This window comes from Erythrolamprus reginae, chromosome 6 (genome assembly GCF_031021105.1).
Source record: "Erythrolamprus reginae isolate rEryReg1 chromosome 6, rEryReg1.hap1, whole genome shotgun sequence".
NCBI lineage: Eukaryota > Metazoa > Chordata > Lepidosauria > Squamata > Dipsadidae > Erythrolamprus > Erythrolamprus reginae.
In genome coordinates, this window is record NC_091955.1 from 84,673,389 (window position 1) to 84,885,641 (window position 212,253).

Below are 212,253 nucleotides of genomic sequence, written 5' to 3' on the forward strand. Positions count from 1 at the left end.
AATAGCTGCAAATAAATAAAATTGTTTATCCCCATCACCAGACCAGCACAAATATATCTTATCATAATAGGAACATCGTATGGTAATGCAATGGTCCAGCTAATTTAGCATCCCTTTGCGGCCAGCTGCCAGGATCACACGCATTATTTTTAAAAAGTGCTTGACATACCCGGATGGACAATTACTGAATAATCTGCATGAAAATGGTAGTTGCTTTCTAATCCTTACCATCGGTAAATTGTTATTCTGTGCTTTAAAAGAGGGGGAATTTTATTTCCCTTTTATTTCTCTTGAACAAAAAGGATTCACATCTCATCTAATGTAGCCACAGATGGTCTCAATAGCCATAAAAATGTCTGCTTTTTATCCCCAAACCTACTAAACTCTTGGCCTTGGCAATATCTTAGGATAATGAATTCCACATGGTAATTATATATTGTGTGATTTTCTTTTTTAAAAATTTGCTGCCTTTCAATACAATTGGACTACCCTTTCATCTTACATTTTGAGAAGGGCCAGTAGTAGCTTCTTTCCTACTAGAGCATGTCATCGTTTATTTTAAATATTATGACCACGTTCATATTCACCATTTTGTTCCATCCCTCAGAAGGATCTACCCTATTATTATTCTGACATTTGCAAGGCTGAATAGATAATATAACATGCATTCTTCTGACAAGCTAAATCTCTATTAGGAATAGTCTGACCTGTTATATATGCTGACATTTGCTAGATTCAAAAGCAGAGAAAGTAAATTTGGAAGGAGAGAAAAACCACCATTGATACGAGTCGAGCAAATTTGAGCATTTATTTTGTTTCGGATTATGCATATATTATATGAAACCGATTGTATCTGCATCTTACCTTATTGTTTGCTAACACCAGAGTAAACACCTGTTTACATTTTTAAGTTATCACTGATGCTATAAGGCAATAATTGGAAGAAAGAAATGTATGAAACAAGTTGCAGAGCTACATTATTCTGAAATATAAGAAAAGGCTTATTTAATTAAAAAGAACTTTGCAGATGAAATACACATTGAAAACTTTTTCATGGAGCTTAGTCAAACCAGCTTCATTTTTGCCAGGATATAAATTATAAAGCCCTACATGGCATTGGACCTTTAAAGCCCTACATGGCATTGGACCAGTTTATCTCCGGAACCGCCTGCTACAGCACGAATCCCAGCGACCGATAAGGTCCCACAGAGTTGGCCTTCTCCAGATCCCGTCAACTAAACCAGTGATTTTCAACCTTCTTTGAGCCGTGGCACATTTTTCACATTTACAAAACCATGGGGCACATCTCTCCCTCTTTCTCTCCCTTCCTCTTTTTCTCTCTCTCCATCCCTCTTTCTCTCTTCCTTCTTTCCTCTTTTTTGCTCTCTTTCTCTCTCCCTCCCTACCTCCCTCTATGTCTTTCTCTCTCCCACCTTCCCTCCCTCTCTTTCTCTCTCTCTTGCTTTCTTTCTTTCTCTTGCCCTCTCTCTTGCTTTCTTTCTCATTCTCTTTCTCTCTTGCTTTCTTTCTTTCTTTCTCTCTCTTGCTTGCTTTCTTGTTTTCTTTCTCTCTTGCTTGCTTTCTCTTTCTCTCTCTTTCTCTCTCTCTTGTTTTCTTTCTCTGAGCTTCGCGGCACACCTGGCCATGTCTCACGGCACACTAGTGTGCCGCGGCACACTGGTTGAAAAACACTGAACTAAACAATGTCGTTTGGCAGGCCCCAGGGGAAGAGCCTTCTCTGTGGCGGCCCCGGCCCTCTGGAACCAAGTCCCCCCGGAGATTAGAACTGCCCCCACCCTCCCTGTCTTTCGTAAACTACTCAAGACTCACTTATGCCGCCAGGCATGGGGGAGTTAAGATATTCCTTCCCCCTAGGCCATTACAAGTTATGTATGGTATGTTTGTGTGTATGTTTGGTTTTATAATAAGGGTTTCTAGTTGTTTTATTATTGGATTGTTACATGTTGTTTTTTATCATTGTTATTAGCCGCCCCGAGTCTACAGAGAGGGGCGGCATACAAATCCAATAAACAAACAAACAAACAAACAAACAAAACAAACAAAAAAGTTTTCAAATGCCTTATTAGAAAAATATTTCAGTGTAAAGCAGGATTACAATCGTGCCAATGGAGGAAGAGAATTAAAGCCACAGACTTACATTTAAGTGGACAATGGGTAATTGGCCATTCTGCATATTGGTTGGGGAATTCTGGGAGTTGAAGTCCACACCTCTTAAAAGTTTATGAGAAACACTGCTCTGGAATGTGAGAACAGATCTTAGAAAGTGACATCCTTTCAAGTACAGTACTAGAAAATGCAACGATATTTCACTCCTCCCTCTTCTCAATATGCCCAATTCCTTCCATCTCCCTTTGTGAAATTAATTTCTAATACTCTGATTTTTATATCCTTTTTATAGCTCTCCTTTAAAATGGTTGTGTCATGTTTCAATCTTACTCAGAGTCTGGACTCAATACTGGAGTTGGGAGATAAGCACTTGGAAAGAGCTTGAGACAAAAATATGATGATGAAATTTTAAAATCAATATTCAGATGAAATCATATTATTTTTTTACTAGTACTTGTTCTGCCGGCTCCCGGCACGAGCCCCCAATTAATTGCAATGGTAGACAAAGCAGACACACACAGGTGAAAAGGCAAGAACCCTGTCTTTATCCAAAGCAAAGGAGAAGCAAAACGCCCTTTTGGTAGTCAAAGGGCTCACCTTCAAAGTAAGATTTGAATGCGGTGAAAAACAATAAACAAACACAAAGCAATTAACAAGTAGCTGTGAAGACGTCACAGCCACTCTCCTTCAAACGTTTTCAAACTCACACATTTGACTATGGTTTAAGGTCAGAGTCCTGGTATCAAAGCAAAGAGAGTCCGTGGAGAATCCTGAGACGAAAGCCACTTCCACTGTCACCGAACGGATAAACTTCCACACTCTGAAGCCAAAACGCTGCCAATTTAACGGCAGCCTAACCACACCCAACCACAGGTGAAACTCCCTTATCTCCTGAAGTATTTCCGCAGCTGCTCTTTCCTAGTAATTGCTCTGCGGCTGCGTACGTCAATGAATGCTGCTTCATCTGAATCCAGCGAAGGAGGAGGATGAACTGCTCCCTAATTGGCTGTCTGCCATGACCCCCTCTGAGGGTCCCATTTCACAGTCACTCCCTGCTTCTGAAGCTTTGCTATCCGAAGTAGTCGGCAGTAAAACAGGCCTCTGACACTGGGAGGATTCACCCACATCCACCCCGACAGTCCTTGGGGCAGGAGCTGGCCCAGAGCCAAGCACAACAGTACTTATGGAAAGTCAATTAGAAAAACACTCATGGACAATTGGTTTTATATATGGTAACTACAGCACAGCTATGGTATTACAGGTAGTTCTTGACTTCTTGAAGTTACAACAGCACTGAAAGTCTTAGATCATTTTTTACAATTGCGACTGGCATCTCTGTGATCACATGATCAAAATCCAGCCATTTGGCAACTGGTATTTATGATGGTTGCTGTGTCCCATGGTCATGTGATCACCTTTTGCAATCTTCTGGAGAGCAAAGTCAATAGGGAAGGTAGTTTCACTGAACCACTATGTTACTAACTCAGCTGCAGTGATTCACTTACTAACAGTGGCAATAAAGGTTGCAAAATGGGGAAAATGCACTTCATTTTTGTTTAGCAAATGAAATTTTAGGCTCAACTGTGGTTGTAAGTCAAGGACCACCTGCACCCAGTAGTACCCCTAATGGAGGAATTGGTTGTAAAAATAGTAGCACTTGCAGAAATGGCTAAAATGACTTTTTCATTTCATTTTTATTTTATTCATATTTGTATAAAACTGGGACTTCTTTATGAAATTTTTCTGAAATGTAATAAAATGAATTGGGGATTTCTTCATCAAAAGGGAGGGGGGTTAGGAACCCTGATATTGGGAATGTAGAAAATTACCATAATTGTAACTGCTACAAAAAAGATCAGAAGTTGCTTTAGATTTTTTTTTACTTTCCTTGTCTCTGATTTTTCTTTTTAATGTCCCCTTTTTTCCTTTATTTTTCATTTTTTAAAAATCTTTTAATAGAATAATTTAATTATATAAATTAATATATAATTTTTATGTAAAAATACAAATATACAAATAAAAAGAGATGCGAGATGATTAGGGTAGAATGTAGTGAATTATATTTTTATTTTGGAACGTAGATTTTTAACGATAAAATATTTGGCCACAGAGGAGGGGGTGGCTGCAATTCCACTGTTCATTTTTTGCACAATGTGCATTTGATTCTATTGAACTTCATTGTATTACTTCCAGCCCATTTCTCAAACCTGTAGTATCATTTGAAGGCAGCTGAAAAATGACCTTTGCCCCCCCCCCCTTTTGCAGCCAAACCATACTACAAAGAGAATACAGTAGTCCTTGACTTACAACAGTTTCTTTAGCGACCAGGACCGACACAGACTTCAGAGGAGAATCAGAATTGCAGAAAAAACAATTGCTGCCAATCTGCCTTCCATTGAGGACCTGTATACTGAGTCAAAAAGAGGGCGGTAAAATATTTACTGACCCCTCACATCCTGGACACAAATTGTTTCAACTCCTACCCTCAAAACATCGCTACAGAGCACTGCACACCAAGACAACTAGACACAAGAACAGTTTTTCCCCGAACGCCATCACTCTACTAAACAAATAATTCCCTCAACACTGTCAGACTTTCTACTAAATCTGCACTTCTATTCTACTAGTTTTTCTCATCATTCCTATCACCCATTTCCTCCCATGTTGACTGTATGACTGTAACTTGTTGCGTATATCCTAAGATTTTTAGTAATATTGCTTCTTCATTGCTTATTTGACCCCTATGACAATCATTAAGTGTTGTACCACATGATTCTTGACAAATGTATATTTTATTTTATGTACGTTGAGAGCATATGCACCAAGACAAATTCCTTGTGTGTCCAATGACACTTGGCCAATAAAAATTCTATTCTATTCAGTTACAATGGCAGTGAAAAAAAGGATTTTTCACTATTTTTTATACACTTAAGAACTTTCCAGCATCATCATGATCATGTGATCAAAATTCAGATGCTTGGCAACTGGTTCATATCTATATTTCAATTTGATGAAGCATTCTTGAGGAACATCCTTCACCTATCACTTGTATGCCCGTCAAGAAGTTATTTAATAATCGTATCATAATAGACAGGCTTGCTAAGCAGAATGTGGTGGGGCATTCCATCAGATGCTTTGCTGAAGTACAAATACATTTTGTCTACAACTTGCCAGTAGGAAAGGAAAGGAGAAAAGGTTAAGTCTGGCAAAATTTGGATGTCGGGTAATCAGTGTTTTCCAAATGCATATTGATTAATTACTTTTCTGCTCTGGAATCTTCTAGGAATCAATATTGGATTGATTGGTCTATAGTCCCAGGGTCACTGTTTCCCCTGGGTAGGATGTCTGTTGTCCTCTAGTTGTGTTGTACTTTGCCCATTTCCCGAAATTTGTCAAAGATAATGGAAATTACTATCAACATTGCAAAGTTGAGGGGTTTTTTTTGAAAAAAGGGTATAATTTGTCAAGCAATCCCAAAGGAAGACTCTGCTTTCATCAAATTATTATTATTATTTATTGGATTTGCATGCCGCCCCTCTCCGGAGACTCGGAGCGGCTAACAGCAATAAGACAGTGTACAGTAATAATCCAATACTAAAAATGATTAAAAACCCATTAATATAAAAAACCAAACATACATGCAGACATACCATGCATAAAATTGTAAAGGCCTAGGGAGAAAGAGCATCTCAATTCCCCCATGCCTGGCGGCAGAGGTGGGTTTTAAGTAGCTTACGGAAGGCAAGGAGGGTGGGGGCAATTCTAATCTCTGGGGGGAGTTGGTTCCAGAGGGCCGGGGCCGCCACAGAGAAGGCTCTTCCCCTGGGTCCCGCCAAGCGGCATTGTTTAGTTGACGGGACCCGGAGAAGACCCACTCTGTGGGACCTAACTGGTCGCTGGGATTCGTGCAGCAGAAGGCGGTCCCTGAGATAATCTGGTCCGGTGCCATGAAGGGCTTTATAGGTCATAACCAACACTTTGAATTGTGACCGGAAACTGATCGGCAACCAATGCAGGCTGCGGAGTGTTGGTGTAACATGGGCATATTTGGGAAGTTGAGCTTGGCTCCTGGTAACTTACAGAGACAATATCTATTTAGGGCCCCGTCCCTCCCCTCACATAAAGACAAGTACTTACTACTTTCTTCTGGATTGTGTGTGTGTTTAATTTTTAGTCTGAATTAACCTGATAGATTTACTTCAGAAAACATGGATTCATTTTTTTTTCCTAGTTCAAAGTCTTACCAGTGTCAAATATTGACCTTGCTAGATAGAGAGGGATGTTGATTTTTCAAAAGACTAACAGAATTTTACAACAGTTATCTGTAGGAGAACTAAGGTGCAAATTGAAGTATTATTTTCAACCAATAAAACCCCTTAAACATGTTTAAAATTCAGGTGTACACTACATTAAAAGGGGGGAAATGCAAACATTTATTTTTTAAAGAACCAAGCTTTGGAGCATTGAAGCTACTACCAATATAAACCGTGGCTAAAATTATTTTTTCATTTTATTTTATTCATTTTTGTATAAAAATGTCTAATCTAAATAATAAATAAAACTGGAACCCTTCTATGAACTTTTTGCTGAAATTGAATAAACTGAATTGTGGATTTATTCATCAAAATGAAGGAGCCTTTTTAGGAACCATGATATTGGGAACGTTGAAATGAAAATTATCATAATTGTATCTATAAAAAAAACCCTTAAACATATTTATTTAAAAATTCAGGTGTATGCTACATTAAAAGGGAAAAAAATGCAAACATTTATTTTTTTATATTATTTAATATAAACCAGTAAATTGCTTTAGAGCAAATAGTTTCTGGAGTAAAGTACTAGCAAACAGGCTTTATAAGTAATTCAGATTTCTGAATATGGTAAAAGTGTATGTTTCACATAAGTGATGGAACTTAATACTATTTGCAGAGTTGATCACCAGATCACAACAAAGCAATTAAAAAGCGCTGAAATCCACTTCAATCCAGAAATGGATTTCGGCTCTCGCTACCTGACAGTTTAATTAATACTTTTATTTTCTATTTAGACTTCTTCCGCCCCCAGAGTTCACTTCAATCGGTTACAAAAGGAAACAATATCCAAGCGTGGCGTTGGGCGATCCCAGCTTGGATTAAAATCCGCAAAGGGGGAGGGGGGGATATTCCTAAAGCGGAAAAAGAAAAGGATCAGAATTTTTTCTTTTTTTAAAAAAAAATCTACCTTTTATCCACTTTATCCCGATCGTAGTTGCATAAAACAGTTGGCTAAGCAGCGCCCACGATTGCAAACGGAGCGAGAGGAGATAGGTTCAAGCAAGGTAAAATACGAAGGACAAAAATAAAGACTTGCAAATTTTCAGGTTAAAAAAAAGTTTTAAAAATTTATTTTAAAAAAGCCCGGCGGAAGCCGCGAGGACTTCAGACTTCGTGCAACCGCCGATCTCATTTCTAAGCAGTCAGGAATCCTACAACCGAGTTGATTTTTTTCCATCCAGGCAGGACCCAGCGGGCTTTAGCAACGCCGTCCATCCGTTGCTCCGTATTTAAACAAGGCGCGTTTATTTGCAACCGAATCCCAATGAGTTTCCGCGTAAGCCAGGATCCAGAGTCCCTTTCATCCGCCGCCGTCCGCAAAGACCGAGCCGCCACGTGCTTGTCCCGGGGAGCAGAAGTCAGGCAGTGCCTTCGTTCCCTTTCGCCGACAAGGAGCTCCGCCCTTCTCGCTTCGCAGCCATAGAAATCCCGCGTCGCGGAGGCCCCGCCTACTGCGAGCTCCGCCATTGGCCGGCCCGGAAAAAAAAGGCGGAGCCAGCCTGTTGTTATGATAAAGAGCGGCTCCGCCTCCGCCTCGTGGGCGAAAGGGGAGCTTCGCCGAGCGGCCGGCTCCTTGTTTCCTCTCGCGCCTCAGGCACGCTCTTTAAACGGCTCGGGCGGAAAAAAAGCCTCATTTACATCCCAGGTCCCGCCCCCCTTTTCCTCCAAGGGCTCGTGCGGTCGCTTAAAAAAAGTTAGCTCCCAGGCTCCGCCCCTCTCCCGCTCTCCTCGAAGACGTCCGGTCCCCCGCTCGCTCTCGTCGTGCCCCCCTCCCCAAAGGATTAAGAGCTCCATCGAAAGTGAGAAGTGGTCCTCCTCAGAGAGACGTCTTCCTCGCGACGTCCCGCCCGTCGGATCCGAAACTCCGCCCCTTTCCTCCTCGGCTCGCGCCCTTCCTCCTCCTCCCCCCCCCGCCCTCCGGAGTCCCATCTGTTTCTCGGGCGTCGAATGCTGAGCGGAGCGCGCGCCTGTTTTTTAAACCGTCGCCTGGACCAACAGTTGAGGCGGCGGCGGCGGCTGCTGCGAGCTGAGGCGAAAAGGGGTGTTTGTGAGGGGGGGGCGGGAAGAAATGGGTTTTTGTGGCGGCGGCCGCCCCCGCCGACAACAGCGCCGCCTTCGCCTGCCCTAGAGACCCCCCAAGCGAGCGAGGAGGAGCGGAGGGTGAGGAGGCGCCAACCCGGAGGAACCCCATGCCGAGAAGCGGGCGCGGAGCGGGCAGCCGTGGCTGCTGAGGGGGGAACAGAAGGCAGTTCAGTCGCAGGAAAGGAGGAGGAGAACATCTCGCGCCGCGGGCCCGGAGCGAGATGTGTCCGGAGGAGGACGGAGGCTGCGGCGACGGAGCGGGAGGGGTCGCAACGACGGCGGCGGCAGCGACTGTTACTTCAGCCGCGAACGGGGCAGCGGAGGGCTCGACCAGCGCCGCCGGGTCGGCCGCGGAGACGAGCGCCCTGAGCGAGCTCCGCTCCTGGTGGGAAGTGCCGGCCATCGCTCACTTCTGCTCGCTCTTCAGGACCGCTTTCCGCCTGCCGGACTTCGAGATTGAGGTGAGTCCGGCTCCTGAGGGGCGGTGTGGGAGAGGAAAGAAGCGAAGCGAGCGCGACCGGCCCTCAGAGAGGAACCCGAAGGAGAAGCGGCGGAGGTGAAGGAGGGGGGGGGGTAGGACAATACTTTCGGCCCTTCTCGCCGCGAGGGATGGAGGGGGTTGGGCGGGGGGGGGGCTCTTGAGGCGCCTGCCCGGCTGCCCTCACGCCGCCCGGTGGGGGGAGGGGAGGGTCAGGATCGCGGACATTTCCATCCAACCCCCCCCCCCATGCGGCGCAGGGTACAGACGGGGTAGGTAAGGGCTGCTGCTACGAAAGTTGGTCTTCCTTTTCTTTTCCCCTCTCCCCCTTTGCGACGTCTCGTTAATAAAAGTGGTGCCGCCGAGGCGGTCGGGGGAATTGTGTAGCGGTGGCGGCGGTGCTACGAACAATGACAAGGGTGAAGCCGAAAAGCCCCACCGAGGGAGGGGAAGGGTGCCTTTGCTCCCCGGTTAAAAACGTGTCCAAAAACGCTGATCTGCGAAACGCTTCTAAAGCGGGTAAAAGTCCTCTTTTAGGGATCGGATGGAGAAGGGGGCTCAATTTTATGTTGAATAGTGCCTAACAATAGTTTTCCTTCTGTTTGGTATGACTCTTGTCGCTCGATCCCCCCTCCCTTTAAAGCTTATTTCTTGGTGGGGAGAGGTTTGAGCCCACCGGTTCTCTCTCCCTTCCCCCTAACCACCCCCCCTCGCCAATGAAGTGTCACAGTTGGCGAGGAGGATCTTTTCTTTTATATCCCCAAGGGAGCATTATTTGTTCCCCAGCCAGGATGTGTGGGAGCGATGTGGAGACTTCGGCCGCCTTTTGAAAAGCAAAGTAATGCATGCCTCTCTCTGTGTGTATCTTGATTATCTCTTCTTTATCACTCCACTGAGCAAGCTGTGGAGAGGAGCAGAGTGGCTCTGATTCTAAAGTCTTCCATTTTGCTGTTCTTGCTTTAAAAAAAAAAGTTTTGCTACCAGGTATTTAAAAGGAGGTTTCCATTTCAAAGGTAGAAGTTTCCATCTTATCTCTCTGGTGGCCTGAGATCAGTCCAAGGGTTTGAAAAGAGTTTGCTTTGCTTGCATTATTCCTGCAGGGAATCGATGGGTAAGAGGGAGGGGAGTTTTGTTTCTCCATGAGAGCTAGCTATAAGCTCCCTCCAGGTTTTGTGACAATCAAGCTGTTGGCTTTGTGGCAATTGAGCAGGCAGTGTGTTTCTCCTCTTTTTCTCCCTTTTAAGGTTCTCTGGAATTTAGACTTCCATTTTCATAAGAAATCAGCACATCGAAATTCATTCAGCTGAAGTTTATTTATTTATTTATTTGATTTCTATGCCACCCAACTCCTTAGGGACTCTAGGCAGCTAAGTTGGGAAATCTGCTTAGCAGTTAGTAAGATGGATAAACACATTTATTGTAATAGTGAATTAGTGCAAGTTTTATATTGAATAAGTTGCTCTTACCTCTTACTTTTTTTCTAAAAAAAACATCTGAAATTTTGGCTGTTTATCCAACATTGCTATTCCAGGATTCTGAAAGGATGTTTTTCCAGCATTGCTCAATTGTTTATCCAGTATACAGTCTTAACAATATAATACTGTGCACTTAATTTGATCTTAAGGCAGCAGTTTTATTTGATTTGTTGCACAATTTTACCAATACGAAAAGTAATTAGGTCAAATGGAAGAATATGAGCAGGCTATGTGTATGCAGACCTCCCAGAGGTCTTGTGTCATTTTCCAAGATCTTAAGTAGCTTAGCCCAATGTGATTAAACCTGAGTTTACCATCTGTTTATAACAGATGCAATAACTTTAGTGTCTCATTTTCTTTTCAGCTTTCAAAATGTGTATAATAAGATCCTGTTAGGCTATGAAGAGAAACACAGTGAAATGTAAACATGCTATTTTAACATAATTATTCATTAGATTTAGCATTATAATATATGTACTGTATATGTATGTGGATAACATTTGGAATAAAGATAAGAATTACTTCTCTAAAGGTTGTTTAAAATGGTAACTTTACTGGAGACTCAGATCTGTGATCTATAGACAAATGATTCTAAGCTGAATGATAAGAAAAGCAACATAGAAAGTTGAGGCTGGGTTACCTTGTTTCTGCACATAAAGAATATATTCAAGGATTAGTTTTTTTGTAACTTGCCCTTGTGTTTTATTAGATATAGGCTATTTATAAAAACTACAATATATTATGAAATTTAGTTATAGGGTCAAAATGTTTATTATATGTTACTGCCGAAATGTGTTTGAGTAGCAAATGAAACCTATGTAAGTGCAATTGACATAGTCAGACCCAGCACTAAGATATAGTTAATGATTGCGAATATAAGGTCTTGCTGTGTATTTTAAATGTAGATACAAAGATGTATGTTCAGGCTTAATTTTATAGTGGCCTTAAATATTAGTTTTGGCTTGAGTTCATCTTTGGTGAGTTAAATATTGCTATGACATATTTGTGATTTTCAAAGGTAGTCTGAATCTTTCCCCCCAAGATAACTGAGTACAGCAGGATGTGAGAATTCCTACAACCCCTTTAACAGGATGTGAATGTAGAGGGAGGAGAAAATCCCTTATGCAGTGCTAAATTTCTGAAAGAGTAAATTATCTTCCAGTGATACTACTCCTTAGCAAAAAGAGCTCCTCCTTCACCTATTGATGTGGACTCTTAAAATAAATTCCCCTGCCCAAGCATACAAGCAGGGGGAAAGATCTTAAATTTACAATGAGAAAAGGTAATTGTACTAGCCTTTCACCTTTGGAGGCTGAAGTGGCATCTGGTTTGTTTCACAAATAAGTCAGTTTGGACTCTAGTTCCCCAACTTCCACACCAAGTGGGAACATTTAAAGTGGTCTGGATGGATTATGTGTTTCAGAGGGAGATGAGGAAGAAAAATTTGTGATGCAACTCTTCCTTCTTGGTTGATTCCCTTTTAATAAAAAACATACCTACAGATTTGTATTTGCTTATATTGAATATAATATTTGTTTTAAATAAGTGCTCTGAAATAGCTGTTATTAATGAAACTAAGTTGAGACAAAGTAATGAATAGAAGTTTTATGCTGGTTTTCTATATTGAAATATATTTGGGTGGTGGTGGTAAATATTAGAATGATGATTTGAAGAGAATAATAGGAGAAATCAGCTGTGAATTCTTCCTGGAAAATATATAGATGGGAGAAGCATACAAATAATTGGAAAATAGTAGGATGAAGGACTGAATTAGTGTTGGAAGATTGTTAGACTAAAGCTTCACATCACCACTTGATCAATTAATATCTATGTGATCATGATTTATATGTTGAAGATGTAAAGACTTGTACTTTTTTTGGTTAAGAATCAGTATTGTGAAAAACTTACATTTGTTTTTACAATATTGTTATTTGCTTCAAGAACTTCAGATGCGGATAATGTTATTTAATTATACTGTACAACTTTCTTATTTCATGGACTGTTACAAGTTCTAGAAAATAATCATTTTTTTATTGAACAATTTGAATATTATACCTTATCAGAGAAATAAATATAATACAGCTAATCCTCAATTTATAACCAACCAGTCTACGGAGAGGGATGACATTAAAAAATGTGATATATTTATTATTATTATTATTATTATTATTATTATTATTATTATTATTTATTCATTTAGTAACATTCAAATTACAAGAGTACTGAAAAAAATGACTTATGACTAGTTTTCACACTTACAATCTTGTAGCACTCCCCACAGTTACATTATCAAAATTCAAATGCTTGGGAACTGGTTCATATTTATTATTTGTTGCAATGTTCTCGGATTAGGGGATCATTTTTTGTGATCTTCTGACAAGCAAAGTCAGTGGGAAAGCCAGATTCACTTAACAACTGCAATGCTTTGCTTAACAATTGTGACAAGAACAGTAGTAAAATGGGACAAAAATCACTTAACAGAAATCAGTTGTATAAGCTTTGTTTTTTATTGTGACATGTTTTAAAGAGTTTTAAGCAACTTTGGTGGCTTTTTTACCTTCTGTAAATTTGCGTTCAGTATTATCAGAAGAAACATGGAACGATTTAATTATATATTAAGATATGTTATTTTCATATACATTTGTATTAATCAGATGCCCCCCTATATTCTTGAGATGGCAGATCCATCATTTATATGCACATTTTTTTCTCAACAAATATCTATGATTCATGTGATATGTACAGTGGAACCTCTAACTAAGAACATCTCTACTTAAGAACTTTTCTAGATAAGAACCGGATGTTCAAGATTTTTTTGCTTCTTCTTAAGAACCATTTTCTACTTAAGAACCCGAGCCTGGAAAAATTTCCCAGGAAATTTGAGAGCGGTATGAAGGCCCGGCCAGTTTCCTGCCATTCCCCCTTTAATCCCAGCCATCTCGGGCTTTTCTAGGCTGCCAGAGGAGCCTTTCGGTGGCGCTTAAGGAGCCTTTGGCAGCCCAGAGCAAATGGAGCGTTTTCCTTTCTCTGGGCGCTTGGAAAAGGAATAAACCACTTCGCTGTGGTGACTCCCTTGCGCTGCCTCCCATACACCTAGCGCGAGGTTGCCTTCCGGAGCATCCGGGCGCAGAAAGGCAAAAGGGGGCGCTTCGCTCCAGCCAGATCAACTCGGCTTCAGCCAAACCAAGGAGTCACCACAGTGAAGGAAAGGCGCTGGCTACAAAGCGAGTGAGTGAGAGGAGAGGGGATCCCTTCAGCATGGGAAGGAAGAGGACGCAGGTAGCAGCAGCAGCCACCTTTCAGTCAAAGGAGCAGGAGGTTCCCCCCTCTAGCCCACCTGGGTTTCTCTCTGGCACAGTGTATGGGAGGCAGGCTCGCGCCAGGTGTATGGGAGGTGCGTGCTCCTCCTCACCGCCTCAGAGTCCCTCTTTTTTAAAAAAGCCTTAAAGCCTTAAAGTTTTGGATTTTTTTGATTCCTCTCACCTCACCGTCTCCCTTCGGCAGCAACTGTCCTCCTCCTCCCACCCAAATTCTGAGCTTTTATTTCTTTCCTAATGGGTTTGCACGCATTATTTGCTTTTACATTGATTCCTATGGGGAAAAATGCTTCTACTTACAAACTTTTCTACTTAAGAACCTGGCCATGGTATGAATTAAGTTATTAAGTAGAGGTACCACTGCTTATTGATTTATAAAAGATTTCACTGTTTAAGAATGTTAGGAAGATGCATTATAGTAAAAGCAAACAATGTGGACAGCTTAAACCCAGCCATGCACATTCTTAGTCGTTGATAATTTAGGGACGCTTTAGATTATGGGTATTGCTAAATACGGTTTGTAGTATTTGTATAAGCTTAAAGTGTTTCCTGATTTGTTTGTGTAGTCTAGGAGGGTTATCTTTGGTACCTGTTGAACTCAGGGCCCAGAAATTCAGTACCTGGATATTTCCAGAGTGTTTTGCCCATGTATGCATGCTGTTTTTCTGAATTCCTCATTTGTATTCTGTGGGATCTATCCCCAGATAACCAGCATGAATTTTATACTAGTTTTATTATATTTATTTATTAGATTTGTATGCTGCCCCTCTCCGTAGACTCGGGGCGGCTAACAACAATAATAAAACAGCATATGACAAATCTAATATTTATCAGCAAAAGGTTTTCCACAGAATATGGTAAAATTGTGATAGTATTCTCACAATTTTATTTTGCTATTACCGGTATTTTCATTAGGGTTTTTTAGTATTTTGAAACAAAAACATCATGATCTGTATTCTGATCCCATGCATCTTTCTCAGAAAAGTGCCTTATTTCTGATTCTTAAACCTCTTACTGCTATCTTGGACTAAATAACAAATTTAAATTACGCAAACAAAGGGGAACTATAGGAATCTCCCTACCCCCCAAATTCACATTCATATATCCACAATTATTGTGAAAAGTAGCATTTTAAAGATGGACAATTTTTAATTCTTAAATTTTAAAGATTGGCAATTGCATTGTCAAACAGTGATCAATTGCACCATTAATTTTTTAGATTTATGACGTGAGAGTTAATCAACTATACTTTTATGTCTTGTTTCCATATGTCAGAGTGGAACTATTCTGCAGGGGCAGCAATATTTGATTTGTTTATACACATTGTTTTATACTATGTCTTTTGTGAGCTGCCCCGAGTCTTCAGAGAAGGGCGGCATACAAATCTAATAAATAAATAAATATGGAGCCATTTCTGGCTTTGCCAGTCGAGTATACAGTCCTAAGATTCCCTGTTTGTCTTCTTTCCAATCACCAACCATTCTTGACCTTGCCTATCTTTCAAGCCCAGACAAGGTTAGCCAGCTGTTACTGTTTGCTGAATGAACCAGCCCATCTTTTGATGTTCCACTTTTAAACATCTGACTTGTCCTGCCAAGTATAATACAATGAGCTTGACTCTTCCAGAATTAACCTGAATCTCCACAATCATTGCTTGCTAGGGATGCTGGAAGTTACAGCATGAGCATAGCTGCAGTGTTCCAATTTAGGAAAAATAGATACTATAAAGAAAAAAGGATAAACAAAAAGCAACCTAGGTTGTGTATATAGCAATAGAAATGCGAAACAGTTAGAAGGTACAGCGAAAATATTGCAAGTATCACTTGCCATTGTATACTTAAGTGTTGTACTATTCCCTCCCCCCAAAATATGAGCTTGAAAAGAATAATGCACAGATAATGTATTTCACGTCAGCTATTGGAAGGACATGCATATGAGAATTTTGATGTCTTTGAACTCTTGCCAATTTTTAAAAACGCCGTAATTTATTTCTAATTCTAAATGTCGCTATGAAATGAAAGTATATCTGTCACATTTATTTGCAGTGGGCACAAAGGACTTTTTTTTTAACCTGGTTCTGAATTTATAAGATTTACCCCAGTTGGGATGACTACTAGTAGCCTCTATACTGAAACGGTTTGTTGTTCTTTTTAAGAGAAGAAACTTGACATCCATTTTCATCTGTGTTGTCTAGGTTTTTTTCTTTTTCATTCTCAGTCCACAACATTATGCTTACTAGACTAGTAGATGGTGATCTTTCCAGATGTGTACTTCATCCACCAGCTGCATATCTTGGAATGTGTGAAGCAGATGTCCTTTTTTCTTTTCCAAGACTACTCTTTAAAGATAGGCTGAAGAAGGGGAATGGATTTACGAAGCTGGTTGGCTTAAAAGCAGTGCATCCATCAGAGAAGGCTCTGGGTATTGTTATGGGAAGAAAATGTTGAACAGCCAAGCCCCCATGCTGGCTTTAGCAGAGGCAGCTGCCTCACGCGACTCAGGACCCCTTTTTTCAAGACGTCGCAGCTGTGAGTTTGGAGGGGAGGAGGTGGTTCAGCTCTGACCAGGTCAAAAGTTCAGTGGGACATGAGAGAGATGCATGTGCAAAGAGAATATTGCACATTTAAAAAAATATTAGATGTTTCAGAGCATTCCCAGAAGAAACCCAGCGATTGAATATAGAATTTCAAGGATATTTAAGATATAGTAACATCCTAATGAAGATGAGAAAATAGGAATGATGTATGGGATTGTCAAAAACAGGGTGGGTTGGTTTTTTTTGAAAACCAGTAAATATGTCTTTTTAAATAAAATGGCCATTAGTGATATCAATTCAGTGATTGATTCTCTATTACTTGTACCTAATTTTAAAGGCTAGGCCTTCCTAGTTTGCAAAACATTTTATACGCACCTGAGTTTTCATTGCCTGCTGCCATCTTTTTACTTTAGTTTTTATTGCTCTACTGGCCTATCTAGATTTTCTTGTACAGTATTAGAATCACAATAGGGCAGTATCAACAGGAATTGTATGTTCAATATTAACAAATTTATAGAAGTATTAGTGTTTTGAAATAGACTGTAAAAGCATGAAGCGTTATCTGATTTCTTCTGTATTGTAAGGCACATTTGTGTGTGTTTACCTTCTTTTCTTCCTATGATAATTGAATTTCACATAGAGATTGCTAGCCTATATTATATGACAAAATATGGTAAGCAAGTGTATTAACTTTGGGCATGGGTTCACTTGCGTTTGTTGTTAATCTACCTGCCTCCCAGCTGCATTACAGCAGCCCTGCCTGCGCTGCTAAAGGTGGTGGCCGGGTTGGTGGAGTTCCCGAGGCTTATCGTTCTGGGGCACTTCAATTTACCGTCGCTTGGCGAATCCTTGAATGCGGCAGAGGAGTTTATGGCTTCCATGGCAACCATGGACCTGTCCGAAGTAGTTCAGGATCCAACTCAGAGTGGGGGAAGGACACATGCTTGACCTACTGTTCCTCTTGGGGCAGTGGAAACATGACCTGGTATTAAGGGCCATAGATATTTTACATGTGTCATAGTCAGATCATTTCCTGCTGAGGCTGGACTTTAAGACACCAATCCTCCATCGCAAGAAGGCGGAGCCGATTAAGTGATTCCGTCCCAAACGCCTAATGGACCCTGAAGGGTTCCAGAGGGAGCTTGGGGAAATACCTGATTCTCTTGCCCACAATCCGGCTGAGTCCCTGGTGGTTGCCTGGAACAGGGCTTCATCAGGGGCACTGGACCGGATTGCGCCTTTGCAACCTCTCCGTGGCTGCGGATCCAGGAGAGCTCCTTGGTTCACCGAGGAGCTCCAGGAGATGAAGCGCCAGAAGAGATGTCTAGAGTGACACTGGAGAATCAGTAACTCTGAATCTGACTGAACACTGTTAAGAGCCTTTATTAATAATAATAATTAATAATAATAATAATAATAATTTATTAGACTTGTATGCTGCCCCTCTCTAAGAACTCGGGGCGGCCTTTATTAGGACTTACCTCGTGGTGATACAGGTGGCAAAATGTTCACATTTTCCCTCACATTGCATCCACGGATTCACATCCAGCCACCCTTTTTAGGATGACCCGTTCCCTTCTCAAGGTGGAGGGAACAGAGGAGCCCTTGCAGGGTAGAGCTGAAGAATTTGTTCAGTTTCTGGAGGACAAAGCCGCCCAAATTCGGATGGACTGGACTCTGATTGGGCAATTCTGACTGAGATTACAGGGGAAGGTCTTAGTCCTATTGTGTGGGACAAGTTTGATCCTGTGACTCCTGAGTAAGTGGACAAGGCTATGGGAGTGATGGGTTCCTCCACTTGTTTATTGTACCCATGCCCCTCCTGGCTGGTTTTGGCCAGCAGGGAGGTAGCATGAGGCTGGTTCCAGGTTCTGGTCAACACCTCCTTGAGTGAAAGGTCTTTCTCTCAATCATTAAAGGAAACAGTTATGAAGCCCCTCCTCAAGAAGCTTTCCCTGGATCCAGCTGAGTTAAAGAACTTTCATCCAGTCTCCCACCTACCCTTTGTGGGAAATGTTGTGGAGAAAGTGGTGGCACTCCAGCTCCTACAATCATTGGATGAAACAGATTATCTAGACCCATTTTAATCAGGCTTCAGGCCCAGCTATAGCACAGAAACTGCTTTGGTCACACTGGTGGAGGACCTCTGGTGAGCCTGGGATAAAGGTTATTCCTCTCTCTTGGTGCTTCTTCGCCTCTCAGTGGCTTTCGATACTTTTGATCATGGTATCCTTCTGTGATGACTAGGGGAGTTGGGAGTGGGAGGCAACATTGCGGTAGTTCTCCTATCTCTCTGGTCGGTCGCAGTCAGTGTTGGTAGGAGGACAGAGGTCAACCCCTAGGCCCCTCCTTTGTGGGGTGCCAAAGGGTTTGGTTCTCTCTCCTATGCTATTTAAAATCTGCATGAAACCACTAAGTGAGACCATCTGTCCTCATGGGGTGAGGCACCAGCAATATGCTGATGATACCCAGCTGTACATCTCCACCCGTGGCAGTTCAGCGAAGAGGTAGATGTGATGCGCTGGTGCCTGGAGACTGTGAGGGTCTGGATGGGAGTTAACAAACTTAACCCCAAGAAGATTGAGTGGCTGAGTGTACTATCCCCGAAGGACTATACCGACTGTCCGTCCTTAGTTCTGGGAGGGGAAAAATTACGCTCCTCAGAACGGGCTCACAATTTAGGTGTCTTCCTAGATTCTCAGCTGAGATTAGATCAACATCTCTCAGCTGTAGCTATGGGGACCTTTGCACAGGTCTGCCTAGTGCACCAATTGCAACCCTACCTGGATCAGGAGGCTCTTTTCACGGTCATGCATGCCCTTATCACCTCACGGTTAGATTATTGCAACATGCTCTACATGGGGCTACCCCTGAAAAGCATTCAGGGATTACAACTGGTCCAGAATGCAGCTGCACGAACTGTTGTGGGTGCATCTAGGTACACCCACATCACACCAAATCTCCATGAGCTGCACTGACTACCAGCCAGTCTCTGGACACAATTCAAATCACTATAAAGCCCTACATGGCTTAGGGCCAGACTATCTTCTGGACTGCCTTCTACCACACAGCTCCCAGCAACCAATAAGGGCCCACAGAGTGGGCCTTTTCCAACTCCTGTCAGCTAAACTGTGTCGGTTGGTGAGGCCATGGGGGAGGGCCTTCTCTGTGGAGGCTCCGGCTTTCTGGAACCATCTATCTCCTGAGATCCATACTGCCTTCTGGAAAGCTATAAAGACCTGGCTTTGCTGGCAGGACTGGGGTTGTTGATCAAATAATGCATCATCTAGATCCAGCCACAAAAGATACACATGGTTTTATTATGGCTTTTTAAATTGTTCTTTTTTAGACATCCTCTTTGTTGTGAGCTGCCCAGAGTCCTTAGGTAGTTGGCCAGCATATAAATTAAACAAATGAATGAATGCCCAGAAGATCTTGCAAATCTTCAAAGCAACCAGCCCAAGTCTCTGTTGGCTGTGACTACTTCACTGCTTTTTGAAGCTGAACCAGGGAAGTTTTTCATTTGTGAATGGATCATCTTGTATGGTTTGCATGGGTATATTGCCTATTGCAGCCTTTCCCAAGCTGTATACTGTACCTCCCTTGGGTTGGTGCAGGCAGAGTCCAGGGACATGCGAAGAAACCTTTAGTTATATTATTACAATAAAACCATTTTTCACAGTGTCATTGGATGATTACAGGTAATCCTCAACTTTCAACCACAATTGAGCCCAAAATTTGGGTAGCTAAGTGAGAATTTTTAAGTGAATTTTGCCCATTTATGACCCTTCTTGCCACAGTTGTTAAGTGAATTCATCATGTTAAGTGAATCGTTTCAGTTGTTAAGTTAGTAACACAGTTGTTAAATAAATCTGGCTTCCCCATTGGCTTTGGTTTCAGAAGGTTGCAAAAGGTGATCAACTAGCCAAAGCCTGCAACTGTCATAAATCTAAACCAATTGCTAAGCATCTGAATTTTGATCATGTGACCATGGGGATGCTGCCGCGATTGTAAATGTGAAAAATGGTCACGTTTTTCAGTGTTTTTGTAACTTTGGACAATCACTAAATGAATAGCTTTCAGTTGAGGATTACCTATATTCCATTCATTTCCACAATAAGATACAAAGGACCCCCAGAACAGATACTGTACTTTTATTTACCATTTCATAACAGGAACCCATTGAATTAAAACCCTTTCCACATGAGAAAATGTGGAAGAAGAAGTGATTGTCCCCTATATTTTTGGTATATGGAACAAGCAGGGAAAGGGAATTGGTGTTTTTACATTCCCACTCTTAATTTCAGTTATTGTTTCATGTTGTTGTGAGGCATTAGGGGCCCTGTACCCTTGATAGTTTACAACACTTAGAAAGAATGTTTGATGAAGAGTGGAGGGTTTTCATGGGGAAATAATAGCTGTTATCTACTACTGCAAAGAACACTGGTTGATAATAGTATATTTATTTATTTGTTTGTTTGTTTAATTGGATTTGTATGCTGACCGATTAGGTCCCACAGAGTTGGCCTTCTCTGGGTCCCGTCGACTAAACAATGTCGTTTGGCGGGTCCCAGGGGAAGAGCCGACTCTCTGGAACCCCCCCCCCCCGGAGATTAGAACTGCCCCCACCCTCCTTGCCTTTCGTAAACTCCTTAAAACCCACCTCTGCCGTCAGGCATGGGGGAATTGAGACATCTCCCCTGGGCCTATACAATTTATGTATGGTATGTTTGTGTGTATGTCTGCTTTAATAACGGTTTTTAAAAATGTTTTTAAATTATTAGATTTGTCATGAATTGTTTTATTGTTGTTGTGAGCCTCCCCGAGTCTATGGAGAGGGGCGGCATACAAATCAAATAAATAAATAAATAAATACAGTATGTTTATAATTGCAATGTAGATTGCAATTATAACTAGGTCACAGATAGAATACTGAATTTATGGATTATTGCATTGAGAATTGTATGATACAAGAATGAGGCCAGAATTATAGTCATATGTCATGCTGGCCATTAAGCAGATCACCACATCACATTTTATGACCTTTGTACAGGACTTTTTAATTATCACTTGCTATCATTTTCATTAACAAATATCTATTAACAGCCACAATATTGTTTTAAAATAATATAACAGCCACAAAGTTGCTTTAAAAAGCTTCCAGAAAGCTTTTAATTACAGAGGTAGTTCTTCAAGCATACTCTGATAGCATTGCTTTTCAATAAACCAAAAGAAATTGACATTAGAAAAACTTGCTACAGTGAATGCATCTGTTAAATTAACACATTTTCTGTCAACCAAATCAGCTGCCTCTAGTACCATTGTTGTCAAGACAATAGAGACCCCGGGAATGGGCACCCATTTTAAAAGGAACATGTCTATTGAAAAAGATACACTCTGGAGGAATGAGCTTGTGTGTTTAGCTGGATTCATTACTGTAAGGAAGGAAGCTAGTTGCATTGTTCTCAAAGGGAACATAGAGGCAATCATACTATGCAGCTGGGGAAAAACAATATAAAAATAATGTATTATAGTGTTTTTAACCTATATCTTTATAACCTACATTTAAATGTATTTCTTATCATAGTAACTTGTAATAATTTCCTTTTGAAAGATTAATGAACACATTTTTAGACATCATAAAAATAGTCTTCCCCCATATCCTACCAAACAGGCACTGAACAGATGCCAAGCATGCAGTCCCATCAATATACAATTGCCATGTTAGGGAGAACAGAACCCTTAAGAATTAGCCTTGCTCAGCAAACAAAGCTTGACTGCCTTAACCAATATATTATTTTCTATTGAATTAGACGTTCTCTTAGCTCTTTTGTTTGAGGCAGTTGTTTGGTGTACATACAACTTCGCTAAAAATTGTATATTTCCAAAATTAATGCAAATTCATAATTTTTAATGTGGGTTTTAATTGTCAAAAAACTGGAGATTCTGAGTTGCTTTCATTAACTCAATGTATTTCAGCACTGAAGTTCAACTTTTATTATCCAAAGGTCAATGAAAATCTACCACAATCTTTTCATTCTTATTATATCTAATGGGATATCATTTATCGATTGAGTTAATAAAATTAAAAGTGGAGCTAATACTGCCTCCGCAACTGGTGCACCAGCCGAACCTGGGCAAACGCCCCCCTCGCCACAGCTGAAAGATGGTTCTCTAAAGTTAAGCTGTGGATCAAGCCCAAGTTGCGGACCCTCTCTGAGGGGGCCAGTAATCCCCCCCCCCAGGGTAATGGACGGATAGATGGAATTATCCTTGGGAGGCAAAACCCACAGCCACTCCGTCTTATCAGGGTTGAGTTTGAGTCTGTTGACACCCATCCAGACCCTAACAGCCTCCAGGCACCGGCACATCACTTCCACTGCTTAGTTGACTGGACATGGGATGGAGATGTACAACTGGGTATCATCAGCGTACTGATGATACCTCACCCCATGCCCCTGGATGATCTCACCCAGCGGTTTCATGTAGATATTGAATAGCAGAGGAGAGAGGGCCAACCCCTGAGGCACCCCGCAAGGGAGAAGCCTAGAGGTCGATCTCTGACCCCCCACTAACACCAACTGCGACCGACCGGAGATGTAGGAGGAGAACCACTGAAGAACAGTGCCTCCCACTCCCAAGCCCTCCAGCCGGCGCAGAAGGATACCATGGTCGATGGTATCGATTTAATTTTAGGACCATTGTTTTTTCAATGTGTTCCTTGATTTTCATTACTAGAGCTATGTAATCAGTACTAGAGCTTCCAGATGCATTTTCTTTCTTTTTTTATAATTATTTTTATTGATTTTTTACAATACTTTTTTTTACCCGACAAACATTCATACCCCACCACCAAATCAGGGGTGTTTCTTGTATAAACCATTTTAACCCAAGAGCAAAGTATCTATTTACATATTATAAAGTGATTCCAATTTATTTCTTGCAGCTTGGTCTCGGATTCTACTTGCCATATGTCGTCTTACCTTGTCCCATCGTCCCATCAGTTGTCTCAAGTCAGTTTCATTAACCAAATTCATCCTTTTATCCATAATCTCAAATTGAATGTGGTCCACCATGTACCTATACCAATTTTGCATTATCCATTTTGTCGCATCCTTCCAACCCAAGACTATTATCGCCTGAGCGTTCTATCGCTGCTTGTTTTATTTCTCTAAATTCTCCCATCATATTACTTTTGACTGCCATTTCCTTAGTAATTATTGATCGTATATTTAACATCCTATTAATATCCTCTTCCACTTTTTGCCAAAATGTCTGCACTATCGGGCATTACCAAAACATATGCATAAACACTCCTTTATCTTGACACCCATGCCAACAAATACCCCTAACATTCTGCTGAAAGTATGCGAGTTGAACGGGAGTATAATACCACTTATGTAATATTTTCCTTCTCATTTCCCAAATTCTTGTATTCTTAGTTTTCCTTATATTCTCTACTATATTTTCCATCCCTTGTACCTCTACTTGTATCTCATTTTGCAGAAGCCGGTCCTTCTTGGCGCTGTGTTGTTGTAGCCTCTGCGACCACCCACCATGGAGATCCCCTCGCCCGAACGGAGGCAGCAGTGGCAGCCTCGGAGGCTGCAGCAATGCAGCGCTGAGAAGGACCGGCTGTTGGTCCCTTGAAGCCTCCACCGCCTCCATTCGGGCGAGGGAATCTCCACGGGGTCTCCAAAGCTGCCATCCACTGTGGAGATCCCTTCGCCCAAATGGAGGAGGCAGCGGCAGCGGTGGCTTTGAAGCTGTCCCGGGTCATCGTAATGATGAAACGTCGTACATCGGGGACGATGTAACCTGGGGACTACCTGTATCTGCTTCCATACATATAAATTGTCCCCTCATATAGGTCTTATATGCATCCCACACAATTGTTTAATATCACCCACATCATTAATTCTAAAATATTCACATAGCTCTGTCTGCAATTTATCTTTATCTTGTTCACTAGCAGTTACAACTGCATTATATCTCCAAATTCTTTGATTGCATTCTTGACCTATTTCCAATTTTGCCAATAGTGGGGCATGATCTGACAACCAAATACTTTTAATTCTAGGTGCATTTTCAGCTATCAGAATAGTATCGAACATCATAGATTCCTACTTCTTCCATTTTTAAAATTAAACTCAGTCCATCTAATTTCAATTTTTACTTTAACATAATAGTATAAACTACCCATTTCTATAACACCAAATCTGTCTAATCAGTAAACATAAAAACAAAAGTTTTCCTCCCCTTCACACAAAGTCCAGAATCAGTTTCCAAGTAGATCTTTGATCAAAGCAATCAGTTTAACCATCTCTGCTAACTCCATCAACTTTACCATCCATTCGTCCATTGTGGAGATCGAAATGTCCTTCCATTTTTGTGCATAATGTAGTCTTGCTGCCGGCAACGTAAATAACATCAACGTTCCAAATTTTATTCCAGGCCTTTTTTCATTAAACCCCAAAGAAAAGTTTCTGGTTTTATTTTTATATTCACTTTGAGAATCTCCTGCATTAGGATATGAATCCTACTCCAATATTCCATGTCCACCATAAATGATAAAAAGTCCCTTCTTTACATTTGCATTTCTAGCTTTCATTTGAAGTACCTTTATACATTTTTGACCCCCTACCTGGTGTTAACATACCAACAATATTTGTAGATGTAAATTATACAAATTTCTTAATTAATTCTAATTCAAGAGAGTTCTCATGGAAATAAAAAAGTTTGGCAAATAATTGAAAGAACTTGAGGATGAAATGTTTATACACTTGCTTGTTTATATTTCGCTTTCCAGTTAAGAATGTTCTATCATCATTAATGATGGACTCTGATATCTTTCAAAAGACAATTCATTGTGAAAAGCTGGAGGGGTAGTATAAAGAATGCACTTTTGTTTTCCCGAGTTTATCAAAATAATTGCCTAGCAGATCTTATTCCGCTTTATTGAGAATAACTTTAGCCAGATGTAACTGTTTAAAAACTTTACATTCTAATGGATTTAACTCCAAGATTTATCACATAATTGTAACTTCTGAATATGCAGTTAAACTTACATGTAAGTTAAACTTAATGTAAGTTAAACTTACATTATTGCATGGTATAGCTTACATTAGGGATCCCCAACTCCCAGGTCACGGACCAACCCCAACTGTAGTGTGCCAGAAACTACTCCATGCAAATGAGCAAAGCCTGATTTGCACATGGACAGGATAAAGGCAGTGTTTGAAGCTCCACCCGCCCCGCCCCCCAACCATAGAAAAACCTCTCTCCACAAAACCAGTCCCTGATGCCCAAAAGGTTGAGGGCGACTGGACTACGTTTCTGAATACAAGTTGTTTTGGAAGAGAAGATAATTTTGTTTGTCTGTAAAATAATAGTTTGGTTTGATATTCTAGTAAATTTATTACCAATTGCCTTCTCTGTTCCTTAACCTCCAGAGTTTCCCCTGGTTCCAAAAGATACAAGCCTAGCTATTGAAAGTAATGCTAAAGATGGAAAAACATGTGTAGTCTCCCCTCCCACCCCCACAGTATTATCTATTTTTATATTCTAGATTTATTTATTTATTTATTAGATTTGTATGTATGTAGATAGTCTATAGTTTATAAAATCTCAACTATTATATTTGAAACATGCTTGCCTGTTATATTTTTGGCACTGAGGCCATAGTTTTTGGAATGAGATTGACAAATTATTTAAAAATATTGTGCATTGTGGCTTGAAAATGGATTGTTATGGTATGATGACTTAAGCTGTTTATTTATATGGCTGGACTGACAACTATATAGAAGGACTAAAAAGTAGTTAAGCAGCAAAAAAGATATATGGAGCTAGTGCTTGGGCAGAATGCTTAAGAGACTCTAATGCCAAATTTTAGAGCTTTGAGCTTTCAGATAGCTTTCTTTTCCTCCCTGCCCCCAACTTCTCTGTCATGCTGTGTAGAAGTGTCCCATTTCTTGCAGCTGTGTCAAATTGTAATGGGTCATTTGGATCCAAAATCTCTGGTAATAGAGGAGGGGGAGGAGGGGATGCTGAAACCTTGCTTCGGTGTGACAGCTGCCAGTTGGGTACTGTCCCTCTGTTTGGAAGTAAGCCAAGGAAAATAATGATGTGCAAGGTGGTGGGGGTGAGAAGTTAGAAGGCTTTCTGGCTTAATTCTGAGAGTTTTAATGGCTTTATGTAACTCATTCCCTACATGGGTGGCAGTCATGCCCCATATATTTTAATAAGTCTCGTTGCCTGCCCCAGACTCAAGAATTAAGTTGCAGAGAGAAAATATGAGGCAACAACTTAAACAGCAAACTTTGATTTTAAAAATAGGCAGAATGCGTATTTTATATATATCTATATAGCAAAGATTGTCAATAGTTCATTGTTCACCATGAAACTGAGATGTGTTAACTTGCTCAACTTTTTACATTTTTTAAAGAATTGTCAACATTAGATACATAAATACACAGGAAACTTGTGTGAAAATACTGTAGTTGTGAGGGATGTGATTTCAATGCCCACAGCAAAGGCAATGCCTACCCACCATGATTGATTTTAAAAAGCTGAGCAAGATCGGAAGTGTTTAGTACATACCATATTTTTTGCACTATAAGATGCACTGATGTATAAGATGCAGCAAGATTTTAAAGAGGGTAAGTAAGAAAAGTTTTTGTCCTCCCTGGCACTCTACAAGCCTCCCAAACCCTCTGTGCGCCCTGTTCTTTGCAAAAACGGATCCATTTTTCATATATTTTTATGGGGCGTGCAAAGGGTTTGGGAAGCCTACAGAGTGCTCCTGGGGGCGGGGAGAGGCAAAAACTCACCAGTTTTTGTGAAAAGTGGCCTGTTTCTTACCCATTTTTTTTTTTTTTACAAAAAATGCGCAAAGAGTTTGGGAGGCCTGCAGTGTATTCCTAGGGACTGGGGGAAGACAAAATCACCCCCATTTTTACAAAAAATGGGCCTGTTTTTCTGCAAAAGTGGGACATGGGGGCAGGGCTTTGGGAGGTCAAAAATGGCTGTATTCTATGTATTAATACAAGGATCGACAAACCCAGGCGCCTGGTCGCCAGTGGCGCCTAGAAAATGTTGTCTGGCGCCTAGAAAATGTTGCCTGCTGTACTGTATGTATACAGCAGTGTTTTTCAACCGGTGTGCCGCGAGACATGGCCAGGTGTGCCGCGAGGTGGCTCCTGCAAGTGGGAGCTCCAGGGCTGAGGCTTCAGCCCTGGAGCTCCCACTTGCAGAAGCCGCCCCCCCGGCTATTGCCCGCCGCCGCCGCTACCCGCGCACCCCAAAATACCCCCCCTGCGTGCCCTTTTCCATGGGCGCGCAGTCCCCATTCCCCTGCCTGCCTGGGGGGGGGGCGGGGGCGGGGAGGCGCCGGCAGTAGAAGGCGCAGCCCCCCCCCGCCCGATCCGCTCCCTCTCCTCCTCTTCCGCTGAAAGAAACGCGCGGAAGCTGCCTGCTTGAGCCTCGCGTTGCTCCACCCCGCTTCATCCTGCTTGTCATCCTCCGTTGCCAGGAAAGCCGGGTTTGTTTTCCGTGAAAGCAGCGCGCCTTTTAACACGCTGCTTTCCTGCACCAGCGACGTTTGGCTGCCGGGGGGGCGGGGAGGAGAAAATCCTCCCCCCCCCAGGAGCAGCAAAAGCCTAAGCGGTGGGGTGCGCCGTTTGCCTTCTGGCTCAGTCGCAGAGGCTTTTGCTGCTTGTGGAGGGGGGGGGGTTGGCGGTGCCGATGCCAAATGCTTTCCCTCCGCGGTGGGGGGTGCAGGGCAGGCGCAGTCAGCCCCAGGAGACAAAGATGGAATGAGAGAAAGGAAAGAGAGAGAAAGGGAGGGAGAGAAAGAAAAAGTGAGAGATAGAAAGGATAGAGAGAAAGGGAATGAGAGAAAGGAAAGAGAGAGAAAGAGAGGGGGAGAAGGAAAGAGTGAGAGATAGAAAGGATAGAGAGAAAGAGGGAATGGAAAGAGAGAGAAAGGGAGGGAGAGAAGGAAAGAGTGAGAGATAGAAAGGATAGAGAGAAAGAGGGAATGAGAGAAAGGAAAGAGAGAGAGAGAGAGAAAATAAGAGAGAGAGAGCAACAGAGAGAGAAAGAACAAGAGAGAGAAAGCATGAGAGAGAGAAAGAACAAGAGAGAGAGAGAAAATAAGAGAACAAGAGAGAGAAAAAGATAGCAAGAGAGAGAGAAAGCAAGACAGATAGGGAGAGGAAAGGAGAGTGAGAGAAATGAGAACAAAAAGGGGAGAAAAAAGGAGAAATGAGAAAATGATTGAGGCAGAGAATGAGAGGAGAGTGAAACAAAAGAGAGAGAGAGGTGATTCTTGAAGCATATGGTAAAAAGCACCCAAATAATAAGAAAACCCCCCCAGCCCACACCTGTTTTTGAAAAGGATAAAAGAGAAAAAAAACCCAGCCCTCAACTGGTTTTGGAAATGGTTGGAGTGTGTATACATACACACACATAAGGGGGGGAGAGAGACAGGGATGGAAAAAGAGGAGAAGTGAGAGGGAGAAGGAATGAGGGAAAAAGGGAGGAAGAGAGAGAAATGAGAAACACGAGAGAGAAAAGGGGGAAAGACATGAGAAGTACCCAGAAATGAGACAGTGGTATAAATTTCAGGAGGGATGATTGATGATTGACTGTATTTATAAGGGGATGTTACATGGGATTGTATATATGAGGGGGTTATTTATGTATGTATGTATGTATGTATGTATGTATGTATGTATGTATGTATGTATTTATTTATTTATTATTTATTTATTTATTAGATTTGTGTCATTTTGGTTGGTGGTGTGCCCCAGGATTTTGTAAATGTAAAAAATGTGCCGCGGCTCAAAAAAGGTTGAAAATCACTGGTATACAGTATATTTTTCCCGCCTTGTGTTTACGCCCAGAAATGGTACATCTTGGCTTCCGTAGCTCCGCCCATCAACCTCGGAGCGAGCTGCTTTCCCAGCGTCCCCTGCGCTTGCGTGCGTCTCTCCCTCCCCCCCTTGCCTCCATTCCGCCTCCTACTCGAACCCCTTCACTCCCCCCCACCGCACACAGATGCTCCGATCTTGGCCGCTCACCCGCCTTCGGAGAGAAGCGGAAGCCCCTCCCCTCCCGGCGTGAGGTTTTGTTCATTCCTCCTCCGGCCGCGTGCGCGGTGACTTCCGACCAGTAACCCCTCCTCCCCCCTCCCCCCCTCACCCGCGTCCCCGGCCCGGTCTCCCTTTCCTTCTTCTCTGTTTCGGTTTCTGACTAACGGTCTCCCCTCGGATCCCGACGGGAGTACAGCAGAGCCGGCTCGGCGGAGCCAGGCCTGCGCCGGGGGGGAGGGGGTGAAAGCGATGTCAGGTGGAGACTCGGCAAAAAACCAAGTTTGCTTAAAAAAAATTCTGGCTCCTAAATTTTTTGGCTGGCTCCTAGATTCTGAACAACTTTGTCGACCCCTGTATTAATAGGTCTTCTCTTACAGAAAGGGCTGCCAATTTGGAAATCCTGCCAGCCAACCTAATGGCCAGGAGGAATGCCACTTTGTGAAGAAAGGCAGGCTAGCCATTCATAACAGATTTTACTGCACTAATTTATTTTATTTATTTTTTATTTTATTTATTGGCTTTCTAGTCCACCCTTCTCCAGCAGACTCAGGGCGGCTTACACAGGGAGACAATGGAGACAAGTGCAGGCAAACAGTGCAATTAAGTACTCAGGCTCTGTTATGGGTGATTGCCAACACATTAAATTGCATTCAGGAGCCCAGTATCAGTGTTCTATAGATATAATGAGATGTGCCCATAGCTACTTACATTGCTTTATACTTTTGAGTGGTATTGCAGGGCAGCCTCATATAGAGTATGATTAGATATTTCAGGTAAAAGGTAACAAGGACACAAGTGGCCATGAATAAGGCCTTATAGAAAAAAACTACAGAAAAAACCATTGCTGGCAACCTGCCTTCCATTGAGGGCCTGTATACTGTACAAGTCAAAAAGAGGACATAAACAGTTTCAACTCCTACCCTCAAAACGTCGCTATATGTTGTGGTTCCGTCTGAGGCCCCTCCGGGAACGGCTGACCTTCTGTCGGTTTCCAGCTCAGAGGGAGAGGCTGAGGAACAGGAGGTGCAGACAGACGAGGAGGAGGAATCCCAGGCTGAAAAAGAGGGAGGACAGCCAGAGTCCCACCAGGGGGAGCTCTCCCCAGCAAGCAGCCTGGATTCCTTAGAGGAAAGTGCACAAGCCATAATTGATCTGCGACAACGAAGAGCTACTCAGAGACGGAATCAATTGGCTAAATACTTTCAGCATTAAAGTGGCAACAGCTGGGTTTGGGTGTGGTGCTCTTGGGAAAGGCTAAAAGGCAGACCCACCCTTCCTGGCTTGTGGAGTTTTATCTTTGAGAGTCGTGGGACCTGACTGTGAACTTTGGCGTCTTGGAATCCTGGTTTGTGCCTTTGACTATTGAAACCTTGGGGGGGGGGGGGGTGCCAGCAAGAAGCTTGCTGTATTGTCTGGACATCAGGACCCTGCTGTACCGTATTATAGCCTGTCTGTTGGGAAGAACAGGTTTTCCTCTGTGCTTATTTTTTCCAGTTATAAAATACTTTTGGCTTTTACCAGAGTGTCTGGCTGTTTTTTCCAGTTGGTGTTGAGGTCTGGGGGAACCCAGACAGAACACTATAGAGCACTGCACACCAAAACAACTAGACACAAGAACAGTTTTTTCCCAAACACCATCACTCTGCTATACAAATAATTCCCTCAACACTGTCAAAACGATTTACTAAGTCTGCACTACTATTACTACTAGTTTTTTCTCATCATTCCTATCATTCATTTCCTCCCACTTATGACTGTAACTTGTTGCTTGCATCCTTAAGATTTTTATTAATATTGTTTCTTCATTGCTTATTTGACCCCTCTGAAATCATTAAGTGTTGTAACTCATGGTTCTTGACACTGAGAGCATATGCACCAAAGACACATTCCTTGTGTGTCCAATCACACAGCCAATAAATAATTCTATTCTATTCTATTCATAGTGCAGAAATGGACCCAAGATGGATTTGTGCAGTTTATCTTTCTGGCCTCCTATCTGGTTGGTGAGGCAGTATACCGGTAATCTCATCTAGAATCAGTGATGAAAACTATCCAGATGCAGGGTTCCAAACAGTCACAGATACTTCTTACTAGGGTAAAATCTAAGTTTTGGAGTTTTTGTTGCTCTTTGAACTTTGGTTGTTTGCTTTCAGTTGTTTTATTAGCCAATGAGGTAACATCATCCATATGAGTGACCTTGGGACTTTTTAACCTGTTTATAGTAGCTTTGGTTCGGTTGTTTTTCTTCTTGGTGGTTTTTTTTATTAGTGTACAAGTAGTTCTTGACTTAGAACCACAGTTGGGACCCAAATTTATTGTAATCATAAATCATAAGTCAGGTTGCACCCAAATTTACAATAATTTTTATGGTGATCATTAATCGAATCATCACAGTGTTAAGCAAGCCACATGATTAAGTGATTCTAGCATACCCAATAACCATTTTTTGCTGGAAATTGGTATCAAGGTTGCAAAGCGTGATCGTGACTCCAGAACACTCCAACCAGTCATAACTCTGAGCTAGTTGCAACGTGCACAAATTGTGATCATGTGACCATGGGAGTGGCATGATAGTCATGAGGCAAGTAAGTACAGGTCATAAATCCAAGGCTGTGTAATTTTGACCTATCATTAAATGAATGGTCATAAGCCAAGGATTACATGCATTGTTTTCTCCCTGGTTTGTTAATGTTATCTGAATGCTGGCTGCTAGAGGGGATGTATTCTAGTCTTTTTGTTTCCTCCCAAGGACTTTTATTGTCTCTTTTGAATGGTGCGTAAATGTGATTTATCTCTATAGAGACACTCTTTCTTTATGATCAGTTTCTTAACAACCATTTGAGGATATGACAGACTTCTGATCTGGTTTCGAAGTTCCCATGGCCATTTGCAATATTCTATGGCCGCATGACTGTGATTTACGCCATTTTTTGCAAGAAATTGCAGTTCGCTACTGGTTTTCAGTAGAAAATGCCGATTATGGATTCCTTTAAAGACCATATGCTTGCTTAACAATCACAGCCTTTTCTTAAGACTATTGCATTTACTTAATAATCACATGAAAAAAATATTGAACATGCTTAACAATTGTCATGAGCTACAATTCAAAGTTTGGGTTTAATTATGGTTATAATTCAAGGACTACCTATAAGTAACTTTTGATGGCTAAAAACCAAACTTCCAGGAATTCTGTAGCATTTTGGAGTTTCGCTTAGTCAGTTGGTTGTACTAATTGTAGTTATTGTTTATATGTTGTCAGATTAAGGAGCTTTTGCCAGGTCTTCTGACTGCTAAGGTTATTTTTCTACAGACTACAAGTATCAGAAGCTTAATTGCATTACTTGGCTAGTTGAGAGTTGAGATATATAAATGGGTATCATTAGCATACCAATGATACTTTATCTCATGCCAAGGGATAATCTTACCCAGTGGCTTTATGTAGATGTCAAATAGCAGGAAAAAGAATTAGCCCTGAGGCACTTTCATGAAGCAAGAGCCTCAGGCCTAAATGCCCCACCAACACAGGAACTGGTTCTGGAAAAAGGAAGTAAATCACTCCCCAGCTCCCAGATATTCCACATCCAATGCCTAGCTGGCTAATTTGCCAGAGTCCTTTGAGCCACTTCTTCCTCAGGATTTAGCAGCATCTACAAAAAAGTTAGGTTCTCCTCTGTAGATATCACAGCATCCACCCACCCCAGTTTCATACCCATCTCAATCCCAGGCTCCAGATTGGGTCTAGGAAGGTTTGCCCACCCCCTCTACCTGTCACTCAGAGGGAAATCAAATGTTCTCTACCTCAGTTGCCTCCAGTTGCATTGGTTTGTGGGGAAAATATTTGCAGTCCTGCCAATGCACATTACTCATCCTCCCAGTTCTAACAGTTTTCTCTCGTTGAAGGTATAAACAGTATACAATATATTGTTAATAGATATTTCAGGGAGCTGATAATCCTCTTTAAATCAGCTATGCACTCAACAGTTCCTCTAACAGTGTGCTTCCATATTATTTAAACTAGTGCTTCTATTTCATTTTCTAGCAGCAACTTTAAATAGAATAGAATAGAATTCTTTATTGGCCAAGTGTGATTGGACACACAAGGAATTTGTCTTGGTGCACATGCATTCAGTGTATATAAAAGCAAATATAGATTTGTCAAGAATCATGCGGTACAACACTTAATGATTGTCATAGGGGTCAAATAAGCAATTAAGAAACAATCAATATTTTTATTATTTGACAAAACCCTTTCCCCATATTCAAACTATTGCATAATTGGAACAAATACTCATGATTTATTTTATCAAAAGCTTTGTAAACATCTAACTTTAGTAATCCCATTTTCCTTTTAATTTTGGTGACATGGTGCAGCACATTCACTATATTTCTAATTGGCTCATATATTCTTCTCCCTTTTATAAAACCATACTGGTCTTTCCCAATTATCCTTGGCAATATATTTTCCAACCTATTTGCTAAAATTTTCATAAAAATTTTATAATCTTGATTTAGCAGACTAATTGGGCGGTAGGAACCTGGTTCTTTTAAGTCTCGACCTGGTTTAGGAATTGTTACAATTTCAGACACCTTCCATGTTTGTGGAACATCTAATGTTATGAGGATATTGTTATACAGTTTCTCCAAATGCGGTAATAGAATTTCTATATACGTTTTATAATATTCACCTGTAAATCCATCGGGGCCTGGTGCTTTACCGGGTTTTAGCCCTTTTACCACTTTAATTATTTCATCCCTTGTTATATTTGCATTTAACATTTGTCTTTCTTCCTCATTCAGCCTTTCTTTAACCTCTATTTCTTGTAACATAACATGTTCTTTTTTATATAATTTTGCATAAAATTCTCTTATTACATTTTCTACTTCTCTGTTACCATATTTCATTACCCCATCCTTATCCTTCAAACCATTTACAGTGGTACCTCGAGATACGAGTTTAATTCGTTCCGGACCTGGGCTCTTAAGTCGAGCAGCTCTTATCTCGAACGACTTTTCCCCATAGGAATTAATGTAAATAATTTTAATTGGTTCCAGCCTTCAAAAAACTCACAAAGTTAGTCTAAATTATGCAGAAAGACATGTTTTTAATGAAGAAATGTACATGTACATATAAATGAATAATGAAGTTTCTTTCACTTAACTTGTAAACTTTCTTAAACTTTTAAATTTACATATGTTCAACTTCTCTGCCACCCAATCCTGTAGGACAGAGGTCCCCAACCCTTTTTGCACCAGGGACCGGCTTTAAGCGATCAAGAGAGGAATGGGTGAATGAATGGACGGAAGGTGGGAAGGAAGGAAGGAAAGAGGGAAGGGACAGGAACAGAGGAAGGAAGCAAGGAAACTTATGAAAGGGGAGAGTAAGAGAGGAATGAGTGAAGGGAGGGAGGGAGGGAAGAAGGTGGGAAGGAGAAAGAAAAGAAGAAATAGAGGAAGGGAAGGTAAAAGAGAGAAAGAAAAAGAGCAAGAAAGAAAGCTGCAAGCCCCCCCCCCCGAGCCCCCCAGGCCGGCTGCAACCTTTTAAAACACGCGCGCCGCTTCGCAGCTGTCTCCTGAAGCCGAACGCGGAAGTTAGCGTTTGGCTTCAGGAGACAGCTCCTTGGCGCTTGTATCTCGAATTTGGGCTTGTAAGTAGAACAAAAATATCTCTCCCCTCCCAGCTCTTATCTCGAGTTGCTCTTAAGTAGAGCAGCTCTTATGTCGGGGTTCCACTGTATTATTAATTTTTCTTTTCTTTTTTTAAGGTATTTCGCCATTTGTAATGCTGATTTCTTCCCCCATATTTCAATTCTCTGTTTCACTGCTATTCTCATATTATTCCAATTTTCTTCCTCTATGTCCTTTAATTTAAATCTTAGGATACAAGCAACAAGTTACAATCATACAGTCCTAAGTGGGAGGAAAAGGGTGATAGGAATGATGAGAAAAAACTAGTAGAAATAGAAGTGCAGACTTAGTAAAAGGTTTGACAGTGTTGAGGGAATTATTATGGCACTTTGATTGCTTTTAGTAATATGTTTAATCTAGCTGGGGTTTTCCCCCCTATACTTTTCCTTGTGAGCTGCCATAATCAGTTTAAAAATAAAGTATTTGAAAAGACATAATTTATCCTTAGTAAATTGGCCAAATTAATATAGGTAATAAAGGGTGAGATGTTAGGCAAGTATTACTGATCAGATGGATTTTTAAACCATGTTGTTGTTGTTGTTGTTGTTGTTGTTGTTGTTGTTGTTATTTAGATTTGTATGCCACCCCTCTCTGTAGACTCATTAAATCTTCCACAGATATAAATGTTGGAGATTTGTCTCTATCTAATATGTTTGGACAAACACTCAACAACCAATAAAGAAGGCAGTATTGTTGGTGTCTGAATTGTACAAGCATCTTATATTAAGGCTCAGCCTTTCTTGCTGACAGGTTGCCCAACCTTGTTATCATACATGATGCAATATAGCTTAGAAGCTGTAATTCTACCAACACACGTAAATCTACACCCGGGGAACACTTACACAACACAATATAACTCCAAATAAATAAATTGAGGCTGTATTTGCCACAAAAGGTGGACCAACACCATATTAAAAGATATTTTGATGATTTTTCAAGGTGTTTCCATTTCTTTGTCCACCCCCTCTATCTTGTATTGTAAACTGACATATTTGTTTTTATTTTAGTGCTTGTAAATTAATAACGTGGATAATTTGTTCAAATTATGAGGCAGAGCAATGGAGAATAATATGTATCATGTAAATGAGCATTACATTAGTTTGGAAAGAATACCAGTTTTGTTATCAATGAAGCTTTAATCTTTTGTTCCGCTAATATATAAGCAAGTACTTTGTTAGTGTAGTGGAAATAAAGTAGCTGCTGGATTAGAATCATTTCTCCCATATCTAAAACTAAAATAGGAAACGGCTGTCAACAGCATCTCTTTCTAAATAAGGAATTACAAGTTTGGCTGGAAAAAGAGGTTTATGGTGTAAATGATGACAATAAAGCAAAAATTCTTTCATACCTATGCATCCAGAATGATGACAAGGGCATGTATATGTTTTGTTCACTGGAGAATATATTAACAAGTAGCAAGATCAGCATATAGATGAAAGATGGCCTGTTGAATATTTACTCCATACTCTGTCAATTCTCAGCAGTTGGCTGGAGACTATAGGATGATCCTGTGGTGCTCCAACAAAAGGATGAAGCAAACTCTCACCCCGTGAGTTCTTCTCCCTAACAATGCATAAAGCAACTTGATAAATGATTGCAGTGTCAAGAAATGGTGGAGATGGAGATGTCTAACAAACATAAGAGGGAACTTGCCTTATTTGAATATTATGGCCAGTTGAGGGGCTGGGTGAATGCAAGAAGCAAACACTGGCCTTTCATCTCTATCTTAGAATTAAAAGAGTGAGAGTTTAAAAACAAAATAGCAAAAATACACTATTGAGTGGGTTCTGACCCTTTCTCTGGAATGAATTTCAGATTTTCTTTCCTAAAATGAATAGAAGGGATTCAAGAATTATTTATCAGGTATGTACTTATGAGAAACTTATAGATTTGGGGGATATCAGCTGAAACAATAACACATTTTTTGTTAGGAGTTTCAAAGTAGTCAGTAAAAATAGACTATAAATGGAGTCTGCTTTGTACTTACCAATGGGCTGCCTATTATTAAAAATGGTGGACAGTATTGTGCTTCAAGCCAATGAAACATTGAAGTCATCCAATGCTTTCAGGAATTGCTGAAAACAGGCTGTATATTAAAATGTGCAGCTTCAGTAATTCCATAAAGCATTGCATAGCTTCAGTGTTTTGTCAACTCGAAGAACGACTAAGTTTTCTATCATTTTTAATAGCAGGGAGCCCATTCATACCTAGAAATTGTCCTTAAGTCAGATGTTCTTAACCCGGGGACTGCTGTATAGGAGCAAAGATAAAATCAACAATACAATTAACATAACCAAGATACGGGCTCAACCACTCATTCTGGGGCTCCAGGTTTGGCAACAAAACCAGTTTGTAAACACCTTACGTAAAGAAAGTAGCATCAAGGCAAGTCTAATCTCCAGGGGAATTATGTTCAATGAGATCACATTTTCTAATAGACAGGACCTGGAGCATGCTTCTCTTGCTTGATATTACAGGATGGGTAGATATATTGAGGATGAGTGGATACATTGAGGCAGGCCTACAACTAACCAAGCCCCATACCTGAAAGGCTTTATAAGTAACTATGAGCACCTTGAACCCAGAAGCATATTGACAATTATGCCAAGCAACAGACAGCATATGCCAAGCAACAGACATCCATAACTATCATGCCATTGCTACTTGATACTGCACAAGTTGAAGTTTCTGGATACTCTGTAAGAGCAGCCCTATGTAGTGTGTGTTGCAGGAGTCCTATTGGAGGTAATGAGGGCATGAGTGACTGTGAGCAAGGCCTATCGGTCTTGGGACAGACAGTTGTTGTACGATGTGCAAAGGTCTTTTTAAACACAGTTGCCACTTGCTGTTTGGAGTAATGCAACTCCTTACGGAATAAGAGATGGAAGGTCTTCAGAACTAGGGTACTCAATACCCAAAGCCAGTAGATCTTGCTATGGCTGAGCCAAACCTTTTTGTTTACCATCCAGACAATGAGACAGGACGTCTAGGATCCTTGGGATGAAAATATAAAGCTGGGCATCATTAGCGTACTGATGAGATCTCACCTAGCTGTTTCATGTAGATTGTAAACAGTAGAAAAAAGAGAACCTAGCCCTGCAGCACCATATAAAGCAGGAGCCCCTGATTAAAAAATAACCTAGAGCAGGGATAGGCAAAGTTGGCTCTTCTATGACATGTGTACTTCAACTCCCAAAATTTCTGAGCTAGAAATAGAGGAAGGTGGAAAGGAGAAGGTGGAAAGCAGCACAAAACAGTGCCATCAATCCCAAGCCTCTAAGCTAGTCAGAAAGAGAGTAACAAGGTTGATGGTACTGAAAAAGGTAAAGAGGAGCAAGGTTGGACACGTCATTTCCACCCCCCCCCTTTTGTCATAGGTCACCTAGAGGTATAATCAGGGCTGCCTTGGTCCCATACTAGGGTCTGAATCTTGACTGAAAGGGGTCAAGATAAACTTCTTCTTCCAAAGTTCCTGGAGCTGTTAGGGGTGGGCAATTAATTTTGCCATGGGGCCACATGAGAAATTGGGATGGTTTTAGAGGGCCGGATTAATATAATTAACTCAGTGCTACCCAATACTGTATAGGCTAACAGACGGATCTAATATCCGCAGCTCTGCCAAGGTTAAGAGGCCTGGGCGAAAGGTGGGGGGATCTCACGGGTGGAGAAGTCGGATTAAATACGGCGCTTTGTAAGTATTTACAATTACATTTAATATCTGCTTCACACATTGTTTGTTTGTTGCCCTTTAGTACAGCAATTCAGATTACACCAACTACGCAGGCCACCTGAGCCGCTAAATCCCGTAGAATAAAACGTTGAGCGAAATAACATTTTTTTTTCAAATTAAAAAAAATACAACCCATTAAATTCCCATCAAAAAGAAAATGCTCTCTCCCGCTCTCTCAGATTGCCCACGTATTGAACTGGGTCCAAAGCTCCCGTCTGCTACCCGCTTCTGCGCTCCGATCCTATACAGATCCCTTAAAGCAGGGGTGGGCAATTAATTTTGCCAGGGGGCCGCATGAGAAATTAGGATGGTTTTAGAGGGCCGGACTAATATAATTAATTCAGTTCAACCCAATACTGTATATTATTGTATAGAACTGAGTTAATTATATTATAATTATAAATTATAATTATAAATTATAATATATTATAATTATATATTTCTCCTTCCTTCCTTCCTTCCTTCCTTCCTTTCTTCCTTTTCCCCCTCCATTTCTCCTTCCTGCTTTCTTTCCTTCCTCCCCACTTCTGTTTCCCTCCCTCTCTTTCCCTTTTCTTTCTCTCTCTCTCTCCATCGCGAATGCCCAAAGGTTAAATCAACTTACGCGAAAGGTGGAGAGAGTGAGGTGAGAGCTTGGGTTTAGGCAGTCAGCCAAGCAATAGGCAGGCACGACATGACCGCCTTTCTCCCCTCGCAGGTTGCGAGGCTGTCTGACTCCACCGCAGGGCATTTGGAAACAGCGCACGTTGTTTGGATTTTGCTTGGTTTTTGCAGGTGGTGAGGCCGTCCGATTCCACCGTGCAGCATTTGGATTTTGCCTGTGCGCGCATGCGTGCGCGCATGTTGACCAGCCTCTGTGGGCCGGTCACAGACAGCGGGCGGGCCGCATGTGGCTCCTGGGCCGCCACTTGCCCAGGTCTGCTTTAAAGGATGTCTGCCTGGATTGTAGCCTGTCCCAGACATTTAATGCTGTAATAGCGGCCATTAAATATTTAACCACGCATTTGTTTGGGTGGGGAGGGGGGGAGGCCAGGTTTGTGGGGAGTTGCGGGAGATGCCATGCCCGCTGAAGGGAGGAGCAGTTCAGCCGTGGCTCGGATTACCAGGGCAAAGTCTAATTAAAGGCCAAGGCCCGGGAAGGGCCGCCCTCTGACCGTACCGACTTGCAGTCTTCGTTGGTCACAAGGTAGAATTCCACGGGTCAGCTTTAAATAATTAAAAGCCAAGGAATAATTACCAAACCACATTGTAATGACGGCGAGCTCTCTGCTCCTGGAAAGCGGAGCGCGATTCGGGAAGCCAGGCCGGGTTACATGGATTATTCCGGCTCACCTTTTACGCGCCGGGGGGGCTGGAGGGGTGAGGGAGATTTGGGTTCAGGGGCGAGCAGGGGAAGTTCCTCGCACCCCCTGGAGGGTCCACCGCTGTTCCCGTCCAGAACCGCCTGGAAGCATTGGTTCAACTTGCACAAAAGCCAGGAAAACTCCTTTTTAATTGTCAAGGCCCCCCATTACATACACACACCTCCCACAATACACACAAACACATACACATAGCACGCTGTTTGCCCTTCGAACTGCTGCCCCCCTCTTAGCGTTCAACGAATCCGGCCATCTCCTCCAAAAATAAAAGGATAGTAACGCCACAAAGAATCTCAATCGTGCTTTTTAAAAACCCCTCCTGGCCCACAATGCCATCTCAGGCCCACCTCGGCTTCATTCACCCCAACCTCCGCGGACTGGTTACAGATAGTGGGCGGGCTGGATGCGGCCCATGGGCCGCCCCTTGCCCAGGTCTGTGTTACACAGCTATTTTTCTTTTCTCTCCTGGAATTCAGAGTTTTGGTGTTTCTGGAAAGGGTTGAAATGGGTCCAAGCTCTCCTCAATTGGAGATTTTGTTTCATTAAAAAGGACCAAAAACCAAATAAGATATAAAAGGGGTTAAGCCTGGAAGACAACAGCGGGGGGGGGGGGGGGGGCGCTCCAGTTCAATTGCCAGTCCCATGACAATGGAACAAAATCTTAAGTTTTAGAACTGCAAGACTAACCAGAATCTGCAAAAGAAGTGACCCAAAACAAGCCCCTTGCCTGCAGCAGTGTAGGCTTCAGAAAGAAAGAGTGCTGTGAGTGTTGGGGAGGGGTGTGTGTGAGAGAGAAAAGTCCCTTTCGAAAGTCTGTAGAGAAGTGAAAAGGGTTTTCAAATGCAAATGGCTTGAGATTGGCTACAAATGCTGAAGATCAGGGGAAAATAAGACTTGGTTTCTATGGGTGGTAAAGAAATTCGATAAATAGCCAAGCTACCAAAACATAGTATAAGACATAGTGTTGCAAACACAGAAGTAGAGATTTATATGTAGAGAAAATAGTAGAGAAAATAGAAATAATTCTAAATATGTGGTAATAGATTAATAGTAAACTATTAATAGTTTTATAGAAAGACTTTATATTAAACTGAGAACCAATCTGGTGTAATAGTTAAGGTATCAAATTAGAAAAGAGGAGACTGAGTTCTAGTCCCTTATGCACAAAGCTAGCTGGGTCACCTTGGACTAGTCACTTTCTCTAAACCATAGAAAGGAGGCAATGGTAAACCACTTGTGAAAAACCAGCCAAGAAAATTGCAGACATGCCCAGGCAATCTCTGAGATTCAGACAGGATTGATCTGAACAGAAAGGGGGTAGGGAGAGATCAAGCTAGGTAGCAAAATGGAAACAAGCATAAAATTATCAAGTTTAGAAGTAAGGAATACTTTAATGTTGTATAATAAACAGTTTTTTGTGGGAAACAAGTTAATGAATGTGAGATGGGTGGCTATAAAATTTAATAACTAATTTTCAGCCTTTGCATCTATAATTTGTAACAGATTTTTAAACAACTCCAGCAATTGCAAGAGTAATTCAATTGCCAATTTTACATCCAGAAGTCTGTTTAAAAAGCCAAGTCCTAATGGATCACCAAAGCAGCAACAATGAAGAGGTTTTCTTTGTTTCAGGGGATCATGCTGTTTGAGAAGAGGAGGCTGATGCAGAGAAGACTAACCTGTTAAAATCCATGGCACCCCATAGGGGTCAGAATCCATAGCGACCCCTCCCACCCAATTAGATCTTACTAGACAGGCAGATTCTATCCAAAGAAACAGGTTTTGTAGATATTCAGTGACATTGGCGTGAGCGAGTGGCGTTAAAGCCTATTCAAGAATGGACAAAAATAAAGAGACAAAAATACAACTAAAATATTCCATTTGGAAGTAAATACTGTATTAGTCAGCTCCATAAAATAGTGATTTGACAGTTATTTTTATAATTAATTTCTTACCTGTTGAATCTCTTTATAAATCAGTTGGGTTTTTTAATGAAAGCAGATAAGTTTAAATACAAACTTAGTAGAAACTAATTGGTATTCCTGACATGGTGCTTCATCACTTTATTTTCCTCCTTTTAAGCTTTTTAGAAATGGTTTGTATTTTTAAGGAATGCTTAAGCACGGCAGTAAATGTTTATTTTTACAGTATTGTTGTCATATTCTTGCCATCAGTACATAATACTGTAGTTGGCAATTTCCTTGTTATCTTCAATGGCTTCATCAATCCTTCACAGTTCAATATTTTAGCTAGGTGGTGTGATTGAGGCCTGAAAAAAGGATCAACAATTCACAAGCCCGGAGAGGGCAGGAACAAAATGGTGCACATGCAATACAAAACTTTTTCTTGCTCTTCCTGTCTGTTCACTTCACAGGAAGACCTCTGGCCACCTAGAGGTATAAGGAAGAACAATAAATGCTTGTCTCTCATTTCACTATAATTTCTCGTGCTACTTTTCCCTTCTCTCTCTCTCCCACCACTCCCAAATCATTGGAACCAGTCAGGGAAAGCTATAAATGTACTGCTTTTCAATAATCACCCTGAAAGGCAGACTTTATGAACCTGGTATTTAGTACTGAGCCAGCCTTGGCTTGTTGAAAATTATGAAGGAGTTAGAATTGAGATTGTATATTCATTCTTTTGCTCCTTGATCTCAGTGGTTTTTGATATTGATGACTATAGTATCCTCTTGAGCCAGCTCCATAAATTTGCGATGGGTGTGTGTGTCATTTTATCTTAATTGTCTTCCTTCCCCAGGACTGGTTCCTGTCTGTGCTGTTTGTAGGGGACAGGTCATTCTCTTGGCTCCTTCAGGATTCTACTCTCTTCCCCTTATTTTCAACATCTACAGTTTGGGATTTGGTATCAGCATCATGCACCTAATTATAACTTTCAATCCTGAACCAGCCAAGTGAAGATGAAGCTATAATGGTTCTGCCCCAGTGTCTGGAGGCTATAAAGTTTTCAGTAGAGATCTAAACACCTCCAACTTCATCCTACGAGGACTAAAGGTTGGAGCAAACATCTATGCCACTGCACCTGATATGTGATATGTGTCATATGTATCTGTTATTTGGAGAGGTTGCATAGGAATTCCTTTTATATGTCAGCAAATTTTAGTATTTAGTAATTTTAATATTTAGCTTCAACGGTGCTTACCTTCCTTGCTTCCTAGCTGGAAATCAGAACCAAACAGCTTGCAGGGTGTACACCTCCACACCATACGCAGTTGGGATTCAAGAGTTGTTTGTGTCAGCCCATAGACTTCTGCAACCTCAGCTTACACATCAACCCTTTCACAATGTAGGCATGCAGCAACAGCTACAAGCAGTTGCTGGTAACAATAAATCAGCCTTAAGTGACTATGGGTATTTGGACCACCCACACCTGGGGATATTCCTTCCTTGACCTTGATTGGTGGGATAGCACTTCTCCTTTAAGGTACACAATTTGGGGGTCCCCCTGGACTTGAGCTCCTGCTTGGAGAGCAGTGGCAGCTTTATACAACTTCACATTTGATATGCCAGTTTCACCTTTCCTAAATCCAGGGACCTTTACGATAATCAACCATGGCCTAGCTACCTCAATTTCTATACAGTTCTGAACAGTTTCTTACAAGCATGTTTTTCCCAGCTGTGATTAGTAGAATATGACTCCTATGAGAATCCTGCTTTCTCTGTTAGCTGCTGTGAGAAGATGGTCTTGGTCACTAAGCAACAGGTTTGGGGCTTGTTTGGTTTTATTTTACTAGCATCCTGTATAGCATGATGGCTCAGTGAAGCAAAGCAGTATTATAGGACCATCAGGAAAACAGGAAATAGTAAATCTCACTTGGAACTAACCAGCATTGGTCATAAAATATACTTGCATAATTTTTATTAAAAGCTTAACTGGTTCATCCTGATATTGATACTGAATTTGTTAAAAATCATTTTTAATTGCTGTTTTTGCAATCCCATTTGAGCACAGAATTTATTGCTAACTGAGAAATTTGTTATTGCCCCAATTTAGGATCTCTCACCACATTTGTTAAGTGAATTACTACAGTTGATAAATTAGTAACAGAATTGTTAACTGAATCTGGCTTCTCTATTGACGTCACTTGTCAAAAGGGTTGCAAAGGGGGAATCACATGACCCCAGAACACTGCAACTGTTGTAAATACAAATGATTTGTCAAGCATCCAAATGTAAATCATGTAATCATGGGGATATTCCAATGGTCATAAGTGTGAAAAATGGTTGTAAGTCACTTTTGCAGCACCGTTGTAACTTCAGTCACTGAATGAACGGTTGTAAGTTGAAGACTACCTGTAACTAGAAATGCTAGTTAGCTAAGTGAGGACTTGTTAGAGGCAAAATATGAACTCTGAAATTTCAGTAGGAATAATCAAATGGTTTGTGATCTTGCCTTTAGTTTATTACATAATGCAAACAATCTTCAGTGACTCCCTCCCTCCCTCCCTCCCTCCCTCTCTCTCTCTCTCTCTCTCTCTCTCTCTCTCTCTGTGTGTATGTATGTATGTATGTATGTATGTATGTATGTATATTAAAGCAAATGGTCAATAATAGATTCTGGATTGTTTGTGAACACTACAATATATTCAAACCAACTCAGGTTATAACTATATTTTATTGTTTATAGTGGTTAATCTCACTGAATTATTCAAATTTAAAAATATTTTTTATCTGGCTTGAATATATGAGGAAGATGAATATAGTTATAGAAATTGGAAAACAAATTACAGGAATTTTTGAATGTTTGGGTTTAGTTTAGAAAGTTGTTTTTTGTGCTCATGAGATGGAATGATAATAATAACCTTTATTGCCATTGCATAACATATGTACACTGAGATTGGTTGAGCTCCTCAGTGTACACTCCCAACATAATACAACTCACAATGAAAACAGAAAATATCTAGCCCAATAAATCATATGAACAAACACCCAGTCCTATTGCATCAGTGTGAACTTGTTACCCGTTGCCCCAGCTCTGCAAGACCATTGTACTACGTTGTTCAGGAGTCTGACAGCCCATGGATAAAAACTGTTCTTCAGCCTGTTTGTATGGCTGGCTATGCTTCTATTATCTCCTTTCTGAAGGAAAGAAAGTTAAAGAAGTGCTGACTAAGGTGTGAGTCATCCCTGAGGATTTTCTTTAAACCACAGCCAATCCAGCAGCACAATAAAAACATTGCCACTTTGTTTTCTTTATTTGCCATGCTAGGAAGTGTAATTTTCCAAAATATTATAGCTTTGTTCTTGTTTACAAGTTGCCAATAGGCTTAAAACTTAAGAGAACATCTACTGGATATCCTGGAGATACCATGTAAATATTCTGGGATCATCTGTTTTGTATTTATCTATGCAGTGGATATGCCATACAATTTAAAGTTGTATTTGTTAATCAGAATATAATGGGATACTTCATTAAATATTCTATTATATTATTAGGAATGCTATGGGTGTAATATATTATAGAATTTACCTGATATTTTCTGCTGTATTGATCAGAATATAATTTATTTATTTACTTACTTACTTACTTACTTACTTACTTACTGATTTGATTTGATTTGATTTGATTGATTTGTATGCTGCCCATCTCCGAAGACTCGGGGCGGCTAACAACAGTAATAAAACAATGTACAATAATAATCCAATAAATACTAAAAATGATTAAAAAACCCATTAATATAAAAAACCAAACATACATACAGACATACCAGACATGAAATTGTAAAGGCCCAGGGGGAAAGAGCATCTCAATTCCCCCATGCCTGGTGGCAGAGGTGGGTTTTAAGGAGCTTACGAAAGGCAAGGAGGGTGGGGGCAATTCTAATCTCTGGGGGGAGTTGGTCCCAGAGGGCCGGGGCCGCCACAGAGAAGGCTCTTCCCCTGGGTCCTGCCAAGCGGCATTGTTTAGTTGACGGGACTCGGAGAAGGCCCACTCTGTGGGACCTCACCGGTCGCTGGGATTCGTGCAGCAGAAGGCGGTCCCTGAGATATCATGGGATACTTCATTAAATATTATCTTATAGGAAAGCTATGGGTGTAATAAATTATAGAATTTACCTGATATTTTCTGCTGGCTCAAGGATAGTTGATTCCTTTGTGCTCTCCTCCATTCTCTGAATAAGAACTTGTTAGCATAATAGTCAGGGAGTTTCTCAGAAAGTGCACTTTTGATAGATTGTCTCCCTCAAGAGTTGCAAGGATAATTAAAATCTCCCATCAGTATTAATGTTTGAAAGAGCTGTAATTTATTTTTTTGGAAACTATATCTCATATCTCTTTAGTTGAGAAAGATAATAGAAAAAATATGAGGGGAAAAGTGGAACTTCTCAAATCTTGTCTATAGGCTAAAAAAGTGTGTCCTTGGGCACATTAATGATCATCAGTACACTTGGTGCAGTAGCTTTTCTAGGTGAGGCCCTATTTAAGCTGTTTCATGCTAAGTGTACAGGTTTTTTTAAAACTTCAATACAATTGTACTACTCTTCCGAAAGAGACTAGCTAAGTCATTTCATTTTGTTTATCATTCATGATAACAAGCAACATTCTGTTATTTTTTAAAAAGTCTTGCATATCCTTGAGTGGGGGCAAATTCTTGGTTTCTGCTTTCAGTTTATAACCTTCTCTTTGTCTCAAAGCAATTACCTCACACCTCAGCTAAGCCCCATTGTAACATTATGCCCTTGATCTAATGCAATCTAAATAGCCTCGCATGAGTAGTTTAAAAAAGGCTAGGGGAAGGAACCAAAGCTGTGAAGTCTGGAAATAGCCATATCATTAAAAGTAAATTCAACAAGAAACAGTTTTCTTCCTTCTTCAACTTCTATTTGGTTTCTAATATGTGTATATTGTAATATGTAATAAACATACATAGGTATGTTGCCTTTTAGAACAATTTGAATGTTTTTTTTTTCTGATTTTCTGTGAGGTAATAGTAGAATTGCCTGGATTCTTCAGCATCACTTCATGGAAAAGATGCCAAGAAACAATTGTCTTAAAATGACTATACATTTAAATGTCTGTATCACTTCCTATTATTTGTGTTGAGATAGTACTGTATTATTCTAGTGGGAGCAGCAGAGGAATTTTCTGTTCAGGAAGCCATAAAGCACTTTTATTGAAAGTACGTAATACAGTATTGAGATCTTTTAGTGTGAATTTCCTAAATGAAAGTATAAGAGTAAAGCTAAAGTTATGGTTAAATTTATCTGAAAACCAGATAAATTTAGAAGGGAAATCTATTGCAAATTGAGCTTCCTATGGATTGTTTGTTCCTACTATAAGAGATAAGGTGGGATTATACAAGTACCAACTTCTGTTTCACTCCCAAACAACTGAGGAAGTTGGGATTGTCAGTATGGAACATTTCAACTTTGTTTATTGCAAAACTCTTGCAAATAATTGTTGTTCAATTTAACAGTATTTGTTAAAACAAATTGTAAGTTTGTTGTAATAGGTTATCCTGACCCCCTAACCAGGGGTGTCAAACTCAGGTCATCATAGCCTTATCACGTAACATTTATTTATTTATTTATTTTATTACTTGGATTTGTATGCCGCCCCTCTCCGAAGACTCGGGGCGGCTCACAACATGTAAAAAGACAAATCATAAGTAATCAACAATTTAAAATTTTAAAGATTTAAAAAACCCCACAAACTAACAGACTAATTGACATGGGCATGGCCAACATATGATGCATACGGCCCGTGGGTTTGACACCCCTGCCCTAAACTTTTTCAGGCCAAATTCTTTTTGTTATAATTCAAATATGATAGCTTAAAGATTGTGATTTGCAGTGAGGTGATTGATATCCCTATTCATCCATTTATTAAACAAAAAGATAAGAGATATTTGTATTTTCAGGCTGTATCATATATAACATTTTCAATTACATTTCTATCCCATTCTTTTCCAAATATGTTTTCAAGCATTAGTGCTGGAAATACAGTGATCCCCCGCTCGTTGCGAGGGTTCCGTTCCAGGACCCCCCGCAACGAGCGGGTTTTCGCGAAGTAGCGCTGCGGAAGTAAAAATACCATCTGCGCATGTGCAGATGGTGTTTTTACTCCCGCAGCGCTAGCGAGGAGCCGAAGATTGGGGGCGGCGCGGCTGTTTTAAAATGTCGCCGCCGGCATGGGGGGCTTCCTAGCAGCCCCCCAAACCCGGGTTGGGGGTCCGGGGGGTGCTGGCAAGCCCCCCATGCCGGCGGCGACATTTTAAAACAGCCGCGCCGCGCTGGCTGTCGGCGCTTTTGAGCTGAGGCCCGGAGCAAATTCGCTCCGGGACTCAGCTCGAAAGCGGCGAGAATGAACGGCGTGGGCGGGCGAAGGGCGGGCGGCAGCGAGGAGTTTGCGTGGGCGGTGGGGAAACTCCTTGCTGATGCCCGCTGCTCGCCCTCCCGCCAGCAAGAGGGGGAAGACCCAGGGAAGCCGCCCAGCAGCTGATCTGCCGGGCGCCATCTACGCATGCGTGCTCATAGAAAAAAAGGGCACACATGCGCAGATGGTGTTTTGACTTCCGGGTTGAAAAATCGCAAATTACCCTGTTCGCAATGGTCGGGGACGCAATAACCGGGGTATTACTGTATACTAAACTTTTGACTTGAAGAATAACCAAGCCTCTGCCATATTGTTAAAGGGTTCACATGAAAACTTTCTTATTGTACTTATAATGGTTTCACCTAAACATCTAAATGCTACAAATTAGTAATAGTTAAAATGCATGACAAATGACAAAGAAAAGGTAATTCTTCTGAAATAACTGACAGCCATAATTAAGCAAAAGAAAATCTAGGGATTTGTTCTTTCCCTAGCTACATGGCCAAGAGCTTACATGGGGGTGGGGGAGTATTTTAATCAATTAATTAGCAAAAAGGCATTGCGGGCTGGAACTGTCCCTTTTTTTTCACCAGTAAAGAGCGAATATCCAGTGAGATGGTGACAGCAGGAATCATCACACTGCTATTCCAAAGCAGGAAGTAGAACCAGGATATGAAGATTCAGACCACTACTGCTGTTTCATTATACAGTACTACTAGTTTTCCCACATCAGTGCCCTCAGATTTCAACTTCTTTAATACTCTGAATGACATGTACAAATTGACTGTTGCCATTCTGTATCATTCTGGGACATTTTTAGAAATATTTAAATGTCAATCTAATTCTAATTCATCATGTACAGTCAATTTGATTAGGCATTCACTTTAATTTTCTTGTTCACTGAAGTAGTTCCTGTAAATTCCCAGCTCTAAAATAAGGATAGGGATTGCTCCTGAACCACAGTTAGGAAATCATAGCCATAATTTAATAGGCAATAAAACTGTAAATAGCTTCTCTACCCCACAACTTTGTATATACCTTTTTATAGCTAGATAATAATTGGGTTCATCCCAAATAAATGACAAAGAATATTATGGATTTTAAATTTATGACATGGTTAATAATTATTTTTGCTTCTTTTACTGTATTTTCTATCTTCATCTTAGCTATGTTGCAGGCCATTCTTTGGACAGGTGGATCAACAGTGTATGTTTTCCCAATAGCCATTGGAAATCTTCAAGTGAATTGTCATGAAGAAAAGCAGGGAAGGAGAGTCATTAAACAGGCTTTCCCTTAATGAGCTGTGACGCCAGCTGGAGAAAGAAAGAAAGAAAGAAAGAAAGAAAGAAAGAAAGAAAGAAAGAGGGTGACTTTTTTCTCCTGGCTACTGCTCTGTGAATAGTATATAGAGGAGTGGAAGAGAGACTACATGTGTCCACTTTGGACCTCATTTATATACCCTGTGCTGATTTGCTGCCTCCTGTACATCTCCCTCACGGTGGTTATAGCATTCAGGAATGGGTTAAATTTGTCTGCTCTGTGATTGGACTGAGTCTGTCAAAGCTGTTTAGATGCCACCCTTGTTGCTATCTATGCCAATCAGTTTTGTCACCCAGTCTCTCAGCAATGACACTTGTGTCGTTCCATTCCTCCTGTAAACTGGTGACAATTTGATTGCTATATATCCATTATGAAGTTTCTTCGATTCTATGAGTGTGTTTTCTAATAGCATCAGAGACTAATTGTGGATTCAGAATTTATCTAGCAACCGAGGTGTGGCTCATGCTGCCTCTGGCAGCTGTCATTTTTTCCCCTTAACGGGCATGGTTAGCCATATTGCCTCTAACTGCTTATTGAATGGGGTGAGTTGAGTTGAGGACTTGCTTGGATCGGGGCTCTAATCTGACCTGTCAGTTGGTCCGATAATTGGCCTTTGATCCTTCCAGCTGGTAGTCAGAGGGTGCAGTGGCCATTTTGGTTGCAGCAGGTGCAATCTGCCTGAATAAGAAAAGCTGTCAATATGAGATTGTCGCTGGACCAAGCGTTGGAATAAAAAGGACTGATCCAGCCTGACTGACCAGTAGTCAATGCCTTTGCCTTGTGTGGTGATAGCCACACAATCAGGAGGTTGTGGGTGCCATTTTGTGCGAGCGGTGGCCATTTTATTGCATCATGGAGGTGCAGTGATGGATTCACAGCACCTGATCAATGCAGACAGGGATTTTATTCAATCTTGTTTGTTGTCCTAAAGATCTCAGGGCAATGGAGAGTAGTTCTTGATCTCAAATGACTTAGCCATTACATCATCTCCAAATGGTTCAAGATGGATTCACTTTCCACTATCTTAGTGCTTATTAGGGACTGCCTTTCATCCATTGACCTTACAGAGGCATATTTACATGTGCCTATTGTTCCTCATGATAGACAATTCTTGAGATTCCAGTTTGCTGGAAATCATGATCAATATAGGGCAATATTGTTTGGGCCGCCATCAACCCCTAGAGTATTTACTAAAATTTTAGCAGCTCTAGCTGCAGTGTTATGGGCCAAATTGGTTCGTGTCCAGTGCTACCTGGATGACATATTAATTCTGTCACTGTCCCCTTCTCAGGCTTGTGAGAACCTACAAACTACTATCCAGGTCTTGCAACACCATAGGTTCTCCATTCATCTGGAGAAGAACCATCTATCTCCCACTACCAGACTGCTCCATTTAGGAGCTATTATCAACTTGGTGCAGGATTGAATTCAACAAACGGTTACCACCATTCAGAGATATGGGTCGGTACAGATTTTGGTGTTGGCCAAGTTCCTAGCCAAAATGGTGTGTCCCCCCCTTCATTCCCAATGCCTCCAATGGTTTCTCTTGCCATTTCAGAAGTCTGGCAGGGGTACTTCTCCAGCCAGGGTGCACATACCGCCAACTGTCATTGTGTCACTTACGTGGTGGGGATCCCAGGCTCTTTCCAACGGCATCCTGATTGGAAGGTCCTGACAATGGATGCAAGTTTGATGGGCTGGGATGCCCACATTGCCTCTCATATGGTCCAAGGTCCATGGACTGGACAGGACTGCAAATGCAGCAAAATTGGTTGGAGCTATGGGGGAATCCATGTAGCCATTTCAGTCCAGTGGTGACAGGCCATCATTTGTTGGTGATGACCAACAACATTAGGGTCAAGGTGCATGTCATCCACCTGGGAGCCACATGGTCCCAAACCCTGATGATGGAGGCCCGTCAACTGACCCTTTGGAGGGAGAAACACCTTATCTCCCTTTTGGCGGATCACATTTCGGGTGTTGCCAATGTGCAAGCTGACTGGCTCATGCTGAATGGCATCTGCATCCGGCACTATTCAAGAAGCTAACAGACATATTCAGAATGCCATTAGGGGACCTTTTTGCTATGCCAAGCAGTGTCCAGCTCAGCAATTATATCACACGATTTACAACCGAGTCCTGTGGCCCAAAGGTCTTTTTTACGCGTTTCCACTGCTTCCAATCATACCTTGAACTATTTGGAAGATTTTACAAGAGAGGGCAGAGATAATCTTCGTAGTTCCTTACTGGCTGCACAGACTGTGATTTGAAGATCTGCTGAATCTATCTGTGTCTCCACCCTGGAGGTTGTCTCAGAAACTGGACTCTTTCAACCAAGGGTCATTGATTCAACTGGATCCTTGTTGGTTCAAACTGATCACCTGGCGTTTAAATGAGTTGCTCTGAGCAAGGACAGTATTCCAGTCAGGTCATAGATGAGTCCAACAAGCGTATATAAAATCTAGAAAAGCAGTCCAGGTTAGCACATAAGGCACCAAATTGGATATGTTGCCCCAACAATGCTCAAGTCCATGAATAACAACAACAACAACAACAACAATAATAATAATTTATAAGATTTGTATGCCGCAAGACAGTGCAGTCATTCATGAGAAGCAAGGTTGCCTCATGTGTAGCCTAGCTAACCATCATTGTGCCTGTATCCTCTCTACCCTGTCCTTGGATCAGGAGGAAATGAGGACTCCATCTCCTCCTCATTGATAATGGGTAGCAGCTGCTTCCAGTCCTTGTCTACAATCTCCTGGCCAACTTACTGCAGCTATGGTTTGCCTAGCTCAGCCTCAGCCTGTTCCTCAGATCAATCTACCTGAGGCTGCCCTGTCAGGCTAGTACTCTCCAAGCCCCAATCCTGACCAACACTCAACTCTGGGCTTTTCTCTGCCAACTCAAACTCATCACCCTGAAGTTTAGAGACAGGTCCAGGGATGGATCCATGACATGGATCCATGATTATACAAGTATGTTTTCTTACCATCTTGAGACCATGCATGATAGGAAAAGAGGACAGTTTGGGTTACTTTCTCAATGGAAGATTAGCAGACTAGAAGCATGTGACCACCTTTCTCTGAAAGCACGGCACTTAGAAATCAGGTAAATACTGGGAAAACATATTAAACTTATTCAGAAAATTTGATCTGATACAGAAATTTTATTATCATCTCAGGAAATATAACAATATCACAATTTAAGAATATGCAGTATATGCTGACCACTGCAAAAACAAATTTAGCACAACACTGGAAAAGACCCTTGCCAGTAATACCAGATTGGAAGATCAAAATTGGAGAATATACTGCAATAGTAAAATTAACAGTATACATCTACAATAGAAGCCTAACCAGATTTAAGCAAGCACTACACGCCAGGGCAAGTGTTGGCATTGGCAATATGGGGATGGGGGGGTTATGAAACCAATGATTTATTCCATTGCCACTATCTAATATAGCCTTTTCTTTCTTGTATTTTAGTATTGTAATAATAAAAAGTGTATTTTAAAATAAAAAGAAAAAAAATCTCAGGCAAAAGGATGTCTTTTGGTTTGTGCAATAGAGGTGCTTTCTGAGGACCTGTTTGGAAGGTTCGAATAAACACTTGTAGACCTTTTGCTGGGAGGGGGAGACAAGGCAGTGCAATATGCAGCATAAATAAGATACTATGTTTGCAGAGTTTGCTTTATTTTTCCAAAGGCCTATGTTGTGTCTATTGTGAGAAAGAGTCCAGTGACCACATAGCCATGCAGTGATTTACTACCTACCTGCTGTTCAGGAAATATGTAAATTTGTTTCAGTGTCTTCCTTCCATTTAGAGTGTGCAGTGTTCATTTGAATGGGCTTCCTCTGATCCTAGCCATCCTTCCTAAAAATGAATAGGGATTTCAAAATTGGTTTCTTCAAAACATTTTAAAGATTACTGGTCTCATTGAGACTGGATAACTCATGCATTAAAGAAACAACAAACCACGAGAATGTATGAGAACATAAGTCCTAAGTACTGTGTTATATTAATAGCCATGTTCATGGTATCATTCTTTCCCCCCTGAATTTATCAGGAAGTTGAGAAAAGCAGACCATATCTGCCCATTATTTTATCTGACAAAGTGCATGAATAAACTGGAGCATTTAGAGTAGGTGATTACCCAAGGATTATGAGGCTCTAGTTGTTCTAGAACCGGGGTGTCAAACTGGTGGCCCACGGTCCGGATGTGTCATGCCCAGGCCATGCCCATCTCATCTCTGCAAATGGGAAAAACGTCATGTGATGGCAATATGACATGGTGAGTTTGACACCTGTACACTAGAATAAGAGTGCCATCATGGTGTGTAATGGGTAAGTGGTAGACTAGGACCAGGGCAAGCCTGGTTTTACTCTGTCCTTAGGCAACGACACCAGCTGGACCATCATTTCCTCTCAGCCCTAATCAGCATCAGGATTTACAAAAATTCAGCTGATTAACGTTGTTAGCTTTGCAATAAGAACTAGGCAATTGTGGTGCAAAAAGAACTGCACCCCCCCTTGGCACAACTATGTGAGACAAATATTAAATAGAATACTAAAAATCAGACTAGAGTAGAAGTGAAAAAGCAATTGTGTCTTCATAGCCAGCTACTAAAAAGAGATACTTATTTGTAATATGAAGCTCCATAAATGGTGAAAGAAATTGGAAGGTGTGCATATTAATGACTCCTTGAGGTGTATGTGCATATATAGGCTTTGGTTGTGTATTTCTTTGCACCCTAATATTTGTCTTTAGATGGCATGCATTGCTTGTGAAACACTACTGAATATATGAAACTGTTTATAAGGATGCTATCAATACTAAGAGAAAAGTGTCTGTGTACCACCAAAAATGCAGCCTGTATAAATTATACAAATTTAATTGTTTTTGATTTGTTTTTATAATTACTTCTGGTTCTTCTTCATAGTCTCTGTGCATCACACATGGATGATGTGCCTCTGCAGAGCCCACACTGGAACTTTTTAGAGCTGTGAAGAACTGTCACCTCTAGCACACATTTGTTCCCACCTGTCCCCTCAGTTTCATTTCAGCTAATTTCCTTTATTTAGCAGAAGATACCTGGGAACCTAACTTCAGTTTTTCATGTTTATGTATTTTCTCTAGTGTAGGAGCGGCACTAATCAATGGACACTTTGTTTTATTTTCTTTAAGGAAGCAGAAATAAAAAATATTGCAGAATATTATAGGGCTGAATTGATGGTCCTAGATTTATAAAAAGTGCAAACTCATGATGGAATTTGGCAATAAATATATAAACAAATGATTATTTCTTGCTTTTGGTCATTAAACTCTCAGTGGCATAGCATTCATTTGAAACAGCTTCAATGCTAACAATGAATTCTCTTCTAAGGCCTATCTCCTAAGTGCAATCGGCTTTCAAAAAATGGAATGATAAATCCAAACAGCGTTCTCTCATATTGAAGTAAAAGGTACAGGTGGATCTTATTTTCCATGGTTTCACATATTTGTGCTTGATAAATATGGACCACAATTAGTTATCCTTAGTAAATAGATTGGTGTATGCACTGCTTTCCATTCATGATTCTGATCCATCCATCATTTTGTATATATACAGAAATACACAGCTGGAGTTGTCCATCCCCATTTCACAATAATCACTGAATTACTTTGGCGTCACCCTGTGTGAATTGGTCAGCCATATAAATTTATTTAATAAAAGAAACAAAAGCAAGTGATCTATGACATTCTAATATTCCTTGATATTACTTTATCTGCAGTGAAAATGAGCAAATACACACTGAGAGTCCTACTGGTGGAAGCAGTAAATATTTACACAAAGTTTTGTCACTAAGAGACAATGCAGATTGTCTGGATTGTGCAATATCTATGCCAGTGATGGCAAACCTTTTTTTCCTTGGGTGCCCAAAGAGCGTGAGCGTGTGCTATCGTGCATACATGAGTGCCCACACCCATAATACAATGCCTGGGAAGGGCTTCCCCCGCCCCTCCAGATCCCCTCTGGAGGCAAGAAATGGCTTGTATCCCAACCTCTGGTGGGCCCAATAGGCTTATGTTTTGCCCTCCCCAAGCTCCAAAGGCTTCACTGGAGCCGAGGGAGGGTAAAAACTGCCCTCCCCCATCCCCCCAGAGGCTCTCTGGAAGCCAAAAATCAGCTAGCCAGCACACACATGCATGTTGGAGCTGACCTAGGGCAACAGCTCGTGTGCCAGCAGATATGGCTCTGTATGCCACCTATGGCATGTGTGCCATAGGTTCACCACCACTGGTCTATGCTATGCCATTGTGAATCCATGTCCACTTCATAAAGAAAAGTAAAATTGGTACCTTAGTTTGAAATGGATGGCAAAGACCCTCAGCCTTTAGAATGGAAAACCAATCCCAGAGTCATTAAGTAATCTCTGAAAAACACTGCAACTATACAAGTGATTTATAATGGAAGATGTTGATTTACAAGTCATAAAAGTCTGGTTTCAAGTATTCAAAAATTATTACAGCCTCTACAATCTCACACGGGCAGGAGAAATACCTTTGGGCCTATAGAGGCACATATATCACTGAATCTTAACAGTTGATTAATCCAAAGAGTATAAAGTATAGCATTCTCCTTGGGGGATCTTAAAATGAGCCTTTTCTGTTGGCAGACCATTCATTCCCTTTAAGATTAGGTTAGCCCCAGCCCTACTGTTTTTTGGAAAGCCCTAAAGAGACAAATGCATTCCCAGGCATGAGATCATTAGCTGGAACTTGTGAAGTTGTTAAACTCCAGAGAGATTGGTTTTTTAACTTCAGGTGTTTTTTTAATCCATTATTATGTTTTTAATAGTTGCTAACTACCCAAAGTTGTCATGATAATGGGTGGCCAACAAACAAATACATAGTCTGTTCTGGAAGCAAATGTATGCCATTTCCTCATCAGAAATGAGAAACATTTTGAATTTCAAGACAACCAAGGAAGCTTTACTTTTTGACATTCAGCAATAGTACTGCAGATTGAATGATCAAACCTATATTGAACATAGATTATATGTATTCTTTATTTTGGCTAAAAGAAGATGGAAAGCACAAAATCTGAGATGGCTAAGGCAGCACTACATTCTGCTTTTTATTTTTGTGATTTTTCCCCGGCAAGCATTTTTGAGGCTTCATACTTAACCCTTCCGTTGCAGGCTGTTCAATTATCCATAGTTGTATAGTATGGTGGAATGTAATCCCCATGAACAATGAACTCCATGTTATCTGGAAAATATAGAACTTCCATGGAAAGGAAAGGACCTCTAGACTGGTCTTGGCATACATCTCTCAGCAAAATGTTGGGAAAAATTAAAATCTTACATCACTACTTGAATGGTCATCTTACAAGTATCAATCATGTCTTTTTTTGGTTGGCATCAACAGCAGTATTTTATTTGTTCCTCCAATGAAGGTCATTCAGTTGATTTGTCTGAGCAGATAGAGATATTTAGTAACATATAAAACTATAAAATCACACACAGAGGACTATTCTTTGCAATAAATTGGTCACCCAAAGAATTAGCAGGAAAGTACAGTTTTTTTGTGCGCTTAATAAGTTGTTACGTTGTGTTGCTGAACTGAGCTTTTGAGCTCTTTCTTTGCTATCTCTTACAGTAGATTTTCCAGGTTTCACCGTCTTGTAGTCCTCCTACTGCATTTGGCAACTTTTGCTACTTTTTATTATTCAGTTCTCTCCCATTTTCTGATACTTCCTCACTCATACTTAATGTGTATTTTCCTTAATGTGTATTTTCCTATTTAGCATGAAGTTCCCTCACTCAGTCTTTGATAAGCCATACTTACCAGCAAATGCTTGCTCTTTTGGTAGATACATACAGTATTTGCTACTGACTTTTGATGCTGCTTTCCTTGTTACAGTCATTTTGGCTTGTAAGGTCAATGAGGTATACATTTTTTATAGTTGTTCAATCTTTTTTTCATACTTAAAATAGAAACTAATGCTTGGAATCAGAATCAAATTTATTTCCTAAATAGTTTCCGAATTTTATTCCTATTGTGTTTCTACTCAACTCCATCTAAAATTATTGAAATATCGTACTTTATTTATCTGCACATTTAAAATACATAAAATTTGAGTTTTTAATATAGGTAGACTGCTCACTTTTATAATTTCATGTCTTTTCTCTATTTTCTGGATCATTAGGAAATATGTCCATTCTTACCTCAGTGTCCATGAGATGGAACTCGTTATATTCAGATCTCTCCAGGTTCCAATATTTGTTCAGCAGCCTTTCTTGTAGCTATTAGGTGCAAAAGATTAAATTCAAACATCCAATTAAAATGATTTATTGCTAAAAAGCCTATGCATAGGAATCTTCCCAACTAACAGCACCTGCTTGGAGTTAAGTAAGAGTCAACAGAATTCAAGGGAGGGTTGAATCTAGTCCACTTGTGGCTAATCTCTCTTTTTACTCCACTCTTGGACCTGCAACTCCTTCTCTTATGTCAAGTGTTTTCTTACTTGCCATAACGTAGTCACAATCATATTTTTTCACTCAACATATCAGATTAAGAATGAATTCTTATGTTAGCAGAAACGTCCTGTAATCTCACATGACTAAAACTTTTGTTCATACCACTATTGTGATTAACTATTTATTTTTTAGATTTATATGGCTGTCCAATCAAACAATTATGACTCTGCACAGCATACAGTTAAAAGTAAACAGTATAAATAAAAGCAGCTACAAAAGTTATTGGGCAGTTGAAAACTCATATTCATATTATAGCCCTCCAGGTAGGAACTCCTGTCAACTTGGACACAATGGTTGAGGGTCAAATGCCTGATGCACAAAGACCATGAAGAAGGAAAAAAACCAGGTTGCATAACTGTAACTGTAGTTTTTGAGTGGTCATCTGGCATTTACATAATTCACACGACTTCCCCTCTGCAGATACTTCTGCTAAGGAGCCTTTTTTCCTAAGAGCAGCTATGATGATCTTGAAAAACTGAGGGGACGGATGGAAACAATATCCAGGAGCATGTGTGCTAGAGAGTGAGCTTCTGCTAAAATGGCCTGCACAGCTCTAGAAGATTCTGACGTGCACAGGTGCACCAACCATCTGTATGAATGCACAGATGACCACTTGAAGAACTACTGTTGCAGGTAAGCATTCTGACTTCTTGATCATGCTGAGAACATGATGACTTTTAAAAGAACTGAAAGCTGACCATCTGCAGTGGGTGACAAACTCTTCCGGCTTCTGAGATTTTAAATATTGTCCACATAGTCACAAGTATGCCACAAAGCAGTGATGGCAAACCTTTTTTCCCCTCAAGTGTGAAAAGCATGTGTGGGTGCCCTATCGCTCATGCAATAATAATAATAATAATAATAATAATAATAATAATAATAATAATAGTCTGCGGAGAGGGGCGGCATACAAATCCAATAATAAATAAATAAATAAATAATAATAATTATTATTATTTATTAGATTTGTTTGCCGCCCCTCCCCGAGGGCTCGGGACGGCTCACAATAACAATACAGTACAAATCTAATGGTTAAAACAGTTAAAAACCCACTATCATTAAAAACAATCGATACTGCACAATCATACCATGCTCAAGTCTTACCCACACCCCAAATCCAATCCCCCTGTGTGCCCTGCCCCTATGCATGTAAAAGCACCCCCCCACACAGTCCTGCTCTCACACATGCGTACAATCCCCCTCCCCCTTTCTCAACTTTTGGTGGGCCCCGTTTTTCACACACCCACACACACACTCACCCTCAGCAGTCTCCAGGTACTTTCTTGGAGCCTGGGGAAGGCAAAAATGCCCTTTCCCGCACGGAGGCCCTACGGAGACCAAGAATGCCTTCTCAGAACCTCCGTGTGAGCCGGCATGCACATTCGCGTTGGCGCTGAGCTAGGGCAATGGCTCGCGTGCCAGCAGAAACATAGGTTCGCCATCATGGTCCTAAACACTAGAACTTTTCTATTTTAAAAACCAGATCTACAGAAAGCTATATACCATATATATGCCATATTTTTTAGCAGGACAATCAAAAATCTGTCATTAAATATTATTTATAAATAACGGCAAACATAGAAAAATAATGGGAGTAAATCTGGCCACAGACAGTTTTAGAATTTATTCCTCAGTGTTTTTCAAGAGTGCATGTTACATTTCCTTAGTTCAGTGGTTCCAAACCTTTTTGGCACCAGGGACTGGTGATGGTGATTTCCCCCCCCCCCCCCCTTGCTCATCCACCTACCATTCACATCCAGCTATGCAGCCTGGTTTCTAACAGATTGTAGCGCAGTAGTTTGAGATCCCTCTCTTAGAGGGATGGGAAGGTCATTTTGAAAAGGATCTGCATGAACTGTTTTTTGTTCATGTATATGCTTATAAACCATCCTTAAACAAAGTTTAAAATGGGAAATTGGAAAGGCAAAAAAATAATAATGAAAAAAACCCACAATGCAAGAGAATTGTTATTGATTTGAAGATCAACAGGACGAAAACTTTAAAGAGATGCTTAATAATAGTAATAAATTATTATATGTTTCCTTTTTTATCACACTTTTATTATTTTTTATAAATAACCCAAGGTGGTGAAAATACTAATACTCCTTCCACCTCCTATTTTTCCCACAACAACAAACCTGTGTGATGAGTTGGGCTTAAAGAAAGTGATTGGACAAAGTTACCCAGCTGATTTTTGTGCCCAAACTCATGTTCTCCATGTTTCTAGCCGAGTACCTCAATGTCTATAAAACTGGCTATTTTAAAATAAAACAGTAATATTAACAATAACACATTTACATACCTCTCATGTTAATCTTTTTCAAGCAAAGCAATAATGTACAATAATGTACAAGACACAGAAAAAGAATTTAAAAAAGCAAAGTAGGACAAGAGATAAGAGAAAAAAACACATTAACAAAATCTATTTAGAGCATTCACTATACTTTCCATTCCATTTTATCCTTGTAAATCATATTTTTAATCATATTTTTAATTTCTCTATGTCCATCTTCCTATATTCATATATTGTTTTCTGTTCTTCACAGTTCATGCCACTCTTTTTTCAGAATTTATTTTATTTTTATTTATTTATTATTTGGATTTGTATGCCGCCCCTCTCCGAAGACTCGAGACGGCTCACAACAAGTGAAAACAATCATAAATAATCCAATTAATTAAAATATTTAAAGATTTAATCTCATCAACACCGTCCTCCCAAAACCTTCCTGGTCTATTTTTAATTCTTAAGCTGTTGCATTTGTTTTGTAAATTAATGCTCTTTCATTTCTTTGAACATCTTGACATCCTTCTTTGACATTAATTACTCATTATTATATTCTGTCCATATTAATTGATTTAGTCCCCCCCCCATCATACCAGCTCTCATTTCTATGTAACGAAGTACACAGAATCATATTCTCTTCTTCAAAGTTTTTCCAGCCATTTTTGTAAATAACCTCATCCTTTTTGTAAATAATCTACCAAAGTAGATTCACCCACTCTGAGTATTCAGCATTTATGCATAACTTGCTTTTGCTTATTCCATTTTTGTCGGCGTAAATTCAAAGATGGTCTTCAATATTTTTATATTTAGATACATCTTTTCCATCATATGATCAAATCATTCAAGTCCTCCAGATACAATACAGCATAATCTGTTTGCAGAATTATGTTATTGCACGTTGCTAACCAACCATAAGGCTACAAGCATTCTTTATTCATCTATGCCTAAATATACAAGCAACCATAAGTATCCAAGGGTACCTTATTCTGTGCTCAATGCTGAACTTCCAGTAAACATGCTATTTATTTTCATGCATTTTTTCTTCACATTATACCACTCTCGTCACATTTGTTCCATCAATTAAACAGTGCTACTGTTTCAGATCTCAGTAGCATACTTTCTCTATGCACTGACCCCCGGAATGAGGTTTCCCCTGTCATTTGAAAGGCCTACCTTACTGGCATTTCAAAGAGCCCTGAAGATACTGCTCTTTTCACAGGCTTTTGGTGAGATAGTGGACACCCCCTCTCCACCCCCCTTTTCCTGGCACCCATCTGGCTTCATTTTGTCTACCATCTTTGTTCCTTTGTTTCTTATATTGATACTATTTTGGAAATGTTTTTAACAATATGTAAACTGTGTAGAGTTGCTAGGAATTGAACAGTATATAAATGTACTGTAATATATTATTACATTATTCAGACAGTCTTCAATTCCATATTCATATCCATTTCCATTAATTATGCTAGGAGATATGCTTTCTGATACATGGATATCAAAATCTCAAATGTATCTGTGGGACACTATATAACATGTACTGATTGGACCACATTTATTCACATACAATAATGCAACAAATGTTAATATGGTACTTATGAATAACTCAATAACATAATTAATAAATTAAAAGGACATTTAATAGTTAATCAAAGTAAAGATATGTTGCCTTTTCTAATACTTTGCATGTAATATTCAGATTTTCTTTCTTTGCAATCCTTCTGTTTTCATGCTTATTTCAGTTGCTTTTTTTCTTCCATTTTCATTTTTAAAGTTTTTTTCTTGATGTTGACACTGAAGAAATATGTACAAAGTATAAAATTGATATAAATTATGATCCTTGTTACTTATTGAAATTTCATGTAATTGCCCAATCCTTTTTCACCAGCCAATAAGGGATTTACAAATTTATTTAATCATTCTTTTTCTCATTAGGAACTTGAAGCAGCTCTTTACAATGATGATGTGGAGTTCATCAGTGACTTGATTGCTAGTCTTCTTCAGGGCTGCTACCAGCGCAGTGATATTACGTGAGTAGTCTCATTCTACTGATTTCTATAATTAAACATATGTCTTTCTTCCCCCCCCCCCAAACCAATTGTATGCTCCTGGAAAAAATAGATAAGCCTTTTGCAGACTTCACTTCTAAAGAAAAGTATAAAGAGAATTCTAGCTTTTCTCCCCTAGAGTAGTGGTCTCTAACCTTTTAAACCTCAGGGACCACCAAACTCATCATTTAAAATCCCGCAGACCACTGGGGGGAGGCTCAGCTGCCTTTCAGGCCTACCTCTCTGCTTCTTCAAGGCCTCCAGGTGGGAGGCCTGAGAGAAAGCACCTGATCCAGGCACACCGCCCAGAAACCTCTTGTGTTCCTTCTCTCAAGAAGCTTGGTTAATTTGAGTGAAGGAAAATGAAGACTGGAAGACTTATTTATTTACTTACTTATTTACTCATTTATTTATTTATTTATTTATTTATTTATCTATTTATCTATTCCATCCATTCATTCATTCATTCATTTTGCAGGGGACTCGGCATTGTTGGTAGAAAAGTCAGTCCAGAGCTGTGGTAGTCATCTGACTGGCCGTTTGTTTGTTTGTTTGTTTGATTTGATTGATTGATTTTTATGCCGCCCTTCTCCTTAGACTCAGGGAGGCTTACAACATGTTAGCAATAGCACTTTTTAACAGAGCCAGCCTATTGCCCCCACAATCCGGGTCCTCATTTTACCCACCTTGTAAGGATAGAAGGCTGAGTCAACCTTGAAACGGTGATGAGATTTGAACCGCTTACCTACAGATCTACAGTCAGCTTCAGTGGCCTGCAGTACTGCACTCTACCTGCTGCGCCACCCCGGCTCATCCATAGAGGAGCTGCTCTTGGATGACCAAAGGGCCAGTCCAATGATTACCACAGCTCTGAAATATGGGACCAGCCCATGGTGGGTCTAGAAATCTCTGCCATAGAGAGTGGCACATGCAGTATGGAACTTTGCAGGTGGTGCAACATGTAAAAAGCAGTGTAGCCCTTGCTGGCTGGAATGAGATAATGGTGCTGTTGCAAGAGGGTGCAAATAGGTTGTAGCAGTGATGGTGATGATGGCTAGAAGATGTTGGAACAAAGCCCTACCTGAATTTGCACGGCATCAGCATTCCGCCTTTGCTGTGGTATATTTGCGTCAGTTAGTGGCGCCATGACAGCTCTTGTCTCCTGCCGCTTGGGGCTTGGAACATTAAACAGCGTCCGAGAAGCACTGCACCTTTTTTGTATTTTATCATTTCTTTCCTACATTACAGTACACCGTTCATAACTGTCCTATTTTAAATTCAATCAGCATCAACCTAGAATCTTAACTAGTGCACCATTATCATTTTTTGCACAATATAATCAAGTCAATGCAGCAAAGAAAGTAAAGCTAACAAATCTCATGCAAAATATCTTTTAAGAATTTATACTCATTCCCATTTTCAAAGCATAGGGATATTCGTACCTGGATTTATCCACCAATCCAATGCAAAGAGAAGTCTTTAAAGCCCGGTGTTTCTAAATTTTTGTTTTTAGATCACACAAGCCAAAAAAAAAAAAGCAGGTTGGAAGAAAATGGAGGACTTGGGAAAGTAATGATTGGGGAAATTAATCAATGAGAAAAATATTGATGTCTGGAAAGGGACGGCTGATATGGGATTTGGGTAGCTAACTCTGGAAAAGCAAGCTTTGGAAAGTGCCAGCTGGGTACAAAAAGAGGAAGGAGGTCCCCCCCCCCCCCCCCCGAAAGAGCTGCTGGGAAAGAAAGGGAAAGATACTCCACCAAGTTTCCTCCTCCTCCTGGAACCACTATGCTCTTCTTCCTTTTCTTCTCAGCCTCCAAAGACCCATGATTTCCACCTCATCTAAAAGGCTGGCCAGGAGCAGAAGGATGGAAGGGGATTTGTGTGGTTCTCCCAATGGTGATGGCTTGAAGTAGACGAAGGGCTTGGCTTGGCATACAAGAGCCAGCATTGGGCTTGACCTGCTGGCTGGAGGGGAGCTGCTGCAGGGGACTGATGAGGCAGCACTTGGGGCTTGGAGTGATCCAGGAAGCACTACAGCAGAGAGAAGGAGCCAGAGTCAACCCTAGCTTTTCTATCCATTGCGAATGCTAGATCGGCCACTTGCAAACTCTTGTCTCTCAAGAAGCCCAGCTGAAATTTCCCGTGCCCTTCAGCGAGCGTTCCTCAAGTGATGAGAGTATGCAGGGACCCAATCTAGCATCCGCAATGGACAACAAAGGTAAGGTTGACTCTGGCTGCTTCTGTCTGCAAACAGAGACCAAGCTAACTATCTGAAGGACCTCATCCTGTCTCTGAGAGTCAAAGAGCTGAAGCGCGAGTGGTGTGGGAAACTTCAGCTGGGCTCCTTGAGAGAAATGCAAACATTTCTCTGCGAACCACCAATTGGTGGCCACTTCCCTAGGTCTGAAATACTTGGATGATCTCCACAAGCTACCTTTAGTTCTGGTTCTCTAGAATTAAGCAACCTGGTTTTCTAGAATAAAAAAAACAGACAAACAAATAAATAAATATAGAGCTTCTTCCTTTTCTGATCTTCCATTTGCAGTCTGTGAAAAGACAGATGTTGCATAGGTTGGGCTCAGTTGGGCTCAGCCATGGAATCTGTTGTAATATTAATGCCTGATATAGCAGTTATTGAAAAGAAGAAAAGTCCAGTTCTTTGATTTTGCCATCTCAGGTGATGCTAGGATTGTGGGATAGCAATTGGAAAACATTATTGAAATACTGGGATTTACAGATTGAAGTTGAATCCTTATGGAAAAGAAATCTGCTATTATACCAGTTGTAGTTTGAACATTTGGAGTAATAGTTAGACTGGAAATCCTGAATTTATTGGACTGAATTTAAACACATACGACAAAGACAATCTGCTAAGAACTGTTTTAATCAGATCAATTTTTTTTCTATCCATTTCATTTGTTGAGCCTTCTATTCTTAAGTTGTATTAATCCAGGTATGAAAATTTACCAACTGCTTTATTCTTTTGTCTCTGTTGAGATTAATTTAACAATATCATACTGAACTTCGTTGTATACTAAATGCTACTGTTTGCACTTTTTTCTTTAATTATTCAACAATTCAATTGATTTTGGTCCATAATCACCTATCAGATGAGTAAATTAATATTTCTAAAGATTTGAAAAGATGATTACTAATGTGTATGATAAGAAGCACAGCCTACTCTTTCCTCAGATACCTGCAATTGTTACATGGCTTTTCCCAGTTTAATGCTATGCAAATAGAGAAGCTTTATGCTTATACTTAGGTCTAAGTCTGAAAGGAAATTGTTAATTCACTTCAAAGTAACAGGTATGTGTGATTTCTCTTGCTTGAACATTCTATTCCGTAGTAGTTCAACTCAATTTATTACAGACTTCTTGGCTGCTCTTTAACTGAGGATAAATAAGGGGGAGGGAAGATGAAAGAGACCCTTTTCATCCTTTTAGTAAGTGGCATTGTTCACTAAAAATATAGGCAGTTTTAAATATTTGTGGGCTGATAGTTGACTTCTCTAAACTACTGTATCTGGACGTTTACTCGCTAAAGAATCAGCCTCATATGTGATGCTGATTCCGCTTTTTGTTTTGCTGACAGTTGTGTTCCAGCCTTAGCATCTGATGGTGACAGAATAGTTTATATGAAAAGCATTGTAAAACAAAAAGGAATAGTATTTCATTTGCCAAGATTTCCTCTTTCTAGTGAGTGAGCCAGAAGTGAGTGAATGAGTGTATACATTTGAAATAGACAATAAATATGATGAAATACAGGTAGTGCTCAAACTGAGCCCAACATTTCTGTTACTAAGCAAGGCAGTTGTTAAATGAGTTTTTCCATAGTTGTTAAGTGAATCACTGCAGTTGTTAACTAAATCATGTGGAGGTTTAAGTGAAACTGGCTTTCCCCCCATTGATTTTGCTTATTGACAGCCAGCTGGGAAAGTTACAATTGGTGATCACATGACACCGGGAGACTGCAACTGTCATAAATGCATGCTGGTTGCCAAGAGGCTGAATTTTGATTACGGGATCATAGGGACGCTGCAAAGGCCGTGTAAACAAATAGTCAAAAATCACTATTTTAATGTCATCATCATCTTGAATAATTAAATAAATGGTTGTAAGTCAAGGATTACCTGTGCTGTATTTACAGCAGGGGTGGGCAATTAATTTTGCCATGGGGCCGCATGAGAAATTGGGATGGTTTTAGAGGGCTGGACTAATTAACTCAGTTCTACCCTCTTCCTTGCTTTCTTTCTTCCAAATTACACCCCCCCAATACACACACACATACACACAAAAAGAGCGCAAACCTCCACCTCTGTTCCTTATTTATTTGCCCCTCTGCTCTCCTCCCCCTCCTTCCTTCACTTCCTCACTCACGTTGCCCCTCCCCAGCAGCCCACACCCCCATTCCCGGCTGGCCCCGCCCCTGCATTATCACAATAACACTCACTTATGGCACAATAACACCCAATATGGCATGAAGCCGCCCAACCGCCTTCCTCTCCTCTGTGTTGGTCCACCGCCGCCTCCCCCAGCAGCCCTCCGCCCTTGCATCCTATCCTCTGGGCTGTTGTTCTCCCCCCCTCCATCTTGGCTGCCCAGCCTGTTCCCAGTGCGGTTGGGCTGCTGCTGCCCTGAGCCTCAGCAACTGCCCCCCTCCCAGCCCGCTGCCTTTTGTCCGTACCGCAGAGAGGAGAGAGCTGTAAGGAAGGAGGGATTGTTGCTTTCCTGCGGCAAAACAGGACTAAACAGGGCGATCCTGATTTGTCCTGTGATGGTGGGGCTCTAAGAGAGCCTTGTTGGTGGGTGCTTTTTTGTTCTGTTCATTTGAGGTGCTTGTCCCCCACCCCCACTCCATGGCTTCCTCCTCCAGGAAACTGGTCACAGATAGTGGGCGGGCTGGTCACAGACAGTGGGTGGCCCGGACGCGGCCCACAGGCCGCCCCTTGCCCAGATCTGATCTACAGTGTAAATGATTCTCTTATCAAAATCTAAGGGAGCAACCTTATCTTGTTTAATTCAGGGCTTCTCTAAAGGAAAATGTTTGATTATTACTCAGGCACAGAGTGGCATCTCAGAATCCTTTAAAAGTTAAAAACTACAGTATAGTTTTTATGAAGACACCCTGAAGAACAGGTGAACACGTGTTCTTCCTTAGTTTTACCTACAATGGCATGTTAGGGAAATCTCTATTCATCTTTATGAATAACTTCTGTGTGACATTCCTTTTGGCATTTGTTCTTTGAAAAGTCAGGGGTGAAATACAGCAGGTTCTGACAGGTTCTGTAGAACCGGTAGCAGAATTTTTGAATAGTTCAGAGAACTGGCAAATACCACCTCTGGCTGTCCCCACAGTGGGGAGGGATTGGGGATTTTGCAATATGCTTTCCCTGAACTGGCCCATAGAACTGGTAGTAAAAAAAATTTGGATTTCACCACTGAGCATTTGTATTTGTATCTATTTTATAAAATGTAGTCTTATTTCCATGAGAAAGATATAATCTGGCAACAAAAAAAATATCAAAATTTTACATCACTGAAGCTCATAAACGGAGTTTCCCAAACTATCTAATATTTAGACAGGTAGCTCTCAAGTTAACAATAGTAATTTGAAGTAGAATTTATGTGGCTAAGCAATATGGTTGTAAAGCACACATGAGCACATTTCATACTAGTGGCAATTATGTCAGTCCCCTGTTGCTGTTAACTAAATCCCACCAGTTATTAGGAATGGATCCAATTTCCATCCAGTTTCTACCTTCCAATTTTAGGGAAGAAGATTGAGAAGGTGGTTGTTTGGCAGCTTCAGAGGGTCTTGGATGAAATGGATTATCTAGACCAGTAGTCCCCAAACCTTTGCAGCTTGGAGGAGGATCAGGGAAGGGGAACCAGGCCAGCACGCTCTGTGAGTTGAGCTGTGTGTATGTATGTATGCCAATCCACTGCTTGCACGAGTTGAGCTGCGAGTGCATGTGTGTGCCAGCCCGCCGCTCACATGACCTGGTTGCATATAGGTCACAGCCTGGTAGTGGGCCATAGTTCAAGGATTTGATAACCATGATCTAGACCCCTTCCAGTCAGGTTCCAGGCCTTCTTATCGGACATACAGTGGTACCTCTACATAAGAACTTAATCCGTTCCGTGACCAGGTTCTTAAGTAGAAAAGTTTGTAAGTAGAAGCAATTTTTCCCATAGGAATCAATGTAAAAGCAAATAAGACTCAAACTCAACCTGGATAAGACGGAGTGGCTGTGGGTTTTGCCTCCCAAGGACAATTCCATCTGTCCTTCCATTACCCTGGGGGGGGGGGAATTATTGACCCCGTCGGAGAGGGTCTGCAATTTGGGCGTCCTCCTCGATCCACAGCTCACATTAGAGAACCATCTTTCAGCTGTGGCGAGGGGGGCGTTTGCCCAGGTTCGCCTGGTGCACCAGTTGCGGCCCTATCTGGACCGGGACTCACTGCTCACAGTCACTAATGCCCTCATCACCTCGAGGTTCGACTACTGTAATGCTCTCTACATGGGGCTACCTTTGAAAAGTGTTCGGAAACTCCAGATCGTGCAGAATGCAGCTGTGAGAGCAGTCATGGGCTTACCTAGGTATGCTCATGTTTCACCAACACTCCGCAGTCTGCATTGGTTGCCGATCAATTTCCGGTGACAATTCAAAGTGTTGGTTATGACCTTTAAAGCCCTTCATGGCATTGGACCAGAATATTTCCGAGACCGCCTTCTGCCGCACGAATCCCAGCGACCGATTAGGTCCCACAGAGTGGGCCTTCTCTGGGTCCTGTCAACTAAACAATGTCGGTTGGTGGGCCCCAGGGGAAGAGCCTTCTCTGTGGCGGCCCCGGCCCTCGAACCAACTCCCCCCAGAGATTAGAACTGACCCTACTCTCCTTGCCTTTCGTAAGCTCCTTAAAACCCACCTTTGTCGTCAGGCATAGGGGAACTGAGACATCTCCCCCGGGCATATACAATTTATGAATTGTATGTTTGTATGTATGTTTGTTTAGTAAATGGGGTTTTTAAATATTTTAAACTACAATTTAGATTTGTTATGAATTGTTTTATTCTGTTGTGAGCCGCCCCGAGTCTGCGGAGAGGGGCGGCTTTCAAATCTAAATAATAAATAAATAAATAATAATAAAATAAATAATGTGTGCAAACCCACTAGGAAAGAAATAAAAGCTTGGAATTTGGGTGGGAGGAGGAGGAGGAAGAAGAGGAGGAGGACAGTCATTGCCAAAGGAAGAAGGTGAGGTCAGGGGAATAAACAAAAAATCCAAAACTTTAAGGCTTTAAAAAAAAAAGAGGGACTCTGAGGTGTCGAGGAGCACATGCTTCTCATACACCTCAGGCAAGGCTGCCTCCCATACACTGCGCCAGAGAGAGAAACCCAGGGGGGAATAGCAGGAAACTGCCCCGGCCTTCGTGCCGCTCTCAAATTTCCTGGGAAATTTTTCCGGGCTCAGGTTCTTAAGTAGAAAATGGTTCTTAAGAAGAGGCAAAAAAATCTTGAACACCCGGTTCTTGTCTAGAAAAATTCTCAAGTAGAGGCGTTCTTAGGTAGAGGTACCACTGTAAATTGTTTTCTTCATTCATATCACCTCATTTCATTTTTCTTATTTTTTTCTCTGCAGACACCAGGTAACTTAACACGTTATATTTTTAAGAGGTATTGGAACTGTTCTCCAAGACTTTTCTTTTTAACTCCCCCCTGAACCAAAGACAAGAAAATAACTCCATTGTTGCTCTTTGAGGTCAGACCTGTGGCAGTAACTCAGATTAGGTTGACCTTAATCAGAAGCAAGCTGGTTTTTTTGACAATGCTTGATGGATTGCTGTAGGGAAGAGAATATTAACTATTCCTTAGATTTCCCCTCCCCCACTTTTCCTGATTCAGGAGTTGCTTCTTCTGACCTACTAATGGTAACTGACTTAGTTCACTTAAACTCCTTGTACTCAAATTCCTAAAAAATATTGCCAAGCATATCAGAATACAGCATTTTAACCCTTGTTACTTGAAAAACGCTCTTCTTTTAGAGAGAGACACATTATGTGTATCTTCTTCTGATTTAAAGTGATATATATATTCTTTGAATTAATAGTTTTTTCTATTCCAGTAGAAACTTCCAAAATAATTTTTATATGAAAGTAATCTGTTTAAATGTTTGCTTTTAATAAAAAATAAAAGCATCTCACAATTATTCAGCTGTTGTCTTTCTTACTCCTTCCTACCTCAGTTGATTAAACTTGCTCTTATAAAACATGGGGAACATTAAAAGAATATTTTAAAAGTTATGAAAAGGATGTGCTTTTTCTCAGGAATTTCAAAAATGGGGTGGGAATTCCATTTTTAAAAAAGTGATATTGAGTATATTAGATTCGATTTTGATTTTTTATGTTATTAATATAAAATGATTGTTTATATTGATTGTTTGTTGCAATATATTGCAATTTTTTCCTGTCTGCATTTTTGTTTATTCATGCAATATATAATTTAAATTTAATGAATTAGTTATATTTTAAAACAGATTTAACTAAGATAAAAATATCCATTGATTGTTCTCCAGGTACAACTAAGAACAATATGTAAATAATTGGCAGTTTGATCAACTCATGGTGTGGAGCAATAGTGCTATCCTAACACATGGAAGCAATGTTTTAATTAATTGGTTACAAAAGATTCCAAGTTAAAAATTGTCTTGTAATTAGATTTCTTTTTACATCAATCACATTGATGACCCCTTAACTAGTATAGTAGCTTCGGAAAGAGTGTATGTCATTTATCACTGAGGGTTTTGAAATTTGAGGAAATCACCTGGAGTGTCTTAATTGGTTTGCTGATGTCAGCAGTTTCAGAGAATGATAAATCACTGGATTTTATATGTGGAAAGGTCTAATTGTTTATGGAAGCGTGACTCTTTCATTTTTGTAAAAATGAAATTTAGTAATAAGTGCTGCCTGTAAAATATAGATTATTTTACGTAGATGAAAGTGTAAATTTAAAATTTCAATTCTATAGCATCTTCTCTCTTATTATCTAGTTTTATTCTAATGAAAAAACAAAGTGAGGAAGATAGCTGAAAATGTGAATGAATTCCTCCTTCCGGAAGTTCCACATACCAAATATACTTTACAATTCTTTAGCTTCTTTTGTTTGATTGATCCTGTTCTGTTAATTTAAAGTCAATTATGTTTGTGCAAACATTATATTATTTGTTTGCATTTAGAAATCCAGCATGTTCAAGCCACTGCTATATTATTTAAATGAGGAGAAAGGGAAACATTTTGACTGATCACTATTGAATAAACGTTACAATAATAATATAATAGTTTATAATAGGAGTGTGGTCCAGATTAATTTATTTTATATAGTGATGTTTCTGAGAATTACAGAAACGATAAAAAGTTCTATTTGATTTAGTTTTATTTGAAAAATTATGGATACGTCCGACTAAATACCGTAATTATGCTGCAGTCCATATATAATGTAATAGAAACTAAACAGATCATATTTATATCACAGCTTACTTTTAGGAGCCAAACTAAATAAAATAGACATCTCTTTGTTTAAGTCTATCATCAGTCTGTTCAACAATTAAAAAAGGAAAAACTCATTATTTCCTCTCAGATCTTGCTTTTGATAGCAAAAGTGAGTTTAGCTGAGAGAAATCTTAGAAATTAAAGAGAGGTATAGATTTAATGTATAGAAAAGCACAAGTAGGTATTATAAATTGTACTGAAATACTTTTTAAAATATAATATGTTGCCACAAGGGCATATGTTTCCAGGGAGAGAAAAAGAGGTAGAGGCAGAGAGAGGGAAAGAGGAGGGGAGAGAGAGAAAGTGTGCATATATTACAGTAAATCAAAGTTTAACCATGGTTTTCTTAGGTATACAGTACAGTAGAACCCCGACTTACGAGACTAATTGGTTCCGGAAGGAGGCTCGTAAGTCGGAACGCTCGTATGACGAAACATTGTTTCCCATAGGAAACAATGTAAAGTCAATTAATCCGTGCAACAACAAAAAAACCCGCTGCCGCCGAACGCGGAAGTTAGCGTTCGGCTTCAGGAGACAGCTGCGAAGCGGCGCACGTGTTTTAAAAGGTTGCAGCCGGCCTGGGGGGCTTGCCAGCACCCCCCCGAGCCCCCCATGCCGGCTGCAACCTTTTAAAACACGCGGGATACGAGCGCCAAGGAGCTGTCTCCTGAAGCCGAACGCGGAAGTTAGCGTTCGGCTTCAGGAGACAGCTCCTTGGCGCTCGTATCCCGAATGTGAGCTCGGGAGGCGAACAAAAATGTCGCTCCCCTCCCAGCTCTTATCTCGAGTAGCTCGTAAGTAGAGCTGCTCATATGTCGAGGTTCCACTGTATTACCATTCAGTAAAGAGAATGTTTATTTAACAGATCTGTAATTTTAGCTCTTAGGTATCTAACATCCTCTCTGTATCCCAGTGTTTACAATCTTACAATATTTTAGCACCTTCTCTCATTATAAACATTTAGTTTAAAAACCTTTCAACCTCATTTGCAAGTTCTGTCCTCGTCATGGAACAATATTCAAACATGTTGATTAAGTGTTATAATTATATCTTATTTTCCTTTAATTGCTATCAATTTTTTTTTTTGCTTATTTTGTATCCTAAGGTCAAAATTCACCAATAGGTATAATATGTAGATGAATCAAATAGAAAGCCTTTTCTCAATTATTTAGTTTAATTCTTAAGATTACCAGTTTTAAATATTCATTTGATTGATTAAATATTTTCACTATTTTTTCTGATTAAGATTTTTTAGAATTTATTCCTTAATATTTTATAAATTATGTGATCAGTCATAATGATAACTTCAATTTATCAGTTTATCTGAGCTTTAGATCCTTCTGCTTCCTTAAAGATAAACAAATTTTATCATGCTTTAGATAAATTATTCTTCAAAAAAATGTGAAACATGCTGTTCAGTTTTGCACAAGAAACTGGAATAACCTGGAAGCATTTTCCTTGCCTTCTACTACTGTCATCTGTGAAATGATTGATAGTTCAAATCCTGTATAGTAATTGTATGGCCATTTATTATCTTTATTAGAACCCAGACATTTCATGGCTATCTTGAAGATATAATCAATTATCGCTGGGAATTGGAAGAAGGAAAACCCAACCCCTTGCGAGAATGTACTTTTCAGGAACTTCCCTTACGTACCCGTGTGGAGATACTACATCGTCTTTGTGATTACCGACTTGATGCTGATGATGTTTTTGACCTGCTTAAGGTATGTTGGATGATGACAAATGCTGGATGATGAACATTGAAAATGTAACATACATTTTCCACCACTAAGTATCACATCACAGACAGTATAACAACATTCCATGTTACTTTCTGTTAATAACCTTATTTAAGATGTTAAAAGATTATTTTGGGTGTCTAAGTTGGACAATGTAAGGAAGTTGACTGTAAAAAGTTTTAAGTGCTTTCTGGTGACTTAAATTAAGTTATGCTTTAAAATACTACAGTAATAGTTTAGTTTAGTTTATTACTTTCTGGTCTGTATTTAGCCAAGTGGTTTGTGTTGGTGTCTCAAGTATTATTTTAGTCAAAGGATTTATGTATCTCAATAACACTCAAAGATCCTTGATAAAATCCTTTGTGTTATCAGATAAGAGCCATTGCAAGAGTTTTGCATCCCCCATTGTATATAATTAGTAATAAGAGTACCCGACTTTGGAAATCTCCATTCCTGTCTTATAGCCTCTAATTATATTTTTTCTTGTATGCATTGGGTCATTCTATTACACTGAACTCCCAGGGTGAGGGAGGTGAAACATATTTATATTTATAATCTGGTTTGAATTGAGGAGATTGAACTGTTATTGTCCTTGATAGCTAGTTATCTATTGAGATATGCCAATGACCTGAAGAACTCTATTTAGTATAACACATTCATTGTTGCTAATGCTTATAAAGCTTGAAGTGAGCCTTTAAAAAAAATCTAAATGGTTTTTAGAATTGTAATGGGGAAGTATAGTTACTGTGATAGTTATGATCTTCATCTGCAATTAATAGCACTTGCATAAAAAGACATAACTTTTGAAGATACTTAACTTTCTTTGGAAAAATTAGTTTTTGTTAGTTATTACCATTTCTGATGCCTAGTATTGTTGAGGCTGGGTCCAGAATGGCATATGTATTGAAATAGCACCTTATAAACTCAACATGGCTTGAGAATATAATTTGGAAGATCATGAATGAGTGGTGTATTCAGATGCGCTCTCTAACTTGAGCTTAAAACATCTTTTTCTAATTTTCTGTAATGTTGCATTAGACAAACTGTTATTTGAATGCTGTATTGGGGGATCAGAGGAAATGACAAGGTGCATGGCTTGATTAAAATAGGAAGGATGGTACCAAATCCTGTGCATGATAATAGTGAGGGTGATGGGAATGAAGAAGCAAACATGTGAGCATAGCATTTGTTTGCTATACAAATACATATTCAGAGGGTTATATCCCTTGAGGTACAAACTATACAGGGATGTTTTGTGGGGGCTAGAGAGCTATAATGCTTGTTTTGCACGTTTCTATATTCTACAGATGACAGTGAGTTTATTAGCTAGATATCACATCCACAGGTGCTAGGTTAGCAACACTTTTTCCTCTAAACATAATCTGCATGAAAAAATAGAATTGAACATGTTCATTGTCCTTGTATATTTTCAATAGGAATCCAGTTTTGAGAATAGTACAGTGGAACCCCGACATAAGAGCTGCTCTACTTAAGAGCAACTCGAGATAAGAGCTGGGAGGGGAGAGATATTTTTGTTCTACTTACAAGCCCAAATTCGAGATACAAGCGCCAAGGAGCTGTCTCCTGAAGCCAAACGCTAACTTCCGCGTTCGGCTTCAGGAGACAGCTGCGAAGCGGCGCACGTGTTTTAAAAGGTTGCAGCCGGCCTGGGGGGCTCGGGGGGGTGCTTGCAGCTTTCTTTCTTGCTCTTTTTCTTTCTCTCTTTTACCTTCCCTTCCTCTATTTCTTCTTTTCTTTCTCCTTCCCACCTTCTTCCCTCCCTCCCTCCCTTCACTCATTCCTCTCTTACTCTCCCCTTTCATAAGTTTCCTTGCTTCCTTCCTCTGTTCCTGTCCCTTCCCCCTTTCTTTCTTTCTTTCTTTCTTTCTTGCTCTTTTTCTTTCTCTCTTTTACCTTCCCTTCCTCTATTTCTTCTTTTCTTTCTCCTTCCCACCTTCTTCCCTCCCTCCCTCCCTTCACTCATTCCCCTCTTACTCTCCCCTTTCATAAGTTTCCTTGCTTCCTTCCTCTGTTCCTGTCCCTTCCCTCTTTCCTTCCTTCCTTCCCACCCTCCGTCCATTCATTCACCCATTCCTCTCTTGATCGCTTAAAGCCGGTCCCTGGTGCAAAAAGGGTTGGGGACCTCTGTCCTACAGGATTGGGTGGCAGAGAAGTTGAACATATGTAAATTTAAAAGTTTAAGAAAGTTTACAAGTTAAGTGAAAGAAACTTCATTATTCATTTATATGTACATGTACATTTCTTCATTAAAAACATGTCTTTCTGCATAATTTAGACTAACTTTGTGAGTTTTTTGAGGGCTGGAACCAATTAAAATTATTTACATTAATTCCTATGGGGAAAAGTCGTTCGAGATAAGAGCTGCTCGACTTAAGAGCCCAGGTCCGGAACGAATTAAACTCGTATCTCGAGGTACCACTGTATCTCTATTTTTTTTAAGTACAAGTGTAAACACGTCTGCCTATTTCCTTATGCACAATGCCTCATTGGAAATAATCCCTAAAACAGACTTCTGCAGGCAACCTTTCAAAGCATTTGGAGGGATAAGTTAAGCAGGTGTGGCTTCTCTTGTTACTGCGGTAACAACTGTGGGAACTCTGGTAGGAGAAGATGCACCTGCTTGCAGTGTGAAGCCTGGTATTGCCTTTGTGGAACTTTAAAATTCTGCCACTTGAAGAGAGAACACCCACCCACCTGCTGCTTCACTATTAAAGGTATAAGAGGCCACTTTTTGTTAGGCACTAACAAATTTAAATTAGTTTCTCTCTCATGAATAGTTTAAAGCACATAACTCTCATTGTCAGTTGAACAGTTGATCATTTGAGGGAACAAGCAGAGATCTGAATCTTTATAACTACTACTCCAAAGGCCAATGGTGAGGAGTAACATGAATACAAGAAACCTTAAGCTCTTACATTTATATGTATGTGTTTTCAAACACAGGGCTTGGATGCAGACAGCCTCCGAGTGGAACCATTGGGTGAGGATAGTAATGGTGCCCTCTACTGGTATTTTTATGGCACACGGATGTACAAAGAGGAACCTGTGAAGCCAAATGGAGACTTAATAACTGACAGGTACAGATTTGTTCTTGCCTGCAAGGAAATGGGAATACCAGGAATTTTTTTTAAAAAGAAACTATTTTTTGCAAAGGCAACAAGATAAAAATGTTTATAAAATTCCTTATAATTAGAGTACAGTGTTCCCTCGATTTTCGCGGGGGATGCGTTCTGAGACAGCCCACGAAAGTCGAATTTCCGCGAAGTAGAGATGCTTCCTTTCTTCTTTCCCCTCCCTCCTCCATTCCTGGTTTTACTTAACCCCAGAACCCGCAAGGGCAACAGGGTGGCAATCTGGGGGATTTGCTGCGCTTTAAGGTGCATGTGGTGGTGGCAGAGGCTGGAGTGGAGGCCGCGCATATCAGCTGCTCGGCGGCCCACACGTACCTGCTACTGCCACCTCCGCCGATTTTGCCACTGCCGGGCCCCTCAGCTGTTTGGCGGCTCACGGGATCCCTGCCACAGCCGCTGCCACAGATCTTGCCGCTGCTGGGCCTCTCAGCTGTCTGGCGGCCCACGTGTCTTCTGTTGGCTGCCGCGGGCCGCCAAACAGCTGAGAGATCCAGTGGCGGCAAAATCAGGTGTCCCAGGCTGAAGAGAGAAAGAAAAGGGCGGGCGGGGGTCGCTCAGACTGATTTCCCTCATGAAGAAAAAAAAGCCATTTGAACCCTCTGCTTCCTTGCTTGGAACTGCTCCAAGCGTTTCCTTGCAAGGCACTGCCTCTATTACATGCCGACGCCCCAGCAGCGAGTCTTTGGAGAGGGGTGGCATACAAATCTAATAAATTGAATTGAATTGAATTGAATCCTGAAAGCAGAGGAGCAGCTCCCCGGATATCCCTCCAGTTTGCCCGTCATTGTTAGGACGCTGACCAGCCTGAACCGTCGGCCCCCTTTGCTGCTGCGGGCAGGTAGCTGCCCATCTGTCGGGCTGCCTTGTGCCCATGGCCACCGAGGGTTCCTCCCCGAGCTGGGTCAGCGCCAAAAGAAGATGGGCCCGGTGAGGGGGGTGAGCCCTGGCCGCTGCTGCCCAGATTGCACCTCCTGCCGCTGCTGCAGCCAACAGAAGAAAATTGTGCCGCCAAACAGCTGAGAGGCCCTGCAGCGGCGAAATCAATGGCAGCAAAATTGGCTGCAGCGGGCGGCAATAAAGCTTGGCTTCAAGTGGAGCATACCAATGCTCCGAAAATTAAAGGGGAAGGATTGAGAGGCTGGGGCAGAAGCGGAGCTATTATTTAAAGATGGCTTCTTTAAATAAATTTTTAAAATAAAAAAAATACTACGGGTTTTCAAAAATTTAATTAATTTATTTATTTTTTTAAAAACCGTGGTATAGGCTTTCTGTGAAAGTCGGACCCGCGAAAGTCAAGGGACCACTGTAGTACAGTTTTCAAAATTCTTCACCATTTTGTCTTGCTTATTTTCCCAACAACTTATGGATTAGGCCACTTTTAGTTCCATTTCCGTTCCAGATGGAAACTAAAGTTTGAAAAGTTACCATTCCAAGGCTGCTCATTCTTGAATGAGTGAAGAATGAATGAAACCACAGTAGAGCTAGAATCCATGTTTCCTAATTTAAGCTCAACTGCAGCCACTGAAGTACTCTAGTTCTTTTAAGGGGGGGATGTCAAACTGATGGCCTGTGGGCCGGATGAGTCACGTGCAGACCACGCCCACCCCAGCTCAGCGAATGGGGGAAATGTGGCAAAATATCCTGTGATGGCAACATGATATGGCGAGTTTGACATCCATGTTTTAGAGTAACTAATTTCAAACAGAATCTACTTTAGCACAAAAGAAAGTTGCTATTTGAAGGGTAGAACACCTGTACTTCCTTCCAAGGAAGCAATTTTTAAAAGGTAACATAATGTTGGGTTGTGCTCAAATTAACTTTTCATCAAATCTGACTATATATTGTCTCCTAGCTTAGCTCACAGCTGCTTTTTCAATCCTTTTCATTGTCAGTGATCCCTTCTTGCCTTCTTGCTTTACTAGGCTCATTATGATGTGTTTAGCTACTTTGTGTATTATTTCAATATATTCCAGGGAATGCGGGATACACAAAAATATTCCAGACATTACTGAAAAAGTAGTAAAAAAACGGGGACGACCTCCAAAACGGAAAAAAATGGTGGAGAACATCTTAAGGTAAATGAATATTATAACTGGAATATTAATTTGCACACCTCAGTAATAAAAACAATGCTTGCTTCATCAAAGTACATTTATACTGTATACAAAGCAGAACAAAACAAATTATATTTTTCAGCTCTTATAATTAAATATTTGTGGCAAAGTTGGAGGGTATATGTAGAAAGTTGGTGGTGGTATAATAAAGGAATGAAATAAAGTAAGCCATTTTTGTAATGTAATATTCCCTTTCTTCCTCCCTAATCTCCCCTTCCTCTCTTAGGAAGCTATGGTAAATAAGAATATTTTACATCACATAGATTCCATAGAGATCTGCCATATGCCCTCAGATTCTCCTATGCTGCCTCCTTGCCACAAGGGGCTATTTCTGGGAGGGATGAGTAAATAATACTCAGAGTATATCTCAGGAATATATAATTTCAGCAGGATCAGCCAAGGCTGATGACACTATTCCTATAGTCGAATATGCAAGGGAACTACAAGTTCTAATAAAGTTAAGGAACAAAATTAAGAAGTTGAACTAAAATATAAAGAAAAGCAAACTTGACAAAAGGTTCAGCAATCAGCCTTAGAATTGACAATAAAGATACTGGAGTGGTGGATTGCTTTTTCCTTCTAAGATCATCTATGACAGCAAAGGAACCAGTACTCAAGAAAATAGGCTACAGACTACTATTTGGTAGATTACCATATTTTTCCAAGTATAAGATGCACCTTTTTCTTCCCTAAAAGAGGCTGAAAATTTGGGTGCATTTTATACTCCGAATGTAGCTTTTTTGAAGCTATTTTTCCAGCCCTAAGTCTTTGCAGGCTTGTTTTTATTCCTACTCCCTCTGAAAAGGCTTTTTCAGCCCTAACCAGGGGATAAAATAATGTGCTGAAGCTGAACAGACTAAGGAGGCTAGCCAGATGAATACCTGGTAGGTAGACTTTCCCCCCTATTTTCCTCCCCCAAAGCTAAGGTGTCTTATACTCTGGTGCATCTTATACTCCAAAAAAAATATGGTAGTCATGAAGGTCTTGGAAAAGATATTCAGATTTGGGGTTATGTTTGCACAACTACAAAAATCAGAATTGTGCACACAGTGGTTCCTGTGACATTCCATGGAAGTGAACATTGAAATTACAAAATAGGAAGTGTACTGATGCTTTTGAACTTTGGTGTCAAGAAGACTACTGAAAACACAGTGATTAGCCAGGAAACAAATACATGGATTATTGAACAAATCAATCCAAATTTCTCACTATGGGCAGAAAATCACTTAGTTTAAATTATCATACCTGGGACACATTATGCAGAAACATAGTTTCTGGAGAAGTCTACAATCAGGAAAGGGAAAAGGCAAAAAGGTGACCAGAATTGACCAGCTGAGTATCTGAGTAGTTTGGACCTTTTCTCAATTTCAGCTAGCCCGGAAAGCAGCAGCAAGGAAATTTGTCATAGAATTACATTATTATTGACCTACCATGCTTATCTCGGGTTTTGTTTCTGAACTTGAATTTATTTGAAAGAAAAGCACCTCTACGTTTTCAAAATTGTTCTAATCCATTATAACTACTGTTTTTTAAAGTCTATGAAAGACCTTAAATGAATATTGAGTTCTGTAGGATTAGAATCTTAAGTGTTTTGTCTTTACATCTAAAATATAACTACAAGCTGCTGGGCTTTTAGTATCAGTGTAATTTATTCTAGTCCTGGGGGTAGTCCTTTTATTGAAGATTGCTCTACAGTATATTTTTTGCAATATTTTTTTCTTTTTGTTTCCAGAGAGAAAGAAGAAGCCAATACACTTGTTCATGAATCACAGTCCAGAAATTGTGAGTAGAATATGTGGATTACAGTTGAGTTCTAATTAATAAAAATGCAGCTTGAAAGAGAGGCCTTCTTTATTTTCTTCATTTCATTCCATACAGTTAGAAAATGAGTTGAAAAGTATTTCTTGGATGTTTAGTAATAAAATTCTTGCCAATTACAAAAACAACAACAACAACCCAACCCCAGGCATGGACAATGAAAAGATGCAGGCTGTTTGCTTGCTCTACTACTAAAAAAATATTCATTTGTTTAAAGTTACAAGAGAGGTAGTCCTTGACTTATGACCACAGGTGAGCCCAAAATTTATGTTGCTGTGAGATATTTGTTCAATTTTGCCCCATTGTACGACCTTTCTTGCCACAGTTATTAACTGAATCACTGCAGTTGTGAAGTGTGTCTGGTTTCCCCATTGACTTTGCTTGCCACAAAGTCTTAAAAGGTAGCTCACATGATTCCCAGGACACTGCAACTGTCATAAATATGAGTCAGTTGCAGAGTCTCTGAATTTCGATTACATGACCAAGGGGATACTGCAATGAATAATCATTTTTTCAAGTGATGACATAACTTTGAACGATCACCTAACAAACTGTTGTAAGTCGAGGACTACTGGTACTATTTTTCAAGAGGCAAAATATATATGAGCATATTATTTTTGCCTTTTATATCATTGAGAATTCCCTTTCAGCTGAATTCATTTATTATTTATTTATTTATTCAATTTTTATGCCGCCCTTCTCCTTAGACTCAGGGTGGATTACAACATGTTAGCAATAGCACCTTTTTAACAGAGCTAGGCTATTGCCCCCACAATCCGGGTCCTCATTTTACCCACCTCGGAAGGATGGAAGGCTGAGTCAACCTTGAGCCGGTGATGAGATTTGAACCGCTGACCTTTGCTAGTGGAGCTTCTGATCCTGGGAGGCAATAATCTGCCTCCCTTAAACAGCTCATCAACTGAGTTCCCCAGATTGTTTTCATTATGTCCATGTTAAAGTTGCATATGGTCCTATGAAAATTAATTCATGTATGCTCACCCTTGATGTGGAACAATCAAATCAAAATTCTGAATTCAGTTCCATTTGTCATGAGAAATTCTATAGACGTTATTCAGGTCCTTGCTTACCAATCACTCCAGTGTTCAAAATTATCCCAACACTGAGAAACAAGACCTATGACCAGCCACCAAGACTGTGGTCATTGCAACCTCTCCACTGCCTTATGATCACCTTTGGTGGCCTTTGCAATTGTTCTCTGGTAAGCAAAAAGTCAACAGAAGTTTCAGTCATGTGGCATTTCACTTAACAAATCTATGGTGATTCACTTAATGACCACAACCAGAACTGATATCGTAAATCAGTGCGAATACATGACATGACACTAATGATTGTACCCTTTAGTGACAGTTGACAGTCTCAATTGGTGAGGATCACCTGTATGCAAAAGTATAAATGAATTTGCAAAGTGCGACATAGAGAAATTTTGATTATAATTATAACATATTAATAGAAAATTATCCTATTATGAAAGTTTCTCAAGGATTGGGCCATGGAACATGGTGGTTAATATGCCAGACAGAAGAAGAATGGAGGCAGGTTACAGAAAGCTTCCGAGAGAGAACATCTTTAAGAGAAAAGCAGCTTTATAAACTCCTGAGTGAAGATTTCCTACCAGAGATTTGCAATATGATTACGCAAAAGGTAAGAAATATTTTTTTAAATATGTGCTTGTGAAGCACATGGGAAAACAGATTAGACAATCAATACCAAATTTTACTGAATTCTTCAAATGATATTAATTTCCCCAATTTGTAATTTTGTGGTATTTTTTGCACTAATAGTTAAATGAAGAAAAATGTCCAGTGTATACATAATATTGAAGTGGGGCAGCACAGTAAATAAAATCTATCTATAAACTTTTACTCTGCTATAATTAAATGGCATTCAGCTTATATACAATATAATGAAGAAAAAATAACATACACACAGACAGATTAAAACCAATTTCAGTCACTAGAGTAATAGTCTGAAATATTCAATAAAAACCATACAATACAATAATAAAGGTAAGAATAACAAATCAGGAATAAAGGAAATTAAATAAATCTAAATCTAAGGAAAAAAGCTTTTGAAATAATTAAAATTTTAATGTTTCCTTAAAAACTAGCAGGGAGTCAAATAGCTTGGTATCATTATTGGAAAGATACTCCAAAGCACCAGTGCTGCCAAAAGAAATAATATCTTTGGCTTCAGCCCGCAAGCATTGAAATGTGGACTATAAGTAGAGCCTGATTTTACCACCCTTTTAGCATGGCTGTTAAGTAAATCTCTCAGTCATTATGTAAGTCACATGATCTTTAAGTGAATTTGGCTTCCTCCCATTGACTTTGCTTGTTAAAAGCTGGCTGGGAAGGTAGTAAATTGCAATTGTGACTACAGGATGCTTCAACCACTCATAAATGTGAACTATCTACCAAGCACTGAAATTGCAATTGCATGTCTACAGGGAATTGTTTGACAGTCATAATTTTGATGACAAGTCTTAAGTCACTTTTTTCAGTGTTCTTGTAACTCAAAAATTTTGTTAAATGACTGTCAACTACTACATATATCAAAAGATTAATAGCTAGTACAGGGTTCCCAGAATCCGCAATATGCACTTAGTAGAGAAAAAGATAAGAGGATTTAATGTTTTGAACAGAAACAGAAAGTGTAAGTAATTAATAAATAATATTTGGTTCATGGAGTATTTATATACCAGCTTTTTCAATTTCAGAAGCATCAACTTATCCTCAACTAATATATCTGTAGACTTTTCTCCATAGCCTTAAAGCTGAAGGCCTTTAAAAGTGTGCATATGATAAATGATATAAAGATACTTTAAACATTATATGACCTTCTGTAAATAATACTGTGCATTCTTAGTAGATAATTTCATTATCTCTCCCAGGCCCTTAATATCGATTATTGGACAGAGGGAGCATGCTTTTTTGTTATTGTCAGACACATATCTGCAAAATGTAGATTTCTTGTTTTGACACATTCTTTCTTAGAGAAGTAATAAATACAATAGATGGGCAAAGAGACCTATCTTACAGTATGTGACTAGACTGCCGGGTATCTTAATGTACATTAGTTGTGGAAGATATTTGTCGATCCTAGCAGCATTTTAAACCAATGTTATTTTGGACTTTGCTCTTTATCTGTTTTCAGAAATCTTAGACCTGTCATTTCTGATAGACAAGGATTGAATTTTCAGTTATTTCTAGAATTCTGTAATAAACTATAGTAGGGACTTTTCTGATCTGATCCTAACTTTACTGCCTTTTAGGAGAAGCGTCTGCAGCAGACAGAATTTACTCCCAGGTGGATATCTGATAGTCAAAACATCAAGTTAATACATCCAGAGGTAAGAAATCTCTTTCGAATGGGAACCCCAGTACAATGGGTTTTATTTGTGTATGATTTATATAAATCACCCCAAAAGACAAAACAGTAAATTTAAAAAAAAATAAATAAAGTGGAATAATATATAGCCCTCTTTTTAAAAAAAAAAAATTAAGAGCAATACAAGCAGAATAACAATAGCAGACGAAAGGAATTAAAAGCATATAACTACAATTTTATTTACCCGTAGCATCATTTAAAAGACCATAAATAAACCTGTATTTAAAATTTGTTGCTACCAGGATCTCTGTAGAATATTTTCTATAAATAAAGTGAAAGACCCTCTGAAAAGGCCTTTCATTATATCATACACAAGAATGCTTCAGGTATGAGTGGATGTATAAAGAAAAAATATTTTAAAACTAAAATATTTTAAAAATATTTTAAAAACAAATCTAAAGAGTGGTATACTGTATTGGGTTAGGATCTTTTGATGCATGGGCAGAAGTGGCTTTGAGGTACTATAAAATTCGGCATATTAATAGGCTCACAGTTAACCTGCCTCACAGTTTTATTTTAAGGATAACATTGAGAGAACCATATACCTCATCACTTCTTAGGACAGCAACAATATAGGAATAAAATGACTAAATAGATACCTGACTTTCTTCAGATGACCCCAGTCGTGTTTAGTAGAATGGAGAAGCAGAGACGTCGAGAAGAAGAAGAAGAACGTCAGATCCTTTTGGCAGTTCAGAAAAAGGAACAGGAACAAATGCTGAAAGAGGAGAGGAAACGAGAAATGGAGGAAAAAGTCAAAGCTGTTGAAGGCATGTGGATCAGCTTACTGAAATAAAATGTGCATTCCTTTTTTTTAAAAAAAGGAGAGCTTGAAAACATCTGTCATGAGTAGGGGAAAGTAGACTTTCAACCACTTATGTTGAAGTTATGATGTGTAATGGTGAAAGACTTAAACAGACTCTCAACTTCTTTACTTTCTTAGGTTACTGGCCTCATTATCTTATTTTATTACTCACTTTTATTCAAAAGATTTTTATGGGATCCTTTCCAGTATTTCAGTGATAAGATCAAAATATGATTCGTTGCCCCCCAGGAGACAAAGAATTTTAACATTTTTTTTACCATTAAGATAAACCAGCTTTAATCATTTTTTTCCTACATTAATTTTCTATTTTTCTTTTAACATCTCTACTCCATATTGAGACTTTTAAAATAGCCTACCTAGCATATATAGTACAGTGGTACCTCATGATACGAACCCCTCGCCATACAAACAACCCGAGATATGAACCCGGGGTTTGGAAATTTTTTGCCTCTTCTTACGAACATTTTCCGTCTTACAAACCCGCCCCCGCCGCCCGGCTGTCGCTTTTTGAAACAGCCGGGGGGCTTCTCAGCGGCCTCCTGAACCCGAACGCCAAACCCGAACTTCCGGGTTCGGCGTTCGAGAGGCCGCCGAGAAGCCCCCCGGCTGTTTCAAAAGACGACAGCTGGGCAGCGGGGCTTCTCGGCGGCCTCCCGAACGCCGAACCTGGAAGTTCGGCAAAAGTTCGGGTTCGGGAGGCTGCCAAGAAGCCCCACCGCCGGCTGTCACCTTCCGGGTTCGGTGTTCAGGAGGCCACTGAGAAGCGCCTGGCTGTTTCAATTGAAACAGCCTGGTGGCGGCGTTTTTTCCTGTTTTTTTCCCGTTGCACGGATTAATTCATTTTACATTGTTTCCTATGGGAAACAATGTTTCATCTTACTAACTTTTCGCCTTACGAACCTCCCCTGGGAACCAATTAGGTTCGTAAGACAAGGTATTACTGTATTTGTACACTTATTTTTCTATAGGAAGAAAAGAAAATTACTGTTAATCCTAAATTTGCCTTTCCACAGCTGAGCTGCCCCTTGGATTTTGCGGCAAGGAAGTTTCTTTATGAATTTAATGACTTTCTTTTCCATGAGCAGAACGAGCCAAGAGAAGGAAACTTCGAGAAGAGAGGGCATGGCTGCTAGCCCAGGGAAAGGAGCTTCCCCTTGAGCTTTCCCATTTAGATCCCGGTTCACCAGCTAGGGAGGAGAAACCTAAGGACTTGTAAGTATATTAAATACAAATACCAAATATATACTCTTCATAAATGCAAATATATAATCTCCATCTATAAAGCAATGATCACTTCGTATGTTAGACAGAGAAAAGAATGTCTTACAACTGTAAGTTTCATGATATTTTACACACCTGGTTAATTTATTTGTATTTTACTAAATCATACTTTTGTTTGATTATGGGTTTTTCATTTTTCATGTTTTATAGTCTTACCCAAATATTTAAGTCAAAGAAGAACAGACAGGAAAGAGTTATAGAAAATGAATGGAATTATTTGCATTGAAAAGGCAATTGCAATTTGCTGAAGTTGAATATTTAATACTTTTTTTATGAGTTGATAGAAAGATTCTTTGTATTTATTTTTGCATTTCATCTTCACAGTTTTGAATTGGATGATGAATTTACTGCCATGTACAAAGGTGAGCTCCAAATCCAGGTTTAAGCTTCATAAAATTCATAAAATATTCATAAAATATGGACTTCCTCTTTATATGAATAACATAGTATTCCATTTTATTTCTTGACAGTGTTAGATGTTATAAAAGCTCACAAGGACTCCTGGCCATTCCTAGAGCCGGTTGATGAATCATATGCTCCAAATTACTACCAGATCATTAAGGTAAAGAATACATTTTCTTATAAAGGATAGTATAGAATCAACCATAATAATAATCTGATAAAATATGATGATTTATATTTCGCTATTGTAATATTTTCAGGCTCCAATGGATATTTCCAGTATAGAGAAAAAGCTAAATGGAGGCCAATACTACACCAAGGAGGAATTTGTGGGTGATATGAAAACTATGTTCAGGAACTGCCTTAAATACAATGGTGAAAATAGTGGTAAGAATATAGAAATACAAATTATCTCACTTAGATGCCTGTAAATTGGAAAATACCCCATATATTTTCATAGATGGGAGAGGAGAAAGCTCATAATTATTCATTCACAATAAATATATGAAAAAATAAAATGTGCTTTTTGTACATGTGATATAAAAATAAACTACTTCTTCCAAAACTTTTTTTTTCTAGTTAGCTGATATCTATGATGTGGATAGAGTGACAGAGGGTAAAGTAGAAATAGGAAATTACTGAGTTGCCATTATAAAAGGGATTGGGAACTGTGATCCTAATAAATATGTATACCCTGACAATTTATTCCTATTTGCGTTTCACCAAGCATTGGGTTTACCCCTCTCCAAACAAATAGAGAATAATCTAGATTCTGAATGTAGTATCTAATTAGAAAAGAAATGTCAACACCAAGAAACTTGTACCCATATGACTGTTCATTTGCTTTTTTAAATACAGATTATACTAAAATGGCTTATAACTTAGAGAGGTGCTTTCATCGGGCAATGTTGAAGCACTTTCCTGGAGAAGACGGAGACACAGACGATGAGTTTTGGATCAGAGAGGATGTGAAGCGTGAGAAAAGATGCCGTCGGACCATCCGTTCCAGTACAGGAAATGTTTGCACTCGATCCAGAGATTCCGAAGGATCGGGCAGGAAACAACCACATGTTCAAAATGGAGGAAAACTTCCACCTCATAAAGCAAAACATCGTGTTCCCATTTCTTCCTCATTATCCGCCTCAGCAGAAGATTCAAATAGCCAGTCAGTTCAATTGTCTGGAAAGATGGCATCTTCTAATGGCCGAGGCTTTCTGCATTCACATCACTATGGTGAAATGCCCAGTTGTGTATCCCATTCTGGGCACATAGTAAGTATCAGTCTAGCAAGAGAAGAAAATACCCCTTTGCATAGAGGAAATAATATTAGGCACCCAATCTTAACTTTGGCTTTTCCATTTACTTGTTATACCGCAATCTTCTAGTATTTCCATTGCTTATTGCTTTCTTCATGGTCTGCCTATTCCTGAAAAAGTATGAGAACCAGAAGATTATTTTCAGTCTTAACACTTAGTTCAGTTTAAAATAAATGAATTAATATCAGTTTTTGAGCAAAAATAGTATAGAGTCATTTCATGGATTTCTTTATATCCACTTTCAAAGAAATATATTTCAGGCCTGTAGTGATGGACTGTGTTGCTTCAAATAATTCAATAAATGAGCAGAACTACCATCTGTATTTCATTTGATTACGGTCTAGATCACTGTTATGTTCGACTGGATGAGAAATGTCCAATTTAATCTTTAATACAATGATCATTTATACTCCCAAATAGGGGGTGAATTATTGCTCCTCAGCATAAGCATGAGATCCAATTGTATGCCCTCATTTTAAAAATAAAAAATGAGGGCATACAATTGGATGCCCATGTTCTATTTAAAAATGTTACATCTGAAAATGTTACAATCTTTATTGCTTTGGAAGCATGGAAGAAGAAGATTGTAGATACAGCAGCTGAAGCCTAAAAAAAAAATACTTTTAAGATGAAATGCATCCTGTATCTGTTTCATTTTTTTTTTGCTGCTTCTGTTTCATCTCCTGTGAAGGAGATGCCTATCACATCTCATAGACAACTATATTTTCTTTTCCAGAGACCACCTCTTCCAGGAACATTTGATTCTCTGCGTGGATCTGATCCAGCAAAACCATATGGATCACCACGAGTACCAGAACCACATCCTGGTGAGCCAGGTCAGCAGCACCAGCACTTTGCCATGCAGGTAAGAAACACGTGAGCCAAGCTTCTATCTGCACATGTAAAGATTACATGTAAGTCTGATAACTAATTATTTTATATTTTCAAGTGAGAAATAACTACTTCGCTAATTATGATTTTATAATAATTGTGTATTTTTTTATTTATACAAGATTTTGGGATGAGTGTGTGAAGGCAAGTCAGACAATAAACATTAGGAGCATCCAAAGTTTGGGTTTCTCTTAGTATAAGATTTCAATACAAATCTGCTTGATTTGATTTTAACAAATCTGCTTTGTTAATATAGAATTTTGAGATTGGACAAAACCTTTTATTGATAGTTCATTTATATTATACTGGCTTTTTAGATGATTTAATATTGACTTGATCTTAATACCAGTTCTAAAATCAAGAAAACAAGTAATGATTTTATTCAATTTTATACTGTTTGTAGATCTCTTTATTTTTTCTAAGGTTGTATGTTTTTAAATGTCTACCGAAATAAATGAAGAAAGGGCAAGAGGAAAAAAGATAGAAAGATTTTGCTAGGTGTACAAGATGAATAGAAGATGTTTTGCCTTTATGAGGAGTTTGTTTCTTAAAGGGAATCTTCTGGGAACTTACACAAAATTAACCAGGTTTAATGGTAGATCACCTCATTGAATCTTAGACTCATACAGACAGTGCATGCATATGCATGCCTATATTCCTAAAATAGATTTGGAAGTCTTAGGGATGATATATCCATACTAATACAGATTAGATGGGTAGAAATGACGAGTCCATCCCAAACAGTTATTACGATGCTGCATAATTGTCCATCTGCACCTGCTTTGCAATTAGAAATAGAAAAATATTATTGCTGTGAGAAGTGGATAGCATTAGAGTAGTGATGGCGAACCTTATTTGCTCGAGTGCCAAAAGAGCATGCGTGCAAGAGCGTGTGTGTGTGTGTGTGTGTGCCCACACCCAGAATGCAATGCCCTCCCCCCTGCACATGCACGCAGGCCTCACTGAAGCCTCTGGACTTGCAGTAGGCCCATTGGGCCGTTTCTTGCCCTCCCCAGGCTTCAGGAGGCTTTCCTAAAGCGTGGGGAGAGTGGAAGGCTGAAAATCAGCTGACCAAGTGCGCACATGCACACTAGAGCTGACATACGGCAACGCCTTGTGTGCCCTCAGATACAGTTCAGTGTGCCACCTGTGGCATGTATGCTATAGGTTCACCATCAGAGCACTAGAGTTTCTGGGATGGATGAAAGGGCTCTGCAAACTGTATTCTAGCCATTGATTGCGGTTTCCTTATTGTCTCAGATTCTGGAAGCTTTGCTTATAATTTTAAAGGTTTCACATTCTTTTCTTTTTTCTTTTTAACCTTCTGGGTGAATCCTAGTTTTAATAATTTAAGTTAAAATGTAAAGGTTGATTTTACTGATGGACATACTAACTGGATTACAAGTATACATTGAAGATCACATGAGTAATGGTTGCATCGGAGATAATTTGATTTCAAGCCAATTAAAATTTAATACTGATGCTTAATCAAGGCATGGAAGTGTATTAATGGCCAATGCATAATACTAAATTTTCAGTTTTCCTGACCCCAGGGAAAGCAAGCAGCTGAAGTTTTCTACACTATTTTTAAAGACCTATGTAAGGAACATTATCATTCTTTTTGGTAATAACTGCTTTAGTATGTATGTTAGTTACTCTAAAGCTCAGTTTTAGAAGCAATATATAATTGCATAATACTGAGTATAACAGATGTACAGCCTATCATGTATTTTGTTGAGATATCTATGTTTTAAATTCATTGTTTAATATATTTGTGTAAGAATGATGTTTTTTTCCAGCCTTCAATTGGTCTGAATGATCATAGAGGACCTCAGCTTCCATCTCCAGAGAAGCAAGGATGTGCTGCACCAATGCATGTTTCCACAGTAGGACCACATTCTACATCTTTGCAACTTGGTCGAGTGAGTGGCCCACCCTCAGATACCAATATGTATTCTTCTGGGCAATTCCAGCCTGGATTTATTTCTTCAAGACACAATGGACCTCCTATGAGACAAGGAGAGACCTCAGAACTCCCCCCTGGCCATATATACAGATCCTATAAATATCCTACTGTATGGAATGGAAACCATGATGCAGCAAATCAGATAGCCCTGGGAATAGACAAGAAATCTCCTGTGGGCCCTTGCTCTCCTATATTGCCCCATGCTTTGAGTCACATAATGGATCCTCGGACTGTGAGACAACCTTTGCCCCCAAATCAATGGTCTGAGCAGTCTAATTTCCTACCTCATGGAGTTCCACCCTCAGGATATATCCGTCATCCAGGAAAAGCTTCCAGTCAACGAATACAGCAGCAGCTTCCTGCCTCATTATTTGGGTCTATCTCTCAGATTCAGAGAGGAGCCCAGGGTGGGGATTCCATGATGGACAGTCCAGAGATGATTGCTATGCAGCAGCTGTCCTCCCGGGTATGCCCACCCGGTGTGCCTTATCACCCACATCAGCCTCCTTCCACACATTTATCTGGACCATTCTCACAATTAACTCATACAGCAACTGCTAATATTCAACTTCCAAAACCAGTATTAAGGAATGGGAATTCTAAAGATGGCAACCAGTCAATTAATTCAGAGAACAATCAAGGTAATTATATATTCTTCTTTCACTGTGGCTAAAGGGTGACTACTGCATGCCATTTTGGAGAAGGGGGATAGTTGCTCTGTTATATAATGTGGTGGACCTATTTAGGAACTGCTGTTATCCTTTGGATTTTCTTTGGGATTTGACGGCTTTGATGCTTTGCCATGCATAAATACTGACTGAATATTATTATGCTACTAATTTCCCCATTGGAATGAAACAAATTGAGCTGAGCAGCATAGTCTGTGGAAACTATAATTCTAATATACTGAGAGAGGTATAATTTGGGTAAGACTTGTGTAAGATTTTTCCTTTTTATCTGCTGTTCTATAATTATGAAGGAAATTTGGGAGATTTATTATATATTATATTCCTTATATTCTTGTTCTATTTACAACTTTCTACAACTGGTGATAGTATGACACTCAGCAGTATGCAAGTGTAGTATTAAGTGAAGAATTAAAATTATGTTTTTGGTTCCAATATCCACTGAGGCAGATTAACATTAAATTTCCCTGCCCTTCTTTATTGTGGTGTAGCATTGCAGGTAGGCATCCATGTGCAAATTACTAATAAACTGGGAAAAGATTGTAAATTCATTTCCTAAACAAATTGTGAATTGTATTAATTCCTAAATTAATATTGTGCCCCAGATACTGAGAATTAGAGCCTCGTATACACTATAAGCTAGAGGTGTCAATTCATATGATGAAAGAAGTTTGGATTAAATCTGTTCCCCTAAACTGCCTCTGTTTTCTTTGTGCATTAGAGCTTCCAGCAGAAGTGAATCAGAAAACGGAGTGTCTTCCAGAAGAGACATACCCCAAGCTGCTACCTCATTCTAAAGTCCCATTGCAAATGAACTGTTCCCAGCAGAATCTAACACAGGAAGGAGAGGGAAATAATTCTGACACTAAGAACAGCTCAAAAGCCACACAAAACAAGGGCACCTGGCCAGCAGAGAATAACTATACAAGTTCTGTATCTCAGAGGTGTCTAGGTGATGTTGTAACCATTATAGAGAGAGGACCAATGCCTGAAAATGATGCTATAGGTGAAGGATCGTCTGGTGGTACTGAAGGGAAAGGTGTACCTGTTAATATAATAGAAAAGCCTGGTTGCACTGGAACTGGAAATCTGCTAGAAGCTACTGTACCTTGCATGGGACCGAGCACAAGTACCCCTGCTAGTGTGGATGGAAGTCCAATAGGGAGCACTCCTAGCCAATTTGCCCCTCTGTATATGCCCAACATGGAATATCCAAATTCAGCCACACAATACCACATCAGTCCAGGATTTCAGGGTTTTAGTGCTATAATGGGAGCAAAACCCCTTTCAATATCTCATTCCCGTTTTCCTGCTCGGGGCTTTCACGCTAGCAACAGTTCCCACGGCACTTACCCTCGCTATCGTTCTCACCAGGGAGTGCCATACCCTTACCATCCTCAGCCACCTCCTTATCATCACTACCAGCAACCTCCTTACTATACTTGTCCACAAGGTTATTCAGACTGGCAGAAGCCTTTCCCTCACCCATCAAGCCCCACTGGGCATTCACCTACCCAGTCTCCTATGGCCAGACCACCTTTCTTAGACAGAGGGACAGTGGGCAGTGGCATGCAGAACTGTGAAGTGCTTAGTGCCACTTTGGCTTCCCCAAATCAAACAGACATAGCAGGCACCAAAGAGGATTCAGCCAACGGACCAGAACTGTCCCTGGAATCTGAGAAAGCAGAGGAGCCCCAAGAAAGGCCTGAGAGTCCCAAAGAATTCCTTGATCTGGACAACCATAACGCCACAACCAAGAGGCAAAGATCAGTTGCCGCAGGAGAGTATTTGTATGGCACTTCCTTGCCGTCTGTGAGTTCTCCTGCGTTTGGATTTGGCCCTTTCCCACCCCATGGCATCATGCTGCAGACAGCCTCACCGTATGCACCACGCCATCCAGCCACACACTTCCAGGCCAGAGGTTATGGGTCGACAGTGAATGCTCACTTGTCACATCATCAAGCTACAAATCAGTCCAATGGTCTTGCTCATGAAGGACCTCTGTATCGTTGCCAAGATGAGAATGTGGGACACTTTCAGGCCTTAATGATGGAACAAGCAGGATGTGGAACGAACCTGGGAGGGCAACGTACAGATATGTACAGAACACCAGGGTAAGTGTGGAATTGTGTTGTTGCTAAATACAATTTTATATACCTTCATTATCTAAAATTTCAGTTATTTATAATAAATTATTCAAATGCTACCAGTAAGTTAAAACAGTATTATTTAAAACATAATTTAAAAAGTGAGAGAAACAAAACAAAAATGAAGCAAAAAATATTAATATTGGGAGAGGGGCGGCATACAAGTCCAATAAATAAACAAATAAACAAATAATTTATTTAGTTACTTAGTTACTTAGTTACTTAGTTATTGGACTTGTATGCTGTCCCTCTCCATGGACTCAAGAGATAGGTCTTTAAAAAGAACTAAACAGTGTAATTATAGGCATCATCACCAGCAGGATGTCACAAGTTGTGGTCACCTAATATGTCGCCTAACAACCATAGCAAAAAAAGGTTGTAAAATTGAAAGTGGTTACATGATGCCTCATGACACCACTTAACAACAAATTTTCTTCTCCATATTGTGGTCAAAAGTTGAGGATTACCTGTACAGCGGTCAATTAAACAATCCTCATTTATTGTATAAGTGTGTTCATATTTTGCTTCTTATGAAGATGGGAGTAACATTTTGATGCTGTCTAGCTCCAGAACTCCAGTGGCCTTCTTGGATATTTTGGGGGATGTTAAATAACATTGGAGAAAAAATGGAGCCTTGTGGCAGTTTGCAGCATACAAAGTCATAGTGATAAAACACTATTTATTGAAATTGTCCTCAGAAGTTACAGTGGAATCACCAGATATACAGTGTGACCTCCACTTACAAATAAAGTTCAAGAGAATATCTTGACACATGAATTAAAAACTATGGGGGGGGGTGTCAAACAGATTAATCTGTCTCTTTTCTGCAGGAAATCTTAACACATGGCTATGCCTTAATTATTTTTGGATTAAGTATACTTATGAAAAGGTATGTAGTTACTCTAGTTCCCTCTCTGTGTTTTTGTGATTTCAGAATGCACATACATCAGCCACAAACTCCATTCCCAAAGGTGCCTACATCAACTTCAACACTGGAAGAGCTGCAACCACGAAAACCACCAGCATTGCCTCTAGATCAAGTAAGTACAAATAAACAATAGGACCACCAGCATTGCCTCTAGATCAAGTAAGTACAAATAAACAATAGCATTTAGAAGATAGTGTCTCCTTATGAAAGATTTGAGATTTCTCGTTGTCTTAAGTGGGAAGTAAAGGTCAACTTGCATGTTTTTTTAAAAGTTTATTTTCATGTTTTTTAATTTTTCTGAAACTTGTACTAATTGCTTTCATTTATCTTTTCTAGAGCTAATCTAAGGAAGGAAGAATACACAGAAGATAGGCCACATATGAATAGATATGGACAAAGGAAGCAACCTTTCTATTCTTACCTTCCTTCCTAGCATCATCTGGCTTCCATGGTCCTGTGCAACACAGTGCCCCATTGACAGTGGAATTGTCCTGAATCTGAGCAAGCAGCATGCCTGTCACAAGCAATCCCACATTGAATCAAGACAGAGGGTCTTAAATTAGGGCTTTGTTTCTGATCAGAGAGTTTTTTTCATTCAGGGTTTAAGGAAAGTTTGAAGGACTTGAAACTTTCATTAACTGCTAAAACTCAGGTATATTTTTCAGGGTGAAAGACTGGAGATAGACGATAATACTTGTATTAATATGTGCGCTTGAGATGGAATCCAGTTTACAGTTGTTTTTTTAACCTATTGCCTTTAAAAAAACAAAAGAAAAAAATCTGTTTGTGAATGTATTGTACATGATTAGAATTAAGGTTGTAGACTCAACATGTGTAAGCATTGCACTGGAATGACCAGAAGATGTTTACAATCATGTCACACCGTTTTTTTTTTGTTTTTAAGAAGGTAGTTGTAGAAAATGGCAAAACTCTTCCTCTAAAATGTGATTGTGCTGCCTATTGGTAGTTTGGATTTGAGGCATACTTACTAAAAGATCACATTTATTCAGGAGAAAGCACAGTGTTAGGTCTCCTGCCCATGGATTGTGTGCAGTACTGCTATCGGAACTGGAATTTTCAGGAACATTGAGATTTTTATGTGAGATGTAGCATCTGTTCATCATTTCCGAGTTTCATCTGTATGTCAGTCAAAATTGAAACCATTGTCTCTAAAACCCTAAGATAGAAATCTTGCAGAAAAATCCTTAGTGATATTAATATTAGACAAGAAATGATGCATATTAACCTATTTGTGTGCAGTTGACCCCATGCTCTGATTAGGGCAACTCAGAAATAGATCTCCATTTTAACTTCAGCAGGATAAGAGAATTCAGATACGATTTTGGGAACAAACAACATTTGATTCTATATGTTCTATACAACCTATACATGAAGCCTGTATGCTAGAAGAGATTAAAATGAAATTATGAAATCACCTATATATTCACACAGTTCATTTCATAATTTGAGATGATATAGGACAGCTTATGCATTAGCTCAGTCTTTCACAAATAAGTTTCTGAATCAACCAACAAATCTAATTTAAAAATAACAAACCTACTTGCAAACAGCTTATAGATAAACTGCCAAATATATCAGGCTATCAGCAAAAATAGTGAAAGTAGCATTGCAGAATTATTATGATCTTGAATTTGTTACAATGATATTTACATTTCAGTGTGATCCTTGGATTGATCTAATATGGTACTTGGCTGTAACTTAATGAATCTGAAAAAGGCAAACACTTCTCCCAGAGGTTGTTAAAATGTTCTATTGACATTGTTAATTGGATTGTATATAAGGATATGGGGTAAGTCAGTGCTTGCCCTCTCCCTTAGACCCTACTCCTCTCACTGTTTGTAACTAAATAGAAAAGATCCAAAATGTATTTATGTTTCTCTGCTGACTTCTACCTGAAGTGACTTTATAGCAAACATGAAAAGCAATGCAGAAATGAGAAAAATGCTCTCTGTCCCATCCCTGTTGCAGTCCCAAAATCAAATTAAAGACAAGTAGATTCACAGTCATAACCATTTCAGATGACCTCATGCAGTTAATAACAGCTAGCATCATGTCTACCAAGCAGTTAATACAACAGTTAGGGTGAGGAGTTTTCCTAGGAACATATTAAAAGAAACAGGTATACATACAGAAAGACAAATACCCTTTCTTACATATACCTATTCATCTCATGTAACTTCGGTATGCAAATTATTTTTAATTATTTTACCAATTTCTAAGAAACTTGAAAGAATAACCTAATTTTATAAACTGTTAGGCAAAGAATGTATAAAATTGATGTAAGCTTTCAAAGGGCCCATCTTTAGTTAGCATTCTAAAGCAGGGGTCTCCAACCTTGGCAACTTTAAGGCTTGTGGATTTCAATTCCTGGAATTCCTCAGCCAGCTTTGCTGAGGAATTTTGGGAGTTGAACTCCATAAGTCTTAAAGTTGCCAAGGTTGGAGAGCCCTGTTCAAAGCATTCCATTCTTCCATTTCATCTCTTCTAGTATGTTAGTTTGGAAACACATTTCAGAGGCATTGTATTCTAGTCTTTGAAACTTAAATTGGTTGGTTATGGGGCATGTTTAGAAAGGGAAGTCCCAACTGCTCAAAACAACGAAGCAAGGTTTCGGTTGTGAAAAGTGTGCAGTCAGTTTATCTGGACGAACTTAAAACCATTCCTCCATAAACATTTAGGGTTACAGTGTAATCTGTCATATCTGTAAGCGTGTGATTTTTAGTTACTCATAGGGAACCAGTGAATTAGGATTTTGGCTTTATTTCATGAAAAAGGTTTGTTTTTCAAGTAGTAAATTATCTTGTACTGCCAAGATCAATGAATAACACAGCTAGAGCTTGTCTGATCAAGGGCTCAGGCCTTACACTTGCTGTGGTGAAAGAACCATCTAATGCAATAATCTTCTCACTCTAACTTATCTGTGTCTTCTTACCGTTAGATGGGATGCAGAACATTTCACCTGTGCATTGTTGCTTTTCATATGGAAATATTTTTTTATCCTGTTTGCGCTTCCCTAAACCTTTGGGAATAGAGTATGGTAGAGAATATGATTGTGGGATCATTTAGAATAATGCTTTTCAAAATGAAAAGTTTTGTTTAAAGTTGACTCGTGTAATCACTACTTGAAATGTATTTTGCTTCTACTCCCCAAAATAACTACTTACAATTTAGCATTTTGAGGGTTTTTCCTCCTTACTCGTCATTAGAATTTTAAAATAAACCTTTGGTATTATTTACCAAGAGTAGTATTTTGGTAATATATGTTTTACTCCAACTGATATCTCCTATTCAGTAGTGATTATTGTCTTCACAGCAAGTTAAAAGTTCTCTTTTATCAAGAGTTGGCTGTTAATTTAATGAGCTTCTGAATTCTACACCTTGATGAAACAGAATAGTGTTAAGATAGTTTACGTTTCTTTGATCCCAAATCAGGATTTGTTGGCTTTCAAAGAAAAAGAATTTATTATGTTATATAGATGCATAGACAGATTATTCCTTTGTTAGTATATCATTCTGAACCTACTTAAGTTTTATTACCATTTTACTCAGGTTTTCTCAGTATAACAACATGTTACAATATGTTCTATGTAATTAGTCCCACTGCATTTTTCTTCAAACAAATTTTAAGTAAGGAGCCTTCAGAAAAGAGTTCTTAAACACAAGAGAATGTAATTAGTTTTCTGCTTGAATTCAAATTCTGTCTAGCACAGGTGAAAGGAAATAGGAAGAAGGCCTAACTTCTGGATTCTCTGAGTTTTCACCAAATTATGCCCTACAGTGGCCTTTATAAGAGTTAAGGAAGCTGGACTTTCTTTCCTCACAATGAAGTGTGAGCATTGTATAAAGCATCTGTTAATGCTCACTTTTACTACTGTATTCAGTTTTTAAAGAAAATATAAACTATTTCCCCTGATTCGGACATATCTTAACTTCCTATATGTTTAAATTTGCAGTGGTGAAGTTATGAGGAAGTAATAGGTGACACTTTATAATGTCAGACTAGGCAGGCAATCTGGGGAATCAGTAGGAGTAAATAAGCATATCAAAATGGGATGTTTAAATTCTACCTAGAAAATGGGAGATACGAGATTCCAATAAGGAGACTTTAGTAGAGGTCTGCATAAATATATATGCCAGTGAGGGGATAATTTAATGAGTGCAAGTAAGAGAATAGCCGTTACCTCTAAGGCAGCCTTTCCTAACCGATCTTCTCCAGATTTATGGAGCCTTTATTTTGAGAACTTCCCAATTGGTATGGCCAAAAGTCCCAGTTTGGAGAAAGGCTGCTCTATATGATCAGTGATGCCATCAAAATAAGACAAAACATTTAGCCATCATCTTAGCTTTTCATAAGATGTAAATTTTTCATTAAGCTGTCAGATTCTAAATGCTGTAACAATTATTCATTCTCCCAAGAAATATATATTGCAAGTTTGATATTCACTATATGAGCTGCTTATTCTGGTATTTCACTTTTTCGTAATGGTTTGATGCTGTAACCTAGAAGAAATTCTTCACAACAAAGCACAACAGTAATGCTGCTTTCTCCTGGTTTACTTAGGGTACCTGAAAAATTTAAATGGGAAACATTTTGAAAGATTCCTAAGGTTACAAATTAATTAAACCTCATTGGAAATAATAACTCTGAAATAGAAACATTTTTTCTCTGAACTTTTTCTACATTTTTAAAGTATCCAGTTGTTCTATTGGTAATTGCCCTGTTTATTTTTTATCTACACAGCTGTTTTTTAAAAAATAAGTAGAATGAGAATTTTTCCATCCTAACTAAAAGAAAAAAGGTTTTTTAATTGGGAGGAAAAGAACAAAGGGAGGCCAGTTGGAAAACATTTGTTGTATAAATATGTCAATATTCTGATTTTGAGCTGGCAATGTTTTATCAATCATAACCATTCCTGAAACATTGTGTCTTGGGTTAAGCATTGTATGGATAGAAAGGAGCTATTCTATTGTAATTAAGATTGTAAAGAATGTAATTTGTCTGTTAAAGTCTGAAAAAGGGAATGCTTCTTTTTATGAATGCTAGTGTCTAGATAATGTTTTTGGAAGCCTTGCACATCAAATCCCAATCTCCATGAAGCATCAACACAATTTTTAGTCTACAGAACTATTGGTCATTATTGTAAGAGATCTCTCACCATCAAGCTGTGAAAATATCCTAACAAACTTTGGCAAGAGACTGACATAGTCTGGACTATACACAACAATGAACCTTCCACCCCACCACAGAGTGAACTTGTGCTGCAGAAGCTGTCACCAGCTCATTCTTTAGAGACTTAACACCATGGATGAAAGCAAGGGTCCTCATATCTTCCTCTGTATTTATCACCTGGAGCTCAGGTACCTCATTGCTCCTGAAAAGCCCTGGTCAATTCCCTTGTCCATGGACTATAGTAGCAGGGATCCTTTTTTCCCTCTTTGAAAACTATGAAGAGCTAGGTTTGAACTTTCCTGGTCAATACTGGAAAAGGGAATACTATTTATTTTTATATTGTTTATATTTTCTCTTGTCCTACTGGTTCCCTGACAGTGACAGTTACCTCAATAGCTAGTTTAATAATGTGTGTTTGGATAATTTTTAAAGGTTTCTTTTTAAAAAAAAAAAAGTTTTGATCTTTAGAGATCTGTAGATTTTATTTCCATAAGAATGTGTTATTTTGTATAAAATATGTTCTTAAAATAGTATTTGGTCTGTGTGATTCTGAGAAAGTCTCTGGGAAGTGGGGATGAGAATTAAATCTGGGATTTTTTTTTTAAATATAAAACCATGTGACTTACCACTGAGCTACCAGATCTATGTTATTGGGAAATTTTATTTCGGCACTTGAGTGATAAAATCCTGCTTCAAGATACTTATTAATTTTTGTCATGTAGGAGGTATAGTGTTAATGTTAGAGTAAATTGGAAATTTATTAACATTGCCAAATCACTTATTCAATGCAGGATTTGCAAGAGGGCAACTAGTGCTGCTTTCTACAATGGATCAAGGCATTATTTTCTTCTCATCAGACATAGATTTGGATGTACGGTAACTATTTTTGATTTGGGGGAATTATTAGGTTTGCCCTTTCCAGGAGATAAAATTTTTGAGGCCACAATAGCAAAACTAACCCAACTATCTACACCTATACCGTCTTTGTTCCAGTTAGTATTTTGATTATCCTTCAAAATATATTATTTTAGCAATTATGTTGATTTGTTTATAAAATACCATATGAAAAATCTTTAACTTCCGCAGATTTGTGTAACAAATAGAAAATTATAATATCAGTTTGCAAAAAAAAAAAAACCCAACCCAAAGTGCTCTGAGTTGAAAAGTTGCTGCAGAATGAAGAAAAGGAGGGGGACACTTTGAAGGAAAAATCACACCACACCACAACAGGAATTTGAGATCTTATCTGAGAAACTAATCTTAAAACGTGAGATACTTTTTTTACTCTGGAGAAACAGCACCCAACCTCCATTCAGGAAGACTTAACAAGGAAGTAATGGGAGTGATGATTTCTTAAAAAGCCAGAGCTGTAGTATATTTATCTTCTGTGTAAAGTAATCAAAGAGATCTGTAATACTCCTCTGCCTTGGCCAAAGTTGCCTATGGCAGTGATTCCTTTCCTGTTGGGTGGAGCAGCCTCTGCCCCCCTTTCTTCAGCAGCCCAGCCAGCAAATCATGTGCCGTCTCCTTTTTCCTTCTCCATTGTAAAGCCTACGCCTTCTAGGGACTGTAAATAGTTTGCAATCTGTTTTTTTGCCAGTGCAAGAATTCTGTGCCTGCCTGGCATAGTAATAGGAGTGGTCCATAGCTCTTCATTGGCACAGAGCAGGTTGCATGGTGTGTAAGCAATCACCAGTTCCCATTAAAGGGTCTTTTTTCTTCAAAAGAAGTCTTACCAAAGAGTGCATTTCCCATGCACTGATATTGATACAAGCTGCTGTTAAAAGGTGTCTTTTCTGTGGCTGTAAGGACTACTTTCAGAAAACACTGGATCTGTTGTTGCTGAAGATCACTGGCTGCAGTGGAACCCCGACTATAACTGGCCTGCTCTTCTATCTCTGCAATCAGTACAAAAAGCTTCCAAAAAGATTTTACTGCGAATTTCCATTGCACCCACACAGCAGCTGGCGACAATGAAAAATTTCTGCATTGCTTCTCCAGCCCGGTATGATAGGTGGAAATGTTCCCTATAGCAATTATCTCCATTCCATCAGGTGCTTCCTATTATTAGTTAAGATCAAAACACTTGCCAAATTTGTCAGTTCTTGTCCAATTATTTAATATCAGGCCTATGATTAATAGGACTCCAGACGAAACCAATAGTTTTAAAACAGGGTTGGACAACCGTTTTGTACTTTGGGATCATATTTTTAGGGAATGGGGAGACTTACTATGAGTGTATTCATGTTACATTGGTGTCACAGATTTTAACACCCCCACCCTCCCAGGCTCTTGTGGAGATGTTGCTTGTTTTTTTAACACCTTTTTTTTAAAAAATGACTTGCACTGCTGGTCTTACATATTACCTGCATAGCTGCAAGTACATGTCCAGGCAACCTCTGAGAATCAATTTCTCAAAGGGAGAAAAAGAACAGTTTTAAATAACATGTATGCAAGCTGAGGAGGAAATAGCTAAAACATGCCCTTGGATAACCTTGTATTTACAACGCCTCATTTTGATGCATTTTGAAATTATAAATATTTTAAATAAATTTAGAAACTAAAGCTATGGTAACTAAAATTCCAAAACACTTAAAATGAAATATTTCAGTTACTATTATTATTTATTATATTTGTATGCCGCCCCTCTCCGAAGACTCGGAGCTGCTCACAAAAGCAATACAAAATACAAATCCAATGATTGTGTAACAAGGTGTAGTAAACAATAAAACAAATGTGTTTAGCCTCTTGGAAGGTTGTAAGGATTGATTTTGAGAACAGATCCTGCTTGATGGGGGAAGGGCAGGTTAGGATACTCATAATCCAAAAAATTTTGGCTACATCATTTGCAAACACCATATAACTAAAACCTGTATTCTATGCAGACTGGCTGATGCTGTGGCTGGTATCTTCACTGCTATGTTTCATAAATGTTGGTAAAATTGCAATGCAATGCTATTCTTTATGCTGATGGAAAGCCAGGTTTGATAACATTGACTTTCTAAGTCCACCAGGAGTTGAAGGGGGTTGGTTGTACTGTACATTACAGGTTTCTTTTTCACCTTTTTCATATTTCTAAGGCTGCTCAACCCCTTGGCTTTGGGTATATGCAAAATAAAAACAAGGATATAAAACATCAAACAGCAGAAAAGGAAGGTCATTCCTGTGGAGCAAACATCCACCAACACCCCCACACACACCTGTAACATCCCACTCTTCCTTAGAGTCTGGAGAGAAAGCTTGGTCTAAGATATACCTAAATAATTAGGCATTATAACAGCAAAGGTATATTTCCTGGTTCTCATCACGTGATATTGCTAAATTCTGTCCAATCTTATTGAATAAGTAAAAATAGGAGAGAGGCTGTCCCTCAAATAGTATATACCTCATAGACGACAACTAACACCTTGATTTATTTATTTATTTATTTATTGATTGATTGATTGATTGATTGGATTTGTATGCCGCCCCTCTCCGGAGACTCGGGGCGGCTAACAGCGACAATAAAACAGTATACAATAGTAATTTGGTATTAGAAATGATTAAAAATCCATTAATATAAAAACCAAACATACATACATACATACCATGCATAGAATTGTAAAGGCCTAGGGGGAAAGAGGATCTCAGTTCCCCCATGCCTGGTGGCAGAGGTGGGTTTTAAGTTGTTTACGAAAGGCAAGGAGGGTGGGGGCAGTTCTAATCTCTGGGGGGAGTTGGTTCCAGAGGGCCGGGGCCGCCACAGAGAAGGCTCTTCCCCTGGGTCCCGCCAGGCGACATTGCTTAGTTGACGGGACCCGGAGAAGATCCACTCTGTGGGACCTAACTGGTCGCTGAGATTCGTGCAGCAGAAGGCGGTCCCTGAGGTAATCTGGTCCGGTGCCATGAAGGGCTTTATAGGTCATAACCAACACTTTGAATTGTGACCGGAAACTGATCGGCAACCAATGCAGACTGCGGAGTGTTGGTGTAACATGGGCTTACTTACAGTACAGCTTGCAGTGGGAGGCCTCATTGCGGACTAGCTATTTCTGAGTTGTCTTCAAGGTTAGACCCTTTGCTCTTGCCCAGATGCAGGAACTGGCTTAAGTCACTGTGCAAAGAAGCCCCTGGTCCATTAATGGGCTTAATGAATCTTATGTAAAAGTCTTACTGGTCATAGATGTTTCTTGGCGGTACTTACCCACTAAGAGTCAAGGGAGACCGATCTGTAATTGATTTGGGGATATAACATCTCATCATATGTTACCACATTCATGGAATATAATGTTATCAGTTGTTACAACCTCTTGATAAATTAGAGCTTGACTAAATGAACTGAAATGTACAGCACTTGTTTAAAACTGCCCTCATCCGATGGAAAATGCTTGAGCTGGAGTTCATAAGTTTTTTTGCTGGCCCTAAAATAAGATGAACAGCGAGAAAGACAAGGATTTCCTATGTAAATTCAGATATTACTGGGAATTTGTGGACAATCCCTTAAAAGAGGCCTGAGTGGTTGTTTTTTAAGGATTCCAGATGTGAGTCAGATGCTTAAAAATGAAAGAGGAGGAAGGGAGGAACCAAACCGCTTGAAAATAAGGAAGGTAAGTTTCCCAACTTTTCTGAGTTTACATTTCATTCATTATTTCAGTATTTATAATTCCAAAAGCAATCTGCAAATTCCTGGATTTTTGGTGCAAATGAATTTGGAAACAAAAGGTCTACTTAAACTAGTGAGATTGCTAATTAGTATAAGTGGAGAGTGAGACTCAATTTCTTTAGTGAAATTAGATGTGAACTAGGAGGAGGTAGTTTATAGTCATTTATTTCTAACGTTGCCACAGGAACAATTATAAACCTTGTGTAGTTTCTAAACATTTGTGTCAGATATGTATTACGTATAATTAAAATTGCATTTGTGCTCTATAGCACATAATAGACACATTTGCACTAACTGTTATAATTATTTCAACAACCAAATGCTGAAATTGTTTTATTTTGAAGTTTTCTATAGATGAGGAAATGTATGTCAGTGAGTGACCAGCAGCTAATAATAATAGCTTCCAGAAAGTTAGGATGCATTTATATCTGCAGTGTACACTTAATTGGACATTTGAATAGTTGTTGTTGTTTTACAGTAGAAAAAAAGGGTGTGGATTTGAGAAATCAGGTCAGTTTCAAGCAATGGTTTATGATATTTTGCTTTTTAAAAGTTTATAATGCAGAAGGACATTTGGTATTTTTAAATTTTAGTTATATTTTAGTACTTTTTGTAGGTTTGGCATTGCTATTTCTAAGAACACTCAATGTGTTTTGCCACAGCTAATGTATATGAGAATTGACTATGTGGGGTTTTTTGCACAATTGCATGGAGATAGATTGCTCTAGAAGTTTAAAACTTCAATAATATCCGTCATGCAAATTTACTTTTTCAGTGCTAGTATTGCAACTCCAAAGCTTATATAAAATGTTTACATAAGAATTATGACTAATAGTAAAACTATTGGTGACTTTTTTTTTCTGTTTTATGATTCATCATTTGTATACATTGTACTAACCCTTTGTATGGCAGCTGGAAAAAATATCTATAATAACTGAACAACATAGTAAAGTTTATAAATACTGTATATCCAGGGTGAGTTTGTTTTAGCTGTGCCAAATCCAATTGAAAGCAAAAAAATGCCATCATTTTCTCTTGATCCTATTTTCTGACTGAAAGAAAACGACTTATTCAACTCTATATTTAGCACACTGGTTTGTTTTAAAGAATGCAAAAACAAATTGCATAAATTTATGCACCCATTTATAGTAGGTTGTTTGGTTCTAGCATAATGGCTTAGAAATCATGTTTTATGACTGAATGTTTGTAAATCCGCTGTTCATGACTTATCTAATAAACCAAAATTTCTACCTTTGCATTAACAAAAACAGAAAGGGAGAATTAGAAAAAACAAATTGCCTATACAAAATTATTTAAATCTTGATTATACAAGAGTTGGTCTTTCAATCAACAATGGTAAATAGACCATAGTTTAAATCATAATTTATAAATATTAACCCTGACTTTCTCAGTTCAGATGTCAACCATGCTTAAGCTATAGTTAGCTATGTAAATAATACACTGGAATATAAATGTGGTGTAATAAATGCAAAGTCTGGAGGTACAGAACCAATTAGCCTAAAACCTAGCATGGGTTAGAGAGGGTTGTGGTCTGGTTTATTAATTCCAGTTACTTTGAAAATGTGTAGAAGGGAGAGATCTAGAGAATTTTAAACGATTTTTTAAAAAATCACAAACTACAAACATTTTAGCTGTTCTAATTCTTTATTTTCACATTAACTAATATGGTAAGTAAAAGCCATGCTTGAGTAATTTTTGCAAGCCTTGTCTTTTTCCATGTGGATGTTTTATCTACTCCCCCTTCCCCTCCTTCACAAAGAAATTTTATAATGGCTTGAGATTCTCTGCAATATCTTTTTCAACATTTGCAGGGTATAGATTTTGTGAATCTGATTTTTCTTTTCTGTTCATGGTCTGGAACCAGATGTTAGTAACTCCTTGAAATTTTTGGTGCTCGCATGTCTTTTGCAGAGCAGAAGCTCACTTGATTTTACCTTGAGTAAACTCACTGAAGATCCAACAACTCCTTTTGCTCTAATGTTACTGAGCACTTATTTTTCAGCTCCATAGACCTCAGGTGTATTCATATGTAAGCATGAAGGAAGGTCATTAGGAAACAGGAAAAGTATATAGTATATATACTGGCTTATTAGGGGAAAGAGTCCTTTGGGATTGGGCAGCATAGAAGTTGAATTAAATTTTAAAAAAAAGAGAGAGAGAGAGAGAGAGAGAGAAACCAAAATTTATTCAGCAAACTTTCCTGAAAATCCCCAGGGCCTTGATTGAGTTATGAATATTCAATTCTATTTTTGAACTATGTGATTTGTTATCCAATAAAGAAAGAGGAATTGTTTTCTGTCCCCAGTTAAATAAAGACAGCAAAGACAGTGTTCCCTAATGTCAAAGAATTTCTTGGGTCTGTAGTAACAGCAGCACCATCCAAGGAAAATGACGAGCAAGAAGATCAGGTCAGTAGTGTCTTTGTGTGCTTCATTTTCAAAGGTCAGTGATTTTGGTCATGTGATGTTTGTCATTATTGAGAGAAATAAGTTGTTGAAACATAGAAACATAGAAGATTGACAGCAGGAAAAGACCTCATGGTCCATCTAGTCTGCCCTTATACTATTTCCTGTATTTTATCTTAGGATGGATCTATGTTTATCCCAGGGATGTTTACATTCAGTTACTGTGGATTTACCAACCACGTCTGCTGGAAGTTTGTTCCAAGCATCTACTACTCTTTCAGTCAAATAATATTTTCTCACGTTGCTTCTGATCTTTCCCCCAACTAACCTCAGATTGTGTCCCCTTGTTCTTGTGTTCACTTTCCTATTAAAAACACTTCCCTCCTAAACCTTATTTAACCCTTTAACATATTTAAATGTTTTGATCATGTCTCCCCTTTCCTTTCTGTCCTCCAGACTATACAGATTGAGTTCATTAAGTCTTTTTACTGATACGTTTTATGCTTAAAACCTTCCACCATTTTTGGACCGGTTCAATTTTATCAATAAGAACAATAAGAAGATAAGAACAAAATTTAAGTGAAGGAGGGCAAATCTACTATACATTTCCCAAGATTAGAAATTAATAATAACGGCAGTAATTAGAACATTTGCTAAAATTCTCCACATATTTCATAATTTTCATAATATTTAGGTTGCAAGGTCTGTTTTTATTATACTATCTTCAAAATCTGCAAAGAATACTCTAAGAACACCACAGAAGAAGAATGGGAATTGAAAGTGTTCTCATGCTTTTTAACAAATGTTGGTAACTATCTCCTCTTTCTTCCCAGCCTTCCAGCAAAATTAATCAATGGAGGAATAGCTGGCCTTGTGGGGGTAACGTGTGTATTCCCCATTGATTTGGCCAAAACCCGTCTCCAGAATCAGCAAGGACGAGCAGTCTACACAGGCATGTACGTGAGCGATGATACATAATATTAAACTTAGATCTGAAAAGAATCAAAATGAGTTCTATTGTTGCATTTCCTAACACTATTGAGTATTCTTCAAAATTCTGTTCACTTTACCCATAATGTTTTTAATATACAGTGATACCTCGTCTTACAAACGCCTCGTCATACAAACTTTTTAAGATACAAACCCGGGGTTTAAGATTTTTTTGCCTCTTCTTACAAATGATTTTCACCTTACAAACCCACCGCCGCCGCTGGGATGCCCTGCCTCTGGACTTCCATTGCCAGTGTAGCACCTGTTTTTGCACTGCTGGGATTCCCCTGAGGCTCCCCTCCATGGGAAACCCCACCTCCAGACTTCCATGTTTTTGTGATGCTGCAGGGGAATCCCAGCAGGGGAATCCCAGCAGTGCAAAAACGGGCGCTTTGCTGGCAACGGAAGTCTGGAGGTGGATTTTCCCAGTGAGGGGAGCCTCAGTGAAATCGCAGCATCGCAAAAACACAGAGGTCCTGAGATGGGGTTTCGAGGACTTCGGTGTTTTTGCGATGCTGCGATTTCACTGATGCTCCCTTCGCTCGGACTTCCATTGCCAGCGAAGTGCTTGTTTTTGCAATCCTGGGATTCCCCTGCTGGGATTTCCCTGCAGCATCGCAAAAACACAGAAATCTAGAGGTGGGGTTTCCCATGGAGGGGAGCCTCAGGGGAATCCCAGCAGCGCAAAAACGGGTGATTCGGCTGGCAAAAGGGTTGAATTTTGGGCTTGCACGCATTAATCGCTTTTCCATTGATTCCTATGAGAAACATTGTTTCGTCTTACAAACTTTTCACCTTAAGAACCTCGTCCCAGAACCAATTAAGTTTGTAAGACAAGGTATCACTGTATCTTATAAAGCAGCAACTCTCAAAATTCCTAACCTGTATGTTTCAGATCCAGCAATTCTGAAAGGCACAATGTGGTTGGGAAAGTTGCTAAAATTGATGCGAGAGAAATTACACAGTTGCTAGCGAGCGTAATTAACTGAGTATCAGTGATATAATGTTACCATCATTCAGAAATAAAAGCCATCATGAAAAAAGAATGCTGCTGCATATTTACTAAAAGCTGAATGTAACTGAGCTTTTCAACTGTCTTAGTGCCTTGGCTAAGAAGGTCTTGCTACCCTAAGGGAGAAACATTATGGAAAAACAGTGAACAAGAAATAATTACACCTATGAACCCAAATTTTGAAATAGTTTTTGTAATTGTTTCTCCCTCTCCTATTCTAGGCAAGATTGCTTGGTGAAGACAATACGTTCAGAAGGATTGTTTGGCATTTATCGAGGTAATCTCTGTAGAAATGGAATGGCTTTACTTTGCCCTGAAATTTTAATAATTTTTTTTTTACAATATATAAATAAATACATTATTTGGACATATATGTAGGTGTATATGTGTGTGTGTATGGAAATGAAATAATAACATTGCACGGAGGAATTAAAAAATAACATATACAGAATGTTTTTCTTAGGAACCCAATATTGGTGTAGGCCTAAGAACACGTAGAAGGCCTTGGCTAATTATTTATTTGCTTGTTTATTTGTTTGTTTGTTTATTTATTTGTTTGTTTACTTGTTTACTTGTTTGTTTGTTTGTTTGTTTGTTTATTTATTAGATTTGTATGCCCCCCCTCTCCGTAGACTTAGGGCGGCTAACAACAGTAATAAAAAAACATATAACAAATCTAATATTTAAAATAACTAAAAACCCTTATTAAAAACCAAACATACACACAAATATACCACGCATAAATTGTATAGACCTGGGGGGGAATGAATATCTCAATTCCCCCATGCCTGACGACAGAGGTGGGTTTTAAGGAGCTTACGAAAGGCAAGGAGGGTGGGGGCAATTCTGATCTCTGGGGGGAGCTGATTCCAGAGGGTCGGAGCTGCCACAGAGAAGGCTCTTCCCCTGGGTCCCGCCAAACGACATTGTTTAGTCAACGGGACCCGGAGAAGGCCAACTCTGTGGGACCTAACTGGTCGCTGGGATTCGTGCGGCAGAAGGCAGTCCCGTAGACATTCTGGTCCGATGCCATGAAGGTCAACAGGCCATCTTGTATCTTGCAGTGCCAAACCAGCTGCATTCAGAAAGCTCACAAGCATCAAATAGGAATGCTTCAGCTCTCTTTTGTTGTTGCACCTACCAACTTCTCTTTGCTACTCCGTCTAGCCAATCCATATAAAAGTACATATGTTGAGTGGAATTTATCTACATTCTTCATGACTGAATTTGAAACAGGAAAAAAAATCTGCACATGGTGTAAAACTTTTTAAACAGTTATTATATCATTGGTACTTTTGTTTTTGAATATTTTTTTCTGAAGCCCTAAGAGGATAATACTGAGTTGAGTTTGGGCGATCTCAAAACTAAGGGGTTAGTACTTGGATGATAGACCACCAGGAAATCCTAGAACTACACTGGAAAAACAAACAAGACGACAATCATATTTTTCTACTGTTGGGAAGAAAACTAGATGGAAAACACCAGGAGGTGTGTTAGACTCAGAGGCTTAATTCAGTTAATTCAATTAAGACAAATTCCTTGTATCTCTAATCACACTTGGCCAATAAATATGTACAATATGTTTGTATGTATGGATGTTTGGTTTTACAATAAGGGTTTTTTAGTTGTTTTAGTATTGGATTTACATGCTGTTTTTTGTTACTGTTGTTAGCCGGCCCGAGTCTACAGAGAGGGGTGGCATACAAATCCAATAAATAAATAAATAAATAAATAAATAATTTTTAAAAAATTATACTCATTCCATTCTATTCTAATGATTCTGAATATGTGATATTTAGTGTTGCATTTGGTTTATTATTACTTTGGTAGAATATTTAAGATTATATAGAGAATATTTATATATACTGTTTTTTATGAGATTATTAATTTCAATTGGAACTGGATGGGTGGGCATTGGATTTGGTATTGTGTACTGTACTGTTTTTTATTATTGTTGTGAGCCGCCCCAAGTTTGCGGAGAGGGGCGGCATATAAATCCAATAAACCTAAACCTAAACCATATAGGAAGACTGGAATATATTTACAGTATCTAGTAATAATTTGTAACTTGTATTATTTAAACATTATTGCTTTTGTGGATCCTTGTGCACAGGAGAGAGCAATCACACTTCCTGTTTTAGTAGGGATGAGCCAGCAAAGTCATCATCAAGGTGTCTTATTGCCTCTTCTGTTCTCTCCAAGGAGCTGCTGTAAACCTCACTCTTGTCACTCCTGAAAAGGCGATCAAGTTGGCAGCCAATGATTTCTTCCGACAGTTGCTCTCCGTGGATGGGTATGTATGTATGTATTGATTGATTGATTGATTGATTGATTGGATTTGTATGCCGCCCCTGTCCAAAGACTTGGGGTGGCTAACAGCAGTAACAAGACAGCATACAATAATAATCCAATACAAAAAGCAATTAAAAACCCATTATTATAAAAACCAAACATACATACAGACATACCATGCATAAAATTATAAAGGCCCAGGGGGGAAAGAGGATCTCAATTCCCCCATGCCTGGCGGCAGAGGTGGATTTTAAACAGCTTACAAAAGGCGAGGAGGGTGGGGGCAATTCTAATCTCTGGGGGGAGTTGGTTCCAGAGGGCCGGGGCCGCCACAGAGAAGGCTCTTTTTATTTATTTATTTATTTATTTATTTATTTACTTACTTACTTACTTACTTACTTACTTACTTACTTACTTACTTACTTACTTACTTACTTACTTACTTATTTATTGGATTTGTATGCCGCCCCTCTCTGGAGACTCGGAAAGGCTAACAGCAATAATAAAACAGTGTACAATAGTAATCTAATACTAAAAACGATTAAAAACCCATTAATATAAAAAACAGACAGACATACATACCATGCATAGAATTATAAAGGCCTAGGGAGAAAGAGGATCTCAATTCCCCCATGCCTGGCGGCAGAGGTGGGTTTTAAGCAGCTTACGAAAGGCAAGGAGGGTGGGGGCAATTCTAATCTCTGGGGGGAGTTGGTTCCAGAGGGCCGGGGCCGCCACAGAGAAGGCTCTTCCCCTGGGTCCCGCCAAGCGGCATTGTTTAATTGACGGGACCCGGAGAAGACTCACTCTGTGGGATCTAACTGGTCGCTGGGATTCGTGCAGCAGAAGGCGGTCCCTGAGATAATCTGGTCCGGTGCCATGAAAGGCTTTATAGGTCATAACCAACACTTTGAATTGTGACCGGAAACTGATCGGCAAGCAATGCAGACTGCGGAGTGTTGGTGTAACATGGGCATATTTGGGAAAGCCCATGATTGCTCTTGCAGCTGCAGGGTATGGGGGAAAGAGCATTTGTTTTCTGTAATTTTGATCCAGTCTGAGCATCGTTTCTATCTGCGCTTTTGAACACATCATGTACATTTGTGCTACTCTTTAATAGAAAAGAATTGCCCTTGGCCAAGGAAATGCTGGCTGGCTGTGGAGCTGGGACATGCCAGGTGGTGGTCACAACCCCAATGGAAATGTTGAAAATTCAGCTTCAGGATGCTGGGCGACTAGGTGAGCACCCCGATGCTAGAAACTGTATAGGTTACAAAAACCAACCTGGCTTCATTTTTGCCACCAAAATTGCTTGATGCCTTCATAAATGTTCAACTTTGCTAGGACAGTTCTTATATTCTTATCAGCCAGCCACAAAATACCACAAGCAAGAGCGAGCCAACCAGGTCATCTTCCCAGCTGGCCAAGAATAAGAGAATGGAAAAAATATCTTGGTCCCATTTCATTCATTCATTCATTCATTCATTCATTCATTCATTCATTCATTCATTCATTTCATTCATTCATTCATTCATTCATTCATTCATTCGATTTTTATGCCGCCCTTCTCCTTAGACTCAGGGCGGCTTACAACATGTTAGCAACAGCACTTTTTAACAGAGCCAGCATATTGCCCCCACAATCCGGGTCCACATTTTACCCACCTCGAAAGGATGGAAGGCTGAGTCAACCTTGAGCCGGTGATGAGATTTGAACTGCTGACCTTCAGATCTACAGTCAGCTTCAGTGGCCTGCAGTACAACCCCGGCTCATTAATGTTTCATTCATGTTTCTATTATGTTGCTTGCGTTTGCCCTTTGAATTCCAGAGAGACAGAAATGAGGGGAGATGTAAGCCCTGCATTTATCCCTCTGTTATGCTTAAGACTAGGAAAATTTATATATATATTTTTTTAAAATAAAAGATCTCATCATGATGGCACTGTAGCCAAATCTCTGTGGGCAGTGGGTGAAATCTGATCCGAACCCAAAGCTAGGAGATGGAGCGAAGCATTTTCCTACCAGTGGTGAAATGACTCATCCACCAAGCCCTATAGAGCTTCATCGCTACAAATGCCAAATACTGCCTTGGAACTTTTAATAATCCAGCCTTCAGGGTTCAAGATTTGATATATGTATAATTTTTGGTGAACATTTTTATGAAAACTGTTGCAAACGTGGCACAGAAACAAAGTGAAATCATCTTCTGTTTCAAAGAATTCAGCAGAAGAGGAGAGTTTGTTTGTTTGTTTATTTATTAAATTTGTATGCCGCCCCTCTCCGCAGACTCGGGGCGGCTCACAACAGCAACAGAAAACAATATATAATACAAATTCAATAATTAGAAAGCTAAAAACCCATAATTTAAAAAACATGCACACAACATACCATACATAAACAGTATAGGCCTGGGGAAGATATCTCAGTTCCCCCATGCCTGACGGCAGAGGTGGGTTTTAAGGAGTTTGCGGAAGGCAAGGAGGGTGGGGGCAGTTCTAATCTCAGGGGGGAGCTGGTTCCAGAGGGTCGGGGCCGCCACAGAGAAGGCTCTTCCCCTGGGACCCGCCAGACGACATTGTTTAGTCGACGGGACCCGGAGAAGGCCAACTCTGTGGGACCTAATCGTTCGCTGGGATTCGTTGCCTATTGGTAGGATAAAAAGAGTTTCTGTCTTTCAGCTGCTCATCAGCAAAAAGCCCTAGGACTGGAGAAAACAACTGCTGCCTCCTCTCATCCACCACAAGGACAGCCTTCCACCACTGGAACTATGGTGGCCTCCAAACGTCCTTCTGCCACTAGGATTGCAAGTGAATTGCTTCGCACTCAGGGGATAGCAGGCCTGTATAAAGGGCTTGGGGCCACCTTACTCAGGTAAATAGAGTGTGTGACTCTCCCTTTTCTGTAAGTTCTGCAGTAGCAACATCTAATGGTCTAAGAAGAGAACTCAGCTGGGTTCAGCCCTCTTTATACATTACCTTTTACACTCGTAAAAACTGCTCCATTTATTTCAGAATTGGAGTCAGTTTCTCTACAACTGGCGTTTGGAGAACTGGTTTTGGATGATGGGAATTAATAGGATTCAAGTTTATGCATGAAACTGGCCTGACTACTTTGTAGAGTTTTATCTGGGCTCTGGATCTTTTTGCACAATTTAATATTTGGGTGGTTTATTATGCTTCCTTTTTCTTTCTGCGAAGAAGTCTAAATGCCTTCATTAAAATTTTCAGTAGTCTCTCAGTCTTCCAAACAGACCATTACTACAAGATATTATGGTGGTCTTTATGTTTTTCAAAAGTATTGGTAAAATCAAGTGGCATCAAGTCTGATTTTCACGTTTGTCCATAAAATGTAGATGAGATTTTTATGCTTTTGTCTTCCCAAGTTATTTTTTTGATATTTTCAAAGTTTGTAGTATATGCTAGCCAAATTACAAAGGAAAAGATGAAAGGGGAGCCCTATATTCTGTAACATAAATTCTACCAATAAGTTGATAACCCATCAATAATCATATAGTACAGTGATGGCAAACCTTTTTTTTCTTTGGGTGCCGAAAGAGCATGCATGCACGAGTGTCCACACCCATAATTCAATGCCTAGGGAGGGCAAAAACAGCTTCCCTCACCCCCCCCCTCCAGAGGCCCTCTGGAGGCTGGAAATGGCCTGTTTCCCAAATTCTGATGGGCCCAGTAGACTCATTTTTTGCCCTCCCCAGGTTCCAAAGGCTTCCCTGGAGTTGGAGGAGTGTAAAAACACCCTCCCCCATCCCCCTGTTAAAGCACCCTCCCCCATACCCCCGGAGGCTCTCTGGAAGCCGAAAGCACCCTCCCAGAGCCTCTGTCTGAGCCAAAAATCAGCTGGCTGGCACATACATGCATGTTGGAGCTGAGCTAGGGCAACAGCTTGCGTGCCAGCAGATATGGCTCCATGTGCCACCTGTGGCACCCATGCCATAGGTTCGCCATCACTGATATAGGATTTGGGATTGAATAAAATAGATCAATACTAAATATAACTTTTTAAAAAATCCAACGCAAGTCAAAATTTATTTTAGTAATTTACAAGTAAACTTATCAAAAGCTTTCTCATCATCAATATATATTATGTAAAGCAAATACAAACATTGGATATTTTATATTACAGGAAATGTGTGGGTCTTACATAAATCCATATTGAAATGGATGTATAATAGCTGGAGAAACAACGTGTAGCTTACATGCTAAAGAGACTGTTAAAATCTTGGCATCTATATTTGTCAATGAAATAAGTTTCCACTGATAATATTATATAATCTTTACCAGTCTGAGGAAGAATTGTAATTTGAGTCACTAAAATTAGGGGAAGCAGATGATTTGAAAACGCTGCATTACATGCTTTCAAGAAAGCCGGCAATAAAAAATATATATATATTTGCTACATCAGTGGCTTGGAAAGTACATTTCATAAATATAAAGTTAGTCACAATTTCTTGAGTTACTAATGAAGCAAAATTAGCTACTTGCTTGAATGAGAAATATAAGAATAATAATAAATAATAAATTCTGTATTGTCATTGTCAAAAAACAACGAATTGTCATTGGCAACGAAAGTCGTGTGACACCTAGAGACCAGTCCCACCATACATAAAATCAGAATAGGTAAATTTAAAAGTAAAATAAAAATAGAATAAAAAATAGAATAAAATGTCCCACCCACTACAAATATAGGCTTACCTAAAATATTCTACTTTTCTCAATAGGGATGTCCCTTTCTCCATCATTTATTTCCCACTCTTTGCCAACCTTAACAAGTTGGGACAAAAGACCTCTGAAGAAAAAGCATCTTTCTTTCATTCGTTTCTGTCTGGCTGTGCAGCGGGCTCTCTGGCTGCAGTTGCGGTAACACCATTGGATGGTGAGTATTAAATGATGCTATTGTCACAAATTACTAGCAGCTACTGTCACAAATTACTAGCAGCTACTGTCACAAATTACTAGCAGCTAGTATATCTAAAATTAAAACAGTTTGGAGAAAAAAAACACACCCCATACTTATATCTCTAATCAGAGATGAGCATTTTTGCAGGTTTATTTAATTGGGCAGTTTCTTGTCCAAAAAGAAATAAATATTAAAATCTGAGTCTTGAAGATATTCCTCTGCAGTATCTGTAAATATGTGTAAATCTTTAGATCAATTTTCTTTCCATAAATTTAACAAACTATCTTGTTACAGTTCTAAAAACTCGCATCCAAACTCTGCAGAAAGGACTGGGAGAAGATACCTACAATGGCATCATTGACTGTGCCAGGTAAACAGAATTAAATATGATTCCTTTTAAGCATTAAACACTAGATCTCTGAGAAATATTCCCCATACAACTAGTCTGGACTGGTGGATACATTGGTGATTTAGCAAGTAAGTTGTGGGTGTTCTTCTGTTGGTTCACAAAATGGTTGTAAGTGAGTGTGAGCAATCACTGTATATCATTTGACCAAAAGTTAATTGATTAATATGTATTTTTTTTCTAATCGTACAATTCATACGGAATGTTGTTGAATCTGCATTTGCTTTGGGGTGGAAATGGGAAGTGGACGGAACGTTTCCAAAGATAGTTCTGTGCTATACTTAAAACTCTTAATGTCATTTCTTAAACAACAGCATCTTCTATACCCCCAATCCCAACTGTTGCCTGAAAAAAAGCAAAACTGTGATAGAAATTCATAAAAATTAGTCTCTGCCTTTCTGCAAAAATGCTGGGGCATTTTTGGAATGCATTGGAGCAAAAGCAATGATGTACCTTCAATTTGGTTAGTGCCCTTTTCAGACTTCTGTGAGAGCCTTTAAAAAGACAGAGCTGATTTAATGAGTAATTTAATAAATTTTTTAAAAGATGCGTCTTTTTTCAGATTCACTTGGAAGTCTGAAAAAGAGGTAGTTGCTTTAGAAGGGCTGCACATGTGCTTCTGTGGGTTCCAGAATAATCCCTCTTCTAAATAATTTTTGAAGTATGAAAAGCACTAATGTTTGATGCACTTCTGTTGCCGAGAGCAACTGATGCTACTCAGGATACCTTTACTGAAATGATCTCATTGTGTGAATTACCTGCAGGAAGATCTGGATTCACGAGGGTCCTTCCGCTTTTATGAAAGGAGCTGGGTGTCGTGCGCTGGTGATAGCGCCCCTCTTTGGCATAGCCCAAGGAGTCTATTTCATTGGCGTTGGAGAATGGCTCATGAGCTTTTTCCAATAATACCACCTTGCAATGGAAGAAGACTCTGGATTAAATTTGCACAAACTCCAAACAATCACTTGAAAATCAAATGAACCATCTTGTGAGCATTTTGGGGGGGGATGATAAAACTACCATCCAGGAAAGATGGCCTAGGAGGAATGCCAATCCCAGTGTTTACCATTGCTTCTTTTCTTATTCAGCAGATGATTTTCAGCAAAATAGAATATGTCGTGCTTGTAAATAAACATATTCTGGGTATATCTTCATTGTGTTAACTACATCTGATAGAGCATTCTTTAATTGAAAGCATATTTGAAAGCTATAGTATCTGTAAAAACAACTGAAATAGCAATATCTGGAAAGTAAGGACACAAGACATGTCGCTCTCGCGGGGAATGTTCACGTGGGTATTACTATTGTGTAGCGAGAAGCCACTGGAAGTGAACGAGCAGTGCCAGTGGTCAGTAGATCATCGACTGGCATTGTGAAGGTTAGAGATGAGCGTTCTCATTCCGCTTCCCTCCAAGTGCGCGCTGTAATACCCTACCTGAATGCAAAGAGGCTGCTGTGATTCATCGCGAAATCGTTTCAGTTTATGGAGAGGACGTAATGTCAAGACAGCATGTGACAAAATGGCTACGGAATTACAACTGAAGGAACACCTTGGTGGGAAACGCTTTTCCGACAATGGGGTGAAAATAGAAGTGACGAACTGGCTGAAAAAGTGGCGGGAGACTTCTATGACACAGGCATCAAAAAACCCGTCCCACGGATGACAAAGTGTATTAAACTGAATGGTGACTATGTATAAAAAATAATGTAATACCTAATCTGCAATCTATGGAACTTTTATTACAGTATCGTCATTCTTTGTATTTTTAAAAAAATCTTGTAACTTTATTTTCCAGATAAACCTCGTACAATACAGGCAGTATTCAACTTAAGACTGTAATGGGGCCTGCCCACTACTGTTGCAAGTGATGACAGCTCTTAAGTGAGATGGCCTTACTTAATAACTTACGCTATCTACTTGCATTGATGAGGCCATTAATTGAATGCATGTTGTTAAGCAGTTGTTAAGGGCCCAGCAGCCATATTCACTTTCTAGTTATACACATAACAACCTTTAAAAATAATGATTTAAACTATCTGGAGAGAGATAAAGATCAAAATATAAGCCCAATGATCGGCCGAATACCTGAAAAATTAAAATGTTTCTCCATAAGACATACTTTAAAGAATACCTGGGGTTCTCTGCATTAAAATGTTGTGGCTATATCTGTCAGTACAGTATATTTTAAAAAGGTAAGATTCCCTCTCAAAAATATGTTTTAGTTTTAAAGTAACATTCATTTTATCAGATTTATAAATTAAGAAACTTTAATATGAAACACATCAATACAAATTCTGTATAACAATTAATTGAATAACTTTAAAACTATTATCCTATATCCATAAGGTTTGTGAGGTATTTTTTTGATATTTATTATTAAAGTATAAAATACCAGGATCAGGATGTATCAATATGTTCAATACTATCAAACTTCTCTTCAACTTCAAAAGATTTCAAAAAGGCACCCCAATGTTTTCTTAGTCTTACTACATTCATGGTTTCTTATTTTCTCATTTTTACTTACTGTAATAACTTGAAAACACTCTACCAATACTGTATCTCAAAATAATTCAGCTTATTTTCAGATGACTGGTTATTTATGAGTGACTGCATTATCTTAAATTGAATTCATCTTCTCTTTTTGGGAAACATTCATTTTTCTAGTCCATCTCAGGGGATAAGGATCTTACTCATACTTTCAGTTCAATTTTGCTTCAGTGGATGTAGCTTGAAAGCCAGTGATGGTTATTATTTCAACAGCAATAGCTTAAATCTGTCCAAATATTACAGCAAATTTTGAAAAATATCCCCAGTCTATTGCTCAATTCACTGAGATAATCCTGTTATGGCTTTATTTAAGACAGGTAAATTCCTATCGTTTACATTATGACCTGGTTTGCACGAGATATTTAACCTGATCTTGTCTTCTTAGTGATTCTGGCAGAACACTCTCATCCTAATTTGAGTTAAGAGGATTACATTGTACAGTGATACCTCGTCTTATGAACTTAATTGGTCCCAGGACGAGGTTTGTAAGGTGAAGTTTGTAATATGAAACAACGTTTTCCATAGGAATCAATGGAAAAGCGATTAATGTGTGCAAGCCCAAAATTCACCCCTTTTGCCAGCCGAAGTGCCCGTTTATGCGCTGCTGGGATTCCCCTGAGGCTCCCCTCCATGGGAAACCCCACCTCCGGATTTCTGTGTTTTTGTGATGCTGCAGGGGAATCCCAGCAGTGCAAAAACGGGCGCTTCGCTGGCAACGGAAGTCCAGAGGTGGGGTTTCCCAGCGAGGGGAGCCTCAGTGAAATCACAGCATCCCCAAAATACGGAAGTCCGGAGGTGGGGTTTCCCAGCGAGGGGAGCCTCAGCGAAATCACAGCATCCCCAAAATACGGAAGTCCGGAGGTGGGGTTTCCCATGGAGGGGAGCCTCAGGGGAATCCCAGCAGCACAAAAACGGCTTCTTCGCTAATAACAGAAGTCCAAAGGTGGGGCATCCCAGTGGCAGCGGCTTGGGTTTGTAAGGTGAAAATAGTTTGGAAGAAGAGGCAAAAAAATGTTAAACCCCGGGTTTGTATCTCGAAAAGTTTGTATGACGAGGGGTTTGTAAGATGAGGTATCACTGTACTTAGAAAACAGGTGTGAGAGATGGATATAAACTATCCAGTATTTCAGCATATAGTTTGAGCTTCTTAAAGTTTGTAAGATTCTTCAAATTTCCAGAAAGCATTTCATTAATCAACATTTATATACAGAAGTACACTTTTTCCTAACGTTAATGTGAAATTTTTGATTCTACGAAGAACTAACTCCACATCAGGTTCCCCAAATCTAACAAACTCCAGCTGCCATGCATTTGTTTTCATAAACTTCTTGCGAATGTAACCCTCCATCATCTGCTATAGCAAGAAAAACCCCAAACACAATATTGCATGCTTTTCATTTTAATAAACTTCAGCACAATGAGAGAGTGTATACATATATATATAATTTCAATCACATATACAGAACAAAATTCTAGGACTAAAACCAAGTTAACATGACTTTGCTTTTTTCCCGGCCTGGGAAGCACCAGATTGGAGAGGTTGTAGGGTTTGCAGTCACCGGCACATGAAAGGGTAAGCTTTGGAAAGGAATAAAGAAGATAAGCAGCACAGACTGGTGCTTTGAGAGAAAGAACAATACTGGAGAATGACAAGAGAGCTCCAAATTATTTCTCTCACTGGTCTGGCTCAAAAGAGTGCAAATGCCTTCATTTTTGGACGCCGTGCCACTAATCTCTGGAAAAAGTTCTTCCTGCCTTTCTCTCAGACTAAGCACAGCAAGTATGCAAAAGTTAATAATTTAACCGAAAAACATATTCAGGTAACACAATAGAGCATGTAGTACATTTTAGGGGAAGGGACATTGTTTTATTGGAAATGCTCCAGCATTTCCCCTAAGCACAATGGTGGTGGAAGAGAATTCCACCAGAATTCCAGGGAATTTAGTCCATGAACTTCCTGTTACTGTTGGCACCAAAAAGTGCTGTCCGGATCTCTGGCATCATCTGTTGAAGGAGGGGGGGGGGAAGAGAAAAGTTCTGAGTATTTGAATATAGAACATCCATTCATCCATCCATCTACATATTTGACTTCTATGTCATCCAACCCCGTGGGACTTAGAATGGCTTAAAACAATATAAAAACACAATATAATACAATAATAGAAGTCAATATTAATACTAAACATATTAAAATAATAAAAACAATAAAATCCTCTAACCCACAACAATCCAATAAACCAACATACATATCTACCCAATCAATGCATGTTCTCAAATTAAATTGAATTTAATTAGAAGAAAATTGGTTGTCTAGATGTCAAAATTAGAGGTCGATGTTTGGGAGTTTGATATGTACCGAAAGTAAATAATTTGGAATTGGAAATATATTTTTGGGATTATACATGTCTAACTAATTATTATATTTTGGTAATGTATTGAAAAAGTTTCTATGGGGAAAAAATAAAAAAAATTATACCAAGAATTTTTTCCCCCTAGAACACGTTTAACAATCATTCAGTCAAAAGTATTTATTTATTTATTTATTAATTATTTAGATTTGTATGCCGCCCCTCTCCGCAGTATGCTAAAAGGCATAAGCTTATAAAAATATGGCAATAAAATCTTCTACTTCTAAATACTGGAAAATGCTTATGGGGGAAACTACAGCTGAGCCAAACTGCCCATCTCTCAAACTTTCCAGAAATTGCTGTATTGTGGGCAAAGAGCTTGCAATAAGAGAAAAGATTGAAATCCAAGTCTGGGGGAGGGTTTCTAAATCAAGTAGCCCCCCCCCCCCCCCAGATAACATTTCTTGGTGTCAGGGCTGTTTGATGGTAGTAGTGGACTTGTAAACCATAGCAGTCAAGTTGCCGTGGTGTCCCATAGCAAAACCATGGCTGACCCAAGAACTGAATGAGTCTTCAGAGAGGGGCGGCATACAAATCTAATAAATTATTATTATTATTATTATTATTATTATTATTATTATTATTAAATAGAAAACATTTCATTCATACAAGAGAAAAATTTCTAGAAGTACCTGCTGAGCAATGAGGTCCAGACGACTTTCCAGTGTATTAGATACCTTAATTTTATTGTCACTGTTATAAATTTCAACCCCTCCAGCTCTGGAAGAGAAAAATACACGCCAATGAACATGCTGGCACATGAAATCACTCTCACTATTCTTTGCCATTCATTACGATGGTTAGAAGTCTGAGGGTGGGAGGAGTAAGGCAATTTATGAAGCGCTCCATCTCACAGTAGTAAATCTGGGAGGTACACAAGAGAAATATAACCAAAATAAAAGAGAAACAGCGGTATATAAGCAAGACCAGTAATCCAAAATAGGATGCTCGTGGTCCAAATATCATTGTTTCAATTTATAAAGACCAGAACAGACAAATGCCTACAGGATTGGTTTAACCGTCAAGTACAGTCAATCAATATCAACTTTATTTGATTAGTCAATCGACCACATCAAAGCGAGGAAAAGGACCACATCGGTCGTCATAAAACTGTGACTGGTTAAAATACAATAAAATTGGCTAAAATAGAGGGAATTTGAATAAATAATAAGTTAAAATGCAATATAATATGCTAAAATTGAGTAGTAAAACATGAGAATATAACTCGTGCAAAGGATTATATTAAACAAATCTAAGATACTGATATAAAATATTCTTGAGTTCATCTCCTTTGCATGCCACCCCAATATGTTCTATAAAATGTATTCTCATCTGAACAGCCCTGACTATAAACTTAGCGGTTCTAGAAACTACATATATATTTGTACCCTGAAGAAAATATGATAATTGTTTATTACAGTCCCAGTGTATGATTTTGTCAAGTAGGGGCTGTAAATACTGAGGAGTATAGTTTACAATTGAGTAGCACATGTGCAATGTCTTCTATTTCTGGTGCACCACAGATGCATGTTCTCTCAAAATATGGTACTTGGTGGAATCGTCCATATTTGACCATAGAATCTAACTGCTCAAATCTTGCTCTAGTGAGAGTTGTTCTATGGTATTGGGTCAGACCCATTGTCAGGTATTTTTCTAGTTGAAAGGCTGTTTTGTTCTTGGCTAACCATTTCAGTGACCTGCACTTAGCAAGTGCCTCAATATCATTTTAACCAGTCACAGTTTTATGACGACCAATGTGGTCCTTTTCCTCGCTTTGAGATGGTCGATTGACTAATCAAATAAAGTTGATATTGACTGTCAAGTACAGGATGGTATAAATTCCCACTAAAATAATTCCCCATATGAGAAAATCTCACGTTCATTTCCCTTATGCAAGCCCTATTTAAAACCATGGCCACCAGTATATTAAACAGTTTCAGCAAGTTATTTTTACTAGCTTGTGCTTCTTTCTTACATGTCTTCTGGAAGAAAATTGTCCTGATCAACCTGAACATCGACATCTTTCTTGGTGGCAGCTTTGTATATTGGGATACTCTTCTGGACTGCATTCTGGAACAGGATTCATACATAGACACAAAAATATATATTTGATTCTATTCCAGTTCCTAAAAGTATACAAGACTATTGTACATATTAATTTGGAATCCGAGTCTTCATTGGGGCTTAATTGCTGCTAATTGACAGAGCCAGTCAGAACAAATAGGATATGGGATTCTGTCATTTTTGTAATACAGCTATAAGGACTTTTTTTGGAGGGAAGGGGGTCAAATGCTATTTCATTTCCATTTTGTCTAATATACATAAAATCCTTACCTTTACTAAGGGGAGATCTTGTTTCTTGCAACAGATAGTCATTCTAGGCTCAAGTAATTGATACAATCCCTTTATAAAAGAGAACAGAATTTATGTCTTCATTGGAAAGCTCAACGTAGCTTAAAATATAAACAAGGCGTCCTACAAATTTTAGCTAATCATTTTACAAATACGAACCATTAAAGAGTACTGAATATCTCCGGGGCCGCCTTCTGCCGCACGAATCCCAGCGACCGGTTAGGTCCCGTCAACTAAACAATGTCATTTGGTGGGACCCAGGAGAAGAGCCTTCTCTGTGGTGGCCCCAACCCTCTGGAACCAGCTCCCCCCAGATATCAGAGTTGCCCCCACCCTCCTTGCCTTTCGCAAGCTCCTTAAAACCCACCTCTGTCGTCAGGCATGGGGGAATTGAAATTTTCCCTTCCCCCTAGGCTTATAGAATTTATACATGGTATGCTTGTATGCATGATTGGTTCTTTAAATTGGGGGTTTTAAGATTATTTTTAATATTAGATTTGTTCACATTGTCTTTTTTATTGTTGTTAGCCGCCCCGAGTCTTCGGAGAGGGGCGGCATACAAATCTAATAAATACAATACAATACAATACTGTAGTAAAGGCGGATATAACTAACATTCAGTTAGAGAACTCCACAGAAACAGTATAAGCGTCATCCTGTGATATTGACATATGAGTCATGGTGGCACAGTGGTTAGAATGCAATACTGTCGGGCTATTTGAGTCTCACTGGCTGATTGTAGACTCTGTCTTCCATCCTTCCAAAGTTGGTAAAATGAGGACCCACATTGTTGGAGGCAATATGCTAACTCTGTAAACCACTCAGAGAGGGCTATAAAGCACTTTGAAGCAGTATACAAGTCTCAATCCCATTGTTATATGTCTAGGATCCCATTACCTGTAATACTAAGCCATCCAGCAGGGTTTGGTACCTGCCTGTATCCTTCACTACTTTAGCCAGTCTCTGCTTGGCTTCGCTCAGCAAGTCCTATATTATAGGGAAGAAAATGAGAAAAATCTTATTCTCCCACCGGCCTTGAGACATTTCATTGCAAGATCTCTTAAGGATCATGATACCAACAGAATTGAGGATGGAAGAAGCGTGAACCTCATCACCCTAGGTCAACTGTTATTTGTTCCCATATAGTGGGTGTTCTGTAGGGCTCTCTGCCTGGTAGAATCCTCCCAAAAATTCACAGGTACAAATTTCAGACACACAAACATTTGAAAATTCAAAACAATGTTCTTTATAATGAAAATTCACTTAAACCAAGCCCTCTTTTGGTATAGCAAAGAGCACTGGTCTCCAAACAAACTGGTAATTGGTACAAGTCCCTTATCAGTTCTGTGATACTTAGCTTGCAGCTGTGAGGCAATTCACAGTCCTTCTTTCACAAAGTGAAACACACTTTGCTTTGGTATAGTTTCAAAGCGGGGGAAAATCAGCACACAAAAGGTCAAAGTCAGTAAAGCAGTCATGAAACACAAACGATCAGATAATCCTCCACAATGGCCAAACCCACAGGCTGCTATTTATAGCAGCCTCACTAATTACCAAAGTCCCACCCAACCACAGGTGGCCTCATTTTCTTTGATAATAATCTCTCAGTTGTTGTTGCCTATGCATCGCTCTCCGCATGCGTGGCTGTATCATTAACTCTTGTTTTGAATCCAAGGAGGAGCTAGATAATTGATCTCCTTCTGAGCTGTCTGCCCCACTCTCCTCCCTGTCACTCATGTCTTCTTGGTCAGAGGAGCCTTCATCATCAGATTCCACCGGGGGCAAAACAGGCCTGCAGCATGTGGACGTCTCACCCACATCCACAGTCCTTGGGGCAGGAGCTGGGCCACAGCTAACCACAACAGTGGGCGGATCAGCTTTACAACTGGTCATTCTCTGTTCACATGACTATGATCTTCTGTGGTGCAGTCCTCACCTAATGTTCACAAATAGGACTACTGGAACTGCCGTTGCTAAGCAGAGTGGCCAGATGAAGTTTTGCCTAAAAATTCCTTCGCTGAGCAACAGCCTTCGCTGAGCAACAGAGATTCCAACTAGAATTATTAAGTGAGGACTATTTGTATATTTGTGACGTATCTTGAATTGTTCTGTATGTTGCCCATCAGACTGACTTTATTTTTTCATCTATGCCTCTTATTTCACAAACAAAATTCAATGGATGCCGTGGTTTCAATGCCAGATGTTGTGTTTTTGCACACAGCTACTTCTCCAAGTAGTGGTTTGTAAGGCAAGACAGCTTAAAAAGAGCCTAAATACCACCTGCATCAGGGGCGTGTGACTTAACTATGTGACTTTGCCTCTAGCAGAGCATAGTCTGGGATTATTTTGGGGTCTTGACCTTTGTCATTCAAGTTGCGCATCTTAATAGTGCTTAAGAGTGCTGATATTACAAAGAATTGGAAATGTATATATGTAACCGATGTATAGCGAAGTAATAAAAGGACTAGACTTAAGCTGCACACCAAATTTACTACTCCTAGAGTAGTTCAAATGTAAATAACGATATCAAAATGTAATTGATAAAGCAGAGTGCTTTATTTTTTCTTTCTTAATTTCTTTTACACTTATTTCTTTTTCCCCACTCTTTTTCTTCTCTCTATTTAAATTTTTGTGTACGTTGTGTTGTATTATATGTATTGTAGTTGTGTGATTTTAATGTAAATATTTAATAAACTTTTTTCTAAAAAAAAAAAAGAGTGCTGATATTACAATACAATGTTATATCTTCACTTAAGTGACTAAAGCAGTGTTTCCCAACCATGGCAACTTGAAGGTATTTGGACTTCAACTCTGGCTGGGGAATTCTGGGAGTTGAAGTCCAGATATCTTCAAGTTGCCAAGGTTGGGAAACACTGGACTAAAGGCATTAAGCAGTATTTTCTATAGGCAAATAATTGTTTTGAGAGTAAAGCTATCAGTACAATTTAGGTAACAAGCACATAATTTTAGAAAGTAGAACATACCCCATACCAGTGGTTCTCAACCTGGGGGTCGGGACCCCTTTGGGGGTCGAACGACCATTTCACAGAGGTCGCCTAGGACCACGGGAAAAGACAAACTTCCCATGGTGTTAGGAACGAAAGCTTCTATTCTGGTGCCTTGGAACATATTTTTACAATCCGACCAATCAGGCATTTACAGTGGGAGAATCCCTCTGACCTTCCTGCCAATCATCTTAAAGCTCTGATGGGAGAATTGACGATGGCCTGATGGTTGGGGGTCAACACAACATGAGGAACTTTAGTAAGGGGTCACGGCATTAGAAAGGTTGAGAGCCACTGCCTTATACAAAGGGTATCTGAGTTAATATTCCCAAGTCTTAATTTTCTCTTTGTGCAGCATCTAATACTTATTCAGTGGAAACGTTTGTCACTGTCTGACTAATAATAGGCTGAAAAACACACTCTATTCTTTTTCAACAAAAGAAATCAATGACGCAGAGATAATTTCACTATATATTTCTGGCACATCTGATTCCCTTTCCCAGTAATACATATACAGTGTTCCCTCAATTTTCGCAGGTTCAAAATTCGCGAATAGACTATACCACGGTTTTTCAAAAAATATTAATTATAAAATACTTCGCAGTTTGTTCCCTATACCACGGTTTTTCCCACCCAATGACGTCATATGTCATCGCCAAACTAATAATTTTTGCAAATAAATAACAAAAAAAAATTTATTGTTAATAAATTATTATGTTTATAAATATCAGGATCACTAAGTGTCTTATTTAATGGTGAGTACCAGTAATAATGGTGAGTAAATGGTTGTTAAGGGAATGGGAAATGGTAATTTAGGGGGTTAAAGTGTTAAGTGATGGTTTGTGATACTGTTCATAGCCAAAAATAGTGTATTTACTTCTGCATCTCTACTTCGTGGAAATTCGACTTTTGCGGGCGGTCTCGGAAAGCATCCTCCGCGAAAATCGAGGGAACACTGTATATATTGAGATCCTCTTTCCCTCTAGGCCTTTACAATTCTATGCATGGTATATATGTATGTATGTTTGGTTTTTATATTAATGGATTTTTAATAATTTCTAATACCAAATTACTATTGTACACTGTTTTATTGTCGCTGTTAGCCGCCCCGAGTCTCCGGAGAGGGGCGGCATACAAATCCAACAAATAAATAAATAAATATCAAACATTTTCTTCAAAGATACATTAGAAGAACAAAAGGTAAACATTGCAGTGTATTTTTCAGGCAAAGAATGAAAAAAAATTCTTATAAAGAGATGGCCAGACTTACTGCAATCAGATCATCTCTCGCTTTGAGAACCTTCAGTCTCGCCTGATTCATCAGGTTGGACATCTGACTGTAAGACAGATGGAAAAAATGAAACAGAGTACAAGAGGGCTTAGGGAGTGAAACAGCAGGCGTTAATTATGTGTTCTTATAGACACGTGCCAGACTAACTCCCAAAATGTTCAAGCAGCAAAGCCTTTGTTTAGCAGGCCTCTTTTGAGTACTATAGAATAGAATAGAATTTTTATTGGCCAAGTGTGATTAGACACACAAGGAATTTGTCTTTGTGCATATGCTCTCAGTGTACATAAAATAAAATATACATTTGTCAAGAATCATGTGGTACAACAATGATTGTCATAGGGGTCAAATAAGCAATGAAGAAGCAATATTAATAAAAAATCTTAGGATATAAGCAACAAGTTACAGTCATACAGTCAACATGGGAGGAAATGGGTGAAAGGAATGATGAGAAAAACTAGTAGAATAGAAGTGCAGATTTAGTAGAAAGTCTGACAGTGTTGAGAGAATTATTTGTTTAGTAGAGTGATGGCGTTCGGGAAAAAACTGTTCTTGTGTCTAGTTGTCTTGGTGTGCAGTGCTCTGTAGCGACGTTTTGAGGGTAGGCTGGCCTGAAATATAGCCTTTCTTAAATCTTGCTGCCAGCCTTCCTTCTTTATTTCTAGTTTTAAAAAGCTGTCAATTCCCACTCAATCCCCAAAAGGATCGTTCTACATTCTGGCTTAATCAACAGTGTGTTCTCTGCTGATGAATAAACCTTGCAAACCTAAATTGTACCCTGAAATACTACTGTTTCTGCAGTGAATACAAAAATCTCATAATTTTTTTTAATTGTGCGAAAGACTCAGTCTGTAACCCATGAACTGAGCCATAAAATGTAAACTTTTGTAAATTATGTTGTTTACAAAATAATTCTGTTTATACAAGTGACATTCAAATAGTCTCTTAAAGCATTAACCTCAGTTATTTTCTACATCGTTGGCTGCATAGTTACTGATTTTAAAAAATGTCTTAGAGCAAAAGAAAAAGAAATCATATAAACCAGTAAACATTGGAAATGGGCAGCAATAAACAAATCTTTGCATGCTTTCACTAATCAGTTTAAGATAATGGCTAGTTCTATTTTTTCTGCAGTCTAAAATAAGCTTTGACATCTTAGAAACATAGAAGACTGACGGCAGAAAAAGACCTCATGGTCCATCTAGTCTGCCCTTATACTATTTCCTGTATTTTATCTTAGGATGGATATATGTTTATCCCAGGCATGTTTAAATTCAGTTACTGTGGATTTACCAACCACGTCTGCTGGAAGTTTGTTCCAAGGATCTACTACTCTTTCAGTGAAATAATATTTTCTTACGTTGCTTTTGATCTTCCCCCCAACTAACTTCAGATTGTGTCCCCTTGTTCTTGTGTTCACTTTCCTATTAAAAACCCTTCCCTCCTTCCATTACATACATTTTCTTTTGCTGTTCTATTTGTTTTTCTTTCTTTTCATAGTACTCCATGATCTTCAACCTTTGGGTCTGAACAAGTCGACCTTTCTCAATGTTGAATTCTTCTTCAGCCTACAAGAAAGCAAAGCCCACAGATTTAGTCAGATGAAGAACCTAAAGCGCTGACTAGAGTTATAAAAGAATGGAATAGCAATTAATATTCTTTAACAATATACAGTGTGCTAGCAATCAAAATCAGTTCCAACAAACTAAACCCCAATAGGAATAATTTTACAGTAGTCATATCTCCCAAGATAGACCTGGATGTTCGTACCAGCAAGTTTGTGTAGCTAATATGAAGTCACATATTTTAATGCTTTTTTTAAAAAGAAAATGCTGGCTTCAAATTGTTACCATTAGTGATATATAACAAGTTCTGTCTTCCAAAAAGACAGTCAATTAAATTGTAATTTATTGGATTAAATACTTGGTGAGCTTAATCTGTGTGTAGGGCCATAGTTCCCTCTAAGCTGAGCAGTGAGCAATCGCTCACTTAAAAATCATCATCAACTCAGAGTTTTCCAAACCTGCCCAGAAGCCGAGAGGGAAATAGTGAGAGGGGAGGAGAGAGAGAGGAAGAGAGGAAGAGAGAGAAACAGATAGAAAAAAGAGAGGAAGGAAGAGAGAAAGAAAATCAAAATCTAGTTTGAAACTAGCTCAACTATTTAAGTGGCATTTTGATATTGATAGAGTTGCCCTATTATGAGCTCACTGTTATAGACACACAGTACAGTATTTTATTTTGAAATTCTCTGAGGCAAAACAGGGTGGGTTTTTTGTTTGTTTGTTTATTTGTTTGTTTGTTTATTTATTATTTCTGTGCCGCCCAGTCCCGAAGGGACTGCCGCTCAGACACTATACTTTTCCACCCACCCAAAAAAACAATTAGAGGGAACACTGCATAGGGCAGAACAAAATGGCAATTTTTTTAAAAAAATACCCTTCAGTTATTTTGAAGCACAATATAATTGCTTTAAGTACACATTAGCTAAATAAAATGATTTTTTTTTTAAAAAATCACAACTTGGCAAGTCACAAGTGAATTTTTGGTATTAGAAGAAATGACACAGGCCCTCTATGGCAGTGGTTCTCAACTTGGGGGTCAGGCCCCTTTGGAGGTCGAACAACCGTTTCACAGGAATAGCCGAAGACCATGGGAAAATTCCCCATGGTGTTAGGAACAAAAGTTTCTATTCTGGCACCTTGGAACATATTTTTACAATCCGACCAATCAGGCGTTTACAGTAGGAGTGTCCCTTTGACCTTCCTGCCAATCAGCTTAAAGCTCAGTTGGGAGAATCGGTGCTTGACTTATGGTTGGGGGTCACCACAACATGAGGAACTGTATTAAGGAGTCATGGCATTAGAAAGGTTGAGATCCACTGCCTTATTTTACACACAGGAAACATTGACATGCTTTTCATTTACCTTAGCATCTATTTCTTCCGCCTTTTCATTGGCTTCCTGCTCAATGAAAGCCATCATGTGTTTAATCTGTAACAAAAATAATATTTTCCATGGAAACAAGCAGATATATTTTGTCACTGAACATGACAGATTTTCCCAGTTCACAAGCGGTGTATTTTTTTAAAAAAATAAAGACTTTCCAACACCAATTTGTTATAAACTGGATACTTGTACTTATAGGTATTTAGTGTTCACAGAAGCTTAAGAACTGAAACTGCATTCCAACTCATATTGCTTTACAATTTTAGAGATACAATTATTATTTCAGCTGGCAGATAATTTAATACTTCGTAGGAAAAGAACAGGGGAAACCAAATTCATCCAGCAACAACCTTTTAGATGCATCAGTTTCCAGAGATGAGTGGTCCTTAAGCAAGGAATACTTGCGGTAGTTACCCGCCTACTTCCATTTGCCAGCAACAGGGCCCTAAAGTTGAATGCTACTCACAATTAAAGAGAAACATTTTGGTCTAGTGGTTAAGGCATCAGGCTGGAAAGCAGAAAACCATGAGTTCAAATCCTATCTTAGCCATTAAAGCCAGCTGGGTGACTTTGGACCACTAATTGGACCATGACAATGTCGTTTGGCAGGCCCCAGGGGAAGAGCCTTCTCTGTGGCGGCCCCGACCCTCTGGAACCAACTCCCCCCGGATATCAGAGTTGCCCCCACCCTCCTTGCCTTTCGTAAACTTCTTAAAACCCACCTGTGTCGTCAGGCATGGGGGAATTGAGATATTCCCTTCTCCCTAGGCTTATAAAAAATAATAATTTATGCATGGTATGTCTGTATGTATGATTGGTTCGTTAAATTGGGGTTTTTAAAATTACTTTTAATATTAGATTTGTTATACAGTATGTTGTTTTATTACTGTTGTTAGCCGCCCCGAGTCTGCGGAGAGAGGCGGCATACAAATCTAATAAATAAAATAAATAATTCTCTCATCCTAACTCACTTCATAAAAGGAGGTTGTGGGGACAATAGGATGAGAAAATTGTGTTGAGTTACTTGTAAAAATAATGGGGGAAATAAAACTTTTACATACATTATATGATCCTAGATGGCATTTACTAACCACATAAAGATGGTGTGGGTTGGTACATCATAGGCAGACATTTATGTTTTTGGAACAGAAAATATCTACTCAGTTGTAAATATTACAAGCAAATAATAATTACGGTACATTGCCTATACAGGTAAACTTAAATTCCCACGGATTTCAGTGCCAAGTTGGTACATCTTTACTCAGTGAGAGTAAAGAGACATCATCAACAATTCTAAGGAAGAAGACATGCATGTAAACCAAGTATGGCCAGTTCCTGGGCTGCAAGGGAACATTGCTTTACCAGTATCAGCTGGCTCACAGCAACATTCAGTGAACTATTCCAACTCAAACCCAGCTCAGGATGGTTTTACTCTAAATGACATTATTTACAGTCAACAAGATAAACTTTAAAGGACAACCAAATCACACCTGCAGTATTGTATCATGTAAAATTCCACCACATTGCAGGGAAGTTACAATTTTAAAAAAATAGTCTGCCAGTATGAATTTAGAATATTGATATTCTATTTAGAATAATGATATTCTTGCAGAGGTCATCAAAACAAAATCCATTTTGTCTTCAGTATATTTAGCAATTAGCAATTGTCTTATGTCCTGAATTTTCAAGTTCATTCATATGAAGGCATAATTGCACAGCTACAGTACCCTCTTCTGTACTGTGTTTTCTATATGCGATGAAGTGACATGCATGCAGTTACAGTATTTAATTTTTATCCATATGTGCATTAGTAATGATGAACACTGGTAGCAAACAATGCTTCAGTGGGACCAATTAAAAATACAATGCCAGAATTTCACAAGATTGTTCTTTCCTGCAAGGTTCAGTGGAGGCAGAACTTCCTGTTTTTTTATGAGTGTGAACATTAATCATTAGCTTTTTCAGTTCTTCCTTTCCATGATATGAGGATACTTCATTGCTCTCTTGCAGTTTAGGTCTCTTCTGGTAAATGGTTAGGAGAAGATTTATTCCAGTCACTTTTGGTTTTATGTATCAATCAAATATTATATACAGAAGTTATATAAATTACCCTCTATATAAAGTCACTGTGATTAAAACATCTTACAGATGGGCATCAAACTCTGATATTACAGGAATATTTATCAAATTTCTATACCACCCTCTGGATGGTTTACAAAGATATAGCTGAGGCTGAAACTGGGTTATTAGTGGTCCAAAATTGCCCCCAAACCCATGCTGATGAGGTGGAAGTGTCTATCATCTTTATGTATAACTGGTTGCCAGTTGCTTTCTAAACCCAGTTCAAGGTGTCCATTAGGCTGTACCAAACATTGCACAATTTAGGTCTAAATTAATTGCACGATCAACTAACCCTGTACAGTTCTCCCTGTGCTATCAAGACAACACATCTTTGGCAGATTCCAGAACAAACATATCTAATATCAATCATCAATTCTCATTTGTTTGCCTTATGGGAGTTCTTTATTGTGAAATAAATTACTATTGGAATTCAAGTGAGTCCCTTGTAATTAAAGTATAATCCCTACCAGAAGCAATCTTTACCTTATCTATTTCTTATATCTTTCAAGATTTATATCTCTATTTCCATCTCCCCTCATCTCAAAATTTCATTCCAACTGTCAATAAGATCTTCATAGTACATACAACTCCCTATTGATAATTCTGAATATAATACAATGGGTTTTTTTAAGTAATCAGGATTGAATTCAAATAGTTGTTGACATTCTATCGATTCTCCCAGCCTTGTCCAAAAGATATTCTTGGAGTGTCTTCTTCTAAAACAATCCTTCCCTCTCCAAGGACATAAATTCAAGGTCAGATGTTGGAAAGTACCCATTTGCATCAAACTTCCATACTTGCAAATCGCAATCATTACAATAAAATGCAGTCACTTTCCATGTGTGTCAAAAACTTACCAGAATTAACAAGATTATTTGAATTGAACTAGAGAAGCCATTGCTCAACTATATTAATTTGCAGAATTAACCAGCATGATATTGCACAACAGGCCCAGAAAAGTCTAGTGTGCTATTTTCTTCTCAGTCTATTCTCAACAGATACTACTTTCAAGAAAATAATTTATTTCATTTATTTTATTTGACTTATGTGCCACCCAATACCACAGAACTTACTTGCCACAGGACTCACTTGTCACAATTTTTGTGACAATACAGTAAAAAAAAAATTACTTAAGAGTCCCAAACGTTAAAATAAAACCTCCCAATTTTGTGTACATTCGAGAATAAACTCTTCAATCACTTCTGAATCATATGTTGTCTTCCTGTGCGAATGGAACCAAAATCACACAACACATATAATACATTAATAAATGCTGCACGTTTTTTTATTCAGAAGCCAATCCCAATGGATGAAACCCAGAAGAAACCTTATTTTGCTCATTTCCAAATCGAATGAAATAACATGTCCTTTTGCAGAGCTTGCAAAGGGAAAGTGCCCAAAAAGTTTTGGTTTTGCCCCCCTTGTCGTCGTCCCCCCCAAAAAAGCCACTGGACTTTTCTTGGACTTTTTGAAAAAAACACTTTTTGGGCACTTTCCCTTTATAAACTCTGCAAAAGGACGAGATATGTTGTTGGAAATGGTCTTTTTTTCTTCCTTTGAAAACATTTCGCTTCTCATCCAAGAAGTTCCTTCTTTCTGCCAACCGAATAGAGAAGGATTTCTATTTCTTTGCAATCTTCTGGGCAGTTATGACTCTGAAGGTCGGTCCAAAAAACCCCAAGAAAATACAGCTGCTTTCGCAAAAGCAACCTTTGGGGCAACCCCGACTGAGAATCTCTCTTTGCAGCGGAAGATTTCTCTTTCTCTCCCCAAATCGCAGGTGGATCTGGATACAAGCCGGACTCCCCCAAACGATGGGGATCCCCGTGCAGGAAGGAGCTGCGCTTGACTTAACGGGCACCCTCGGCTGACTCTCCGCTCCTCCGTGCTGCCTGCGATCCAGGCAGGAGGATGGTCAGCCGAGCCCAGGGATGGGATGACTTACGAGCTCATTCCCCGGGTTGCGACCGCCGCCCGCGCTGAGAAAGGCGCTAAAGGCTCCCCCAACCCAGGATCGACTCCCCCCCACCCCCCCAATTCCGCCGTACCTGCTTCTGAACGTCGGCATCGCTCAGCGCCATGTTGAAGGCTGGCTAGAGAAGCGGGGAGGGAGCAGAAGGAGAAAGCGTCCGCTTGAACCGGTGCTCTCCCTGCAGGCTGAAGGGGGTGGAAGGGCCCCGATCGGATCCGGTGGAGGTCACGCTCAGGAGTTTGAGGCAGCTGACATTCTGCGTCACCCGGCCCCGCCCCTTATTCGCTCGCGTTTGCACCAATGGGAGGACGCGGTGACGTCATCCACGCGGAAGAAGGGCCGTCTTTCGCTTCGGAATGGTTAAAGGAGGAAGAGCGGCGCGCTTAGCGTGCGGATGGAGGATTTCCGGCTCATGTCGGATCCAAGGGGTCTCCAGCCTTGGCAACTTCCTTCCTTCCTTCCTTCCTTTCCTCCCTTCCTTCACTTCCCCCTCTCTCCCTCATTTCTTTCCTTCTTTCCTTCCTTCCCTTCCTTCCCTCCCTCATTTCTTTCTTTCGTTCTTTCCCTTCCTTTCTTTTTTCCTTTTTCTTCCTTCCCTCCCTCCCTCCCTTCTTTCTTTTTTCCTTTTTCTTCCCTCCCTCCCTTTTCTTTCTTTCTTTTATTTTCTTTCCAAATATTTACAGGGGTAGGCAAAGTTGGCTCTTCTATGACATGTGGACTTCAGCTCCCAGAATCCCTGAGCTACCATGATTGGCTCAAATCACCGCTCAGGAATTCTGAGAGTTGAAATCCACAAGTCATAGAACAGCCAAGTTTGCCTACCCCTGATTTATAGGATAGTAGTAGTTTGTATAAACATAAGTAAAAAGTAACAATAAAAGAGGACAATAGGACAGGGAACGGTAGGCACAGCGGTGTGTTTATGCATGGGGAGAGGTCGACTACTAGACAATCTGAGGTTAAAGTTTTTGGGGTTTGGGGAAGAAACCACAGAGTTAGGTAGTGCATTCCAGGCATTGACCGCGCTATTACTGAAGTTATATTTTCTGCAGTTGAGTTTGGAGCAGTTTACATTTAGTTTGAATCTATTACGTGCTCGTGTATTGCTGTGGTTGAAGGTGAAGTAATTATTAATAGGAAGGACATGTTGGTATATGATTTTATGAACTGCATTTAGATCAGATCGGAAGCGACATACTGTAGTTGTAAATTGTCTAATCCCAGTACTTCAAGTCTGGTGAAATAAGGTATTTTGTTGCGAGAGGAGGAGTGAAGGACTCTTCTTGTGAAATATTTCTGGACACTGTCAATTGTATTAATGTTTGATATGCAATGTGGGTTCCAGACAGGTGAGCTGTATTCTTTTGGTGGCCGAGGAATTCTGCGAGTTGAAGACCACAAGTCTTAAAGTTGCCAAGGTTGGAGACCCTTGAGATAACCCTTCTACATTATGGAAAACAGTGGAAGGTTATCCAAAAGTTCCTCACTCCTCTTATTTAATTTGCTTAAAGATTGAATTGGGTGACAGTAGTGCAAGTTGATTGGCAAAACTGTTGCTAATTGCCGAGTTTCCAACATCTGCCCAACATAATTATGAAAAATAAATTGGGAAATGATAAAAGGCTGTGTTAATTGCTTGAGGAATGAATTATTCTAAAAATTATTTAAAATATTAAATCCATTAAAATTAGCCCCTTATGAGATATGTAGATTTGTTAGTTCTGGGTAGCAGGAAAGTAGAAGAAAATCATCTGTTGCTTTTTAATGTCTGAATAATAAAAAGACAGTAGCAGGTCATGCAGCAGGAATACTATGAAAATTTGAACCTGTATCTGGAGTCAGTCATGGCCCGGTTTGGACACTGAATCGTTCCTAGCTCTGGTTGTCTTCTGTCAATAAACAGGCAGAGCACATGCCTCCCAGCGACTGGTAAGAGCCCATAGGGTTGGCCTTCTTCGGGTCCCATCAGCTAAACAATATCGACTGTTTAGGTCCATGGGGAGAGCCTTCTCTGTGGTGGCCCCGACTCAGGAATCACCTACCTCCTGAGATCCGTACTACCCTCACCTTATTTCCTTTTTAGAAAGCTGTAAAGACCTGGCTTTATTTGACAGGCCTGGATCTAATCTAATCTAGTCCTATCTGTCTGTCTGTCTGTCTGTCTATCTATCATCTGTCTGTCTGTCTGTCTGTCTGTCTGTCTGTCTGTCTACCTACCTACCTACCTACCTACCTACCTACCTACCTATTCTGTCTATCTAATTTAATAAACACTGGCTTGCAACAATTGTGCCTGTAATCAGTAATGTCATGGGGTGCATCCGTGTGTGTATTAATTGCATATCTTTTACTTTCTATACTGCGTTTGCACCTTTTTGTCGCAAAATCTATAGGTAGGCCTAGGTTACAAAGACAAATGGTTCAAGTTGAAGGCGGCACACTGAGACTATTGGGGAGAGGGGGGAAAAACTACCGTACCACTCTAACATTTCCTATGTCTATATCCGAGGGCTTAATCACGTCCTCTCCCTTAAGCCGAGATCGCGGCGTGAATCTGCTTAGTCACCTCCTCCGCTACGCCCCTCCCCGGGTGACGTCACGCCAGCCTCGTGCGCGCCCGCCGCCTTCAAAAAACCCTTCTGCCCTCGCTCGGCATGGCGGCCGCGGCTTTTTCTGGAGGAGTGACGGGAGAAGGGGGAGGGAGGATGTTGCTGCGCGCGCAGCACCCGACAAGGCGGCAAGGGTCACTTTCGAGGGAGCGTCGCGCGCTCCCTCCCTCGCTTTGACCTCTGCCTCTTGTTTTTTATTTTTATTTTTTTAAAAAATTGGTCTTCTCCTCGCGAGACTCAGGTAAGAAGCCGAGCGGTCAGGAAAACCTCATCCTCCCTCCCACCCTTGAAGGGGAAGCAGCCTCAGGGTTCGTTCGCGCGCGTGGTTCCTCTTCGGTCGCGTGCCATCCCGAGGGGGCTGGGCGGATAGTCGCGGACTCGGGGAGGGGGAGGTCACTGACCCGGGAGGAGGGGCGGCGAAGGCCGTGAGGGGAGCCCTTGATACGTGGGTGCTTTGGAGAGGGGCGCTCCCTTGCCCTCTTCCTCCCTCTCCTCTCCCCCTTTTCCCGGTTCCACCTTCCGATCCCTTTATTCAGGTCGCCTCACGAGGGCCGCTGAGATCCTCCCCGGTTACCGGACGCTTCCTTTCGTCACTTGCCTGCCCCGGTCTCCTCAGCATTAGCTGGGGAGTATGGGTTTAGTAGTTCCGGTTCTTTTGGGCTGAGGGTGGGAGCATTGGTTTGGTCTCAGCAGGTGGAATTCAGGCTGGCATGGGGCCTTCAATGGGCCTCGGTGGGGGAGGGCGGGGCTCGTCCCTCCCCCCCCCTCCGTTTCATTTAGCCATTTAGGACAGAGGTCTCCAACCTTGGCAACTTTATGAGGTATGGACTTCAACTCCCTAAATTCTGGGAGTTGAAGTCCACACCTCATAAAGTTGCCAAGGTTGGAGACCTCTGATTTAGGAGACTCTGAAGCCCCCACCCGTCTCTTTCTCCCCCTTAAAGGGAAGGAATAGAATGGGGAAAAGGGGGGTATGTGGTCTATGATCCAGTTATGGGTGGTGGTAGGTTCTACCTTTGTGGGCTGATAGGGACAAGCCCTTGTTCCTGTTTTTACCTGCCACTGGGATTAAAAATTTTTTAAAAAAAATTTATTTATTTATTTGTCATACAAATATTGTATTGTAGTATGTTTAACATAATATAAGTATAAAGTAGAGATAGAAAATATAAAAATACATTAGGACAGGAACAGTAGGCACAAAGGTGCACTTATGCACACCCCTTACAGACTCCCCTACAGAAAAGGGGAGATGTCTATTGTAAGGTTGAAGATTGTGGGATTGGGAGAAGAAAAAGCAGAGTCCGGTAGTGAATTCCAGGCCTAAAAGTTTTTTGTCTGGCAGAGACACGATTTATTTATTTGAATTTTTTAATGCTGCCCTACTCCTTAGACTCAGGGCGGCTTACAACATGTTAGCAATAGCACTTTTTAACAGCCAATATATTGCTTCCACAATCAGAGTCCTCATTGGTTGGTGGGATATCCTTGTGATTATGCTGAGACTACAGTACATACCTTTGCAGAGGTAACTGTTAACCATTAATCAAGGCCTCCAGGTAGATCAGACCAAGAGCAGAAGAAAGAAGAAAGGAAAAACTTTTATTGGTCATAGTAACAACTTGGCAAGTCTGATTTTGCTGGTTTCCTCCTCCCTCCCTCCCTCTTCCCTTTTGCCTAAATAACAAGTCTTTCATGTTTCCCTAAAAGTAATCTTCTCTATAATTACTCTAGCCCATTTAGTTAGAAGAAAGCACAGTAGAATATAATAGAATAGAATTCTTTATTGGCCAAGGGTGACTGGTCACACAAGGAATTTGTCTTTGGTGTGTATGCTCTCAGTGTACATAAAAGAAAAATACATTTGTCAAGAATCATGAGGCACAACATTTAATGATAGTCATAGGGGTCAAATAAACAACCAGGAAACAATATTAATATAAATCGTAAGGATGCAAGCAACAAGTTACTGTTATACAGTCATAATTGGGAGGAAATGGTGATAGGAATGAGGAGAAAACTAATACTAATAGTATTACTTAGTGAATAGTTTGACAGTGGTGAGGGAATTCTTTGTTTAGCAGAGTGATGGCATTCGGGGGGGAAACTGTTGTTCTGGTGTGCAGTGCTTTATGGCAGTAGTTTTGAGGGTAGGAGTTGAAACAATTTATGTCCAGGATGCGAGGGGGTCAGTAAATATTTTCACAGCCCTCTTTTTGACTCATGCAGTATACAGGTCCTCAGTGGAAGGCAGGATGACAGCAATTTTTTTTCCTGCAGTTCTGATGACCCTTTGAAGTCTGTGTCTATTGTTGGGTTGCAGAACTGAACCAGACAATTATAGAGACGGACAAAATAATTTACCATAAGAAGTTGAGATACAGAACACTCTTGCAGGCAGAAAACAAAAACCCAGAGGACCTCTGTTTGCGACTTGATAACTGAATGTGGAAATAAAGGTTTGAATGGAATGGAGGCTGAGATCTCCTGCTCAACCTAAATAAAATGATGATGTCTATAGTACAATAAAGCCACCTATTCCAAGAAGAAGTGAGTTAAAGAAAAAGAAGTATTGTAGGAAGTAACTTCATATACAGTGGTAGCTCTACCTAAGAACGCCTGTACTTACAAACTTTTCTAGATAAGAACCCGATGTTCAAGATTTTTTTGCCTCTTCACAAGAACCATTTTCCACTTACAAACCCGAGCCTCTAAAACTGTAACCTGAAAAGGTGGGGAGAAGCCTCTGTGGGGCCTTTCTAGGAATCTCCTGGGGAAAAACAGGGCCTCCACCCTCCCTGTGGTTTCCCCAATCGCACACAGTATTTGCTTTTACATTGATTCCTATGGAATAGGAATTTTTCTTATGGGAAAAATTGCTTCTTCTTACAAACTTTTCTACTTAAGAACCTGGTCACGGAACGAATTAAGTTCGTAAGTAGAGGTACCACTGTATTTGCTTTCTTATACTGTAAATTGATTTTTTGGTGATTGGCCATTTCCCCTATTGTAGTCATTTTGTAATATCCCAAAATTTGTTACAATTGTAACAAATCATTTTGCAATCATTGCAAAACATGAAACAGATTTCTCATCTCAAAGTGTTTGATAGATTTAAATTGATCCTTTAGACATTAAAGGTTTTTTTGCCTAACTCACTTTCCTTCATAATGTTAATTAGCTGTAATGAAAATTACATACGCTATTAAACAACTAGCAGATAAGTATTTTTTTCACTTACAGTATGAGTGAAATTATGAAATAGTTAATTATGTGTCTGTGTGAATATTTGTATATGCATGCCTTCAAGTCAGTTCAGGTCATGTTCATACCTGGCAACTGACTGGACTAGTTCATGCAGTTTTCTTAGCAAGATTTCACAAACAGTTTGCCAGTGACTGCTTTCTAGGGCTGAAAGACTGGCCTAAAGTCACACTGCTGATTTCATGTTAAGGTGAGGCTAAAATCCACATTCTATATGTGGAGAATAGTTACACAATCCCATAAAAAAAGATAACTGCTTTAAGGGCTAGAAGTGAAAGCAGGCTTACTAAAGACAATAAAAGCTGCAAACTTATTACTAACTTACTTCCTATAGAAAAATAGCTGATGAATTGCTTATTTTATAGTATAAATCACAGTCAAAACATCTGCATCTAAAGACTGCTGCTGTAAAATAATTAGTGTTAGAATGCAAACATGTCCAATTGAATTTATCTTATAAATTTCAAAATAACTTGAATAATAGCTGATAGTGTTATTGAAATATATTATGCTGTCCATTTTTTAAATTAGAAATTTGAAATATAGTTCACATAATTTCTGTATTTTAAATGTATTTTGGCAGGCAATATTGGACTGGTTGCAATTTAGCCGTTGTACAGATTTTCTAAACCAGGATTTCCAGAACAATTAATTGCTGTAAAGGGCTTTCTCAAACCCTGACCAGAGAGCTGATTTTTCTGTTTTCCTATTCAATTCCTCCAGATATTGATCAATTATTCAGCAGGCTGTAGGAAACCCTCAGATACAGTTGTGCTCTGTGCCCCATCAGAGAAAAAAAAGGAATGGGTCAGAGGCAAACATGCAAAACCTAAAGAGAGGAGGATGCAGATTTATTTGTTTGTTTGTTTATTTATTTATTAACTTCTATGCCCCCCCCCCCCCCCCCCAATACCACTGGGATGTGAACAGACAAGCCCAAAGTGACGAATAGGTTGAACTCATCCTTCTCCTTACAGGTCATGTAATTCAGATTGTGCACATCTGCAAATTGTCATCAGTTGCTGTTAGCAAAACTCTTAATGCCAATATTTGTAACCACAATATAAGGTTGCTTACCAATGTTGAGGATAAGAGGAACTTAGAAATATGGCAAAATTAAGCAGAGTAGGAATTGGTTTGTACAGTATTGAAAGGCAAGTGGGGAAAGACCTTTAATCATCTATAAGGATCCTAATCTATTACAATTGCTGTTGTGAAGTATTGTTTTAGAGGCTAGTATAGGTGCAAGTCACCAAATTAGGAAATCCACTAGTATTCTTTGCCAAGGACCATTTCAGATCTGAAGTTGCTTGTTAATTTTCAAGAAGGCTATTTGAACTGAATGCACGTTTTTTCTAGTCCTTCTAGATTTCAGTTATTGCAGTTTTTAAAAAACCCTAATAAGAAAGTGTGAATATTAGAAATAGTAAACATTAAAAAGTGGCTTTCATATTTTTGTAAGATTTTCCTGTTTATCAATTTCTAAATAGAAATCTGTGATGGAATTTCTTGTTATGTCATTCAGGCAAGAAGCTTAGTAAGGCTGTGTCAATCTGTAGAGGATTTTATGGTAGAATAGAGTTCAAAGGAGCTGTTTACACTATCACATTCCATACAGGCATCCAAATTAAAGTATCCATGACTAATAGATGTCCAGCCCCTGATTGGATATACAACATTCCAGCTGTTTAGGCAGTTATTTCATCCTAAACAGTTCATCCTAAACTCTGTTTTCCCCCTACTTATTGCCCTCCTCTAAACTATTCCAGGTAGTTCAGACTTAGAATAAAATCTGACCAATGCAGAATAAAATACTTCTTTTAATATAACCTAACATTACATTTACTTTTTCTAAACCATTGTCACACCTATGACTCATACTCAATTTGCAGTTTATTACTGCCGTTCCAAGATCTTTTTTCACAAGTCCTGTCAGCTAGTCAGGTGATCCTAAAATATTGTACATGTAATGATAAATTTGACAACTTGCTATAAAGTTTATATAACTTTTTATTTCCTTAGATATTTACATTGGTATGTGAACCTATGGTATAATAATAAATGTATGCTGACATAATTGTGCTTATGTAAATAATCCAATTATGATTTAAAATTTCAAAAATTACATGTGTATTTTTCCTTAGATTATAAACAAAGAAAACATTACGTGGGTCATAATCCTACAGAACTTTGGAAGCCAACTCAATGGCATCCTCTACTGCTGTACCCGTAGGCTTTCATTATGAAACAAAATACGTCGTCCTCAGTTATTTGGGTCTCTTGTCACAGGAAAAGCCTCATGAACAGCCTTCTCTGCCCACTCAAGGTAAGATACTCAGTTCAATTGCTGTTAAAAATGTAATTTAAAAATATTTTAAAAGTGTAAATTGTGAACACTGTTTTACTGAATGATAAAGTAATACACCGAAACCTGATGCAGAGAAAAAAAGATAGTTGTTGATATTTTAATTTAAGTAGCATTTTATATATTTGAAAGGATCTTAATTTTACTTTTAATAAGTCATTCTTGCCCATTGGGGCTGGACATCAAAATAATTTTAATGCTAATTCTAAATGTTAAGCATATGAGTAATGTGTCACATTAAATAATTTATGGTAATAATCGTAAGAGTTAGCTTTACCTCTAAAGAAAAAAATACCCTTAATATGTATTTTGTGCATGTGAACCATCAGACAATTCCAAAACATTAAGAGTTCATTTCCAGCAATCTGCAATATATAGAGATAGTTGCTTTGATAGTTATTTGATAGTTGCAATCTTGTCAATCAAGGGATTTTGGCTGGCGGAATCCAGAAGAGACTTTTCTGCTGTGGCATCTACCCTCTGGATCATCCTGCCCCTCTCTCCCCAAGATGAGATCTACACTCTATTTTCTGGCCTTCCAAAAGGGTCTGCTAGTTGATGAGTGCTATCTTGGAGTTGGTTAATGGATTTATCCAGACACCACCCCTTCCCCATGCACATTGCTCCCTTCCTGTCTTTCTTGATTAACTGAATTTTAAATGTATGGTTCTTATTTATTGTTTTAATTTTTTTATAGGACACTTTAATTGTAGGAGTGTAAGCTGCCTAGAGTTGCCTTGGTTAGGTGGATGGCCTAAAAATTAATAATAAATATAAATAAATAATATTCCAGGAAATTAAATATCTTTGCAGATATTTATTGGTCCTAATTATATGTACTAATCCCCAAATATGTCACGTTAATTAGTCTTAATTTTCTTCCAGTTCCCATTATTAAATATGTATACTGTATACAGCACTAGCCCACTAATGTAAATGTAAAAGTATTAAATAATAGGTGTAGTGTTCTTTATGATTAGTTTTCTTCAGTTATGTTTCTCTATTTGAAAAGTTTGCTTAAATTCTTCTGTGCGTTAAGTACACAATCTTGACTTTGTAAATTTATGATAAAACGGAATACATTTGCTTCAGTGCAAATATATGTAGTAGTAATTGATTTTTGCTGCTCATCCATGCACAGATCCATCTATGTTCTCACAAGCTGTAGAAAAAGAGCTCTTGGAGAAAGTTAAAGCTGAAATTGAGGAAGAATTGAAACATCTTGATGAAGAAATTTTGGAAGGTCTGTACATATTGATATACTTTTCTTCCTGTATTATGAATGCTTTAAAAGGGTATTTTTCCTTGTTCCCAGAGGAAGGACTCTTAAAACAAACATCACTACCTTGATTTGACCACTCATTTACCTTGCTAATCACAGCTTTTGAAATATTTGATATAAAGGTATAATCCAGCAAAGGGCTGCTCGACTTACCTCTGAGGCCGTTGCGGGTGCGCGCATGCCTGATGGTAACCGCACATGAGATTTGGCTTCTGCGTATGCGCAGCAAGCAAAATCTCATGTGAGGACACACGCAAGAGTGAGATTTTGGCAATTTTCTCTGATATTTTTGCTTCCACGCATGCGCAGAAACAAAAAAATCGGCAAAAATCACTGAAATCTCCCTCACACAAGATTTTGCTTGCTGCACATGCGCAGAAGCCAAATATCGTCTGGGGGTGCGCAGCTGCGCATGCATCCTGGCATTTCCTATCAAGACACAGCACCTGAGCGCATCAGCTGCTGCCCACCACTGGTATAATCCAACAAGATTAAAATTACCGTAATTTTCAGAGTATAAGATGCACTTCCACTCCCTAAAAGTGGTGAACATTGCGGTGCCTCTTATACACTGAACGTTGCTGAAGCCCAGCTCACCAACTGGTCCCCTACCTTTGGCTGTTTTTGACCTCTGCGCATTGCATTTTTGGCCAGTTCGGGTGGTGGCAAATGGGCAGCAGCTAATGGCTGGCGGCAGCACTGAACGGGCCATGGTTAATGGGCCAGATGAATACTGGATGGATGCTAGGAAGCAAAGGCAGATTTTGTTTTTGTTGTTTTCCTCCCCAAAAAAGGTAGGTGCGTCTTATAGTGTGGAGCATTTTATACTCTGAAAAATATGGTACCTGTTTTGACAATTTTCATTGGAGATTGAGCAGACATGAATAAAAATACAAATCCTACATATTATTAGTCTGTTTATTTTAGTATTACATGATGAGCTACCTTTGATTTTTCTGTACCTTTATTGTAGTATTCCCCAGTTGCATTTTTAATAATGTACACTTTAATGAAGTCCTCTTTTTATAATATACTGCTAAAAAAAATAAAGGGAACACTCAAACACATCCTTGATCTGAATGAATGAAATATTCTCATTGAATACTTTGTTCTGTACAAAGTTGAATGTGCTGACAACATGTGAAATTTATTGTGAATCACTGTTGCTTCCTAAGTGGCCAGTTTGATTTCGCAGACGTTTGATAACTTGGAGTTATATTGTGTTGTTTAAGTGTCCCCTTTATTTTTTGAGCAGTGTATATTGTTTTCACTTGTGATATGAATCCTTGCATAAATGAATGCTGTTTATTTTCAGCTTTCACTACAACTGGCTTTGACTGCCACACGTCTCCAGTATTTAGCCCTGCAAACCCAGAGACTTCCATTGAAGACTGCTTAGCTCATCTCGGAGAGAAAGTATTCCAAGAATTGAAAGAACCCCTTGAAAAGGCATTAGAGATCCTACTTAGCAAGTGAGTTCTCATTTGCTTTGCTCAGCAGGAAGGTACTTGCTCTTAAAATTCTCACAATTTTCACCATGCTGATGTGACTGAATTTTGCTACCGCTTTTTGTTACTTTAATTGACTTTCTCTCAAAAGTGTGTGCTTGCTTACTATTTCAGGAAATGAACTAGCACTTTTTCTATTATTTTGATCCAACACAAAGAAAGCACATTTTTCATACCCAACAAAATGAAAGGTTATTTATTTATTAATGTATGTATGGCATATCATTCATTGACAAGTCATATACATTAATGTTTCAACTGCATTACTACAGCCCAATAAAATATAAAATTTTAAAAGATCTATGTTCAAATATCAATGTCCAGAGCATCTAATCATTGAAGCACAGCATTGTTTTGTTTTGTTTTTTAAAATGGGTTGTTATTCATATTAGATGAATAACTATTTGGACCGGGAGTCATTGCTCACAGTCACTCATGCCCTCATCACCTCGAGGCTCGACTACTGTAACGCTCTCTACATGGGGCTACCTTTGAAAAGTGTTCGGAAACTTCAGATCGTGCAGAATGCAGCTGCGAGAGCAATTATGGGCTTCTCCAAGTATGCCCATATCACTCCAACACTCCGCAGTCTGCATTGGCTGCCGATCAGTTTCCGGTCACAATTCAAAGTGTTGGTTATGACCTATAAAGCCCTTCATGGCACCGGACCAGAATATCTTCGGGACCGCCTCCTGCCGCACGAATCCCAGCGACCGGTTAGGTCCCACAGAGTTGGCCTTCTCCGGGTCCCGTCGACTAAACAATGTCGTCTGGCGGGACCCAGGGGAAGAGCCTTCTCTGTGGGGGCCCCGACCCTCTGGAACCAGCTCCCCCCTGAGATTAGGATTGCCCCCACCCTCCCTGCCTTTCGTAAACTCCTTAAGACCCACCTTTGCCGTCAGGCATGGGGGAACTAAAACACCTCCCCCTTGCCCATGTTGTTTTGTTGATTGACTGACTGTGTGCCTGTTTTTTATATATACTGTTTTTTTATGAGATTATTAATTTCAATTGGAATCTGGATGGGTGGGCATTGGATTTGGTATTGTGTACTGTACTGTTTTTTTTTTTTTTTTTTTTTTTTTAATTATTGTTGTGAGCCGCCCCGAGTTTGCGGAGAGGGGCGGCATATAAATCCAATAAACCTAAACCTAGATGAATCCTTCATCCCAAATATTCAATACTGGTTGCTATAGTATAGGGCTGATAGTGATATCTTTCTATTTTAGGAATCATAAATCTTGCCAAACACATAGTGGGTGTACGTTTTCTATTAAAATTGCTTCTCTATTTTCATAGGGGTTAGCACTCCTGACATTTAATTAGTTATCAAGTAGAAAAGTGTAATGTAAGTCAGCAATATGTGTTAAAGATAGGTAGGAAATTGATACCTTTGCAAGACTACACCGTTTATCAGTTACTTATACTGGCATAGATCAGATGTAAACAATGATAATGCAATATGGTCATTGAAGTGTTCTATTAAACTTTACATATACAAGAACCCATCATATATACAGTACATACTTGTTGGTTTCTTTTTCCTGTCCTGATGTCTTTATTTAACTTTATTAAAGAAGATATAACAAGTTGGCAAATTTGTCTCAGAAAGCGAAGCACGATCTTGTGTAATACACTGGGTTGTACTTTGGGTTGTTGAAAAAATTGATATGTAAACCTGAGATATTATAAAATCCCAGCATTTGTTTTGATCATTTTGTTAATACTATGAATGTTAATATGATAAGATAAGGAATAAATAAATAAATATTACAATAATTTGCTATATGTTCTTTTTTGAAAAAGTTTTTTATTTTTATTCCCATACAGAGATTTCACATATTTATCATCTCATTTCATTCTTACAAAATCCATATGTTCTATATTTATCTTATTGCTTTATTAGTTCAAGGTTGCTTTTTTACCATCCTCCCTTCCTATCTCATACAACCCTTTCTTCTCTTTCTTCTTCCCTTTTTCTAAATCTACGTCCCCTTCCCTTTCCCCTTCTCCTCTTCCCTACTTCCCCATCTGTCCTTCTTCTTTCTTCCTCCTCTTTCTTTCTTCATTCTTCTTACCCCTCTCCCCCCGTCCTTCTTCGTTTGCTGTACTTTCTCCATTTGTCTGGGATGGTATTCCAGCAGTCTTGAATTCTTTTACACGATCTTACATTTTTCATATTTTATTCCATATACCTTTAATCTATTTCTTTTTATGTTTTGTTTATTAATACACTTTAAATTTAAGATTTTCTTTTTTCTCCTTTTAAAAAATTATTATTTATTAGATTTGTATGCTGCCCCTCTCCGCAGACTTTCCCTATCCCCTCATTTCTTTCAAATGTTAAGTCTGGGTTACATCATTCACATATTTAAACTTCTTTATTTATATTTATTTTCTAACCATCTGTAAAACTTTCAGCAGAGTCCAAAATTTTCTTTATTATCTGCTCATCTCCAGGAAGGATTCCTGCTTTCCAGTTTTGTGCAAACAAAATCCTAACTGCTGTTACTATTAAATATATATCTTCATTTTTGTATTTTTCTAGTAAAATTCCTAATAGAAAAATTTCTGGTTTTAAGTCTGGCTTTTCTTCCACAATTTTTCCTAACTATGTTTCTATCTTATTCCAAAATTTTCTTGCTTCTGTACATATCCACCACATATGATAACAAGGACTTGGTATTTACTGACATTTCCAACATTTTACTGATTTACCTTTAAACATTTTGGTAATTTTTCTGGTGACATATGCCATTGATAAAACATTTTATACAAATTTTCCTTATATGCTGTTGTCTTGGTTAGTTTGTAATTTCTTTCCCATCTTTGTTGCCATTTATCCAATTTTATCCTATATCCAAAATTCCTCATCCAAATTATCATTGCTTCTTTTATCACTTCTTCCTCTAATTCAACTTTTAACAAATAATTATATAATTTCTAAATCATTTTTTCATCACTCCCTGTCAATATCTCATCCCAATTTGAAGTTCCCATCATAAAACCATCTTGTTTTTTTATCTTTTTCATATCTTGATTGTATTTGCAAATGTGTGAACCAGTCTGGTTCTCTAGCTCTTGTTTTGTTTTCAGTTCTCCTTTTTCTGTTAAAATACCCTTATATATTATAACATGTCTTAAGTTAATAATATTTAGATGTACAGTGGTACCTCTACTTACGAACATAATTCGTTCTGTGACCAGATTCTTAAGTAGAAAAGTTCGTTAGAAGAAGCAATTTTTACCATAGGAATCAATGTAAAAGCGAATAATGCATGCAAAACCATTAGGAAAGAAATAAAAGCTCGGAATTTGGGTGGGAAGAGGAGGAAGAAGAAGAGGAAGAGGAGAGTTGTTGCCGAAGGAAGAAGGTGAGGTCAGGGGAATTTTAAAAATCCAAAACTTTAACTCTTTAAAAAAAAAAGAGGGACTCTCAGGCGGCGAGGAGGAGCATGCGCCTCTCGTACACCCGGCTTGAGGCTGCCTCCCGTACAAAGATGGCTGCTACCGCTGCCTCTTCCTTCCCATGCTGAAGAGCTCCCCTCTCCTCTCGCTCACTCGCTCGCGTCTTTCCTTCACTGTGGTGACTCCTCGGTTTGGCTGAAGCCGAGTTGATCTGGCCGGGGCGAAATGCCGCCTTTTGCCTTTGTGTGCCCAGATGCTCCGGAAGGTAGCCGGTGTATGGAAGGCAGCGCGAGAGAGTCATCACAACAAAGTGGTTTATTCCCTCTCCCAGCACTCAATGAAAGGAAAACACTCCCTTGCCCAGAGCCAAGGGAGCGTTTTCCATTCTCTGGGCGTAGGGGGAGAGAATTAGTCTCTCCCAGCACCCAGAAAAAAGAAGCGCTCCCTTGGCTCCGGGTTGCCCAGAGCCAAGGAAGTGCTTTTTTTCTATGGGACCTGGGAGAGGGAATAAACTTCTCCCAGCAGCCAGGTTATTTTGTGTCTCAGGTGTTAATATGAGCAATTAATATGATTCCCCTCTGGCAGCCCAGAAAAGCCAAACGAGCCAGGCTCAGGTTCCTAAGTGGAGAATGGTTCGTTAGAAGAGGCACAACTACCTTGAACACCCAGTTCGTATTAAGAAAAGTTCGCAGTTGACACCTGCTTAAGACATGAAGTGTGGCAAAATTTAGTTAACACAGTGTTATATTTTTGCTGTTTGCTTTTCAAAGTCTGTATAATTTTTATCATCAGTTGTGCGGTTTAAGCTGTTAATAGATTGGACCACCTTCTTGAAACCAAATAACTGCTTTGACCTTTTTGATTGGGTTAATATAGTTAGTTTAGTAATGTACAGATATCAAGAAAAATGTCATATTTTCACCTTTTTTAGTTTCATTATCTTCCCCTTTGGTTTCTCTCATTCAGACCAGTGAATTATCAGGAATATAAGGAGAGGACACAAGAAGCAGCAAGTCATGCTAGTGGTTGGAGCAAGGTAACCAGCTCACTTTTTAAAACTTCTTTTCAGTGGATATTGAGTCAGTGCCAGTTGAATTACCTGGAACATAAAATACCCAATTTCTTAATTCATAGTTAGATTCGGGATGGCTGGAGAGATGGACTGACAGACAGATTTATTTAACTTGGCTAGGTAGTGATGTCTGGATTATTCATTCCTTTCAGGGACACCATTGAGACAACTCCAATTCACTAATAATTAGTTGGGGAAAATATTTTTTGTAGAGTAAGACCATTACATATTTAATAGGTTTGGTTTACAGTGCATATTAATACATGTATATGAAGCTTGAAGACATTGGAGTAGGTGATATGAAGGATAAACAGAAATCAGTAATGCAAGCTAAAAATTATGATTCAATCTACTGCCTTATCAAGAAAGAAATATTAGCATTGCCTTCTGACCCAAATAGGTTGGCTGTAGCTTTCACCTACACCTCATTGTATGTAAACATGAGAACTTTTGGGCAATATTGTTTCACTTTCTTCATGAAATGACTAGAGAAGTCATTTGGGTTTAGGTTCAAGTGTCAGTAATATCTTGATTAGACGTAGTCCTACTCTTCTTTCCATTTAGTAATCGTGCATATGGGGGCTACTTTTAACCCAATAATCCTGCAAAACTAAAAACTCCTGGAAGAAATTCCGAGGGGAAAAAAAATATATATATATATATATATATATATATATATAAAACAAATTTTATATATATATATATATATATATATATATATATATATATATATATATATATTTATATATATATATATATATATATATATATATATATATATATATATATATATATATATAAAAAGCTTAATTTTGATACAGCAATGAATGAAGAAAAATATTATGAGATAAATTAATCTTCTGGGCCATAATATAATTGGCCAATATACTATTGAGTGTTATTCTAATATTATTTCATATTTGAACATGTTAAGTTCTTAACTTTTGCTTCTCTCATAAATAAAATATGTATATATTTGATGTGCTTTTCTTCATATAAGTATACTGGGTATGCTTGCATGAATACTGTATGCCACACAATGTTACAGTTCCTGGTCCTTACTTTCTCTAGGTTTTAGTGCCCCTGGTGATACTTCAAAGGTTCTTGGTAGAGCTGTCCAAACGGGGCCAAGAACCACTTGGTGCACTTGTGAACTTTGGAGTGAGTTACCTTGAAGATAATGTTGCAGATTACATCATCCAACAAGGTGGATGGGTAAGACAGATAATATTTGACTACATATTTCTCATGGCAGCTTCAGATATTTTATTTATTTATTTATTGGATTTGTATGCCACCCCTCCCCGAGGACTCAGGGCATATCAAAACAAATATAAAAACATAGTAATACATCTGTTATGTTTATTACCATGATATGTTTATTTTAGTATGACAGTGGCTTTAACATAAAGCATATAACTTTCTTTTTGAAAATAATAGATAATGCTAAAAGATTTTGTTAAAACTGGCTTTAAAATTCTCACTGGTCTCTGCGTGAGACAAAACCTATTCCTAAATACTTTTTTTCCTTGTGGAATTTAACCTAACCTAATCTAATCTTCAGATTTTGGAAGAAGTATCGAACAGCAAGAAGCAATTCCATTTTATCCATTTATACTAAACTTTTGTGAATGTGATAAATTCTATAGAAATTCTTTCTCATTTTTTAATTTTCTAATGATTGATTTTTTCTGGAGTTTTCCTCCCCCTTTTTACATTGGATACTTATACTATTCTGAGCGGAACCTCCTTGGTTTAATTGTGTTTTCTTTTAAGCATCGTAATATTTTTTTTTCTTCAATTTTCTTAAATATTAGGAAATTATCCTTCTAAAATCTGGATAGTTTATTGTTCTGCAAAAAATCAGTTTCATTTAAAAAGTTATTTAAAGTAACATTGAGTGTATAAAGAAGCCTGCCTGAAACATATAGTTCATGTCCTCGTTTTCATCTATTTTTGCAAAAGTTGTGAAATGGAGCTGAGGGCACCCAGATTATTCCTTACTGGAAGGCAGAACAACACTAGATTTAAACAGAATTAATCTGGGGATTAGTGAAATTATCCCCAAGCAGTTTTTAAACCCCCTCTATATTTGATAATATAGATTATGCTATTATGTAGGTTATGTTCTATTTGATTTGTTACACATTTTTTTTCATTCTTTACTTCCTCCCTTCCTCCACTTTTTCCCTGTCTTGGTAAAACAAATGATTTAAATTTCATTTTTTGAACTACCCTTCAAACTATGAAGCAGGATTCATATCTACAATCTTAAGTTTTAAATTTAATGAAAGTTAACTTCCAGTTTGCTTTTGGCAGGCAAATAAAACTTTGGGCTTGCTTGTATGTTCATGCCATAGCTAACAGTGGAATTATTAGGCAACAAATATACTGTTTTAGCAATCCTAATGTTTACTAGTTTTTTCCACAAATGGTTGGAGAGGATGCAGCTTCTAATATAAATAAATGCAGGACAGACACTATTTCCAACAGAAGCAAATCATGCTGTGGTTTTGCAGTCTGACCATTTTAAGTTTGTCATTGGAGCACCCAAAGGACCAGACCAGGGACAAATCATACCAGAGAAAATCTGTGTGGTCACTTAAATTTAAACTACAGTGGTACTTCTACCTAAGAACGCCTCTACTTACGAACTTTTCTAGATAAGAACCCGATGTTCAAGATTTTTTTGCCTCTTCTCAAGAACCATTTTCCACTTACAAAACCCAAGCCTCCGAAACTAACTGGAAAGGGCAGGGAGAAGCCTCCATGGGGCCTCTCTAGGAATCTCCTGGGAGGAAACAGGGCCTCCACCCTTCCTGTGGTTTCCCCAATCACACGCATTATTTGCTTTTACATTGATTCCTATGGGAAAAATTGCGTTCTTCATACAAACCTTTCTACTTAAGAACCTGGTCGCGGAACCAATTAAGTTCATAAGTAGAGATACCACTGTAATTTACTAAAAGCTGTATAATTTGCAATTAAATGATATACTTAATTGCTACTGGATTAGGAGTGAGTAATTTAAAGATCTATTTCATCAACTGGTCACTTGTAAGACATTTTAGCATCCAGGCAGTTCTTGATTTACAAATCATTTAACAACCACATCACTTAGTGAAGGGAGCTCTGGCTCTAATTGTGATTGTATTTATTTATTTATTTATTATTCATTCATTCATTGGACTTCTATGCCGCCCCTTTCTGAGGACTCGGGGGCAGCTCACAACATAAAATAAAACAATATATGACATTTCGGGTCCAATTAATTAAATGTAAAAAACTAAAACTAAAACCCTAAAAACCAGTCATTCCCATTATATAGATTACATAGATATATTTATTATACATCCTTTATATAGATATATATATATTCATTATACATATATATTTATTTATTTGTGCTATACTACATAGCTCTTCATAAAAATGTAGGGAATTTTACTTCTAAGAAATTAGGAATATTTACTGTGGAACAGTTTACAATTACTTTGGTTTTAATTATTTTAATTATGAAATTTCAGTGCTTAATCATGCACTCAAATACAAGGTTGCTTAATGTCTTTTATGAACTGGTGGTTTATACTGGGATGAATTGCTAGCAAGTCAGACACACTTTCCAGAAGAGCTGTGATCTCAAAAGCCTCGTCTTGTAGTTAAAGATAATCCTTTTTCAAAGGTGCTGGGTTGGTCTGCATCTGTACTAGCATGGATGGATGTAAGATAAAGAGTTAGTAGAACTAAAGCATAAGACACACAGATGTTACTATCACTTGGGCTTAGAGCATCTGGACAACTTTGTCAAGTTTAGTTAACTGGAAAGCTGTTATCGGCTCCAGACACACTTTTTTCATTCTCATAATACATTGGATGCCTGAAAGAAATAAACTGCTTCACAGAATTTTTGAAATTATTAAAGCCCTTTGCGTATAACTACTTTTGCTAAAAGTCTTCTGTAAATTAGGACTTTAAACTAATAGTTCTGCTTAGAAATGCTGAAAGCAATATTGGAATAGAAAAAGGAAGTAAATCTTGCTTCAATTGAAAGCCTGAAGTAGATTAAATTCTTCTGAATTGGCTATCATTACTAAACCTTTTGGACTTTCTGGATTATTTCTGAGGCTTAGTGGTGGTGCTGATGTAGCAGTTCTATTCCTTACTCAATGGGAGTTTTAGTAGTTAGCGTGAGAAGAGAGAGGTTGGTTTGAGACGGTGCCAAATGTGGATTGCTGTGAGGCTTTTCTTTTTCTCACTATCTTTTGACATTTACTTAGATCTTCACTTTGGGCGAGGCCACTGATGCACTGGAACTTTTGATCTTTCATATAAGGGCTGTCAAGGTCTGAATGAGAAGAAACTAGAGTAATACTAAGTTGCTGTTTATGCAAAAAGCCAACTGTGGTGGAATGTTGTCTGGGGTTCCAAGAAAGGGGGACTCTTTCTCAAAGGACAAAGAAACATTGGAGCTAGGGAATTCCTAGCAATTCCCAGAGCATATCTGTAGTTATGCATAGAATTGATTTAGTCTGGTAAGATTCTGTCTGTAGGAAAAAGAAAATCAGAAGTAACTCCATATGTTGCTCTCAGTTATTTGGGCCTGACATCAACTATTTAATTCTCTGTCTGCTCCATTGGTAATGCCATGAGGTAACACTTTCTGAAGAAATAGACTGACAACATGGGAGATTGTCAGTCTATACCCTCAGCTATTATTAGATTATAATTGGAGGCCCTGGCCAGACAGACGCTTGTTCAGCTATGTCTAATATGTCAGCTGCAAGCCTTTCCTGATCACAGTGATTCATGACCTTGTCACCTTCTGTATAAATTATTTCAATTTGCTCTACTAGGAAGCTGTAGTTGGTGACAAAACACAGTACAGACAGTGTTTCCTCGATTTTCACGGGGGAGCGTTCCAAGACCACCCGCGAAAGTCGAATTTCCGCGAAGTAGAGATGCGGAAGTAAATACACTATTTTTGGCTATGAACAGTATCACAAGCTTCCCTTAACACTTTAAACCCCTAAACTGCAATTTCTCATTCCCTTAGCAACCATTTAGATTATTACTCACCATGTTTATTTATTAAAGTTTATTTTAAAAAAAATATTTATTAAAGGTGGACGAAAGTTTTGGTGATGACATATGACGTCATCGGGCAGGAAAAACCATGGTATAGGGGAAAAAAACCCACAAAGTATTTTTTAATTAATATTTTGGAAAAACTGTGGTATAGCCGTTTTGCAAAGTTCGAACCTGCGAAAATCGAGGGATCACTACTTCACTTATTGGTAGGTGAGAACTGCTTCTTACAACACCAGTGTTACAGATTCTGCATTGGTTACACTAAGCTTTCAGGTACAGTTCAAAGTGCCATTTTTGACCTATGATGGCCTAGATCAGTGATGGGCAACCTTTTGAGCTTGGTGTGTCAAAATTCGCCAAAAAACTGAGCATAACTCGGGTGGTGTGTCACCTTGAGAAAAAAACATAATTTTGTGATATTTATAGTTTAAATAACAAATATGCATAATTATCTTTCTCTCTCTTTCCTGTCATTCTCTGCCTCAATCATTTTCTCATTTCTCTTTTTTTTCTCCCCTTTATTCTATCATTTCTCTCCCTCTCTCTCCCTCTCTTCTCTCTCACACTCTTTCTCTCTCTCTCCCTTCCTTTCTTTCCTTTTCTCTTCCTTCCACTTTTTTCTCTTTCTCTCTCTCTCTCCCTTCCTTTTTTCTCTTCCTTCCACTTTTTTCTCTTTCTCTCTCTCTTTTCCTTCCTTCCCCTCTTCCCCTCCCTCTCTTTCTCCCTCTCTCCCTTTATATTTATCTCTTCCTTCCTTCCTCTCTTCCTCCCTTTCTCTCCCTCTCGTTCACTTTTCTCTCTTCCTCCCTTTCTCTCTCCCTCTCGTTCACTTTTCTCTCTTCCTCCCTTTCTCCTCTCCCTCTCGTTCACTTTTCTCTCTTTGGCGAACTCCCAAACTGTTCAGATTCAAGAAAAAGCTTATCAAGGGGGGTGGGGGGTTGTAAAAATCTAGTTATGAGCCGCCAAAGGAGGAAGCAAATGGTGCGACGTCCACGCAGGGTTTTTTTTCAGACTCTCTTTTTTGCGAGCCCGGCATGATTTTTTAAAATTACAAATTAATAACCCGGAAAGGGTTTACCTTAGCACCGTCTCCTGTAACACCGTTCTGGAAGGCGAGCAGGGAGCAGAGGGGCGAGGGCAGTGTTCCCTCTAATTTTTTTTCGGGGTGGGCGGAAAAGTACAGTGTCTGAGTGACAGTCCCTTTGGGACTGGGCGGCATATAAGTATAAATAAATAAATAAATAAAGTGTGGGCGTGCGCTATCACACATGAGCGAGTTCTTGCATCTATAATTCAATCCTTTCTATGTCTCCCTCCCTCTTTCCTCCCTCCCTCTTTCCTTTCTATCTTTCTCTCACCCTGCCTTTCTCCAAGCCCTTCCTTTTCCCTCTCCCTATCCTACTACCCCTCACCCTCCTTCTTTCCTCCCTCCCTCCTTTTTTCTATCTCTCCCTCCCTTTCCTCCTTCACTCTTTCCTTTCTATCTCTCCCTCCCTCCCTCTTTCCTTTCTATCTCTCCATCCCTCCCTCTTTCCTTTCTATCTTTCTCTCCCCCTGCCTTTCTCCAAGCCCTTCCTTTTCCCTCTCCCTATCCTACTTCCCCCTCTCCCTCCTGTCTATCTCATCCTCCCTCTTCCCTTTCTCCCATTCTCTCCCTCTTCCTTTCTATCTTTCTCTCCCTGCCTTTCTCCCTCTTTCCCTTCATCTCTCCCTCTCTCTTTATCTCAATTCCCTCTTTCTCCCTGGGCTGCTGTGGCTGCCCTGCAGCCCCACCACGGACGGACTGCCTTAGCATTGGCGCCCCCCCCCCACACGCTGCAGCTGCCGGACCATCAGCGGCACACACACACACACTGCGTTTCTCCCTCTTTTCCTTCATCTCTCCACGCACACGCTGGCAGCACACACACACGCTGCGTTTCTCCCTCTTTCTCTTCATCTCTCCACGCACACGCTAAGCTCCCGGACCATCAGCGGCACGCACACACGCGCACACACACACACACGCTGCCTTTCTCAATCTTTCCCTCTTTCTTTCTTGCTCTCTCTCACTCTCTCTTCCTTCCTATCTTCTCTCTCTCTTTCTCTCTCTCTCCCTTCCTTTCTTCTCTCTTCCTTCCACTTTTTTCTCTTTTCCTTCCTTCCCCTATTCCCCTCTCTCCCTCTTTATATTTATGTCTCCCTTCCTTCCTATCTTCCTCCCTTTCTCTCTCCCTCTCATTCACTTTTCTCTCCCTTCCTTCCCTCCTTCTGTCCTCTCCTCTTTCCCTCCCTCTCTTTCCCTTCTTTCTCTCCACATCTCCGACGTGCAGCTGGCTTTGCTGACCGGCACAAGTCTCAAGCCAGCTGCTCCGGAAAGCCAGGAAGGTCCTCCTGCGCCCCCCCCCCCCCCGCCGAAAAAAACCCGGAGGTCTACCGCCACCAGCCTGAGGCCTCCCGTTGCTCCACTCGGCTTCGCTGTGGACCTCCGTTGTGTTTTCGGAGGGAGGGAGCGGCGGGAAAGCCCTGTGCTGGCCAGGAAAGCTGGCTTTCCGAGAAAGCAGCGCGCTTTCTTACAACTTTCTTTCTTACAACTCTTTCCTGGGCAGGGGGAAGGGAGGAGGCCTGCAACCCCTCCCCTCGCTCCCAGCAGCCCCTGCGAGCCAACCACCGTTCGATGCTTGGCACCACGCCAATCAGCTGGGAGGCGGTGTTCTCGCCCCTCGCGAAAATCGCCCGGCCTCTTAATTAAGGGGAGAGGAAAAATAATAATAATTGCGGTTGCAATTGCACTCCCTAAAGCTCCGTTTCTCCGGCGGCCGCGTGTCACCAAAAATGGCTAGGCGTGTCAGTGGTGACACGCGTGTCATAGGTTCGCCATCACTGGCCTAGATGGCTTGGACCAAGTACTTTAAGGGCCATCTTGAAACACAACATAATCGTTGAGTTTAAAAATCACATATGGGGAAGTTCAAGGTTCTTCTTTCCTCAGCAAAAGATGAAAAGGGTCAGAAGCTAATTTTTTTAAGTAGTGTTCCCTCTTGTGTGCTGATGTTTAGAAGGGTAGTCAGAAATGCCATTTAGAAGACTTTTTAATAGTTATATTTTATTGGAGATGCCTATGTTAAGTAGGATTTTGGTATTTTAAGATACAAAAATTAATTATTTTAGGCTATGTACCCCGAGAGTCTATTGGAAGTGCAGTGGTAGAAAAAGTAAATAAATAAGATTATTTCTACAACTAGTTTCCACATGCTTAACTAATTTTAATTGACAAGGGAGGAACAGTAGGTCAATCAAAATTGAACCAGCTCATAAAAGATGGACAACACACTCGTTTTGTTTTCTTTGTAATTGCTTCCTTTATACCGAAATGCTTTGCTTTTAATTTTTTTAAATAACAGTTGCATAAGGAGTGAGAAACAGTCAGCAACCAGAATAAACCAGCACTAAGATTTTAAAACTGTTTCTAATATTGAAGGGCAACAGAGACATAGTTGCAATTCAGTCACCTCCATGTAAGCAGTAGGTATTGACCTAAATTAATGTATCCACTAATCCAGTGATGGGCAACCTTTTGAGCTTGGTGTGTCAAAATTCGCCAAAAAAACCAGCATAACTTGGGTGGTGTGTCACCTTGAGAAAAAAACCATAATTTTGTGCTAAAAGTGTCTGGTAACCGATTCCAGGCACTCCAAATTTCCTGTTCATAGTGGCACTCCCTCTTGATTCTCCAAGCGGCACCTTTCTAGATTCTCAAGCTTTGACCTCAAGTCAACAAACAAGCTTCGCCGAGTCTTACTTTCACTTTGCAGAATAGTCCCCGGACTCTTTTTAAAAAAAAAACTCCTGCAGGAGAGGGCGGGGCGCCCTTGCCCCAAAGACTCACTGAAACGGTGAATTCTCACGTGAATTGCAGGTTATTTCCAGAAGCCTGGGACAGATATCCTTGCAAAGGTTTGACAGAAAAAGCAAGCAGAGAGCAAACTTCAAAAGAAGGGAAAAGACGGGAGGGAAGGAGGAGGCAAAAGGAGGAAGGAAGGGAAGAAGGAAGGAAGGAAGGAGAGAGAGAGAGAAAGGGGCTCTTTGGAAGGAACAGGTTTCGTTCTAATGGAAAGAATCGGCTCACCCAATGAAAGGGAACGCGAAGCGACGATATTTCTTCATCTGGAAAAATGGACACCTGACTTCCTTAACGGCCGCGTGTCACTGAAAATGGCTACGCGTGTCAGTGCTGACACGCGTGTCATAGGTTCGCCATCACTGCACTAATCCATTCTATTATCAAATATTATATAGTTTTTAAAAAGCAGAGAACAGGAGTGATTTCTTTTGACTCATTCACCTTGTTTGTTTTTTTAAAGGTAAAATGCAAGTGTTTTCAGAGATGAAATGTGTGCTTTTAATAAGATAGAGACCAGCCCTTCAGCATTTTTATAGATAAAGATTATTTTGCAAGCAGTGCTTAGAAAGGGAAAGGTTTAGTATTTCTCCTTGGGTTAAATTAAAAATGTCCACTGTAATTTGGCAGCAGCTTAGCTTCACAGATGCCCCAAAGCAGTATTAAGGCACAAGCTGCTATATGTACACTCCCTTTCCCTTATTCCATTCACTCACTCTCTTTCCTCTGTGGGCAGCATCTGTTTCGTGAGAAGCTTCTCTTGGAAAACAGCAGAACAGGAACAGTAAGCTTGGGTAAGATTTTTCTACTGAGTTGAGATAGGCTTTAAATATCACCCTTTTCCTCATTTTCAGTGCTGTACAGTATAGACTTTTGGAAAAGGACCTGTGAGAATTATCACAGGAGTGAAAATGACTAAATATCGTTACTTGAGCATTATTTTTCTACTCTCGGGAATCTACTTGTATGTTGTGCTGGTTTTCAGTTCTTTGCATCATTAAAATCTTTGGAACTTTTAATTGTATTTGAATTTAAAAGACAAAAATGAATTGGTAGTTTTTGGATGAGAAAATTCATAGAATGATCTGAAAGGTATCTTCACTGGTACATGATTGTATGATTATTAAATATGATGTGTTATTTTACTTTATTTTGGTTCTAAAATTTCCAACAATACTATTAGTTTTTTGAAACTTAAGATTTTGACTCTTAAATGACACAGCAAAAGTATTAGAGGTAATGCTAAACCAAGATAGCAATATACTTTGAAGATATTTAGATACGATAATGTGCACTTACTTGTAGAATAGTAATAATATGCACTCAGATGTAATTTGGCTATGGAAACGAAATACTTACTTCAGAAAAACTGATATATTGTTATGAAACAATTCATATGAAACCTGACTTCCATTTGGCATGTGAAATATTTTGTACTACGTATTTCCAACAGCTGCTCCTGTTTTTCAAGGATTGATTTATTTGTTTAGTTCTTTCTTTCACCACAGTGATTTAAAATGGAAGATAGTAGATTTTAATCAGCTTGATGTATCATATTTCATAGAAAAAAGCCTATATTATAGCTTATTCTTGCACAAACTTAGATGAAAATATCCTAGGGTTTTTTGCATTTTTTTTCTCTAAAAAGAATGTAGGGATGGGGAGAGGAAGAATAGCAGCATAATGCCCACTTGTTTTAAAATTAAAAGGATATTATATTTTTGTTCCCTGTCTTTCCAGTGGCTAGTCTGTGTTTATATTTGTCTATGTCTTTATTTTTTACTAGATCTGTAACAAATGAATTACCTGTACTGTTCTCCTAGGGATATTGAATTGCGTTGTTTCCAAAACATAAATAGTATTACCGAAAAATTAACCTTCTTTGTAGTGGTACTCTATTTCAGTAGATATGTGGAATTTTAAAAAAATAGCTAGATTTACATATGTTCACAAATTAAGCATTAAACTCTAATTTATGAAACATTTGCATTTCTTCAGAAGGATGAATCTGATGTGCTGGCATATCTGATTCAGTAAAGGAGAGGTAGAATATCCTCTCTAGGAAAACATTTTCTGATGTATTATCCATATCCCTCTTGAGTTTTCTTCTGATCTCTTAAGTTTTCTTTAGTAAAGTAATATCTGATAGGAAAATCTAACCATGCTATGTCCTAAAGTAGAGGGAAATATGGGAATTTTTCCCCACAAGGTGCTGCTTTCACAATTATAAATGCTACTGCGCACTTCATTCGTTTTGTTGTTTTTTGTGCCGAAACAAGGGTGGGGGGTGGGGGGGTAGAGCAAGTCAGCCTGGAAACATGTGAAGCGCAGAGGAAAAGGAACCGTTCATGAGTGAATAACATGTACTTGTCTCTATTAGGCCATTCAGCCTATATGACAACTTGATCACTGAAAAGGAATGATCGGGGATTTGCAAATAAATGCTTGCTGGATGGCTGCCGGCCAGTCCCAGTGCAACTGTCCGAATGTGCTACATTCTATTAGTACAGATGGATGGATTTGAAAAATGGCCATCGGTGGAAGTTCTAAGAGCTTTCCCTGAATAATGGATGAATGTTTCTGTCCTAATGGCAAAAAAGACTGCATAGTCTGTGTATTTTCTACGTTGGCATAATAATTATTGAAGTTCTCTTAATTCAAATAAAGTAAATCAAACTTTTTAAAACTAGGATGAAATTTTATAATAGATTTCTAGAATTGGGAAAAAATAAACATTGTCTTTTTTGTTTGATCGTGAGATTATTGTTCATTTTGGTAGGTATTAGATACAGGGGCCCTCAAACTTAACAACTTTAAGACTTGTGAACTTCAATAGGAGAAGCATAGCATAGCTGGCTAGAGAATTCTGGGAGTTGAAATTCGTAAGTCTTCAGTGCCTTTGCAAGCATGCAAAATCTTTACTCCTCCAAGCTGCCCCTCCCTTTTCTTTCTTAAAAAGACACCGTTTCAGTGCCTTTGCAAGCATGCAAAATCTTTACTCCTCCAAGCTGCCCCTCCCTTTTCTTTCTTCAAAAAAGGGGGGGGAAAGAAACCCCTTCATCCCAGCAGCAGCTGCTTGGGTTCATAAGGTGAAAATAGTTCGGAAGAAGAGGCAAAAAAATCTTAAACACCGGGTTCGTATCTTGAAAAGTTCGTTAGAAGAGGCGTTCGTAAGATGAGGTACCACTGTATTGGGAATATCTTGTAAAAATTGAGTTTATTTTTTTCAGGATTGCATATGAACAGTGGAGGGCAGCATTGTAAGTTTAGGAAAAGAGACATTTGCTTTAAAGTCTAGCAAAGGATTTCTAACCAATCCAGCTATGTCCCTAGCTCTTTGAAGCTGTGTGCTGAGATTCAAACACTTAACCTGCTTTTATCTTTTCAGCTAAAGCATTTGAGTATTATTATTGCATTCCTCTAAATCCTTTGTTACCCAATAAAACTCTTCAAATGTCTTGATCAGTAAATAGGATGAAAACATGGTTGAATTTGTAAATCTGGTACTGACCCATATAGAACAAATAAGTTATTTTTATGTTCTTCATACGTACTATGAAGTTTGCATAAATTAACTACAGCGTAAAAAACTGTTCCAAAGTTTTATCACTCTATGAATATAAATTGCTTAGATTTTTATTCAGTAGTGACATTACTGTTTTCTTCTAATTTGTTTATTAAAATTCAAAACTTGGTTTTAATACCAGCAAGTGCTACTGCACACAGCTAGTCTTTGCTTAACAACCATTTGCACAGTTACTATTCAGAGTTCGGATGGAGCTGAATGAATGATAGTCGTGGCCGGTGCGTGAAGTGGTTGCAGTGCTCCTGTTGGTCACATGATAAAAAAACTAGCCCTCATTTACAATTGCAGCACTTCAACTTTTCTCACCTGCTGTCTCCGCCTGAGATATCTCTGCGGAGTCTGCAGAGAGGGGCGGCATACAAATCTAGTAAATATTTTTTAAAAAAATTATATTTCTGTTCTGTACTCTACTACCGTCACTAACCCCTGCCATTCTCTAGCTGACCGTTGCTATCTTCTTTCCACTGCTGACCTGGGATCCAGGCGTTTTGCAAGAGCTAGCAGAGGAGGCAGGGCAGCGATGGAGCAGTGGCTTGCTGCCATCTTTATCCAGGAAACCTCTGCCTGCACCACCACCCTGCCCTCTCCACTAGCTCCATTCTACTGCTTCCTCCTTGGCTGCCTCAGTGAACTCCCTTTGGCAGACAAGGCTTGTTATCCACATTGCTTGGCTGCAGCTTTGCCCAGTGCCTGGATCCTGGGGCGCCAGCAGTGGGTGGAAGGAGACAGTGAAGGTCGGAGGGAGGAGGTGGGTGGCCAAAAAGAAAGAGGTGAGGAGGGAAGATGGGAGGGGGAAGAGTTGAAGCAGAGGCAACTGCAGCAAGGCTGCCAGGCCCCATCTGCACAAGGCTGGAGAATCTTGAGATCTTCATCTAAATATGGTTCAGTCCTCACTGAATGACCACAAATAGGACTTCTGGAACCGCCAAGGATTTCAGATTCCTGTAACTCTTAACTAATATATATTTTCTGAAAAGTATATATTCTGAACTCTAATGGTTTTGATGACTTCTACTTTCCCCTCCACCCAGGGAACTGTTTTTAGTTTGGATTCTGAAGAGGAAGACTTCCATGGAATCATTGCTGAAGACAGCAATGACATCTACATCCTAACTAGTGACAACTCGGGCCAGGTGAGCCCACCTGAGTCACCCACAGTAACAACATCTTGGCAGTCGGAGAGCTTACCTGTTTCTTTGTCGGCCAGCCAGAGCTGGCATACAGAAAGCTTGCCAGTTTCGTTGGGGCCCGAGTCGTGGCAGCAAGTAGCTATGGATCCTGAAGAAGTAAAAAGCTTGGACAGCAACGAAGGTGGGGAAGAAAGGAGTGAAAACAACTCTTCAAATTCAGATATTGTACATGTTGAAAAGGAAGAGATACAAGAGAGTGTTGAGGAGGCAGCCGTGTCAGAAGTGGGCCTGCAAGCAAGTGCTAAAAAATTGAGCTTGCCAGAAGTCCCGGCTGCGTTGCCGAAAACAGAGTTAGAGGCCGAAAGCTTGTTGATTAAAAGACTAAGCCCTTCTGCCCCTTTGCCCGCTGAGGGTCACAAAGAAGGGAGCGTGGTGGAATGTCCTGATCCTGAACCTTTGATGTTGAGTAAAACTGCCAAACCACTAACTCCTTCGAGTGGGAAGGCTTCCCCCAAGCCTGAGAAAATGCAGCTACCAGAAGAAGCAAAACTACCCAAAGAGAGCTATTCTGAAGAAAAGTCTCCTGATGGAGAGGAGAAACCCATTCTTTTGCCAGAAGGCAAATCCCTTCTGCTCTACGGTGGGGCAGCTGCAGTAGCTATCATGGCTGTCGCAGTAGGTGTAGTGCTGACGCTGAGGAGGAAGTAGTCAATTCTTCTATTCAGAGATACGGCCTGAATTGGTTGCATTGACTAAGGTTTGCTATGCCTCCTGTTAGTGAGAAATCCCGTGTAACGTGACAGGAAGGTACAGCATGAGTTTACTGCTAATTCTAGGACAATCATGTTTTTAGTGGCCTGGGGCTGATTTTCCCTCTTTAATTATAGGGGTAATATTGGAACTCCCTTGCACACTTAAGTATCTCAATCTATCTGAAAAATATTGGGGCAGGGGTAGGGAGATTGGTTATACACTGGAAATCGGACCTGGAAATCCCAGGGCAATAGGAAAGTTAATTGTTAACCCTGGAGAATTCCTTTAGGTAGCTGCTATTGCAGCTTCTTTGCTCACCTCCACCTCTTGAATGAGAGGTTCTCTAATCATGTAGCATGAAGCTACTTCGTACCCTTTTGTCTTAGCTTCCTCAGGTACTGCATTGCTCCCAAATTTTACGATTAAATCCCTAAAGCTATGATATGAAAGCCGATCATGCAAGGTTGAAAGTATAATGCATTTTGGAGAGAGGTAATGTGTGTGTGCGCGCGCTTTTTTCCCACCATTGTACATTATGCATTTTTCTGATCTGCCATTGTTGTCTCTCTGTCCCTATCCCCTCATTCATCCAGCTTTAGCATGTCAGTTTAGTTATCAAAGATACACTCCTTTCACCTATCACCATTTTAATGAATGCAAAAGAAAATATTTCCATATAATAAGCAAAAAAGTACAAGGTCAAGAGTTGAATACTTCTACCTGACAACCATTTATTTAGTGACTACTCAAAGTTACAATGGAAAAGTGACTTATGACAATTTTTCACATTTATGACCATTGCAGCATCCCCAGGGTCACATGATCAAAATTTGGGTGTTTAGCAGCTAGCAAGCTAGCATGTTTTATGATGGTTGCAGTGCCCTGGGGGTCATATTATCACCTTTTGCAACCTTCTGACAAAGGGAAGCAATACTCACTTAGCAAAATTTACTAACCCAGCAACTGCAGTGGTTCACTTAACAACTATGGCAAGAAAGATCATAAAAGAGGGCAAAAACTCACTTAATTGTTTTGCTTAGCAACATAAATTTTTGGCTCAGTTAGTCATACGTTGAGTACTACTACTATAGATTCTATTCAAAATTGTGTTTCAAAATGCATGAAATATAAATAGAAGAGTTGTCTACAACTCTTTAAAGCAATTGTGCTTTAACTCTGCTGCTCTGTTCAAAACCACTATACACTTGTACTGTTTATGAGTCTGTGTGACTCACACCGAAAATTCTTTATTTTAAATACAGTGATCCCCCGGTTATTGCGTCCCCGACCATTGTGAACAGGGTAATTTGCGATTTTTCAACCCGGAAGTCAAAACACCATCTGCGCATGCGTGCCCTTTTTTCTATGGGCATGCATGCGTAGATGGCGCCCGGCAGATCAGCTGCTGGGCGGCTTCCCTGGGTCTTCCCCCTCTTGCTGGCGGGAGGGCGAGCAGCGGGCATCAGCAAGGAGTTTCCCCACCGCCCACGCAAACTCCTCGCTGCCGCCCGCCCTTCGCCCGCCCACACCGTTCATCCTCGCCGCTTTCGAGCTGAGTCCTGAAGCGAATTCGCTTCAGGACTCAGCTCGAAAGCGGCGAGAGCGAGCGCGGACAAGCCATTCGCTGGCGCTAGCTCTCGCCGCTTTCGAGCTGAGTCCTGAAGCGAATTCGCTTCAGGACTCAGCTCGAAAGCGGCGAGAGCGAGCGCGGACAAGCCGTTCGCTGGCGCTTGCTCTCGCCGCTTTCGAGCTGAGTCCTGAAGCGAATTCGCTTCAGGACTCAGCTCGAAAGCGGCGAGAGCGAGCGCAGACAAGCCGTTCGCTGGCGCTAGCTCTCGCCGCTTTCGAGCTGAGTCCTGAAGCGAATTCGCTTCAGGACTCAGCTCGAAAGCGGCGAGAGCGAGCGCGGACAAGCCGTTCGCTGGCGCTTGCTCGCCGCTTTCGAGCTGAGTCCTGAAGCGAATTCGCTTCAGGACTCAGCTCGAAAGCGGCGAGAGCGAGCGCAGACAAGCCGTTCGCTGGCGCTAGCTCTCGCCGCTTTCGAGCTGAGTCCTGAAGTGAATTCGCTTCAGGACTCAGCTCGAAAGCGGCGAGAGCGAGCGCGGACAAGCCGTTCGCTGGCGCTTGCTCTCGCCGCTTTCGAGCTGAGTCCTGAAGCGAATTCGCTTCAGGACTCAGCTCGAAAGCGGCGAGAGCGAGCGCCAGCGAACGGCTTGTCCACCGCCTGCCTGCCCGCTAGCGAGGAGCCGCTGGCATGGGGGGCTTGCCAGCACGGGTTTGGGGGGCTGCTAGGAAGCCCCCCATGCCGGCGGCGACGTTTTAAAACAGCCGCGCCGCCCCCAATCTTCGGCTCCTCGCTAGCGCTGCGGAAGTTAAAAACACCATCTGCACATGCGCAGATGGTGTTTTTACTTCCGCAGCGCTACTTCGCGAAAACCCGCTCGTTGCGGGGGGTCCTGGAACGGAACCCTCGCAACGAGCGGGGGATCACTGTACTTATATTTGGTCAATTTGAAAACTTCCTTCCCTTGGAAACTAGGTTGAACATTTCTGCACACAATGAAATGAAAATTGAAATAAAAAATAATGCTTATTGGTTTATTCGCCCCCCCCCTTTTTTTGTGAATTTTTTTCCAATTTGTAGATAGTTTTGCCTGCAAACAACATACAATTTTACTAAATTTGGTGTGGAATTACTAGATTGAACATTTCTGAACATAATGATATGAAAATTGAACTGAAAAAAATGATGCTTATTTATTTTGCTCATAAAAGTGCCGTCCCCCCCCCCCTTTTTTTCAAGCATGTCACTTTATAAATTTTTCTAGGCCCCTAATTCCAAATATTTTCAATATCTTTGGCATTGAATTACCAGTTTGAACATTTCTGAACATAATAAAATGAAAATTGAACTGAAAACATTGATGATGCTTATTTGTTTATTTTGCACATAAATGCCCCCCCAGCTGTGTTCAATTATCTCAATTTATATAAAAATTATGCTGTTAATTTCAAAATTACATATTTGTTTTTAATAAAATGTATTTATTTCATAAAATTAATTGTCTGGCTATCATGTGCTTGCTTTTCAAAAGGATATTCCCAATATTTCTAGCCAAATCTATATAAAAAGTGAACTTAATGGCACACAGCAAGGCCGAGGGGGGTGGCCCTTTTGTGACCAAAATAAACAATAAGCATCATTTTTTTTCAGTTCATTTCTATTTTTCTTATGATCAGGAATGTTCAATTTAGTATATCAAAACTTTTGGGCGGAAATTCCTTAGATATTTGTAACCTTAAAAAATATAAACTGACACGAAATGCTCAAAAAATGACCAAATTTAAGTACCTAAAACAAATTTAAGTACCTAAAACAAATCTTTTTGGTCCGGGTCGTGTACGACCAGAAACAGACTCAACGTGAGTTTTCAAATTGACCAAATATAAGCACTGAAAATGAAGAATTTCCGGTGTGAGTCACAGTCTCGTAAACAGTAGAAGAGTGACTTTTTTTGCCCAGCAAAAACTAAGGCCGCCCCCCCCCCCCCCCAAAAAAAAATTCTCATAGAGAGAACCCCTGAAATGATGAAAAGTCATGAAATTTCAAGTTTCAGAAATGCAGGGAAAAATTTTTACAGGGTCTCAAAACTCAAATTTCGTGTTGCACAGACTTGAACAGAACAGCAGGGTTAAAGCAATATGGTTGATTGCCCTCTATATTTGCTGTTTCTTAGAAAAAGATAAGTTGCTTTAGAAAGTTGAAAACAGGTGCTGTGTTGCACTTCCACAAGTTCAAAAACCCCTTTTGTATCTAATCTTGAAGCAGTATGGCCCTATAAAATTCCAGCATTTAATAGATTAAAATCTGATTAAAATCCGATTTGTTAATTCAGTTGCAAGACTGGAACACTTAGTTTATCCTCATAATGAATTCAAAATGTTCAAGGAAATGATTCAGCAGTTAATTTAAATAGCATTTGTCTCAAAGGTGCTTTTTCCAAAAAAGCAACTAGACTTTTTTTTTTGCCTTGAAAACCTTAAGCTTCTCATCCAAGCTTCTTTATTTCTTGGATGAGGAGCAAAACATTTTCAAGGAAAAAAATCCAAAGAAGTCCAACTGCCTTTTGGGAAAAGCACCTTTGGGGCAACCATGACCTGGATGATTGAGAATGTCCATAGACATGAAATGGCATTTGTTTCCAGTTTCCTGGTCCCTGGAGGAAAAATGATTTGAAACCACGTCTTGTATAGTTCAGGTAACTTCTTTCTATGTGTAGATGATTCCTTTTTATTCCATCAGCTATAATTGGGCTCAGGAAAAAAAATTAAAATTGATCATTTATGTCAAATTGTTATTTTGTGTGTTGAAAAGCTCTGATGGTGACATTGTCATCAATAACATAATATCACAGGTTTTTACTTGAACAGAAACATGGTAGCAGCCTCTTTTTACATATTTTGGAGATGAGCTACAATTCCCCTCTTTCCTTTCCCATTAAACCTATTTTTTTAAAAAAAATCAAATTTGATGGTAGAGTTGGGAGCATTTTAGTTGGATCCCATCTCTAGTCAGTATGCATTTATGAGAGGCTACACCTATAAACATTTTGTGTTCATACATTATAGAACGCTTGGTGTAATATAGAAGTATTTATACGGAAGTCTTGTTTAAATATACTTGCACTTTTCCATAGTATTCTTTATTATGCATTTTTCAGAATGAAGTGCCTCAGTGGGATTTAACCATTTTTCCGTTTTCTGTCCCAAAAACAAAAATTTAGCTGTAACCATGTGGATGGGTGGGTGGGGTGGAAATGTATATTGGACATATTGAATAATTGTGTTCCAATACAAGCAGTCGCTAAAAGATTGCTATAAATTTCGGTTGCAGCTTTTCCTCCATCTTCATTCTCTGAAGTAAACTTACATTGATTTCTACAGTAAATTTTGGAGAAAATACAGGTAGTCCTCAATTTACAACAGTTCATTTAGTGACTGTTTAAAATCAGCACTGAAAAGTGACACATTTTTCACATTATGACTTGCACCATCCCATGGTCACATGATCAAAATTCAGACACTTGAAGACTGACTCATTTATGACAATTGCAGTATCCTGGGATGGTGTCATGACCTTTTATGACCTAACAAAGCAAAATCAGTGCAGAATCCAGACTAATTTAACAACCAAAAACTGTAAAATAGGGCAAAACTCATTTAGCAAATGTCTCAGTAACAGATTTTTACCTCAATTGTGATCATGTCAAGGTAAGTGTAAGTTTAAAAATCAATCCATTTGTCCGGTTTCAGCCGTGTCTATTTGAACAGAAGGTAACAGACTGAACAACTGAGATAGCTTCTCTCTCATTTGCAGGATGATTACTTAGAATTATAGCTACACTCATTCAAATGACCCAGTATCTCAAACAATAAACAGTTAGATGATGTAGCCAGTAAAATGTTAGAGCGCTAATGATTAGAATTAGGGAGAATTATGAATTAACCCTTTCAAATACTGATATATTATAATTTGATTATAGATTACCTAATTTCTGAATTTAAGGGGCAAATTCTCCAGTTTGACTTGGTGCCTCATAATGAACTAGACCTTGGTTAAAATGTGAAAACTTGCATTTGATTTTTTGGAACTGCAGTCATCGGTTCTATAGAAAACATTACCATATCCTTCCCAGTGCTAGTGAAATGGAGACAAAGCAAAGATATACCAGTAGGATTTCAATAATGTGTGTTATGTGACTGTCACTTCAAAATAGTTTGTAGTTCTGCGATAGAAGTTCTACAATGTCGTTGGATTAAATGCTGCAAATTACACTTTCTCTCTCGCTCCTGCTGCTTCCATTGGGGGGGAAAGGCTTGAGAGACTGAAATACTTGTTTCCTTCATGTGGTTATACTTTTGGTTCCTGAACTACCTGCTGTGGATGGTCCTGCAAGAGATCCTGAAAGCAAAATAAGTGTCATGCTTGCTTAGTGTTTTGCACAATAAGCTGGAGCTGGGCAATTATTTTAACATGCTTCAGAACCTTCAGAACATGTGCATATCTGAAGCATTTCTACATTGTGACTTTTAACCCAGTTGGGAGACTGCCTGTCTGACCTTATTTGTACATTGACCCAAGAAATGAGATATGCCTGCATTTATGGCTTGGAAACCTTTCCAAGAATTCATAGAGCCCTAAAATAACCTGTGCTAGTTTTAAAAATTAAGCCATTTGATGATTTCTTCTTGAACTACAGTACTATTTTTACTTTGTGCTAAGTTTCTTGAGGTTGTGCAATTATTCTTCCTAGCATTGGACATGTTGAGGCAGGAGTGGTATTTCCTTAAGCTGTATGACCACAATTATTTCCCTGGAGATATTTTAAGAAACACAATGAGGAAGGGAAACATCATCAACATCTTATTGTTATGGGCTTCTATTGTGTGAATTGAAAAATACTGCCTCCAGTGTTAAAAACAAGTGTTCCTACTGTTTATAAAAGATTATGTGTATTTTTGCTTGATCAATCTCAAGAAAGACTGCTCTTATTTGTATTTTATTAAAGTTAAATTTTGAAGAAAAAGTGTGTGGGTTTTTATTAGCTGGAATAAAATATACTATTAGCTGTAAAAAAAGAACAGCTGTATAATGTGGTAGTCTTCCACAAGTTAATTTTTCCTCAAATATAATCCATGTTCGGGCCAGTAAGCCTGTACAGCTGAAAAATCAAAGCACAAAAAACCATATCTATTTAAATATTTAGAGTTATGTTCATCGAAGTGACCCAATATCTCAACCAATAATGACATTCCATTGTCCTTGCCAGTACAAGCTAGAATTTTTTAGATTACTTTTCAAACATCAGTTTAAAATTTATTGACACTGAAATTCTAGTGTCAAAAACAAGCATATAAACCTTTCAAGTCAATTGATAAAATGTAATGTTTTTTGTAAACAATTTGACTTCCAACTTGATTCCTAACTTTAATACAGGGACCTTCAAATCTTTAAAAATTGTGCAATGGCTAGCACTTTATTTTTTTCCCTGTTAAAATCTGTATTCCAGCAATGAAAGCAGAATGAAGTACAAATGTTATAATTGACCTTTACTATATTGGTGTCATTTTAAAGTAGGCAATTGACTATCCTAATATGTCCACAAAACCCATAGTAAAGATAATCAGGCTCAGTTGAGAACACCAATTGTTTCTGGCTCATGTATTACAGTAATGCTGTCTATTGAATATGAAGAACAAAACACATTTAAATCTTTTTAGGACTTGTATTATGGCAATTTTAAGATGGCAGATAAATGGAGCAGAACATGCATTTCTTTAAAAAAAAATTCACAACTATAAATCAAGCATATTCCATCAACTATTCACTTAAAAGTCAAGTGGCAGAACGGACTCTTTAATGCAGTGGTTCCTCCAACATGGGCCCCGTTCCCCACAAGGGGTGCAATTTCATTTTTAATGGGGGCAATTGTTTAAGACAAGTTAATGGCCTGTTAGGCTTTCTCCATGTGACTAAGAGTTCATTTTTTGAATAATAAGAATTATAGGGGGAGGGGGAGGGGGCATCAGGATTTTAGAGATGCTTAGGTGGGGTGTGGCCAGCAAAAAGTTGGGAACCACTGGTCTAATGTTACTGTAATGTTAGCTTCTGTTCATCTTTTCAAGGAGAGAGTCCATCAACACTATGATCCTGAGAATAATAAACCACTTTGCTTTTCTCCTGCAGGGGACATAAAAAATGGCCTAAGATTTCAAGTAAAAAAGGCGAGTGGCCAATTTCAGTCAATTATGCAGAATAATGAAGTACTGTTGATAGAAAGTTCAAAAACTTCTTGAAATATCAAAACTTTTTTTTTTTAACTTTAAAAACTTAAAAAAAATCTTTTGTGTACGCAGATGTGCATCCTTTTTGTTCAGTTCTAGAAAAAAGAGAGATATATAATTAGGTGCTACATTAAGAAAATGGTTCTTCAGATACTTTCTAAACTACCTAACCAAGAATGTATCAAGAGAAACTGAAAATCGGCATAAGATTACACATTCTGTCCCCTGTAAGATCCAATATTATTTATTTATTTATTTATTTATTTATTAGATTTGTGTGCCGCCCCTCTCCAAAGACTCGGGGCAGCTAACAACAATAAAGAAGACAATGTAACAAATCTAATATTAAAAAATAATCTAAAGAACCCCGATTTAAGAGACCAATCATACAAACAAGCATACCATGTATAAATTCTATAAGCCTAGGGAAAGGGAAAAATTTCAATTCCCCCATGCCTAACGACAGAGGTGGGTTTTAGGGAGCTTGCGAAAGGCAAGGAGGGTGGGGGCAACTCTGATATCTGGGAGGAGCTGGTTCCAGAGGGTCGGGGCCGCCACAGAGAAGGCTCTTCTCCTGGGTCCCGCCAAATGACATTGTTTAGTCGACGGGACCTGGAGAAGGCCAACTGTGGGACCTAACCGGTTGCTGGGATTCGTGCGGCAGAAGGCGGTCCCGGAGATATTCTGAGCTGTGGGTCAAGGAGGGTGCCCAAGTTGCAGACCCTCTCTGAGGGGGTCAATAATTCCCCCCCCCCCCAGGGTGATGGACGGACAGATGGAATTGTCCTTGAGAGGCAGAACCCACAGCCACTCCGTCTTATCCGGGTTGAGCTTGAGTCTGTTGACACCCATCCAGACCCCAACAGCCTCCAGGCACCGGCACATCGCAATATATTTTATTGTGCCTAGATATCTCACCATTTAAGACTAGGGCATAGTGCAAGCCTAGTTTACAGTGTATAATTCATTGAATTGTATTAACTGAATAAGCGATGTCTAATCTGTCCTTTGTCCATCACTCCCTGATCTAATTAAGAGTGTATTGAAGAGGTTTTGCATAAAAACCTTTCCCACCGCCTTGGAGCTTGGAGCTAAGAAACCATTTTCCTGTTTTTTGGCTTTCTGGGTAGGAAGGCTGAACAGGAGTTAAACCCTAAGAGAGTGATAGGGAAATTTTCCATACTAGCTTTTCAGCACTAGGTTATATGACTTTAAATTAACCCTCCTTGAAAAAGGCATAAGAATCACTCATAAGAATCACAAAAAACGCAGCAGCTTTTAAGACATGTGGCCTTATACACTCAGTCAGCCTTATACTCTTGCTCAAATCAGCCAACTATCTCCGAGATTTGGAGATAAATATAACTAGAATCCAATGCTGTGATTTTAACTATAATCACCTGAGGTCCCAAATTGTTCACATAATCATGGAGGTTCTGGTTGATATAGTTCACAGTTGTGCTGAACACCTGCTGCAACAACGAAGGAACTACGTTGGCTACTTTCTTGGCCAGAAACATTGCGGCCAGTAACATGGCTTTTTCCTGTTCCATATCCCGAGGCATCCTTGCCAAGATGTTATTCACTGCGTCAGACAGAACCTACAGAAGCAGAAGAACAAATCTCTCTTTAAAATGCTACTTTTCTGGCCCCTTGAACTCTAATCCAGTCAAATGCTAGGTTTTTTTCTCATGACATAAAGACTTACAACCAAAAAACATTACAAATAAAATGTAATTCAATGGTCACTGTTAACCAGGAGAGAAGCTTTATAGTTTCAATTATGTGTTACACAAAATGTAACAATGTTCAGTTACTAATTGCAGTTAATTGTACCATTCCGGCATGTATGAATGGAGGGATGTCTCATGCCTTCACTGGACTTTTGTGTCTTCTGTCCTTTTTTTTAATTAGCAAAGGAGATACAGTGGTACCTCGATACTCGAACGCTTCCTTTCTCGTACATTTCGGATAACGAACAAAATTTTCGGCAAAAATTTGCTTCGGTATCTGAACAAAAATTCAGATACCGAACAGCCAGAGAAAATTTTGTTCATTATCTGAAATGTAATCCAGGCAGCTTCAGGGGGCTGAGGAGCTCTCTAAGAGCTCCAAGCTGCAGGAAAGGTGGGGGCTGCTGCAATTTTGGCAGCTTCTGGGGGCTCCTTTCCTCATTGCTTCCTTTTATTACCTGTAAGGAGCTTCAAAAACTTTTTCCCTGTGGCTGCAACAGCGGCGATTTCCCTTCCAGTAGCAAGAGCGCCGGGAACGTCACGTGATAAAGGGAAGCCGGCGGAGCCATCTCAGCAATTGCTGCCGCTCCAGCAGCTTCCCTTCATTACGTGACTTCCCGGCGCTGTTGCTACTGGAAGGGAAATCGCCGCTGTTGCAGCCACAGGGAAAAAGTTTTTGAAGCTCCTTACAGGTAATAAAAGGAAGCAATGAGGAAAAGAGCCCCCCAAAGCTGCCGGGATTGCAGCAGCCCCCACCTTTCCTGCAGTTTGGAGTAGCGAATTTATTTATCCCATTGGAAATAAAGAAAATAGATTTAATTGGTTCCCAGCAAGTTAACAGGGGCTGGGAACCAATTAAATCCATTTCCATTATTTCCTATGGGATAAATAAATTCGGTACTCGACCAAATCGGTTCTCGACCACACTTCTGGAACGAATTGTGGTCGAGTACCGAGGTACCACTGTACTTCAGAGATCATCCAAATTCAGCTTTATTTTGAGCTGTATTCAGCAACACAACTGCCCTCCAATCCATTTTTCAATTAAATTGATCAGAACACTGAGTGAGTTCCAATCACCTAATGCCATTTACTAGGTACACGTGGTAATTGGGGGGGGGGGGGAAATAAAAAATGATTGATAAAAAAAACCCCAAGCCTCAAAAAAACCCTCACAAATACAGGATTTTGTTTTATCATTAAAGTCCTCCACTGCTATCTTATTAACCTCTCTTTCTCACCTGACTGGACACATTTTGTGTCCTGAATTGTTCTGCCAGGTTGTTCACAACCGACTGCCCAACCTCAGCAGATAGTTTATCACCCATTGCAGCCAACTGCGCTCCTATTTTCCGGAAAGTTTCCTCATCAACCACTGAATTTAAATCCATGAATGAAAAAGACAAAAAGAACAAAATTAGCTTTTAGGCATGTTAAAAACATCGTGCAACCTATAGATCAATGATGACAAACCTTTTAGAGACCAAGCACCTAAACAGGAATCCCAAACCCACTTTATTGCAATTTAACCTGAATAATGAGGTTTTACTTCCTAAAATAATGAAGAACAAGGCAGAGTTCAGCTAATTGTTCTAAAAAAATCATGATAGAAACAGAAACATAGAAGATTGACAGCAGAAAAAGACCTCATGGTCCATCTAGTCTGCCCTTGTACTATTTGCTGTATTTTTATCTTAGGATGGATATATGTTTATCCCAGGCATTTTTAAATTCACTTACTGTGGATTTACCAACCACGTCTGCTGGAAGTTTGTTCCAAGCATCTACGACTCTTTCCGTAAAATAATATTTTCTCATGTTGCTTCTGATCTTTCCCCCAGCTAACCTCAGATTGTGTCCCCTTGTTCTTGTGTTCACTTTCCTATTAAAAACACTTCCCTCCTGAACCTTATTTAACCCTTTAACATATTTAAATGTTTGATCATGTCCTCCCTTTCCCTTCTGTCCTCCAGATTGAGATTGAGTTCATTAAGTCTTTCTGATAAGTTTAATGCTTAAGACCTTCCATCATTTTTGTAGCCCATCTTTATATTTTATTAATACCTTTTTATAGGTGAGATCTCCAGAACTGAACACAGTATTCTAAATGTGGTCTCACCAGCGCTCTATTCAGCGAGATCACAATCTCCCTCTTGCTGCTTGTTATACCCCTAGCTATGTGGCCAAGCATTCTACTTGCTATTCCTACCACCTGACCACACTGTTCACCCATTTTGGGACTGTCAGAAATCACTAGCCCTAAATCCTTCTCTTCTGAAGTTTTTGCTAACACAGAACTGCCAATGCAATACTCAGATTGAGGATTTCTTTTCCCCAAGTGCATTATTTTACACTTGGAAACATTAAGCTGCAGTTTCCATTGCTTTGACCACTTATCTAGTAAAGCTAAATCATTTGCCATATTACAGATGCCTCCAGGAATATCAATCCTATTGCACACTTAGAATCACACTTAAATTTGCCCAGGGCTCCTTCTATAAACTTGTTCCTTTCTGGCTCTTAACAATTAACAACCTAGAATCTACAGGCAGAGTTTGGTTCGCTTACCTTCAAAGCACTGGCTGCTCTATAGAAATATGATTAAAAATACGCTACCCATTTTTGGTTTTAAGAATCCAACATTTGGGTGTAGTTTGAAATTTCATGAGGCTTCGATCATTTTGGCAGAATTTTGTCATTTGAAAGACGACGCAGGCTGAGCCTAATAAAGTTTCTAACCAGGTGTTAATAACAGCTCCTTCGTTATTCAAACTGAAAAGTAGGAGACAAAGAACTTTTTTGCTCACCCAACGCTCTGTCGTCTACTCGTCCAACATTGTTGCCATCTGTCTGAAGCTCCCCTTCAAAAAGTAAATTATAATGCTGCTGTGGTGCTAACAACTGTTTTTTCAAACCACAAAGCTTGGAAGCAAACTTAACATCGGAGGAGCTTTCCAGGAAGGAGTAAAGAACAATACTAGCGGCTTCTATACCACCATAATGGCCACACTGTTGGGAGAGACACAAAACATTCATTAACTATTACTTATTAATAATAAATATTATTTATTATTTAATTATATTATTTAAATAATTTAAATGTGTTATTATTTAGTGCATAAGCGCACCATTGTGCCTACCGTCCCTGTCCTGATGTTTTCTATCATTACCTTTTATCATTACTTATCTAATGTTTTATTTGTACAAATTACCATCCTATAATTGTTTGACAAATAAATATATAAAATAAGAATGTGCAGGCTCTACATTCCTCCTACATGTGAGGAATTCTGGGACAACCTTAAAGTTGCCGAGGTTGGAGACCCGTGTTCTACATGACAGAATGAGGAGCAGGAATCTACCTGTGATAATTTTGAATTTGAACATTAACAGCTCCTTTCCCGCCACTATCACATCAGCTAGTATTTAATTCTTTGTTTCATATTATTCATATTATTATTCATACTATTATTATTAATTGGATTTGTATGCCGCCCCTCTCCGCAGACTCGGGGTGGCTAACAACAACGATAAAAACAGCATGCACAATCCAATTAATAAAACAACTAAAAACCGTTATTATAAAAACCAAACATACACACAAACATACCATGCATAACTTGTAATGGCCTAGGGGGAAGGAATATCTTAACTCCCCCATGCCTGGCGATATAGGTGGGTCTTGAGTAATTTGCAAAAGACAAGGAGGGTGGGGGCCATTCTAATCTCTGGGGGGAGTTGATTCCAGAGGGCCGGGGCCGCCACAGAGAAGGCTCTTCTCCTGGGGCCCGCCAAACGACATTGTTTGGTCGACGGGACCTGGAGAAGGCCAACTCTGTGGGACCTTATCGGCCGCTGGGATTCGTGCGGTAGAAGGTGGTTCCAGATGTATTCTGGCCCAATGCCATGTAGGGCTTTAAAGGTCATTACCAACACTTTGAATTGTGACCGGAAACCGATCGGCAGTCAGTGCAGGCCGCGGAGTGTTGCAGAAACATGGGCGAATCTAGGGAGCCCCATGATGGCTCTCGCGGCCGCATTCTGCACAATCTGAAGTTTCCGAACACTTTTCAACAGTAGCCCCATGTAGAGAGCGTTGCAGTAATCGAATCTCGAGGTGATGAGGGCATGAGTACATTCAGCATAACTACTGAATGTACTCAGTCTTCGCTAAACCGGCTCCTGGTGGGAAAAGGATGTTTCCTGGTAGTACAACTCACACTTTGGGCGTTGAGAAGAAAGCAAATTTGGCAACTTTTTAAAAGAAAATCCCTCCTGAATTAACAATAAGAATCAAATCAAAAGACAAACCCATGTGTCATTCATTAGTAATTTTGAATCCAACCTGATTCATTGTAGCTGCTGAAACAAGCCAACTGGATTATCTTTGATCTGCAGAAACTGTATATCATCTATCTGGAAACAAAAGAGAAATTACAAATGAAGTGTTGTTGTGAAAATGCTAAGGGGACACCGTTTCCACAAATTTTAGAAGGGGATAAAACAAAGTCAGGTAATGTTGCAGTATAGCATAAAATGTTAGAATAGATCATATATATCTGGACCTCTAGCATAAAAATGCTCTGCTTACCCTGATTCCATTATAGCCAGGATAGGACGGTACTAACTTGCTTAAGTCTGCACTTCTGGTAAATTTGCAACAGGAAAACAAAGGGTTCAATAAACATCTCACTGATAAACAAGTTTACATCATTCCAGACAGGACGTTATATGATCAAAGGGGGAGATTTACATTGCCTGAAGCAAACACAGGACGAGACGGTGATTAAGGAGATTGGTTGTGATAAGGCAGAAGGCTTCAGAGAAATTAGGTGTGAGAAACATTTGCTCAAAGGAAGTGTTGGTTTGTGATATCTGGGGGAAAGGAAGGACTCAAAGACATGTCATGTTGGAAGTTATGTTATTGGATGCTTGTGTATCACTTGACATGTACCTGTAATTGTTCCCATTTGCTTATGCTCCCAAATAAAAAGAGGTACACGGCTCCATACTGTGTCACTTCACCCAGAGAGAAAACGTGTCCAAGTCTTCTTTCTAGGATTCGCGTTCGTGAGTGATCCCACACAGTTGGGTTGCTCTTAGCCCCTTTGAAGACATCGTCTTCATCAGGGACTTTGCAGCATCCGCAAGGTAATAGTAGTGAATCAAACTTCTCCAAATCTACCCTCAAGTCTTATGATTGGGCTCTGTATGCTATAGTATTTACCAGAAAGGAGAAGATTCGCATGAAGCAGAAGTGTCAAACTCAATTTCATTGATGACCGCAGCAGGGTTGTGTTTGACCTCAGGGGGCTGGGCTGGCGTGGACAGATAGGTGTAGCCAGCTTGGCACCGCTCATGTCGGAGGTGCCTGTGGTGGCCAGCAAAAGCAGGATCCCGAGTTCCGTTTTGGGCTGTGATGGTCTCCTACAACCTTCTGCCAGAGAAAACAGAGCTTGGGAGGGCCACAGGCAGCCCCTGTGAACTCCATTTTCACTGGCAGAGGCCCAACAGGACAATCCTTCACTGTTTCCAGGATGGCTCTACGGGCCAAATCTAAGCACCTCGTGGGCCGGATCAAGCCCCCAGGCCTTGAATTTGACACCCCTGACATAAAGTATATATAGGATATACATTAAAAATGAGTCGAGATTCAATTACACTATTGTGGCTGCCATCCTGACCGGTTTGGCTGTACACTGAGAATATTTATTTATTTATTTAATTTATTTATTTAATTTATTTATTGGATTTGTATGCCACCCCTCTCCGCAGACTCGGGGCGGCTAACAACAATGATAAAAACAACATGTAACAATCCAATTTAATAAAACAACTGCATAGCTAGAGGTATAACAAGCAGGAAGAGGGAGATTGTGATCCCCTTATATAGAGCGCTGGTGAGACCACATTTGGAATACTGTGTTCAGTTCTGGAGACCTCACCTACAAAAAGATATTGACAAAATTGAACAGGTCCAAAGACGGGCTACAAGAATGGTGGAAGGTGTTAAGCATAAAACCTATCAGGAAAGACTTAATGAACTCAATCTGTATAGTCTGGAGGACAGAAGGAAAAGGGGGGACATGATCGAAACATTTAAATATGTTAAAGGGTTAAATAAGGTTCAGGAGGGAAGTGTTTTTAATAGGAAAGTGAACACAAGAACAAGGGGACACAATCTGAAGTTAGTTGGGGGAATGATCAAAGGCAACATGAGAAAATATTATTTTACTGAAAGAGTAGTAGATCCTTGGAACAAACTTCCAGCAGACGTGGTTGGTAAATCCACAGTAACTGAATTTGAACATGCCTGGGATAAACATATATGCATCCTAAGATAAAATACAGGAAATAGTATAAGGGCAGACTAGATGGACCATGAGGTCTTTTTCTGCCGTCAGTCTTCTATGTTTCTATGTTTCTAACTAAAAACCCTTATTATAAAAACCAAACATACACACAAACATACCATGCATAACTTGTAATGGCCTAGGGGAAGGAATATCTTAACTCCCCCATGCCTGGCGACAAAGGTGGGTCTTGAGTAATTTGCGAAAGACAAGGAGGGTGGGGGCCGTTCTAATCTCTGGGGGGGAGTTGATTCTAGACGGCCGGGGCCGCCACAGAGAAGGCTCTTCCCCTGAGGCCTGCCAAACGACATTGTTTGTATCCCAGTGGACAAAGTAGAAAATGGCTTCAACGAAACCAACTTTTCTTTCAATCCCTCAAATGTGAGTTAGAATTGAAGGTCTCTTTCCCATATTTATCCACCTTGCCTTCTAGGCGCCCTTCCAATGTTCCATTTAAAAATTATCTATAAATACATCTCCGAGAAGATAATTTTAAGCAGTGCCATCAACCTCCAGAATGCTACTATTGAAAAGCTTGTCTGGCTTTCAGTGTACCTCTTAAATTTCTTTGATCCAAAGACCTCTCCAAGAAGTTGTCAAGATTAGGAGCCATAAAAGGAGAGATTGCAAGGACTTTCCTCCCTTCTCACCCAGAATGGCCTGCTAGAATTTTACATTGTTGTTTGTATTCTTAACAATTTGTATTTATATTGTTTCCTGATTGCTTATCTGTACCCTATGACTATAATTAAGTGTTGTACCTTAATGATTCTTGACAAATATATATGAGAGCATATACACCAAAGACAAATTCCTTGTGTGTCCTATCACACTTGGCCAATAAAGAATTCTATTCTATTCAATTCCTCTCCTCTCCTCTATTCTATTTTCTATTCTATTCTATATTCTATTTACTTATATTCTATTTTCTTCTCTTCTATTATTATTCTATATATTGCTGTGAAAGTTTCCCTGGATTCCTTTCTCTGAGCAAGACCAAGGAAAGAAGATTCAAAAAGTAGCTGCTTGGGAAGATGGTTCATTTTTTTTATTTGGATCAGAAACAGTATACGGTTTGTTTAGAAGATTGAAGATTGACAGCAGAAAAAGACCTTGTGGCCCATCTAGTCTGCCCTTATACTATTTCTTGTATTTTATCTTAGGATGGATATATGTTTATCCCAGGCATGTTTAAATTCAGTTACGGTGGATTTACCAACCACGTCTGCTGGAAGTTTGTTCCAAGCATCTACTACTCTTTCGGTAAAATAATATTTTCTCACGTTACTTCTAATCTTTCCCCCAACTAACCTCAGATTGTGTCCCCCTTTCTGGGACAACTGACCACAGGCTGGCACACCAGTAAGGTTTTTATATTGTTTTGAGCCCTCTGGTCACAAGAACGTAATATGAGTTTTATGGCCACAAAGAAAAAGAAAGTCCAGACATAATACTTTTATGGTCAGAGAAACTTAGAAAATATTTTGCCCGTTATCTCCTTCATCAGGAAAGATCTTCCTGGCCAGGCACAGGTGCTAAATTCCCGAAGGCTTTTAAATGTTGATTAGATTCCAGTGTTCTATTGCCTTTAAGGAAACACTTTATTTTATGAGTGGAGGTGGGTTTCTCTAAATCAGAAGGCAGTTAAAAGAAAGGGAGGGAGGATTTTAATGTCTATGAATATATTGGTAATGACCGTTTCCTTCCTCCTCCTCCCCAATTAACTTTTCACTGTGTCACCTAAAAGCAGTACTGGTCAATCGCTTCCACTAAAGTTTCAAGGGCCACATTTTTAAAAAATCCTTTAAAACAACAGGTGAGCAAACATAATTGCCCCAGTACCCAAACAAACCCCTGAAACAGTTTTAATACAAACAAAATATAATTCAACTTTGCCTGACAGGTCTGTTCTCAAACCTTCAATATTGGAAGATCTTTAAGAAGAGAATGGACAACATTTTGTCTGAAACTGTATAGGGTTGAACAATGAGGTGGATGACAAGATCCCCCAGGTCCTTTCCAACTCTTATTCTGTTAAATTCTGTTTCTTCCCTTATTACTCTCTTCAAAGAAGCGTTTCCTGCAAGCACTATTCAAATATTTAAAGTACAGGCAATAACATGGAAATAATCTGATCTGTTCTTCTACCAATCATATCCCTGCAAGAACAGAAGACAATCTTATGGAGGACACATCTCTATCTATCTATCTATCTATCTATCTATCTATCTATCTATCTATCTATCTATCTATCTATCTATCTATCTATCTATCTATCTATCTAACATATCTATCTATAACCGGACCAGATTATCTCAGGGACCGCCTTCTGCTGCACGAATCCCAGCGGCCAGTTAGGTCCCACAGAGTTGGCCTTCTCCGGGTTCCGTCAACTAAACAATGCCGTTTGGCGGGACCCAGGGGAAGAGCCTTCTCTGTGGCGGCCCCAACCCTCTGGAACCAACTCCCCCCAGAGATCAGAGTTGCCCCCACGCTCCTTGCCTTTCGTAAGCTCTTTAAAACCCACCTCTGTCGTCAGGCATGGGGGAACTGAGATATTCTCCTCCCCCTAGGCTTACAAAAAATTTATGCATGGTATGTCTGTCTGTATGATTGGTTTATTAAATTAGGGTTTTAAAATTAACTTAATATTAGATTTGTTTATATTGTCTTATTGTTGTTGTTAGCCGCCCCGAGTCTGCGGAGAGGGGTGGCATACAAATCTAATAAATAAATAAATCTAATCTGTTCTTCTACCAATCATATCCCTGCAAGAACAGAAGACAATCTTATGGAGGACACATCTATATCTATCTATCTATCTATCTATCTATCTATCTATCTATCTATCTATCTATCTATCTATCTATCTACCTACCTACCTACCAGCTATTGCATTTTTTGGACTATAAGACATAACAGTGTATAAAACACACCAAGATTTCAAAGAGATAAATAAGAAAAAGACGTGGGGAGGTAATAGTGCTCCATGACATGCTGACCACACGACTCTAGAAATAGATAGCGCTGGCTCAATGACCTTGAAACAGAAATGAGTACTGCCACTATATTTTCTCAACGACAAGTGAAGTAAAATCCTGAGGGACTCTTTTACCTCTTGTGCTTTATCAATATTTATAAAAACATTTAAAAACATTAAAAAACCCTAAAATTGCTCCAAGTCCTCAAAGATGGGCAGCATACAAATCTAATAAATTATTATAATTATAAAGTAATGAAATCAAGAAAGAAATTTCTAGACACCAGGAGACCCTGAGTTCTGGTCAGTAGTGGGTTGCACCTGGTATGGCTGGGATCAGGGTTCCGGTAGCGGAAATTGAGATGCACACACATCTCCACACCCCAAAGGCGTGCTTGCCCATGCCCGCATCAGTCCCGGAGAGTGCACCGGTAGCGGCCGGTAAGTACAACCCGTCTGGTTCTGGACCCACATTAGACATCAGCTGAGTGACTTTGGGCCAGGTACTCTCGCTCGGCCCTTGGAATTGTTTCCGGAAACATTGCCAAGAAAACTGCAGGATCTTGGCCAGGAGTCAAACCTGATTTGCATTTCCTGGGTCAGGTGAGGACAGCAGATTTTTCTCCTTCTATTCTGGCCACATTTTATGAAGGCCTGATTGAGAGTGTTTTAACAAAACCACATCATTGTCTGGTTGGGGGCAACCGTGCCTCAGATACAAGATCCAGAAAGAGACAGGTAAGGACAGTGAGAAGGTTATAGGAAGCTCACTCACTTTCCATTATTCAGGATACTTACTACAGTGATACCTCATCTTACAAACGCCTCATCATACAAACTTTTTGAGATACAAACCCGGGGTTTAAGACTCTTTTGCATCTTCTTACAAACTATTTTCATCTTACAAACCCACCACCGCTGCTGGGATGCTCCGCCTCCAGACTTCCGTTGCCAGCAAAGCACCCGTTTTTGCACTGCTGGGATTCCCCTGAGGCTTCCCTCCATGGGAAACCCCACCTCCTGACTTCTTTGTTTTTGTGATGCTGCAGGGGAATTTCAGCAGGGGAATGCCAGCAGCGCAAAAACGGGCGCTTTGCTGGCAACGGAAGTCCGGAGGTGGGGTTTCCCAGCGAGGGGAGCCTCAGTGAAATCGCAGCATTGCAAAAACACAGAGGTCCGGAGGTGGGGTTTTGAGGACTTCGGTGTTTTTGCGATGCTGCGATTTCACTGATGCTCCCTTCGCTGGGAAACCCCACCTACAGACTTCCGTTGCCAGCGAAGTGCCCGTTTTTGCGATGCTGGGATTCCCCTGCAACATCGAAAAAACACAGAAGTCCGTGAATTTTGGGCTATGCACGCATTAATCACTTTTCCATTGATTCTTATGGGAAACATTGTTTCGTCTTACAAACTTTTCACCTTAAGAACCTTGTCCCGGAACCAATTAAGTTTGTAAGACAAGGTATCACTGTACTTATAATTGCTATGTGCTTAGAGTTTGAAGTATTGTTTGAGACCCCCCAATTTCTGTTTCTGTTGCCCCGCTCTGAGAAGAAGTTTTGAAGTATCCATGGCAGGACAACTAGATTCTGGAATAGCTTGGTTTCTTATGCAATCCGTCTTGTAAACTCGCAGGATTCTTTGTATATGTAAACATCTGAACTAGACTCTGATGTGTGTGTGTATGTGTGTGTATGCATAATGGTTATCTTTTGAGATCCGAATGCAATGAAATTTCATTCTAATGTATACTAATTAGTGTACATTTAAAGTGTCAATAAAGATTCTACTCTACTTGACTTTGAAGGAAAACAATTGCAAAAAATGGCCCTCAGACTAACATCCATCAATAGTTTCATATTATTCCATGACGTTACAGACGGAACCAAATCGTTCAGTAACTCTAACAGGCTCATCCACAAGGGTAAAAAATTGGAGGTAATTAAATCAGGAAGGAATGTAAGGTAATTTCACCTAACTCTGAAGATACTGAGAACCAAGGGAGGTGAGTATTCCAATCAAATATGGCTTAAAAACACTTCCTCTGACAATTCATGAGTTTACAACTACAGTACTTTGTTCAGTGGATTGCTTTGCATATACGGCAAGCATCAGTATTTTAGAACTTCAAATTACTTGTTCAGTTTCACAAATACTAATTCTGAGCATTTGCAATATCTGTAAGAGAACGCCAATCAAATGTCAGAACGACCTCAATAAATGTAACAGAAATAACAACTATAAATCAAATCCAAAGATAGGACATGCCTGTTGTTGCCAGTGAGTTTCCATGCATGCATGAGATAGGAACAAATAACTTTATGTAAAAAAAATGGAAAGAAGCTAACTGAAAAACTTGGGATATACCCAAGATACTTCATTTGCAGACTTGCAAAAATTTTCCCAAGTGAAATTACTGAAGGAAACCATCACATGCAGTCTAAACTGTCTGAAATTCAAATAAAGCTGAAAGATTTTAAGTGAAGAAACAAAAGCACAAATAATTGGTTAACATAAGTAACTTGAAGGAGAAGTATTAGTCAATATTCTGTGGCTAGAGATTTTTTCTGAGTAAGAACAAATTGTCTCTGGAGATTGCAATTTTCTTTTATGTGACTAATTTTCTCTTATGGAAAACCTGGAACTTTAGAAAACAGTTTCGAACTCTCAGCATTTAGCATGTAGTTTTCTAAAGAAAGTTGTATTTCAAAGCTTCGTTTTGATCTCATTTTTTGCTATGTATCTCATATTCAGTTTGTCACAGAACAGACTAATTGCTAACAAAGGAAACTAAACCAATACAGATATAGGAAAGAGATGATGCATAGAAAGTTATAAAAAGCAAAATTGCACTCACGAAAAGCTAGATAATATGCCAGACAAATCCACAATATGGTTTAACATAATATGCAGTCTCTTTCAAAGAAACCATAATTTACAAACCATAGAGAATGGGTACCCGTATTAAGCTCTGCTAAGCAAAACAGAAACAAGCCATGTTTTTACATTGATTCGACAGTTATTCCTTTTCTCCAATAGTTCTTTGGAGTAAGAATTTACTGGAAGTTCTCGGCTCTCTAAAACAAAACGTTTTTTATGTATAAAGCAATCACAAATTAGCACAACGTTGAAATTCATTTGTTGTGTATTAGTAAGGCCATACTTATTAGGACAAAAGTGCTAGAATCACCCAAATTTATATTTTCTTTTTGAAGTAGGATTATGTTCATTTCATTATTTCATTTTATATTATATTTTATTGTTTTTCCATTTGTCCTGTTTGGTTGCAGGATTCATGTGTTTTTCTACTGCCCTTAATTAGTTCTACAGCTATGGATACATGATGTAAAGGGAATTTTTTAATCAGTGGACAAATCATAGAGCCAGATGCTGATTGGGACTAAGAGTAGGTCAAGAATCACCCAACTAATTTGTATGTGAAAGAAGAACCAGAATCTGGTTTCCCCTACTGCTAAACCACCACTTTAACCACATCACACTGGCTCTCATATACGGTAAATGAAAATTAGGGTGATGGTTGAAATTGTCATTTGAATACAGATGCATAGAAACCATTGCTATCTCTTCATTAAGTGGAAGTGAGGAAACAGACTGGCAGTTTTAAGTACTTTCACACCTGGAACAGAAACATTATTTGAAAAACAATGAAAAAAAATCATAGCAAACTCAGGCAAAGGATATGGATACTTAGGACCAACCAAACTTATATAAAAAGAGTCTGGTCTTTTAGACATTAACTATTTTTCAGAAGCCTAAGTAAACTTCAGTACAAATCGGAGCATTTGTTTACTCTGCTATAGAATCTACGTGGTGTTATTACTGTATTACACTAAAAATTGTGATTCATTTATTCCCTTTTTCTAGGAATTGTATATAAGTCACAACCCGAATGACACATTAGTAAAAATACGTTTCTTGTTCGGTTATCCAGTTTCACAACAAGTGGTTAGAGAAACGAAACTAGGAGAAGTGAGAGAGCGGAGTTCATGACATGAGATTTATTGAGGTGGTTGGCCACCTTCTTCCAAAGATAAAGTAGAGAAAAAAGGATCACTATCTATTATCTTCTTGAAATCATTGGAAAAAGACCAAAATAAAAATGCAATAGGGTTATTTAAATTTGTAATCAATGCTCAAGAAAGAAACCTCAGGAGCTTATAAGGAATCAGTATTTCATAGAAAAGAAAACCAGTAGCACTATAAAAGCTAGAACAATGTACAGTATCTGTCAAGCAGAAGCAACAGCATGAACTGGGAACTCTCAATTTGAATCTACCTCAATTATCAATTCCTAGACATCAACTGTTTTCATAGCCTCGGGCCACTTTAAAAAAAAAAACTTCAAGAAGTAATTTGACAAGGTTGAAAAAATAATGTATGGTATACAGGTGAAATTAGAATATTATGCAAAAGTTTATTTATTTCAGTAATGCAACTTAAAAGGTGAAACATAATATACGAGACTCATTACATGCAATGCAAGACAGTCCAAGTCATAATTGTGATGATTATAGCGAACAGCTCATGAAAACTCCAAATTCACAATCTCAGAAAATTAGAATATTACATGCAATCTATAAAGCAAGGATTGTGCATAGAACAATATCGCACCTCTGAAAAGTATAAGCATGCTTATGTATTTAGTACTTGGTTTGGGCCCCATGCAGTGTGGCATGGAAGCTTTCAGCCTGTGGCACTGCTGAGATGTTATGGAAGACGAGGATGCTTCAATAGCAACCTTCAGCTCTTCTGTATTGTTCAGTCTCATGTCTCTCATCTTTCCCTCGGCAATGCTCCATAGATTCTCTACGGAGTTCAGGTCCGGCAAATCAAGCACAGTAATGCCATGGTCAGTGAACCAGATTTTGGTGCTTTTGGCAGTGTGGGCAGTTACCAAGTCCTGCTGGAAAATGCAGTCAGCATCCCATAAAGCTTGTCTGCGGATGGAAGCATGAAGTGCTCCCAAATCTCCTGGTAAACGGCTTCGTTGACTCTGGAATTAATGAAACACAGTGGACCAACACCAGCAGATGACATGGCTCCCCAAATCAACAGAGTGTGGAAACTTTTGCATCTCATTTGGAAACCAAGGACCCAGAGTATGGAGGAAGAATGGAGAGGCACACACTGCAAGATGCTTCAAGTCCAGCGTGAAGTTTTCAGTCTGTTGATTTGGGTAGCTGTATCATGTAATATTCTAATAAGTTCTGAAACTTATGATACTTCATGAATATTTATACACTGCAGAAATGATTTCTGACTTCCTTCCAGATTGACCATAACTGCACTTCAGCAGCAAATGGTGGGAGTAGTTTATCTGGGCTGTGGAAGGCTAGGGATAGACCAGTCTATCTGATCACCAGGAGCCCCCCAAAAAAGCCTGTTTATCCAGCTTCTAGGGGTCACCAACCTTTCGGACCTCAGGAACCACTAAATACATAATTCAAAATTCTGCGGACCACTAATAAGATCTGCCTAATGACCGGCTGGGTGGGCGCAGGTAAGTGGTCATGTGACTGGGTGGGTGTGGCCAACTCAATGTCACTCACGTTGAGGGGCCTCTACTCCCCCCTGCCACTCGTCTGCCCACCTGGGCACCTTAGGAAGCAGTTGTTGGAGCTAAGCAGCCACCAAAAGAAAGAGTTGTCCAAACAGCTGGCTCAGTTCAAATTGGATCTGACTGAGAGGGAAGCTCAGCAGAAGCACCTCACTGAGGACTATGAGCATAGGCTTTCCAAGCAGAGGGAAGACCCACAGGAATGCAAGCCCAGGTACCAGCGCCTGGAGGCTCAGCGGGCTAAGATGGTCAGCCAGTTCTAGGCCATGATGCAGTCCAGTTGGAACAAGGCCCTCTGGCTCTTCGCCATCAGCAGTGCTTCCCTTTCGCCTAAAGCCGCGCGCCAGGAGGCTGAAGCAGACCCCAAGTCAGAATTTCTGCCCCCCTCTGATCCATACAAAAAGACCCTGAAGGGGGAGACTGCAGCAACACAAGTGTTCATTGCACATATCCAGTCCAGGGGCTGTAGTTTAAAGACCCCTGATTTAGAGCAATATAAAAAATGCAAATAATTTTTCTGCAGACCACCAAAATTTTATCATGGAGCACCAGTGGTCCATGGGCCATCAGTTGATGACCACTGCTCCAGAGGCCTGCTTCAGGCCTTCTCTACTGAACCTCCAGATGACAGTGTGGCAGTACTGAAACGACCACAAATTTGGCAAATTTCAATCTCATAGGAGCCATGGGTCTCACATTTTTGACACATTCTATTATTTAGTTAGTTAATTAGTTTTAAATTTAAAATTGGATTTAGGGTATTTTTTTTGTTTTTTATGTGTTGTAAGCCCCCCCCCCCGAGTCTTCAGAGAGGGGGCCTCATATAAATCCAATAAATAAATAAATAAAAAACTTAGCCCATTGAAGGTACCTTAGTTCAAAAATCGCTGTCCCATTATGTACTGTATCACCCAATTAAGAATCAGGCATGAGATTTAAGATTGCTTGTTTATCTAGCTACCTACCATTTGGATTTCTATGCCACCCTTCTCCCAAGATTCAGGGCACCTTACAAAGTGGGAGCAATTGTTACCTTTCTTGGTCCTTTTCCTGCTTTTAATTATGAAAACTAACTGGGGTTTTTTCGCTTTACAGTGCTATCATTACTGATGCTTCAATTATTAACTGTTAGTTGGCTTAAATAATTTTTAAAAATAAAGCAGTAAGACAAGCAAAATGTTAATTAAACTTGAATATTTATTTTACACTCAATACTTAAATTACCACCATTAATCTGTTGTCATCTAATTTTGCAGTTTTTTTGCAGGCATTATTTCCATATAGGATAGATATTAAGCTAGGCCGCATAAGTAAAACAACAGTGCAAAATCTGTCACCGTACTCGTCATCATAATCAGAAATGCCATGGCATGACTCAGGTGGCAAAGATCATATTTATTAAGGAAATAAGGTTTCAATTACACTAAGATTCAGTTTCTAAATATCAGGAAAACTACAGTATTCCTGGAAGTAAAATTGAAAGTGGCTAAGAGAGCTAAATGGTCTTGGTACAGCTATCTTACAAAGAATTATTTTCAAAACTCTGTGCAAAGTTTATTATTTTAGTTCCTTAAATCTTCTTAAGCAAGACTGGGGAATTTTGGCTCAGCAAATTTTACTGAATTAAATTTACCATAGCCACAGGAAATCACTTAGATAAAAGCTGTAGCTAAGCCACAATTTCTGTCTTAAATCTTTGTTTCTTTGTGGTTTTAATGACTATTAAAATGGAAAAAGCCAAAATAGAAAAGGGTTAACAAGTCAATAAAGCAATACAATTATAAAACCAAATAGAATTACCGGTAAGGGACAAGTTACATTTAAAATAATTATAAATTTTATTAAAGGTTTATTCAGAAATAAAGTTTCAGGACACTGTATTTTATAATTGTGTTGCTTAATTACAAATTCTGCTCCCAATTGCCATTGTTTCATGAAGAATACCTGTACTGGTTTTTACCCCATCTTTTTTGCATGTAATTCAAGGCAACAAACACAACTAATACTCCTGCCTCTGTGAGGTGGGTTGGACTGAAAGAGTGACTGACCCAGTCACTCAATTGGCTTCAGGGGTGGGTTCCTATCAGTGGGGTCCAGTGAGATTAATTTATCCATCTAAATTTTACAGGGGAAGAATTTTAACTCATAAAGGCCCATCACTCACACATATTTGAAAACTCCCAATTGAAACAAAATAAGGCATTGCCTCACTGATGCCTATTTAATAGGATACCTTTCCTACAGCTATAAGCAAAAAAAAAGGGGGGGTCAGGAAAGAAGGCCCATGAGGCTGAGCAAAGCACTCTAGCTTGATTCTCCATGGAGAAGCAGACATCAAGAATAGACAAAGATTTGGAGTCAAGCAAGGCTGAATTGAAAAAAAGACTGAATACTCCTTTTTTCACATTAATTTATATCCACATTTACAATCACATTTACAATCACATCTTTACGGGAATGTACAGAACCTTATTTTGGAAACCCAATTATGGTGTGAACAATTTTTACAATTTCCACCTACAGTTTGACCACAAAAATGAAAGCTATTTATTAAGGCTGCCCAGTGAGGATCCCTCCCCAGAGCAAGTACAAGAGTTTTGGGAAATGTGACTTCTGTACATTCCAAAGCCTTTTTTGCAAATCAGTCCTGAAGCATGGCACAACCTAGTCAATTCTATTTAAATAATGTATCTGGGCCATCCATCATCTAGTCATGCTTTATGAAATATAATACACCTGGGTGCCTCAAGTTCAGCAGAAGAGCAATGGACTTCGTGAATCCCACACAGCTTGCCCTGAAACTGCAGAGGACAGGGCAATTCTTTTTAATGATACCCTGGCAAGGCTAGAGAAACTACGTTTTTAAAAAACCAAACCACAGCCCTGTGGAAAGTCTGAATTAAACCCATCTCAAGTCCCGGCTAGCCATCCTTTACAAGACAAACCATCAGTAGTTGGAAACACATCCCAAACTATAGTTTCCGAAGCATCCTAGATATTTATCCAGTTCAGGGTAATGAAACCTCTGCAAGAAAACCAGCAAGCTCATTTCAACCCTAAAGTTTAACAAGATGTTGGCAGGATGATTTACAAATAGATGAAAGAGAAATGAAAGAAATAATAGAAAATATATATAAGATTAAAAATACGAGAATTAAAGAGATGAGAAGAAAAATCTTACATAAGTGGTATTATACACCTGTACAAATTGCACACTTCCAGGGGAAAGAGAAGAGCAAATGTTGGCATGGGTGCCAGAAAAAAGGAATATTTATGCATATGATCTGGGAGTGCGCAGAAATACAGAAATTCTGGAAGGTAGTCCAGAATGAAATTAATAAAATGTTAAACATTAATTGGATTATTATAAAAGAAACAGCAATTTTAATTAAATATAGGGAATTAGGAGAATTTAAGGAAATTAAAACTGCAGCATTGGAAAGTGCTCAAGCGGTGATAGTTTTAGGATGGAAAGATTCTACAAAATGGACAGTACAAAATTGGTATTGGTATATGGTGGATCACATATATTTTGAAATTATGGAAATAAGAATTTTGATGAGAATAAATTAGAGAAGCTGATGGTGCGATGGAACAAGGTAAAAGATTATATGTTAAGTAAAATCTGTGATGTAAATACGAAAAATAAACTACAATCACTCTTTTAGTAAAATTTGCTCAAGATAGAGCCAAGGATTAATAGATAGATAAACAAGTTAAACCTCTTTGAATACTCCTGTAGGGGTGGTGGGGGTGACGGGGTGTGTGTGTTGTTTGGTGATGGGCACAAGCACTGTGCACTGTTATATGTTTGTTTTTTGTAAACCTATAAAAATCAATAAAAATTATATATATATAAAAAAAGCTCATTTCAACCCTCTTTCTTTCCCCCTTTTCTTTCATCTCTCTCTCCCCTTTTCACTTATTTTCCTTCTTTTTTTTACTCGTCTTTCCTTTTTCTCTTTCATCTGTCCCTTTGTCCCCCTTTTCACTATTCTTTGTTTTCCTTCTTTTCCTTTTTTGTCTTTGCTTTCTCTTCCTATTTTTTCTTCTCTTCCCTTTCTCTCTTTTTCTTTCTTTCTCTTTCATGTTTCTTTGTCCCCATTTTCACTGTTGTTTTTCTTCCTTTTCTTTTTTGCCTTCTCTTTTCTTCCCCTTCCTTTCTCTATTTTCCTTTCTCCCTCTCTCTCTCTTTTTCTTATAGTATCAAAAGACAGGAATATCCACCTCTCCATCCACAGGCATATTCTCCTTTCTTGCTGACATCACACAACACCCCCCTCACACACCCCGTACCGCTGGCACGGGAGTCTTGGGCGGAAATCAGAAGGTCAGGCGGCCGAGCAAAGGAGGCAGCCAGTTGGCAGGCTAGTCTCAGCCCTCAGGAGCCCGAGCCCAGCCAGACGCCCCTCCCTCCCCATTCTTCCCTCCCGCCCGGCTCCGAAGGGTATACGCCGCTGGGAAGGGCGAGCAAATGCCCCCCTTCGCTAGAACGGAACCCATTCGGCCACTTCTTGACCTCGGGGGTCCTGAGAGCCACCCCCGCCTCAGCTTCCCTCTCTCCCCCTCCCCGGCTGCAAAAGGGCGGGGATCACGGCCGGAGCATCCCCGTCGCCTCAGACCGGGAGAGGCGGGGTAGGGGGTGAGGAGGCCCCTTTGACATCCTCGCTCCACCTGCGGCCCGCGAGAGCTTTCCCCTGCCTGCCCGGTGGGGAGGAAGGGACTCCCCTCAAAGTCGTCCCTCCCCCAGCAAGCCCTCCGGCGCGCGCCAGAAAAAGGGCGCCTCGGGCTCTTCGCACAGGCGCACTGGGCGGCTTCGCTCGCGCGCTCCCTCCCTACATGCGAGGCGGCCGCCTTCGTTGGCGGGAAAAGTGGGGGGTGGGGGTGCCGCAGCAAATCCGTGCGCCATGAGAGAGAGCGAGAGCGAGAAGGCGACTTACCGCATACGCAGGTCGGTTGGTGCCGCGCCGACCTCCTGCTCCGCCCCGAGCTGTGGGATTTGCCGCCGCGGGCTTGACTTCACTTCCTCCGGTGTCGGCTGGCCTGAACCAAGCCGCCTTTTAAAGCGACAGGAGGACTCCGCTCCTCCCTTTACTTTGGGGGCGGTGAGGGGGGTGTGTGCGCTCCGGTGGATGGGGCGGAGAGTGGGGGGGGGGGGGGGGGTCGGGATTCAACGGTCCTTAGACGGGGTGAGGCAACGGTGTAAAAATCCCCCCCCCCCACACACACACACTAATCCTTCGAGACGGTTGTCGCAAATATCTTTCTTACCAGTTGGATTTGTTTACCCTGCGGTGCCCAAGGGATGCTTTGCAAAAATCCAGGCGTTGCACGAAAGAAAAAGATGGGGAGGAAAAAGAGGAAGGGAATTAGGACCGCAGGGGGAAAATGGAGGTGTAGAGAGAGAAAGATAGGTTCCAAACAAAGGAATCACCTAATCAGGTCTGAATACCGCTCCGAGAGAGAAGAATTTTTTTTTTTATTTATTGTCAAAAACATAGGCAAGATAGCTACAAAAATGGTGGAACGTCTTAAGCATAAAACTTAAGCATAAAACTCAATTTGTATAGTCTAGACTCTGGAGGACAGAAGGGACAGGGGGGACATGATCGAAACATTTAAATAGATTAAAGGGTTAAGTAAGGTTCAGGAGGGAAATGTTTTTAATAAGAAAGTGAACCCAAGGACAAAGGGACACAATCTGAGGTTAGTTGAGGAAAAGATCAGAAGCAATGTGAGAAAATATTATTTGACTGAAAGTAGTAGATGCTTGGAAGAAACTTCCAGCAGACGTGGTTGGTAAATCCACAGTAACTGGATTTAAACATGCCTGGGCTTAATGTATATCCATCCTAAGATAAAATACAGGAAATAGTATAAGGGCAGACTGGATGGACCATGAGATCTTTTTCTGCTATCTATCTTCTATGTTTCTATAGCAATAGCATTTAGACTTATTAACAGACTTTGCTTCATAATTTAGGAAATTAAGACTCTCAGAATCCATTTTGAACTTTAAAGAGCACTTTTACAATATCAGAAATGAATGCAGTGAAAGAAAAGAGTCCTTGGAGGGGGGCAGCATAAAAATCAAATAAATAAATAAATACATAAATGCAAAGTCTGAAGAAAAAGGCACATGGGATGCAAATTGCAAGGTATCCCCAGTCACATCCACCCACCCACCCACCCACCCAATCCCTTGTGTCCATAAGCTTTATCAGGTGGATACATCTTTCCTGGTGTCATACTTCTGGAATGTAGAGGCAGTTAACCTTGGGCTGGTGATAAGCAGGTCTGCTCTGCACATCTGTGCAAGGCAGACAGTGGTGTGCTGTATGCTTGCCCAGCCCAATAAAAACAGTTAAAATCTAATAATAAAAATCAATAATAACAATAATATAAAAACATACATACTTAAAATCAGCCTAATTCCAGGCCTGCTGGAAAAGCCAGGTCTTAATGGCTTTCCGGAAGGATGGAGATAATGTGGATCTCTGGAGGCAGTTGGTTCCAAAGGGTTGAAGCCGCCACAGAGGAGGCTTTTCCCTGAGATCCAGCTATCCAGCATTGTTTGGTGGACGGGACCTGGAAAAGGCCCTTACTGGCTGCAGCGAGGTATGATATATACCGTTTCATAGTACATTTACAGCCCTTTCTAATTGGTTTACAGAATCAACATTGCCCCCAACAATCTGGGTCCTCATTTTAGCCACCTCAGAGGGATGGAAGGCTGAGTCAACCTTGAGCCAGTGGTGAGATTTGAACTGCTGAACTACAGGTAGCAGTTAGCTGAAGTAGCTTGCAGTGCTGCATTCTAACCACTGGCAGGTGTTGGTATAAACATAAGCAAAGTAGGTACAGGTAAATTAGGGAACTGGGAGAATAAGACAGGGACGGTAGGCATGATGATGCGCTTACGCACGCCCCTTGGCATGCAACTAGCATGCAGCTGGTTATTACAGTACAAAGAAGCAGTCCATCACTGTCCACCCCTATCCACATCTATCAGGAAAGGCAGAGATGCAGTTGTAAAGGTGTGGCAGGACATTGCTGGCCAAGACTAAAAGACCAAGCTATGCTAGTCTGCATTAGAAGACCCTCAATCTGTTTTTTTTTTAATTTATTTGTCAAACGTGTAGGATAGTACTAATTTGTATAAACATAACAAGTAAAAAGTAACAATAAAAAAGGACAATAGGACAGGGATGGTAGGCACAGTGGTGCGCTTATGCACCCCCGTACAGACCTCTTAAAATGGGGAGAGGTCGACTAGACCAGTGTTTCCCAACCTTGGCAACTTGAAGACATCTGGACTTCAACTGCCAGAATTCCCCAGCCAGAGTTGAAGTCCAAATATCTTCAAGTTGCCAAGGTTGGGAAACACTGGACTAGACAATCTAAAGTTAAAGTTTTTGAGGTTTTGCGAAGAAACCATAGAGTCGAGTAGTGCATTCCAGGCATTGATCACTCTATTGCTGACGTATTTTCTGCAGTCGATTTGGAGCGGTTTAAACTGAGTTTAATCTATTACGTGCTCGTGTATTGCTGTGGTTGAAGGTGAAGTCATTAACTGAAAGGACATTTTGATATATGATGTTATGAGCTACAGAAAATAATATATAAGCTGTACAGGCAGCTATTGCCTCAAGAGGCTCCTGCTTCTTTCCCAAACTCAGTATATCCTTCAGCATGTGTAGCCGGGCAATTAATATGTCTTGTGATGTTTAAGCAATTATAAATTACAAAGCTGAAGTTAGAATACTGTATAGCTGAAAGGCACCTCCAAGGTCTTTCCAAACCTATGATGGCGAACCTATGGCACATGTGCCACAGATGACATGCGGAGACCTCTCTGCGGGTACACGAGCCTTCACCCCAGCTCAGCTCTACCAAGCATGCGCACACGCCTCCCACCAGCCAGCTGGTTTTGGGGTCTCTTGTGCATGCACAGCGGGTCAGGCACATGCAGGAGATGCATACACATGCACAAGGTCACACACACATGTACAGAGTGCGCACACGTACACTGGGGGATGGGGAGTACCGTGGTCACCTGCACATTCATCAGAACGGGGTGCACACAGGGATCAAAATGTGCATTTGGGGCAGATGGAGGGTCGTGTGTGCATTGCATTATGGATGTGCGTGTGCGCTTTTGCCACCCAGTGACAAAAAGGTTAGCCATCACTGCCCTATACCATTCTCCATAGTGGGCGGAGGCAGCAGCCAGCATGGGTGGGTTGACCTTATCCATCAGCCAATGCGGACTGAGCCTGTTTTAGTGACTACAGTGTTCCCTCAATTTTCGCGGGTTCGAACGTTGCGGAAAGTCTATACCACGGTTTTTCAAAAATATTAATTAAAAAATACTTTGCGGGTTTTTCCCCTATACCACGGTTTTTCCCACCCGATGACATCATATGTCATCGCCAAACTTTCGTCTGCCTTTAATAAATATTTTTTTAAATAAACTTTAATAAATAAACATAATCTGAATAGTTGCTAAGGGAATGGAAAATTGCAATTTAGGGGTTTAAAGTGTTAAGGGAAGGCTTGTGATACTGTTCATAGCCAAAAATAGTGTATTTACTTCCGCATCTCTACTTCGCGGAAATTCAACTTTCGCGGGCGGTCTCGGAACGCATCCCCCGTGAAAAGCGAGGGAACACTATTTCACTCCTGTATACAGATAAGACTGTGGTCAAACTCTCCTATCAGTCCTGGCTACAGATAAGACTGGTAAAACTATTGTTGGTACAGTATTTGTCTGTTTTAAAATATATTTGAAAACTAATAATAATAATAAAAAAAGACTGGTCAAACTCTCCCATCAGATTACCTATCTTCACCTTTACTCTTCCTTCTTTCATTTCTTAAGTTCCTTTCCCTGGATCCGTGAGTTCCTGCCCCTTTTCCCTTAAGAAAAATGTTAGCAAACGGAAGAATAACTGATGAGGCATTCTTAAGTAAACAAGCGGCGCATCAAGGGGAAGGGCAGGGGCATACGTAGTTCAGTTGCTGGAATTCCTCAGGGAGCAGTTTGATAAGGGATTGTCTCCTAACACCTTTAAGAGACAGGTGTTTGCATTGTCCTCAGTTCGGGCCTGTGGAGGTCCCAACATCCCCTCATCAAACGCCTTCTGCGTGGGGCGACTTTAAGGTGCCTCCCAGTAGTATTTCGATTTCCTACCTAAGATTTAACGAAGGTGTTGGATTCGTTGACATGGACTCCATGACTCCTCCCTCCACCATCTCACTCAGAAGGTAACCTTCCTGGTAGCCATCACCTCAGCCCACAGGATTTCCGAGTTAGCAGCTCTTTCACCCCACAAAGACTTGTGGTGTCTCTTTTTCCCAGATAGGCTAGTTCTCCACCCGTAGACCCTACCTTCCTCCCCAAGCTGATGCTACCTAGTTTCTGTCCCCTGCCCACTCCCATCCCCTGGAACGCAAGTGGCACACCCTAGACCGGGGTAGGCAAAATTGGCTCTTCTATGATATGTGGACTTCAACTCCCAGAATTCTTGAGATAGCATGATTGGCTCAGGAATTCTGGGAGTTGAAGTGCACAAGTCATAGAGGAGCCAACTTTGCCTACCCCTGCCCTAGACGTTAGAAGAGCGCTACGCATCTATCTGAAGCACTCTGAGGGGTGGCGCAGGTCAGAGGCCCTGTTTGTCTCTTATTTTCCATCTTCCCCAGGAAAGAAGGTGTCCTCGACCACTATAGGTAGATGGATTAGGGTTATCATAGCGAAAGCATACGACTAGGCGGGTATCACTGCTCATTCCACTAGGAGCGCTGTACTTTCCACCGCCTAGTCCACCCAGGCTTGCAGAATGGTCACCTGGGCCTCTCCTTCCACTTTCATCAAGCAGTTCAAAATTGAGACCTTTGGCAGGTGCTGCCCTCAGCAGCAATGGGGAGCCTCCTGCGGGACTATTAGCTTTGGCAGGTCCCACGCTGGCTGCTGTCTCCGCCCATTAGGGAGAATGAACCATTGTTCCTACCTGATACGTTCATTCCCGTAGGTGCGGAAGCAGCAGCCAGACCTACCCGTTCCTTTGGGCTTAGGTGGGGGGGACCCCATGTGTTTGACTGTCTTATACAACCTGCCTTGTATAAGAAAAAAAATGGAATAAAAATCTAAAAATGAGACAAAGGTTGAATATGAGAATATGGTAACTACCAGTATAAAAGGGGGAAGAAAAACTGATTGTTTTAACTTGTAAGAAGTTAGCACCCACCCCTCTCCTACAAAAAGGAATATCCTAGGAAATATTTTGAAAGGCAGAACATTATAGAGCAGTGATGGCAAACCTATGGCACGCATGCCGCAGGTGGCACCTGGAGCCATACCTAAGGGCACTTGAGGCGTTGCCCTGTATCAACTCCAGCTGATTTTTGGCTTTCTTTTCAGCCATTTTCATCTCTCTTTCAGAGCTATGCCATGTGCCATGTCCACCATTAAAACTTCTTTCCAAGCAACCTCCACAAACCCAGTGCCTTTTTCCCCACTTGGAACTGAACCCAGAAGAACATTACTTCCTACAAACTTTTTCTTTTCTTTTCCTCTTTACTTCTAGCACTTTTTTCTTTTCTACTTTAATACATTTTTGATTATTTCTTCATGATGTAAAAACAAAATTATAAACAAGTAAAACATGGCATGAATCATGATCCACAAACGCTTAACACACACCCACACACCGGCACAACCGAAATGCTATTCTCAAAGATGCCACAAGTTCTTTTTGTTGTTGTTGGTTTTTTGCAGATTGTTTTTTGCAGATTGTTTTCTGGGGAAGACGGAATTTCCCCTTGCCATCAGGTATCTGTGACACCAACTTATCCTACACAAGGATAACGATGGTGAAAAGATTATGCCTCAGAGCATACCAGGTGGTACTTTCCTTGTTGAGTCACCCCGGTAGCTCTTTGTGGCTGTGTGGGGTGACAACGTTGCAACTGATTGATGTGTTGGGAATTTCCCAGGCTGTCCCAGTCAGAAAATTGAAGTTAGGGGCATTGGGAACTTTTATCAGTGTTGTTCACAAATCAGAGAAGGAAAACAAGCCATATGGATTCTTCAGGGAGTAAAGGGTGTGGACAGAAAAGTAAACACTGAAAAAAAAGACAAAATAGATTCATTTTTGGAAAAAGAAATCTTCCCAAGCTACCACCAGATAAATCCTGGAGGATGGAAAAAGGCTTTCCCCTATATTTCATAGCCATGAGCATTTTGAAATCTCTCGACTGTTTCTGATCAAATCTTGCCAACTGAAACTTTCTTCAAATCAAAGATGAATCTTAAAAATAAAAAATAAAATCTCCGCACATGCTGTTTTATTTTTTCCTATTATGTGTAGGAAATTAAATCCTTTTTAAAGACAATTTTTTAAAAAGGTGAATTGCAATCAAAGGGCAGATTGCAACATGAGACTTAATGCCAGGTATTTTAGTGTAACTTGACCTTTGCCCCTCTTTTATTATGTTAGCAAAATGCCCTCCCAAGTCTTGTTTCTTGTTACAAATACACATTGCAAATAAAATTACATATTCATATGAGAGGGAAGGGTAATTTGAGGGTCAGCATACTATGGTGCAACTCCAGGTGTAAACAATATTAATTAACTGAGCAAACTACACTTCGAATAACACAGTAACACAGATATTCTTAATGCCACTCTGATTCATTCAATAAGAAAAGAAGCTTAAATATTTGTTATCCATCCATGTACAGAAACCTTCCTGGCAGTACAGTACATCTTCCTCTTTCTAGCAACTGAAAGTAAAATCAAAACCTATTTCATATTTCCCAGATCTTTTGTGAATTATAATAATATCAAGTAATCATAAAAGTAACATAGTAGGGATAGTACAATACGAAATAACCAAAATATTAAAATAAATAACATTTAAAGGGAAAAATGAAAATACGGTAAAAAGAGATCTACATAGCATCAGCAGGCATTCGATTAAAAACTTTAAAATGCTATTGAACTTACAGATAGAAACAAATTGCTCTATTGTCTCAGTTTTAAAATCTAAAAAGATTTAAACATTGGAAAAAATAGATTTCCGAAATCTAACATCATGAGTATAAATTTCTACTTATGTAAAATAATTATTTTTTTCTTGACAGAACTGAAACTTTTATGAAATCTATTCCTGTTATGAAAGGATGGCTAACATTTTCATCCCAACTCCATTTTAGATTCACAACCAATTTTGTGAGGGAGAGATAGTGAATTTCTCAAGGTAAGGTCCACAAGTGAGTGGAAATTTGTGTTCATGTCTTTCTAAATATAGGTGGCAGGGTTGTCAACCTCAATTTCAATAGAGGGACGCATCAGGGTTGTGTTTGACCTTGGGAGGGCCAGGGGGCATGGCCAGCTCGACGTCACTCATGTTGGGGGCGCCTTTGGTGGCTTGAGCGCACTCCCAGTGAAAACTGGCTCCCGAGCTCTGTTTTCACTGCAACAGCTTCCAACTCTCTGCCAGTAAAAACCGAGAAAACTACTGGCAGTGGCACTGTGGGCTGGCCCGTCACTCTTTCCAAGGCAGCGCCATGGGCCAGATCTAAATGCCTTGTGGGCCGGATCCAACCTGCGGGCCTTGAGTTTGACACCCCTGATCTATGTGGTCTTTTACATAATATCAGCTGTCTCCATCCTTTCTAGCTCAGGACTGGCGTAGGCAGCGGGGGTGGGGATGGTTTTGCGTGTGTCTGCCACTTTCACAAATGCAGCTTCATGTGCACGTGCACTTACCCACCACTTGCATGGCCCAGTTCTGAACAGGTTATGGCCTGGAACTGGGCCACAGACTGTTGTGGCCCTCCAGCAGCCCATGCAGCTGGTAGTGGATCCCATCTGTGAAGAGGCTGATTGTGATGCGCTAGTGGTCTGTGTAGCTGGTACCCGAGTCGGACTGTGTTCTGTCTGGCCGAATCAATTACCAGAAATCAAGACTCACTCATGCTGTTTCCAAAGTCCCAATAAGCAGGGTCTATTGGTAAAGCAATTTCTACAATTAAATGAAAAAAGGAATTTCATTCTGGCCGCAATTCTGTAATTATTTATTTATTTATTATTTATTTATTGGATTTGTATGCCGCCCCTTTCCGTAGACTCGGGGCGGCTAACAACAATAGTACAAAACATCATGTAAATCCAATACTAAAACTAATAATAAAACAATTTAAAAACCCTTATTTATAAAACCAAACATACATACATGCATAAATTGTAAAGGCCTAGGGGGAAAGAATATCTCAGTTCTCCCATGCCTGACGGCAGAGGTGGGTTTTAAGGAGCTTACGAAAGGCGAGGAGGGTGGGGGCAATTCTAATCTCCGGGGGGAGTTGGTTCCAGAGGGCCAGGGCCGCCACACAGAAGGCTCTTCCCCTGGGGCCCGCCAAACGACATTGTTTTGTTGACGGGACCCGGAGAAGGCCCACTCTGTGGGACCTAACCAGTCGCTGGGATTCGTGCGGCAGAAGGCGTTCTCGTAGATACCCTGGTCCGGTGCCATGAAGGGCTTTTAGCAAGAGATAAGACAATCTGGGAGGCCAGATAGAGTCATAAATCTCCGCCTACACTCACAGACCAGGCTTCATCAGCTTATACAAAAAGCCAGACTCAAAGTCCATGGAAGCAGAAATAGCCTGTCTGCTTCAAGTCACCTTATAGAACCTTGTCTATAAGTGTTCTACTAGTTCCTTCAGCCTTCTAACTTTGTAGATTTTGTAATGATTCAGATTGCTGATTTAACTTAATCTACCAACAAATACGTTCTTGTAAATAGGAAATATTTTCCAAGATACCTTGAATGTTGGCCTCTCTATTGTATAGAATTTCAGGATAAAATTTCCACCTTTCTTTGATCGTTGAATCAGTTTCTGTCTGTGCATTGGCATCCTTAATATATCAGTTTCAGATTGGAATGTCTAAATTTGGGAATCTTTCCATGTCTGTTTCCACCTTTGATATCTTTACAGCCATTGTTGCAGAATGCTTATCTCTCTGAAAGTGTTAACTTCATTTCTGAGATCTTTGGCTTCTCTTTTTGGAAATTGGAATTATTTGGTCCAATTTAGTTTTTTCTGTCTCTTGGTCTTTCATAGTGTTTTATCACAGTTACTCTTAAGAACTTTATTTTTTCTCCATTGTATTGTTTTGCTGGTTTGTTACCAATGTGGTTTACAACTTTAAAGCAGGTTCTGATGTGCTTCTTCGAAAATGGTGAGCTTGATCGTATTAAGGAAACTGGTTGCCATAATTATTCTACCCCAGCTTCACTTGGAATTTACAAGTATTTTGTGATTTGTCTCACTGTCACTCATTGGCCACATCTTTACTAGTGAAACTGAACTCTTCAATGACAGTTATTTCAATTTCTATATCCCTTATTGTGATAAACATGTAACCCTGGCGGGGGTTCCCCATCATTGCCACTACTGGTGTGGTTGCAGGCGCAAATTTGCATCTGCTTGCACGCCAGCAAGAGATTTGGCTTCTGCACATGCATAGGAAACCAAATCTTGTGCAAGGACGCACACATGTGTAAGACTTTACCGATTTTCAGCTGTTTCTGTATTGGGGATGTGCAGAGGTGCATACAACTCCATTTTTTCCTACCGGAACGCCACCCCCCACTGTCCACCCAGGAATCCAATATTGATGTAACCCCATTCTAACAAAATGGTCAGTTTTCTAGAATTAGCAACAATTCTCGTATAGTTCCTTAGCTAGTTCGATTTTGTACACGGTGCCTAGAGTTCAGTACAAGAAACTGTACTGTAGGAAATTCCCTAAAGTTTGTGTCCCTCACAATTTGTTTACCTAATTTCTAACCTAAGCCCCCAATTCTCCACTCCACAGGAACCACAAGGGGCATTCATAGTAAGATCCAACAGACTTCTAGTTATGACTAGACAACATACTGTAATGTTGCTTTCCAGTTTTCAGAAGTGTCTGCTGAGAACAGCTTTGCATGGAGCATCAATCATACAGTTCTACATCAAGTTTCTATACAACAGTAACTCCTGAACTCCTTGGGATCTGCTTGTAAAATTTTAAGCCCCAAACATATTTACTCAATTCTACCACCTTGGTTGCTTTATGAAGTCTGTTGGAGCAGTTTCTACCCTCTTCTTGTTTCTAGTTCATTTTTCTTAAGAATTGTTTTTGTGCAACATTGGAAAAACGAAAACATACCTACTGAGGAGGACTTAATAGAAAAAATAATGTGTGCTGAAATGGACAAATTAACAATGGAATTAAAAAATAAGGATGAATCAGAATATTATGAATGCTTGGATTGGTTCTATTGACGGCTGGAAAAAAGGAAACTAATGATACATAGTCCAAAAAGAATAAAAAATTGGGGACTAAAAGAAAGAGATCGGTGAAAAGGGGAAACGAAAGGAGAGACACTATAGTAAGATAAATGCATAGAAACTGTATATAATATGTATAATAATAGCTATGTAAAAGAGATTGAGCACAATAGGAATGTAAACCAGGTATGTCAAACAATGTCCAAAGCTTTTGTTTTTTGTTTGTATGTTCATGTACAGTATAACTATTTTTGTTTTAAAAAAAAATCAAAGTTGTTGACCGCTCCTTGGATTTTCTAGTCCGATTCTGCTCTCCCCCCTTCTAGCTGCCACCTGGCATCCTTCTCACCCTCCATCCTCATTTCACCTGATCCTTCCATCACTATTGAACCCAAATCCAGGCAGACAGCAGGGAGAAAACTGTTGCGTGTTCTCTCAAGTAAGTACTCTTCTTGCGTCCCATTCAGTCTCTAACTCCTATTTCCTCATATGGCTTTGCTAAGTTTACCGCTTCCTGTTGTTCTCCTTAGGCATCTCTTCCAGGCATGCCTGTTCCCTGGGTCAAACTAGTTCTGCATCAAAGTCCCCAGATCTACATCCTTTGAACCTCTCATCTCTACAACTTTTTATACGATTTCCAAATTCCAACTATTGCTTCATCCTCTCAGTTTTATGGGCAACCATTCCTTCCCATCGGAAGGTCCTACTTAACATTTTATTGCAGGCTCCCTACTGCTCATTGAGAAAATCTCATGCCACAACCTCCCACTTCCTCTCCTTTAGGTCCATTTTTCTTTGTTTTGCCTTATTACAAATGCTGGACACCCAGATTCCTAGTACTCAAGTTACTGTCTTGCCTCAATCAACTAATGAAAGAGTTTGCCTTCGGAAGTTGTGTGAGACTTTCAAGAACAGATTGTACCGCCATTTGTCAGAAATGGTGTAGGGTCTCCTGCTTGGGCAGGGGGTTGGACTAGATGATTTATAAGGTCCCTTCCAACTCTGTTAATCTGTAATCTATAAGCCTCTCATTGCAAACACTCTGTAGTTGCTCCAGTTTCATTTCCCTAATTTTATTGCAAAATTGGACAGGCCTCTCTCATCCTAAATTACGCTGAAGATGTAACTTATCCTGGTAAGGAAACACTTGGAAACCAACCCACAAGCTTTGAGAATTAACTTTCATCCTAATTCTCTGGAAGACTGAGTCAACCATGAATTGGTCAAGATCTACTTCCAGACTGTGGGCAGAGATTACCAGCAATACTGCATTTAATCACTGCCCCATTGTAAATTATGGCTTTTTTGCCAGATATAATGGCTAAAAAATGATACACGATACTCATAAATGTTGCCATTTGGTAAAGGATTGATATAGGAATGATAAAAGTCATCCTTCAGGATTTTTAGCCAAATTAAGTAGAGGTAACTCCCCAATTGGTTATGAGGCAAATCATACATATAACAAAATAAAAACAAAAAATAATGACTTTATCTTTAAAAAAATCTGTTGGTGATCTAAGATGCTAAAATCTGATCCCCAAGAAAATAAGGATGCTTAAGGGTGTACAGAATGAAATATCGTTTTAACAATATTATCTGCCTAATTAGTCAGGTAGACCTCGATTTACAACAGTTCATTTAGTGACTGTTGAAAGTTACAGTGGCACTGAAAAAAGTGACCTGTGTCCATTTTCACACAACTGTAGCAGCATCCCCATGGTCACATGATCAAAATTCAGGTGCTGGGCAACCAACTCATATTTATGACTGTTGCAGTGCCCCAGGGTCATGTGATCACCTTTTGCAATTTTCTTACAAGCAAAGTCAATGGAAAAGCTACATTCATTCAACAATTGTGTCACTAACTTAATAACTGCCGTGATTCATAACTGTGGCAAGAAAAGTCATAAAATGGGGCAACATTCACTTAACAAATGTTTCAGGTAGCAGCATAAATTTCAAACTCAATTGTAGTTATAAGTTGAGGGCTGTGTTAGGAAATACTCTCTTCTAGTGATGGCGAACCCTTTTTGGTTCACGTGCCAAAAGTGTGTGTGTGTGTGCTAGCATGTGCCCACACCCTCCCCCCCACACACATGCACACAGCCCGCCCACCTCTGCTGCCCCTTGAATATGTGCACGGGCCTTTCGGAAGCCTGGTAGGTGACAAAAATGCCCAAATAGGCAAACCGGAAGTTTGGAAAATGCACTTCTGGTTTGCCCATTGTGCTGTTTTTTGCACTCCGGGGCTTCAGGAAGCTTCCCTGAATCCTCCAGAATGCAAAAAACAGCATAACGGCAAACTGGATGTGAATTTTTCTGAACTTCCGGTTTGTTCATTGGACAATTTTTTTGTCTCAGGGGCTTCAGGGAAGCTTCCCTGAAGCATCCGGAGGGCGAAACAGCAGTTCCCAAGGACAAAAATTAGCTGGTCAGTGCACACATGGCAAAGTCTCGTGTGGCGTCCGATATGGCTTTGCATGCCACCCATGGCACACGTGCCATAGGTTCACCATCAGGGCTCTATTCTTTTATGGTGCATAAAAATTTTGTTTCCTCTTAATAATAGGCTGTTCCTGGGGGTTTTGTTTTCTTTTTATTGCAAACACTCCCAAACTCACAGCATTTTCATTTTCCTTACAGAAGGGGATGGAAAATGAATACAATAGTTCCCTCTGAAGAGAAGCCAAATGTAAACATACTGTTGAATACATTGTCTTAAATCCATACAAAGAAGAGTGACAACTTTTTTGCTGTTTGCACCAGAAGATCATGCAATTCTAAACATCACTGCAGGTACTCTAAAAGGCTCCTGAATGGTATGTCCTATAAAAAGGTTAAAAAGCCAGAGGGCAAAACATGTATGCTTGCTACTTGTCTTAAAGAAGGCAAGGTGCCACGTTTAAAACGAACAAAACTCCCTGATAATTTCGGACGAATGATAAGCTCAGTGAGTGCAAAATATTACAGGAAATGCTACGAGTGTCAAACTGATTAAAGTTCCTGAGGCAAGTGGTGTCCTAGCCATGGGAATCTTGAATAACAGAAAGGTCTTGAATCTCCAGAACAAGGTTAGAGCTGAGGTTGGAGAGATGAAGCTATTCCATCCTCCTCATGTATGATTGAGTCAATTCTTCTCATGATACCCACAGCCAAAGAGGAAGAAGCATAATTAGCAAGAATGAGGGTGATTATTTTCTTATCACAATAAAAAAAATATTTTAAAAAGATTTCACAAAAAGTAAATCCTAATTTCTACTGGTTTAGGTTCTAATTCTTATATTTTTTTTGTAAATTCTTATAAGAATTTGTAAATACAGTGATACCTCATCTTACAAACGCCTCGTCATACAAACTTTTTGAGATACAAACCTGGGGTTTAAGATTTTTTTGCCTCTTCTTACAAACTATTTTCACCTTACAAACCCACCACCGCCATTGGGATGCCCTGCCTCTGGACTTCCGTTGCCAGCGAAGCACCTGTTTTTCCGCTGCTGGGATTCTCCTGAGGCTCCTCTCCATGGGAAACCCCACCTCCGGACTTCCATTGCCAGCGAAGCACTTGTTTTTGCGATGCTGGGATTCTCCTGCAGCATCGCAAAAACACAGAAGTCCAGAGGTGGGGTTTCCTATGGAGGGGAACCTCAGGGGAATCCCAGCAGCGCAAAAACGGGCGCTTTGGCTGGCAAAAGGGGTGAATTTTGGGCTTGCACGCATTAATCGCTTTTCCATTGATTCCTATGGGAAACATTGTTTCGTCTTACAAACTTTTCACCTTAAGAACCTCGTCCCGGAACCAATTAAGTTTGTAAGACAAGGTATCACTGTATTGTAAATTCTTATAAGCTACCAGTGTTTCTCAAACCAACTGGAGAATTTTGGGAGTTGAAGTCCACACCTCTTAAACTTGCCAATGCTGAGACACACTGAGCCATCCAGTGTCTCTTTCAGCTTGAATAGGTGTTGAGATAGAGCAGCTATAGGCAAGAAAAATGAGGAAATGATTGCCATTCTCACTCATATACCAAGACCTAAAAATTGTATTTTTTTTTCTTTCTACATATCAGGAACCTGGCCCATGAAGTCTTTTAAAAATCTTTTCCTACTTTAACCCAGGAAAATATACACCCTATTTTCTCTATAACCTTACTTGGTGAAACGTCTGGGTGCTATGTAATTTTTGCCTTTCCAATTTGTCATTATGTTCAGCATATGGCATGTGTAGTAATTATCACCAGCTTTCCAAAAGTGTGATTTGAGCTCTTCTAAAGACATTCCCTTCTTCCAGCAATGTTCTGCCTCTTCAAATCGTTTTTTGAGATTTTATAATATTTCTGCTTTTTCTGTAGGCTTTCCTACTGATGAATACCATTTCTTATCAGTGCTCAAAAAACATTTCATCAAAATTCAACCCAATGAAAAGATGCATTCACTATGGATATTCCTTCCAAAATAGCTTAATTTCCCCATTTCGCAGCTGTGACCTAAAGAGAATTTGAACATTCAGTTTTGCCTTATGGGGATAATAATCTCTTTGCTTAATGGTTTTATTGTTGCACTAAAGCAATTATCAATTCATGGAGTAATAAAGATGCTTCAGGTTAAGTGGTCATTTGGAAGAGCTGGAATGGAAATGAAACATTGAAGGAATGGACCTATTAAGTATGCATAATATTAAAGAAGTACAGTGATACCTCATCTTACAAACGCCTCATCATACAAACTTTTCAAGATACAAACCCGGGGTTTAAGACTTTTTTGCCTCTTCTTACAAACTATTTTCATCTTACAAACCCACCACCGCTGCTGGGATGCTCCGTCTCCGGACTTCCGTTGCCAGCAAAGCACCCGTTTTTGCACTGCTGGGATTCCCCTGAGGCTTCCCTCCATGGGAAACCCCACCTCCTGACTTCTTTGTTTTTGTGATGCTGCAGGGGAATTCCAGCAGGGGAATGCCAGCAGTGCAAAAATGGGTGCTTTGCTGGCAACGGAAGTCCGGAGGTAGGGTTTCCCAGCGAGGGGAGCCTCAGTGAAATCGCCGCATCGCAAAAACACAGAGGTCCGGAGGTGGGGTTTTGAGGACTTCGGTGTTTTTGCGATGCTGCGATTTCACTGATGCTCCCTTCGCTGGGAAACCCCACCTACAGACTTCCGTTGCCAGCGAAGTGCCCGTTTTTGCGATGCTGGGATTCCCCTGCAACATCGAAAAAACACAGAAGTCCGTGAATTTTGGGCTATGCACGCATTAATCACTTTTCCATTGATTCTTATGGGAAACATTGTTTCGTCTTACAAACTTTTCACCTTAAGAACCTTGTCCCGGAACCAATTAAGTTTGTAAGACAAGGTATCACTGTACCTGTTTCTATGACCTTTTTGTCCTTGGATGTTCTCTTTGTTTGGCTTTGATATCACTCTTAGATATTTGATATCATTCTTAGATATCTGATATCATTCTTAGATATCTGATATCATTCTTAGATATTTGATATCATTCTTAGATATTTGATATCATTCTTAGATATCAAGGCAACAAGGATGTTGGAAGTGGATATTTGTAATTGAGATGTTGAAAGACATTCTTCCACATTCCTGAAGAGGACTCTGATTTGGCTGAAATGTAGTGAAAGAGACATGCTGTCGTAGCTCCTTACCTGAATTTGCCTGAACTAGAAGGATCTGTGTTTGTACATCAGCTGCAATCACTGAAATGCAATATAAGGGCAGCTTCCTCTGTGTATGTCTACACAACCATGTTTCAAATATGACTTTTCCTCTTCCACCGGGATTTGTACAGAGATCCTCACAGGAAAGGAGAATAACTATTAAGCTGCATTGCACAGGATGAATTCTTCAATTCACAATATTATTTCAAGGTCCTAAAAAGCTAGAATAATTTTGTTTGTGGAATGGAATGAATGGAATGAATTTCTTTCATTAATGTCAAATATTGGTTAGAAAATAACGAACCTGAAAAACAGGTTTGTCTGGAGTCTTTCTACTGATGATATTAAAATCAAATTCAAAAAAATAATAATACGCTGTATCAAAGCTCTCTTTGAAAGCTTTGGGAAAAGATGCACATTAAACTCTTTAACAGTGGCCATGGTCATTATAAATTTATCCCAACAGCTAAGGAAAGGAATTTAACATTAAATAGGTTCTGCTTTTCTTTTTTTACATGTGTAAACAATTTGTATTTGTTTCCAATTGATTAGGTGAGACAGAACTTCAGAGGTAGGAGTTTGCCTGTCATCTATTGCTGTAACAGGGTGGTGGGTTGTGTGATACTTGCAGAAATCTAATTTGTTGCTTTTTGCTGTGGTGGGTAGCCAGATAGAGGGGGAGGATAGGACAACTGTGCCTTTTTAAAGGAAGTCACATGATCAACTGCTGTGCAGATTCCCTCTTTTACAAAGCTGTTAAAGAAACAATGTCTGTCCCAGGGGTGGGTTCCGGATTCTTCTATTGCCAGTTCTCTCGGGGCCGTGCCGCGTGGGTGGGCTTTGCATGGACGCACACATGCACCGTACTATAAAAAAGCTGCAGAAGCAAAAAACAAGATGGTGGCCCTATGGCACTGAGAGAAACAGGTCAGCGGTATGGCAGGCCTGGGTCACTGACACTTCCAGCGACCCAGGCTGCCATGTTATTAACAGTTCTGCAGAACCGGTCCAAACCGGTAGGAACCCACCTCTGGTCTGTCTTCCTTCCAATCACATGGAGTAGATCAGGGATATCCAAGCTTGGTAACTTTTAAGACTTATGGCCGTTAGCTCCCAGAATTGACTGGTTGGGGAATTCTGGGAATTAAAGTCCCATTCTGGGGAATGAATTTGCCAAGCTTGGGTACCCTGGATTAGATATTTAAGGAGTTACTTGTGAGTCTAAAACAGCCATTACCAAATGTACTTAGAAAACAATACCTGTGCAGTCTCCTGGGGAAAAAAAAATCATTTCTTTCTAGGCATTGCCTAAAACACAGCTGCTAGGATGCTGCTTTTGAACACATACAATCTA

At 39.7% G+C, this 212,253-nt stretch overlaps 5 protein-coding genes across 6 annotated transcripts; 3 read left to right on the forward strand and 2 right to left on the reverse strand.

Annotated features, from left to right (window-relative positions):
* Positions 1-8,434: 8,434 nt before the first annotated feature.
* CECR2 (CECR2 histone acetyl-lysine reader) lies at positions 8,435-98,066 on the forward strand. The gene is made up of 19 exons (XM_070756485.1): positions 8,435-8,983; positions 62,594-62,688; positions 73,806-73,989; positions 76,969-77,102; positions 79,130-79,231; positions 81,003-81,052; positions 82,581-82,750; positions 84,381-84,458; positions 85,110-85,266; positions 86,408-86,534; positions 86,928-86,965; positions 87,074-87,165; positions 87,266-87,392; positions 87,864-88,276; positions 89,058-89,186; positions 91,012-91,819; positions 92,586-93,978; positions 94,946-95,051; positions 95,276-98,066. Exons 1-19 carry the CDS (start codon positions 8,744-8,746, stop codon positions 95,279-95,281), a joined length of 4,449 nt encoding a protein of 1,482 aa, XP_070612586.1. The 5' UTR covers positions 8,435-8,743; the 3' UTR covers positions 95,282-98,066.
* A 6,533-nt stretch (positions 98,067-104,599) lies between these two features.
* On the forward strand, positions 104,600-119,209 carry SLC25A18 (solute carrier family 25 member 18). Its single transcript, XM_070756486.1, has 10 exons — positions 104,600-104,716; positions 107,099-107,201; positions 108,032-108,154; positions 109,422-109,477; positions 111,403-111,493; positions 112,613-112,731; positions 114,170-114,362; positions 116,227-116,381; positions 116,700-116,775; positions 117,576-119,209. The coding sequence occupies exons 2-10, from the start codon at positions 107,182-107,184 to the stop codon at positions 117,715-117,717; spliced, it is 975 nt and encodes a 324-aa protein (XP_070612587.1). The 5' UTR covers positions 104,600-104,716; positions 107,099-107,181; the 3' UTR covers positions 117,718-119,209.
* A 1,533-nt stretch (positions 119,210-120,742) lies between these two features.
* On the reverse strand, positions 120,743-135,728 carry ATP6V1E1 (ATPase H+ transporting V1 subunit E1). Its single transcript, XM_070756487.1, has 9 exons — positions 135,527-135,728; positions 131,337-131,402; positions 129,871-129,980; positions 128,395-128,461; positions 125,017-125,106; positions 124,102-124,170; positions 123,743-123,837; positions 122,400-122,487; positions 120,743-121,363 (listed from the first exon to the last, which is right to left on the reverse strand). Exons 1-9 carry the CDS (start codon positions 135,557-135,559, stop codon positions 121,301-121,303), a joined length of 681 nt encoding a protein of 226 aa, XP_070612588.1. The 5' UTR covers positions 135,560-135,728; the 3' UTR covers positions 120,743-121,300.
* Positions 135,729-138,104: 2,376 nt separating this feature from the next.
* Positions 138,105-166,062, forward strand: BCL2L13 (BCL2 like 13). Of its 2 annotated transcripts, none has more exons than XM_070754272.1 (7): positions 138,105-138,300; positions 143,468-143,649; positions 144,830-144,931; positions 146,286-146,442; positions 150,853-150,922; positions 152,030-152,173; positions 164,544-166,062. In XM_070754272.1, the coding sequence occupies exons 2-7, from the start codon at positions 143,529-143,531 to the stop codon at positions 165,348-165,350; spliced, it is 1,401 nt and encodes a 466-aa protein (XP_070610373.1). In that variant the 5' UTR covers positions 138,105-138,300; positions 143,468-143,528; the 3' UTR covers positions 165,351-166,062. The 2 variants fall into 2 exon arrangements, with proteins under 2 accessions (XP_070610373.1, XP_070610375.1); XM_070754274.1 differs by having other exon boundaries at positions 138,299-138,367.
* A 6,605-nt stretch (positions 166,063-172,667) lies between these two features.
* Positions 172,668-194,951, reverse strand: BID (BH3 interacting domain death agonist). Its single transcript, XM_070754298.1, has 6 exons — positions 194,825-194,951; positions 179,319-179,389; positions 177,781-177,982; positions 176,215-176,348; positions 174,641-174,841; positions 172,668-173,335 (listed from the first exon to the last, which is right to left on the reverse strand). The coding sequence occupies exons 2-6, from the start codon at positions 179,325-179,327 to the stop codon at positions 173,330-173,332; spliced, it is 552 nt and encodes a 183-aa protein (XP_070610399.1). The 5' UTR covers positions 179,328-179,389; positions 194,825-194,951; the 3' UTR covers positions 172,668-173,329.
* Positions 194,952-212,253: the final 17,302 nt, after the last annotated feature.

What these genes read in the sequence shown, in the direction of transcription:
- CECR2 (XM_070756485.1), top strand. Translation starts at nt 8,744, where the DNA reads ATGTGTCCGGAGGAGGACGGAGGCTGCGGCGACGGAGCGGGAGGGGTC. An exon ending in TGAATCACAGTCCAGAAATT is followed by an intron (nt 81,053 to 82,580) that starts GTGAGTAGAATA and finishes CTATTATGAAAG; the next exon opens with TTTCTCAAGGATTGGGCCAT. An exon ending in ACCAGCACTTTGCCATGCAG is followed by an intron (nt 89,187 to 91,011) that starts GTAAGAAACACG and finishes GTTTTTTTCCAG; the next exon opens with CCTTCAATTGGTCTGAATGA.
- SLC25A18 (XM_070756486.1), top strand. Translation starts at nt 107,182, where the DNA reads ATGACGAGCAAGAAGATCAG. An exon ending in ATGACGAGCAAGAAGATCAG is followed by an intron (nt 107,202 to 108,031) that starts GTCAGTAGTGTC and finishes CTTTCTTCCCAG; the next exon opens with CCTTCCAGCAAAATTAATCA. An exon ending in CAGTTGCTCTCCGTGGATGG is followed by an intron (nt 111,494 to 112,612) that starts GTATGTATGTAT and finishes ACTCTTTAATAG; the next exon opens with AAAAGAATTGCCCTTGGCCA.
- ATP6V1E1 (XM_070756487.1), bottom strand. Translation starts at nt 135,559, where the DNA reads ATGGCGCTGAGCGATGCCGACGTTCAGAAGCAG. An exon ending in CGGAAGAAATAGATGCTAAG is followed by an intron (nt 129,981 to 131,336) that starts GTAAATGAAAAG and finishes GCTTTCTTGTAG; the next exon opens with GCTGAAGAAGAATTCAACAT. An exon ending in TGGACCTCATTGCTCAGCAG is followed by an intron (nt 121,364 to 122,399) that starts GTACTTCTAGAA and finishes CTCCTTCAACAG; the next exon opens with ATGATGCCAGAGATCCGGAC.
- BCL2L13 (XM_070754272.1), top strand. Translation starts at nt 143,529, where the DNA reads ATGGCATCCTCTACTGCTGTACCCGTAGGCTTTCATTATGAAACAAAA. An exon ending in TGATGAAGAAATTTTGGAAG is followed by an intron (nt 144,932 to 146,285) that starts GTCTGTACATAT and finishes GTTTATTTTCAG; the next exon opens with CTTTCACTACAACTGGCTTT. An exon ending in TTAGAGATCCTACTTAGCAA is followed by an intron (nt 146,443 to 150,852) that starts GTGAGTTCTCAT and finishes TCTCTCATTCAG; the next exon opens with ACCAGTGAATTATCAGGAAT.
- BID (XM_070754298.1), bottom strand. An exon ending in AGTAGACGACAGAGCGTTGG is followed by an intron (nt 176,349 to 177,780) that starts GTGAGCAAAAAA and finishes ATTTAAATTCAG; the next exon opens with TGGTTGATGAGGAAACTTTC. An exon ending in CACAAAATGTGTCCAGTCAG is followed by an intron (nt 174,842 to 176,214) that starts GTGAGAAAGAGA and finishes CTGCTTCTGTAG; the next exon opens with GTTCTGTCTGACGCAGTGAA.